The sequence below is a fragment of the Centroberyx gerrardi genome, chromosome 4 (genome assembly GCF_048128805.1).
Source record: "Centroberyx gerrardi isolate f3 chromosome 4, fCenGer3.hap1.cur.20231027, whole genome shotgun sequence".
Lineage (NCBI taxonomy): Eukaryota > Metazoa > Chordata > Actinopteri > Beryciformes > Berycidae > Centroberyx > Centroberyx gerrardi.
In genome coordinates this window covers 27,011,569-27,239,102 of record NC_136000.1, presented here as the reverse complement: position 1 = coordinate 27,239,102, position 227,534 = coordinate 27,011,569, and the positions used below count along the sequence as shown (strand labels likewise).

At 43.8% G+C, this 227,534-nt stretch overlaps 11 protein-coding genes and 1 pseudogene across 16 annotated transcripts; 8 read left to right on the top strand and 4 right to left on the bottom strand.

Annotated features, from left to right (window-relative positions):
• Positions 1 to 19,568: 19,568 nt before the first annotated feature.
• csnk2a2b (casein kinase 2, alpha prime polypeptide b) lies at positions 19,569 to 31,047 on the bottom strand. 2 transcript variants are annotated; one of them, XM_071913980.2, is made up of 12 exons: positions 30,012 to 31,047; positions 29,269 to 29,380; positions 28,216 to 28,317; positions 26,337 to 26,387; positions 26,037 to 26,096; positions 25,738 to 25,821; positions 24,894 to 25,004; positions 24,352 to 24,453; positions 23,685 to 23,785; positions 22,186 to 22,334; positions 21,197 to 21,280; positions 19,569 to 20,422 (listed from the first exon to the last, which is right to left on the bottom strand). In XM_071913980.2, exons 1-11 carry the CDS (start codon positions 30,113 to 30,115, stop codon positions 21,204 to 21,206), a joined length of 1,053 nt encoding a protein of 350 aa, XP_071770081.1. In that variant the 5' UTR covers positions 30,116 to 31,047; the 3' UTR covers positions 19,569 to 20,422; positions 21,197 to 21,203. The 2 variants fall into 2 exon arrangements, with proteins under 2 accessions (XP_071770081.1, XP_071770088.1); XM_071913987.2 differs by lacking the exon at positions 26,337 to 26,387.
• Positions 31,048 to 34,025: 2,978 nt separating this feature from the next.
• On the bottom strand, positions 34,026 to 41,547 carry znf319b (zinc finger protein 319b). Its single transcript, XM_071914074.2, has 3 exons — positions 41,214 to 41,547; positions 39,980 to 40,161; positions 34,026 to 39,891 (listed from the first exon to the last, which is right to left on the bottom strand). Exons 2-3 carry the CDS (start codon positions 39,982 to 39,984, stop codon positions 38,025 to 38,027), a joined length of 1,872 nt encoding a protein of 623 aa, XP_071770175.1. The 5' UTR covers positions 39,985 to 40,161; positions 41,214 to 41,547; the 3' UTR covers positions 34,026 to 38,024.
• Positions 41,548 to 42,091: 544 nt separating this feature from the next.
• usb1 (U6 snRNA biogenesis 1) lies at positions 42,092 to 47,860 on the top strand. The gene is made up of 7 exons (XM_071914095.2): positions 42,092 to 42,416; positions 43,540 to 43,679; positions 44,253 to 44,436; positions 45,019 to 45,072; positions 45,403 to 45,508; positions 45,967 to 46,047; positions 46,447 to 47,860. The coding sequence occupies exons 1-7, from the start codon at positions 42,241 to 42,243 to the stop codon at positions 46,552 to 46,554; spliced, it is 849 nt and encodes a 282-aa protein (XP_071770196.1). The 5' UTR covers positions 42,092 to 42,240; the 3' UTR covers positions 46,555 to 47,860.
• A 386-nt stretch (positions 47,861 to 48,246) lies between these two features.
• On the bottom strand, positions 48,247 to 56,822 carry pla2g15 (phospholipase A2, group XV). Its single transcript, XM_071914011.2, has 7 exons — positions 56,531 to 56,822; positions 53,801 to 53,957; positions 53,157 to 53,275; positions 52,800 to 52,898; positions 51,768 to 51,992; positions 51,019 to 51,131; positions 48,247 to 50,229 (listed from the first exon to the last, which is right to left on the bottom strand). Exons 1-7 carry the CDS (start codon positions 56,676 to 56,678, stop codon positions 49,828 to 49,830), a joined length of 1,263 nt encoding a protein of 420 aa, XP_071770112.1. The 5' UTR covers positions 56,679 to 56,822; the 3' UTR covers positions 48,247 to 49,827.
• Positions 56,823 to 58,102: 1,280 nt separating this feature from the next.
• lcat (lecithin-cholesterol acyltransferase) lies at positions 58,103 to 70,959 on the bottom strand. Its single transcript, XM_071914087.2, has 7 exons — positions 70,809 to 70,959; positions 63,605 to 63,761; positions 63,214 to 63,329; positions 60,245 to 60,340; positions 59,639 to 59,863; positions 58,866 to 59,061; positions 58,103 to 58,466 (listed from the first exon to the last, which is right to left on the bottom strand). The coding sequence occupies exons 1-7, from the start codon at positions 70,957 to 70,959 to the stop codon at positions 58,103 to 58,105; spliced, it is 1,305 nt and encodes a 434-aa protein (XP_071770188.1).
• A 1,993-nt stretch (positions 70,960 to 72,952) lies between these two features.
• On the top strand, positions 72,953 to 81,414 carry ccdc135 (coiled-coil domain containing 135). Its single transcript, XM_071914037.2, has 17 exons — positions 72,953 to 73,026; positions 73,633 to 73,801; positions 74,252 to 74,377; positions 74,520 to 74,714; positions 75,090 to 75,248; positions 76,093 to 76,311; positions 76,461 to 76,592; positions 77,143 to 77,215; positions 77,396 to 77,524; positions 77,650 to 77,778; positions 77,874 to 78,097; positions 78,243 to 78,458; positions 78,646 to 78,756; positions 79,007 to 79,117; positions 79,369 to 79,563; positions 80,620 to 80,759; positions 81,327 to 81,414. Exons 1-17 carry the CDS (start codon positions 72,953 to 72,955, stop codon positions 81,412 to 81,414), a joined length of 2,490 nt encoding a protein of 829 aa, XP_071770138.2.
• A 537-nt stretch (positions 81,415 to 81,951) lies between these two features.
• Positions 81,952 to 90,839, top strand: uba2 (ubiquitin-like modifier activating enzyme 2). Of its 2 annotated transcripts, none has more exons than XM_071914060.2 (17): positions 81,952 to 82,128; positions 83,183 to 83,266; positions 83,480 to 83,550; positions 83,683 to 83,747; positions 83,839 to 83,939; positions 84,150 to 84,271; positions 84,426 to 84,493; positions 84,705 to 84,826; positions 84,974 to 85,073; positions 85,846 to 85,997; positions 86,278 to 86,371; positions 86,623 to 86,735; positions 86,864 to 87,019; positions 87,275 to 87,371; positions 88,668 to 88,773; positions 88,935 to 89,077; positions 89,402 to 90,839. In XM_071914060.2, the coding sequence occupies exons 1-17, from the start codon at positions 81,988 to 81,990 to the stop codon at positions 89,620 to 89,622; spliced, it is 1,956 nt and encodes a 651-aa protein (XP_071770161.2). In that variant the 5' UTR covers positions 81,952 to 81,987; the 3' UTR covers positions 89,623 to 90,839. The 2 variants fall into 2 exon arrangements, with proteins under 2 accessions (XP_071770161.2, XP_071770165.2); XM_071914064.2 differs by having other exon boundaries at positions 82,025 to 82,128; positions 83,149 to 83,266.
• Positions 90,840 to 92,448: 1,609 nt separating this feature from the next.
• Positions 92,449 to 105,197, top strand: ca5a (carbonic anhydrase Va). 3 transcript variants are annotated; one of them, XR_013504347.1, is made up of 8 exons: positions 92,449 to 92,857; positions 97,133 to 97,330; positions 98,774 to 98,892; positions 102,448 to 102,543; positions 102,766 to 102,828; positions 104,037 to 104,195; positions 104,811 to 105,129; positions 105,176 to 105,197. XR_013504347.1 is itself a non-coding variant. In XM_078283028.1 (7 exons), exons 1-7 carry the CDS (start codon positions 92,716 to 92,718, stop codon positions 104,979 to 104,981), a joined length of 948 nt encoding a protein of 315 aa, XP_078139154.1. In that variant the 5' UTR covers positions 92,449 to 92,715; the 3' UTR covers positions 104,982 to 105,187. The 3 variants fall into 3 exon arrangements, 2 of the variants coding, with proteins under 2 accessions (XP_078139154.1, XP_078139155.1); XM_078283028.1 differs by having other exon boundaries at positions 104,811 to 105,187; XM_078283029.1 differs by lacking the exon at positions 92,449 to 92,857 and adding an exon at positions 96,829 to 96,991 and having other exon boundaries at positions 104,811 to 105,187.
• Positions 105,198 to 117,046: 11,849 nt separating this feature from the next.
• slc7a5 (solute carrier family 7 member 5) lies at positions 117,047 to 141,044 on the top strand. The gene is made up of 10 exons (XM_071913999.2): positions 117,047 to 117,849; positions 120,171 to 120,296; positions 131,314 to 131,419; positions 131,769 to 131,813; positions 131,972 to 132,095; positions 134,140 to 134,243; positions 134,389 to 134,485; positions 135,126 to 135,275; positions 137,426 to 137,603; positions 137,711 to 141,044. The coding sequence occupies exons 1-10, from the start codon at positions 117,258 to 117,260 to the stop codon at positions 137,764 to 137,766; spliced, it is 1,578 nt and encodes a 525-aa protein (XP_071770100.1). The 5' UTR covers positions 117,047 to 117,257; the 3' UTR covers positions 137,767 to 141,044.
• A 5,424-nt stretch (positions 141,045 to 146,468) lies between these two features.
• Positions 146,469 to 150,822, top strand: LOC139923308 (chymotrypsin-C-like; annotated as a pseudogene).
• Positions 150,823 to 176,217: 25,395 nt separating this feature from the next.
• Positions 176,218 to 185,220, top strand: klhdc4 (kelch domain containing 4). The gene is made up of 13 exons (XM_078283103.1): positions 176,218 to 176,425; positions 176,829 to 176,920; positions 177,034 to 177,112; positions 177,689 to 177,787; positions 179,642 to 179,778; positions 180,131 to 180,223; positions 180,940 to 181,102; positions 181,231 to 181,309; positions 181,416 to 181,624; positions 183,063 to 183,282; positions 183,948 to 184,136; positions 184,409 to 184,528; positions 184,621 to 185,220. Exons 1-13 carry the CDS (start codon positions 176,327 to 176,329, stop codon positions 184,791 to 184,793), a joined length of 1,752 nt encoding a protein of 583 aa, XP_078139229.1. The 5' UTR covers positions 176,218 to 176,326; the 3' UTR covers positions 184,794 to 185,220.
• Positions 185,221 to 190,835: 5,615 nt separating this feature from the next.
• jph3b (junctophilin 3b) lies at positions 190,836 to 225,950 on the top strand. Of its 2 annotated transcripts, XM_071921612.2 has the most exons (7): positions 190,836 to 191,217; positions 201,939 to 202,121; positions 202,176 to 202,425; positions 205,928 to 206,293; positions 219,052 to 219,176; positions 220,241 to 221,190; positions 225,870 to 225,950. In XM_071921612.2, the coding sequence occupies exons 1-7, from the start codon at positions 190,836 to 190,838 to the stop codon at positions 225,948 to 225,950; spliced, it is 2,337 nt and encodes a 778-aa protein (XP_071777713.1). The 2 variants fall into 2 exon arrangements, with proteins under 2 accessions (XP_071777713.1, XP_071777712.1); XM_071921611.2 differs by having other exon boundaries at positions 201,939 to 202,425.
• Positions 225,951 to 227,534: the final 1,584 nt, after the last annotated feature.

Here is a 227,534-nt window from a genome sequence, read left to right as displayed (position 1 = left end):
TTCCCGCAAGGTGTTTCTCTGTTATCTTTGGAAATAAAACCGTTTTTTGTTCGATTCTGCATCTGGGTCCTGTCTCCTCGTGAACACACCCCTAACAGAATCAACTGGCCAAGATGGACCCAGCAGAATCTGAGAGTTTTAAGCGGGCGCTCTCCAGCCAGGCAGCAGTGGTGAATCAGCACGAGTCTTCCCTGCTTCAGGTGATGGAACACCTGCAGCAGCTCACCGCCAGCGTGTCTCAACTGGGCGGCCAACTGGAGGCCATCAAAGACCAAGTGATTCCACCTTCCGGCTCTTCCCCTCAACTCCAAGCACCTGACCAGGCCGCCAGTCCAGCGCAGCAAACCAGAGAGCCCTACATCCCTATACCGGCCAGGTACTCCGGTGATTTAGGGACATGTGCTCAGTTTCTCCATCAGTGTTCACTAGTGTTTAGCCAACAGCCCAATACATATGCTTCTCAGTCAGCTAAAATCTCATTTGTCATGAGTCTTCTCACAGGACAGGCAGCCGCCTGGTCCTTAGCTATCTCCGGTCAGCAATCAGACCTCCTCACTGACTACAAACTATTCTCAGATGAGATGAAGCGGGTTTTCGACCACCCAGTCAAGGGTAGACAGGCAGTGGGTCAATTGCTGGATCTTCAGCAGGGAAACCAGCCAGTGTCACAGTTTGCTGTAAGTTTCCGCATTCTAGCCGCGGAGAGCAGGTGGGGGGACGCAGCTCTTCAGGCTGTTTTTTGTAAAGGGCTCTCCAGTGAAATTAAAGATGAGCTGGCAGTGCGTGAAGAATGCTCCTCACTTAACCAACTCATAGATTTAGCCATCAGACTAGATAACAGACTGAGGGAGAGGAATAGGGAAAGGCTGGAAACCAGGAGAAGACGACCTGCAGCCGGTTCCTCGCCTCCCGTCCAGGACCCCGCACCACCCACTCAAGGCTCCACCCTCCTCGCCCACGAGTCCCGCCAACCCCCAGCGGAGGAACCCATGCAGCTCGGACGGGCGCGCCTGACCCCAGCAGAACGACAGAGACGGATGACAGGGAGACTCTGCCTCTACTGCGGCCAAGAGGGACATTACGTCAGCCGCTGCCCGGAGGCGCCAAAAGGCCAGGCTCACCGGGGAACAGGAGGTTCCTGGTGAGCCGAATCTCGTCAGCCTCCGCTTCACGCCTCCGGGTAGCAGGTACGATTCACGCCACACAACACTCCCTCTCGGTCGAGGTCTTGGTCGACTCGGGGGCAGATGACAATTTCATTGACGTTGGTTTCGTTAAAGCCCATGGCCTACCTGTGTATAAGCTAACCTCACCCAAGGAGATCCACTCCATAGATGGTAAATTGTTGGAAATTGTTACTCACAAGACTGAGCCCCTTAGGCTACTTCTCTCCAGCAATCATCACGAGCATATAGAATTGTTTGTCATCACCTCTCCCCTTAACAACGTCATCTTGGGCATTCCCTGGCTCAAGCTGCATAACCCCCACATTGACTGGGTCACGGGCACCATCCGCAAGTGGAGCCTGCACTGCCATGCTCACTGCCTGCAATCTGCAGTCCCGGCCCGGATCTCCAGCTCCTGCCAGCAACCCGAGGTAATTGACCTGACTAATGTTCCCTCCGAGTATCATGACTTAAAGGAGGTGTTCAGTAAGACTTCTGCCAGCACCCTTCCCCCGCATAGACCTTACGACTGCGCAATCGAGTTGCTCCCCGGGTCACCCCTCCCTACCAAACGGTTGTATAACCTCTCCAAGCCTGAAAGGGAAGCTATGGAGAGTTATATCACTGACTCGGTAGCGGCGGGGCTGATCCGGCCCTCTTCCTCACCTGTAGGGGCGGGTTTTTTCTTCGTTGAGAAAAAGGACAAAACGCTCCGCCCCTGTATTGATTACACAGGACTTAACGACATCACAGTCAAGAACAAGTACCCTCTTCCACTCATAGACTCTGCGTTCAGCCCCCTACACGACGCCTGCGTTTTCTCAAAATTAGATTTGAGAAACGCCTACCATCTCGTCAGGATCCGTGAGGGGGATGAATGGAAGACTGCGTTTAACACGCACCTGGGACACTTTGAGTATCGGGTGATGCCTTTTGGACTGACTAATGCTCCTGCAGTTTTTCAATGTTTGGTAAATGATGTGTTACGAGACTTACTAAACAAGGTTGTCTTCGTTTACCTCGATGACATTTTGATTTTCTCCCGGTCCCAAGAGGAACATGTTAGTCACGTCCGGGATGTCTTACAAAGACTCCTAGAAAACAAGCTCTATGTCAAGGCTGAGAAATGTGAGTTTCATGTGTCTTCTGTCAGTTTCTTAGGATACGTGGTGGAGAAGGGGCAGCTGCGGGCCGACCCCTCAAAGGTGGAGGCAGTCCGGGAGTGGCCTGTTCCCACCACTCGCAAGCAACTACAACGCTTCCTAGGGTTTGCTAATTTTTACAGACGGTTCATAAGAAACTATAGCCGGATAGCGGCCCCTCTCTCTTTCCTCACCTCGAGTAAAGTAAACTTTGCCTGGTCACCTACTGCTGATGCTGCTTTTGGCACACTGAAAGACATGTTTATCAATGCGCCTGTCCTTACTCACCCAGATCCTGAGCAGCAGTTTGTGGTCGAGGTTGATGCCTCGGATTCAGGGGTCGGGGCCGTCCTCTCCCAGCGCCAGCCTGCTGACGGCAAGCTCCACCCCTGCGCTTTCTTCTCTCGTCGCCTCAGTCCTGCGGAGCGCAACTACGACGTGGGAAACCGAGAGCTATTGGCAGTGGTTCTGGCTCTTCAGGAGTGGCGGCACTGGTTGGAGGGGTCGGCGCAGCCATTCATCGTGTGGACAGACCACAAGAACCTGTCATACCTGCGCACGGCGCGGCGCCTCAACTCCCGTCAGGCCCGTTGGGCTCTCTTCCTGGGCCGGTTCTCCTACACCCTCACCTATCGCCCCGGTTCGAGGAACGTCAAGCCAGATGCACTCTCCCGACAGTTTTCCGAGGAAGAGAGAGAGCCCAGCAGTGAGACCATCCTTCCTCCCGCCTGTGTGGTGGGGGGGCTCCGGTGGCGGGTCGAGAAGGAGGTCCAGGAAGCCCTCCAGGGACAAACTGTGCCGGACGGGTGCCCTCCCGGACGGCTTTTCGTTCCCATGGTCACGAGATCTTCAGTGCTCTCTTGGGGACACGCCTCCCGGATAGCTTGCCACCCGGGAGTCCATCGCACCCTCACATTGGTTCAGCAGCGTTTTTGGTGGCCGTCCATGGCTGCTGATGTTCGAGCCTTCATTGCCGCCTGCACGGTGTGTGCTCGCAACAAGGCCTCACACCGTCCCCCGGCGGGTCTCCTCCAGCCCCTACCCATTCCTCCACGCCCTTGGTCTCACATAGCAGTGGATTTTGTTACGGGCCTACCTCCCTCAGAAGGAAACGACACCATTTTGACTATTGTGGATCGGTTCTCCAAGGCGGTTCATTTTGTTCCCCTTCCCAAGCTCCCCTCCGCCTTGGAGACCGCTAATCTGCTAGTTCAGCATGTGTTCAGGCTCCATGGTATCCCCCAGGACATCGTATCGGACCGAGGTCCACAATTCACCTCCCAGGTATGGAAGGCTTTCTGTCGGGCTCTGGGGGCCGCCACCAGTCTCACCTCCGGCTACCATCCCCAATCTAACGGGCAAACGGAACGGGCCAATCAGGACCTGGAGACTGCTCTCCGCTGCGTCGCCTCCCGGCTCCCCTCCTCCTGGGCGACACACCTTCCCTGGGTGGAGTATGCGCACAACTCCTTGATCAGCTCGGCCACGGGTATGTCCCCGTTCATGACCAACACGGGGTTCCAACCCCCTCTATTCCCCAGCCAGGAGTCCGATGCGGCGGTGCCCTCGGTTCGGGCCCAGTTCCGCCGGGTCAGACAGGTGTGGCGTGAGACCAGGGCAGCGTTGGGTAGGACCGCTGAACGGAATCGGCGGTTGGCGGACCGCCACCGGATCCCTGCTCCCAACTACAAGGTGGGTCAAGAGGTATGGCTGTCATCACGAGATCTTCCCCTCCAGACCGAGTCCAGGAAAATGGCCCCCAGGTACGTCGGTCCCTACACGGTGGAGAAAGTGATCAACCCTAGTGCCGTCCGGCTCCGCCTCCCTGCCTCACTGAACGTCCACCCGGTGTTCCACGTCTCCCTCCTGAAACCTGTCTCGGTCAGCCCTCTCCAACCACCAGTGCCACCGCCTCCTCCCCCCCGTCTCATCGAGGGTCACCCAGCATACACTGTCACCCGCATTCTGGACGTCCGCAGGCGGGGCCGAGGATATCAGTACCTGGTGGATTGGGAGGGGTACGGTCCCGAGGAGCGCTCCTGGATCTCGCGCTCCCTCATCCTCGACCCACAACTGCTGCGAGAGTTCTACACTAGGTACCCGGGTAAGCCAGGTAGGACGCCTGGAGGCGTCCATTAGGGGGGGGTACTGTCATGATCTGGCTCTTGTGTTCTGCCCGCCCACCTAATCCTCTTCCTTTTCTCCCTCTGCCTCAGCAGGTCCATGCAGAGGGGCGGGCCCGATCTCCACGGGAGCGAGGCTCACAGGCACACCTGTTTCTCATCCTGTCATCAGCCCGGCTACTTAAGCCTACTCCTAGTTTCCCCCAGTGCCAGTTGATTCCCGCTCATGCTCAAGTCTCCTGCCGCCTCGCTCTCGTGGAGACCTCCCGTCATAGTGTATTCACTGCGTATCTCTTGTTGAAACTGTAGTTCCAGTTTTCTAGAGTTTTTTCCCTCCGGGGCACTCTCAGTTATTTTTTGCCTGCTCGTGGTCTCATTTTTTCCCGCAAGGTGTTTCTCTGTTATCTTTGGAAATAAAACCGTTTTTTGTTCGATTCTGCATCTGGGTCCTGTCTCCTCGTGAACACACCCCTAACAGGAATGATAGATGCCAGTTACTGAAGATTAAACAGTGGTTCAACGCTTGACTGTATATTCCCACACAACAGTTTGTTATATACTGTAGATATGAAGCAAAACAATTTCCCTACACTTGAAACATGAGGTATAATTAATGACTAGAAAATTCAAAATGTAATTAAAAATAGTCACAATCTTCTACTTTGATGACAGTCTTGAGTGGTGCCTCAGCATCAGATCAACAGCCACAGAAAAGCTATAGTTGTTAATATAATGCAGGCCACAAATCACGCTACTCCCGACAGTCTCAGTTCATTTCTAGGAAAATGTTTTTTCACCTTTTCAAGCGTTAAAAACAAACTCGCACATAAAAAAACCCCAGAGAGCAGAATTTAAATGGACGGTTCAGTTTTTTAGGAAGCCTATTTGATTAATAAACCGAGAGTCCTTCCTTCCGTGCTGACACCCATTTCTCTAAAAACTCACATGCAGAGCGTTTCATATAGGTTTCAAGCAGTTTCACAACATAGTTTTAGAAGTTACTGTTGAGCCTGATCTAATGGGGGTTTGTCCACTTGATAAGACCAATGACATACCTACTGTCACTCACCATGTTCTTACTGTATAACAAGTTACATCTATATATAGGTGTTCATTTATACTGCCACACTATTGAAAGACTTCAACATGATTTTTCAAAGAAATGCTTTTTACCATATTTGACTTGCACTAAAACATTGGCAACAAAAACTAATATCTTGTTTCTGATATCTCAATAACCAAAGTGCTTTTTCAATGAACTGAAAGAACTCCCAATTGTGAATGTTCTGAAGAATAGAATAGAATAAAATAGAATATGATATGATACAATCTAATGTATTGCACTACAATATGATATAGTATGATACAGTAGAATACCCAAACCCAACACAATACAATACAATGCCATACAATACAATATTTTATCGACTTGCTTAGTTAATTTAAGGTAAAATTGTTAAATAAATAAAAACGTTCAATGAAACATTCTTGAAAGCAGCAGGTGGCAGAAAAGGACCAGAAAATGCAGACAGAAGACTCTATGTGCTGTGTGTGTGTGTGTGTGTGTGTGTGTGTGTGTGTGTGTGAGAGAGAGAGAGAGAGAGAGAGAGAGAGAGAGAGAGGGGAGTGTCAATGGTTCGAATCCGGCCCGCGGTCATTTGCTGCATGTCCTCCCCTCTCTCTCCCATACCTTCCTGTCTCTCTCTCACACTGTCTCAATAAAGCATAAAAAAAAATATATATAAATCAAATTATCTCCCCTCTTACTAGTTTTTTCCACTTATTTTTCAAAAAATACAACAGATAAAATGAGCTGTTCAGATGGATATTGTTTGCAGAGCCGAAGCCAACTTCTCTGAGGCAGTCATCATGGTGAAGTTCTGATGATGTGGAGGTGGTGGGATGAAAGGGAATGGCACCTCAGTTGTTAGAAAATATTCACACACACCTCCCAGTTTAGATATATATTTTTAGGGAACAGTGAGTCATCATTCCCCACCAATTCTGCACTCGCGATGACATTTGTGCTTGCTACAGTACTGATGGGGATGCATATTGTACCACCTAATCCATACCTTTGTCTGTTTTTCTCCTCTCTCTGTATGTTAAATATCTAAGATATGATTATATTGTGCTTCTAATATCCTAATATTCATAATAGGCTATTGGCATAAAAAGTGTCTTTTCATCACTTGTTAAAATCATTTGTTTATCTTTTTTTTTAGTAAAATCTCAATTGTGGGGGAAAGGTGAGTGAGAATTTCACACCATTCCCTTTGTTAAAAATTACTACATTTAATTTGGAGAGGGAGATTTTAGAGAGAGAGAGAGAGAGAGAGAGAGAGAGAGAGAGAGAGTGTGTGTGTGTGTTTTCACAGGTATACTTTTATTTGTACATTACAATATTTTCAATATCCTAGATAGGGTGCAGTAAGTGACATCGTGTTTATTGTAAAATTATTAAAACATATTGGATTTTCCCTTAGCTTGACATTAGATTTCAACATAAATGCATCTGTTTGTGTGTTGGTTCAGTTGCTTTGAATGCGGCTCTCCTGTGTCTTTTCTTTCTGAACGTTTCTATTGTTGATGAGCAACTACAACAGAGCATGCAGTCTATGGATCTTTTGTCAGATCCTCTTTTCCCATCAGTGATGTGTAACACTGTACTGATCGATGATGTGTAACGTGCTGAAGCGTCACGTCATCGCTCGGACACGTCACCTTACACTGTGGGACGTCCCGTTCCCTCCTCGGCCTCACACTCGCCCTCCCTCCATCATCTTTTTCTCCCCTCTTTCTCCCTTCTATCTTCTCTCTCTTTGTCAGTCACTTTGCTCCTCTCCTGTTTTTTGCCTCATTCCCAGAGTTACTCCTGTTCTAAATATACCCTGCATAACAAAAGAGTCCTCAATAATAGACCACTCCTCAGTGGCTGTAACCTGAAGCAACAGGTGTGTGTGTGTGTGGGTGTGGGAGAGGGTGTGGGTGACCTCACCGTAGTGATGTCACAGGTGGGCGGAGCCGTGCCTGTGCGTTCTGAAGCGTGACAGGCCGATTGTCGGGCCCAGTTTGGTCGGCACCTATAAGAAGGCGGCGATGCAATGACCTGACAAAAAGTAGCTCGTATCTTCACTGCAGAACATCTAAACTCCTCCATGGCTACTGTTGTTCCTGTGAGTATCTGTGTGTGTGTGTGTGTGTGTGTGTGTGTGTGAAAGTTTAGACATTTCTCAATACTTGCAGATATAGAACCAGAGATTGTTAGACGCAGAGTTGCACAATGTTAAAGGTGTTATGATGGGAGTGAGTGTTGTAATTATGCTGTGTATGATTCATACAGTATGATGCATTGTTATTATTGTGATTTGAGATGAGTATATTAGACTTTTAGATGGGTTAACATAGCAGGTAAAGGCAAAAAGTAATGGGAGCAGAGCAGAAGGTGATGACTTCAAAATTTGGGGAACTTATGAGATACATTTCCATTCTTCTACTCAAAAGTAACATTTTTTTAAAGTTTAAAATTTTTTCCTCATATATTTGTAACTGGTTGAAATAACTTATTTTTCAAATTAATTGAGAGTGATATGGATATTATGGATATTGGATACTGAGAGAGAAAGAGACAGAGTGTGTTATCACAGGTATTCTTTTATCCGTACATTCCAATAATTTTTACATACTAGGTCAGTCACTCTACTGAGACCAACCTTTTGTTCTTTTGGGTGTGTGTGTGTGTGTGTGTGTGTGTGTAAACAGCGGATGGCCAACTGTTGGTACATCTACATGATCAAGTGTCAGTCCTGTAAATGAATCTGCAGATCTGAATTCTCTTTGTGAGATCGATCCTCTCTCTGTGTGTGTGTGTGTGTGTGTGTGTGTGCACGCGAGCGTGCATGTGTGTGTGCATCTTGTCTTGGGTTTCTGATGGAGAGGGTGATTAAGTCTGCGAGAGGAAGACAGCAGCTCACATGCTAATTAAAAGGGCGTGATGTGTGTGTGTGTGTGTGTGTATGTGTGTATCAGAGTGTGACATTTGAAGTGTGAATGACAGAGGCACGCAGCTGAGGCTGTAGCTTTCCACTGCCGCTCACATGGCCTCATTCTGTGCCGCTGTGTCTTAACTATTGTGCTCCATTACATGGCCACCTTGTAAGGCGAATAACAACTGGTTCTAATCAAATAATTATTACTATTTACCATAACGCATCAAGTTTAACAAAGGGTGTGGCGTTCAGGTAGACTGGATTTTCTCACACATTTTCCCTAAACTGTATAGTTAACAATGTGGATATTTATTGTCAGAATTACTTTATTTTCCAAGTACAATAAATGTATAGGAATGTGTCTTAGTGACATTGGTAATATATCCTAAATATACCTTGCATGACAAAATAGCTGTATCTATCTATCTATCTATCTATCTATCTATCTGGCCAAAAGTATGTGGACACCCCTTCTAATTAGTAGATTTGTCTATTTCAGCCACACCCATTGCTGACAGGTATAGAATATCAAGCACACAGCCATGCAATCTCCATAGACAAACATTGGCAGTAGAATGGGCCGTACTGAAGAGCTCACATGGCACCGTCATTGGACGCGATAGGACCTTTCCAACAGGTCAGTTTGTCAAATTTCTGCCCTGGTAGATCTGCCCCGGTCAATTGTAAGTGATGTTATTGTGAAGTGGCAACGTCTAGGAGCAACAACAGCTCAGGTGCGAAGTGGTAGGACACACAAGCTCACAGAACGGGACCGCCGAGCGCTGAAGTGCGTACAGATCTTCTGTCCTCGGTTGCAACACCCACTACCAAGTTCCAAACTGCCTCTGGAAGCAACGTCAGCGCAAGAACTGTTTGTTGGGAGCTTCGTGAAATGGGTTTCCGTGGCCGAGCCGCCGCATGCAAGCCTAAGATCACCATGGGCAACGCCAAGCGTCGGCTGGAGTGATGTAAAGCTTGCCGCCAATGGGCTCTGGAGCAGTGGAAATACATTCTCTGGAGTGATGAATCATGCTTCACCATCTGGTGGTCCGACAGACAAATCTGGGCTTGGCAGATGCCGCTACCTGCCTGAATGCATAGTGCCAACTGTAAAGTTTGGTGGAGGAGGTGGTCTGGGTTGTTTTTCATGGTTTAGGGCCTTTAGTTCCAGTGAAGGGGAATCTTAATGCTGCAGCATACAATGACATTCTAGATGATTGTGTGCTTCTGATTTTGTAGCAACAGTTTGGGGAAGGCTCTTTCCTGTTTCAACATGGCAATGCCCCAATGCTCAAAGCGAGGTCCAGAAATGGTTTGTCAAGATCGGTGTGGAGAACTTGACTGGCCCACACAAAGCCCTGACCTCAACCCCATCCAACACCTTTGGAATGAATTGGAACGCAGACTGCGAGCCGGGCCTAATCGCCCAACATCAGTGCCCCACCTCATTAATAATCTTGAGGCTGAATGGAAGCAAATCCCCGCAGCAATGTTCCAACATCTGGTGGAAAGCCTTCCCAGAAGAGCGGAGGCTGTTATAGCAGCAAAGGGGGGACCAACTCCATATTAATGCCCGTGATTTTGGATTTTGTTCAATGAGCAGGTGTCCACATACTTTTGGCCATGTAGTGCATCTCTGTATTAATGGATGGATTCAAGAGGAACGTCATCTAAAAGACACGCGTGCATGTTGGCAACGGAACTAGAACTGAGTTGTTGATTCCAACAATAGTCAAGAGAGTTAGTTCATTTAACATCGAAATTTTAACTGATACAAATTTTAAAAATGTCTGGCTGTTAAGCGTATCGATCTCAGAATCAATACTCCACTGACAAGTGACTCAAATTCTACAGAATTCCTTCTGCATCATGACCTTTCCAGAGCAACCGGAGAAGGCAATGGTTGCAAGCCATTAAACACACACACACCGAGAGAGAGGGAGGGAGAGAGAGAGAGAGAGAGAGAGAGAGAGAGAGACAGAGAAACAGATGCAGCAGCAGAAGAGAACAAATGCAACACACACACAGCCAGTTCCATTCAGATGTCCACAATAGAAGGTAGGCAGGTGTACGGTAACTAGGTCTGCGTACCCTGCCATGAACATACAGGTCCCAGTTAGAATGCAGTGTTCACCTAAACCTCATGCATTGCAGTCTTGTGTCCTTGTCTTTGGCCAGGGAGAACGTCCGTTACATATTTCCCTGCCAGTTCTACAGTATTACTGTGTTCTCCAAGAAGGGTTTGAATTAGTCTGTCATTTGGAAAGTTGTGGAAAAGTCTGGAATTTTTTGAGTGAATTTGGAGAAGAATTCTTCTCTAATTTCATTGTATTTTGGGCAGTTAATGAGAAAGTGATTTCCTGTCTCAATGTCTATCAACGTCTCCTGGTCCACATTGGGCACGGACTCTTTTTGTTCGGTCATTGTAGCATTCTAGTTTATGTATTGACTGTATTTCTTTTTTCCATTGCTGTGTATGTGCATACTGTGTTTTGGGAAGGATTTGTATGATGTCACCAAGCTCAGCCTTGCATGCAAGATTTGGGCAGTTCCTATGGACTTTGAGTATGTTCTTACAGAACTCTCTCTCTCTCTCTCCTCCTCCTCCCACTGCCTCTCCTCCTTCCCTCCCATTCCTCCCAGTGTGCGTCCTGCTATGGGGTCGGGAAGGGACCCCCCAGGGGCGACTACATGTCGCTATTCATGTACCGGGGCCCCCGCAGCGCCCCGCGGCCCCGCCTGGCATGCCACGCCCCCAAGATGACCCTGCGGCAGATCTGTCACATGCTGAAGGTGATGAAGCAGGTCAGGAACAGAGACGCCCCTGCCACCGCCAGCAGGTGAGACAACCAAATACCCAAGTCTGGGTTCCTGCACCCAACCCTTAGAGATTTTATCATTCTGTCAAATGTTAATGGAAAATCAAGACCAGGGCTCATCGTAATAAGACATTCAAAGAGAAATTCATCTTTCCTCTTGCCCTGCTGATTTTACCTTGTATTATAGCGGTTAGGAATGATAACAGCCGTGCCTCCAACCCCGACCTGGTCGATTTCATCAGTGCAGGCAGAGATGCCACATGAGTCTGTGGTTAATAATTAAATGCTATCATGTCTCTGCCAGGACAAACACTCAATCACACTTCCTCCTCTCATTTCTCTCCTCTCTCTCTCTCTCTCTCTCTCTCTCTCTCTCTGTGTTTTTCCCTCCGCAGAAAGCAGGGGTCCGCGGCCCCGGCCCCGGCCTCGCCCGGCAGCAGGTCAGAGAAGATATGCATCACGACCTGTTTCAGACGCAGACGCAGCACGAATATAAAACGCGTTGGCTGACCTCTGACCCCATGGCTGACCGCACAAACGAAACCCCCCACCAAACCACCTTCTTCCTCGCCCCAATAGTTACGACTCTAACGGTAACATCGGAGATCAACCAGTCCCCCCTCCGAAGGAAAACGTTCATTCAAATCATTCCAATTTGGACAGCTAGCCCGTTCTTGAGGGTGTTGGAGGACGATGTTCGCTTGCCTTGCGGTCCGCCAAGAGACAGAATGACGGCACTCCCGAGCCACTCTTGAGGTTTTTTTGTAGACAAGGAGAACTGTTTACTCTTTATTTACCATTTTGAAGGGGCTTCCTTTTTTTTGTTCCACCGGGTGGAAATTGATCAATCCCCTTTTTTTCCTTAGCGATTCTGTCATTTCGTCCACCGTCCGGTCCGCTATCTCCAGGACTAACACATCACTTTTCCCTCTAACCCTCTTTGGAGATTGGGGTGTGAAATTCCATCGGGCAATACTCTTAATGCTGTGTCCTCCTCTTATCCTCTTCCTCCTCCTCCTCCTCTCCAACAATCCACTCCTCCTCTCCTTCCTTGCCCAGTCTTGTAATAATAACCTGTGGAAAGTTCGCACCGGCCAGGACAAAGGAAACCAGAGATGGGACATTAAGACTTTGTTCATTTGTGGGGGTTTTTTTTGTTTTGTTTGTTTTGTTTTGTTTGTTTTGTCTTAATGTTCTTGTAATGGGGGGTGTAAAATGTTTTAAATAAAAACTGATGACATCTTTAATTGATAAATTAATATTTATGTACACAAAGGGGGTTGGGGTTATGATGTTTACCACTGTTTCCTAAAAAGCATGTAACACTGACTGAGTGTTACATGTGTTACTGTGGCATTGATAACAGACCGACATGAAATAAAAAGAAAATCTAAGGAAATTTAATGAATAACATATAATCATGTCTAGTAGTTTTGGGCAATATCAACCATCTTACTAAAATATTGTTAACATCTATCATACAACACAAATCAGATTCTTGTACTATATTATAAATGTAGCAATGAAATGGCAGCTGTCTACTCTGTTGTTTGCCTGCAGTGTTTTGTTTTGTTTTTTGTGAGGATTTGTTTCTCTGATGTGTAATAAAATGCTATGAAGTCAGTGATAAAAAATTGTGATTGCACGTCTAGTGTGTGTGTGTGTGTGTGTGTATGTGTGTGTGTGTGTGTGTGTGTGTGTGTGTGCGAATGAGTGCAGCCAGAAAGCCTGCTGTTGACTGTCAAGTAAATCCCTATAATCCTCTAGGGGAGGAAGACTGTCACAAGTTGAATTACTTTTATCTTTTTAATGCCAGTTAGAATGAAATATAACACCAATTTTGAAACTGAAAAAAAACATGGGCAAAACAGGCACCGAGGAAAATCCAATATTTTGAATCCATCTAGAACTGATTAAAAACTTAAAATCACAATGAAATGAAAAATTACATTTTCATCTTAACTGCTTTTTCATGTCATAATATACGCCTATTTAACTATAAATGCCCCAAAAAAATTACAAAACATTTATTTTCTTGTATTTTCATATCAAAATACCATTACTTTTACTTCATGGAAAACAAGAATCAGGTATCTAACAACAATTCCGTCCCTCCGATCCAATAAAACTGCCTTTCTCTCCCTGACTGATATCAAATTGGTTTACACTTTTGATTGATATTCAAAATCTTTTACAGACTTCAGTTTTCAGATCCTGCAAACACCCTGTGAAAACCCATTTACTGAGGTCACCCACACCTGAGGACCCCAAGGAAACCATAAGGTAAAAAAAAGTGAATAACAGTCAGCATTAGTGCTCATTAGAGAGAAGCATCATCTTTCTGTATCCCTGCTGAACAGTTTGCCTGGGGTGATACAGCTGATCTGCATTGTCTGTAAACTCTTCAGTTACGTCCATAGCTGGAGAGGTTTATTCAACCAGGCCCATATGTATAATGTGGGGCTCAATAGGAGGTTAGCTGACTACCCAGTGCACGACAACAGAAAGAGAATAGAAAATGTGTCTTTTACAATTTTTTCACATTGACAAAGATATCACACAGTGCAGTTAGTCACAGTTCATCAACATTTTGTCTCTCCCACTCTCAAAGCTAGAAACAAGAAAACTCAGAATCTGACAGGATCTGGTGCTAACACTAAATGTTGTAGATGCTGAGGGATTTTATATGGAAACATTTTCTGGGTCAGAATTGTTAGCTCTACAATGAAGCTACATTGACAAGAAGCAAGAAACATGAAGCTAATTTGCTTTATACTTAAAGCTCATCTACTATCTTTGGCAATTTATCTAAACCAGACTCTAAATCATTGTCTGTCAAGAATGTCTAGGCTTTATATTTCTTTGGTTTCTTTTGGTAGACCTTTTCAAAATTGTAAATCTTGACTAAACTTTTGTATAGAGAGGGATTCAAGCCACCCAGGTAATAGCCTAAAGTTGGACTGCCTTGTTTTCTAGCTAGTTAGAAACAGCACTATCAACCAAGCTAACGCTAGCGGCCTGAAATCCTTCTCTTGCTAGCTAGCCACTAGTTATTAGTCAAAGATGAACAAACTTACTTCCTTTTTACTTTCTACTGTTGATTTTACGTATTATTATTATTATTATTATTATTATTATTAGGGGGAACCTAATAATTGTTTTTGTTAAGATTTTTCTTCCTTCTTCATCTTCTTTTTCTGCCTTAAAATGATCTGTACCTCCGAGACCGCAAGTAGAGCAATCAAATTTGGTAGATATGTTTCAAATCTCTCCCGCCACGCAAAAAAAACAAAACACAGATTGGCCAGATGGTGGCGCTATAACAAGAAACTATACGTTTTAACTCCTGAACAGTAAGGTCTAGAATATTTTTTTCCCCTCGGACTTCGGTTTTCATTTCCGCCATGTTTTGTTTTTTCAGCCCCGCGACAGCAGATGCTGTATGGATCGCAATGTCGCTCGCTCAGTTCGACACTTTCTGTCACGTGGGAGAAAGTGTGCTGCAGGGAGGTAGATTGCTGACTCTCAATTAATGGTGAGACTCGTGTTCGTTCCCCCGCAGGAACGCTTTTTTGTGAGGAGAAATAAAAAACGTCATCTGACATTAGCGGAGTAGCTGGCTAGCTCGCTAGTGACAGACCGCATTTGCTTGCACTCCATAGCGCCACCATCAGGCCAACCTTGCAATAGCACCTATTTTTTTTTTATTTCTCCTACAAAGTTGACTCAATCTCCACCAAATGTTAGACAGCATGATAGAGCTAAAGTCGATGACTAATTCCAAAAGGTGTTTTTTAATAGCCTACAGGCAGATGACCCACAAACGTGTGCACGAACCAAAGGAAAGGTAGTCAGACGGAAAAGAGAGGGTGAAAAAAGGAGTGCAGATGAAGTTACAAGGGTGTTTACTAAAAAAAACCCAGCTCCTAATTATTCATCTGCTGACTAAATACCGTGGAAACTACAGCTCAACTGTACTGGTGTAAACAGAAAACATACACCTGACCAGGTGTGTGGGCATGTGTGTGTGGGCATGTATGTGTGTGAGAGAGAGAGAGAGAGAGAGAGAGAGACCGGGGCCCTTGCTGACCAATGCTGACCGGACAGCAGTCATCGCTGATCAGACAAGCGTGCTGCTGAATGTTTTATGGCAAAGATGTACAAAGGTATTGCAGTGTACCTGCATGTATGTGTGTGTGTGTGTGTGTGTGTGTGTGTGTACGTGCAAGTCTGCCTGAATGTGAGTAAAGAGTCAGGTTGTAGGACAGGAAGCCAAAGCTCTGGTTTCTTCGCTGAGAAGGAAGTTGATACTTCAGCCACACTCTGCTTGAATTACAGTACACACACACACACACACACACACACACACAGACCAACTAATGTTTGGTGACCTGTAAAAGACACACGTGGACAATTTATCATGGCTGCTTCATTCAATAAGTACAATCATAATTAATCAAACTTACAAAGTACAGGGAAACTTTACAACAATACAAAAACAGAAGTACAGGGTGCAATATAATATTATGATAAAAAGTCACAATGGTGGAATTATAGCATTTTAAATACATTATAATATTTGCATTGATGTAATTTAATCAAATGGTACTTTCAGTTCAGCAATATTTTCTTGTCTAAATTTACTATAAAAGTAAAAGGGGCAATTTGTCAGAAGAAAATCCAATGAAAGTAAACTTTCATTCAATAGTAAAGGGAGATTCTTATTTTTTTCTTTGATTCTTCAGAAACAGGACTTGTGTTCATGTTTTCTGAGTTGTATTTCATCCTACACCCTAAAATCCCTCTAAGAATTAACATTTTAGAGACTCTGAAATAAAGATTAGAATAAAAACTGGTTGTTCAAGAGCCATAAGGCAGGAAGATAAGGGACAAGCAAGTCCTTCCCCTCTTCCTTCGGTCACAATTATATTCAATTATTGGTTTAATCATTAAATCTCACTTTGTTTTACACATTCACCCCTCAGTACAGACAGTCAGTTGGCCTATATGAGCTACTCCATCTTTCTCCAATGTCAGTAAATAGGTAGGTATCAATTACAATCTAAAAATGTACCTATACACTGTTCTTTTGTCCATTCAATAACTGGACATTTTCAGACACTGTGGCAGGAGTTTCAGGCTGGGTTTGAGTTTTCCTCTTCACCTGCTCTTCACCTGAGCAGGTGAAGAGGCGGAGCCAGATTCCTCCTTTCCCCTCCTGTTTTTTCACTCGGTCCACCACACTTCCCCATCCAGGACACAGAGCATTTGTGGCATCGCTCTTCAAGACGCTGGCTGACATATATTGTTATGAGGTGAATTCATAGTATACAGTAGAGGGACCAAACTGTTGTAATTTCTTTATCTGAGGTTTACCCACCTTTTTATTTCCCACTACAACACCTGACCAGAACAGAGTGACTGACTGGTTGTATCCACTGGTGGCATGAGAATGAATATTTACATAAAATGAATAATTGTCTGCTCCACTTAACAGTGTTTTACTTACCACTTCCATGCCAGTGGAGAGCATCTGATCTCCCTCAAAGCATCTTAAAGAAAGGCCTGCCACTGATAAATATCTTTATTCACATATAAGAAAAGCACCTCTTTGCTTTAGTATGCAGAAGTGTCTTTTACAAGCACTGACCCAACGCTGCTGGTCCCGCCGGTGGGACCATCAATACAAACACGTTGTGTGGTCAAGCTTTGTTCAAACCCACTAAACTTCATTTTAAATTCTAGCTAAGATCCCAAGGCTTCCAAAGACACCAAATATATCTGAAAATGGCTGAATTACATGGCAATGTGTATAAAATGATGCACAAGATGTCTAGATTTCTTTGATGTAATGGTGCAGCCAGTCTTGGGTTTGAATATTTCACTCAATTTAAGTGTGCTATAGCTTCAATGAAGCGTTGGAATGAGCAGATACATATGTATGAATATGTATGCGAGATCATACAGTATGGAAAAAAGAGTTTTTTCTAACTATGAAAGTACTTAAAGTTAAGGGGAAAATTAAAAGTTCAAGGGGTTAACAGGTGGTGTGGGTCAGCCTTCAGCTTTCTGTACTATGAAATGTTCTTAATACTAGCTTGGTCTTAGAGTGTTATATAATACCATATAATTTGGATGGAAAAAGAGTGTGTGGACGGCACCACAGCACAGCACATACAGGTAGGGATCCTTTTTATCTAAATGCTGTTTTAGAATAGCCTGGTAAGACCATCCTGATCACGTGACCTCACATTCTGTTTCGCTCCACGGATCAGTCTGGACTTCTAGCCGCCCACATCGATTTCCTGAAATTACAATGTAACCGGGCCAATCAGGGACTGCATCGTAGTTGATGACGTGGAATACAGGCCGCCGCTGGCAAAACAGTAATGGCGTCTCCCGAAGCAACGAGCGGTAACGTTAACGTTAGTAGAGTAAACACAGCCATAAGTGCAGTTATTGCAGAAATAGACTTAATAACAACAATTAAACAAGAACAAGAGCATGCACTAGCGGAGTTTCTGGGCGGAAAAGACGTTTTCACCGTTCTTCCGACTGGATTTGAATTTGGATTTGCTGATTGGCTGAAGGAGTTTGTCTGTCAAGGCTAATTGAAAAAAAAAAAAGGAGGAATCTGGCTCCGCCTCTTCACCTGCTCAGGTGAAGAGCAGGTGAAAAGGAAAACTCCTGCCACAGTGTCTGAAAATGTCCAGTTCTTGAATGGACAAAAGAACAGTGTATATGTACATTTTTAGATTGTAATTGATACCTACCTATTTACTGACATTGGAGAAAGATGGAGTAGCTCATATAGGCCAACTGACTGTCTGTACTGAGGGGTGAATGTGTAAAACAAAGTACTCCCGCCCACATCGGAAGTCCAGACTGATCCGTGGAGCGAAATAGAATGTGAGGTCATGTGATCAGGATGGTTTTACCAGGCTAGTTTTAGAAGCCCTGCAATATAATTTTTCTGTGGGAAACTGTTATCAGAAGAAACATGACACTGTGCTATGTGACAAAGACAGGCATGGAAGTAGGAGGGTGTGTATGGCCACTATGTGTGTATGGTGTGTGTGTGTGTGTGTGTTTGTGCGAGAGACATCCATCATTCGACTTGGCTGCGAACTCTGAACAATATCAGGTTGTAAAGGCGTTACACAACTCAAACTCAGCTTTCATACACACACACACTCGCTTACACACTCAGTTCATCGGCTGATTGGTCTCAGCCGCTCTCCTTACATGGGCTCAGTGTCTGCTCTGTTATAACATATAGGGGCGGGGGGGGGGGGGGGGGGGGGAGGCTGTGTACTACTGTTACTGTACTTGTGACGACAAGGGTCAGCTTTTACAGTCCAGACGTCACTTGGAAAATTTTAGTCTTGGGGGTTAGTTTTCAGTTGGGTTTATGTATTGGGGAAAAGGTTACAGGTTAGGGGTTAGTGTAGGCAATGGAAAGTTCTCCCTAGGTACACAGGACATGTACATTGTATGTGTATGTGTGTGTGTGTGTGGCATGCTGACGCACTCAGGGGCGGTCTTATCATTAGGCAAAGGTAGGCGAAAGACCGGAATAGACAAGAAGAATGAACACATTTTTCATCAATTTAAAAGAAACTGACTTACTGAAAAATAGCCATTTTTGTTACAGTAAAAATGATTTCAATCCCGAGTCATGCCCCCCCCCCCATGTTTGCATTTGCCTAGGGCCCCCAAATCACTAAGTCCACCCCTGGACGCACTTAAACCTAAATGGGATTGTTGCTGAAAGGAGAAGCCAAGTTATTCAGCTGAAATTCTAATACTGTTTGGAAATTAATCAAATGTTAGTAACCTGTATAAAACAAGACATTCCCATCAACCAATATTCATGCTATGGGGGGATTCAGGAGGGACTACATCCTCTCTATAGGGTTAGACCCAGATATTGGTTTGTTGATATTATATAGGCCTTTTATTAAATATATGGGCCAGTCAATGTTGTCTACCTCAGATATGATGTAGGTTCGTCCCTGTACGAACCTACAACCTACAAACCTACAATGATGTTTTATTAAGTGATTTTTCAATATTTGCTGCAAATTTGTCCTTCATTTGAAGACAATAATGAATCCCAGAGATTCCCTGAAATTTTATAGGTGTGGTGGGTCACCCTGCCTTAAATAGCCCTAATGGAATTTAATTAGTATGCTTTCAGTGGAGAGTTTTAGTGTCCCATGATGGTCTAAATGCCTGTTTCAGAGGTTTTCCCGAATTTGAATGCAACACACACGCACGCGGCCGACGTTAGCCAGCAACACATTTCACTCACGACAACAGGCAGGAGTTCATCTAAATAAAAATCATTTATTTTTCATTAATATTATTATTATTATCATCATCATTATCATCGTCATTCTATCTAGAGAGAGAGTCCACCATGCCACTTTCAGAACTGGAGTAGTGTTAAGACGTCTGTCTGTCTGTTGGGGGAGGGAGGGAAGGGGGGTGGGGGGCTCAGGTCGGGACGGGGACAGACAGACGAACGGAGGGATGGATGGATGGATTTTGGGGGGGAGGGGGGGGATTTACAGGCTCACACTCCTGTTCATTCTCCATGCTGATTCAAACGAAGAGGGATGGATATAAAGGAAGTATGGAGGGATGAGAGAGAGAGATAGATAGAAGGGGAATGAATTGTCTTTAAAAGTAGTTTTTCCTTGTTGACCTACATGAGACTGAGTTGGGACAGAGAAGAGGGGGAGGGGGAGAGGGAGAGGGGGGAAGAGGAGAGGGGGAGGGAGAGAGAGAGAGAGAGAGAGAGAGAGAGAGAGAGAGAGAGAGACAGCTTCAAGCTCATTGGTCAGGCTGCTTGACAGGGAACCAGGACAAGCCAATCACAGACTGATACAGAGGAGGAGGGTGTATGTATAGGTGTCTGCATGTGTGTGTGTGTGTGTGTATAAGGGGTGTGTTTGCATTGGTGTGTGTATAGCTGTGTGTGTGTATATGTGTGTGTGTGTGCGTGTGTGTATATATATATATATATATATAGGTGTGTCTCGGTGTGTCCATAAGCACATATCTGTGAGTGTGTAACTGGTCAGCGTTACTTTGATCCATTGTCACTGTACACTTGTCAAAGTTACTGTCACAACCGGGTACAAAGTTGAGGTAACAAACATCCTTCTTCTTCCTCTTCTGTAGGGGAGGGAGGGAGGGAGAGAGAGAGAGAGAGAGAGAGAGAGAGAGAGAGAGAGAGAGAGACATAATTAGAAAAACCATGGCATTTCTTTCCAGTTCAGAATCCATTTTCAGAGGCCAGATGTCAGATTTTCTCATTGATCTACTGCTTTGTGAAACAAGGCAACAGTCAACAGTCGTCCCCAGGAATGATGCAGTTGCCCTCTGAGCCAATCAGTAACAACTACATTGTTTAGACTTGCAATAGATCAATAAAAGCATTAGCTATAACTATGTCTGAAGCTAACACTCATTATTTTCCTTTAGAGTTTTCCTCCAATACAGATGTTATATTTTAAGGTGGATTTTGATCAGTTTTGAAGCCTCAATGGAAAAAAAGAAAGGTAGCCATAACATAGCTAAGCATTTCAGCATTATTTTTCTTGTTTGTTTTTAAATACGATAAGGCAACATCCGCACCATAGTTACAAAAGTTAACAAAATATTAAGTCCATAAAACATGCCATTTTTATTGGTGTGATGAGAACACTACTCTGGTCTATTGTAGTGTTCCCCATGGGCCAGTCAATGTAATTCTGAAGAGGCTAGGGCGCAGTGGTGAAATAAATAATTCACCCAAGATTTGTTAAAATTGAGTCTGGGTATTGTGCGTGATAGACAAACAAATGAACAAACACACAGACTGATCGTAGCACATTCTTCCCTGACAGTAAGAGAGAATTTCCTACATGGGCCGCCTTTAAAATCGGTGTTGCTTATCCAGAAAGTTACCTGTGTTTCATCGGGCTGTAGTGTTGCCACTGGAAACCATGTTGTTGTCAGAGTTGGACAGAGACTGCTCCTTCACTACTGGGTCTGCAGGAGGAGAGGAGAGGAGAGGAGAAGAAGAGGAGAGGAGAGGAGAGGAGGGCAGAGGAGAGGAGAGGAGAGGAGGAGAAGAGGAGAGCAGAGGAGAGGAGGGCAGAGGAGAGGAGAGGAGGGCAGAGGAGAGGAGAGGAGAGGAGGGCAGAGGAGCGGCGAGGAGAAGAAGAGGAGAGTAAAGGAGAGGAGGGCAGAGGAGAGGAGAGGAGAGGAGGGCAGAGGAGCAGAGAGGAGAAGAAGAGGAGAGTAGAGGAGAGGAGGGCAGAGGAGAGGAGAGGAGAGGAGGGCAGAGGAGCGGAGAGGAGAAGAAGAGGAGAGTAGAGGAGAGGAGGGCAGAGGAGAGGAGGAGAAGAGGAGAGGAGAGGAGGGCAGAGGAGAGGAGGGCAGAGGAGAGGAGAGGAGAGGAGAGGAGAATAAGAATGAAAGTGAATGACTGAAAAAGAGACAAAGCTGGCAAAACTAGCCTATTTCCGATTGAATAATGAATGTTCTGAAACTAGAAAAAGCACGCCAGGAAATTCATTTTTGAGGGACATTAAGTCCAAAGCATCACCAGTGTGTTTAGTAGCAGCTATGATGCATATTGTACTTGTAACCCTGTTCTGTATTAAGGTAAGAGTAGACAAAGAAGCCTGTCATTGCATGTTGAAACAAATAAGCCTGCTGATAACCATATTTAGGATATTTATTGTTATATATATTTTTTTTTATTTAAGATTTTTTAAATGTATATAACCGATTTGAAGAACTTGTCAGAATTTGGACCTGTGGATACCCTGAAGAGAAGTCTGGCACTGAAAAATATTACAAAACCTTCACCTACACACACTCACGGCATCTGTGTGTGTGTGTGTGTGTGTGTGTGTGTGTGCATGATATTATCTGTGTGTAACTCTTACAGAAGTAGGGGTGCTCCATGGCCTCTGTGGCCGTCAGTCTCTGTTGGTGGTCGTAGCGCAGCAGCTTGTCCAGCAGGTCCAGCGCTTCAGGACTCACCAGGTGCTGGTTCTCCGTCTGCACAAACTGCTCCCAGCGCTTCCTGCTCTGCCTGCAGGGACACAGCACAGTCTGACAGGCAGCCTGCACCACTTCTGACAACACTACTGCTACTACTACTAATAATAATAATGATGTGATACTTTATTGATCCCTGTAAGGAAATTCACTTTTCCCTTGTCCCCACTCCACAGTGTGAAACACTGTACAGTCCAGATTTTTGTTTTATTCTTATTACTATATATCAACAGAGAAATTCCAACAATCAGAACTGCAGATTTTGTTCATGATGCCCATTCAGTTTGGTTACTTACTTACATTTACTGTATACATGTGAACCAAGAAATATGTATATATATATAGTATATTCATTACAATGGCTGCATTGCGCACAGGTGAAACTCCATCAGTGTTGCATTTATTTTAATAACATGCACTGGCGATAGCAATCCAGAGGGGCGCTGTAGTGTTATCTTACTAGCTCCACTGCAGGGATGAAGAAGAACATCGAGCTTTTAACTGCTGCTCAAAGCAGCGTCACTTTAAATGAACTATCATTATCATCCAATAATTCTTTTCAGTTTTATATTAAAGCAATAATTATTCTGTTTTGTATGGAAGTCTTAATTTACTGGATTAAAGATAATTTTGCATACCATATTATTTGCATCCCATATTATTAGTCCTTATGTTATCAATCACAATCAAGATTTACTGAGTACTACAACAGAAACCAGGGTTCAATTTGCTCCTGGACCTGTTCCTCTGAGTTTGTTTATTGTCCAGATGATGAATGTCCATGATTAATAGTCTGGCAGCAGGGTCCACCACTGATTAATGATTGTGGGGCAAAACCATGTCTGGGTTCCCACATTTTTAGCAAATCACTTTCTAGGCCACTTCCGAGATTATTATTGATGAAACTGCGACTCGGGAACGTGGCGGCACCTAATATAGTCAACCTGCGTAAAGGGATCCGTTGACATTTAGAAAATGAGTCGGTTATTTTTCTTCACCAGACACATCGCACCGGGGGGAAACGTTTCTTCATTTGTCCTCCGCTTTCCTTAACTGGCTTGTTAGCATCCACAACATTCCTCATTTAAATCAATGGGCTACTGTGGCTGCAAGCTACTGATCTCCTGCAGAGAAACTAATACTTTCTCTTTCCTCCACCACAGGCAGGTCAGAGGTCAGCTACAGGAGCTGGTAGGGATTCAGTGTCTTGCTCAAGGACACTTCAGCAGGGAAGACGGTTGTCGTCGTAACGATCTTGCCACCCGCTACGCCACCCTGCTGCCCTCAAGATATTTATAGCCTGTATACTGATTTGAGACTAGAATGTGGTGGAAATCGCAGAAGAAACCCACTCTGAGTGCTTTCCATGTCAGCGTCTACTTACTGTCCCAGCAGGTCTTTGAAGCGTGGGTCCAGTTCGATGTGGTATTTACGCAGGTAGCCGAACAGCTCGTCTGTTCCCAGGACCTTGGCGATCCGCACCAGCTAGGAAGCACAACAGACCAGGGTCAAACTCTGTGGCAGATGTGTTGATGTGTAAAAATAAATGTTAAAAGTGCTCTGTGTAGCATTTTTAAAAATCAATATACCATTGTCAAACTAATTGTGATTAATGACCTTGGTCAAATGACCGTAAGCAAATGAGACCATGGTGGAGACAATTGGTAGCCTCTATTTGACTGCAGTTGTATTGTTAGTGTTTCTCAAAATTAAGACCGCATTTCCCATAAACACCATTCCTTCTTGCTGCAAAGAGGATGTTGCTACTTGCAATCCAGTAGATTTCCTGCCAAATAGAGGCTGGTAGAAGCTGCCAATCCTCTCGGTGGTGGTCTCATTTGTGTATGGTAATGCACTTTAAATAATTGTCAAATAAGACTCAAATGTCAAATGAGTCAATTTCCTTTGTGGTCTTCAGTACGTGTCTGTGTGCATGTCTGCACTAAGAGAAATCAGTAATCAATAACCACTTGGAATCAATCAATTGGCTCCTTCAATATAAATATCTATAGACTATCTCTAGTGTGTAGGAGTAGCAGCTGTGTTGGTACCTGGTCATAGTTGTCCTGTCCATGGAAGAAGGGCTCTTTCTGAAAGATCATACTGGCCAACATACAGCCCAAGCTCCACATGTCTAGACTGTAATCATACATCTGCAAAACACACACACACACACACACACACACACACACATCATGAAACAGCACTGCAAATCTGTTAAGTGATGAGAACACAGACACCAAAATCATCCATGTGTCCCCAGTGTGACAACATTTACAACAAGTTCATGTTCGGCATTAATGTGTGTGACGGCCAATTTTTGAAAAAGCAGAAATGTATACATATATTCTTTGTGTCTGTATGTATGAGAGAGAGAGAGAGAGAGAGAGAGAGAGAGAGAGAGAGAGAGAGAGAGAGAGAGAGAGAGAGAGAGAGAGAGAAAGAGAGAGTAAGTGCATTTCTTCTTTTTTCAAGTGTGTATATAAAGCCTGGTTCTGGGACAACAGAAAAAGGTGTTAATTGGTGAACTGGTTAGAGGTGTGTGTGTGTGTGTGTGTGTGTGTGTGTGTGTGTGTGTGTGTGTGTGTGTTACCTGGTAGTCCACCAGGAGTTCAGGGCCTTTGAAGTATCGTGAGGCCACTCTGACGTTGTACTCCTGGGCAGGGTGGTAGAACTCTGCCAAACCCCAGTCTATAAGACGTAGCTGTGGAAACACATCATTTACCCTTAATTCAGATAAGTTTGACAGTTTTCAAACTGGATGTAAAAAATAAAAACAATTTGAAAAAGTCATCAATTGTTTCCCAATGTGGCCTTTGGTGTAGCAACACATGCTGTTATAGCTCATTGTGTGTGTGTGTGTGTGTGTGTGTGTGTGTGTGTCTGTGATAGACCGTAAAGGTGTGGTGCACATACTATAGGTATAATTCCCTCCCATGTTAGCCTGCTGCCCCCTGCTGGCCAAGGTTGGAAGTCTGTTTTTCAGTTTAATACAGTGTAACGCAGTGGATAATATGGCATTAATACTGCTAAAGTTAAAAGCTTTCATTAACTGGATATAGGTTGAATCACTGTTGTGTTATAGTAATCAGTGATAGAAAGTAGCAGAACGGACATTTATTTATATGAAAATGTCATGGACTATTACAGTATTTTAAGGATCTTACTCCCACTATATCCACAGACATTACAGGACCTCCAAAGCCTCTGCCAGTGCATTACCAACTAACTATGATCTCCTAACTAGCGCCTTTTCAAAAGGGAACAGCATAAATAAAGACATGGAGAGTGGGATGGAGAGCTTAAAAGCCAGAGAGGGAAAAAAAGAGGTTGAAATAGTGGGGAGCGATATGGGAGAAAGACGGTATTCACAGTGTGTGTGTGTGGGTGTGTGTGGAAACAAAACAAACAAAAAAAAGATAAAGAGCGCCACCTACCTTTCTCATCTGGTGGTCGATCATCACATTGTGGGGTTTGACGTCACGGTGCATGATTCCCATACTGTGACAGTAGTCCAGAGCCTGGGATGCACACACACACACACACACACACACACACACACAATGTCAGAGACAGCGAAACAAATATGTGCATACACAATTTTTAGAAGCTCTTAATCAAACATTCTTACAGTCATACACACAAGTAGGGGACATTTGATGTGTGTGTTTCAGTCAAATTTTTAAAACTGACAAAATGTTAACGTTCCACTCCATGTAATGTAAACCAGTCTCACCTTCAGTAGTTCATACATGTAGAAACGGATATCAAAATCTGTCAACTTCTGGTACAACTCCTGCAGGGGAAAAATAAATCTGCATAAGGATTTGAGCACGAAACACACATTCACACACACACACACACACACACACTGTTGCTGAACCCGCACAATATGCCCAAAATCATCTGAAAGAAGAAAGCAAGAAAGAAAGCCGCTGCCCCTTGCAACATGTAGCAAAAGGATATTCAAGATGGCCGCCGAGCCCCAAGCCCAGAAGCCCCCAAAAGCATGCAGGAGGAGAGGTGATGATTGTACCTTGAAGTCTGTGTTATTGATGCATTCAAAGACCAGCGCTGGAGTTCTGGACTGCACAGCCACCGCAGAGAGGCAGAAAGGAGGGAGGACAGGGGGGGGGTCAGAGAATTGAGATTTCATTGAAATCAATGCAAAATCATACACCATTGAAATCAGAGCTGGGGTCGGTTCATCTCCGATTCAATCAAATCAGATCACCTCGTTCATCGCAGATTGGACAGCCTCTGCATGCTAAAGGTAGTTTACAGAAAATGCATCAGAAATCCTGCAGGGTTTCTACCGAGGCTCTGATGTAAAAACACCACGACTTTTCCCTGACTTTCCCCTGACTTTCCTTAACTAACTTGGAGAGCCTCCATGACCTAGAAAACGTATTCCTTTCTGGTTTGTTGATGTTGTTTTTTCAGCTCAGAAAAGTTCTAAAGGCGTAAACAGTCTGATTTTGGGCTGCTGCGGAGAGAAACAGCTGAAAAACACCATCTAACGCAATAGCTGTGCAAAACTATTCATAAAAAAAAAAAACCATTCTGGTATATTCCTGTAGAGTGACCAATTTATAAAACTCCCCGACTTCCCCCGGACAACTCATCAAATTCCCTGACTTTCCCTGCCTGGAATACACCTCTCTTAATTTCCATGATATTCCAGAAATTCCTGGACGCTGGAATCTTTCAATCCAAATCACAAAATGAGGAACAGCAAAATTGGAATTACAATGTTTTTTTTCTCCCCACATGCCAGCAGAGATAGGCTACACCCCCCCAACGACGGCAACGTGAAAGCAATCACCGCACAAAGAAAGCTTGTCAGGCCGATAATAATGATCCAGTCAGTCAATATAATCACAGTCAGTCCCTGTCTTTGGGTCATTTGCAAGACCCATCGCCGGTCTCAACACCCGTGATTTTGTTTTTTTAAATCATCATAGCACTATGGGCAGGAGCTTACTTGTGCTGCATCACCCATACGTGGCATGGATGTAACGTAGCCATTCGATGACATGCTGCAAGGAGAGCCAGTGTTTCAGATTGAGTGTGTAGCGAATGGGAACGCCTCTAAATAATTCATTATTCAATCACAGGTTGTCTAGTTGACTTGTAGTTTGGATGATGATTTGTCTTTTTGCTGGAAAGAAATATAAACTACTCCTGTGTTTCACAATCTGACTGGTTGATAAACAAGCTTATAAACAAAAATGTGCAGCGAAATCGGTATTTCATGCAAAACTGGGCTTATTCTAATGCCCATAAAACAGTAATTCATGCAAACACTGAGCGATAAAGTGACACGAACACAGACACCAAAATCATCCATGTGTTCCTGGTAGATGATTGGCTCTGGTGCTCCATGCTAACACTTTAGCTACACTATGTTGAGTGATAGTAGGCGACTAGCATTATCTCAAAAGTGAGAAAATGAGAACTTGTAGCAGCTCTAAAGCTAAATGATATGTAATTGATATGCAATTTTTAAAAATACGCAGCCAAGTCTGGCAGTTTTGTGTAGGAGACTGGTAAAATTGACACAAAATATGATATAAAAATAAGGCGCAATTTTGAACTAGCAGGGACTACTTTCCCTATTTCCATAGGAAGCGAAGGTGTTGTCATCACTTAACAGGTAAGTTGACCAATAGACCAAACTCACAAAAGCATTGCACTGCATTCAGAATTTAAAGAAATCTCTATGAGGGGGTTCCTGGTTTCATAAATTGCGTGTATTTTCAACATCAGGAGTCCAAATCCCGCTTTTACCGTTTGGTGCATTTCAATCCCTTACCCTCCTGTATCTCTCATCCATATTTTCTCTAAATAGACCAGAAATGCCATAAAAAAATATCCAGGGCCACCAGAGAGAGTAAGGAGACAGGAGAGCCTACCACAGGGTCTTTGACTGTGTCCACCAGCCGGATGATGTTGGTCCCTCCTCGCAGGTTCTCCAGGATCTTGATCTCTCGCTTGATCTTCTTCTTCTTGACCGGCTGATCGAACAGGGGAAAGCAAGGCATCCATAAAGATTACATTAAGAGGTGCCAGGGGAGAAACCGCCCGATAATAATCGCACCAAGAAGTGAAAGCAGACAAAGTTTGCCTGCGTACTATTTCTGACTCCGTCCCCATCGTGAACCTGCTGACTCGGCTGAATCTGCGAGCGCTGCTGCTCCTGCATTCTTCAGCATCGGCCTGTCAATCTTAGTTATCTCCGAGACAGCTAGGGGGGGGAGGGGGGGAGATGTTTAAAATTAAATGACTGACAGATATGTAGAAAGAGAGTGGCTTTGACTCTGTGCCTTGCTAACTAGTACGAGAGGTTTCCAACTCCCTCAGCCGCATCACGAAGATGTGATTGGCAATGCACCTATTTATTTATTTTTTTTTGAGTGGTTGTAATCCCCGTTTTAACACTTGGGACAGATGCTCATTCAGTAGGATGACAGTCATGTGGAGCTGCATCTGCGATTAGAGAGCCATTTCCACCACAGGCGCTGGCCGCAGGCAACAGAGACCGCGCTAATGGTGTTTAATTTATCGATCGATCCGCATTGATCCTACGGGGATCGATGCAGTATCATATCGTTGTGAATAAACACCCTCATTCAAAAGGTTTTGGACTAGATAGTGTGGGAGTCACTGGAAGAAAAAGAGCTCCAACTTTTTTATTCCCTCTCTAGAATTCCAATATAGTCCCATACAGGCCCAGCGCCCATGAAAACCATTCAAAATACACTGGAGGAGTCATTTGTCATATTACAAACAGTGCAATTAGGAATTTGTTCAATCCCTCTGACACACATTCATGTACACAAATTTCACCAGAGGGGTCAGAGCAGAGGGCCGGTCAGGGGCTAGTAGGACATTCAGCGTTTTACTCAAGGACAATTCTACAGTGGGCGCTGTGGGGATCCAACCTGCCCGAGGTTTGAGCTGCTCACCTTGAGGATCTTGACCACCACCTTCTCATTGTTGGTGATGTTGATGGCCTCGAACACTTCGCTGTACTTCCCTCTGCCCAGCTTACGGACCAGCTGGTAGTCCTCCTGGTTGCTGTGGGGACAGAAGAGGAGACAGGCAGTGTGTGTGAGAGAGGCAGAAAAAAACTCTATAGGGAATTCAAATCAATGCAATATCATGTACATCTCATGCGATGCAGTAGCATAGGAATGTAAGGCCCTGCACCATGTCCACTGAGAAATGATAATTGTTATATAGGTCTATAAAGAAACAGAGGATGGACATGGGGGAGGAGATGGGGTTAGGCGGTAGGAAGGAAGCAAAAGTGTCAGAATGAGTGTAGATCAGCCGGATAGAGGGGTGGAGAGAGAGAGAGAGAGAGAGAGAGAGAGAGAGAGAGATGGGAGACTAGACCACCATATGGTGATCATCCCCTCACACCTAGATGCACAATAATAGTTTCTCATCTGCTACCCTCTCTCTCTCTCTCTCTCTCTCTCTCTCTCTCTCTCTCTCTCTCTCTCTCTCCTACACAAACACACGCTCACATGCACATAGAGATGAGAAGAGAATAGGACCCATTATCTGCTGTGGCTGGGCATCACATGCATGCAGTTAAAGCAGACTACAATAGAAAGTCCACTACTGCTTAAGCCCAATCACAGTAGGTCAGCGGAGGTCTTTCATGCATTAGATTCCCCCTTCTGTTTCGGTGTGTCCTCACCTCCAGCTGGGTACGTGAGCCTCGTAGTCCCAGTACTCCCGGCTCTTCAGCGTGTTGACGTCTGCGTACACACGGGACTTGCTACCGGCCGCTGGACCCGGCATGGCGAGACCCGTGGCTCGGGCGCTGCGTGCGGGCGAGTGGCGGTCACCGAGATCTGGGTGGAGATCACGGGCAAACTGGGGGGCCGGGGGGGGGGGGGGGGGGGAGGGGGTAGAAGGGCAGACCGATAACGAGATCGTCTGTGTGTATGTCAGGTCGAACAGGCCAGCCAGCTAGCTTCCCTCAGGCGATGGAGTCAGACAGAGAGAGAGGGAGGGAGGGAGGGAGGGAGGGAGAGACCCAGAGATGCCTGCCGGCCTGCCGGGGAGCGCCGCTGTCAGTGCCCGCCGAGCAGCGCTCGCTGGTCGGATTGTCAGAAGCAGCAGAGCCGGTGAGGCTCGAAGGGGCTGTCGGTGGTTCAGAGAGGGAGGATAGTGCAGCTGTTACAGACGGGGAGGGGGAGGCATTGGGGTGCTGAGGTAGACGAGAAGAAACGTCCGTTGGTTAGCTTAAATTAACGGATTTCATCAAAACGGAGCCATAAAAGGCCACGGAGGGGGGTTAGTAATAGAAATGTCACGGGTTAAAACTCCGAAGCCACTCTCCTAACGGGCCCTAAATCCGAAACGTGAAGGAGCAACGGGGTGGGCTTCCTGCGCTAGCCGGGACCTCGTCGAGCCGATGGACGAGGGAAAATCCCACTCGGTGGTCCGGTGGTATCAATCAGTTGCTGATGTGACAGGTCGGTAGCGGTGGTCGGCCGGAGAGAGAGGGGGTGGAGTAGGAGAGATCGATGTTGTTAGCTAACGTTAGCCCGCGATGCTACCTCAGCGCGGAGATGTCGCACCGACGGTGAGCGCTCGGCGCCGTGCACCACCGGCGGAGCCCGCGGCATGTGCGGCTGTACGGGCAAGCAGCGCCTCAGATCCCCGGTAAGAAGCCGACGGAGGTCCGGGATTCGGGGCTTTCTTCTGCAGAGACCTCCCCGGTCGAGACCGCAGGGAAGCGGATTGCGATTGAAGAGCAGCGAGCCACCCGGATGTGAAAGCCGTCGCCGGGGTCAAGTTGTGGAATGCGATATGCGATTTAGCGGCGGGGAAACAGCGCCGTCTAGTGTTGAGGAGATGCGGCAGGGGGTCCGGACCTTTTCGTACCAGGGACCAGGGACCCGAATAGATCCTGCTTTAGACCACATGACCCTTCTTTGATAAGTATTTTGTCCCAAGGAACTCCATTTCTTTAGATTTATGTTGTTAGATATGACTGGCACAGAATTATATAACGGTCTGTACTCTGGATGGGATGATAACCACAGAGAGGAGAGTGGAACCTATAACCAAAACAGTCGTCCTTATACATTCTGTCATTGTGCCAACATCCAGCGAATTATATGATACAATTACATGAAATTCAACTGTTATTAGTGTGCTGCTTGCTTCAGCTATTTCTTCATTCTTCACTTCTTCTTACGGACACTTTTTTGGTGTCTATCAATGCCAACTTTTCTAATGTTCAGCTAGTGATGCTGATGTATGCTTGTATTATTGATTGTGTCAATACTGTTTATACTTTTTAAGATACTTTTATTTCAAATTATTTTGCAATACACACTAATGGGTGGAATGTTCAGAGCAAGTGATGTCAACTTCCATGGAACACTGGCCCAGGTGTGATGCTCACACACACACACACACACACACACACACACACACACACACACACACACACACAAACATAGGTCTCTCTGATGTTGTTTACACAGACACTGGACACACTAATAATAATACTTCTGCTGCTAGCCCTTTACTAACATTACTAATACTACTACATCCACTAATACTTGCACCACTACTACTTATACTACTACTAATATTGCTACTACTACTAGTACTTACCTAGCAACCTCCTAGTGCCACCCTAGCAATCACTAATAATCACCTAGCAACCACTGTTCATCACCTAGTAGCACCTTAGCAACCACCTAGTAACACCCAGCAACCACTGTCAATAGCCTAGCAACCACTAGCAATTACCTATCAAACACCTAGTAACGTCCTAGCAACCCCTATGAATCACCTAGCAACCACCTTATAACACCCTAGCAACCACAGAGTCACCTAGCAACCACCTAGTAACACCCTAGCAACCACTGTTATTTACGTAGCAACCACCTGTTCAGAATGTTCACAATGCGTCACATTGGCATGTAAGACGTGATTTACATCTTGCTGATGGCATTTACAGAATTTTAACAGTTCTCAACATTCTATCCAGGTTAACTTTTCAACCTAGACATCAGTGCTGTTTCACAATTTTCCAAATTATTTTGATAACACTTAAGAGTTCTGAACATTCTACTCAGGATCAACTATCAGCTGTTGAACTTAGGGGTTACCTTTAAAACATTAAGTCTTTCTAATAATTCAACTTTTTACTTTTCAAGTTGAAGCAAGCACACACATTTTCTTCAGAAAATGTAACATTTCTAGTCAGTTTGGTGGGGATCCCTGGGCGCCCCTTAGGGGACAGTGTTTTTCAGCTCTCATCAGACCTGTCCAGCAGGCTGACATCACAGTTTGGAAGGTGGGACGAACACTTGTCTTGCCTCTGGCAGTGGGAAACAGCAGCACATGTTGCGAGAATACGAGAATAAGAAGAGCTTATTTCAAAGCTACAACACCTCCTGGGTAAGTAAGGGTGTCTTGAGCTGTTCCTAACATCTGCAGTGCTATGATGCACTGACAGCATTTGGCTCAGTTAGATCCATTTCTGCTGCCTACTTTGGAGCACTGGCTGCAATTTGTTTCATTGGACAATATTCATAAAATGTTATGATTTGCTAGGGGTGTGTATGTATTTTGGTGGTGAGACAGTAGCCTAAAGGTTAGAGAAGCAGTGACTGTGACTGGATAGTTGCAGTTTACATCCCCAGAAAGGCTGGGAATGTGGATGTGAATGATGCAATTACTCTCCTCTCCCTTTAAGACTATCATCAAAATGCCCTTAAAGGATAAGGCTGGTGTTTTTTAATGCATTGCTTACCGTCAACCGGATTTGTTGACGGTAAGCAATGCATTAAAAAACACCAGCCTTATCCTTTAAACAACGCACTTAACCCTCAACTGCTCCATTAGGGCTACTTAGTGGCCAACAGATTGTGGTTGTATGAGGTAGTTACCATTATAAATAAATGAATATGAATTAGCGCTGTGGTGAAAAAGAGCTTGTGTGCTCAGTACTTGTTGTTTGATTTATATTAGTATAAATCAACACATAAATTCCAACAATTACGCATTGGCAATAGAGTATATTTTAGCAGAACTGCAAAATTTTGTTCACGATGCCCATTCCACTCTAATTTGGGAAGTCAGTGAGCATGTCAGTGTGTTCATGGGGAAGGGTCATCACGCTTTCTCTCACTGACATTTAATGAGACAGGAAGTTTGTGACTCAAGGCGTATTTGGGTGACCTTTTTTTCCTAAATTAACTTTATTTCATAGTAGTGCTACCACTGTTGCATAACACAACAAAACAGAAAATGTGTCCATAAACAGATAAGTGTCCTTTCAGTTTTGCAACAGTCGGTTAGTTGGTCAGTCAGCAAAGTCAACTTTATTTATTTAGCACCTAAAATCGGTTTGCTACAAAGCGCTTCACAAGGGTAAAAGAAAAAATGTAACATAACAGTTAACAATCTAAACAGTCCTAAAAATTGCAAGACATTTCAAAAAGCATATAAATAAAATACATTAGTCACACTGAAATGCCATAGAATGAAAGTGGGCTTTAAAACAAATTATAAAAATGGCAATGGATTCTGCTGACTTCTGAGTGAAAAGAAAAATATATCAGTAAACAATTTCAAATTTATAAAAAAAGACCTTGGCTCTAGCTTTTGGAGAAACTCTATATTTGGTCATGGGTTTGCCTCTAGTGTGAATTTCTGCTTGAATAATCAAACACAACACATGTAACTTTATAAATGAAAAAAAGTTTTATTTGTTAGTGCTGTGTGTAATTGAATGCTACATACATACAGATAATCTTAGCATGAATGTACACATACTGTACGTCGCCACAATGTTTTTTTCTTTTCTTTCTTTTTTTTTTGTTTGAACTACATCATTCACATAACTACAGTACAATTTGAAAAAGCTATAGGAGGGAACAGTGCTGTGAGGGAGGGGAGGAGGAGGGCGGGGGGGGGGGAGAGCACCAGTTCCCACGGGAGAGAATACAGGAGCTAACACAGCAAGCATGCAGAGAGCAAGAGACACCAGGGTCTGACGGGCAAGCGAGGGGGGAAAAAACTGTTAAAAAAAATAAAAAAAGGAACCGGGCGATTCGTCGGAACTTAAAAAGAGAGGGGGACAGGATGGTGGGAGAGGTCAACTGTTGCCTAAAACTGACTTTTCCATTTAAAAGCTGAGGGGTGGATTTAATCATTTGTGCTTATAAAAAGGGGATATTCTCCCGCTTCACACCCTCCATAAATGCCTGTTGGTTATGGGATATGATTTTTTTTTTTTCAGCATTTATCAGGATGTGACATTTTCTTAAGTGCAGCACTCCCTTCCACTCGCTACCAATTCCTCAAAATTGGTCCTTTACTTGTTCCGCCTACTTAAAACGTGACCCGATAAACACACAACCGGACTCGCTATCCCCCTCACTACTGTTGCCAGTGCTGCTGGGCTTGAACAGTTCTTTGGTTTTTGAAGGTATATGTCTATTGTATATATGTCAAGTCTACTGTCTTACAGTGCGTCCTGTCTGCACTGCATGTGAGGTCCCGTTAAGTTCTGTCCTGCACCCAGGGTGTCTGCTTTCATTATGCAGCTCTCATAATACGCCAGCACCAATGAACCAAGTCAAAGTCCTTGTGAACTAGTACTCAGCAAATAAAAATGATTCTGTCTGACACGTTGCTAATGGAGATTTGTGACCCGCCCTCATTAATTAACTGATTTTCTTTAAGGGGGGTGGGGGGTGGGGGGGGTTGTCCTGTCCTGATCACATCCTTGACATCACAGTAAAATAATCACCACCACCACCCTTCAGTATTTTTTGTTTGGCCTTAAATAAAAAGTAATTCCACATCGTGGAAAGCTGAGCACACCTCTTGACAGATGAGTGAATTAGAGCTCATTCGATTTCCAGTTCATTAATCGATCTGCCAAGTCTTTAACCCCGACCTACCCCAAGGCCCTGGTCTCTCCCTCCAAGAATATAGATATTCATATCAATTGAAAGAATATTAATTAAAAAAAAAATTAATATAAACACAAATGTGAAAACATAAAAAAAAACATATACAGTACTTTTTTCTCACTTAAAGTCCCAACTGTTGTCTGGTGTTATTTAATGCCACATTTTTTGGGGGAAAAAATCAACTAAGAAGACAACTGACGAGAACAGCCGTCTGACCTCGCATTGTGATGACGACGATGGACAGAGACAGAGAGCAGAGGAGGAAGAGGAGAGCAATCGAAAAATGGAGGCAGACCCTAGCCTCACTTTAAGGCCAAAATAAAAAAAAAAGTTATAAAAAAGCCAGAATCACAAATGTTACTTCGATCTCCTTGCCTCCTCCAGTCTTATTAAATACTTTTCAATACTGCACTCAAACCATGAGTCAAATACACCACTCAAAGGTAGGGGAGGGGGTGGGGGGGGGTAGTGGGAGGGAACGGCTCCCCTTGAAAAGCTCTACTTGCCAAAAAAAACAGAACAGAAGAACGGAACAAGGAACAATGGACATCATGACCGACATGTGAACCGACTGGTGTTCCAGGCTTCTTGAGAGTAACTAGAATCTCATAGCATTCAGAGAGGAGGGGCCTCTGGTATGAACCCGCCCCGACAGACAGAACGTCAAACCCAATGTGACATGTTAGCGAGAAAACACAGTCTTAATATTTTCTTAAAAAAAAAACAGAACATAATTGAACATAAGATGCAGGCTCATCCCGCAAAAACAGTTGTCCGACAGACCGAAAAGGTTAGTAAATAAAAAAGGCGCAGCTTACATTTTCTAATACAATTCTCTTCAGTCTGGATTTTCCCTGTTTGACAGAATACCATGTTCATTCTTCTCTCTCCGCCTCAGAAAGGGAGAGCATCACACACACACGCACGCACGCTCACACACACACACACACACACACACACAGGGTGCTCTTTGAGATTCCCTGCAACATACCGATACAATCACTACATGGACTACAAAAAACAACAAGAAAGCATTTGTCAAAACATCTCACATGGTAAAAAGTAGCAAGAATACAAAAACAGTCAAATCGATACAGTTTTTTGTTTTTTTTAAGAAAGACAAATTTTGACATTTCCAACTGAACTGGTATGTATAGAGTCACACATCCGTACTATGTACAGGCTGAGAGAGGATGTGTAATGGTCGAACTCAGACATGTTCGGGACACACAGTCTAACAGCACTGACCTCTGCGGGAATAGACGGGTACATTAGTGTGAAATATATATTTCTATATATGTCTATATTGACGGGTGAGATTGCTGTCGACCGTAAGGGTTTGTTAAACGATGATGAGTTCGGCTGGTTGGTTAGTCTCCACACCTTTGGGATAGGGTGCTGTTTTTATACTGGTGTTTTGGTACAAACTAGAGCGGCCACGGTCACCGTGGCCCACATCAACATCCACATACACTCACAGACATTTTTATCATCGGAATCATTTCACAATAGCACAATTACAACCCCCCCCACCCACCCTTTCCCCTCACATGAGATAATAAAAAACATGAACATTTCTAAGCTGAGGAGCATACTGGGTACTTCATACATAAAAAGCATAAAAATACTAAAACCCAGATGAGGGGGTGAGGGGAGGGGGGATGCGGGGGGGCAGAAGGAAGGAAGGACACGAGGTGTCAGGCCAAAAGAGTCTGTATGTATACACTGTTTCGGTATTACTGAAGGGATATGAAACTGGTCACCCTCTGCCTGACCAAAGAAACACGTGCGTGTGTGTGTGAGTGTGTTAGGGTTAGTCAAACTTTAGCCTTCGATCCTAAACAACGAGAGGCTGTTAGCACTGGAGACGCTGATGAAAACAGTCCTGATATCCTGAGGGAGGGAGTAGGGAGGGAGAAGGAAAGGGAGGTAGCAAAAGAAAGGAAGGATGGAGAGAGAGAGAGAAAGAGAGAGAGAGAGGATGGGATGTGGGATGGAGAGAGAAATTGAGGAGAGGGGGAGGGATGTCATGAGAGAGAAAGAGGGCTAGAAAGGGGAAAGAAAGAGGGAATAATCCCCCCTCCATCGGATAGTCAAGACGGTCTCTGGTTGGTCAGTTTAATTCTCTTTTGCATACTTACTGCCAAACTTTATTTACAAAACACAAAAGTGACGGCTGTTTGGTTTTGTCGAGACAATGAATGGAGGCTGATGTGACATTTTTGATTCTTTTGCTCTTCTGAAGGAGGGGGTTGGTCCATAAGGAGGGGAAGTTAGGGAGGATATAGGTATTTGCTAGATCAACCTGCTTCTGTGCACAACAGTCAGATTTGGTTGGCAGTAAGTATGATTGATGACAGGGAGTCGCGTGTTGCCCCTTTAAATTAAACCTCACTGCCATCAACTGACAGAGTGGGTGCTGGGGAAAGGGGGAGGTAACAGGCTTAAAAAGGGGAAGAAGTGGGAGAGAAAAGATAACGCAGGTAGCGAGGAGGGAAGGCTGCCTCGGGATCAGGAAAGGACAGGGAAGGGAAGGGGGGAATACTAGGCTTCAGGCGGGTTAGTAGAGCAATGAGACTGCTGGGAGTGAATGGATTAACAACAGCCAGGACTGTCCTGCAAATGTGGAGAAAGTTAGGTTGAGTGAGTAGCCTGCAAGGGATAGACAGGAGGACAGGGGATTCAGGGGACAGTGCGTCTGAGGGGAAGGGTCAGTTTAGGCCCGTCTCCAGACAAAATGGAGGAATTCACTAGCGGACCTATATGCAGGGGGGCACGGGGTAGCCACCTCCCTCGGCCGTGTGCTGCACGGTGTGATCCTGCAGGGAGCCCAAGTCGCTGAAGCGCTCGCCGCACCACACACACTTGAACTGGCCCTCTCTGGAGTGAGTGCTCTGGTGTTTGGTCAGGTGCTCCCGCTGCTTGAAGCCCTTGTTGCAGTTGGCACACTTGTACGGCTTCTCCCCCGTGTGCACGCGCCGGTGGCGGTTCAGATCCGACGAGTACTTGAAACGTTTCTCACAGTCGGGGCACTTCAGCGGCTTCTCGCGCGACGGGTCGCAGCGATGCTGGACGAATTCAGAGGAGGAGAGGAAGCGGCGGTCGCAGAGCGAGCACTTCAGGGGCTTCTCCTGGCAGTGGGAGTTCTGGTGACGCTGTAGCGTCGAGCTCTTCTTGTAGCCCTTGCCGCACACGTCACACTTATACGGCTTGTCGGGCGAGCTGTTGGACGACTCGCCGCACTTGTGTCTGAGCAGCTCTCCTGACTGGCTGAACTCCTTCTGGCATGAGGCGCACTTGAACAGATTGTCCATGCCGTGGACGTGCTGGTGGTAGAGCAGGTGAGAGGGCTGCATGAAGCCCTTGTCGCACAGGTTGCATTTGAACGGCCGGTCGGTAGGGTCCTTGTGTGTGCGTCGGTGGCGCACTAACGCGTACTGCTGCTTGAAACTCATCTGGCACTCATCACAATGGAAGGGACGCTCTTCCGAGTGCGTGCGCTCGTGCTGCCGCAGGTCAGAGGGACGCTTGAAACCCTTGCCACAAGTTGCGCAGCGGAAGGGGCGGGCACCCTGCGGGTGGCAGGGATGGTGGAGGAGCTCAGACGACTCCTTGAAGTGCAGCTCGCATAAGTTGCATTTGAACAAGTGCTCCCCAGAGTGGGCATACATGTGGCGAACTAGGTGCGAGCGGTGCTTGAAACTCTTCTCGCACACAGCGCACTTGAAGGGCCGTTCGTTGCTGTGCGTCCGCTGGTGGTGCGCTAGATGAGACGACTGGCTGAAGGCCTTGTCGCACGTGTCGCACTTGAAGGGCTTCTCTCCTGTGTGCACCCTCTCGTGACGGGTGAGCTCCGACAGGTGCTTGAAGCCCTTCTGGCAGACGGAGCATTTGTACGGCCGGTCTCTGGCCGAGGGGAAGGGCAGGGTGGAAGAGCTGCTGCTGGTCGATGCCCCATCACCGTTAGGCTGCTGGGGATTGGTTGCTGAGGAAGTGGGCGTGGCGTTGCCAGAGGAACCGGGTCGGTAGGTCTTCTCACAGATCGAGCACTTCATTGGGTTGGTGCTGTTATGGGATGTGTGGTGCTGGGCAAGAGAGGTGAGCAGGGAGAAGCCCATCTTACACACCCCGCACACAAAGGGCTTCTGCTCCACTTGAACACACTGGTGCTCCAGCAGGTCTGTCGCCTGGTGGAAGATCTTCATGCACTGGGTGCACTGGAACGACCTGTCCTGACTGACCATGCACTGGTGCTCGTGTGGGTTGGCCAGGTGGGAGATATCGTGCCCACAGGCCCCACACTTGTGCCCTCCTTCGGTTCCTACCTGTAGGGAAGGCTGCTGGGCCTGGGCGGGGTGCTGCTGCTGACTGTGCTGCCCTCCTCCGTGCTGCTGGCCACCATGTTGTTGGCCGTGCTGGCCGTGCTGGGTCTGCTGCTGCTGCTGCTGCTGTAGAGACGGAGGGTCCGGCTGCAGGACGATGCCATACACGGCACAGCCCAACGCATTCTCAGCTCCCGGAGGGATGGTGTGGACGACCGGAGGTGGAGCGACAGCATGTTGCTGCCAGGCCTCTGTCATGCGGGCTCGGGTGTAGGGATTCAGTTTGGCAGCTGGTGTGGCCCAACTAGGGTGAGAAAGGGAGATTGGGAGATATTTTGACTAATGGGGTAAAGGCTTCAGGGTGTGTGAAGAGGAAAGGACAAAAAACTCACTCCATTTCAATCAGTTGCACTGAAGAACTGGCAAAGATGCTTGTTGAGGGGGCCGTGATGGACGATTTTATGACTGAAACAGCGATGCGCAGAGGAGAACAGCTGTGTAGAGATCGCAGGTGCGTGAGGTGGTGGAGGAAAGTCCACTACATTCACCTCAATTCTCAGTCTTCAAATGGTATCTGTATGGGAAAAAAAGAAAAAACAAAGACAGCCACAGTCAGTCAAAATGTCAACGTGCAATAAGACATTCAGTAACAAACCATCAAAGTTGCTTTGGTTTTGAACTGATGGCTCCAGCGTTTTGCCGGAGCTCCAACATTTACTGAGAGACAACCTCCTGGCCACAGGAGATATTTGGTTAGCAAAATATATTTCAATTTTCTGAGATCCATCTTGCTACATCCGCGATTTTGTTTTTCACTTCTACATCCCATTAAGACTTCTTTTTGTGGGAATTCAGCAGAAAAATAGCCATGAACATTGTGGGTCAGTCATATCGTTTAGAACACGCATCAATACAAGATTTCAAGCAGCTGAATGCCAGTGTGCGGATTGTCTCCCTCATAAAAACGTCCCAAAAGCACGATTTCAAAAATGCTATTAAAGCAGATCCGAGCGAAACTAAAATGTGAGTGACACACCAGCGACACCGATCATCAAAACATCTGTTTACATCAAACACATACATCATTCAGATGCCTTGAAGTCATGTACAAGAGGATCGGAGGAATCTGAACAACTTCCCATTGATTAGGACTATTGACACTTCTGTAAGCATCCAACTCGATGACACTTGTTTTTGTACAACGATCTGTTGTGTACAGTGCCTTATTTGAATCTCTGCAACATCCGTCAGCGCACCAATACATAGCGAGTCAACATTGGTTAGCATCCACACTGGCGATTAAGTCGTACATTTTTAATCAGCATCATATTAGTTAAGTAGTTCCACCCCTTCCAATGCAGAAACCCAAATGCTCAACGATTCGCGGTGAAAAGTGGAAGTCAGCGTCTGCGCATCATATTCATCTACAGGCAAGGGATCATTGAAACCAGGATGAGTTAGCCAGCTAGCCCAGCTACTTGCTAACGTAGCCAGCTAGGCGCAGAAAATAGCTAACGTTAGCAAGCTAGCTACGGGAAAAAATAATATTAGCAACCCAGCAGCGAAATGTGTGCTAGAGCGACTGGTGCGTATACACAGTGATAAGAAATGCGATTTTATACATACCTAGAGCGTCCAGTAACAGGTTATTTAAAGGCTCTGAAAATTTCCCCCTAAAATGCCACTTCGTCGTAGGTAGCTAGGCCCCAAAATACGTCCCTTCTTCACATCCGCAGACGGTTCTCGGATGCTCTCTTGTTCGAGCGCTATGGCTCCAGGGGCCGAAAAATACAGGATTTCTGGGTCATTAAAATGGGCGAAATTCTCCTGCAATATTCCAAACCGCCCCCCTAAACGCTATCGGTTTACACGTACAACCATTTGACAGCTATGCCATTCTCTCGGCTGGTTAAAAGACAATAATTTTGTTATAAATTGCTAGCTGGCTATCGGCTAGCTTCTGAGCCCCTGCCCGCGCACGGGAACATGAATAAACCAAGAGTTAATTGGCATGCTCACAACACACCCGGAACCCGCTATGGACGGCTTTTATCAAACACTCCGGCAAAAATGTACTCATTTATCACACTTTTTACCACGCATTCCTTGTCTTCTCGATGAAACTCAAGAGTAAAATGCCGCACTGACTGTTTATCAGTCATACTTGTGACTAAAAATAATGACATCTCCCACAAGACAGCTAAAACCTATCATCGTTTGTAAAGGATGCCACATTATAATTGCATTTTGAATAAATCGAATGAATCAAGTATGTGACCATTTCAGCCGGGTAGTAAGGAATACCTCCGATTTCACTGTTCACCCTCAAAACTATGCACATGTACTTTACATATTATGGTGGGACAGCTCTGAAGTGGAACTCATTAGCGTCGGGGACGTTGTTTCAGTGGGACATAAATTATGATTACAACAGGTTGTTTATATCGGAAGCGTAGAATTCGAAGCAACGCACGCCGCTGATTGGTCGACCCTGCCGGGGAATTAATTTTGCAAACGAGCAGTCACCTCTCTTTTTTCTGTTGTGAATAAGTCATTTACATAGAGTTTTATTGATTTTTCTTAATTTATATATATTTTTTATGTATAATTGATGTCTATCCTTGACATATTGTGACACCCCGCGTGCTGCAGGATGCTGGTTGGCTACAGCAGCAGTTCAGAGGAGGAAAAGGAGACCGAGAGTGAAGCGGCAGCGTCGACTGATAAAAGCAAAAGACGCCCAAGAAGCTGCCAAGAGGAAGACGGTGGTAACGATGACAGCTCGGCGAGGAAGAAGCTCAAAGCAGAGGAGCAGGTCCCCAAAACAAGGTGTGTGTGTCTGTGTGTCTGTGTATCTGTGTATCTGTGTGTCTGTGTATCTGTGTGTCTGTGTATCTGTGTGTCTGTGTATCTGCGTGTCTGACTTGCTTTGGCTGTGGGGAATAGTATGGCTCCCTAGAGACGGCATGGAGAAATGAAGAGCACTCACTCAAAAAGTAAAACGCTGTAAGCCCAGCTAGCTAGCTGTATATAGTTCAGAGCAGTGGTTCCCAAACTGGGGTCCGGGGGGACACCCAGGGGTTCTTTAGGGGGTCCACAGCAAAATGAGGAGTAGTTTTATCTCTCTGTTATTTAATTGAGTAGAAATTATCCTATCCAGAGAATATATAAAACTGACTATTCTAATGCTAGGTTCCACTCTCACCACTGTTCTCTTCTTACCTACAGTGTAGACACTAGACAGTTGTACAGTTCAATACTAAATCAACAACAACAAAGATGTGGAGGTTTGTGACTTGAAAACGTCTGAGAGCTCCTGGCCTATATAGCTGTAGTAAGCTTAATTTGATTCTAACCCAAATCCAGTGATACACCAGTATATGTCTTGTCTGGCCATCTCAAGCTAGGAGTGATTTGAGGGGGAAGTTGCTGCTGTGGAATTCTTGGGTACATCCACAGTATTCAAGCTGTATTTTATTATTTCTCAGACTTTATGCCCGCTCATCACTTCACAGTTGATCTCTTTCACTGCAGTTTATAGCCTGACCAACATGTTCTATCAGTTTTTTCTTGATACAGGAGCTGTACTGTCATGATGGTGCCTGTGTACACAAATTATAACATGCATCCTCTTTTATTTCCAGGAAATCCCCTTTTTCAAATTTAAACTGACCAACCGCTGTCAGTAGTGCAGAAAACTGTTGCACTGTCCATTCACCCTCAAAGGTTCATTTAAACCCAGGGCATCATCCACTAAAAATATCCTGTTAGTGGCCTATTTTATAAAGTGAATCTTGTGATATCTTCCATAGGACCCTAACACACTCAAACCAAACCAAGTGCTGCATATTATAAAAATACCACATGCTTCCTATTATCATAATTTACCCCACTATATAAATACATACTATAAATGAAATGTACCGCTCTGATTGGGCCGTGTTTCCGTCAGGCTGCCTGTCCCGGGCTGCCTGTTGGCCATGTTCCCAGAGGAGGCGGACCCACAGACGGAGGACAGCTCTCTTCACGGCGGACGCATCCGCTCCTTCCAACATGAGAGAGGGAACTGGGCCACCTATGTCTATTTCCCATGTAAGACCTACACAGAGTACTATGGGAAAAAACACCTGCCACAATAAGTTGTACTTGTGTTATAAGATGTGAGCAAAGTGCATGTGTGTGCGATACAATTTGGAAACTTGTGATGTATTTTGCAGTTGTAGCTATTTGCACATGCTGATTTCCTGTGGGAGGTCAGTGCCAAAATGGCTGCAGATGTTTTTAATGATTCACAAAAGGAAATATTGATCATAGCTCATCATATGCATGCGTATGCAAAATGTATTTTGTGCATTTGCAACTGCAAAATACATCAAATAATATCGCACACGCATGCATTTTCAAGTTGACAGATTGGAGTACGCATTTGTGTTATATATATATATATATATATATATATAGTTTGCAGTATAAGTACAACTTATTTTGGCAGTTTTTCCTTCCCATAGCAGACACAAACACACACACACACACACACACACACAGTCTCTCTCTTTCTCTATTTATCTCTCTCTCACACTCTCTCTCTCTCTCTCTCTCCACAAAAATCTCTTTTCTCTCTATCGTTCTCACTCCCTCTCCCTCTCTCTCTCCTCTCCACATCAGACCATCCTGAGGAGGAGTTTGGGGAGCTGTTGGAGGAGCTGCTGTCGGCAGCAGGGGCGCATGGTGTGGCTTTGAACCAGCAGGAGGAGTTCCACCTCAGCCTGTCTCAGACGGTGGTGCTGAGGCACCACTGGATCCAGCCCTTCACACAGAGCCTCCGGGCCGGCCTGGCCCGCTGCAAGAAGTTAGTTCATCTACCCATCGCCTGTATACAGGGGACGATTTGTTCATATTTAAAGTGGGATGGTGAGAAAGTCTTGGAAAGTATGGAAAATGAAGTTGATCATTTTCAGGTTTTAGAAAGTTTGGGAATTTGTACAAAAAGTATGGGAAAGTTTGGAAAAAATATTGTCACATACCGTGATTAATAATCTTCACTTGTATATGGCCTAGTTGACAGTGATATTACCCAACCATTGTCTGTATACACCACATGTGTCAAACTCTAAACATTTTCAAATAGGGCCAAGAAATGAAGGTCTGGAAAATCTATGGAATTTTGAGACTGAAAATGTGTAGGAACCCTGCAGTCTTTGCCAAGCTATGACTGTATAACTGTAATTATAACTATATAATATTTGTCGAACCAGGCAAGTTGATTTAAGACCACATTTATAGCAGCAGCCTGGGGCATTAGTTGCATTGAAGTGGGTGGGATAGTAAAAGAAGTATGCAGTAATGAGATATGAAAATGACATCTGATGCTGATTATGGTGGAATTGTTTTTTCCAGCTGGAAACTGACTGATTGTGTTTGTGGTTGCCAGGTTTGCGTGCTCAGCAGGAAGACTGAGGGTCTATTGTAATGCTGAGAGGACCAGGTACAGTCAAGATGCTTATAGACTCCTTGGGTCCAGATATCATATCATTGATATATTCTCTCTCTCTCTCTCTCTCTCTCTCTCTCTCTCTCTCTCTCTCTCTCTCTCTCTCTCTCTCTCTCTCTCTCTCTCTCTCTCTCTCTCTCTCATATCATCTACCTGCTAAAGGCTAGTAAACAATTGCTTTGGATCATTTTGGACCCTGACATGCCTGTGTGTGTTTGTCCTGTTTCTATGATTTATGTTTCTATTTTAATTCCCTGTCACTTCTTTATGGTCTGGCTGCCTTTTTATGTGTCTGTAACCTTTTTGTCTGTCTGTCTCCTACAGGACGTTCCTGGGGATGGAAGTGTCTTCTGGGCATGCTCAGTTGCTCGATCTGGTCAGAGTGGTGGACAGAACTATGACAGAGTTTCGCCTGGACACTTTCTATAAGGTTACTGGTCAACTCATCATAACCACAGTGTCTGACAGCCTCAACATCATATGGGATGTATCCAAAAAAAATCATCACTCACATGCTTTGTAGTATAAAGAATGAAACAAGAGCTATGACCAAGTTTCTCAGTTGTAAAGGAAAATCAATTAGCCTGTAAACAATATTAAGTGTATTGAAATCAGATTAAACAAAGATAAAGAACACTCTGCTTATGCCTAATACACAATGCATCCCTAATAATACCTATAATACACACACCAAGCACATAAAAATGAATTAACTTTGAATCATTTTTCAGTCATTGCAACTACAGAATAATCGACCACAAGAATCTGAAGCTGTGCACATTCATATCTGTTATTTTATCATCATAACCACATTATTACAATAACTTGCCTCTCTTTCCTGTTGCATCTCCTCTCCTACCTCTCTGTCATTCTCCTCTCCCCTCTTAGGATCCATCTTTCCATGTGAGTCTGGCCTGGTGTGTTGGAGACGTGAGAGAGCAGATGAAGGAGTGTCTTCAGGAGCTGCAGGTATTGGGACATCCCTCTGCTTTCCAACCTGGGATTCACCTCTGACCTCTGACCCCTAACCCTGACCTGTCACAGTGTGTTCAGTTCTACTGCAACGTCATGTCACTGTCGTTAACTTCAAATATCTCAAAAAATGATGTCTAAATCCTAAGATCTTTTTCTTGCATATTGTGTATTATGCTGAAAAACACTCCTGACGATCATTATGAGGTCAATTGGGATCATTTTCCTACTGTTTTCGTATGGGTCACAAATCAGATTTGACTTGGACAAACTAGGTCCACTCTTGGTTTGTCTTGGCCTTAATCAAAGTAGTTTGGACTGAAACCCTGGACAACTTTGTACACAGTTTATTGGCTTATCACGGTTAAGAAATGTTTGTTTCTTTGAACTGTTTAGAGTCTAGTGGATGACCATGAGGAGGGGCCCTTTCTGCTGAGGCTGGACTGCGAGGAGCTGCGCTGCAGAGCGGGAAACAAGACCTTCAGCTTCCCTCTGGAGCCCTAAAACCTGACATGATGAAGAGAATGATGGGGCCAGAATTTGATTTAAATAGGAGTTTTGTGTCTAAAAAAACATGAAACCCTGAAAAGCCACATCGAGATCTGTCATGTCAAGTCATGAGCTGCAGTGCAAAGCAAGGAACAAGGCCTTCTGCTTCTCCATAGAACTAGAGAAGAGCCTCTGCTTCCTATATGAAATCAGAAACCTCCTTCCATCCTACTCCTCTTCTTCTCCCCCCTCCTATACTCCTGACCCCTTATAGCCCAGAAGGGCCGAGTCAGACCTTAAAGTGGGATCTGACCATAGAACAAGAATGGAGAGAAAGTACATTTCCTACTGTATCACTGTCATCACAGTAGGTCGTCAGTACGCCTAAACTGGATGCTGTAGAATTTGGATGTTTTTGAAGTGGGCATCGTGTACTTATACACAAACAATGCCTGAGACACACTGTCAATCAAGTGTTGACTGAAAGGATTATAGTGACTTATCACCTATCTGAGTCTCATGAACTATACTATAGCAATACTGACTTCAATGACGACATCATCAAGCAGCCTTTGGTAACCTTAAAGGGATATTCCAAGTTTTTGGGGGATTGGCCTGATGCTTAACTTACCTGTTAAGTGACGAGAACATAAACCTTTAACATAAATCATCCATGTGACCCTGGTAGATTACTCACTCCAGTGCTCCATGCTAACACTTTAGCTACACTATGTTGAGTGATAGTAGGTGACTAGCATTATGTCAAAAGTGAGAAAATGAGAACTTGTAGCAGCTTTAAAGCTAAATGGTAAGTAATTTTAAATTAGATGTGACCATGTCTGGCAGTTTTGTGTTGGAGATTGATAAAGTTGACAAAAAACATGAAATAAAAATAACTCTTTTAAACTACCACTGTGCAGCGGATGAATACATGGTCGCTCATCTGAAATGGTTCCAAAAATAACTGACTCCAATAATAGCTGACTACATCAGCTATATTGTATGCTAAAGTGTTAGCATGGAGCACCAGAGCCAATGATGTACCAGGGACACATGGATGATTTTGGTGTCTGTGTTCTCATCACTTAACAGTAAGTTGACTAACGGGCCAATATCTCTCTCTCTTTTAGTGTACTTGCAGCATAACTATTGAAGGACATTGATTTACATATGAATGCTTGTCCCCCTCATTCCAATTCTGTGGCATGACAATCAAGCCTCAATCACCAAAATGAGGAAAGCAATATGATGATGATATATATTTTTACTAAAACACTGTTTCCAAATTTTCTACATGTAAATAAAGTTGTTTTTAGAGTTTTATACTACTTATTTTTGATTTTATGAAAGCATGTATAGGACAGTTACAATAATAATCCTCAATGCTGCATTTAGGCTTCAGAATGGTTCGGTTCAAAAACCCTCACAACTGAAACGAGAATGACGATGCATGTGTGAGCAGCTGCACATCTCAAAGTGTGACGTGTGGAAACCTCACTGATGGGAAGTTGTACACATAATCGGTACTGAAACCTCAGTGTTTCCTGCCCCAAGTTGCATCTTGCCTTCTTAGTCACCATGTACATGCACTAGCTGATTTGTTGTCATTCAATACAGCCAAGGGGGTTGTGTTTTCCTTCACATTTCCACTAAAGTTCAGTTATCCAGAGGGATGCAGCGAACAAAGAAAAGTCAAAGGCTAAATGCAATATTTTAAATAACATTTTACTCAATAGAAGGCAGCACATGTTCATGACACACCGCTCATGATAGTTCGCAGCAATTATGATATTTATAGTATATCATCTTGGTCTGGCCCGGCAAGGGGCGAATGGCACAGTACAGTCAGTCAGGTTGGAGGGCTTCTGGCTGCATTTCCACAGGGACAGAAAGTTAGATTTTTAACGTTACATGACACCGATCTGAACTTTTCATGTTTAAACAGGAGGGACAAGAACGAAAAGATCAGACTAAAAAGTGTTAAATGTCCCATCATCCATGCGTAATCCATGTGTAAATCCAGCCTGTCCAGCCCCCTGGTTCAAACCACACCTGGGCAAAGAACAGTAGTTAAACCCATGTCACTAGTTTCAGGCTAGGAGAGGGAATGGGACACTCCTCCTCTGTACTGGATGGAGCTACGGTAGGAGTGCAGGGTGAAATAAGTTGAACAAGAAAGAGAGGTAAGCAGCAGTTGCGTGTTGAGTGTAGGTAATGTGATCAGAGGATGTGGGACAGGGAAAGATCAGGTGAGTCTTCCCTGGAAAATGTACGGAGATGCATAAAAGTGAGGGTCAATAGAGCCCCTCACTTTTATTTAGCATTTGATATGGCCATTTAAGAAGGGGAAAAATCTCTGGAGCAGAATGTGAATTTTGTTTCTTGAGACTGTTGAAATACCTGATAAGTCTGAATGGACCTGAAACAGCTAACATCAACTACTTGATCCCAGGTATGATGAAAGTCCTTCAGCATCCCGACTCGACACTTAACATGGACCGCACAATAAAAACAAGAAAGCCACAGGATTATCAGGAATTCAGCCATCAGCTTGGCTGCATGCAAAATTAAACATGATCAACAAAAGGGTCACTACCAATAATAATAAAAAAAGATTAGCAATCAAATGACACATGGAAACGAAGCAAGTCGTTGTGGTAACATCCTGATTAGTTTTGTTAAAAGCTATAAAGATATACTAAGCACTGCAACGTGTGACCTACTGCACTGGACAAGAAAGACACGTGTGCTTTAGCCTTTAGCCTAAAGCCAAGAAGTCTCCTTCGTAACATCAATAAAAACATCTCAGTTTGACTGGTAACAGTGGCACATATATCCCTGGATTTTGCCATTACATATACCTTGGATGCAGTATGTATCCAGTATCCATCCTAGCATATGTGGATTAGGCAGGTAAAATCTAGGATTCTTTTAAAAATCACCAATAGACCATATAAAAATCATTTTGTTTTGGTTCTGCTCAACAGTAAACAATTTGACATTAACATATATTGTGGCGTTACAGCTGTAAAATTGAATTTAAAAGACAAAATTTCAATACTAAACTTTTTCCTGATCAGTGAACAAGGGGACAGTAAAGCAGTCAAGGTTCAGAGAGAGGGATGAGAGAGGAGACAGTCCTGTCTGTCCTGCACATGGCTGTGTGTGTGTGTGTGTGTAACAGAGCCGTCCGTTGTAATGTTGTAGTGTGTGTGTGTGTGTGTGTGTGTGTAGCAGAGCCGTCCGTTGTAATGTTGTAGTGTGTGTGTGTGTGTGTGTGAGAGCGCGTCACGGCGGGAACAGCACGGTCTTGATGTAAGCCACGGTCGTGAAGTTCAGCAGCATGTTCACGTGTTCGTTGCCCGGCAGCTCCAGCAGCGTGACGGGCTGTTTCTGCCGCCCGACCCACCGGCGGCACTGGGTGGCACTCTGCAGGTTCACCGTCCCGTCCCCGTCCCCGAACACCACCGTGGGCTCCACGTCGGGGAACTTGTCGGAGTACTGGAAGGCCTCGGAGGTGGCCACGCCGCTGCCGTACAGGCAGTGGACGGCCACACCGGGGGGGCTGAGGTCGGCCACCAGCGGCTCCGTGTCCTCGCGCATCTGCCAGCCGTCCTCGAAGCCGATGTCCGAGAAGAAGCGCTTGTAGTCCAGCACCGTGTAGTTGGTGGTGGGCGTCTGGATCAGAACCTGGGGTGTGGTTGGGAAAGAAATGACCGTTTAATTATTTGATTCTATGGGTTGCTTCGACTCATTGCGTTTTGTGTCCCCAACAGGGGTAAACCAAATGCTAAAGAAGAAAAAGATACAACGCACTAAATCATTTTAACCAGAAATAATCTTCATCCACATCAATGATATTAGTCTTTTAATATAAATTGGATACTGGCCCGGAGAAATCAGTGTAGCGTGGGAGGATTTTACTCAACAGTCTGTAAAACCTGAAATGAAACGTGTCTCACCCTGCCTGAAGGAGCTGCTAACCCACCCAAAAGACTTTCATCAGTATGGCTTTCAATGGAGAGTTTTAGTGTCCCATGATGGTCTAAATAATGTCAGGCTTTCCCACCCTGACAAGGATCAAATTCTGCAAAAATCACTGAATCCTTGTAATTTTTTCTGGCATGAAAATGGTCAAATTTCAAAAGATTGAATATTGGCAGCTTCAATCCAGACATATTGCTTTCGGCCTTGAAAAACCCCTATCAGTCAAACCCTAGTGTGTACTAATATCTGTCAGTATTTGTTCTTGTTGATTTTGCGTTGGCTGAAGGATTGCTGCTAAATTTCATTTTTGGAACTATCAACTGATGACTGCTATTGAAGATTGGGGAAGGAGAGAGAGAGGTGGATAAGGGGAATGGGAGAGAGAAAGAAGTTAAACTGAGTGTGACAAAAAGAGAGAGAGAGAAAGACAGGCAGGCAGGGAGGGATACATCTTCTTGGTAGGAGAGAAATAATTTGTGGACACACACAGACCTGATCTTTGGGCCAGGAGTGGGCGTAGGGGAAGAGCCAGATGGTGGAGACGGCAGAGCGCTGCTGGGAGCGAATCTTTAGAGGGCTGATCACTGGGATACGGTTGTTATCACCTGCAGGCAGAGAGAGACAGAAACTGGTGAAAGAGAACTGAAACTGAACTGAAACTTTTCAGCCCAGGACCCAAACCCAGTTTGGTCTCGCCTTGTTACTCTTTAAAACATACTTCTCCTGTTATGTGGGGACTTAGGAACAGGCCTGCTAACCACAGAGAGTGTCTAACACATGTTGACATATAGTGCCTTGTAATGTCGGGGTTAGGGGTTTGATTCTGCAGAGAAGCATTTACCAATACACAGGATCTGATGTAACTGTCTCCTGTGCAATTTTGGGTGAGCACTTATGTAGAAATCTAGGTTGGATGTGAGAGCAAGTAAGCAATCACATCATTTAAAGCTTCACTAGGCAACTTAACGAGAGTTAACTGTTTGAATTTTTGAACGTTTGAAGGACTTCATTACCCAGAAATCATGTAACGTGACATCAGTAAACTACACACTCCTCAGACTTGTATTTCTTCTTCTTAGAGTCCCACACAGCTCCAGGCAGTGAGTTCTGCATCCCAGCACCATCCCCATTCAAACAGCCTTGATACAAGCAAAAGATCTGAATCCTCCAAATGGCATATATTAGGCCTACACACACACACATGCACCCCCCCACCCACCCACCCCGTCTCCATCTCTTACCAGAGGTGACCACGCGGAGGGTCTTGGCCACCCCGGCCCAGGGGGGGCCCAGGGAGACGAAGGCTTTGATGTATCGGTCCTTCCAGGCCTGGGGCTGCTGGTTGAGGAAGTAGAGGGTGTACATGTTGCCCATGCTGTGGGCGATCAGCACCACGGGCCCCCCGGCCTTCTCCGCCATCTCCTCAATCATCTGCTGCAGCGCCAGGAAATACTCCTTATTCTCATCTGGAAGAGAGAGACAAGACATTAAAGATGTGGGAACAGGTCTCCCATTGCTGATGTGAAATTCCATGACTTTACATTCCTAAGTTGGAGCACTTCCCAGACTTATAGATTTGATTCCTTCCTGGTTTGTTTATATTTTTATTTTATTTGTTTATTTGGTTTGGTTTCACAGTTGGGCTGAAAACCACCATCTAATGCAATGAATGTATGAAACAAGTTGGAAAACACATTCTGGTATATTCCTGTTAAGTGACCCATTTGTAAAATTCCCTGATATTCCCGGACTTCTCCAGATAATTTGAAATTCCCTGACTTTCCCTGTCTGGAATACACCTATAAAATTCCCATGGTTCCCTGGCAACCCTGTGTAAATGGACAATATTGATAACATTTATGATCACCATCATCCTATATTTTTGTTCTTCATACCTCACTATGTCATCCACATTGACTGACAGGCTAAATGCTTAGCAGTCCTTACAATAAACAATACTAAGCAATTCTTTGAATTCTTTACATGTTGACTAAAAAATCTGTCTATAGCAGCAGAAACACACTCTGTCACTCTGTTTCTGCCAAGCGTCGCTGTAAATGTGCCAGTGGCTTTAAAAAGGAATGAAGGCAGCTTATCCAAACATCAGCTAGTAAGCTCTGTGTGTGTCCTTGTATTTCTATCCTTATGAGGACCAAAAAGAATCACAAAGATAGAAAGATGAGGAAAATCATTCATAGAGTTCATTTCTGGGTGACTGTTAGGGTAAAGGCAAGGTAAAGGCTGTGTGTGTGTGTGTGTGTGTGTGTTCTTACTGGGAGCTTTCCTCCAATCGTAGGGAGCTCCTCTGACATCATCGTCTCTGGTGTAACCCCACTCCACCAGCGCCTGCACTATAGTAAAGAAATACATGCCTAGGAGAAACACACACACACACACACACACACACACACACACACACACACACAGTCAAAACAGAGCATCATCAATTTCAGTCCCTCAGCCAAGACATCAACAAATCAACACTGACAAATGTGAAAATGTGATCCATGTGTGGTATTATTCTTTTCATAATGTGACCAGAGTTTTTCTTCATTCGAGTCACTCATGTTCTCTGTGTTTGTGTATGTGTGTGTGTGTGTGTGACTAGGTTTTGGGGCCCTCCAACTCACCCACACTGCGTTTACTGGGGTCCAGGTATTCCACTGAATACGTCTGTCCGAACCCTGGGACGCGAATGTCCACGCCTGGCGGGGACGAGGTGGTATGGGTGGTCTTGTTGTAGATCAGCCTATACACACACACATGCACACACATACACACACAGTGTCAATGTGGTAAGCACACTCTAAACCATACACTTTCATTTCGTGCTACAAGGCAACAGACACATTAGTGGTACCAAAGTGGTGGTAAATATTCCCACTACCCACTACCTCATTCTTCTAACAACTTCCCAAACTGTGCTCTTGTAAATCCAACTAACTTCAGCTTTTGATGCACCTAAAAACTCAATATCTGACTTGCAAGTCTTATTTAGCTGATAGAGACATCAAAGGAATGCTCTCTCTCTCTCCCTCGGTATGTTGTTGACAAGTGGGGGATTCAAAGGTTAGTTTATTCAGTGTAGGCTGATAACTGTGTACTCCACTCTATGTCAACCAGGTCATCTACCCTTCCACCTACACCCATGTCCCATAGACAGCCCCTCCAGGGATTTGCAATGGTGCCACCGCTGCCTGAACTGACATATAACTGGATGGATGGATGAATGAATGGAGAAAGACCAATACAAACAGGCACACACACATCGTACCTAATGTTGTCTATCCAACAGTCTATGGCTACAGGGACCAGCAGCTCCAGGTTGAGCCACAGAGTGAAGAAGGTGTCAGTCTTCTTATAGCAGATGTAATGCACAACACTGGGCTTGTCCAGCTTCGCCTCCAGCTGGTTTCCCAGGTCCCCCGGAACTGCAAGAACAATATGGACAAAGTGTTACAACAGCAAGGTACCTACCAGCAGCAACACTTTGGGGTCCCAGCCCATAGTTTGAGATACTGCCAATAATGTAAACATGAATCACATGAATAAGGCTACATTAACCTACATAAGTAAGGCCAAAGGCAGTAATACATTGCTGTTAAGTGATTATCTCACGCTTACCATCCCTAGACACCACAATACATTAGCAGTATTTCCAGGCAAGGCCAATGGATGGAGTTTTATCAATAATTAATGACTACACTCATTTTCCTGATGCAGTTATCTACATTGTGTAACAGGCCTGGTGCCCATTTAGATTCTGTCCATGTAAAATGGCCTTACAAAAGCCCAACACAGGCTTTTGTCTTTGATTTGTTCAATAGCAGAGATTAGGATTAAAGTTTGCCCCTACTGGCCCGTCAATACATTAAACCACAGGACCAGCCAGTTGTATTTGATTAAAGACACACATGTGGGGGGGACCCACATTTATCTCTGGACCTAAATTGATTTTTGTGGGGCATTTTCTAGGGTAATCTAACAAAATCTTTCCCTTTTAAAACTCTAATCCACTACCTTTTTAAATGTTATTCAACCTAAATTGCAGGGACATGTTATGGCAGCATAGCTGTTTCACACAGAAAATAGATTTTCCAGTGAAAACCCTCAGCAAGAACAATACTGTAACCCACTTGTGGGTGGTCGTAACCCAACCTTTGGACAGCAGCAGGAAGAGATAGGCCAATAACAAAATAGATCAACAACATCAAATAGCTTAAGATAGGGAGGACAATGAGAATTTGTAAACTAAGGTCTGACTCACTGATTAACAGCAGAACAGGGGAACAATGCTTTTCATTTCAACATTTGTTTCTTTTCAAGCGTGGCACTATCATTTAATTTGATTATTGTTACCATAGGTTTCACTCTCACCACTATAATCTCCATGTGTACAGTGTAAACAATTACACAATTCAATACTAAATAAATCAACAAGAAAAAAAATCTTCCCCTTAGGAGGGGGTGGAGGGGGTCTCTTACTGCGACAAAATGTTATCAAATGGGGGTCTGTGGCCTAATATGTGTCTATTTGGGTATCAGTGACATGAAAACATGTAAGAACCTCTGAGCTAAAGCATACTATGGATGGGAATTTCTTCAGGCTTTGAATTTTTTAAAACTAAAAAACACAAATCAGGGAGGGACTGTATTGGTGAGGCTCTGGAATCACGTATTCACATTATGTGCTGAGAAGTGTCAACACATGCACAAGTATACTAATAAAGTATGTCTGGCGCTATATTCACACACACACACACACACACACACACAAGCTGTTAACCACAAGTTAGAAGCCGCAGAGCCATGGGTCAAACTACACAGACTCCTATCACACAGTCATGTATACAGACATGGGCTGTGGTTGTAACTTGGCCAAACACAAGATAAGGATTCTGCAAATAAGAGGGCTTTTTATTGAAAAAGTGGAAGAAGGATCATACAAGGAGATACTGACATTATCTTTGAAGTTGTGAAACCTGAGTTGGGTTGTAAACTGAGAATTGGCTAGAATTTGCAGATTAAAAAAAAAAAAGCAAATGATAGAGATGTATTGTATGGTCAAAACAACGTATAGACAAGTGGAGAGCATGGCTTCTTATTCACTATATTAGGAACTTCCATTGGGCAACTGGCTGCAGTGTTGGAGGGTCACATTCTGTTCCAGTCATATGACGAGCTGCTCTGACTGTAAACAATCAAGCCAAACAGCTCACATCCGGGAAATAAAGTAATAACTCGTCGGAAAAAGTTGCAGGATACACAGCTATAAGTGAAATGTGAATTCCTCGCAAATACCTCTTAACGTACTACATACACGATACTAGTACGTACTCATTACTTGTGTCTGGCTGATGAAAAGCCTCAACACGTGACGCGTTCTTGTATGGAAAGAACGCTACGCCAAATTCCATTCAGAAATATGGAAATTTAATGTGGCCTCACTTACCGGCAAATGTACATCCCCCATTAAAATGTGACCCAAGACCTGTTCGTCAGGAACCCGTTCTCAACTCGGCACACACATAATCCACCGAGCTGCATTTATTTCCATAAAATTTAACTTTTTCACACTGCTCGCTACCGCCCACCGCGGGGTATTTTGGTGGACGAAGATAATGGGAATGCCAGGCCAAACAATTGTAAAAGTTGAAATATTATTTATTATTTATTTATTAAGTGCTGCTTGGGGGCTTATCTATAAACCGAACTGAAGAGTGGCTACCGACTCAAAACCCCTTGGAGTCCTATTTTATAGGGTACGTACCTTTGCCGATAAGCAAGGCCATATTAAACTGCCTCAATTTTGAATAGAGTTTGGCCTGGCGCCTTTCCATACAAGACAGAGCGGCTCCTATGGCTAGCTGATGAGCTGGCTGAGGTGGGCAATCAGTTGCTGAATCGGAATTACTTGGAAATAGATGCGAGAGCAACCAAGTACAAACACTGTGAGTTGCGTAGATAGACTAAAAATAACGATGTGAACGAGGAATACACTTACTGAGGACCACGGGGGGTCTTTGGGGCTGACAGGAGTTGCCGTTGAGACATTTCTCCAGCGGTCTCCCGATGCTCCGAGCCGACAACAGCAGCAACAAACCGACTTGGAGCAGCGAAGAGAAGGCGGTTATCCGGTGCCAACTCGCCATAGCTCCCGATGTCTCATAACCAAACGGTCACGGCTGCCTTCCCGGTGTCTGCAGACATGTAACAGAGTTTGCTGGTTTGCTGTCAAGTCGCTAAAGGCAGCCCTCGCTTGTTTCCCGACCATATAAAAACACCCGTCTCCGTCGTTGGCCAAGACCAGTGGAGAAGAGGAAGATCACGAGGCTCAAAACAGAGCACAGAGCAATCCACCCAGCATCACAACGTAAACAGTCGAGTCAGAAGTAATCAAGTAATCGACCTCAGATGTAGTCGAACGCAAAAGGAGGAGATTGGGATTTGTCATGAATCTAAAATCTAAAACAGATCCAAGCACGAATCATTTAGCAACCAGCCAGTTTGTAATAAAAGCTGCTTTATTTCACTGGAAACATTAAAATAAATTCGGCATGTATACATGGCAGTATAAAACATTCAAATCACTTCACAGTTCACACCACAAGTCCTACTGTATATGTGACTATGCATGTGTATGTGCCCTGAAGAAAAGCAGTCCTATAATATATTTTTTTACAATGATATACAAATACCACAGCAAAACTATAAGTCTTCATAATAATATTCTACTGACATAATTGGAAATAAAATATACTGATATGGTCACTATAACCTAACTATTGATTACCACAGACACAGACCTAGGGAACACCAAAGTAATATAGAGATTTTTCATAGGGTGTGTGTGTGTGTGTGCAGGTATTGGTGGGTGGGTGGGAGGTAAAGGGGGAGAGGCTGCAGAAGTAGTTGTAAGCAGTGGTAGGGCATGGTTCAGCTCGCCCATGTCATGTTTTACAAGTAATGAGACAATTAATCATTCATCAAGAGAAAACAAACCAGGATAGCAGAGGTTTTGTCTGAGTGGCACTGTAAAGACACAATGAAACAATGAAATTGGCTTTAGCCAAAGAGATAAAACCACACACTGATTGACATTTCTGTTTGTCACTTTGTGATCGCTACAGTACATGACTTGTGAAATGTACCATCATAACAGAGAAAATATGCCTATTATTATGATTATTATAAATAACAATCATTATCATAATCACCATCAAATATAAGGTAGATAAATCAAAGTAGACTTCATTACAGTTGATCACATCTCTCCACACTATCAGAAGGGGAAGAAAGCAGGTCAGGGTCAAACCCATACCCATAGATTAGGGATCAAGGTTATGGGCCAAGGGGTCGGGGTTGGATCACATGCTAGTCCAGAGTGGCTTGGGATTCAAGCCACTGCACTTGATTGGGTTGTGAGGAGGTGCTAATAAAACCTGGACAAGACTTTAGGTTTTAAATATTAGAGCTACTTGCTTGACACTTGAGCAGCCTCAAAAGTGCCAGCTACGTACAAATCAAGCACTCCTTTGTGTTTTCTGTTTCCAAATACTGAAATGCATTTTGTCTGCTATTTTGTTCCGGGTCTGCAGTCGACTTCTTCGGGGGTGTCTGAATTGCCCTCCAGGATGTGCTGGATTTGGTTGAGCACCTTGTCGTGGAACACTATATCCAGGTGGGGCATCCCTCTGAACTCTGTGACGTGGACCGGCTTCTCCTGCTGCCCCACCCAGCGCTTGCACAGGCTCATGCTGAAGCTGTCCACAGTGTCGTCCCCGTCAGCGTAAATAAAGTCCACCGGGTCGGCGTTGGGAAACCCCTCGTCATATATGTACGTCACCGGAGTGGCGAGCCCCACGCCGTACATGCACCACACCTCCACCCCAGGGTGCTGCAGCTCTGCAGTCAGGTTCTTGGTGTCCTCCCACATGTACCTGGAGAAAACAGCAGGACAAGGGATTTATCAAAAGGAATGATAATAAAAGGAGATGTCAATCAAATGTAGAACAGTGGTTATGAAGAAATGATTTCTGCACACTTAAGCCAATGCAGTTTTTGCACTACAATAGCAGGAACACATGAACCAAACCTATTTATGCAGCAAGATGCTCAAATCAGTTCATCTACTCTATAGGGAGAACCTGTAGTGTAAGTATGAAGTTTCTACTGTTAATTGTTCTTGAGTTATTGTGTTCACAAGAATGTATTTGGGTTGGTTTCAGGATTATAGTAAATTCTCTGCAATTAAAGTGAAAAGTGGCACAGATGAAGATTCTTTTGGAGAATGGAGGTCCAATTTCTGATTGTTTAATAACGTTAAAGCTGTTAGTTACCAGCCGTCGTCAAAGCTGATGTCCGTGAAGAAGCGCCGGTAGTCCCGGTTGGTGTAGTTGAAGGTCGGCGTGGAGATGAAGACGTGGTCCTTTGGCCAGATCTGCTCGGACGGCAGCATCCAGGGATTAGTCGTTGTCATCCTCTGCTCTTCGCGGATCTTGATGTTGGAAATCATCGGGATGCCGTCGTTTTCACCTGCAGTGAGCAGCGAGACGGAGGACGTAATACGGGAGAGTTAAACAAAACATTATTTTCAGTTACAAGGAAAACGCAAGGAAAAATGTACAGTTTTGCAGAATGCGCTTAATTAAATGGATCAAAGAGAACATATTCAGTCAAATCATTTGAATGTGTGACAAAGTTAAAGCTGCCCTGTAAAGTTTCAGGTCCTAACTGGCAATCTAAGAACTTTACTGATGTAATAATCATTTTCTTTCAATTTTTTTGTTTGTTTGTTTTGTTCTATTGACCCCTGAAGGATAAATATTGATATTTTTGCTTTGCCACCTCAGAGAAAAAGGTCAGCATAAATCTTTATGAGGAAAATTCACAGTATGCATCATACTAAATGGTATCAAACTGATGAAAATGAGCATTTTAAGAGAGAAAAAACAAATTGTGTTTAGTCTGAAAATGTAATTGATTGTTTATATTGGTGGTTGTTTGCCTCATGATCACCACCAACTAGAAGTCATAGTTCACCCACCTTTCTATTTACCACTGCATCACTGATTCTACAACAGCCCTGTCCTTGTCTATACGGTGCCGTTACCTGATGCCATGACCCTGAGCGGCTTAACAGCGCCCCCCCAAGGAGCTCCCAGGGAGATGAAGCCCCTGATGTACTTGTCCTTCCAGGCCTGAGGCTGGTGGTTGAGGAAGTAGAGGACGTAGTGGCAGCCCATGCTGTGGCCCAGCAGGAAGATGGGCTGCTGGTACTCTTCGTACATCTCCTCCACCAAGTCCTGCAGCTTGGAGAGATACTCTGCGTTCTCGTCTGCGGGAGGAGGGATGGAGGCAGAGGTGAGGAGACAGGGTTTGCATGTGAGTGTATCATGTGTAATAATAATAAATGATAAGGAGTTTAAATATTAAATCAGTATTGTCCTTTATATCACTTCTTAACACTGTACTTAATTAGTAGTACTAGTAGTAGTGGTAGTAGTAGTAGTTTTGTTGTTGTTTTGTTGTTGCAGGCTAGGGATTATGAGGATTTGAGGGAGCTAGAAAGAGTGATGTTTGGAAAAATACAGTTTCTAGCACTATATATATGCTCATGATAGGGCAGTCGTGAGATAATGTTAGGGGGTTGCAAAATGATTTATGGGATACCAAAAAACGAAGTGTTCATGCATGCATGTGTATTTGTGCTACTCACTAGGAGCGACTCTCCAGTCGTACGGCGCTCCTCGGACTGTCTCGTTGCGGACGTAGCCCATGTTGACCATATGTTGCACCATGGTGTGAAAATAACCTGCAAAACACAGCAAGAGACTCAGTCACTAGCAGACTTCACGATCTGAATCATCTTTACTTGGTTGGTGCCAAAGTAGTAAAGCTACAAAGAGCATTGAAGATCTTACATATGGTGTAAAACAGGCAAACATTAGACAGTGAACTATGAATATTGTGCGTTCATATGCTGGTGGGAAGGTCCGACATCCGGGACTTCCAAGTCGGCTGCTAAACAGCGTTGTGTTCATGTGCTATTTTGTCAGAAAATCAAACCCGGAACACAATAAACAAACACAGACATCCTGCAGCTAATCACGCTAATTAGATTAACTTAATTCAAACAAATGTTAGGTTCATCTAGCTAACTTCAAACTTGCAATAAAGGTGCATGTGTATGTGTTTTGTTACTGTTGACTCACAAAACTTTATTTTTTCACCTTGTTGAGACCGGACCTCTTTTGTTTAATCTTTACATGCTGCCTTTGGGTGAAATTCTACAGAACAACAACATTGATTACCATAATCACGCTGATGATACTCAGATATATCTGGCTCTCTCACCAGATGACTTCAGCCCAATAGACTCTCTGTGTCATTGTTTAGACCAGATAAATAATTGGATGAGCCAAAATTTTCTTCAATTAAATAAGGACAAAACAGAGATTATTGTGTTTGGCAACAAAGAGAAGAGAATTAGTATTAGTAAACAGCTCAACTCTCGGGCTCTAAAAACCAAAGACCAAGTCCGAAATCTTGGCGTTCTAATAGACTCAGATCTCACTTTCACCAGCCATATCAAAGCAATCACTAAAACAGCCTTCTATCATCTTAAAAATATAGCCAGAATCAAGGGTTTGGTGTCCCAAAATGACCAAGAGAAGCTCATCCATGCTTTTATTTCCAGTAGGGTGGACTATTGTAATGGTCTCTTAACTGGTCTTCCTAAAAAGACCATTAAACAGCTGCAGCTCATTCAGAATGCTGCTGCTAGAGTTTTATCCAGGACCAGGAGAACAGAGCACATTACTCCAGTTCTAAAATCTTTACACTGGCTTCCAGTTAGTTACAGAATAGATTTTAAAGTGTGGTCTGGGCCCAGAATACATCTCTGATATGCTTAAAGAATATAAACCGAGTAGGGCTCTTAGATCCATGGACTCAGGTCAGCTAGTACAGCCCAGAGCCCAAACTAAACATGGTGAAGCAGCATTTAGCTGTTATGCTGCATGCAACTGGAACAAACTGCCAGAAGATCTTAGACGTGCCCCAAATGTAGCAATTTTTAAATCCAGGTTAAAAACATTTCTCTTTTCATGTGCCTACGATTGAGCTCTAAAACTTGCACTCTATTCCTACTGCACGTTAATTCTGGAAGTAGACCTCTAGTCACTCCTAGCGGGGAACTGACGTCTCGGGCTTATGGCTAGGCTCTATTGGCGGGCTTTTGCTCTATGGTTCTCTATTTGGTGTTCCAATAGATATAAACACACAGTCGAGGCTACTTCCACTATGTTTTTATTCTATTTTATGTACTTTGTATTTTCTTTTTATTACTTATCTTTTAATTATATTACTTTCTTTTTAATTACTATTTTATGTACTTTGTACTTTCTTTTAACTATATTTTATATATGGATGTTCCCTTTTGCTTTTATGTATGTAAAGCACACTGAATTACCCCTGTGTACGAAATGTGCTATATAAATAAACTTGCTATTGCTATTGTTATTGTTATTACTATTGAGAAGGTTAAAGGTCACCAAGGTCACCATCATAACTTGGAAATGTGTTGTTCCGATTTATCTGATAGCACGTGAATGCACAAACAGTGTGGCACCCCAATGCTCCGTTGCGTCACCACTGTAGGCCACGGGGGCGGGTCACTGATGGCAGATACTACCCCTTTACAATGCTATGCACTTGGGAAGGCAGCCACACAGCCACAGGTGTGCTGCATTCCCCTAATTACTGTGACCTACTTTGAAGCTTTCTGGAATCCAGACAGCTGGATACAGTACAGGCCAGCTCGTAACCCGGTACCGGTAAACAGCTACATGTCCCGTGTGCGCCCGTTATATAGAGGTGGAACTATGCTGCTGTTGATCAAACTCTGATGTGTGATGTTGGAATGAACCGTGGACTGTTCTGTTTGGAATTAACTGTTTCCAGATGCTGGTACCTGGTCTGAGACAGACCTAGAGGAACCTTTTTGGTGCTTTAACCCGGACTCTCCCTCTTCTCTCCTTCCCTAGGCGGAGCTGGCAACCAGCTGAGACCCTGACCAAGAAGAATTTAAGTTACAGTTTCTCCCATCATCCCTCACCCTGCACGCTTAGTAAAAAAGAGACTTTTTGTTGAACGCAACCACAGTCTTCGGCCCACTTCTTCCCTCTGGTTGACTGAATGAACCTCAAGCAAGGGCAGGCAGCACCCAACAATAGATACAGTACTATACACTTAACATATATCTGTATTTTCTCATTATTTTGTTTTTCGTTTATAGGTGAATATTTGTTTATGATGATCTATGTTGATGATGATCTATGTCTGAATTTGATGATTTTCGTGTCAAATAATTCCAAACAATCGTATCCACCATCACCACCATCATATCGGCAGTGGGCAACGATATCTGTTTTTTAATGAAAGGCCAATATTGGCTTGTTATATTAGCAAAACAATATATTGGTCTAACCCTAATATTAAGTACAGAGCCAAATGTTTGACAGCTCAGTTGCCACTGCATTTTGGGTTTCAGGGAACCTAATTTTGACATTTCTGCCTTATTTGATAGTGTGCAGTACAGAGATATGCAAGGAAGGATCAAGAATCAGACTCAAATTCAGAAGTCCCAGACCACTAAGCAACCAATAACAGATGTGTTTCTCTCACCAGCCAGTCTGTTATAGTCCAGAAACTCGATGGGATATGTCTGCCCGAATCCTGGCACCCGCACCTCCACCCCTGGTGAGTTGGATGACCGCCGAGTCGTCCTGTTGTAAACAATTCTGGGGCACGGACATGGGCACCAATATTATTATCTACAAATCATTATCTGCAAAAAGCATTGTCTAATGTAATGAACAAACCTATTCTAGTTACTTGAAAACAGAAAGGGGAAATTAAAACATATTTTCCAAGGCAAGGACAGCTGTAAACTACGGTAAAAAAAAAAGGTGAACTTGTAGATCAAATGTAGATAGAAAACACTGCCACTATGCTTTCTTAGGGTGAAAGGTCATAAGGCTTCAGTACAGGACAGACGTTAAGGGGTTGGTGTTACCTAATGTTGTCAATCCAGCAGTCTATGCCTATGGGCATGAACATGTTGAGGTCTATCCACAGGGGAAACCAGTGTTCAGTTTTCTTGTAGCACATCCAGTGGACCAGGGTCGGCTTGTCTATCTTAGCTTCCAGACGGTTCCCCAGGTTCCCTGGCACTGGACACACACACACGCACACATACAAAAATGTTATAGACTTGATGTTTCGTTCTACTGTATAAAACATGAATGTCCATGTGCATTCATCAAATTGCCAGGTAAGTACCAAAAGGTTAAGTACACTGTAGGTCACTAATCATAAAGAGTGTCAGGTTAGAAAAGTAAATACAGCGTTCCATAGGAAGCAGGCCTGTGAACCATTTTTTGTCCCCGGCCTATAGTTTAAGAAAGACAATAGTAATACAACTATAGACCATAAACCAATAGCTTTTACTGACCGTCCCTCGCTTGGAACTCCTCTACCACATGGTCAGTAGTTTGTATGTATCTAGACCGGGCCAATGACCTCTGAAGGCAAGCAATGAGTCATAACCTGACTCTACTCTACTCTACTGTACTGTAGAGTCAGACTTCAAAGTCTGATTAGTAATGAACGCAAACTAACTGACTTAACTGATACATCGACTGATTGATTGTTTGACTGATTTATTTTGCATATAAAAGCCATGTCAAACATCTTGAGTTCCCAATGTCAAAGATCTTAAGTTCTGAGATGAACCCAGAGGATGGCATGTGAAAGCAGAACACAACATGTAGGCCTATTTCCGATATTGCTTCCGCCCCTCCAGCACTGCAGACGCTCTCTGCTTTGCTCCTGCCTGCTTATCTATTTTCAATTTTGCAATATTTTCCTGTTTTTCCAGCTGCATTGCACAAAAATACGAGTGGGAGTTCCTGTTAACTACTAATTCTACAGGATTAAAGTGATCAGAGGTCGTGATCACCTATTTTTAAAACTCTTTCACCATTCGGGAATGCACGATGCCTCCTCACACTCTGGAATCTCTAAAATGCTCAGACTGCCATAAACTGCTACAGAAGATTGCTCTGCTAGAAACCAGAATTTTTGCATTGGAAAATGACAGAGAACTTCATGACACACTTCCAATGTCTTTAGTCGGTGAGTTAAAACAGCCTAGAACTCAGGCTCAGAGTGCTAATGAAGTGCCAGCATTGAATGATTCCATAACCTTCCCAAAACTTGGTAAACCTGAACCAGTACCAAAGAAACTAACTGAACAGACTGAGTCTACTACCCACTGGTATATGCTGGGCGCAAAGCCCAAAAATAATCACACAAATAGACAGCAGACTAATGCAAATAAGAGACTGCAGTCATCCCCGACATTACGGCTGGAAATAGATTTGAACCACTATTGAATCTGTGTGAATCAGAAATGGCGACCACTATTGATCATTTGCACAAGGAAGAACGGCGACGGACTAAGGTGCGCACAGATAAAGGGTTAAAGTCAAAGGCGGACGGACTTGGACGGACAAGAAGCCTGGCCCCCCAGTGGACACCTGTGCCGGACATTCTCATTGTTGGAGACGCCGCTATCAGAAACATAAGCGGTAAGATGATCAAAACTTGTTGTTTTCCAAGTGCAATGGTCTGTGACATCAGTGAAAAAATCTCTCAAGTACTGTCTGACCACCCAGAAATGAATCAAATCATTGTACATGTGGGGACAAATGATATTCGCAGAGAGCAGTCGGAACTGCTGAAGCTGGATTTCATTGAACTTTTTACTTGGATTGAATACATGGCTGTCCAAAACCTGCAATTTAAAAGGACTGAACTTCATTGATAACTTTAACCTGTTCTGGGGGCGTAGAGACCTTTTCAGAGCAGATGGCCACCATCTAAACGGGTCTGGAGTGAAACTACTAACGGACAATCTCCTCTACTCCCTTCATCACCCATCTGCCCCCCTCCCGGATACACTCACTCAACTCTGACACACTTCAGTCCCAACTTCAACAGCAACCCACAGATGACCAGTCACTCTCACCACAGCCCCAGTCCCTGACCCAGCCTCAGCTTGGAGCTCTCTGTTGCTCCAGATCACCCTCCCCTCCCCCTCCCCCTCCCCCTCCCTCTCCCCCGCCTCCCCTCTGTTAGGATTCACAGATAAGATGGAAGAATTGGTGAATGCCGGACTTAAACTCACCCCCGACCCCGACCCCTTCCCCGCACCGTTCTAGCCAGCCCTCAGGCTCCACCACCCCCACAGCACCCGCTCTTCAATTCTCCCCCCTCGTCCCCCTTGCCCATGCCCCCCCTCTTCAACTCCCAGATGTCCTCCCCCTCCCTGCCCCCCTCCACCTTCATCCATCCTGGAGGCGCCAAGCGCACTGTGTCACACCAGCGTTGCTGATATCAACACCGGAGAAGCAAACAACTGATGGCCTTGGGGTCCCTGCTACAGTGTAGCTGGTACTCATGAAATTTCCCATATCAAGCTGGGACCCAATACACATATTGCTGGATCACAACCACCACCAAGACTTTTTACGTCAGTGCCTGTAACTTTCCCCATTCCTGTTTTGACTAGCAGTAGAATAAGCAAGACGTACCCTCTCCATGCTGCAGTGTGAAACAACTTGACAATTGGATATGTGTCCTTCATCACTCAAAATCGGGTTCAGGCTCTGTCAAAACTTCAAAATTAGCTTTACTAAATGCTAGTGGAATAGCCGCAATCTACTCAGATCAGTTTAACTGTACAAAGGTTGACCTAGGAGAGTTTTCGTCTTTTGAATATCTGGCCTTTGTCCTCAAGGCTGAAGCTCCAGTACTTATTTTAACACTCTATCGGCCACCTAGGCAACTACCATTTTTTCTCCCAGAATTCTCTGAATTGGCATCACTTATTATCACCAGACATGATAGAATCATTTTGAATGGTGATCTAAACATTCACATAAATAATATGTCTGATTCGAAGGCTATGGAATTCATCAACCTACTGGACAGTTTAGAACTAACTCAACATGTCACTGAGGCTACACACCAACATGGTAACACACTCGACCTGGTTGTGATGAAAGGGTTAATGATTGACAATGTTTCAGTGTCTAATGTCTCTGTTTCCAACCACTACTGTGTCTTCTTTGATGCTCATTTGATTGTAACCAGGAACATGAAAGAAATTGTTGCTCAAAAGCGGTTCCTAGATGCAACAGCAGAACTTGAGTTCTCAGAGCTTGTAAGAGAACTGGACTCATGTCATCTGAACTGCTCAGTACATGAAATGGTTGATGCTTTCAATAACAATCTGAGTAATACACTGAACAAAGTGGCCCCACTCAAGGTCAAAAAGTGGCAAAATATCACCATGGATAAATAACTCTGTCCATGAGCTCAAGAGAACATGTAGAGCAGCAGAAAGGAAGTGTAGAAAATCTGGACTTGAGGTCCATCGTAGCATTTATAAAGAATCCTTAACTGCATATAACAATGCTGTACGTGCTGCAAGAAAAGCCCATTTCTCAAAGATCATTACAGAGAGCGGGAGTGATCCTAGAATACTGTCACAACTCACAACTATCAGTGCTAGTATCGCTTCAGGTGCTGGTAATTTCAATAACCAACCTTGTAAAAGTCAAACATCCATGAGGGCATTTTCTAGTATTTCTGTTGCAGAACTTAATAAGATTGTAATAGAGAGTAAATCTTCCACCTGCTCTCTTGACCTTGTCCCCACTACATTTTTTACAAGGGTTTTCAATAGTGTTTCAAACTCTGCTCTGAAAATCATTAATACATCTCTTGAGACTGGGGTTCTTCCTGATGCCTTTAAAACCGCTGTTGTGAAACCGCTGTTGAAGAAATCACATTTGGACTGTGGGGTCCTAAGTAACTACAGGCCCATATCAAACCTTCCTTTTTTAAGTAAGGTACTTGAAAAAGTGGTTTCTAACCAAATTAACAACTTTTTAAATGAAAACAACATTCTGAAGAAGTTTCAGTCAGGTTTCAGAGTCAACCACAGCACAGAAACTGCTCTCACCAAAATAGTCAATGATTTGCGACTTAGCACTAATGCCAACAGGGTCTCAGTTCTGGTTCTTTTGGACTTGAGTGCAACATTTGACACCATCGACCACAATATTCTCATAGATCGTCTCGAGAACTGGGTTGGTCTCTCTGAATGTGTCCTAAACTGGTTCAGAACGTACATTACAGGGAGGACATTTTTCATCTGTCTTGGAGATCATGTATCAGAGAAACATGATCTAACTTCTGGTGTTGCACAAGGAAGCTGTCTTGGTCCCCTGCTTTTCTCACTATACATGCTTCCATTAGGTGATATTATCAGAGAACATAATGTCAATTTCCATAGCTATGCTGATGATACACAACTATACATTTCTGTAGAGCCAAATCATGCAGATGCCTTAAGCTCCCTCACTACTTGTCTATTGGCTATCAATGATTGGATGAACACAAATTTCTTAAAACTGAATGAAGATAAGACAGAAATACTTTTGGTCAGCCCCAAAGCCAAAAGGGAAGAACTCTCCACAAGACTTGGGAACCTGAATCCCTCGATCAAATCAGAAGTAACAAGCCTGGGTGTTATCTTAGATTCTGATCTAAGTTTTAATTCCCATATAAACAAGGTGACCAGAACAGCATTCTTTCATCTTAGAAATTTTGCCAAGGTGCAGCTCTTCCTAACCCAGAAAGACGCTGAAAAGCTAACTCATGCATTTGTTACAAGTAGACTGGACTACTGCAACGCCCTTTTTACCGGCCTCCCAAAAAAGTCTATTGAGAGGCTTCAACTTATCCAAAACTCTGCAGCTAGACTTTTAACAAAAACAAGGAAGCGAGAGCATATCACTCCGGTTTTAGCTACATTGCACTGGCTCCCAGTGCCCTTTAGAATTGATTTTAAAGTTCTTTTACTTGTATACAAAGCTCTTAATGGCTTAGGACCGGCCTACATTACAGAATCCCTGCTGTTCTACATTCCATCAAGAGCCCTCAGGTCTTCTACTGCTGGTTTGTTAGAAGTACAAAACCCCACTCAAAAGAAGATTGGGGATGCAGCCTTTTTTAACTATGCTCCTAAACTGTGGAACACCCTCCCAAAGAATATTAGAGAGGCGGGCTCTGTAAGTATTTTCAAACGACTGCTAAAAACTTATCTTTTCAGCTTAGCTTTTAAATAGCCTTCATTTTAACTGTTTCTGTTCAGGATCCCAACAGAGCTGACACGGACAAGTACGAATTTTCATTGGTCTTGTCCGGGTAATGCTTACTTGCACGAGTGAACACTATATGTGGGGGGGACAGAGCTTTACCCTGTATGATTCTCATCCATCTGTGGATGGTGAGGTTTTTGACCAAGAGGAGAATCTATGATTCTCGTCTGCCTTAGGCAGTGAGATCTGACGTAAATATCAGATCAAGAGTAGAATCAGGAAGGACAGGGGAAAAGAAAATTAAAGAAAAACATATGGGTTCACTCACAATGTGCATCTAAAAGTGGGAGTATTTGTTGTGTTCTTTTATCTTTCTATTTTACTTGATTTGATTCTTTTAATGCAATGCATTTTGCTTGTTCTTTTATATGAATTTTATCTTTTTATCTGTCTTTTATCTGCCTTTTATTGATGTAAAGCACTTTGAGCTGCATGTTGTGTATGAAAGGTGCTATACAAATAAAGGTTATTATTATTATTATTATTATTATCATCATTATTATTTCCAATGTGGTCCTCAGCGTCAGATGAGGACCACATGGCTTGGCTGAGTTGGACCTTGCAAGGCCAGATTCCTGGTTGACTGGGATTCACCAGGAGAATGCAGACCACATGGAGAGAAGGAGCATAGAGCAAAGGCAGTTGGCCAAAGCTACTGAAGTATATCAACATGTCCTTGGCAGTGTCTCCTCTAGGTGGGGTGGGTCACCTTACCTTAGAGGAACCCTGCCTAAAAGAATGTATATCAATGAAGAGTTTTAGCGTCACGTTGTCTAAAAGCTGTTTGACACCTGCCAAATGGTGTAATGGCATGTTAATAAAGTAGCAGATGAAGAGGAGAATTAGGAAGAGAAGAGGAAGAGGGAGTGCTGAGATGAGATGAAGATGAGGAACCCCTGCAGTCACGGTGTGGGAGCTGTACTCACTGAGAGGCCACCGATCTGAAGCATGGTTCGGTCCCGCTTAACTAGGCCATACTATGTCTTTTTTAGACACACAGTGAAATGCAGGGTCAAATGTACAGAGTACAGTGTACTCATGTATGCAACTCCATTGCACCATAATGTTATGAGCACGAGTTGAACTCTGGTCGGTCTCCTGGGAGGGGTAAAAACCCCAAACTGCAACCTTCAGACCGACTGTAGGACAGCAACTGCATCGATGATCTCCTCCCCTCCTCTCTTTATATCTCCTCTTTATTTTATAGCTCTCCCTGTTGTCACAACATTCTCCAAAACACAAATACATACTGATGAAGATGGGATGGAGGCAGTAACCCCAAATCCTTCACTTTTGGCCCACTAACTGTTGTTAAACTTCAAATAAATAAACCAACCAACCAACCAACCAACCACTAATGAGATAGATAGATAGATAGATACAATATAATACATAAATATTTCCAAAATAAATACACATACATACATACATACATACAGACAGAGAGCTTTGTGCATAGTATTCAGCTAGGTGAGTGTTTGTGACTTTGTGCTTACTAGGCAACATGTTGACTGTCAAACTCTCTCAAAAGATTTACAAACATTTAGGCCCATTTCAGTCCTCTGTGTATAAATAATATATAAAAAAGGTTTTCAGAGACAGTCTTGTGTAACATCAAACCACACTACAGTAGAGTATCTGTCTTATATAGAGCAGAGTGGACTATAAACCCAGACAGACCCTGCTTGTCTCAGCCTGTGGGATTTTATTGATTCTTTGGAGTTTCAAGGGGCAAAATCGACCTGTGTGTGTCCAAACTGCCTGATTTTGGACTTTCAGCATGGGGTTAGGGTTAGGGGGGGGGGGTTGCATGCAAAAAATATCAGCAAAGAGATTAATCTGACATTTAACATGATAAAAAAAAAACAGTGCGTACTGTTGGGGCATAACGGATTAGCTTTGTCAACATCAGGCAGGCAGACAGAAGGTTAAGATGTCCGGCCAGGTGAGGTGAACACAAACACACAAACAGACTCAGCTGCTTACCGATGATGAGCGGCGGAGTGTTGTTGCTCGGTACTCTGGTCTGGGCGTTGGGAGGGAAGACGACGTTGACGAGCCAGAAACCCGAAGAGTGATGAAGCGCCAGCAGAAATATCACCAGCAGCGCCGAGCAGAAGTTTGCCGCGGGTCCCATGTTTCCTACTCCAGCTGTGGCAGACAGAGCAGGGACCTTGTCTTTGTCTTTGTCTTGGTCTCAGTAGGTCAGGATGCAGAGAGGGCCTTTAATGCTGTCGGGGGGAGGGAGAGGCGGGCCGGCCAGCGGGGAAAACATGAGGTCAGTCCAGTCAGGCTTTTAAGTTACCTGGCCCATATAAATTCACGTCTACAGCCTCCAGTCCGGGGGATAAAACATGCAACGGCTCAGAACACGTTGGTCCTTCTCTTATAATGTCTGAATCACTCATTGCATTGGCAAGGATGATTAATTAACTCACTCAACCCGCGCGCGCGCACACACAAACAAGTATGCAAGCACGCACGCACGCGGACAAATAAAACGTGTACCAGTAAGCTACCCACTGCCCTATTGATTTCTCCAAATCACACGTATTTACGCAATAGAGGGTGAATGATTAACAATATTCATGTCATTCCCGTGACTAGAAATTAAATTAAATGAATGTCCCGGAATTCAGCACTTTATTCGTGTTTTATTTGTGTAAGCACTTTGGCACTTTATTTTTGTATGCAATTCTTTGATTGGGAAGGTCAATTTGGGACCACTGTTGTTCTCCCCGAGTCCGCAACATTCAGTGCCCCCCCCCCCCCCCCCCCCAGTACTTTATAGTTTTGTATCTATGTCTGTCTTGTATGTCTTGCTGCAAAACCAATTGCCCTCCGGGAACAAATAAAGTTGAAAGTTGAAGTTGAAGTTGAAATTCAAGTAAACTTTTATACTCATGAACATATTGGCTTAATTCAACAGGATTGCAAGTACTGATAAATAATGCAGGATTCAGATAGTTTCTCTTACACCTAGACGCGTTTACAATACAGACAAACAGTATGCTTATCAAATATGCTAAAGTTAGCAGCAACCTACTTCAAAGGCACAACTTCCACTGGCACTTCTCATCCAGAAAAATCTGTGGAAACTAGAGAATTTTCCGTTAAACTGATGCTGCCTTCATGTACTCCTCGTAATTTCCTCTTTCATCTTCGGAAATGGTAAATATAGTCATTGTCAAGTGCTTTTTGGTTGCTGTTTATTCATTTCAGAAACCAAGGTGCACATAGCTAAGAGGGTAAACTGCTCACCAGGCATGCAGTTGATGTTTTAATCTATTTATGGAAAAGATACAGTAAATGAGTCGCAACTAAAAGTTTAACAGAGAGTGAAAATAGACACACACGACAGTACCATTAATTGTTGACACGACTTCCATGCTCTCCACCCCCTAAACATCCTATCAGAGCAACTCGGGTAAAAAAAAAAAAAATCCCAGTCATATCCCACTTTGTTGGGTCGTTCATGTTCTTTTTAACCCCAATAAAATATGTTTCCGACAGTACAGGAAAGCAGCATGATACAACGTCATTGCTGTTACCATGGACACAGAGTAGCAACAGCGCTCCACGTTTCATTCGCGCACAACAGGTAAACTGAGGCAAAAAAAACCCCAAAAAAACATCTGTTACTCCGTCCGTAACCTATTAATTTGAAATTCCATTCTTCTCCTTAAGACTGTTTACCAAAGGAGTAATTTCATAGTTCTTCTGTAACGGTTGCACTCTGTACTTACGAGTAAACCTGATGTCACTTTATACACTCCAGCTACAGGTTGGTAACTGTAAGTAATTTATAGGTAGCTAGCTTAGGTTAACTAACCTAGCTTAACTTTAACGGTTAGCTAGCTACATGAGTGATGTAACATTAGTGGTAAATAAAAAGGGGGTGAACTATGACCTCCAGTGGGCTATCATCATAACAAACAACTACCTATATAGGTTAAGTAAAAATCAATATTTCTTTCAGAAAAGCATAATTTTTTTTCTCTCGCCTAAATAGACCCTATCCCCTAACGTCCATCAGTTTGGTAATACTTAGGTGTGCTTTAAGTCTAATCTGAAGCAAATCTGCATATAAATACATGACATGCTGTTTTTGTTTCTGTAAGTTACAGTAGATGGAGAGCCTAGAGCTGGCTGAGCTGGAGGATGTTTTCAGTAACATCCATGTTGGGACTCCTGAACTCCCACTGTGAGGTTACTCACTCCACACACACACTTGAAAAATGAATCTCTACAATTCACACAAAGCAAGGAACAAATATTGAAAATGCAATTTTTACATACCAGTTATAAATGGGTATCCTCATGACATCTTGCTTGTTTCGAGGCTGGTATATAGGGTTGCTAAAACTTTATTGACAATAGAAGACCCATGGGTCAAGATGAGGTTACCACAGTGCATTAACTTATGGTACACTTTTGTCCAGTGTAAGTAGGGCATATGGTCATTGCCTCATAAGTTTTTCTACCTGGACCATCATAAACACGGTGAGGGAATTTCTCCCTAATAATGTTTGCAAAATGGTGGGCCTATAGGAACACTCACACAGAAACACCTATTACATGATATGAGTTTGAGCAAGTTTGAATCAATGAATAGATAGTAGGAATATTATTTCTCTCTGTAGCCTGTAAGCTACTATAGTGTGAGAACGCATAAATGACCGACAGAACAACAAACAAACAGGTAGACAAATAGACAAAAAAATAGAACGACAAATTAATTAATAATTGATACATTAATTGATTGATTGAAATAATCTTTGTACTCCATCCTTCACTGAACTGACCCCAGCTGGACAAAGGAAGGGGATCTGTCTCAATGTCCCGCCTCCTACAAGGTGAACTCCCACCAGGAGCGACGGCTATTGGCCATCGCTGACCACTTCCGCTGTCAGTACACACACTTCTACCCCGACCGCAAACCTCTGCTGCTCTGCCCTGTCAACGAGTGTGGTGTTAAGGTAAATGACATAGGCACACACACACACACACACACAGATTTTTGTTAACTTACATTAGCATTAGTAATGTCACTCTAATACCCTGCCTCTCAACTTACTGTATCTGCTTTTTTTTTTTATCTCCTCTCTTCTCTTTCTTTTCTTCTCTCTTTCTTCTTGCACTTGTTTCTGTTCCTCTACTCTTTCCCTTTTCCATCTGCTTTGCTCTAACTCTACTTTTCTCTTTCCCTCTCACACATTTGTTCATATATTATGACATTCATATCCAGATAAGAGCCATTCTCAAACTGCAGCACCTACTTGAAGTGTTCCTAGAATGGGCTCAGGAGTAAACCTGGGCCTCAGCAAAATTACCCCCAATCCCCACATCTACCACATTGTACAGGAAACAATGAAACAACCCATATGTCTGTCTCTCTAATACCTGTTTATGTTTTTTCTAATAACCAGAAGTTTGTGTCTACGACCCTGCGGTCCACACTGCTGCCCTACTCTGAGCTCTACAGCTGGGACAGTTGTGCCTCCTTTGTAGCCGACTGTCTGTCGCTGGAGCTTCTGGAGCCGCCCGTCGACCCGGTCAGAAACACAACACGCACTAGTGCAGAAAACAAACTTTTCAACAACCGCAGTGGCTGTTTTTTTGACATGCATTTGAATACACATGTATATATGCACATACAGACACACTGAAAGGGAGCGTGTGTTGTCGCTCTCCCAGCCCAGGTACCTGTTCTCCCCCACCTTGGTGCTGCGGAGCCAGAGGGGCACGTGCTTCGACTTCTCCACCCTGCTGTGCAGCCTGCTGCTCGGCGCCGGCTACAACGCTTACTGTGTCAGCGGCTACGCGGTCAAGGAGATGTGTCTGATCAACCAGAGCCGGCAGGAGTGCCCCCTCCTGGTCACTGAGGTCAAGGTCAGTGCTGTTGTTGCTGTAACCACTGAGCTACACTGCTGCACTTTCTGTGTGGAGTTTGTATGTTCTCTCCATATTTACCTGGGTTTCCTCCCACAGTCCAAACACATGCAAGTCAGGTGGATCGGAGACTTTAAATTGCCAATAGGTGTGATTGTGAGTGTATGTTTACCTGTGTTAGCCCTGTGATGGACTATCAACCTGTCCAGCGTGACCCTGAATAGGAATAATCAGGTTTAGAAAATGAATGAATGCATAAATGAATATGTATGCCTGTTGTCCTGATGTTCCCCGCTGCTCTCTTACTGTTTTCCCACTTACTCCGCCTGTGTGTGTGTGTGTGTTTGTACATGTATTGTGTGCGTGCATATGCAGGATGCGATAACAGAGCCGAAGCCACAGGTGAACAAATACACTGTGAAGCCTCCCAGGGAGCTGAAGAGTCACTTTGAGAAGCGACAGGAGAAGAAGAAACAGGAAGAGGCCCAGGCCGCGCTGCTGAAAAAACAACAGGAAGCTCAACGACTACAGGAGGTAACATTATGGTTCTAATGTTGAAAACTACTGCTATATTTTAACTGGGAGTGGAGTTGATATCATCCCCCAAAAAATCTCCATCTATGTTTCTTCCTAAAGAAAAAAGGTATAAATGGATTTCCATTTTTTAATCTATTTCTTTGTTAACTCTAAGATCACCTCTCACTTGTCTTGGGGTCAAAGGATTGGAAAAACTTTTGTAATTAATTATTTAAAACCCCAAACCCCTCTATTATTTGAATAATAAAGAGGTTTTGATAATTAGGCTAGATGTTGTTCTTAGATAAAAAGTTGGATATTGTATTATATTGTCACATTTTTCAGCTAATTGTCTTGCTGCTATTACAAATAAAATGTTGTAGGCTGTTAGACACACTCAAATGAAATAGTATATTATTGACAGGCATGTGGATTTGAATTTTTGAAAATAAAAATAATTGCAGGCCTACAGGAGGTGACATTCTAAGCTGATCATGGTGTCTAGTAAAAAAATAAGTGTGCATAAGAAAATTACATCCAAAGAAAATGAAGAATTGCACTTTGGAAGCTTTCAGACATGGAGGGGTTAAAAAGTTGAGTACTGCTGTCAGAGCCATGAATTGAGCATTGATGTACATTAGGTGATTTACTAGGTGAAACCCAACAACCTAAAATAATAAGTAGAAATTGTGTAATATGACAAATGTGTCAGAACGCACACAACTTTTGTGGCACCCATCTTCAATCATCCATCCAGTTGACGCTTCTTGTTGCTTCCCGTCTTTACGCTCCCACCTTTCTCTCGTTCCTTGCTCCTCATTTGACCTGTTTTTCCGCCCCCGCCACCCCCCACCCTCCCCAGGAGAGTGAGCAGCCCCCTCCGGACCCGTTGCTGGGCCTGCGGGTGCACTGCTGGGTGCTGGTGCTGTCGGGGAGCCGGGAGGTCCCCGAGAACTTCTTCATCGACCCGCTGACCGGCAAGAGCTACTCCACCGCCGATGACAGCTTTGTGGGCATCGAGAGCATCTGGAACAACCACAACTACTGGGTCAACATGCAGGACTGCAGTTACGGCTGCGCTGTGAGTTAAAGGCAGCCACGGATCAATCCAATCAAATGTGTATGTGTGTGTTGTATTACAGCTCCTAAAAGATTTTGCACTAGATATATCGTGTGTATGCCTGTGTCTCCTGCGCATCTGCGTGTGGTTGTTTATGTGTGTGTGTGTAGGATATGGTGTACGACCTGGAAAACGCAATGATGTGGGAGTCTGTGCTGTACGGTTCGACTAGCCAGGCGCTGTTGATCAGCTCCGCCGTGAAGAAAGAGCCTGAGTTGGCCATTCTCGACGACGATGAGGAGGTGTGTGTGTGTGTGTAAGCAATTGACACTGACCTTAAAATTTACCAATTTCTCACTTTTGCTTTTCCCGTTTCTTCTTTAAGTGTCACAACTTGGCTTTGCCCTGACTTAAACTTTTACTTCCATTCTCTCTCTCTCTCTCTCTCTCTCTCTCTCTCTCTCTCTCTCTCTCTCTCTCTCACACACACACACACACACTCTCTTTTCTCTCTTTTCTCTCTCTGTGTCCCTCTGTTTCTGACATGCAGGAGGGTTTTATATGAAACATCAGACTTTTCTTTAGAAAAGGGGGTTGATTTGGGTTTTGAGACCCAAGTTGACTGAAATTTACACCACGATATATGGACAACTTTGCTATAATAACAATAGTAACTGTTTTGAGCAATAAGGCCAGAAGATACATTTGCATTGTCATTTTTCTAGCTGTGGGGTCAAATTTTCAGCTGACCTCACCCCACAGAATCACAGCTGAAGGAAACACTGAAAGATAATTGTACCATGAGTGCAGTTCAGTTAGTGTTATGCTGAACATTTTGTTGTTGTTGTGAAGGATGAGGCCGAGGAGCCCAAGGTGTTTGAGATGCCGCGATCCTGGGTCAGCAAGATCACCGTCTCAAAACAAGGTAGCTACACACAAGCTCGATTTATCTGACCGCCTCCATGTTTCTACTTCTCTCAGTTCTCTCTCTGTTTTTATCTATCACATAACTAACCACCCTGTTTTAAAGCCTTCTCAAACCCATTTAGACATGGCACCTTGGTACTGTAAAGCGTCCACAAACCGCTGTCTCTCTCTTCTTTAGACATGGAGACTCGCTGGCCAGGCGGAGCGAAGGTGACCCACTATCGTAAAGCTAAGCTGGAGAGGTTTTCTCCCTACCTGCTGCCGGACGGCCTGGTCACACGCCTCACCACATACAAAGACCTGGACTGTGAGTCTGCCAGCCAAATGCATGAATGAATGAATGAATTCAAAACATCAAGGAATCCCATTAATCTAATGTTTAATGCTATTGTTGGGGTTGTGTGTGTGTGTGTGTGTGTGTATGTGTTGTAGGCACTGAGGCCAGCGTGGTGAAGGAGTGGTACCAGCACAGACACGACCATCTAGAGGAGAGGGAGCTGAGCAAGGCCACCGACGTCACCACAGAACGCTTCAGACCCGGACGGAGTTTCTGCCTCAAATGTAAGCCCTGTATTTTGCTGCTGTACCATGAAAACCCCCCAAAACTTGAGTTGATCTCCTCAGTGATGGTGCGTTTGTTTCGCTGGCCGGCTCAGCCCACAGGTACTTGACCCTGACCGCGGAGACTGAGCGTGAGATGGAGTTCTACGGCCACGTCCGCGCCAACGGCCTGGCGCGGAGGGCGGAGCTGCCGGGGGAAATGACGGAGACCTTCCAGGAGCGGGACGACTTCCTCTACTACCGGCACATCGTCTTCGGTCGCCACGTCCAAGTGTTGGGACCAGGAGAGACCCCCAAGCTGGGAAACCGACCGCTACAGGTAAAAATAGTTTTTAAAAAAATGAAAAGCTACTGAATGGAGTGGGAGGAGCTTTAGAAACGCTTTGACCTACTCGCTTGATTTTATTAATCAGACAAATTGTGTGTGGGTGCTTGTGTGTGTGTGTGTGCGTGCACGTAAACAGAAAGTGGTGGAGCGTTTCCACAGGAACAGGTCCAAGCCGGCCAGTGAAGACGTGGCGGAGCGAGTGTTCCTATTGGCCGAAGAGCGCATCGAGGTGACCTATCACTTGGAAGACGATCGTTTCATCCCCGCAAGTAGGAGCTTCATCAAACCTCGCAAGTCTACAGAAACACAGAAGGCCCAGGACTTCACGCCGGACATGGTCTCCGGCTTCCAGGTACGCAGACCACACACACACACACACACACACAAAGCTGTACAGTTGATTTCACAGATTTTTCAAACAAGAAGCCTTTTGAGCTGCGTTTTGGATGAGATAGTCCCAAAAATCCTGTAAAAAACACCATTTCAGTATATTTGTTTATGTGTGTGTGTGTGTGTGTGTGTGTTTGGGGGATGTCCAGGTGGATCCATTTGAGAATCCTCCTAAGAACCTGCACCTGTATGAGATGCTGGTGGTCCTGATGAACGAGGAGGAGAAGGTGACTCTCCAGATCAAAGACTCTGAGAAAGAGGTAGCCTTGTCCTCAATATCTCCTACGAAACCTGGATGTCTATGTGCACATGTGTGTGAGCATGTGTGTGTACGTGAGTGTGTGTGTACACGTGTGTAATTATTACAGCACCTAAAAGACATATGTGTGTGAAACGTACAGTATGTGTCACAACTCCAAAAAGACATAATTGTGCTGCATTTTACAAATCTGTGCACACTGTATATATATATGTGTGTGTGTGTGTGTGTGTGTGTGTGTGTGCGTGCAGGTGAGAGCCATCCTATCCTCCAGAGAGCAGGAGGAGAGTGGCATTGAGCTCCACTTCTCCATCTACAGCACAGCCTGCGCTGAGAAGGCCCGCCGCCTGAGAGAGGATATGGTGACACACACACTCACACTCACACACACACACACAGAATTAGGAATGGGAAGGCATGCCTCCAAAGTTACTGAGACAGACACAATCAAACAGAATGAGGAACGAGGAGGCACCCTACCGCAGCCAGGCTCTGGTAAACACACACACACAATGAGAAGGGTTTTATGGGAAATATGGTGTTATTATAGAGAAACACTAGCACTCGCACCTTCAGTATGGCGTTTTCACTAAGTCCCTCGCTGCCACGGCAGGAGCGCCTGGCGGAGGAGGAGCGGCGGTGGCGGCAGGAGAAGGAGAACGACATCTTGGCTCCCTTCCTGGTCCAGCTGGGCAACCCGGAGACCGTGAGCCAAGCGGCCGCCGTGCAGCTCCGCCAAGACTGTCTGGCCTACTTAAAACAGAGGCTGATAGACAAGGCCAACCTCATACAAGCACGCTTTGAAAAGGTGCAGCTCATTTACTGTGGTTTGTATACTACAGACACATGGCTCTACGTGCAAGGCTCTGAATGTTTTATTTACTGCAGTAGGTATATTAGGGGTTTAGATACCCGAGGTTCCAGTGACTAAGTTCTGCATGTTTTATTCACTACATTAGGAGTTTATATACCCAGAAATACAGAACTAGGTTCCAGAGACTAAGTTCTGCATGTTTTATTCACTACATTAGGAGTTTATATACCCAGAAATACAGAACTAGGTTCCAGAGACTAAGTTCTGCATGTTTTATTCACTACATTAGGAGTTTATATACCCAGAAATACAGAACTAGGTTCCAGAGACTAAGTTCTGCATGTTTTATTCACTACATTAGGAGTGTATATACCCAGAAATACAGAACTAGGTTCCAGAGACTAAGTTCTGCATGTTTTATTCACTACATTAGGAGTGTATATACCCAGAAATACAGAACTAGGTTCCAGAGACTAAGTTCTGCATGTTTTATTCACTACATTAGGAGTGTATATACCCAGAAATACAGAACTAGGTTCCAGAGACTAAGTTCTGCATGTTTTATTCACTACATTAGGAGTTTATATACCCAGAGATACAAAACGAGGTTCCAGAGACTAAGTTCTGCATGTTTTATTCACTACATTAGGAGTTTATATACCCAGAGATACAAAACTAGGTTTCAAGGACAAAGTTCTGCATGACCTACCTCACCCAGAGGAGTAAGCCAACCTTGTGCAATACATACACACCTCGAAAAGGTAGTTTTTTGTTTTATCTACTGTCTTTATTAGAGCCATGTGTTTCAGACACTAGGTCAGGACACAAGGGAGTTAAAATGGGTCTCCAGGTTATTTGGATGAATGGTACCTGAAGTTACTGGCTATGCTAGGTGGCCAAAGCCTTCTTGAGAGCCCTGCAACATAACATAGGCTGAATGAAATTTGGTCCAGAAGAAGAAATAAGAGACTGAGTTTGTATGTACTATGGCAGTGATTTACAAGCTTTTTGTGGGTGCACCAACATTGTCCAAAAACAAACTGTGTTTAGGAGACGCAGGAGCTGCAGCAGAAGCAACAGTGGTACCAGCAGAACCAGCCCAACATGACCAAAGAGGACGAGGACGAGTACCTCACCTACTGCTCCGACACCATGTTCAGAATACATGTTCTCAAGCTACACCTCAGCAGGTACACACACACACACACACACACACACACACACACACACACACACACATGCTATTTGAATCCACAGAATAAAATTAGAATTTAGATGAGATCCAAATATTTCAAAGGTTCAGTTTGGCTTGAGGGCATTTAAAGACACAATGAAATGGTAATTTGTGAGCATCTCGCTTCCTAAATGTGATGTATTTCCTTTTGAAACAGGATGTTGGGGCGGGACATAACGCAAGGAGGGATCATTCAAAAGTGTAAATCAATGGGATGTCAGCTAGGAAGAGAAAGACAGAAAAAAAAAATCTGTGATGGTTTTATTGGTTGGAATTTTTATGTCGCCTCCTGGTACACAATGAAGTCACCGTTAAAGATTTTCCATTTTCTAGGACGTTAAATAATGAGATTTTGATTAAAAAAAAAATACAAGAAAATAATTGGCATTAATTATCAAGTTGTATGGTATGATAGTTAGAATGAGCTAAAAAGGCGAAAAGTCATTTTTTATTTCCGTGTTGTTTTGACTCTAACAGCAAATTCCTTGTCTCAAATATGTGTGTGTGTGTGTGTGTGTTCCAGGCACAAGGACACAGCTCCTCAGAAGTACCGGGCTCTCGACGAGAAGCTGCGGCGAGACCCCCGATTGGCCCCTCATCTGCTCTACTGAGCCGATCACAGCTTCCGCCATGACACTCCATCACCTGTCTTTCAGCGCTTCCCTCTATAGCAACAAAAGTATCACAATAAACTTCTCTTCTTTTTAAAGACTGTCTTTGGCATTTGTGTTTTTCATACATGTAGATACTTTGCTACAGAGAATGAGGAATGGTTTGGAGAAAGAGAGGGAATGACATGACTGAGGTCTTGAGTCAGATTCTTCTTCTTCTGTATTAATTATCACATATGACCTTCCTCTAGTAATCCCTGCTGTTTAGATCAGACATCAGAAATGTCAAAGACCAAAGACATGTTGGATGAAGAAAACTAACTAAATCTTAACCTAAATCCAAGTGTCCAATATCTCGGATGGGAGATATCTCCCAGTATACCTATATCTCGGCAAATCCAAGTGTCGTAGAAAGCACTACCGCCCCCGTGCAGCAGGCGGCGCTGCAGGGCTAGCCGCCGCCAGCCCCAGACCTTGTGGCTTTGGCGCTGCTTCTTTGGCTTGTTAGCATCTCAGCTAGCCGCTAGCTGCCCGGTGTTGTGCAGGCTCTGCTTCTGTCTCTGGCCGATCAACATGGTCCAACTGGTGGGTTCCCTCCGAAAAGAGCTGGCCGACTCCCTGTCCACCTGCAGGGTGCTGGTGGTGGGAGCGGGAGGGATCGGCTGCGAGCTGCTGAAGAACCTCGTCCTCACCGGCTTCAAAAACATCGAAGTGGTCCGTAACAGTCTGTGTGTTTGTATGTTAGCTAGCTGGCTAACATGCTAGGTCTTTGTGCTGCGAGCTAACAGACTGTGCCTGGAGGTTTGATAGCTAGCGCACCAGTGGCCAATTAGCTATCTAACGCTAGTGAGCGGGCTCGGACTAATCCCTGGGACGGGTTACTTCCAAGATGTAAAACATACGGGACGGCTTTATGTAGTTTCTTGTCGTCTCCCTCCTGTCCTTCAGTGTGTACTCGCTGCTCACCTGTTTTGTAACACTGGACAAGCCAGAGCGTTGAACAGAAATAACATGAACAATCCCAGGAATGAAACTGGGGCAATTAGGCGCCATGAACACCGCTAACTTAGACAACTTCTTTGTGAGATGATGGCTAGCTAGCCGGTCAGTTGGCTAGGTGCCAACACAGAGACACTTAGAAAACGCTTTGTATAATTTTCTGTTTTATGCTGCAATAAAGATTATCAGTGGGTCTTATTGAAATTTGCGCCTTTTTTTGGGCAGCAGTCAGTGCAACCAGTACTTGCTTACAGCAGTTTGCGTCTAGCAGCGTTAACCTGCAGAGGCTGAGTGCTAAACATGTACGTCTACCAGTGCAGGTCAGAGGTCAGGGAGCCCTAGGGTGCTTGAGGGTGTCGCCAGTAAAATGAGTAATAGTTTCACTCGCATTCTCTCACTAGGACATGAGAGAATTTGTAATGATTGTTTTCATCAGAGGTCTCTTTGCTTTTATACACAGTTCTGCAATTCTGTCCTAAGTCGTAACTAATAACTGCAGAAATCTTGAGGTTGCTTGGACAGTCTTGCAGAATCTAGAGCATAAAGACAGGAGCAGCTGTAAACCACACTATGTCCCGTTGTTATTTTATGTCAACAGTTTTCATCCCAATCTGTACTAGTCATTCCAAACAATCCTTTTATTTTAAACACAGCAGCTGTGTCAGAAACTGTGTGTGTGGGGCTGAGGTTGACTGGAGGTGGTGGTCAAATATTCCATTACATCTATATCTACAGCTGACTGATATGAGGCACCTGTTGATTTTGGCAGATCGACTTGGACACCATCGATGTGAGCAACCTCAACCGGCAGTTCCTCTTTCAGAAGAAGCATGTGGGCAAGTCTAAAGCACAGGTATGGAAATATCAGAAAACCAGTAGTTACCGGTTGTCCACGTCATATTTTGAATGTTTCTAAAATTAGACGTTTGCTGACAGCATGCTATGTTGAACACACCCTGATGCCTATGCTTTCTTTATCAGTATGCAGCAGACTAAAAAATGTTCTGTCTGTCATTTGTACATTCCTGCCTCAGTCAGTTTCTCTGTCTCTCCTGTTGTATTGCAGGTGGCCAAGGAGAGTGTGTTGCAGTTCTGTCCCAGTGCAAACATCACAGCTTACCATGACAGCATCATGAAGTAAGGTTAAGGGCCAAATGTATTAAGGGCTTAATCTGTTGCACCTGTCTATTTCTTTTTTTCTGAAATGGAAGGATAAACCTGACTTGTCCCTGCTGATGTGTGATTACAGTCTATTTATTTTCCCAACAGCCCCGATTACAACGTGGAGTTCTTCAGAAACTTCATGCTGGTGATGAACGCTCTGGATAACAGAGGTATCCGCACCTCGCCGGTCATTTATTTACCGATCTTTACCTCCGGCATGTTCAAACGATGAGGTAAAATGGAAGCGTTTTGTCTCCCCAGCGGCCCGTAACCACGTGAACAGGATGTGTCTGGCGGCGGATATCCCTCTGATCGAGAGCGGCACCGCTGGATACCTGGGACAAGTCACCGTCATCAAGAAGGTAACGCACACACACACACATTTTTGTTACGCTAATTGTTATGACATCATGTTCCCTTGCATCCCTATCCTGTAATCCCAATTTCTGTGTGTATGTATGTATGCAAGCTTTATCTCAACAAATATCATAACCCTTCCACCTCTCACTGTGTCGCTGTCTTTCTTCCGCCTTCCTTCTTTCCTTCCCGCTCTCCCTCTTTCCCTCCCTCAGGGCCTGACAGAGTGCTACGAGTGCCAGCCGAAGCCCACCCAGAAGACCTTCCCAGGATGCACCATCAGAAACACGCCGTCTGAGCCCATTCACTGCATCGTCTGGGCCAAGTACCTCTTCAAGTAAGGCTTTTTGAATATTGTGTTCAGGCGAAGTCAGCCTTGTAGATAAAGGGCTCTGGTATCAGTTCAGGTAGATACCATTTATACCCTATTGATAACAATGGAGTGTGTGTTCCCATGGTTACCGTGCATTGTATTTCTGTGGCTACCCCAGTCAGCTGTTTGGAGAAGAGGACGCGGATCAGGAGGTGTCGCCCGACACAGCCGACCCAGAAGCTGCATGTGAGTTACGGCCTTACAGTAGTTTCACAATATCTGATGAGGACTGATGATTTTCCAGCACATACTGTATATTCAGGTGTGTTCACTGCATTTGTGATGGTCTCTATGCTTCTATATACTAATGTTTTAAGTGTTCACGCAGCAGGTTAGTTAGTCAGAAAGGCACACACCCCCCGCACTGTGTCTCTGAATGCGTGTTCTGTCAATACAGGGAACCCCGAAGAGACGGCCGCTCGCGCCATAGCCTCGGAAAAGGACGGGGACATCAAGCGCGTCTCCACCAAGGAGTGGGCGCGCTCCACAGGATACGACCCGGTCAAACTCTTCAACAAGGTACCAGACAGACACATCACACCCAGTCGGTGTAGTATTTTTAGAAACCGAACACACGCAGCGGTTTGAGCGATTTAAGCAGCACCGCCGCAGTGCATCATCATCACCGACATCACAAGCTTGCTTTTGATTGACTCTCCTCTCCAGCTCTTCAAAGATGACATCATGTACCTGCTGACCATGGACAAGCTGTGGAAGAAGAGGAAAGCTCCTCTGCCCCTGGACTGGCAGCAGCTAGAGAACCACGGTATGTCTATGAAATATTTATGTCAGTCTATTTTTTATTTTAGCTCTGTTAATAGTTCTTATAGACTGGCTGCAGAGCCGTGGTCCCTTATTGGCAGTCCTCATTCCTCTAAGGTGCTATTTTAGAATTTGGGGCACAGGTTTAGATTTATTATGGACAGGGTAAGGCCAGGTTAAGGGCATCTATTAGTGAAGGTTAGGTTTAGCTGTTGGAGGATGAATGTAGTCAGTTGTGTTAAGTGTAAACACAGAATATCGCAGTTGTTACAAAAACTGTAACTCCAATCTCAGTGATTTTCATGTTTTCACTTCAGTTGAAGGTTTCCATGTTCCTCTATGGGTTGAGAAAAGTCTACAACCTTTGGTCTTATGAAACCCTTTCAAAACCCCATTGGATAAACTCAAAAATGTATGGTGGTCAAGCTGAAAACAAGGCTGTGTTTCTTAGTTCCTAAAAAGTTGATATTTTGGAGATATTCTGATTTTACTGGCATTAATAGAAACCAGTTGTAGTATACACTTTAATCACATTTCTGTAAGTGTGATCAAGCTGCACATGTGTAGTTGGTGACGAAAAGTTAATTAGGTTATTAGGGGAGATGTCACTTTATAGAATCCTGTAAAACGCCTTAATCACACTATTGTCTTAATCAGACTGTTGGCAATATTCATATTATTGTGCACATGTAAAGTAGCCACTGTATGCCTGCATGTCTCTTGACTGGCTGATGCATGTATCTCCATCTGTTTGACTCTGTGTGTGTGTGTCCCAGCCTGTCCTCAGGAGGAGTCTCCAGGTTCAGGATTAAAGGACCAGCAGGTCCTGGGTGTCTGGGGCTGCTGCCAGCTGTTCAGGCACAGCGTGGAGACTCTCCGCTCGCAGCTGGAGCAGAAGGGCGACGGGGCCGAGCTGGTCTGGGACAAGGTAAGACACACACACAAACTTAAAGCCCCTACGTGTAGAATATTTATCTCAATACAGCATTTTCAAATTGATGCTGATAGCCATATCGTGCCATAAAAATGCAGGATGGATAGAGAAAAGAGTTCAGGCCTAATAAGAAACCTCCTGTTGTTAATTTTTGATACAGTGCAGGATTGTAACCACTCACCATACTTGGATACATGGCTGACCACATACACAGACACCGTGAAATAAATGCATAATCTAATCTGTCTAATCTGAGTGTGTATCCTCTTGTCAGGACGACCCTCCAGCCATGGACTTCGTTACCGCGGCAGCCAATCTGCGAATGCACATCTTTAGCATGAACATGAAGAGTCGCTTCGACGTCAAGTGTAAGTTGGCTGTAGTGTCTCGCCGTCTTTTTCACTAGGGAATTGGTTACATTGGCGTGAATGAGTTTTACAAGATGTTTTTGAAGTAACTAAAAAGTTACTTGACAAACATCAGAGGCTCTAAGACAGCCTCAGGGGAGAAACTAGGATGTGGTATTTGCTCTGTTTCATTAAGTGTACATATTCTTGTGAATTTGCTTTGGCACATGAGTTATGTTTGGTTTATTTGTTGATTCGTTTGTCCGGTTCAGCCATGGCGGGTAACATCATCCCAGCTATTGCTACGACCAACGCCGTCATCGCTGGTCTCATCGTGCTGGAAGGGCTCAAGATCCTGTCTGGGGAGCTGGAATCCTGTCGCACGGTTAGTTCAACTGCCACCAACTATCCAGAACTCAGGTTTTTCATACTCCGAAAATGACATGTAAACACAGTCGTGAGCTCTGTCGTCTTCTCCCTTTCAATGTCTGTCTCTTTTTGCCACGTCTCCAGATCTTCCTGAACAAGCGGCCCAACCTCCGGAAGAAGCTGCTGGTCCCGTGCGTCCTGGACCCGCCCAGTGCCAACTGCTACGTCTGCGTCAGCAAGCCCGAGGTCACCGTCAAGCTCAACGTCCACAAAACCATGGTCCTCTCCCTGCAGGACAGGGTAATGCGACAGAACGCCATCTTGACCCCACAAAAGAGGGAACATCACTCTCCCATTTTTGATTCCAAGATTTTGACAGATCTTGGAATGAGGCGTCGCTCCACTGCATTCTGGAATTTATATAATAATTACACTTATTGGCCTAAGGGGGGCATGAAATTTGGCCCAAATAGTGACTGCATCACGTGGGGGACGACATGTTTACTGCTGCCTTGTTCAGATGGTGCTGATTTGATGTTTCGTCTGTTGGTTCAGATCCTGAAGGAGAAGTTCGGCATGGTGGCTCCAGATGTTCAGATAGAAGACGGGAAAGGAACCATCCTCATCTCCTCAGAGGAGGGAGAGACAGAAGGTAAGGAGGAGGGAGAGAGAAACGGCAAGATGGCAGCAGCATCATCTCCTCTAAGGGCGTGCTCACACTATCTGGCTTTTCCCCATTCACTTTCTTATGAAAAAAAAAGCCGTTAGCAGATTGAAAGAAGCAGAAAAGTGTGGACACATCCTAAGGAGGGAGCTATAGGAGAGGGAGCTATAGGAGAGGGAGGGAGAGAGAGAGGGAGGGAGAGAGGGATGGAGACCCGAAGGAAGGAGAGGAGGAGAAACGGGGACAGATGGAGAGAGAGACAGAAGGTGAGGAGAAAAGAGAGTCGGGGAGTGCATCATCACTTCTCTAAGGAGATAGAGACACAGATGGGAGGCAGATGGGAGGAAGAAGCAGGGAGAGTATCTCTACTCTCCCTGCTTCTTCCTCCCATCAGATTTGAGACTGAAGACGGGAAATAAAAGAGGGAAGGGGGACAGACAGAAGAGAAGGACTGAGGGGAAGAATGAATAACAAAGTAAATGTAAGGGATGAGAGGAAGTAACGCAATAAAAGGGAGAAATGTATTATTTAGGGGAGTGGTGGTAGGATGAGAGATGGAACAGTGAAGTAGAGCGATTCTCCAGCAGGACAGAAGAGGGCGCTCAGGTAGCATCTGTCAGTTCTGAGCTCCAACACATGCTGCCTGGATAGTAGGAAATTTAAAGCAGATAGCACCCCAGTTAACATGAATAATGACATGCATCACAATTACTAAAGGGAAAACTGGGAGAGAGAAAACAGTGTTTTACCTCATCACCATTCCCCTTGTTCAATTTTAAATTGGCCAATTGTGCCTCCATGGTCTGTTTTGGTTGTAGTTATAATAGTAGAACTGGAAATCAGCAATAGTCCTTTGATTTATTCTTATTATAATTTTCAGTTTAAGTTATGTATGTGTTTGGCCCTTTCTGTGATGGAAAGATGAGGAAAACCCTTCTAAGTTGGGACATTTTGTCAGTTTCTGCAAAGGGAAAATTTTAGAGTTAGGGTTAAAGTTAGAATTGGGGTCGATAAGTTCATTGAAATTGGCTTAGGGTTAGTTTAAATGTTGTTTAATGATGTCCTAAAACCTAAATGCATTTCAAAACTATCAAGGATGATTAAATAATTGGACTAATTTCCATAGTGGACCACAATCTTAAAAGCATTTGGCGAGTATGTTTTGGGTTTAGGGAATGGGAGTAGATGAATGGAATGTCCTCACATGTATAGTAATTAGAAACACGTGTTTGTTATTGTGTGTGTGTGTGTGATTTCCCATCCTGTCCGTCTCTCCGCTCACAGCCAACAACAGTAAATTCCTGTCTGACTTTGGGATCCGCAACGGCAGCCGCCTCCAAGCCGACGACTTCCTCCAAGACTACACACTCCTCATCAATGTCCTGCACACGTACGTCCCCCTGTGTGTGTGTGTGTGTGTGTGTGTGTGTGTGTCCCTGCATATTTAGAATGCACAGGTTCATGTGGTGATGTCTCAGTTCGATACATTATATTTCATGATGGCTCTGTAGTAGTAAATGAAAATTGTGTGTGTGTCTGTTCTCATTCCAGTGAGGAGCTAGAGAAGGATGTGGAGTTTGAGGTGGTGGGCGATGCCCCAGATAAAGCCCCGCCCCCTCCCACTAACCAGGAAGAGGCGAACAGCATCACCAACGGCAATAAGGACTCCGCCCAGCCTTCCACCTCCTCTAAAGGTCAGCGGGGGCAGAGAATATCACTATCATGGCTACTGTTGCTAGGGTTGCTAGGGTTCCACTGTAGCAACAAGGCCATGACTCATATTACCCAGAGCCACGGACACACAGGATTAGCATGAGCAAGAACAGGCATTCCTCCATAAAGTTGCCATGGTACACCAGGAAATGTCAGCACTCCTTTTTCCAAGCTTGATTCATAAAGTTTAAAGAGTACAGTCGCTCCTGTCTTTTCTCTGAGTATTAGGGACGGGGCGATATATCGAAATTCGAAAAATGTGACAATTTATCCGAGTGTGACCGCTCTTGTCCGCCGCCTTTCAGCTCCAGCGGAGGCCGACGACGTCATGATCGTCGACTCCGACGAGGAGGAGGAGGAGGGGGCGCCGTCCTCCAGCTCTGCCGCCGCGGCGACCAGCGGCACCAAGAGGAAGCACCAGGACGCAGAGACCGGCGAGGCCTCCGCCAAGCGCCCACGGACCAACCAATCGAGCGCAGCCGCCGCCGATGATGACGACGACGACGACATCATCGCTCTGGACTAGCCCCCTCCCCCCGGTCTCCCGAGAGACAGAGAACTCTTTGATATTTTTTGTCGTTTTGACTCACAGACAGATGGTTGGCTGAAAAAAGAAAAAAAAAACCTCTGACGAAGAACAATTTAACTGTTCTGGTCCATCTTTCGTCATTACCTTTTTTCCCTCCTCTGTGTTTGTGCTTTCATACTCCCTCAGCTCTCCTCCTCACATGATGCTGTAAATAGATTATACATGTAAAAAAAAAAACACGTTTTGAAAAATTGCTAGTCCTTTTTTTTTTTTGTTGTTATTTTTCTTCATTTCCGGTCCCTATAAAATGCTTCTCTTGAGATGGTAAAAAAAAAAAAAGTGCTTTTTTTTTTTTGTATTTTTTATAAGCGTACTGTATTTCTCATGCTACACAAGTCAGGGTGTTTTCTGTGCTTTGTCGTCAGGTTACAGAAGAAAAAAAAAAGATTTCAAAACCAAAACCTTTTCCTGAGTTTTAATATGGATCTCAGTGTTTTCTGAAGGGACGGTTAACCAGACCCCAAGAGTCTGCAAGAGAGTTTGGCCAGATTGTGCCATGGGCGTTAGTTTGCTACCTCTTTTCTAGAACTAACATGTTTTGGCTGCAAATAATGTAACCATGCCCTCCATAACACCGTCATGGTGAAATGTCCAGCTGTTAAAGAGAATAAAAAAAAAAGTTTCTCTGCAACAGCCATGGAGCAGCATAGTGGATTTGCAATGACTGAAGTGTGTCCTTCAAAGGCTCCGGTTAAGCACAAGCGGGTTAGATCTAGGCTAGTAGTACTGACATGTAAACTTGTTACAGTAGATGTTTAAGTGGCATGTTGATTCGGTTTGTCTACTGGCTGGTTCGGCAAAGTTAAGTGTTTGTTCAATGCTGTTCAAGACGGAGCTCAAGCAGAGACGCAGTAGTGTGTTCTGACCCGAACCGATCGTTTCTAGTTCTCACCACAGGGGTTAAACTGGGTCACGTGAAGGTGGGGGAGCCCTGCATTTATATTGATGCCTTTGGGGTTTTTCCAGGTTGTTCCGGGTGTTGGGCACAGGAACACAGGCTTTAGGTGCTGCAGTTCCGCTCCTGCCGCCTTCTCCAGTTTAACCCCCCGTGTCCGTGTTCATAATTTCATATTTCATTGTAATCTGACCTGTTGTTGAGAGGCCTTCAGAGCCCTTTGGACCAAGATGGTGAAGACAGAATAAACTCATCAAGTACAGCCGCTTCTTGTTTTCTTGCCTTGTTTGTTTGTCATTTTGGTGCACAGGCATAAGGCACGATAAAGGAATGAGGAAGGAATCTTACCCATCCAGATTCTAAAGATTGCATAAGAGAAAATGACATAGCAACCTCCAGTCAACTGTCTCAAAATATGAATATGGCCAATGTTAATGTTTTTTGATTTTCTACCTGTGCCTGCTTAGTAAAGTAAGTCTCATGTTTTTCTCTGAACTGAGGAATAGCCTCATTACAACCAGAAAATATCTAGTCATTTTTCAGGTTGAATTCCCTAAACCCCCCCCTGCTGAATCATTACACATCTGAAACCCAGTTCTTTTATCTGCCAGAACATTCATTCACCAGCAGATCACCTTGAGATTGTGTGTGAGCAGCTGTATGTGGGTTTTCATGGGGACTCGCGCAAATATTTTGTGTGTGTTCAGGTCAGGGATTAAAGTCTGAAAGTCATCATGTGGTCAGCTCTGTACAGAGTGTGACATTCTTCAAGAGAGTAAACATGAGGCAAAGCTGCCACACACACAGCACTATAAACAGGTGTAAGGAAAGGTGTTTAGATTAGATTAAACTTTAATGATCCCTATGGGCGGTTGGGTCGCAGTAGAACAGGATATGGGTAAGACAAATAGTGAGGGAAGATGGTAAAAACAAATAATTACAGCAGTTATTAGAAAAACCAAAAACACTGAATATCATAAAACAGACAGATTAAGTTTCAGCATCTTCATTGACAGATTTGGATGTGAGTATACACAGGATTTGTCTTTGCCCTCACCACATGCTGTTTGATGTTTGGCATGATTCCCAGTACAAAACGTTCCTTTGCAACTGGAGATTTTTTTGTTATTTGCACCCTAATTCTCTTTGACTATCTTTTAGATCCCAGAACATAAGGTAATAAGGATAAGAATGAACTGTATGTATATAGCACTTACCTAAAGGCAGAGTTTAGAAAGTGCTTTACAGGAAAGCATGACACAAGTAAAGTAATTGTATTTGAGGAGATAAAAAAAGAAATTAATAGTTAAATAGTAAAATGGTTAAATAAATAAAAATCGTAAAATGAAACGAGGTAAAACAATAAAAAAAATAAAATAGACATAAACAACACAAGTGGGCATGATCAAAAACCAATCACATAAAAGCAAGTCTAAAAGTGCATTTTAATCATTTTAATAAGTGATGCAAATGACTTGAATGAATCAGCTAGCCAAGGTCAATCTGGCAGGACGTCCTACGGCTCTGTGGTATTGGAAGATAATGAATATGGAGGTAAAGCGTATTAAAGTATTATTTCATGCCTACTTTTCGGAAACTGACTTGTCTTTTAGTGCCCATGCAGTGGGACCCTATAGGTTTTCAAAGCATCATCATTAACGCCCCTCAGAGGAGGCCGCTGATTGGTCAGTCCGGTGGAGACCCCCCCCCTCCCTCCCTCTTGTCCCCGTGCCCGCATCCTGCCGAGTAAACAGTTTTCCAACGGTCTGTATTTGACAGGCCTTACCTTATCATTCATGGAGGGTTTAGACAAGCGACGACGCGTCTCAACCGGGTTGAATTGACGTTACAGATGCCGGGGAAGCGGTCGTTGACTTCTGCGGTCATATTTTGAACGTCTGTAAACGGAAAGCCTGCCCTCTTTCCCCCGCCTCCAGTCAAACGGTAGGAGGGCAGAGACAGAGAAGAAGAGCAGTCAAGCGATAGTTTTGTTTTGAGGCTCTACACTGGCAGCAAGTTTTGCGGAGTTGAAGGGAGACTTACAAGTAAAACAACACGACGAAAGACGATAAAGGAGCTTCTTGAACGTCTCCCCTTGCCGCCGTCGCGAAGCTGGTAACGCTAGCTTGATCAATATGGTGACTTTGTCATCGATAGTTAGACCTCTGGCTTCCCAGCTTCATCGACAGCTCGCCAGACAAGCCAAGAGTCACCGGCTAATCCCCGTCAGAAGATGCAACCTCACGGCATGTTCAAGCAAATATGTGCTGTCGCAGAGTAAGTACTGTTGAAGCCATAAATGGTCGATTTAGCAAGTAACGCAGGGATTATTTTCGCCAGCATTTTAAAAACTGCTGCGCCCCTTTCATTATCACTGCTTCAAAGGACTCATTTGGTCTCGCGCATAAACGATACTGGGCAGTGTATGTCAGTGGTTTGGTTTTGGGTCAGTACAGCAGGCTTTCATGTGCCTCTAAAACCCTTTCATTGTCGGTCACACACTATCAATAAATGGTCACTTTGTTTTCATCTCAAAACGTGCTGGAAGAGCCTCGGAAAGCCTGGACTGGACTCTGCTCGTCACTGGATCTGGGTCAAACGTGACTTAATGGACCCAGATGATGTTGACACAGACTCCCGGGTCCAGGGTTTCATTACAGCTGTATAGTCTATAGTGTTTATATTCCGGACCACTGGCTCACAAGGGCTAGCAGGCCCTTTGGCCTACATAGTGGCCTGTATGTGAAGGTGTCTAGGTAGATGTTATTTTCATTTTCATTAAGGATGTCATTGTTTTCAGATGCACAGCTCACATAGGGACATTAGGGACATTTCTGTTTTCCTGTTTTACCCTCACTTTCACTATTTATGCCTTCATCGTCTATTTTACACCCCTAAGGTATAGCCTGTCAGTTGAGAATATCCTGAATAATGTGTGCTCTGCATGGGCCTATTGCTAGCACAAGGATAGCACATTTGGTAGGTGTAAATTAAATGTAATTTGGTCTATAGCATCTAGGGCTGCAGCTATCGATTATTTTAGTAATCGAGTATTCTACCGATTATCCCATCGAGTAATCGGATAAGAAATACTTTTGCTTTATTAAAGAGCAATAGTAAATATACAAAAGAGAAAAGCTGTCCGCACGAAGCTGTCCATACGACACTGTGATTTACTGAAAACGAGGTGAAATAATAATTATTATTGATATTTATTACTAGGCCTAAATATCATACAAGTTCATAAGACTGGCTAATGTACATTTATTTACTATGTTGAAGGGTTGCCCTACACCTGCTGACCCTACTCACTGCAATCAAACTAAACTGAATATACCTGCTGTATTGGACTGGTGCATTTTAGGCTCCAATTGCTACTTACACCACCTGATATTTTGCTTTCTGGGGTATTTTATGCATCACTGTGAGGGGAGTAGGTGTGTGTGTGTGTGTGTGTGTGTGTATGTGTGTGACTCATAATAATAACATGAATGAAGCTCAGGCTTTCACAAATTGACTGCAGCATTTTATTTTCTGTGGTTATTTTCTTGAGCAAAACTTAGCTAACTTAGGGACATCATAACTAGCCACCATATTGATTTACGTTCTTAACTAGCCATTACATATAGCCATAATTAACGTGCATTCTTTACTAGCCTTCATCTCATCCCGTTTTAATATCAAGTGCTGACTCCGCCCACCCGGCCAGTTTCGGCGTACGCCGGTAGCAATTACAAGTGGACCCTATCCTACAGTCCCTGCTCTCAGCGGAGGGAAGGAGCTACACTGTGTGTGGGAAGCGCTGTGACCGTCAGACCTCTCTGGATTAGACAAGCAAGTAGAGAAAACCGGCATCAGCCGAACCAATTTATTGCCAAATGCTTTGGGATTCAACACATTAACATTGCTTCCCATGGTCAGAAAAAGTCGGCAGATTTGTCGCTAGTCGCTTTTGAGAAATAAAGTCGCCAGGGGGGTCTGAAAAGTCGCTAAGTCTAGCGACAAAGTCGCCAAGTTGGCAACACTGGATCCGAAACTTTGGACACTTTCTGTCGTTTTCTCTGGCCTGTCTCTTCTCTTCGCCCCTCGCTATTTTCTCTCTCTTTCTCCAGCGCGTTGTGCAACAGTAATAATCATCCGTGCGAAACACTGAGTGTGTATATAGTTATATGGATTAAACGAAGCTTCGATGCAAAGAATTTGCATCGATGATTTTTAGTAATCGAGTTACTCGAGTTTCTCGAGGAATCGTTTCAGCCCTAATAGCATCTTACCTTTTTTCCCCATTTACATTATTGAAATTGCATAGAACATAGAAGAACAGTAGAAGTACACAGATCTATAAACACAACAACAAAACACTTACAAACCAAAAAAGGGGGATGCGGTTATAGGATGCATATGCAGTCGTGATGAGCATGTTGCGTGCTGCTGAAAGAGCATTAATTCCTTATGAATGGTAGACTTTAAAACCACCGGTATGATTCATTTCCTTATTCTGTTGTGCCCACTGAATGTTAGAGACACCCAAGCTTGTCTGACGAGTCACAATAACTTCCCCTCCACACCCCATAACACACACGCATGCACACACACACGCACACACATACACACACACACACACACACACACACACACACACACGCGCGGGCCTTGTCTTGTTCATCCTCTGCCAGCCTGAACCACACAGTCAACGTGAGAGTAACCGTTGGAGGTGGAGGAACGGTTCAGTGCTCCAGAGCTTTTATGTTCACCCAAGACAATAAATAGAGTTCATATTTAACTTTAACAAGCTTGTTGTACAGGAGCCCGTCTAACTAAGGCTCCATGAAAGGGTTTTTGGTTTTGCTGTAAAGTTGAATGCTTGCTTTAAATTAAGTTTCTTGTCGGTCTGACTGCCTGTTTGCCTGTCAGTCCGTCTGCCTGCCTGTTGATGTGTCCCTGTGGCAGCACTGCACACTGTATGTACTTGTTATTTTTCCTGCCCCCGAGACATTGTTGCTTTCCCCACACTTCAGGTAAAAACACCTGACTCACAGGGAAGTGATGCATTTCTGTATTTCCATGAAGCAGGCAGGCCTACCTCCATCGTTTTAACAGGAAAACTGGCTTGGTAAAGTGGGATACTGATTTTTGGAGAAAACTACATTAATATTTTAGGCATTTAGCTGACTAAGTTATCCTGAGTGACATAAGGACACTTAGGCAGGACAGGGAATCAAACCTGTGACCTTTCAGTTAGAGGACAGTCATTCAGCCAGTAGGCCATCCAACTAGTATTCATGCATGTTTCTCATGCAGACAGTAGACTGCTTGTGACTGTTAATATAGAAGACTTAACTGTTTTTTTATGGCTCTTGTCTTCAGATACAGCCTGTCATTTTCTGATTCAAGACGTCTCGCAATCATGTGACTCCTTAAGGAACGAGGAGTCGCATTGTGGGAGTGACACGGCACTTGACTGCTAAATCAGAACAGCCTGCTGCCTCGCCGTTGACAATCGGCCAGTTAATGTGTGTGAATGCTTATTGTGCGTCTGTCCAATAACACAGAGCCAGGTGACCAACTCCCTGTGGAGGAGTCTAGTGAAATCCGATGAAGATGAAGGTCGTTTCCCAGTCAGACCTGTTCAGCTGAGCTCTCAGCAGAAATCACAAGCCCTGTGCTGGATGAATAGAGAGCAAAACGGTAGAGTAGACTGAGCTGCTTTTGTGCAGCTGACACCGATTCACGACGGGTTAAGTTAAAGATTTTCCTGAAGATTGCGGACTAGAATACACGCAACACAAGAGAAGGCTTGTGTTGTGTGAACAGAGGGGAAAACAATGCTGTAAACTGACCCGGTTTTTTAAGACCTTTCTCAGCACTGACCGGAGAGTTAACGGGAGGATTTTATTTTAAGTGTCGTGGCCTGAATGTTTTTGTTCATTGGGTGGATTTCAAGAGTGAAGGGCAAATGAGAAGAAAGAGATGAGGTAGGGAAAGAGAGCAGAGGTTTGAGTAATTAGAGGGCCGCTCCATTGACAGCCGTTGGCCTGGGTTTGTTGTTTGACCGGGCACAGGTCCTGCTCTGATTCTCCCCCGCTGTGGAGTTGAGCTGGGGGCGTGCCAGGACATTCCGCGTGTCACTTTCTGTACAGCCAGCCCACGTCTCTCTAGTATTTTGTAATTTCCTTTTTGGAAAAAAAGAAGAGGACTAGAAGGAAGTATATTGCTCACTTGCTCCGCTTCTTTCATTTCCTTCAAACGGGCTCAAGGAAGGAGAAGGAGGCTGCATGCATTTCTGAGAGATCACTAGCACTGTCACTGTGTAGTGTTTGAATTTTATAGTTTTTTTTTAAGAGGCAACATTCATTTTTTTCAATATGGATTGTCTAAATATGCATGGAGCAGGAGAGTGCGGCATAAACTGTAGGTGTCAGCATTTTTTTTCTCTCTAACTTTCTTGTCAGCTGTTCGTAGGCTATTGAAATTTTAAAATCACCTCTACTTTTCTCTTTAATTTACCACTCTTCTCTTCTCTTCTCTTCTCTCCCCTCCTCTCTCTTCCAGTGCATCCCATGTGGCAGGGACCCCTCGCGGTGCCGGGAGGTGACCGTCAGTCTCCCATTGATATCGTGGTGCGAAAGAGCGTCTTTGACCCGCAGCTGAAGCCTCTGACCACCGACTACGACCCGCAGACCTGCCAACAAATCTGGAACAACGGTTACTCCTTCCTGGTCGAGTACGACGACACTACAGACAAATCCAGTAAGTAATGCATTGTGCCTTCATGCAAGCAGTATATATGACCAGTGTGGGGTTGATTGAAATTAATAAAAGCAGTGCTAGTAAATTGCTGTTTTGTTTCCCTATACATTTTCCTAAAATCTGTAAGGGTTGCAAGGGAAGGTGAGTGTAACTTTAACAAGGGGTTGCCATCCCCCTCAATCCCACCATTAATTTCCCCTTTGGAAACTCTTTCTTTCATTCACTTTTTATTTTATTGCCCATTTCACATTACTTAATGCTACACTGTAGACAGAGGGCAGCTTGCTGACAGTTAACAAGGGGAATTGAGAGCAAGCCAGTTGTTGTTTCCCCTTAAATCTTGAGGGATTTCTTAACCAAGAGAAATCTTAACTAAGGGAATTAGTTTCATGTTTTGTTCTGCCCAAAGGAATTACCCCTTCCTTCAACCTCCTCTAAATAGCCCTTGGTCTATAGGCAAATCCAGTAATCAATGCTACACTGCAACCCGTTGATAAAAACCACAGTGGCCACGTGGAACGCGTGACTATCATGTGACTCGCGTGCCTCATCTGACCTCAAAAACTATAGACTGTTTTTAGAGTGTTAGTCATTTTATTCAATACAGGTATAATTATCGAACTGCACTAAAAGACTAAAGAGCTGTGTAACTTTCCTAACCCATTATAACTCCAATTATAGGTCTGTTTTACTAAAGTGGGAAACATTGCAAAAGAAATGTTTAAGAGCTTCAAAAGACATTAAATACTTTTTTTAGCTATCACATAATTTTAGTTTGGTTGATGGTTTATGCTAGTGAAATATTTAGAATAGTACTTTTTTATAATAGTGGCATAAACAAAGCTAGTAGTGGGGTGATGTTGACACTGGGTTATAACTGATGTTCCTGACCAAACAAAACAGCACATTTCATCTCTCGTTGATAACATGTTCCAATAACCCCTCTTTATCTGTTGGTGGTATACTGGGCATTGATAATCCTCTGAGTAAATGGTTTATAGGGTCTGTAAAAGCCAGCGGTTTATGTTTGTAGTCTCTCAATGTTTTGCAGAAGTTTCTAGGTCAGTGTTACTGTCTGAACAGCCTGTTTCTTAGCAGACGTCCTGTGCGTCAACATTTCCTCCCTTGGGTAGATTATTGTACCGGACCAAAGATTAAACAGTTACAGATGCGATCCGATGTAACTGTCCATTTGTGTGATCATCTATAAAGGAGGGCTTGCATGGAAACTTTGTTTTAATGTCACAGGCAGGTGTTGAGGGTGAATGTGTCACTGTGGTTACATGTGCGCACCTTCCATCACAGATACAAATTGCACCCTATGTGAAATATTATTTTAACCTGCTTAACCTCTACTCTTGTGTTAGGATTGTGAAATTTGTGACAGTCCCATTGTATGATTTACTGATACACACGTTTCTGTCCTCTCACTTCCTGGTGCAGCGCTAAAAGGAGGCCCCCTGGAAGACAAATTCAGGCTGTGCCAGTTCCACTTCCACTGGGGTGAGAGCAACGCCTGGGGGTCGGAGCACACCGTGGACAGGAGGCTGTTCCCTGCAGAGGTGGGATATAAGGCATAAGGAAAAATATTAGCAATATGAGAATATACCAAAAAATAGGAAATATGTTTATAATACTGTAAAGCAAAACATGAAAGGGGTAGAAAAGGAAGCCACTGTACCTGAACAATTTGTGCAGTGAGGCTGAGCTTTTCCAGAAATCAATTATCATGAGGATGAAAAAAGTCTGTCTCAGTGAAATTTTGTCAAGAACAGTGTGGAAGTGAAATGAGCTGCTGAAGCATTTCAGCCTTCTAGATCTTCAAGGCATGTTCCTATATAAAATATATACTGTAAATAAGAAGATGGTTTTAACTCTGGGAAATACTGGACCATTCATTCATGGGTCAAATAATTTTAGTATGGCTGAAGTTTGGCTTGGTGACGTTCCTCTCTTTTACCTTCCCCCTTTCATGTGATACAACTAATAGTAACAGAATGCATTTGGACTAGTAAACAAGGTGGACAGAGGGTAGAGTAGCCCTTTCTCTTTATAATAATGTAATAATAACATCATATACCATTTGGTGGATGCTTTTATCCAAAGTACCATGAGCTTATACATCTTTAGTACAGGGGGACCCCTAACCCCAGCAACGCCATGCTCTACGTATAGAGCTACATAGGAGCACCAGTGTGGTAAACAACATAATTAATAACGTTCAAAACAGCATTAGGTTCAATACAGGCATTTACAGGACTGTAGAAACACCCCATACCTGTAACACCAGCATCCTGGCATCATACACTTTCTTGTACACACCCTCTGTTGTTCCTTTAAGAAGAGACACTGACACACCTGTCACTGGATCACTGTAGCATGTTGAGCACAGAGGCGGTGCAGAGTCACATGTTCAGCAGGCATGTGTGTTATTGTGTGTGCCAAGCATGTGAATGAAAAAGTCAGAACAGATATGATGTTATTTATTATATCAGAGGGCAGGTAATACAGAGACGGACAAAACCAGAATGACTTTGCAGTTGTTTGCAACTACTCCCACCAGACCATTGCTGTAAAGTCAAATGTTTCCTTAGTCAACTTTACTGGTCACATAAGGGTTAAAAGAAGAAATATGGAGGAAGTAATGAATGAATGAAAATGAATCACATCCCCTATTGCACCATTTAAACAGTGTAAATGCTGGCTTTGTGTAACAGACCTTTTTCTTCTGTTCATGTGTCACCCTTGAAATGCCTGGAAAAATACTGATAGTTGATGCTATTGATATAATACTATGGTGCCAGACTGGCTTTATCATACTGTGTCTACATTAGGATTTACCCCTCCTCTAATGTATATATAGGCTCTTTGTATCAGGCATGTATCTACGGCTTATATAACTATAACCATAACATTTAATTCTCTTGTATTTTTATCATCTTTCATAGAAGCCCTTTAGGTTTTTCTTAACCCCAACTGCATAATCCGCATTTTCTCTGGTTGTCACTTTTATGTCAACACCTCAGGGGTCTGTTGTACCATAAAGCTCTCCTGTTTGTCAGTCAGCTGGTGGGATTATGAGACTGTTACTGTCTGTCCTCCCTGGTCCCACCTGCCTCACACTTGACCACAGCAGGTCTATTTTCATGTTGTTCCATTCACTTCAGCACTCTTACGTAACAAGTTCCACTGGTGGTGTGTGTGTGTGTGTGTGTGTGTGTGTGTGTGTGTGTGTGTGTGTGTGTGTGTGTGTGTGCGCGTATGTGTGCACACACCCTATATCAAGCCCTTGTTGGTGATACTGGGAATGTGCCCAAGTCATGGTTCTCATCACTCAACGCTTTGTGTGTGTGCGTGTGTGTGTGTGTGTGTGTGTGTGTGTGTGTGTGTGTGTGTGTGTAGAGGATCAAGTTACAGTCCTGACTGACAACTTTGTTCCATCTCTGCATGTAAACGAGTGTGCTTGTGTGTGTTTGCAAGCATATAGCTTTCTGTAGGTGGCTATGTACAAATGATCAGACCTGATATAATATTAGGCCTAAATGATGGCAATGTATAAACCTCAGTGTACTAATCACAACTACGCTATACCCAATCTATTTTTGTTGTGATCTCCAGTTTTTCATCTGGCTTTGAGAAATGCGACTGATGCAATATATATAAGTGTGGGTAGGGCCATTGAATTGTTTAAACTGTGGCTGAAAGCCTGTGTGACTTGTTACCTCTGCTGAGGTGGAAGTTTGGTGGACAGATAGGCCTTGGGCCAAGGAACAATTGATTAGATTTTGGTGATTTCTTAAATAGATGATTAGATCAAGACCATTTAATTAGATTAGATGATTAGATTAATTATATGATTATTGTTTTTTTAACCATAACTATGAAACTAACAGAGATAGAGCCCTGATTACAAATCCTAAGGGTATGTTTGCAGGAAATCTATCTTAAAATTTAAAACTTACAATTGAAGTGATAGGAATGATGTCTTTTGGTGTAACAGCAAGTTGGAGAATTGTTCAGTGTTTTGGTTATTGAGGTGCTGTAGAGGCACAATTTGTCTCAATCTTTCAGCAATGGTGCAAGTCAATGGAGCTTAAAGCCACCATATCTAAGTTTGCGGAAGACCTTTTTCATTGATCACGTAAAGAAAAATCTCAAATGTCCAACCCCCAGAATGTCATGTAAAATGTCTGGTGTCTGTTCCTTGCATTAGGCTGTTGAATGAGTTCCTGTCATGCCTGTTCCATGTACAAGGCTCCTGAGAAGGTTGTTTAAAATAATAGTCAAATATATAGTCAACATTAAAACCTGGAATAGTAAGTAACGTTGAAACTGTTGTAAGCTTCATCTGTACCTTCCTTGACCCATTGACTCAGTTGAATGAATTTGATACAGCTTGGTGGAAGGTCTCATATGTGAAAACTTTGTGGGGTTGGTCAGCCAGTGTGACTGTAAATGATAGCAGTGAAGCTGTGATCAGTTTGTATTTCCAGGGTTATGAGGGTTCACATCACCTGACCTGTGATCCCAGCAGAGTGAAAGAGGATCTGTGTGTGTGTGTGTGTGTGTGTGTGTGTGTGTGTGTGTGTGTGTGTGTGTGTGTGTGTGTGTGTGTGTGTGTGTTTAAAAGCATGAAGCCGAAATTGCCGAACCCTTTCAGCATCCCACTTTCATCAGGGACAAAGGGATTATTTTTCCGTTTATGTAAAGTCTCGGGACAACACATCTGCTGTAACCTGATGCATGAATGAAAGCGAAATAATTAATCTACTCTTAGAGAATAGACAAAGCTTTAATGTTAAAAATGAATGCGTTTCAGCTGTAACAGCCTTCATCAGGATTACAGAATTGCATTCATAGTCTGTAACCTTGATGAAGGCTATTACAGCTGAAACACATTTGGTTTTTAACATTAAAGCTTTGTTCTCTAAGAGAAGAACAAGAAGGCAAGGAGTAGAAGGAGCAAGGATCAAGGTTAGAAAGATCAAGGTTATGGGTTAGAGAGACTGAAGAAGAGAGATTCCTGTATGCAAGCACACACATACACACACACACACACACACGTGCACATATACACATAAACTCATGGATTGTCTGTATACTCTGTGTGTTCTCAGCTCCACCTGGTCCACTGGAACTCAGAGAAGTACAGTCTGTTTGAGGAGGCAGTGATGGAGGACAACGGACTGGCTGTTATTGGAGTCTTCCTTAAGGTACACACACACACACACACACACACACACACACCAGGGTTTCTGCGGCTGGAAGAGCTGCCACCTAGTGAAATACAAGTTCTTTTCATTCTCTAACTGAGAATTTTGGCCTGAATGAGGCCTTTCCACTTCACCAAGAGCATGTACAGGGGAAACTTTGAGTCACACACATATACTTTTATTTTAGTAAGTAATCCAGTTTCATGTCTAATCCTTGTTTAGGTGGGAAAGAGACATGAGGGGCTGCAGAAACTGGTGGACGCCCTGCCTGCAGTCAGACACAAGGTTAGTAGACACACACCGTCACACACAGTCCCCCCCACACATTGTTGCCTTTTTTGGGTGGTGTGTCAGGCCTGCACTGTGGCCTGTGCTGAGTTAGCAAATGCTCTTTGCAACTATAGCAAGCCCCTTGTGATGGTGTGAGGCCAAAAGAGAGACACCAAGAACTCAGAATGGGATGGTGGATAGGAGTTGGAGAAAGCCAGAGTTAAAATGTGAGATAGATTTGGAAATTGGAAATGTGCAGCCATCCAGAGTCGAGAAACTCCAAATGAATTCATCAGACCAGTGACCAAGTATGTTAATCCTTCAGAAATGGGAAAACAGACTGGTGATTCTTCATCTGAAGGCTTTAAAAAAAAAATCAGTAATGGTTACTGCACTTTATTGTAGGGTAGCTGACTCCCTCTAGGGGTCCAATCCAGAAAGTACAGACTGGATCAGACAGACCCCACTCACAGGCATGAGTTTTACAGACAGCTTAGTGGTGGGTAAACCCACTTAAACTCACTTTACCCATCTTTTTAGGCTGATATAAATCTTTTATGGTGTAAATTCATAGCACATATCATAGTAACTGCTATCAAACTGATGGAAGTTACATAAAGGTATAAAACAGAATTGAATTATTTTCTGAAAATAATATTGATTTTTGTGTATCTTGCTGGTTGTTTGCCTTTTGATAATGTCTAACTAGAAGTCATAGTTTACCATCCTTTTTATTTACTACTACATCACTGCTTATCACTAATAATACCTGGCAATAGTAGTGTGCATTACTCAACTGTGACATTTTATTGCCAAGATAAGGATTGACCTAGTGTCTGTAGTGTTTTGATAGTAGATTATAGTGTGTTGGTGTTTTGATTTTTTTTTCTCCCTCTTATTATGTTTTTGTCTATGGCGCAATGCTACTGTAGTTGTTCTGCACAGATCTCTATTTGAGCACATATATAATGAAAACATACTAGAACATTTGTCATGTGGGGACTGACTCATATTTTACTCATATTGACTCATATTTTAAGAATCTTTGGTGTCTTCTTGTCTGCCTGTGTGTGGTTACATGCCTGACTGCTTGGATGAATTTGTGTGTTTCTGCAGTGATCCCACTTGTCTCTTGCTCAGAACATTGATGACAATTGAACATACAAGCTAACCTGACCATGTTTTGCGTCTGTGTGTGTCTGTCTTCCTCTGTCTGTCTGTAGGACAGTGTAGTAGAGTTTACCAGGTTTGACCCTGCCTGTCTGTTGCCCGCCAACATTGATGACTACTGGACGTACCACGGCTCTCTGACCACGCCTCCTCTGACAGAGGCCGTCACCTGGATCGTCATGAAGCAGCACATAGAAGTCAGCCACGACCAGGTGTGTGTGTGTGTGTGTGTGTGTGTGTTAGGGATGGGACATAAAAAGCAAATATTTGAATATTTCTTCACAGGGATCAATGTTGACATTTTTAATTTGGCTGTTAACATTTTTTTTACATACTGAGATACGTCATTAAAGTAATTTTAACAGGATGTAAATAAATATAGTTCAGAGCTCAAACAGCTGAATAAGAGCTGTAGCTAGACGAGCCACTAGAGGGCTTCTGGTGTCATTTAAAAAACCTCCACCTTCTCCTGGGCATTGTTTTGTTCTCATCCTCTGCTAGTTGCTTTAGAGTATTTAAGTAGAAATTATATCATTATCAAACCACACAAAGCAGAGCGAGGGCAACGTCAGGAAAGTAAAGGTCAATCCTGTTCAGTGTGAGGAAGCATGGCTCCACCGCAACAATGTGGAATCATGTCAAAAAGAATAGCCAAACTAGCATGACAACATTTCTGCGTGTTCGGTAGCGTGACAGAAGCGAGAATCTCTGCTCTCACCGCCAACTGGATTGCACAAGATATGAAGTACTGTACATGTCAGTACTGTAGAGAGCAGAAAGTGATTCTGTCTCTCTCTCCCTCTCTCCCTCCCTCTCTCTCCCCTCAGCTGGCGGTCTTCCGGAGCCTCCTGTTCACCTCGGCGGAGGAGGAAGTGCAGAAGAGCATGGTGAACAACTTCCGCGTGCAGCAGCCTCTCCGGGGTCGCACCGTCCGCTCCTCCTTCACGCCCTTCCTGCAGGGGGCGCCGTCGGCCGAGGGCGACCACCACACCCACTGACCCCTGCCGGACCCCCCACACACACTCACACACACACTCTCACACACACACACACACAATGACCACCATTACACACACTGACTGTACCAAAACACTCAACCCTGGGGGATCCCGGTGCTGGGGAGGGAGGGGGATTTAGTCTTACTCTGTCCGTCTGCTGGACTGATTTTAATTTTTTTCCCCTCACTGCTGAGGAAAAATCATGACGCCGCAGCCTTGGTTTTAGATTCACCTCATTAGCAGGACTTTTAAAGTATAAACTCCTTTAGCGTGACGAAGCAGCCTCCGAAGAACTTCCGTTTACTCTGTTCTGCTCTTTTATAGGGTGAATAAGTTTCTTTTTTTACAGAACAAAAAACGTTTTACATGGTGTATGTAGGAGAGTCACAAAGACAGACAGAAAGTTCTTGAAACTCCTGGGGTAGTTCAGGTTTTTTTTCTCTTTCTCTTCTGAATGGTTTTACTCTTCACCAAAAGGCAGATCAGTTGTTTCTCTTTCAACCAATAAGGGATAATGGTGGTGATTGTTGTGGGGAAATTATGTTGTTTTTACTCATTTTATTAACGTTGATCGTATTTATTAGGGCGGGTTCACATGCGGCGTCTTTTGCGCGCTCAAATCCATTCATTTCAATGGGGGTGCGCGGCAGACGTGCGCAAACGCGAGGCCGATGCGGTCGCGACACGCATGCGTTGCGACACGCCTTTTTTTGACCGCGACCATGGCGAACTGAGATAAAACATCTCAACTTTTTGGAACTCCGCAAGCGCACCGCATGTCACATAGCCTGAAAGCGAAAGAGAGAGGGATGTATTCATGGCGAGATCTTCCTGCTCCACATGTAGATCAAGAAGTAAAGCTACTACGACAGTTTTACTGCGATGGTTATCCATTATTCCAGATAACTACTAACAAGTTGTTGTCTTTGGTTGCTTGGCAACGCCAGGCGCACCCGTAGCGCAACCGTCCAAGCGCACTTGATAAACGTTCGGTGTTCACTGTCCACTCAGCGCGCCTCGTGTTTTCCAAGCGTTTTAGAGCGCTGCATGTGAATCGGCCCTTATGCCTCCTACAGCAGTCACAGTTTATTCAGTTACTGTACATGAGTTTTGACCTGCAACTCTATACAGAGAATAGAAGCAGCACCGTGTGCTGGCCATAGTCGGTACTACAGCAGAGTCTGACTTTTATATCCATATATGGAGGTTGGAGTTGCCAGTTTACTGCACAACGCCCAGGAGATTTAAAACTGACTGATTTACCGACTGGGGAGTGTGCCTCTCCAGTAGAGTAAATATATATCAAATATCATAGGTTGTTTTACTACCATGGTGTCATTTAGCTTTTAAAATCATTTATTGTTGGTTGTTGGGTGTGTTAATTATTGTTATTGTCATCTATAGTTTATTAAGATGAATAGAATGTACTTCTTAATCTGTTACTAAGAATTTAAGAGAGTATATACATCTGGCAGTCAGACAAGGGTAGAGAATATTTTTTTCTTTAACTCCCTTGTAACGGCTTTTCTCCGATCGGTTGAGTGGATGCAGCTTGTGTGCTGCAGTCTGGAACTTCAAACTTCAAAGTTGCTCAACATTCAAACCTCCAAATGCTCGCTGTAGAGTTTCAAAGGGAACTCTACAGAGCCCCGGTTACATTAAATATGTTACTAATATGCACAAGTATGCCAGGTTATTGTAGCACATGCATTTATTTGAACAATATTCTGATTGACGTGACCGGTTCTCTTCCATGACGCAGTCTTACAGTAGTCTAGGTACCATGACCACAGTGCCTTGAATCTTCTGTGTGTGACTCACTGCCACTGGCAAAGTTTCTGTAACGCATCTTAGTATGAGACGCAGCTCCGTTCCACTGTAATTCCATCAAGCTATGACTTGAGCACAGTGGTTCTGAACACTACCGGTACAGCGGCATGCTTTGGCTTAACATAAGATTCAGACAAGACAAGTGACATTTACTCTTTTATCTTCAGCTCATTAAACTGAATTTGAATGAAGTAAATGTAGTCAGTGCAGTAAAGCCTTTGGCCACAGCAGAGCTCCTTCCACAGCAAACCACTGTGCCTCAGCCAATCAGCTCAGGACCACTGGAATGGAACTAACTCGACCATCCTCGCCGCTGTAACTTTCCAATAGGCTGCCAGGTCGACTGATAGAATCGAGATGCTGTTGATAGGGAGTCGCTATCATCATTAGTCTGGCTCACGTCTGTCTGGTTTTGTCAGTTTTCTGTGCTGTCATCTGTTGCAGATATTTTGGAGATTGATCAGAGCAACAGGATAGGACAAATCAAGTGGTTCTTCGCTCTCTTGGTGTGGGAATTGAGTTTGAAAAGTGAGAAATATTGGTGTACTGTAATGTATAATCTCTGAACTGACCTAAACTGGTTTTACCTTTTTTTTAAATTTTTTAATTTTTTTTGGAATAATGTCAAAATGCACAAATGTCACGACCACAAATAGCAGTGGTGGACACATAATAATATGGGGAGGAGAGTTTGGGAAGGGAGCTAGATAGACAGGCGACACTGTGGGACCAACTAACTGTAATAGCTTCATGTATCAACTTGCTTGTCAGCACAATCTCGCCAATGTCTAAAAGATATATTTATAATGGCTTCCACCATCTGAGCTACTTAAGGTGTACTTGATTTACCATATCCAGAGCTTTGACAGCCTTAAAGGTGAAAGCCTCACCTGGTAAACTAAGGTAAATCAAGCATTCCTCCATGTTTGTTTGTTTTTTTACTTTCTCCAGAATTGATGCAAAAGGACTATTTTGAATTTATTATAACAGAACTAAAGAAGTTCCCTCAATGCATTGCATGATGATGTCAAAAGCAAGTCCATGCAACCTTGCATCATGCAAAACAAGTCTGGCAATCTGCCTGCTCGGGCCTGCTTGTGGTGCACTGGGTGCGCCTCACTGAGAGAGAGAGAGAGAGAGAGAGAGAGAGAGAGAGAAAGAGAGATGTGAGACAAAGACAGAGAGAGGCAGAGAGAGCATGAGTGAGAGAATGAGCTGGTGATCTAGACATGAAGAGAAGCAAAGGGCAAAACAGAGACTGACAGGTAGAAAAGAGGGACGTTTGCTGTTTGCTTTTGCCTGTTCTGTTCAGCTGGGGTGGGATGAACTAGATAAAGAGAGAAGGGGAAAGGAAGAGAAGGAGGGGAGAGAAAGCTGTAAATGTAACAGTAGCCATATCCGGACACACACACTTTGATATGGAATTACATATTTCGTTTCTGAAATGTGTTTCTTGTCACAAAAAAATATTGCACTAAAAGACAGGAAACCACATCAAAGAGTGTGTCTGGATTCGGCCGATGATACATTATCTACTTGCCTCTATTGGTGCACTGTTGAGTTGAGGTTACGGTTGTCCTCATAATCCTTCAGTAACAATGCAACTGTCCAAACTGCCCCCCCCCCCCCCCCTTTTTGAAAGAGCCGTCCCTCCCCTCCCCTGCACACACACACACCCTTTACACCCCTCTCCATCTCCCCAGTGGCCCACCAGTAGGTCTTCCATTAGCTGAGGCCCAGCATGAAGCCGCGCATTGAATAGACAACGCTAACTGGCTACGTATTGAAAAGACTGGTGCTGCTGCTAAGTGATATGCATTGAAGCCGTTGGTGTGATGTTAATTCGTTGTGAAGCCTGTAGACGCACTAGATAAACACTGAAGGGGCCACATGGGACGGGCGGCAAGTTATGAAAAGCTGCATTTTTTTTTTCATGTGCTTTTTAAGATTGTGGTTTGGGGAATGTTCACCCTCATGTTCATCAATAACCCTTTTGGGAATGTTGCTTGTGTGGTGTTTTTTGTTTTTTCGGGATGATGCAGAAGAGCGTTGGTGTTAAACGTATCATAACTTGGAGACAAGGGACCCAGTACTGCCTTCACATTGTACAATAGTGTTTTATTGATGTATTCGAGTTACGCACCATGACCTGCCTTCATCATGTTTCATGGTATTTTACTAATGTTAAGTTATGTTAACTAATGTTATGTTATTTCTTTCTTTTTTTTTACACCTTATTTTTGCCAGAATGCATTACCAATGCATACCAGTGTAGTCCAATGTCACTGTGCTGTTCAATCTGTGGAGAACTGTCTGCTTTTGCCATCTCTTTCAAAACTGGAGTCAGTGGCAACTTCCTTCAGAGATGTTTAAAATAGTGAGATGACGACAACTGAAAAAATCTCTTTACACCATCTCTATGCATCACAGTATGCCTTCGGGAGTTGCAAATCTCACCATTTTTTGCATCTTTGATAGGAGTTTTCCTACCTTTCTAAAGACAGTGTATTGTACAATGGTGTTGTCATGATGTTTTACACCCTTGGTGCGTCTCCCCTCGCCCTCTCTAGTTCAGTGTGGTGTTTTAGCAGGTGCGTGCCCCAGGCTCGTTGAATGTGTAGTCATGTATGCTGTACACTAAGCTGTATGTAGTGCATATTTTAGCTGTTTATTTGATCAGTGGGCAGCCAACATTCCTGCCCTGCAGGGCTCTACAAGGCCCCTCTCCCCTCCCAGCATGCCTTGCTCCACCTGGATGGCTCCTTATTGGCCCCGTCCAGCTGTGCAACCAGGAAGTGTTTTGCTCCCGGAGACCCCTGCTCCTCAGGGGAAGGCTAAAAACAACCAAACGATGTGCGTGTTGATCAGATACTATGGATGTAAAGATGTAAAGATGATTTAAAAGAAGCTGATATATGAATACATAATGTATAACATTAAAGTAATGAGTGGTTTGAAAAGTATATATATCTGTGTTTGTTTTTTGTATTTGTGTTTGTAGTATTTCCCCATTTGGAGATATTTTAACCTAGAAAAGTTATACTGGGTGCAAAAGACTCCAAGAAAGTAGAGAAGGAAAGTGAGTGTGAGATAATGATGGCTGTGTAAAGGTGAGTACAGCTTTGTTATACAACATTTCATTGTCATGAGCTCTACTGTAGCTCTGAACACAAGTGGAAGGACAAGCTGTGTGACAACAAAGAATGGAGTAAGACCACAGTGAGGACAGGCAGGCATGGGGAACACATGGTGCTGTAGAAGCGGATGGGTTTGAATTTATGACCAGAGCTGAACCAGAAGGGAACATTTCACAAACTTAACTCTATTCGGTGCATAGTACCGCCTCATGAGAGGGCATGGTGGGAAATAAACAAAAGCCAGGCATTATTGGAATGCTCAGCACACAAGCCAATGAAGTGGTGAGGAGAGGATAGGGAGCACATACCAAGACACCAAGTTTTGAGCTGAAAGTATGCGACACACAAAGCAAGAGAAGGGTGTGTGTGTGTGTTTGATTAATGGCAAATTGAGTTGTGAGTTCTTAGAAACGTGTTGCTGTACAAACTGTCCCGGTCTTTCTAGGGAATTTATAGATCCCCATTGTTCTTCCAGAAGGCCCACCTGACCCAAGCCAGATCCAAACCTAGGTAGGAACAGGTTTGAAAATAAAGGCTGCTGCTCACTGCTTCTCTCTCTCTGTCTCTCTCTCTTCCCCCACCCCATCCCCCTGACACCTTTGAAGCCCCCTGACACAGAGAGGGGATGTTTGGGGGGCCACACCCAGCGGCCTGGGGTCCTGAGGGTGGGGTGTTTACTCTCTTTCATACACTGTAACCCCGGGGCGGGTTTGAGTTGGCTCTCCACCTGATTCAAACCAAAGAGCCGCAGATCCAAACGGACCTGTGGCGGTGTTTATTGTACTTGGCTGCGGGGGAGAGAGGCCGAACCAGTCAGTCTCTACTGGGCTTCCCCTGATTGTATGGGTCTGGACAGACTGACTGGAGACCCCTACGCTTTGAACTCTCCAGTGTGTGTGTGTGACTTTATGCATGCACATGTAGCTTTGTAGTAGGTGAATGTGTGAACATTTCCAACCCCTGAATGAAATGAGGTGAATAAGTTGGGAAGCACATGGGATAGAGTGATGAAATCAATGAAATGGGGCAATCAGATGCACTTTTTCTGGTGCAAACTGCTTTGTCCTTACTGTAGGTTTAAAATCACACTGCAGAAAAAAAACAACAATAGTAATGTTTGATGTAAAGGATGCTTGAAAAGGTACTGAATACATTCCTTAGTTTTTAGTTGTTTTTTTTGCATTTGCTGCCCTGTTTGACAGTGAGAACAACAGGTAACACAACTCTTTCAACCAGTAAGAAGACAGTTTTCAATCTGTCCAAACTCCTTTTTCTGCTGAAAGGCATTGCTGTCCTGAAATTCTGTCTTCTTTATTACACATTAGAAAATGGAAAACGTGTGGCATCAGCAGGAAACCAGTTTCTCTCTATTTCTGAAAGGTTTACTTCTTGGAGAATGAAGGTTTTTGCGGCACACTGAGGTTCGCAGTGGAAGTCAAAGAGAATTTGCAAAGGAATAATAAGGTTGAAGCAAGAGTTATGAAAGGATTAATATGTAACTTTTTCCAAAGCCAAAGTTGAACTGCACCCTGAGGAAATGGGTGGAAAGCATTATCGGATTGTCTGAGTCTAGTCTGGATCAATCTCCGCTGTGTAAACCTGTGTCTTTGGTTTGTACTCTTGCTTCATCTTCTTGTTTACCCACACTTGGCCTACTGCATGTGATTTCTACTAATTCTATTTCCATAGATCTGCAGAAGAACCTCTGAAGTTCGCATCGCACTCACCTGGTTTCTCTGGCCATCAACGAAGCAGAGAGATGAAACAAAGACAGATGAAGAAAGCAGGTTCCAATTAGGGAGCGCGTCTTCCTGCCTTCCTCATGTTCTCTGTTGGAGGAGAATCATTTTAGATCAACAGCCGCAGAGCCCCTCCAGTCGTCCATACAGGCAGAGATGTAAACAGGAACATACAGCGAGAGGCCCTTCTCCCTCTGAACTCCAGGCCAGCTGCTCTTCCTCCATCCCTCTGCTCTTCCTCCTCATCTTCCTCGTGTCTCGATCTCCTCAGCCTCTGTGATGTGTTTGATGTTTCAGATATTTTGTCCCAGACAAAGGGCTTGAGGAATCCGTGCGATCCACGTTTTTGCTGTGATGTTGAGTCCAAAGCGGTGAAGATTAGAAATGTCGGTGCAGTGTGTTTAATAGGCAAAAAGTGTATGTCATTCAAATACTGCAAGTTTTACAACTGACATTAATTTTAAGGGACTACCAAGTAATAGCACAAAACGATCATAATATACCTGCAGGGGTTGATAGGGTTGTTGATTATTACCAAAGACTCATTTATTACTTCACCAGGTGCTGAGATATATGGCTTTCAAAACCCACTTTCTAGTTTTGGAAAAATAAACTCTCCGCCCACTGGAATTTCAAGACACTCCCAATCGACAAAGGTAAAGATCAAGTCGATAAAGTTTCATAGATTACGCAATGGCCACAAAAAGGACACAAAAAGTGTAAATATGTATGGGGGACTCGTAATGGACAGGTGAATTCATTTGAATTGCCTGCATTATAGCCTAAAATGTATAGTCTAATATTTAATAGCTATAACAGGCTCATGCACTGCTGTCTTAGTAGAATCTTGGAATGGCAACGCAGACAATGATTCATCCTCAATACTCTTCACTATCTTTATAACACTATTGTTCTGAAGGCACATCATACAGCGCAGTTAAAAAATACACATGAATGCGGAGGATAGGACTTTGCATCAAGTAACTTGCACTTCCTCCAAAGACAAAGTATTTATTTTTTCATCTGGCAAATGAATAACACTATAAAGCAGGGTTATGGTTCCAAAAATAAGATATTTCATCATCAGCAGCACCTTAATCATCTAATTTCCTTTGCCTACTCTGTCTGATGGATTAAAAAAACATTTAAATGATACATCCAAAAATGAACCCAGCAAAGTGACTCTGTTTTATGCAGACAATGCAGAGATACAAGTACTACTATCACTACTATTACTCCCCATGCATTGCTCAGACTTGTCAGAAACATCAGCAAGAACGACTCTACTAAGCAGGCACTCCTCTCTCGCCTTGATTTCTTGCCAAGTGTTTTGTGGACAATGTGAGGTGGACCTGCATTGTTTATGTGTTTGTGTGTGTGTGTGTGTGTGTGTGTGTGTGTGTGTGTGTGTGTGTGTGTGTGTGTATGTGTGTGTGTTTGATGTCTTCAGTGATCAGCCTACATGCAGATTCCTTGGGGGAGAAGCAGAGTGGATGCTACCGCAGCGGTGAAAGGATAGGGCCGCTCCCACACCCGCACTACAGTGTCGCTTCTTTGTTTACGGAAATGTTCCCATGACCGAAGCGTTCCCTGGGAAATCTGCAAGTCTGCACTCCTCTGTGCAAATCCTGGTGGGTGATCACGTAATCAGCTGGAGTAGTTTCAGGAATCTATTTCATCCTTGCGATTGTGTGAGCATAAATTGAATCAAATCAATATGATAAAAATGGGCTTTATGGGAAATGTAGTGTTAATTTTCCCAGTGTGTTATGTCTCCTGTCCTATCTGAAAACATGCTGAGAAAGACAGAAGAGATGAGTATGAGCTACGAAAAGCATCTGAAATCTTCACTGATTTATACTTGGCTCAGGTGGCTGTCTGAAAAGGAGCTGGGCAATTGTCCAACCTCTGTATTTCATTCATTTGTATGACCTAGATCCACTGAAAAGAGACGAGAATGCAGCCAGAGACAAGTGCAACATCACACCGTGAACCAGTTCTCTTTTTCTTAGAAACGACGGGAGAGCTGTGCACGCATCGCATTTCATTTGTTGATAGACCTAGATCCATTGAAAAGAAAAACGAACGCAGCCAGAGGGAAGTGCAACATCTCAACGCGAACCAGGACTTGAACTCACGCATTTGCACAAAAGTGACACATGTACTTTAGCAAATTGACCTAACAAAGACTTTTTACCTCCCATATTGTCTCCCACTTAGAGCTGAGCCTGGTTTTTACTGTCCAAATGTATGATAGGTGCAATGAATGACACCATGGAGTTGAACAAGCATTTTGATACCAGCTCCCACTCCCCAAGTCACTAAAAAAATGTGAAGATGTAGGCCTATATTTGTTCCCATGGCTCCTGGGGGCCTCAGACAGACAGAGTTAGATAAACCGAGGAGGATGGACTAAAGGATTAAGGTGTATTCGTGTCGCTTTATCTGCAGCTCCACCTGAGACCGAGGTCCTGCATTCCTGAGGCTTAGGGCAGACGGACAGAGACAATATCGGAGTGCACCTTTAGGCTGGATCTGCCCGTTACACGTTGACCATGTCCACCTCGTCTCAGCACAGGAAATTGACTGTCTGTGGACGCGTGTGTGTGATGTGTGTGTGTGTGTACCATATGTATTGAAGGGTCGTGACCCGATGAATACCGGACAGACGCATCTCAAGTTTGTGTGTGTGTCTAGCGGAGGGACGTTCAAAGCCCACCGCTACTGAGCACGAAGACCATTCTTGCTCATATGAGGTCCCCCACTGTCTGTGTGTGTGTGTGAGACATGAGACAGGCAGACATTGGAGGACAGAAAGGACATGCAGCAAGAGTCATATTGCAGTGAGTGTGTGAGTGCTTCCCTCCTGGGTGGACTCCCAGTGTACTCTCTTCAACCCCTATAACTCGTCTGGTCCGGAACATTGCAGCCCACCTTGTCCCTCTGTCCCAAATGCTCCCATGTCACCACCCTCCGACACTCGTACCAAATTCAAAAACCCTGGCAGCCCCGGCATTCAAGGCTACTAAGGGAGTTGCGTCCCCGTGTCTCCAGGCCATGGTCCAGCCCTAATTAAACACCAGACTGTCCCCATGTGGGGACAGTCTGGTGGGACATGTCTACGGGACATTTCGCACTCCCGTTCTCTCCACTGACCTGGCTGTTGCTCCACCTGGCCTCGATTCTTGGCCCTTCTTGCTTCCCAGTGGTGGAATTAGTCCCTTGATGGATAGAACGGTCATTCCCATTCAAACCAACGTTCCAGGATGGTCAGAGCGGCGGCCATTTTTATGTGAACCGTTGGGCTAGCTTCCGTTTAAACCGACTTACAGCAAGTCGCTGAGCTGAGAGGTTTTGCAGCAAGGACCAAAGCTTCTCCGTCGCCTTGTTGCCATGTATTGCTAATATGCTAATGTTGACTAGAAGAGCTAGCGAGAGAAGTACAGTCTTTGATAAAGCTACGTCAACCTTGTTGCTAACGTTAGCTTTCAGTTGAGTTTTGACAGTTTGCTAAGAACTCATACAGCAGATCTACACAGTTCTCAAGAAAGTGTGACACACTTTACGGCCTCAATGCCCATACTTGTGTTGTCAATTAACCCATTACATTCCATATAATTGCCATTTTATTCTGTACTAGCCAAATTACCATGGCAAACAATGGAAGGACCGTTCTATCAAGTTCTGTGGTTGTCGCATGTCATACTCACCTCTCTCCTGTTAACTATCCAATAAAAAAGAAAAAGTGCCAAAACTTTACCTTTCTCTGCCTGGCTCTTATTCCTTTAAGTAGCATTTCTCTATCCAACATGATCATTCGAGATTCTAGAGAGACAGAAACTCCTTTGTGTTGGTCAGTTGTAATGTTGTGGAAGAAGCTCACTCTACTGTTGCATCAGCTAGTAATATAAATGTAACGTGTCCGCATGGGTGCTGAGCCAGATGATGCAAGAGAGGTGTTTCCCTTTTTAGCATACTGAGTCACGCAAGCAATGAAACCACAATCTAACCCAGTTCCATTCTGAAGCCGTCTTAGTCAGATTTCACCAGTGGGGATTGTGTTCAGGCAGGTAAACTTTTGTGTCTCCATGCGCTGCCCCTAAAATGTACGGTGAAGAATCACCGCCTGTATCTTTACCAATCAGACACTCACCGATAGCCATCCTCAAACCCTTGTTTCTATCATTTCCAGACAGGAGTTTCTGGCTACCCTCCATGGAATAGCTCGCCCCCAGGAGTCCCAGGCTCAGCTCCTTGTCCAAGCTCTAGTCGCCTCCTGTCTGGACGGCTGCGACTCCCTCTTGGCCGGGCGCCCAGAATGCTTTCTTCAGCCCCAACAGCTCATCCAAAGTCCTGCAGCTCACTTTGTCTTCAACCTACCCGGATTCTCCCTCCTGCATTCCCTCCAGTCGTTGTCTGTGTCTGCCCACTCCTGTCCAATGCAAAAGCCTGGTGCTTGCGTACGAGGCTTTTAAGGGAATCTGGAATCTGCACCACCCGTGTTCTGCCTTCTGCCGCTAACTCCTCATCTTCTGTTGTAGGCTGAAAACTAATCTCTTCAAGCAGTACTTCATGTACTGCTTGAAGAACATCAGCTAAATGCCTAAACTATAAATTTTGATGTCTGTATGAGCATAGCAATACACAAGTCATTCACATTTAAGAGGGTTGCTTTCACTGTCAGTATTTTGCATATCCAGCCAAATTAAACCAAATGCTTACTAGGAGACATGCCACAAAATGGCTGCAGATGGGAGCTGTGTCATCAAATAGCATTCCTTAAATCATTGCATGACTCCCTATAATTATCCCATGAATCACAGGGGTTTCTGACCTCCGGGTCGAGAGAGAAACTACGCCAAGGTATGAAGAAGAGGATAGGCCAGGATTGTAAACACCACAGGATGTTCTGAATCCCCATTCCTGAGCGTGTTACACTAGGGCTATTTTCAGTCACATGCTCTGCAATCACCACACCAATCACACAAGCTCATGCTGGTTTGGCAACCTGCCTCAGAGGAACTGACTTAATTACATATGGTAAGCTGCCGGATTAAAATTTATTTATTTTAGTTATTCACATGTAGGGACAAATCTGGTATTTCATTGCTGTTTTATCAGTGATCATGTCATGCCTATTCAGATCTGGTGCCTCAATCCCAGATCAGGCACAGGCGGGGCGGAGTAGTACCGCGCTCAGCCGCTAGAGGGCGGGGAAGGACCGGTGGCTGAGAATAGTGCACCGGAGCAGCATCATGTGGGCCGGATAATGTTGTGACGCCGAGGAAAGGGGAAGGCTGGCCTTGACAGAGGAGGACCCGTCATGCTTTTACCCTCACTCAGTTCCTTTCTACACAGACGGAGTAGAGATACGAGAAAGCACGCTGCTCTGACTCACACCGACAGCCACACCGAGGACTCCTCGTGCTTGAGCCCAGCCGGCATCACACACCGGACGGAGAGAGAGGAAGAGAGAGACAGACGAAGAGAGAAGCAGCAAAGCGGAGAGCTTTGTGTCCCCTGTGGGAGAAGAGACGACCAGACGGAGAGAGGACACAAGGGCAGCAGCGATGTCAGGTTTAAAGAAGAGAAACTCTAACTCGTCGGCGGACAAGGAGGAGGACAAGCAGGTCACGGAGAGGATGCTGTTGCCGGGAAGCGGCGGGGAGAACGGGGACTCCAGCCTGGGGGGAGCGCCGGGGAGCGGCGACAAGAGCCCGAGCAGCGCCGGGGGAGACGGAGCGGAGGACGGGGTGGCCCTGAAGAGGACCATCACCCTGGTGAACGGCGTGGCCATCATCGTGGGCACCATCATCGGCTCGGGCATCTTCATCACCCCGACCGGCGTGGTGAAGGAGGCCGGCTCGGTGGGTCTGTCCCTGGTGGTGTGGACGGTGTGCGGCGTCTTCTCCACGGTGGGAGCGCTCTGCTACGCCGAGCTGGGAACCACCATCTCCAAGTCCGGGGGGGACTATGCCTACATCCTGGAGGTGTACGGCTCCCTGCCGGCTTTCCTCAAACTCTGGATCGAGCTGCTCATCATCCGGCCGTCCTCGCAGTACATCGTCGCCTACGTGTTCGCCACCTACCTCCTCAAGCCCATTTTCCCCGACTGCCCGGTGCCGGAGAACGGAGCCAAGCTGGTGGCCTGCCTCTGCATCCGTAAGTAGCCGAGCCATGCGGGGTGGGATGATGCAATTTGAGACCGTGTTGTGTGAAGCTAACTAGGTAGGCTGAAGTTGACAGTAGTGAAGCAGAGGGGATGCTGTTACACTGCCTGTCTGCCTGTCTCCCAGGATGGATAGGTGTCAAAATAAACACACCGGCTGTCAGGGAAGACAGGTGAGAAGACCCATTACTCACATAGTACAGTGGGCACGAGCTTATAGTCAGTGCGGCATCTTAAGGAGCACGTGTGTAATAGGGTGTGTGACTAACGCACGCGCCTACACATACACAGTCTCTTTCTCTCAACACACCATGTGGTGAAAAATGCCGCGTTATTTCATCAGCTCTTGTAGTGATGAGGGATGCTCGCGCGCATCACTCGCATGCCATAGTCTTATCAACTAACACCCATTAGATATTAAATGTAATAATAATAACTAATTTACTTATGTCTATTTATTAGTAATTATTGTTATCACACATGAATAGTGCAGAGGGCTAAAGTAGTTACACACAATTGCCTTGTCATTTAATCACAACTTTTTTTTTAGATGGGGTGGGAAAGTGACAAAAAAACAAAAAAACAAACAGAAATTAAATTGATTGAAATTGACCCCTATTGTGTGTCGTAAAATCTTCAAGTTCAGCAGCTGCATTAAGATGAGGATAAACCCGGGTGATGGTTCATTCGTATTTTGTGTTTTATCATCGCTAGAGGGCAGTTTGAGTTTGTATTAACACAGGTGACATTATGTGGCGACAAATTACCACAGTGCTCCTTCCTTTTAACTGTTCATTTCAATGACATTTTGCGGGGAAATCTGACAACTTCCACTGTCCCCCCCTTTTTCTTTTTAAATCGGAACGGCCCACATATTACGACAACCAACGCTCAAGTTCAACTTTGTTCAAGCAGGCCCACAGTTTAAATGGTAGAAAAACAGAAAAATGTAATTGAAAGAAAATCTATAAAAGAATTACCTAGCCTGTATATATGCTAGTTAATGCGAGTAAATAGAGTATTTAGTTTGAAGACCGACCTGCTCTGTAAGCTAGCTGACAGACATTTAGCATTCACAAGTGTTGTGAGTATTAAGGGGTTAGCTAAAAATACGTGTGTTTTTAAATTTTATGTGTGTTTCTTGAAAACATTGTCGGTTGTATGTGTTGTGTTTTGCAAAAAGACAACTTAACCAAAAGCTGTGTGTATGTGTGTGTATGTGTGTGTGTGTGTGTGTGTGTGTGGTGCCAGCTCAGTGCTAGTCCCTAATCCTCAGAGTGACTGAGACCTAAATCCTGACTGAGACCACATGACAAGGCCTTGGACTGTGTGTGTGTGTGTGTGTGTGTGTGTGTGTTGTGAGGGTTACCCGAATATCCGCCATGTATGTGTGCCTCTTTATGTGTGCCTCTTTATGTGTGTATGCGTGTGTACTAACGTGTGTGTGTGGTGTGGTCTAGGCTGTGGGGTGGTCAGGGTCATTGTGGGGCTGAGAGCCAAGTCTTCACAACCCCCCCCCCCTCTTCTCTCTCTCACTCACTCACACACACACACACACACACACACACACACACAGCCCAAGTGCATTCAGCTTTTATCAGGCCAGCAGTGTGAATGTACAGCTAATGGGGAAATCCATCTGCCTGTAAAGTATGTGTGTCTGCCCTGTCCATCCCTCTACTGTACACTCTCTCTCTCTCTCTCTCTCTCTCTCTCTCTGTCTCTTTAACACAGAGTCTCATTGTACTGTGTTTCGTCTCTCTATTGTGGCCCCGGCCTGATTTAGAAGCTTTGAAGGGACCTGCTGCTTTAGTTAATCACTTTTAATGGGGTCCTGGGGTAGGGGCCGGTTCCACAATTCAGTGTTTGTGTGTGTGTGTGTGTGTGTGGGGTTGAGGGGGCGGGTACTAGCACTGTACGTGTGTGTGTAAGAGAAAGAGGGGATGGTGGGAAGGATTTTATTCCCTCAAGAATCTGTTTACCATTTCTGTGAACTCTCCTCCACTGTGTGTGCTGTGAGAGCCACCCTCTCTGCTGCAGAACACACACACACACACACACACACACACAAAAATCACTCTCTTAAATCAAAGGATGTTTTTTTTTCACGTCATTTTCCTCAAGAGAATGTAGGTGTGACTGACTGTGTGTAGGTTGAAAGAGCGTAAGGAGACATATGTGATTGGTAGTAAAAATCAGGGGAACCCCCCCGCCAAGTCTTGTGTAAAAAGTTTCCTTTCAAACATCACCACTGAACAGTCTCTCTCTCTCTCTCCCTCTCTCCCCCTCTCCCTCCCTCTCCCTCTCTCTGCAGTCTTGCTGACCTTTGTGAACTGCTACAGTGTGAAGGCAGCTACCAGGGTGCAGGACTTCTTCGCTGCGGCCAAGCTCCTGGCGCTCGGACTCATCATCATCATCGGCTTCGTCGAGATTGGCAAAGGTACACACACTCACCTGCAAATGTAGAGGCATGCACTGAGCGTGGATTCAGAAACACACACATACACAGGGTTCCTTTTAGTGCCAGCGCTTTAGTTGGCCACGCACCTAAAGTCGTAGACGGGCATGAAGGCCTCCAGGGCGCGTCCCGTCACCGAATAAAGACAGTCACACATTCACACTGTCCTACAGGATTTACACATCAACACACGCTGCAATAAACCATATTAATCATCTTGAATCACTGAGTTACACATTAACAGACAAGATAAAAAAATACCTGTAGCCCATCATACAGGATTTACAAAGCATCCACCATTTACAGTATATGCATTAAATAAAAACCAGAGTTTGCTTCCTATGCCAATATTAAAATCACATAATAATCTGTATTGATTATTACTTGTAAAAACCTAAAGTAGCCCAATCTGCATGTGACCTAAATATATTTTATCCTATTTCTGCACACTGGCAACATCATGCAAAACTTTGACTATCTGCATATGATCATAAAATCAACATTTTATTTACTTGAACATACAATACTTGAGTATCTACACAAGTGTAAAGGCAGGTTAAAAGATGCAATGACACTGGAAAAGGGTCTGTATGCCTAACATTCATTAACCTGCATGATGTAGGTAAGTATTTTAATCCTCAAGACCCCCTGGTGGATTCCTCCCCATGGAAGACATTACAATCAGGATCAAAATCACCGTATTGGTAAAGTCGATAAATTTACGCAACCTGGAAAACTTTTAAATCACAGCTTAAGAGTTGATGTAGATTTAGGAATTTTGAATAAATTTTCCAAGCTTCTAAATGTCTTTCCGATGCCGCTTAAATGATCACTTTAGGAGCTTGTATGCTTCTGACAAACATGCACACACAAGAGCACACACTTTAGGGATAATGCTATAGGCAAATCTTTGGTTTGTAAGTACCAGTACCAGTGTAAGACCCGTTTACTGTACATGCACACAAAAACTCACTTGCGACACACATGCACAGACGGGGTGCACAAACACGCCATGCACACACACATTAACACACACTCACCCCACAGGTTTTGTAATTCGTGCAGGAAACCAGCCATCTTTAACAACGTGCCCTGAGTCACGTGACTTGAAACGGGAAGTGGTTAGTCCGACCACATTGCTGTCCACCAATCAGGGGGCTTCTGTGTGAAAGAGCGGGTAGGAGAGAGCAGGAAGGGTTTCTTCAAAGACAAATCTCGTTCAACCGTTTGTTCCTTTCTACAAAGTAGCTTCCCTCTGTGCCGATGTGTCCTTGTCCACTCCTCTGACAAAAACAGGCGGCCACTGTCATAGCTCCTTCTTGGAAATTATGAAATGAATTATTTTATTAAAACAATCTATTCTGACATTACAGAAAGACAGTCTTTGTTAGCCTGTCTTATTTGTTTGTGTGTGTTTCTATGATGCTGCGTCAATGGAATTAAGCCTCACTGAGCTCATTTCGGAGCGCCTTGCATGCTCCATTTTGAACCATGACAACGATGACCTTTTATGCAAACACCACCCAATCACTGCATTGTCCAGCATGAAAGACTTACATTTTTCTGATTAAAAAGACAACTCCTGCCATCCAAGGCATAATAGTTTTACTCAGGGTGCTTGGTGAAATCCTGGAGGCTATGGCAGCCTGAACCCTGAGCCCTCGGTTTCATAAAAAGTTTTTTCTTTGGACCTCAGTCACCCCAAATCTCTGTTGGACCGCGTAGCTGTCACCAAATCTGATCAAAATCCTGCAGTGTAAGCCCATCCCGGATCAAGCTCATCTCGACCGAGACCATTTTCTTTTATTCCATCAGAGAATTGAATCTGTGGAAGTGGATTAGTGGGTGTTTAGCTCCCTGGAGTCCAGCCTAACGCTCATTAAGGCCACAGGATGTTGTGAAGTGCAGCCAGAGACAGGACAGAGACAGAGAAACCAAACAGTGATTTGTAATGGGAACGCAGCTCTTTTGATTGGGAATCTGCTCATTAGCTGCAAGAGATCTGAGTCGCACAAAGAGACACTCAGTCCACCTGAATCAACACACGCACACAAGAGTTTGTACCCGTGTACCATTCACCCTAAATTTTCAGTCTATTGAGGGTTTACTGGGCAAAGGCACAGTGTATTGTAATGGCAAACAGAGACAGGAGGTGAGTTGAATTGAGTGAATTGAATTGTGCCCCCTAGAGGCAGACTGTGGTAACTGCCAGGCTTTTGACTGCCGCTCACTTGTTGAGGTCTGCCAGACTTGGCTCAGCCCAGACTTTTGGGTCCGCTGGGTTCATGTCATAGAAATCAAACTAATGCTCATAACCTCTATGGTTCACATTCTTAATATTGAAGGTGACATAATGCCTTACCGCAGGGGAAAAAACGACTTTAACCAGGTAACACTGTGTCCACAGAGGCTTATATCCCCCCTGCTGCCTGTGTGTGTGCGTGTGTGTCTCTGTGTGTGTGTGTGTGTGTGTGTGTGTGTTGCCAAGGCCTGCTGTGTTCCTATGGCTGGTTCTCTTCCTGTCTGCGGTGAGGCTGTCGGTTGCTGTACTCTTCAGAGCGAGAGAAGGAGAGACAGAGAGAGAGAAAGAGAGATAGGTAGAGAGAGGGAGGAATTGATAGAGAACAGAGGGAAATGTAGAGAAAGGGGGAATAGACAACATTGGATAAGAGTAAATCTGCAGAGAAAAATAAGGAGGCAAACCCGCTGAATGAGAAGTCAACTTACTCAGCGCCAAGTATGTGTGTTGAATATAAATGGACCTGTGTGAGACACAGACTCAAGTTTAACCCATAAATCCTCTAGGCTCATTTGCATATAGCGTCTTAGATTTAGGAGGACTGAGCCAATCCAGGAGCATGGAGACACTGTTGTTGGGACACAAAGTTTGGCTGAGGCACGACGTAAGGGTGGATTGGACACATGTTTGTAGCTTTAATACGGGTGAGATTAACCTGCCCACAAAATTATTTTGGGTTGCAAGAAAAATGCCTTTGAAAAGAAAAAAAAAAGCGATTCAGCTAAAACGGAGCGGAGCACACAGGTTACAGACAGACGGCTCCACTAGACTGAAGGGCCACTGTGGAGAGCAGCTGACCGGACCAGTAACCCGTCTGCTTCCCCCAGCTGTGTGATTCCTCTGTCTGGAGCACCGACCTCACCTACGACCCCTCACCCTTTGACCTCTCACCTCACCTTGACCCTGGCGTTTACTCTGAAGTTTGGCTTCGAAATTCAACAGTCCGGTTCTCAGTTACCGTCTAACTGGAACTGCAACACCAGAGCCCAAGGTCTTGATTTTCACATTGGACAGGGTGTCTGTGGAAAAAGTCTGACAAAGTCTGCAAATAAATCATCTACATTTAAGGCTTTAAAAAGTATTAAATACAGTTATTAGAGGTCTTAGTTTTTCCCCATGCAATGGGAAAAAAACAGCATGTCTGCGGTTAGATTAATATAGAACAAGGTTAATACAATATGCAAAACATTTTTTTTTCTTTTATCTGCTTTACTAAACACAATTGGACTTGATGTCTCTTAGCAGTTAATTTCTTTGTCCTTTTTCTCATTCTGCCCATTTATAGTTTCAGAACTTTAACTAGCTATATTCAGTCAGAAATAGGCTAATTTTGCCAGCTTTTTCCATATTATAGTTTTTAAATTAATGTTAAATTCAATTTCAGGCAGCATTAATGAGTCTTAAAAAGTCTTAAATTTGCCTTCATGAAACCTGCAGATACCCTGTTAAAACACATGCTGGTAAACCCAACTTTTACCTGGTGGTGTATATATGATGTGATGGTATCCCCTTTATATCACCTTACATGTGACACCAAATGTGGACCAAACTGAGTTATTTTTAAGGACTTGGTTTTTGATTTGGTAGCTATACTCTCAGACATGAAAGGTCCAGTGTTGTACCTGTAGTCATGGGAGCTGCAGATTACTGAGCAAAGGCCACGCCCCAGTCACACACACCCCCTTCATAGTGGGCGGTAAGGACAGACTGCCTGTTTGTGTGGAGGTCGGAGGTCAGGGTCTCAGATCGGCTGACCGGTGGGCCAACAGGACCGCAACACTGACTGGGATTGTTCAGAACTGGAGCAGAAAGAGAGGGAGCGGAGGGAGGAGGGGAGGGGAGGCAGGGAGGTTAGAGAGAGGGAAGGTGGGGAAGAGAGAGAGAGGGAGAAAGGGGGGGGGTGAGAGAGAGAGAGAGAAGTTTGCTTTATACAGGGAGAGAGAGAGAAAGGGAGAATGGACCATGAGAGAGAGAGAAAGAAAGGGATGTGTGGCACCGCTTGGCAAGCTGGTCTGCACTGGCACAGTTCAGCATAGCGACTGGCATACTTTAAGGCATAGTCTAGACACACACACACACACGCACATGGTTGTTCATTTGGAAGAGCCAGAGACTGATTCATACTGACAGGCTGATGCTTCACACGCACGCACACTTGCATCTTACAATGGATAAGAACATAGCTAAATACATAAATTAGAAATTGGGAGTATTTTCCGTACATCTAACCTTAACAGCGTGTCAGGCCCACTCTCCTGCGTTTCACTCTTTGCGTTTCCGAGGAGTGAGTTAGTTTTAGTGTGTTGTGTGTGTCGGGAGTCGAGGTCCGCTTTATGAAAGAGCTTGTTTCCTTCCCAGCGCTGATCTCAGACCGACAGACAGACGAAGGGGCGGGGAGCTGCGAGGGGAAAAAAGCATCTAAAGTCAGTTAAACCTGAGGCGAGAAGGATGGAAGACGTTAGACAGCGGCTTGTTAAGAGCCAGTGTGTGGTCGGATGGGTGTGTGGATATAATGGCTGTGTGGGTAGTTATAGGTCGCAGACTCTCTCTCAGTGAGAGCCACTTTGAGGAACTGGAATCCTTTTGCCTGAGTGAAATCAATGCAACATAATGATCTTTGACCATTAAATGTCTCAGTGGATGTGTGTGGAATTTAGTAAAAATGTAATTTGGTAAAGTAAAATCTTTCTATGGCCTGCCTCACAGGCAGCAGCTCTGGCTAGTTCTCCTCTAACTCTTCCTTCAGTAGGATCTTTGATTTAGTCTTTTTAGTAATAACAGTTCATCTGTGATACTTCAGATTATCGAGATTTAGTCAAACACCGGGGCCATGTGGCTCTGATTATATCATCTAACTCTACATGGGATCTGATTGGCCATACCCTGTCATCCCTGCAATCCCATTGGTCGCAGCCATCTCCGGCCGGTGATTTGCGTTTGGCGTTGTTTATGTGCTCTCGAATAACCAGTAGGCCCGAGTTACAACACATGCCACTCTGTAAAGACCAGCCATCTGACAGAGAGAGAGAGAGAGAGAGAGAGAGAGAGAGAGAGAGAGAGAGAGAGAGAGAGAGAGAGAGAGAGAGAGAGAGAGAGAGAGAGAGAGAGAGAGAGGAGAGAGAGAGAGAGAGAGAGAGAGAGAGAGAGAGAGAGAGAGAGAGAGAGAGAGAGAGAGAGAGAGAGAGAGAGAGAGAGAGAGAGAGAGAGAGAGAGAGAGAGAGAGAGAGAGAGAGAAAATTTAGTGAGAGACAGATGTATCACAGGGTACAGCGGTGTATTCCAGTCAGGGAATTTGATCAGTTCTCTGGGGAATTCAGGGAATAGTTTACACACAGGTCACTTTACAGGAATATACCAGAATGTACTTTCCAACTTGTTCCCCACGTTTAGATGGCTTTCACCAGTTTTTCTCCACAGCTGGCCCAACGTTAATGGAAACCAGACCTGTTTACCCCTTTAGAACTTTTCTGAGCTGAAAAACAACATCAACAAACCAGGAAGGAGTTACATTTTTTAGTTCAGTGGGAACCCTGGTATTCCGTGTGTAGAAGTGAGCATGTGTTTTGACAACCGAATGTGTGGCGCTGGCAAGGGAGAGTCGTGTCATATGGAGAGATAGATGAATAAATGAAGCAGTCTAAGCACTCAGTGTCTCACCCAGTGTGAACCCGTAGCAATAGTTTCCATCGTGTAGCATCATGTGGCTGGTAGAGATAAGCCAAACTGACACCATACACTCTGCCGCTCGGCTCTACTACCTCTGCCCTCAGCCTGTGTGTGTGTGTGTGTGTGTGTGTGTGTGTGTGTGTGGAGCTCTGTAGTACACCGGGTCAGCGTCAGTGCCATTAGGTGCGTGGGCTCTGTTGGTGTCTCAGATTAGAGACCAGCGTAATCTGATTAGCTCCAGTAATCCCCCCTGCTTTCTCAATCTGAAACCTGCCCGCGCCGTCTGGAGACAAAGCACTCACAGATTGATCGCTTGTAGACCAGCCGCCCATATTTACCTCTGTGTCCACCTGCGTGTGTGTGTGTGTGTGTGTGTGTGTGTGTGTTTGTCTCTTTGTCTCTGTCCTCCTCTCTTTATTTCTTTCTCTATTCATTCATCTCGTCCTACTCCATCTGTAACGCTGCCCCTCCCTCTTTCACTGGTCGTAACACAATCTCACACTGGTTTATTTACTACGAGCTGCAGTGCAAACACAAACATGCAGACTTGTGGATACTCTGCGGATCTCTATCTTAACGCTTTCTCTATGCAAATGTCCCTACAGAGTCTTTTTGGTTTACACTTGCAAATGGTTTTCTACTGTAATGACTCAGCGGCTCATTGGAGCTAAATACACTCAGTGCTTTCCACACCCGTACCTGCAGCTTCTCCCAAAGGTGTGCGTGTTTGTGGAGTGGGAGGGTTCCAACCATGAGTCAGGCATTGTAAATACAGTACTTTGCATATGCTTTTTTTTTTTTGCAAAAGAATAGAGAACTCCATTTATGTTGTCATTTATCCTTAAGAATGGAGCCTAAATCCATGTAATCCCTTTTCTGAAGCCTGTCCCGCCGTCGCTTTAAATTAAACGTAAACTCAATCACTACAAGTAAGGACTTCAATAGCCTTTCATTTGCTCTTAGACTAGGCTTAATCCGCATAAAGCCAGTCTCTTAGCTGAATCCAGACCCAGTGCGTCTAATACCTGTTTAGGTGTGTTGCAGGAGCATGAAGAGTAATTCTACGAATTAGTAATTCTAGTCCCTTGCCAATTCTTCTATCAGCAGGGAAATAGGGCTACACTTAATCCTTTTTAGCTCAGTGGAAGCTCAGTGCGTCTAATCACTGTTTACGTGTGATGCTCCAGATTACCTAGATTTAGACAAACACTGGGGACACGTGGCCCTGTCATCTACCTCACTTACATGGGGTCTGATTGGCCGTACTGTTGCTTTGCCTCTCATCCCATTGGGTGGCGCAACCATCTCTGCTCATAGACTGGTGTTAGGAGTGGAGGGGTGAGATTGTTTATGTTGTCCTGTTCATCCAGCTCTGTGCTGTACACAAGATTGTCCGTGTGTGTGAGTGTGTGTGTCGCTTTTATAGAACTGTGTTTTATAAAGTATAGAGTTTCTGAAGATCCATGTCACTAACACACACATACACACACAGATACTTGTAATTGGAATGACTGAATTGGATCAAGCCAATAACCATTTATTATCAAATGTAAAAAAAAACATGGGAGGGAGTTGATGGAGAAAATTTTGGGGGAATGTTGAATTGTTTGTGTATGTAGATATAAAGTGTGTGTGTGTGTGTGTGTGTGTGTGTGTGTGTGTGTGTGTGTGTGTGTGTGTGTGTGTGTGTGTGTGTGTGTGTGTGTGTGTGTGTGTGTGTTCATGGAGTGGGAGGGTACCAAGCATGAACCAGGCACTGTAAATACAGTCCTGTGCTGATTTTATGGTGCTATTAAGTCTTAAGGGTTTGGCCTAAATCCATATAATCCTTAGTCTTAAACCCAGCCTGCAGTCTCTTGAATGTAAATGTAAACTCGGTCTCTAGAGGTAGGAACTCAAGTAGCCTTTCATTCAGTCTAGGCTTAATGCACAGAAAGCAACAAATCTTTTCACTGCAACTGACAGTGTCTTCCACTTGTAAATATCTGACGACCTAGGGACCAAGCCAATGGCCATTCATCGTAAAATGTCAAAAATGAATGGGAGGGAGCCAACGGGGAAAATGTAAGTTTACGTGTTAGAGATATGAGGTTTCTGCAGGACGCTGGCAATATGTAAATATTTCTCTAGTTGCTGACACACTGCCCTTTCAAACCAGCTCAGCCATACCAGACATTCAAAGTATTTCACCATCAGTGGTTGTGGACAAAATGTGGGTCAAGATGTGCACGTATATGAATGCACTTTAATGTGTTTATATGTGTGCACCTCTTGTGTGTACTTCCGCACCGTGCATGCATATTTCATTCTGTGTGTGTGGGTGTGTGTCTCATTTTCACTGCCTGGCACTGATATCATGTGACCGGTTGATCGCTGCACTGAGCATTGCCCGACCAGGCTCCTGAAGCGGGATGGGTGGAAGGTGGAGGAAAAGGAATTAAGCCTCAAATTGCACAGTGAGAGAATAGAGGTGTCAAAAAGGGGAAAAAACAGGATTGAAGAAGGACAAATTTGTCTGCGATGTGAGGCATTTTTCCACAGCCTCAGCCTCTTTTTTGAACACAGAATCCTCACCTAACTTCTTCACCGGCAGTCCTCCATGCCCCACTAAACTTTACTTTCTGCACCCGGTGTTCCTTTTTCCCTTTATTTTATGAGCCAGTGAAGGTAGAAGGTGCAGGTGAGGAGAAATACAGGCAGAGAAGGGTTGAAGGGAGGGATGGGAGAGGAGAGAGCTGGGACGGCTCAGACTTGACCAGCCATGTGATTCTCCAGCAACCCCCCCCAACATAAAAGAGGTTTATGGGTTAGGCACAAATCAAGCATTCATATGGTTACCCTTAAACCTCACAGGGGGTATGGTGGTGGTGGGAGGGGGGGTGGTAAATTCAGGCCCGTTTGTAGGGAGGGGAATGGTCAGGAGGAGTGGCTGAGTGAGTGTGTGTGTGTGTATATGGGACATGGGCCTGGGGTGTATGATGATCACATGAGCGTTAGTGTGTGTATGGGTTCTCTCTAAAAAATAAAAAAAAAATGCAGCGCCTGTACACACTATTTTTGTACACAAGTGTTTTTTGGAGAATTATAATGTATTGCATTAGAAAAGCTGAATGGAAACTTCTCAGTATGGCAAAAAAGATTTGACACTTGCTTGAAGTGAAAAGGTTTTGTTGATGAAGAAATAGTAATGCAATGAATTACAACAGAAAAGCATTTCTTGAATAAATAATGGCAGAGGCTTGACACGACTGGTTGAATTTCATCATTCAACAGTTCAAAAGTATCTGATATCTGAAATACCTGTCCACCACAATCTCCCAGAAGTGTCATACTGCTGTCACTGCCATGGATAAGATTCCCATTGTGGTTGTATGGCCATGAGTCCACACATTAGAATATTGCCAAGTACATTTCTTTGTTTTGGTCTTTTGACATCATGAAATATGGCCAACATTAGCCGACACTGAAGAACCCATACTAACCAGTTCTTGAAAGATTCTTGACACTCAGGAAACCTATTCATTAGCTTCAATCCAGCTGATGGAAACACACCTGATTCACATTTTATTTTTTTGCAACATTTCAAAAATTTGCATAAAAAATTGCTTGACAATTGGATGGAAACATAGCTAGTGGCGTCCCAAGGCCAGAAACTGAATTTGTCATTCGGGTGCTGTTGTGAAAAGCGTTTTAAGAACGCCGGCTATGGACATGAGCTTAGAGACGGTATGGGACAGGGCCCAGAGACCCCCAGCAGCTCCCCTGCCAGGCGGGTATGAATGCCAGAGCTCACCAGAGCGCTGGGGCAGGGGTCTGGGGGGTGGGGGGTTCCCACGCTGCCGAGTGGCTTATGGCTAAGCAGGAACCCTTCCTGTACCAACATCGCCCAGGGCTGTTGGTTTAGCAACCGTCTCTGTGTCTGAGAATGTGTGTGTGTGTGTGTGTGTGTGTGTGTGTGTGTGTGTGTTGTGTGGTGGGGAGTAGCTACGTCAGGAATGTGGCACAGATCCCCACTGACCCCCTCTTTGGGGGCAGAGGTAGCCCAGAGGTTAGAGAAGCAGGCTATTGACCAAATTGACCGAAATTGCAGGGGGAGTGAAAGAGGAACACCCCCCCCCCCCCCCCCCCCCCTCCATCAACAACTGTAATGGAGTGGCCCTTGAGCAAGGCGCTGAACCCCCACCTGCTGCAGTACTGGGCAGCTCCCACTGAATGTGTGGAACTGCATGAATGAAAGCAGGGTGTCGCTGGAAAAAGAGTAAACATGCTCAGTTCACTTTCCCTGGATAAATAAAGGTTAAAAAAAAAAAGCCTGGTCGCCCTAATCTAGAACCTTTTTCCCCACTTACCCCACAAAATGTCTGGTTATATAGGTGGACACAACAGTTTTATTCAATTTCTCAGATGTTAAAGTGAAGATAGATAGAAGAGGGAGGGAAGAGAAGTGTGATAGAGAGATTCGGGGCCATGTAGTCCCACGCTGGACACGCGTGCCAGTCCAGTCCATCAGCATGGCAAGTCGAGTGTTCGAGTCACACACACACACAAACACACACACTCACACACGTCTTCCTGTCAGTCTTCCTCTCTGTCTCTCCCTTTTCATCTCTGTCTGTTTGTTCACCTCTCTCTCTCTCTCTGTTCCTCTCCCCCTCCTGTCTCGTATGATCCGTGTCTGAGGTAGATCTCCACAGCACTGCCACAGTCTGGGTCACTTATTGACCACATCGACCTGCCTAACTCCTTTTTAATGCTGCAGCCTCTTACTGATCCGCATTCTGAGACGGATTTAACCTGAATGTTTGTCTTCCCCCCCGCCCCAAAGGCATTTTTATGTGTGTGTGTGTTGGACAAACACAGCTCATTGTTTCAATGTTCCACAACTCAGGTAACCCAGACCGGCTGGTTAAAGTGCCTGCAGGCTGCAACCAATAATGCAGACAGACAGGATCAGGGCTTTTTCTTTGGCCTAACCCATCTCTCTCTCCCTCTCTCTCTCTTTTTTCCCCTGCCTCCTTTCCTCATCTCTACCAGGTGATACAGTTTATCTTCTTCCAGAGAATTCGTTCAAGGGGTCCAATTATGACTTTGGCAACATTGGCCTGGCGCTCTACAGCGGCCTGTTTGCCTACGGTGGCTGGTGAGTTCGCCCATCCACCTAGCTGTCTGATCAGGTTTCAAGCCACGCTGCTGCACACTCACTGTACATTTTTTACACTGCTTTTGCCAGCTTTGTTTCTTTATTTTGGTTGTTAAATTGGTCTCAAATTCAATTCCAGGCAGTATTAAAAAGGTTTTAAAAAGTCTTAAATGTGGCTTTCTGAAACCTGCAGATACCCTGATAGAGTAAAGGCGATGACACATATTTACATAGGTTACGTAATGGCTTTTCACATTACGCTTAGCCCGGGGCTAAGAGCAGGTTTAGAATCTTCTTAAGCTGTAAAGTGTGAAGTGAAACTCTGATCCTTGTCTCGTTCTGCTTGCAGGAACTACCTGAACTTTGTTACTGAGGAGATGATTGAGCCGTACAAGTGAGTATTGTTGACCGACCTGCATGCTGTCGAGGCTTTAAAACAAAGGCATTTCAGCAGAGCAGGGAATCATAGTGTATAGCTGTAATTTGAAATAGTTTGAAAATGTTCCAGGGGCAGAGAATTTATTTTTATATCTGTTTCTCTCTCCTCCGCAGGAACCTTCCCCGTGCCATCATCATCTCTCTTCCCATAGTGACAGTAGTGTACGTTTTGACCAACCTGGCCTACTTCACCACCCTCTCCCCTGATGAGCTGCTCGGTTCAGAGGCCGTGGCTGTGGTGAGTACATACTACAGCACAGGAACCTTCCCCCTTACATGCTGGCCTAATGAACCGTACTCACTAGGTGTAAATTAAAGGAATAAACCAGATTTTTAGGAGATTGGCTCGTTGGTCAACTTTAAGTGATGAGGACACAGACACCAAAATCATCCTTGTGTCCCTGGTAGATCATTGGCTCTGGTGCTCCATGCCAAAACTTTAGCTACACTATGCTGAGTGAGTAGGTTACTAGCATTATCCAAAGTAAGAAGACTGACCTTTTAATGCTAAAAAATTTTTAGTGTTTTTTTTTCTTATATGGCCTATAGATTCATACATTTAAAAAAAAATATTAATTCTATATGATTGATCATATGATTTATTGTTAATATTTGAATACGATATGATGTAGCCAAGTTTATTTTTGGAACTTTCAACTCTCATCACATACCACATTCACTTCCTAATGAAAGCAGGGAAAATAGTCCCTGATATCTTTAAAATTGTAAGTTATTTTGTATACATTTTACCAGTCCCCTAGACAAAAGCCTAAGCCTAATTTAAAATGACTTACCATTTAGCTTTAGAGCTGGTACAAGTTGCCTATTAGAGATGCTAGTAGCCTTCTATTACTCAACATAGTGTATGCTAAAGAGTTAGCATGGAGCACTGGAGTAAACGATCTACCAGTGGATCCATCCATCCGTGGATGATTTTGGTGTGTGTGTTCACATCATTTAATGTGTAAACTGACTAACGAGACAATCTCCAAAAAACGGTGTATTCCTTTAAATTTAGAGCCTCTCTAAGAGTTGCAACATTGTATAGGCCCTGACACACCATACCGACTTCAAAGAACCAGCGGCGACGAAGGCCAACTGTTGCGTCGCCTCACGTCGCCTGCGTCTGGTCCAAAAAGTTGCACTTGAACACACCGCAAAAACTACACCCGACGGCCAACTAGCACGTACGTTCTGCGCCTGCGTGAGGGGAAATAACTCTCCATACCTTATGTCTGATAAGAAGTTGCAAATGGCACTGGCGTTGTCAGCCCTTGGTCTTTTGGTTGTGGAAGAAGAAAGGAAGAGGCGGAGGCGAAAAATAAGGAGAAACCGCACTAAATGGGTGAAATCATGAATAACGTTACTCCAGCGACAGGCTCAAGGGGCTTTCCCGAACCTGTGTCGAGAGCTGGAGATAAATGAAACCTCCGATTTTAAAAATTTCGCTCGGCTCTTTCCTGTTCAGTTCCACATGTTGAAGGAATTTATGAGTCCAATCATCCAGAGGCAAAACACGAACTACCAATCAGAGTGATCTCTCTCACCGACGGGTCCGACGCCGATTCAACACGCTCAATCGGCCGAAAAGACGCCGACAGGGTCCGACTAGTGCCGACGGTGCGGGACACACCGCAAAAACTAGGGACACCGACGCTTACCGACGGCCCGACATTGCCCGACGGCCGACCGCCGGCCTGGTGTGTCAGGGCCTTAAGGGCCTAGGGCTATTTTAAACCTCCAGTGATTCAGCTTTTACTTACTGGAACTAAACTGTGTTGCTAAGCAATATTAACCAGAGCTGCTTAGTGGCTGCAACTGCATTAGTTGCCTGGAAAAATGACCCAGTTGATCTCATCAAGATGCATTGGGAGTTATTGGAGCCTTGCTGCTGTCAGTGGCACTGCTCTTTCAAGGCGGATGGCTCTGGTTTACACTACATATACGCTACAGCTCAACCACCAGCCAGTGAAATACTGTTTCTAGACCCTGAACTAAACATGTTACACTTATATGTTCACTGCCTCAAACCCTGTATCCTAGAGACTTGGCATAGTGGTGTAAGTACGTGTAAAGATGGAAATTCACTGGAGCTGATGGCACTTTGGTCAGTTCCCTAGTTCTCACCTCTCCCCTCCCCATGTCTCTGGATACAATAATGGTCCTAAAATTCAGAAAATGCCTAAAATTATTCAAATACCCCAAATGGCAAATCCTGTTTACCTTGCTACATTACTTGACTGATTACTGTGTGTGTGTGTGTGTGTGTGTGTGTCCTGTAGGACTTTGGGAACTACCACCTGGGTCCTATGGCATGGATCATCCCAGTATTTGTAGGTCTGTCTTGCTTTGGATCAGTCAACGGCTCCCTGTTCACCTCCTCCAGGTAACACACAAACATACACAAACATACACGATATGTAGCAGACTATGAACACATGGACACACCTACACAGACACACACACAGGCTCAGGAAACATACAAATGCATTAATTTAAATAATTCATCTCTCTCTCTCTCTCTCTCTCAGGTTGTTCTTTGTGGGCTCCAGGGAGGGTCACCTGCCCAGTCTGCTGTCGATGATCCACCCCAGCCTCCTGACCCCCCTCCCCTCACTTATATTCACTGTACGTGCTCTTATTTTCTAACACACAGGTTCTTGGACACAATCTGTGACATTTTATGAATAAATGTCCATTTTGCTACTAGCTATTGCTGATTGATGAAGCAAAACAGTGATTCAACCTATATCCAGTTCATGAAGGTTTTTACATTTGCTGTTCTAAACACACACTGAACAGACAAAGAAAAGAGCACCACAGCAATGAGCGCTGGACATAAAATGAAAAAAACAAAGGAACAAGGAACTCGCAGATTAGCACTATAAGACCCTGATTTACTGAAGCCTTTCATGGGTGCAAAAACATTTAGCATGTGCAGAACCAATGACATAAATCCTGATTGGTCAAGCAACTTGTCTTGTCTTAGTGCTGACTTCGACCATTGCAAAGGTTTTTGTGCCCACTAAAGGTTTTTTTGTTGTAATGAAAGCTAACATTGACCCATAATTAAAAGCTGTGCTGTAGATGGGTCATGAACAAACACTGAAACGTTTTTAACCTACCTGGCTGAAGTCCCCACTATCAACTCAGCTGTGAAATTGGGATGTCTCTGTACGCCCACAGCTTGGTCAGATGGCTGATATCTTTTTTTTACTCTCTCGCTCACCTCATTGCTCTCTCTCTCTCTTTCTCTCTCTCTCTCCAGTGTTTGATGACCCTGCTCTACGCCTTCTCCAACAACATCTACTCCGTCATCAACTTCTTCAGCTTCTTCAACTGGCTCTGCATCGCCATGGCGATCGTCGGGATGATGTGGCTGCGCTACAAAAAGCCCGAGCTGGAGCGACCGATCAAGGTGAGCCGAACTCTCTACGGTCAGCCAATCAGAGTGATGGTGTAACTGGAAAGAAACTATTTCGATGCTGCAGCTCACTGAGTTCTTGGGTGGAAACAAACTCTTATCTAGTCAGTTTAGATTAGGAGAATATCAGAGAAAGCAAGTAGATAAAGATTTACACAGAGGGAGAGAAAGACAGAGGGAGAGGAGTTCATATTAAAGTCTCACTCGGTCTCTGTCGCCACCGACTCCCACTCAAGTTAGCTTTGGCAGCGCAAGATATTTCTTCTTTGTCTCATGCCAACCAACAAAGCTCCATTCAGTAGAGCTGAATGGAGACAGATAGGAGGTAAAAGGACAGAAGAGAAGCTGGATGGTTATCAGCCGGTGATGAGGCCTGGTGGGCACTGGAGTGGAGGGGTGTGTGTGTGTGTGTGTGTGTGTGTGTGTGTGTGTGTGTGTGTCTGTCTGTCTATATGTGTGTGTGTGTGTGTGTGTGTGTACACTAGCGGAAGGACACTGTGCCTCCTGACTGGACCAGTTTCCGCAGGGCTGCCTAACACACAAAGGACCATTGTACATCTGTTGCGCTGTGTTTGCGTGTGTGTGTGCTATATGTGATTGTATGTATGCTTGTTTGTTCAAAGTGTCGCCCCCTCCTGCCCCTTAACGGAGCTGGCCGCCCGGCTCGACTCATCTGCCTGCTGGCATCGCCATGTGTGTTGATCAGAGGCGGAGTCTGGCAAGGCAGTGAAGTGAAAGAGGCCAGATAGATCTACTGGTCCAACACCGTGTGTGTGTGTGTGTGTGTGTGTGTGTGTGTGTGTGTGTGACCAAGCGGTGGGACAGTGGTGGCACTGTGTCTCTTTGTTAACCTCTCTACCTCTCTTCTGTCATTCTCTCTTTCCCCTTTCTTTGTCTGTCACATTCCTGCTGTTCAACAGCTTTTGGCAGAGAAGGCGGCCAGAGAATCACAGGTTTCTGAGTTTACAGATGGAGGCCTTCAGTTTAGAGATGCTGACGATCTGGTAGATGACAATGGGAGCAGAAGTTATCATCACATCCAGTCTAATTCGCATACACTCCCATCCTAAATCACATTGCTAACCATTTTAGAAAGGCTTGGGTAGTTGCATTGCCATTGGGGTGTGTTTTTATAGTGGGACAGGGGGTTTGAAGTATCGCTAAGAGCTCACAACAATGTTCTGAGGCAAAGATAAGCCTGTTGGAACCATTTCAGGAGGTAAAGGCAGGGGCACCTGGCACATTAGGACTCCTTTCTTTAATGAGGCTCATTTATTTAATGAGATAAATACAAGCTACACTGGATATTTGCCACATTTACTGTGGTGTTGAAAACAAAACGGCTATACGGACCACCTAAGAAAAATATGACGGGGTTTAGAGGGAAAATCCTTTAATGTTTTCCAAATGGTTTCAGGAATAACACAACAGGCTGGACTGTAAATCACAATTGGAGTACAGTTTTGAGTCTGCATCGTTTGCTCACACCATGACCTTGGATGTAATATCTGTGTTAGCAAGGCTGAGGTCCAGGCAAGTTGACTAAAAACCACAGCTGTAGTACTCAAGTCCATTCGCTAGACCACTTTTCTGGCATCTTGGACTTGTCTTGGTCTCGGACACTACTGGATGCACCTTTGTTTATTTTCTCCCCAGCACTACAAACTATTTAAGGGATTACATCTGTGAATAGTAGTCCTAAAACTTGTATGCATTCATTAGTCAAAATTATGACTAGTTGATCCTTAAGAAACTCCTTAAGCATTATTTTTTACATTTGGAAAGACATGAAAGACACTGTTTGTTGCCTATTTTGGTCTTAAATAGGACTGAATTTGCTCTGGTCTCAGTCTTGACTTGGTGTCAACCTCTTTGGACCTGCTGTTGACTCGAATTTCACTGGACCATGTCATGGATTTGACCTGCATTCGACTAAGGTGGTCTTGACTACAGCCCTGGTAGTTGTATATGAACAAATGAAAACTAGCTTAGTGCTACTTTCAAGCTCGTCGCCTGTTTTGTCATTCATTGTGATTTATCTTTAGGTGAACATCCTGCTCTGTGGGAGACCTCACTTGAGTCTGATGATGATGAATCTCTAAACCATCTCTAAACCATCTCTAAACCATCCCCCCCCCCTGCAGGTGAACATCCTGCTGCCGGTGAGCTTTGTGCTGGCGTGCCTCTTCCTCATCATCGTCTCCGTTTGGAAGACTCCGAAGGAGTGCGCCATTGGCTTCGGCATCATCGCCACCGGAGTGCCCGTCTACTTCTTGGGCGTCTGGTGGCAGAACAAGCCCAAGTGGCTGCTCCAGACTATCTGTGAGTGTGTGTGTGTGCGTGTGTGTGTGTGTGTGTGTGATACTTTCTGAATCATATAATAGTTTCTGTACATTGTGGATAATTGTGACTTTTGTGTGCGTTTCCAGTCTCGACCACGGCGATGTGTCAGAAGATGATGGAGGTGGTGCCTCAGGAGTCCTAAAGAGGCCACGCCCCTATTTACAGCCAGCGGCTAATCAGATAGCACCAACAGTGACCTCTGAGCTCTGACATCACTGCTGATCCAGCCTAACCTCCGTGGACCCCCTTTCCACCCCGCTCCCTCACACACACACACACACACACACACACACACACACACACACACACACACACAGAGAGAGAGAGAGGGACAGACCCGGACCCACCCTGTCTGTAGGGGGTTGATAAGGACTGAGAGAAATGTTCAGGCGTTTTGGAGCTACCATGTCTTTACAGTCTGTCAAAGATTTGGTTCTTTTGTTGTCGCCATTTTTGGGTTGTCATGTTGAGTGTTTACTATTTTTACAGTCACTAACCCAAACATCCAGTTGATAAGGAATCCTTTTTTTGTTGTTGTTTTGCATTGTTGTTGTTCTTCACGTTGAATAGTTTTTTGTTTTTCTTTTGTGAATGATTTCAGGTAGAATGTCCTCCCTCGTCATCCGCCTGTTGTGTTTAGCAAGTTGTGCCTTATGTGGCAAATGAAAAGTGTAACTGACCTAGTTGAGTTTCCTCCCCGGTAGCCTTGCCAGTTGTTGTTGTTGTGGGTTCTGGAGGCCGCTGGCAACCTTGGCTTTGACCGGCTAACAGAGTCCTCTATCCTAAAACAGCTGCAACATGGAACTTTCTTTTTAATCCTCTAAGCATCCACTTTTTACCTCCTGCGACCAAATTTTGTTGTTAAGCAATATTGGACGAAATTCTGTTTTACTACCTGAGAGTTGTAGCTAGGCAAGACTCTTAGTATTCTTAAATATTCAGCAAGAAACATTGGAAACATTTGGGCCCTGCAGTAATTACAATGACACTTTTCCCTAGAAGACGTGGGTTGTGTGTGTTGGTGCTCACCTTCCCAGAGTCCAAAACCAATTTCCAGATCCTTGTCTCTCACAGTTGGATGGTGGGATGTGTTGGACTGCGGGTCGAGACTGGAGTGCCTGTGCGATGTGTTTTAGCCCTACTGTCTGTCGTTTCTGTGACAGACTGCAGTTATTTTTTAAGTTGTCTGTGCTGCTGTAGTGAGAGAATGGGTCGGGAGTTTAATTAAGATCTCGGTGAGTTTTTCAGTCTATTTTGTCAGTGATCGGACAGCCGACAGACGTATCCCATCACATGTAGCCTAGCTGTCTTACCTCAGTAAACCAGTGGAGTCATACACTATGTGCAGTTCGTCTCCCATGTGGTTAGTCGGTAAATATTTTGGCTCTCTTGTCAGGATGGTGTAGTGAAAAATGTTTCCCCCAACCCCCCAAATCTATAACCGAGTCCTTCAGAGAGGAAGATGAACCACAGAAGTTCATTTTAAGTTTTTGTTTATTGTTTAAAGCTCCACTAGCTAAGATCTTTATGTAAAAATACACCCGTCTCATCAGCCTAAACGTTTGGGCTGGTGACGTTTGATGTCATGAAATTCCCTCAACTGTGAAACAGTTCAGGGTCGTAGAGCTGATCAGCGGTCAGACTCGCCATTTCAATCATAATGGGATCAGACTGTGGTGCTTTGTGCAGAGGCCGATGTGGCATATTTGTGTTATCAGTTTTTCTGAAAACTGGGTCGATGCCCAAAATGGGTCACCCGCCTCTTTCTCGTCGGTCTCCTCATGACGAAAACACTACTATGTTTTCATGCTTTTGATTATTTTTGGGGTTTAGTTTTAGTGATTCTTCTTACCCAGTTTCCCCTTGGGGATCAGTATCGTTCATAATGAGCCTGGCTCCCAGCGTGAGATGAAATTTTGTTAAATTCTGGGTGAAAGTGTTTCAGAGCCAATGTGGTCGACTACATACTGTAATAATAGCTATGGAGGACTTTTTTATTCCTGTGAATCCTGTGCAGTTTGTAGCTGATAAACAGAGAAATGGATCGCAGTTGTACACACTGTCAGGTTAGAGCAGAATGACAGAGTCCCTTAGAGTAACCTGATGCTACTGTAGAGGTGTGTGTGTGTGTGTGTGTGTGTGTGTGTGTTATGAGTGAACCACAGTCACAGTTGTACACATATTTTGATAGTTCTCTTTTTGGTCTAGTGGATATGCGTGTGTGTGTGTGTGTGCATATGCGTGCGTGGGGAGGGTCTATTATGAGGTTGTCATTGCATCAGCTTCTCATGTAAGCATCCTGGACAGATAGATAAAGTCTAGTCCCGGACTAAAGAGTCACACACTACGTTTACATGCACAGAAAGAAATGTGACTGAAATGCGAGCAAGACAATAACGCGAGGAAGGCAGCACCTATATAAAGTACTTTCATTTTATTGCCATTAATAGAACACGGAGGTAGCCGGAACGTGTGTACACCTCCATTGTGTTTCTTTAAGTGTGATGTAGCTTATGTTCTGTCACTTTTTGTCATTTCCATTCGAATTCGAGCTGCATTCTTAGGGGAGGCGTTCAACAGCTTAATCGCACTTGTCTTAATCAGAGTGAAGCCAATAGTCGCATCATTGTGTGCATGTACACTTTGTTCCACTGTCAGTGGACAATCGCTGTTCAACACTTTTATGTTTCTCTGTTTAATTCCATGTTATATTTTGATATTTTTAGTGTGTGTGTGTGTGTATGGACAGCCCCTCTGTGGTTGACAGTGAAGCGGTCTCTTGGGCGGGTGGTAGCAGGTGGGGGTGAAAGGTCAAGCAGGACATGATGAGGGGGAGGGGGGAGGGGGGTGGTATGTGACCTGAAGGACAGGACAAGAAGCGTTTTTCAGATTACAGTATCAACTATTAGTTATTGTTTTTTTCGTCTTCTGATGTTTCGTTTTTACTTTGTTTCCATGCTGAGAAAGTTAAAAAAAAAAAGAAAGAAAAAAAAAACAGTTAGTGCTGTATTATTAACGTAGACCCTCCTCCTGGCAACGGACCAAAACGACACGTTACCACGGCGGCAGCCGTTCACGCGGTGCTTCCGCAGAGACAGCGTGACGGATGGTAGCGACGCGCCGCGGTTACCGTAGAAACGGCGCTTGCTGCTCGATGAGGAGAGGAGGAGAGGAGGGGGGGGGGTCGTGTATGTTTTAGACGTAGAACCATTCTAACACTCCAGCCATCGCACAAGCCGATGGGAAACTAACCTGAATGTAGGACTGTAGAAAGTTTATTTATTTATTTCTAGGAAACTTTGTGGTTTATTATTATTATTATTATTATTATTATTATTATTATTATTAGTCCCTCTAATTTTTTTTACAGGGCATTTTGTGAAAAGTGCTTTACAAATAAATCTCAAGTTTTTTTTTCCACTCTTGTGTTCTGTTGTGTTTTGTTTCTGTCGGTCTGTTTATTTTGCTGTGTCTTTTTCCTTTGCTATTGTTTTAATTTTTGCACATAGGGTTAAATACACATAATTGCACCAAGCCAATTCAGTTAAATGAGCCAAAGCCAAAAAAATAGACTTTATGATGACGATTATTATGACTTAGCCATATCTTTCCATAACTATGTACTGTATGTATTAGGGTTAGTTTTTTCAGCTACCAGAAGGTCTAAAACGATAAATACTCATTTCCTCTACATGCCAACTTGGGCTTGATGTCAAAGCAGCTGCTGAATGTACAAAAACAGCTGATAAGCACCATCAAGTGCAATGAATATGCATGAAAAAAAACTACAAAATACTTTCTAGTAGCCTAGATTCCTGTTACATAACCCATTTGTAAAATGTCCTTTTTTTCCATGACTTTTCTTATCTACTCCATGAATTCAAGAGAATCCCTGGACTGGGAATACGCTTCTCAAAAACCACCGAATCAGCACACTCATGCTGAATTTCAGTTCAAACTATTGACGATTGCATCATCCTGCACAGACTTTGGCATGATTTACTATTGTTTCCATGTCAAATTCATGGATTCATTTTTATCACATGGACACATAGGCAAAATGTGCTAAATTGATGCAAAAACGTAAACCTACCCCAAATGAATAGATTTTACACTACAGACTACAAGTCTCACTGAGATCCTCACTGAGTCAGCAGCTGAAACATGTTGCCACACTCACTTTGCTGTCAGAGGAAGAGGGAGTTTCAACATAAGCGCTGTGTTTCCTCTCCTCCTCCTTCCGCATTGCCAAACCTGATTTACCAAATCTTTCATCGAGGCAGCAGTCGCACTAGTTTTCCACCCTGCCGCACCCTGGCTGTCCCGGCACCAGACGCAACCGCCTCTGCCAAAGAGCTGTTGGTCGTTTTTTTAAACTCTGCTTCTGTGGAAACATTTAAATTGGCATTCCATCAGGTCTTGTTGCCACTGACAGGTGTAGAATCACCACACCCTCATATTAACTCTGCTAGTCTTAGCGTGACAGCTTTACTGCTTAGAGTGTGTGAGTGTGAGTTTACAGCTTGAACCTGGACTTGTGTAGACCTGTGTATCACCTGGATAGTCATAGTTTGGGATCTCAGTCAGTGTAAAATATATGAATGGTTTGCCACCCATCCTATGCTCACTTCCCTATAGTGTATACAGTGAAAGCAGAAGTGTGTTTCTACGCTACATGTGTGTTTCCAAAGAGACTTCACTAACAGACTTGAAGTTGGATTACTAGTGTCAGTGTTGTTTAGTTTAGTCTTTTGTCTGTATAGTTCCTGGTCCACACCCACTTGCCTGTTGTGTGAATGAATCTCTCCCAAACTGAAATGAAACATAGCTTTGTGTAGCTCAGGTTTTCAGCCATTGTTTGTTAATATCTTGGTGTACATTTTATCCCTATTTTCATATCTTGATTCTGAATTAACTGATTAGAGCTGAACTTGTGTGTGTCTAATGATTAGCTTATTAAACATTTAGCCTAGAAAATAGTAGCATTTTAGTGGATGTATTGAGACTTATTTTGAAAATATTTTACTTGGAACATTTTATTTCCTAAATGGAATGATGTCTTTTCGGAGTAAAAGCCTGCGTCTATGAAGCTTTCCTCTCTTTGCAGCGTTTGGACCAAACCCAGTCAATTGTGATATGAGGTATATAGCTGTGATGTAGACAACATTAACCGTGTTTGTATTTGTACCTCTGCCAAACTGCCTCCCATCAAGTCACTATAGATCTGTGAACAGCAGAGGTGAGGAGAGAGGAAGGCTGCTGTGTCTGTAAAGTGCTTCTTATCTGTTCTCTCCTCCGAGCCTTACTCTGCGTTCTCATGCTCTTCTCACACTCCTCCTCACTGCTCTGGGACGGGAAAGTGCTGCTCGCCGTTCAAAGTCTCGCGGGCAGTGGGAAATTCCTGCGTTTCCCACTCCTGTTCCCACTTGTAGGTTGCAGCTGAATGCATGTGGAATGCCCGAGCCTCTGAAAGGTCTTCCTGTGCAGACGTAGCCACTCTTCACTGCAAGCCTGCTGCACAATAGAAGCTGCTTGCTGCATTGTTGCTTCTTCGCTGAAGAGAAATTAATTGGAATTCAAATTATTCGTTATCTCAGATGGTGAAACGTTTCAATTTAGTCCATTCAGATGCCGGATTTACATATCATAAAAACTGTTTTGTGTGCAGGCCTTCGCAAATGATTGAACATGCAGAAAATGATGCTGTAAAGTGAGTGTAAAGTGTTCTGAATGGACCGGACTGAGCGGGGCTAAAGGTGTGTGGAGCATGAGAACGCAGCAAAACTCAACCACTGTGCTGCTGTCGCTTTCAACTGATGATTTTTTATCTCTCTCCTGTTTTGGATATTTTTATGGTTTTTACTTCTTGTTCTTATTCTGGAGAATGAAATAAAGAGAGACCAAACTAAAACCATACCGTGTTTATGTAATAATATCTAGCAAGCATTCATACATAAGTTCAGGACTACATAAACGCACTCTATAATGAGAATGTGCATGGACACTATAATACAATGAGTTCTTGATGCATGTTCTTTCTTTCTTTTTTCTGCAATTGGAGTCTATGGCAGCCCATACAACGGATTGGTCAATTTTTAAGAAAATTTGCACATCGATACATGTCAGTCCAAAAAATGCAGGTACACATTCAAGCTATTCAAGAGTTTCGACTGAAGCCAATGAAGTTGGCAGCAAAAACAAATAAACGGTGAAGTTGGCCATATCTCTGCAACGCTTTGGCCAATCATGATCAAAATTGCTCAGTTCATAGACAAGTCCCAAATGCATCTGTGTGCACATTTACATCAATCCCTCTAGCACCACCATCAGGTTAAAGTCAAGGTCACTTTTTGCAGCTCATTTTAGTGAGAAGCAATTTTGTTTTGGAGGATTTATTGCGCTCCACAAAGAATCTCTCACTTATATTCGACTGGAATCTTGATGTTGTCTCAGCTCAAAGCCATGAGTGCAAATAGCCTAATTGATACATATTGCTGTTGTAAATAAATTGCATATGACATAACAGATGCTGCATAAGGTGGTTGATTGGGTTCACTTACACTGACTCTGTTATATATTTCCCTTGTTTCTAGACTCTGCAGCTTGCATATTTCACCTATGATTCAATAGCTATATTCAAGGGAAATTGCACTGGATCGACCTTCATGTAATTATAGAATGACCTCTTACAGGATGCATGCTTGTATCTCTGACTTACAACTTAGCTGAGGTCAGCAACAGGCTGTTGCTTCACATGGATTACTCACATAACAGTAGATCAGGATGCATGCTTGCATCCTCTCATGTCGGCTCAATCTGATGCCACCGCTCGAGGTCTGCATCAAGCTTGTTGCTACTTATTGATTTTTCTATTACTTATCAGCTGGTAACTTAAGAATCGGCTGCACCAGTTATGTTTGGCGTATGGTTCTGTGGTTTGAGGGATTTGCATGGTGCCCCTGCTATACCTTCAACATGCTTGCTGGATAAGCAGGGATCCATAACTGCCATCATATTACCATTTGTTGCAATAAGTGGTTTTATCTTGTGATTAAAGAGCCCAACTGAAATGTAGTGTGGTTAATTTCAACCTATTAATATTTATTCTTTTATTTCTTCTTTTTTCTGCAGTGGGAGGCTAAAGCAGCTTGTAGAACTGATTGGTCAATTGTTACGAAAATTGGAACATTGATAGATACAACAAATCCCTCTAGCACCACCATCAGTCCAAAGTTCAAAAGTTTAAAAATGCATTAAAATCAGGTGTATGTCATCCGACTTTGCAACTAAAATATAGGCCCAAGTGAGAAGAAACTTGTACAAACAGCTAGCCTACAATCTAGTGGAAATGATGAAATCCACCACACAAAACTGCAAAACTAATTAAACATGACTAGTCCTACAAATTTCGTTCAAATGTCACAAAAATTGCTGCACAGTAGCCTATTGTCAGATCTCTACGATTACATGCTTTCAGGGGATTTTCATTTGTCCACAGTGAATAAAAATATCTGACTGTAAATGGCACTGTACACATTTACTACTCTTAATTCTAACCAACTCTTAATTCTATCTCAAAAACTGAGTTTTTGACAGAATTTTTAATTCTCAGGTCATGTAATACACTGTAGTCAATGGAGAATAGAGCATACCGTATTTACACATCCAGTTTTCGCCTATGAAGGCATCAATCTTCATCTTCATGAAAACACAAAAAATGTTTAACATAATGTCTAGATTAGGCTTGTCAGATTTCAGAATTTTATCTAAAAAACTTAATTTTTTACAGCTTTCTGACCCCCCCCCCCCTTATGTGATCTGTTCACACATTAACTCAAAGTACAAACAAAGCACATATCATGCCACTGCTGGGTTAGCTCAACACGCTCCTGACCTGCAGTTGAATACACATAGATTGTGAGTTCAAGTCCTGGATGGTGTTTCACAAATGTGACATTAATGCAATACCTTGTGATAAATATCCCATGTTCCCTTAAGTAAGCACAAATGAAGCTGGTGGGATAGACACAGAAACGGGAAGTGAGCCATCCCCCCTCATAATTCTGATCATGTTCAAAATTGCTCAACCAATTAATCTTTTGTCTTTTATTTCCTCTTTTTCTATTACCAGATTTCTTGATTTGAGTTTAAAAATGGGGGAATGATTTATTGGGAAAATTAATCACAGAAAGTCAATCTGATTTGACCTCAATGTACCTGCATGCAATCGTTTTTTTTTTTCTCTAAATAGAGCTTGTGGAACTTGTCGACGGTCTTATTAATCAGCCAGTGATGTGTGAATCTGTATTGGCAGTAAACTGTTGTGGAGGATTAAAGCAGAAGCCTTGGGTTTGGTCACCAAGGTTAACATGACATAGGGCTGATGAATGTTCACAATACCAAACAAGCTAATCCTCTAAAGTATTCTGGACATCCGCTTTAGCCTGAAGGGCCTACGAGTAGGTTAACAGGAGATGACTGATCCGTGATCAGTTTTGCAATTTCTCCACTCATGGTTAAGGCTGGGTATGAGGATGAGGAGGCTGAACCCTAGACCGCAACTTCATCATGGAGCAACAAGGGTTTTTTCTTATAAATCTATGACTTTGTAGTCTTGCATTTACAGTGCGAGTAGCTACAACATTAAGCAGAGCCTTTGACACGCCTTTGTGCTCTGTGTCCAAAAGTCAAGATACCCTCACTGTGTCCTGGTATTTGGCCCAGACATTTTACAATATTTACAATGTGAACTGTTCTTGAATAGTTGAGCAAGCAACCAGAGTCAAGACAATGAGGCCCAGGCAGCCTTTTAAGGTAATGGTGATAATAGCACCTTCAGCAGGGATGGGAACTGGCAAATGGGAACAGATCAGTGTGGAGGACAGTGGGCTGTAAGGGACAAAAGAATACTGGAAAAACACTCTTGGTCAGAGTTATTCACAGTTGGCAAAATTCCCCTTGTGTTAAAATAGTTGACTGTTGCAGTGTAAACTACCTCAGTAACCTTGCATTTATGGAGGACCATATTAGTCATAATTAAATAAATGTCAGTAAAATAAATAATTACATAAATAAATACAGAAATATATAATATCATCAGTAAATAAATTAATAATTGATTGATTTTATTCCTTAATTTCAAAAAATTCAATAATTATTGTTTTCATAATAACATGACTATATTTAGTTGTATTTTTATTTCACAAAAACTTTTTTTTTTTTTCAAATGGCTTTTATTTTCAATTACATGATGGCATTATTCAGAATTACATTTTTCAAAGTGGTTCTTTTATTTCCCTTTTTCTTTTTTCATTGCTCCTCTCTATTTCATAATGACTCTTTTCATTTCATAATGTCACTTTTCATAATGTGTCAGCCGTCTGTCAATCAAAGTGAATGGGGCGGGATCTATTTGCTGATTGGGTAATCCTTTGCAATCGATTATTTTTCCTGGCTCTGAGGCTGGTCTTGCCTCATGGGCCAAATTACGTTAAAAAATACATTAATTAGTTGGTTGAAGGGTACAGTCCAGAGCTATCATCTCTGTTGATCCTTAAGAAACACCTTAAGCTTTATTTTTACATTTGGGAACACATGTACACTGTTTATTGCCTATTTTGGTCTTGGCCTTGACTTGCTCTCAACGCTTTTTGGACCTGGTCTTGACTTGAACTCAACTGGAGCTGGTCTTGGAGTTGACTTGGACTCGATTAAGGTGGTCTTGACTACAGCGCTAAATTTGAATGCCCTGTTCTTTTCCACAGCTGGAGGTCCCATCGCTGACCTCCTGCAGCAGGCCCTCCTGCCTGTGGTCGGCCACTCCAACTGCACCAAGCCTGACTGGTGAGGCAGCCTGGTCACCAAGAACATGATCTGTGCTGGAGGAGATGGACAGCTGGCTAGCTGCAACGTGAGTCACATTCATTTCCCACAACCCCTACATTTTATTCTACAGTCTCATGTAATATAGAAATGGAGTTCCTGTGAAAATATACCAGCCTTACAGTTTAGAATAGTTTTACACAGTGCCATAATGATTATTATATATGTACAATTTCTAAATGTTTTCGCCATCTTTTGCCTGAACATCACGTCTGGCTCTGTTACCCCTCAGGGAGACTCTGGTGGCCCCCTGAACCGCCAGAACCCTGACGGCTCCCGGGACGTCCGCGGTGTGGTGAACTTCGGCTCCAGCATGGGCTGCAACTACCCCAAGAAGCCCTCCGCCTTCACCCGCGTCAGCGCCTATATCTCCTGGATCAACAGTGAGTGGAAATGGGCTTGGCTTGTACCTTTTAGTGGACACTTCTGTCCAAAGCACCTTACAGTACAGTGCATAGATCTACTTGACAATGTTAGTGCAGTGCTCTCTCTGTTGCTTACAGCTCTGCAGATAGATTCAGTGTACTTACGGTTTACTGTCTTTGTGACAAGGCAATTAACGTTAAAACCTACAGCTATTGATTGGCAGCCATTTCTTGGTGGTGATTATGTGGCTCTTAAAGTTGGGCTGAAACAAAAGCAGGAAAATGGTTTTACTTAAAAGGAAATCATTGAAGTGTCATTCAAGTGACATTAGACATCATACTTTGAAAACCAATTGTCAGTGGTAGGAGTGCACAGAAATCCATTCTTTACATGAATATAGCTTGTGATACAACACGCAACATTTTGGAGAAGATGACAAGGCAATGTGTCGGTCAACAGGAATTGAAGTCAGACTTGCAGCATAATACCATAGCATTAGAAGTTGCCATGTAGACGATGTGAGAGTGTTTATCCATCTACTTGGGCTGTGTAATCCTGCAACATTGACCAAAATGTTACACAGTGTGCGTATCAAGGATATAAAAGTGCTGATACACCTGGCAGTTTTGTAGGCAATGTAGGCAACACTTCCAATACCAACCAACTAACCAAGTGAAAACACAGGAGTAACATCTATTCAAGTGTTGCCTTGCAAAAAGACATTCCTGTGTGATTAAATAAAAAATGTAAAGGCAACTTCTTGATCGATCTTGATCATCATATTTACCCAGATATTTATTTTCCCTGGTCATCTCTGCCTGAACAGTTGAACCCTAACCCTAACCAAATGAGCAAAATTTATTGTATAAAATAAATAAAATTCTATTTTTTTTTATTGATCTCAGAATCCAGCTGTATTGCTTTCATCATTTCCTGTTTCATTGGGGTCAAAATATGAGGTTGCACACATGTAAAAGTGATGTCATCCATCACTTTGTGGAAAATCAAAGAGCTTTCAACCCAGAGGAGACAGATAGTAAAATACCACTAAGCACAGCCAGGGCAATAGTCAAAAAGTTTTAGAAATTTTTGATGCTTTGGGGCTGTTTTACTGCTAGTGGTCCAGATCTTGTTAAGATCGATGGCATAATGAATTCCACTAAGTATCAGGATATTTTAGCCCAAAACCTGGTTGCCTCTGCCAGGAAGTTGAGACTTGGCCGCGGAAGGACCTTTCAACCAGACAACGACCCCAAACATACATCAAAATCATCACAGAAATAGTTGCGGGAACACAAAATCGATGTTTTGCAATGGTCATCTTGTCTCCAGAACCCTAGTGAAAATCTGCGGTCTGAATTGAAGAGGGCAGTCCACAAGCACAAACCTAAGAATATCAAGGATCTTGAAATGTTCTGCATGGAGGCACGGTCCCTCCCAAAGTGTTCTCCAACCTTGTCAGACATTACAGTAAGAGGCTATTGTACTAAACCATAAAACATTTTGTGTTTGAAGAACGTATTGTGTTAAAAAAAAGATCTGCTTCCGCCTCTCCAACACTACAGACGCTCTCTGCTTTGCTCCTGCCTGCTTATCTATTTTTCGGCAATATTTTCCTGTTTTTCCGGCTGCAATGCACAAAAATACGAGTGGGAGTTCCTGTTAACTACTAATTCTACAGGATTAAAGTGATCAGAGGTCGTGATCACCTATTTTCAAACATTTTCACCATTCGGGAATACACGATGCCTCCTCACACTCTGGACTGCCATAAACTGCTACAGAAGATTGCTTTACTAGAAACCAGAATTTTTGCATTGGAAAATGACAGAGAACTTCATGACACACTTCCAATGTCTTCAGTCGGTGAGTTAAAACAGCCTAGAACTCAGGCTCAGAGTGCTAATGAAGTGCCAGCATTGAATGATTCTATAACCTTCCCAAAACTTGGTAAACCTGAACCAGTACCAAAGAAACTAACTGAACAGACTGAGTCTACTACCCACTGGTATACGCTGGGCGCAAAGCCCAAAAATAATCACACAAATAGACAGCAGACTAATGCAAATAAGAGACTGCAGTCATCCCCGACATTACGGCTGGAAAATAGATTTGTACCACTATTGCATCTGTGTGAATCAGAAATGGCGACCACTATTGATCATTTGCACAAGGAAGAACGGCGACGGACTAAGGTGCGCACAGATAAAGGGTTAAAGTCAAAGGCGGACGGACTTGGACGGACAAGAAGCCTGGCCCCCCAGTGGACACCTGTGCCGGACATTCTCATTGTTGGAGACGCCGCTATCAGAAACATAAGCGGTAAGATGATCAAAACTTGTTGTTTTCCAAGTGCAATGGTCTGTGACATCAGTGAAAAAATCTCTCAAGTACTGTCTGACCACCCAGAAATGAATCAAATCATTGTACATGTGGGGACAAATGATATTCGCAGAGAGCAGTCGGAACTGCTGAAGCTGGATTTCATTGAACTTTTTACTTGGATTGAATACATGGCTGTCCAAAACCTGCAATTTAAAAGGACTGAACTTCATTGATAACTTTAACCTGTTCTGGGGGCGTAGAGACCTTTTCAGAGCAGATGGCCACCATCTAAACGGGTCTGGAGTGAAACTACTAACGGACAATCTCCTCTACTCCCTTCATCACCCATCTGCCCCCCTCCCGGATACACTCACTCAACTCTGACACACTTCAGTCCCAACTTCAACAGCAACCCACAGATGACCAGTCACTCTCACCACAGCCCCAGTCCCTGACCCAGCCTCAGCTTGGAGCTCTCTGTTCCTCCAGATCACCCTCCCCCTCCCCCTCCCCCTCCCTCTCCCCCGCCTCCCCTCTGTTAGGATTCACAGATAAGATGGAAGAACTGGTGAATGCCGGACTTAAACTCACCCCCGACCCCGACCCCTTCCCCGCATCGTTCTAGCCAGCCCTCAGGTTCCACCACCCCCAAAGCCCCGCTCATCAATTCTCCCCCCTCGTCCCCCTCGCCCATGCCCCCCCCTTCAACTCCCTGCCCCCCTCCCCCTCCCTGCCCCCCTCCACCTTCATCCATCCTGGAGGCGCCAAGCGCACTGTGTCACACCAGCGTTGCTGATATCAACACCGGAGAAGCAAACAACTGATGGCCTTGGGGTCCCTGCTACAGTGTAGCTGGTACTCATGAAATTTCCCATATCAAGCTGGGACCCAATACACGTATTGCTGGATCACAACCACCACCAAGACTTTTTACGTCAGTGCCTGTAACTTTCCCCATTCCTGTTTTGACTAGTAGTAGAATAAGCAAGACGTACCCTCTCCATGCTGCAAACTTATCAAATTTGATAAGTGTGAAACAACTTGACAATTGCAGACATCCTGCCTCAGGGCCTGTGAAAATTTTAATTGTCAAATTAGGAATGCCATTGATGACATTGCACCAGTTAAGGTGAAAATCTCTGGTAAGCAAAAAGCACCCTGGAGAAATGCTATGTCTGTAAAACAACGGAAAAGAGAATGCCAAAAGGCTGAACGTAAATGGCGAAAAACAAAACTCCAGGTTCACTATGATATCTACAGAGGAGCTTCAAAACTACAACATAGAATTGAGAAATGCCAGACAATCCTGTTTTGCCAAGATCATTAGTGAAAATACAAACAATGCACGTACACTTTTTACTACTGTTGATAGACTGATAAATCCCCCAGCATCCATTGCCCCAGAGCTTCTTTCTACTGCTAAATGTAATGAATTTGCCGCCTTTTTCAGTGATAGGATTGTGAGTATCAGACAAACCATCAGTGCTTCCATGTCTAACAGGAAGGTTATGCCTCCATTTCCTTCATGCATAAATAATGTAAGTAATATGGCAAATTTTACTGCTATTGGCTACTCAACACTTGAGAACACTATACAACAGCTTAAGTCGTCCACCTGCTGCCTCGACCCCTCTGCCCACAAGCTTTTTTTAAAATGTCTTTAGCTGTTTGCCGAATGAGCTATTGTAAATTGTTAACAGCTCTCTTTTGTCTGGTGTTTTCCCAAATGCTATTAAGCCTCTGTTAAAAAAGAGTTGCCTGGATGCCTCTGTGATAAGTAATTACAGACCTATTTCCAATCTCCCTTTTATTAGTAAGATCCTGGAAAAAATTGTCTTCAACCAGCTTAACAACTATTTAATTTCAAATGCTCACTTTGATCATTTCCAATCCGGATTTAGACCCCATCATAGTACTGAGACAGCCCTTATTAGAGTTGTGAATGATCTTCGTATTGATTCAGGCAAGCTTTCTATCCTTGTACTTCTGGATCTTAGTGCTGCATTTGACACTGTTGATCACACAATATTATTAGATAGACTAGAAAATTGGGTTGGACTCTGGCCCGGTCTTAAATTGGTTCAAGACCTACCTGCAAGGGAGGAACTACTTTGTGTCTATCGGTAACCTTGTCTTGTGGAGTTCCACAGGGCTCAATCCTTGGCCCTCTTTTATTCAACCTCTACATGCTTCCACTAGGACATATCATACAGAAAAATAGCATTCATTACCACAATTATGCAGATGACACTCAGCTCTACACTGTAACAAATTGCTGTAAAAATACAGGAAATTTTGTACAGTAATGTACCGTTCTTCGTAAATACAGTTGAATACTGTAAATGTTGATGCCTTTGAGGAACAAAATATTAACAGCAAGCTACTGTACAATCTTACGGTATAATACAGTATTTTTTCTTTTTCAGTTAAGTCAGACTTGAGTCTGTTGTCCGCCCATGAGCAAAGTCATGTTGCATCAAGTCCCACCACCTCATTTAGCACACAGTCAACGTAAAGAAATAAAAAAAAAAAATAGGCGTAAAATATTATAGATCAGTGATTTTATTCAAGATAGAAGAAAGAATAATAAGAAGAGGAAGAATTGAAGAAGACGATTTTCACCCCGACTCTGACCCTGCCAGCACAGAAGTGGACGGAGCTGCTTTCCTCCTCGCCTACAAGGTAAGTTAATTGCGATCTTATCAAAGTCAGCGTTACCCTGTTATGTCATTTTGTGTTGAATTTACATTGTATTGACTGTTGTTGTTTTTTTTGCAGAAATGACATAAGCCTAACAAAGTCAAAATTACTGCTTGACGTTACTTGGTGTTAACCGCATGTTGCAAGCATGCATGCTAATGTTTTCATTTAACGTTAGCTAGCATACTCTGAGTGGACAAAATTGTATATCTTTCTGTTGAACCACGTTACCAGTAACGTGTCGATTTATTTGATTTTCATAGCCACGGGATTGAGTTTCTAAGCAATCAAATCAACAAACTAAGTTAGCTAGCTTGGTCATTCGCATTTAACTTATGTTAGCTAACGTAATTTGCAATCTAATCAAATGTCCGAGGTAAGATGTGATCTTCCATTGATTTGTTGTAAAATCTACGTAAGGGACTAGGCTGTATTTTACCATTTGTTGTGGGGCTATTTCAAGTGAAAAGGTTTGTAGGATGTGTCATGTTGCTTTTCTCCCCACCTAGGGAGGGGAAACTTGCTTGTTATGCAAATTGATGCAAATAAGAGCCAAAAAGTTGATTGAAATGTTCTTCGCGTCATCCAGCTGCTGATGGCCTACTTCGATGAGAGAACAGAGGGACTGATACTCCTTGCTGATGTAAGTTTTGTTTAGCATTATTTTTTTTATGTCTACTATGACTGTACACACAATTTCATTCTTAATTTGGATACCATTGTCCATGTTATTTCTGCCACTGCAGCCGATGTTGAGCGCACCCTGACCCTCCCAGCCAGTCCACGACTGATACTGCTGGGTAAGTGTCACCTAAGCAAGGCATGGAGTATAGAACATAAGTCATTCTGTCTGTCTGTCTGTCTATCTAATTTCTCTCTTTCTGTATCTGTCTCATAAACTTATGTTTTGTTGTGCTCTCCCATGGATGTAGTTCTCTCATCGATGTTGTTTTTGCCATCCCAAGTCATGGAAAGTAATGATTTGCAGCAGTATAACTTATGATACTCGATATAAATAGAGTAAAAAAGGGAAAATATATTGCTCAAAATTTCATCGGGTGTGTTGTAGCCAATCCCAATACCTTAAAAATGCCTGGATAGGGCCCTGATACCCATATTTGATACTGTTTCGGGACATTAACTATAATTGTTGTCTGCATCAGTTGCTGGTGACGAAGTCACAATTGGACGTTGGATGATCAGCATTGAAAGCCATGTCATCTGTGAAGGCATCCAACCAAGCTTCATCACAGGGCTTGCTGCAGTTTTCGCCACCTACTGTGTTCAACTTGCAATACCAAGAGGAAGCTGCAAGGATACTGGAGTTTGTTCAAAGGTAAATCCTCTGCTAGTCTTAAATATTGTTTGGATATTTTGCCCCTCTTCCCAGCTCTGTTCAGGAATGTTGAATTGTCATTTACTATAAGCTGTGCCTTAAATCAGTGGCTCTCTCTTTTGTTCCTATATCGACTTTCCGATTACAGTTGTTCCTTTTGATAGCGAGTTGAAGTTGAAGCTGGCATGTGCATTCAAGTGTAACTCTGGGTTCAGACCGAATGTATTATCACACTACATGTTTTTGAATAGAGAGAGAGTAATTCTCTCTCTTTACCTCCCACCTCACCCCACCTCTCTCTCTCTTTATTTCTCTCAAACACGGAAGCGCCTCAAAGCACAGCCCGCCTCCTTTTGGCGCCCATGTTAATGGGACTAATGTTTATGGGACTGTTGAGACTGGCCATGTCACTGTGTTGAGCTCTGCGTGAGCCATGCGCCCCTTTCCCACTGCTCTCCTGAAGTTTAATTTCTCTTGATTTTCTTTCATATTTTGATCAAATTTCACAATGTCCCATCAGCTGTATTTGTTAGAAATAGCATCACCGCTGTTTCTGAAAGGTCAACAGAACACATTAGAAAATACAGTCTGCATGGTTACCTTATTGGCAGTTCTCTTCTTCCTGTGAAATTTGCTTGCAGCATGCAGAGAAAACCGACTAGACACTGAAACTATCGTTGCACCAGCCATGTGCAGAGCTCCACGCCGCAGCACGACCAGTCTGAACAATCCAATCGACTAACATGGTTGCCAAAAGGAGGCAGGCTGTGCTTTGAGGCGCTTCCGTGTTTGAGAGAAATAAAGAGAGAGAGGGGTGGGAGGTAAAGAGAGAGAATTACTCTCTCTTTATCCCCCTCCTCTCTCTTTTAATATCAAATTAAAATTTAAAAGAACTTTATTGGCATGACAGTAGTTTTTGTGTTGCCAAAGCACTGCAGAACAAAATATATAAGCAAAGTGTCAGAAAAGTATACACATTACATGCTAATATATAGAGTAATAGACCAGATAGATATACAGAGCGTTATTAGGTTGCTCTCACATCTGCCGTGTTTGCCAATAAAGTTCATTTAAATTTGAATTTGATATCAAAAGAGAGAGAGGAGGATAGAGAGAGAAAGAAATGTAGAAATAGAGTGAGGGGGATAGAGGAGGGCTTCACTGCGCTTGGGTGTGCAGTCTGGACCCAGAATAATGCATGCATATCTGAAGCTGTCTTTTCCCCTTCTTTGGGGTCTTTCCATTGGCTTTAGGCATTTCCTTCACCTCTAAATTTTTCTTTGCCTTGTGTTTGAATGCATTCCCACATCTACACCTATAGTAATGGTGTAGGCTCACAAAACTTCTTGAGCTCTCTGAAGTTACTACAAGTTAGGCTTTATTTGTGACTTCTCTACCATGGTGTATATTGGTAAATACAACATTTTCTCTATTTGCGTTAGTATTGAGAAACTTGCCACCAAAAATTGGACTCCATTTAAGCCATCTGCGATGTAGCACTGAAAAACACCCATAAATGTCCTACGTTCAGTCTTTAGTCCATCAGCCTTGCTGCTACAGGTTGTGTCCTCTGCTTCTCTCTCCTTGCTCTGTCTGCCTCCATCTGCTGCAGGTTCAAATACTCCAGTTCATGAAGTAAATAAGGTTGGTCAACAAAATAAAAAAAAAACCTCATAAATTTCAAAATGATTGAATGCAGGTAGCCATTGTCAGTCATTTAACCAAGGTAGATGGGAAAGTTTCAACTTTTTTTTTCTTTTTTATCTTGGTATAAAGACTGACAATGACTACCCACTTTCCAGATTTTGAAATCTATGAGGACAGTTTTGTTGGCCAACCTTATTTAGGCTACATTAACCACAGCAGCGATTTGGAACTGCAATAGACTGCACTTAGGCTGCACTTCTACTATTTTAAGTCAGAAATACAGTCTTAACTTCAAAAATACCAAAATTGGCCTTTAATCATGTTATTAACAGGATATTTTGCCAGAAGATAAGGCCATTATGACACTAGTTTGATTTGCTTTTATTTCCTCCTTGGTGTGAGTAATTGGGATGTATTGGTATCCTTGAGTAATGTATATGGCATTATCATTAGGTGTCATCAGATTCATTTTAGTGATATTTATTTTACATTCAAAATACTGTTCTGAAATCATTTAAGGATAGCATTGTAATGGGTATTTTTATCTTGAAGTTTGCAGACCGAAGTCCTAAAAATCAGTCTGCTTAACACTGCTGACAAAGTAATCTAATGCTGTCTACATTACTCAAAGATACCAATGTCTCCTAATGCCTCAAACCGAAGTTGAAATAAAGACGACTCAGATACTGTCATAATGGCAACAACTGGTCTGTTATTTATGAGAAAAGTTTCGTTTCGTTGAGAAATGTTTCGTTTCTCATAATGATAAAATAGTTTCTCAAAATGAGATCATTCTCTCATAATTACACAGAGGTCATTATCATGAGAAAACATCTTAGAATCTTTATTTGGTGAATGCGATGGGGTTCCGTATTAAGTGCAAATAATCTTTACTTACCACACCTAATATCTTATATGCTTTCTCTGTTATTACATTTTTAGGCGCTTCATTGGTATCAACCCGAGAGGGGAACAAAGGCCAGCCAGGGGAAGGTGGTGTCCAAGAAGACGGGGAAGCTGGTCCAGAAAAAGGCAGCAACTGTGAATCCCCATGTGGCCACCCTTATAAAAAACCTCATGGACTTTGAGTGGGGCTTTATGTAGCCCACAACACATCTCCACACAGGACCTCACTTTCACAAAGGAATAGCCCACACTGCAACCAGATGTTCATGTTGTCATTTTAAGGTAACAAGTCTCAGCATTGTGTTCTGTTCAGTTCAGTAGAGTTCAGTCCAGTTGTCTCAATTGTGCAGTTCCAGGTTTGTTCTTTCACTCGCTTTCTATTGCACATGATCATAACTCATGAAAGATGGATACTGAAGGCAGGGTACATTAAGTATGGTATGCAAGTTGTATACAGATTGTTGAGATCCTGTTTGACATGATTAATTCTTCTTACGGATTGTATTTTACAAGAATTTCATTACTTGAAATTTGTTAGCTACTGAATGTGTTTGATGCAGTGGCTTTAATAAATGTAATGTTACATGGCCATCTCTTGTCATAGTTCAAGAAAAAAGGAAACTGAATTCAGGGTACATGGACTAGGACATGCAGATTGAGAACCTGTTCAACATGAGGAATGGTGTTTTTATGGACTGTATTTCACAAAAATGTAATTACTTTAAATTTGTCAGTTACTGAATGTGTTTGATACTGCACTGGCTTTAATAAAAGCCTAATGTTGTAAAGCCATCTCTTGTCCAAGTCATTTCTATGCTAGCAATTTTCAGGGGTTTTCATTTTGAAATGTAACATTTTTAAATCATTAGCTTCTATACTGTAAAGATCACATTCTATAGTACTTTAATAGATTTTACAGTAATAAACTGTTTATGGAGATTACAGTAGGAACACTAAAATAACAGTATAATGGCAACCAAACAGCTGACAGTATTATACTGTAAAGCTTATATTCTATACAGCACAGTACTGTAATATGTTTTACAGTAATAAACTGTTGTTGTAAATTACAGTAGGTACACTGTAGAATAACAGTTTCATGCTGGCAACTGTAGCTGCCAGTAGTTTACTGTAATTTAACAGGGAAATTTGTTACAGTGTATATATATCTCTTTCTTCAAGTGACTTTGGTCCTGTAGATTCTCTGATTCAGTGTATTGAGGAAATTAATGACTGGATGTGCCAAAACTTTCTTCAGCTAAATAAAGACAAAACTGAGGTGATTATCTTTGGCACTAAGGAAAAGAGGCAGACAATTAGGGCTCACCTTGACTCCCTGTCTCTCAAGAGTAAAGACCAAGCTAGGAATCTTGGTGTTATTATGGATGCCGATCTCAATTTTAACAAACATATCAATACCATTACAAGATCAGCTTTTTATCATCTTAAAAATATAGCCAAAGTAAGGGGTCTTATGTCAAAACCTGATTTAGAAAAGCTGATACACGCTTTCATTACCAGCAGGTTAGACTACTGCAATGGTCTTCTCTCCGGTCTCCCCAAAAAAACTCTGGGGCGGTTACAGCTCATTCAGAATGCTGCTGCCAGAGTTCTGACTAAGACTAAGAAAACAGAACACATTACACCAGTTCTTAGGTCCCTGCATTGGCTTCCAGTGTGCCATAGAATTGATTTTACAATTCTGCTGCTTGTCTATAAAGCGCTAAATGGCTTAGCTCCAAAATACATTTCTGACCTGCTCTTAGGATATGAGCCACCCAGACCTCTGAGGTCATCTGGGACCGGTCTGTTAGTTGTTCCCAGGGTGAAAACTAAATCAGGTGAAGCTGCTTTTAGTAATTATGCTCCCAATTACTGGAATAAACTTCCAGAAGAACTGAGATGTGCTCCCACTGTCAGCTCTTTTAAAAGTTGGCTCAAAACATTCCTTTTCTCTGTGGCTTTTCTCTTTATTTATTTCTTTTATTTCTTTTATGTGTGTTTTACCTATTTTATCTCTATCTCTATCTTTCTTTTTTAATGTCATTTTAAATAGTTGTGGTCTGTGTATGTATTTTTTCTGTTTTATGTGAAGCACATTGTTTTTGCCTTGTGTATGAAATGTGCTATATAAATAAAGTTTGCCTTGCCTTTGCCTAGAGTCATACTATATGACAGTAGAGCTACAGTAAAAATACTAGAGTTGTAGTAGAATAGAATGGAATCGTAGTAGAAGACAGTAATGTCTGTCATGGTAGAAGACAGTAATCAATACAAGAATCCGTGCACTCAACAGAGCCAGGAAGTAGCCTAGCCTAAAAATCTCCCTAGTTAACTGTTAATAATGTGGGTCGATGACAGATGTTGGGCCAAGAAAAATTACCCAAAATTGACATCCATAGTAGGAATCATAGGTAGGAATGCATGCTAAACATAGCTAGAGTTAGCAAACACTTTCCCTACAATTACCTGTTAGCTGTTAGCTGAGTGTAGCTGAAGTGCTGGGAGCTGTGGGGAAGTGAACTGCTCCTCTTCTCTCCCGCGGTGTCAGGTCCTTAGTGCTGATAATATATTAAAGTAATATTTTGACTTTTTTCTCAAAATTACCACTTTATTCTCGTAATATTATGACTTTTTTAAGGGCATTTCGCCCATGGGGCAAGACCAGCCTCAGAGCCAGGAAAAATAATCGATTGCAAAGGATTACCCAATCAGCAAATAGATCCCGCCCCATTCACTTTGATTGACAGACGGCTAAGACATTATGAAAAGTGTTATGAAATAAAAAGCAATGAAAAAAGAAAAAGGTAAATAAAAGAACCACTTTGAAAACTTTAATTTGGAATAATATTATTTAATACATTTTAAATGAAAGGAAAACAATCAATCAATTATTAATTTATTTATGTATTTATTTATGTAATTATTTATTTCACTGACATATTTATTTATTTAATTGTGACTATTTTGGTCTGCCATATGCATTGACTGTTTTGTGCAGAATATTGATAATATTTTTGCTTCGTTGTTCAAAGCTTTGTGACATTGCATCTTCTTGTTGCCCAGAGAAATTACATCAGTTGCCCAACTAAACCTGCATCTCACCTCCAAACACTATACCCTTAACACTGTCTGACAAGTTGCATGTGTCAAAATTGCCCATCTCCATTGTCTCAAAAAAAAAACATAGACCAATCTATTGCCTCAGTACCCTTGTATCCAAGGGCGGATATTTCATTTCACTGTTGGGGGGGACAATAAACAGAAAAATTTCTCAAGAGCAATTCCTGAAGGGGACACCAAAGGTGCCGCCAAAAGTACTGTTGTATTAAATGTATATAGAGGTCCATTATGAAACATTTCCATAAGCACTTCATTCCTTTCTTATGAAGATTTTATCAAATTGCCTTTGATATTACTGGGGTCTTTCTACTTGGCGTTTCGGTGCACACTGTAAACCCAAATAAGTTAGCAGAACTCAAAAAAATTAAGGCAACTGATTGCCTTAGATTTTTTAAGTTTATGAACTCAAAAGTCACACGTTTTCAGAGCTTAAATATTTGGAGTTAGTGTTACATGTACCATTTGATTAGCGTTAAATCAAATTACTGATTAAGTCAACTCAAATATTTTCAGTTAATGCAACTTAGAATATTCATTCATCTCTCTCAATACAATAAGTTAACATAACTGAATAATTTTAAGTACACAAACTGAGCGTTTCATGTTCAATAAACTCAATATTTATTAGTCTCTTTTTAAATCTTTTGCATACTCACAACTCAAAAACATTGACTTCTTGAAACTTAAAATCATTTACCTCGAAACTTAAAAAAATTGTGGCAACTGATTGCCTTAATTACAATGAGTACCACTAACTTAAAAAATATACATATACACCATATTCAAAGTGCAGAGAACTCAAAAATTGTTCCAAGAGTAAACTTTTCGTGCCACCCTCTCCCTTTTAACACACACAGTGAAATAAATATTTGAAAGACAAATAAATAACTATAAAAAAGAAAAAACAGAGAAATATATAAACTATATTTATCTAAAAAATATACACAAAAAAAAAAAAAATATATATATATATATATATATATATATGAAAAGCTATTTAACAATTGCAAAGGCACAGTGTGTACGTTGGGCCATCTGGCTGAAAACCTGTTTAGGGCAGTAGGGCAGCAACTTTTAAGAACAAAATTACATAAATGTCACCAATAGCTTATAAACTTTGCATGTAATTCTCTCACTCTTCACTAAAACTGTTAAAATGTCTAATTATTACATTAACAAGTATAAAGGCACAGTGTGTACATCTGGGCCATCGGGTTGATAACCTAGTGCAGCAACTTTGTAAACAAACCTTCATAAATGTCATGAATAGCTTACAAACTCCTCGTACAACTCTACATATAACAAGAAATGTTAAAAGGTAAAACTGTTACATTAACAAGTCCAAAGGTACAGTGTGTACTTTGGGACACCTGGTTGAAAATCGTAGTAGTAAGTAAATAACTTTGAACTAGAGGGTACATGTCCAACCATAAAATAGCCTTTTTTCCGCTTTTCAGACCAATTTCTACACATGGAATGGATGGGACAATACATCAAAATTCAATATATCACAATACAAAAATGTGATATTAGCTACATTTTATTCTGCTGTAGTAATGAAAATTGCCCCGGCTTGCCCATTAAAATTTCACAAACTCTCCATCCAAATAACATTGTTTGCACTTTGTAATGACATTTTTTTTGGTTTACATTCTAGCGAGCTGGTGCCATCGTGGAAAGATTTGTGTCTCAGAATGTCTTGTATCGCATCGTGAACCCCACATCACGTATCGAATCGTAACATGAGATACGCAGATCTTGCCATCCCTACTACACATGTATCATCAAGTCATTCTTGAGAGTCTGCAGCCTGGGTGACAGTTTACCACCTTCCATACCAAGTAAAATTTTCTGAGTGAATTCAAAAGTGTTGGTCAGTCCTTTGGGATAGCTGAGATGTAGTGCATAGATCAGGCCAAACATTACCAGGAAGGCATCGGCAAGTCTGGGGAGGTTGACCACGACATCACTTTCTAGGACGACGGAGATTCTCACAGGATGGTAGTGAACTGGACTCATGGCACTGTCGCTGACGACTGTAAGGAGGGCCACTGGTGCATCCCCAATCTCTGGCTCATCAGTATCATCCTGAAAGAATGAAAGAGAGATCACATTAATCACATCCACTTCATCTAAAACACCATGGGCACAAAAGAGAAGGTAATGGGCCTGATAATTCTTCAAAGGGACTTACCATGCATGCTCTGAAAAATCCAGAGATTTCCTCACGAAGATACACAGGAAGGGCATGTAGAACAGTGGTACGCCTTGTGTGGATATCATGTAACTCCTATGAAGATTACAACAGACGTGTAAATAACTAATCAATTAACTAATCAAACCTGATGCCAAAGAGTCCCAAGCAATTGGCCACCACATTGATATCTGGACATAAATCCACAAATAACCTGCCGACTTATCTGGGGCAATCAGAGAAATGGCAAAGACATAGAGAGGACTAATTGTGTAATTCAAAAGCTCACTTGAATCATTAAAAATAACACCAATATTACACAGATTTAACATGTGAAATGTGTAATCTCTTCACCTGTTCATCATGGATTTTAAAAATTTCAGCCAAAGCATCTGCTGTCTTCCCAGTTTTGGATGCCTTCTGTCTGAATAAGGTCATCAAACGAGGAGTGTGGCGATCAAGCTCAGCATAGAATGTGTTGGGCAGGTTCTGGTTTGTGATCCGCTGGAACTCTGCATACACCTACATTTAAATAAAGAGGAAAAGGACAGTACAGTGACATCAATTAGTCAGTTCAACATTAGTCAAATTTGGTGAAACTATACAGAATGTAGGCTTGGGCCGGTGTGAGAATTTCAAAATTGGTCCAATATCCATGAAAGTATTTGCTAAAACCTGTAATGCCAACTTTATTTTGAATTAATATAACTTCTCTTTAGTTTAACCAACTCATTTAACCTAATGACACATGGTGAAGGTGTGACGTTGGCTGTTCACTCAGCACTGCAACTCAAACACTGATTGGTTTCCCTGGATTATGAACACAGTGTCATAAATTACATTCTGCTATGCACCATTGCAGGTTTGACATAAACAGTTTCCACAACCACATCTTTAACTGTACGTGCAAGTAATGCAAACAATGCAGGCATTTCTGTTAAACTCCTGACACTGTGTGGGCGCCAGTCTCGCCTTCCATTAAAAATCACCCGGACAAAATCTTTGCGCCATTAACCCTTAATGTAGGCAACGTTTCCAGACCAAAATTTGCCAATATGATAAGATTTCTGAAAGCCTTGAACCCTTTTCTTTTAGACGAGTAAAACATATTTTGAATATACTTGCAATTAAGTATAAAATCTCACTTTTGTCTGGCTTCTCCCAACTGTTTTCATATTAAGGTCTGAAAAATGGCCGCTACTCTTCTACGCATTTCCCCTGTGAGCTGTAAAGCGTTAGCCCCGATTTTATACTATATTGCAAATATTTTCACACAATATGTTTCACACGTGTAACAGATTGGCGCCCACGCAGTGTAGCGCCAGTCCCAATGGAGCTAGCCTCTGACTAGCCTGCTTGGCTAACTAGCATCACTGTATCCAATTCAGGTAGGCTACAGTTCCGCTAGCTTAACGTTACGTGGCTAACCTGAATACTAGCTCAGCACGTTCAACTTCCAAATATCAACAAATCATTAAAACAAAATCTAATTTCGTGTTTAATACTTACAATTAATCCAACAGCGCTGATACCGGGCGAAACGAAGAACACAGAAGCACACGAGGCTGCAGATCCACCATTTCTGGCACGTTCCCGCACCCGCACTGACGTTGCTGACGTCAGACGCACTAATGTTGAAACTGTAGAATTCTAAGTACAATTGAATCTATAATTGTAAATTCTGGTTACTTAATCCGCAAAAATAGTTCAAATGAATCGAAAATTATTAGTTTAATGAACTCAAAAGTAAGAAAATGCTACAGGCACTCAAAATGTTTAAGTTAATAGAATTTTTTAACATATTTTAAGTTTTCACTACTTAATCCAATTAATTAATTTGAGCATTCAGGTTTACAGTGCACTGAAAAATGATCGGATGTCTGTTTTTCTTTTCTCTGCCATTTTAACTGACCTGGCTGGCTGACAAATAGACACACACACACACACACACACACACACACACACACACACACAGCATGCAGGTTATTTACAGTAGTAGGTGAGATGCAACACCCATTAACTGAACTAAAGCTAATATATGCCTAATTAGATTTTGTTTTCCCGAAAAAGCAGATCTCTAATGTTTTGCTGTCAATGTGTAAAAGTCCAGAACGCTATGAAGCCTGCCAGAAACGTACTTATATTTAACATAATGTTTGTTGTAATTATGTCTTTTTTATTAATTAAGTCTTCATTTATTTCCAAAATTATGAACAAAATAACATAGTGGCAGCCATTTTACATGCAGTAAGAAAAAAATAATATACTTAGAACCTAATTACATAGGGTAAGTTAATCTTAAATATTATATTATAGAAATATTACTGTTACCATCTACAAAAGATAAAGTATTTTGGTATGAAATCCCGCATTTTAATTTAACCAACTATTCTGTATCATAAATACATGTCTGGCATTTGTAACAAACCAAACCGCTTGAAAATCGGTCGAAAATTCAGCGAGTTATGATGATTTTAATTGTGGATAGACCTCCTGCCTCCATACACACACATGCATTAGGAGACGCGGCTCCGTACCAACACGCTGACGCACGAGATTCAACCGCGAGGTAACGGAACAAAATGTAGTCTGATTACAATTGTGAATGTGTTTTATTCTATTGAGTGGTAGAAGTAAAGAAAAATGTCTGACACATCCTTTGTTTTAAGTTAACCTCAGCTACTTACTGGAGGTCTGCCACCACTGACACACTTCCAGAGATCCTCCACACACACTCGTACCGAGGGCTAATGTGTGTGTGGGGGGGTTCGGGGAGGCAGGTAGGCAGTGGACCAAACCACTGTGAGGCGTATGAGAGAGGGACTCAATCTTTCGAAACTTAAAAACGCATTGTTTTGCGTCTATAATTAGCACAAGTGCTTTCAATGCATATTATTATATTATTTAAAATTATATAGTTATGTTTACAATGATATATTGAGGGGGACAACTCTCTGTTAGTCCCAGGAAGGGGGGGTCCGGACCCCCCTGTCCCCCCCGTGATTTCCGCCCCTGCTTGTATCTATTATGTTGTGCATTCCCACACACCTTACACTTAACCTTGTCCAGGATTGGAAGTTATAAAGTGTGAAGAAGGAGAAGTTTCATTTCTGACACCTGTGTCTTGACCATGGGATTAAAGTGGATAGAAATGGTCACTTCTGGTGTAATCATGCTGCACACTTTCTGTCAATTCCAATTTTGCATTCTGGACCACCAACTGGTGTCTCCAGCAACATCATTTCACAACACATTGAATGTTTTATACATCATGCATCAGTGTTCCACTTACAATCAAATCACCAGGGTGGGCCACTCCACCTGGTGGACCAAAAAGACAAAAAAAAAAGGGTTAGGGTAAAATGCTGTTTCAGAGGCCTTTCTGTCCCATCAAGAGAAAAAAAGGGAAACAAATGTGGGACGGACTCCATGTGAACCCTAACACCCTGGTTGGAATGACTCTTGACCTTGACCATCCCTGTTTTAGACATTTAAAGGGGCATTAAGTAATCTGTGACCTTTATCAACATCTACTGGAGGACAGTAGGAATTGCATGAACATGGACAGAACTTCTCTCCTCCTACCCAAGTCTCTGGCACAGTCTCTTGTAGGGATTTTCTTCAGCAGGACACATATCTGTTGAAGGACACCCCACCACCCTCCTAATGCTACTTATTTCCATATATACATTGACTGTAGAACGCGCTCTACTGCTCATAAAACCGAAACACAGATGGTATAAACGAAGAACCATTACATCCCTACGCAACACACCAGTCGCGCCGAATGAGGACTTGAACCAGTTAGCCGAGTTACGCGCTACGATACTATGAAAGAGTGTTTAGGGAATTTGCAGTATGGCGTTGGAGGTTGCTGCGGCATTTCACAGAGAGGCCTCGGCTGACCCTAGGTTTCCTGTCACTGCTGACGGGTTTTTCTGCAAACCTTCTGGGAGATGCTTGTGTAAAACCTTTATTTTGATACCTGTCATGTGACTGTGGTGTAGAGGACCCAAAACGGAGGGGGTGAGGGGTTGGTAGGGAACTTTTGAAGACGTCTAAGTCTTCCACAATTTGGGCACAATCCAACAACTGGATCCCAAAACATTGTTTGAGATGAATTTTGAGGATTTTTTGCAGATTCGGTCTTTGTTGGAAGATTTTTTAGGTACTTCAGCCATGAATAAAGCTTGGAGGCTGCACAGCATCCTCATTGTTATCATCAGCATGTTATACTTGCATGTCAAAATACATGGGACCTAGGGAAAATAAATGGGAGAAAGTTGGACCCAGGTGGTGTGTTGAACTTTGAGTTTCTTCGTACTTCTTTTTGAATCCCTGATTTGGTTGTATCTTTAGGCATAGCCCTGCTGTTTTATTGCCGCTTTGTCCCCACTAAAAACAAGTCTATAAATCTGTCTAACGATGATCTGATGAAAGAGAAATGCTTCTCCTTAACAAGACTCAGTAATTGGAAATACTAAATCACAGTCAACACAATGCGGAACTGGAATACACTTGAGCTTTAGGCCTTTCCAGGAGACCGTTCCGGCTCTGGGCACGGGTTTACAAAACCTACATTGTGATCACCTTTGGCCATTCATGTACAATGAAATATGATCTCAGTGACTAGAGGTAATTGTAGTTAGCTTGCAAATGGCAGTGCCCCTTGGTTGGTAACCCTAACCCTAACAATACCATTCAAATACTTTAATTATACAACGTGACAAGTGTATAGAGAAAAAACATAACCAGATAAAATGCAATTTTAGAAATATTTGTGCTTTGTGATATTGCAGCTCCATCTTGGTGCCCTGAGGAATTTAATTAGTGAATGCTGACTCACTTAATTAGGCGGCTGAGAACAATAATCAGGGGCTGAATCAAATGTTCACACAGACAGTTTGTGGCCTACATGCCTTGTTAAAGACTACAATACTGGCTGTCTTCCAGGAACTGGTCCTAATCCCTCAGTAATTCAAATTCTCCAACTTGTTTTAATTGTCAGATATGCAATGTACGCCAAACCTGCTGGGCGACTTCAAGTTCAAGTTCAAGTTCAAGTTCTAGTTTATTATAAAGCACCCTGGCATAAAAATATAATGAGATGGTTTTAACAATAAAAATTTGAGGACCACTCGAATAATTATCAAAAATGTACAATAAGATACAAAACAGGTGCATTGCTGCCTTGATTGAAATTGGCCAGTGAGTTAATGAGTTAGTCAGTTCCTGAACAGGCTTTGCAGTTGCATCACAAATCTCCTAGCAACCAAGGCCAGCGCCAATATGGAGGTCCAGTGGAGAACTGTGTGCAAATAATGGCTAATAATATGTAATAATCTGGCTAGAAAAAGAGAGATGTCTAAAAAAGGTTGTTGTAGTGTGACGGTCTGTCGGTCAATTCAGTAATGTTATAAGTAAAAATGAGGAGGTCGTTTTGTTTGCAAATTTAGGTTTGACTCCGACTGAATCCCTTGCACTGAACAAATCAAACGTATCTAATGTCTGAACAAGGCTTGCATGAACGGCCTCAACAATTCACATGGCAATGAAATGAGCTGATCCCACAGACCATTGTGACTGCAACTCATTTTGTGATTTTTGGGTAACAATCTCTGTATCAGAATTGCTTTAATTTGCCAAGCGCACATGGAATTTGACTTGATTAATTGGTGCTGACACATTATAAAAGACAGTTACACAATACAGGATTGACACACTCTGTGTAGGACAAAACTCTACAGCATGCATTTTGAACAAATCAAACTGGCTAAGGGTCTTTTAACAGAGCAGGGGGTTTTATTCATTAAGCTTTTCTGAATGAATGTGATGATCAGTTTTCTTCCGAGGCCATGTGACCCAACCTGTGATTCTAAGTCAGCACCCCCTGTCCAAGACAAGTTATATACACAATGCCCGATTTCCCTATTCATAGCCACACCACCCGAGGGGCCCTTCAAGCTGTCCAAAGTAGGCTGAGTTTCCCATGAGAAACCTATCAGCACAACTCTGTCCATACTTGCTGCTCTGCTGCTGCATGTTCTACTTCATCTACTGAATGCTGATGTGCCGAAATGCTAATAAGTAAAAGCAGAGCTTGTGATAGTGGAGGAGATATGTTTCACATAATTATGACATACCATAAAATATTGAGGGCACAGGGATCAGAGAGGAGAAGAGAGAAAATGTCATTCATACAGAGCGCAACATATTTCTAAGCTTTCAAAATGAGTGTCAAGTAATTAAGACATACCATTGGGTACTGCAGCCAGGAAAAGACGAGAGAAGGAGAAAGGAAATTGAGATGCCAAGACCTCTCCTTGCTTCAGGGCTATTGGTGGGCAATGACCTTTTGAGGATTGAACTGCATTTCTATTTCATGTGCACATCACATGCTCATGTACACCCTTAGTAAAAACTAAACTAAATGTGGCAAACTGGCAGTGGCTCTAAAGCCCAAGAGTGTTTCAACTGAGTGAGTTAAATCAACCTTTTCAGCTCCATTGACTCACTCAAATATTACAAACTCACTCTATTATTACAATAGTAAGACCACCTGAGAACTGAGCTCGAGTAGGGTTTGCGTGATATGAGATTTTGATTTCAATATTCTTACATCTGAAGATTTTCATGCTATTTTATTTTTTATTTTTTATTTAAGGATAAAAATGAAAATAAAAACAAAAATAACGTTTATGCATACTTTTGCGGGATCCCATCAAAATGTTGCATTAGTATATAATAATATATAAGTGCCAATGACTTCTCGTTCATTCATGGCCATGGCATTGATGATCTTGGAAGGCCAGCAGGCTAGCTAACTAGCTTCCCTGGATAGCTATAGGGTGCGTTCAGACGACGCCTTTGCCCGCTCTTTTTCACTGTTTTCTATGGAACCACGCACTCAGGTCTTAGGTGCTCTCTCCTCTGCCAAAGCAACACACCTTGCATTTTTATGAGCCGCCATAGTTGAAACTGCTTCTATTTTGTGTGGAGCGAGTGTTGGGAGGGCAGTACATCATCCACAGCAGACCAATCAACATTGATAATAAACATGACTGACTGCAGAACAAACATGGAGGAAAAGCTCATCCTTGCCATTCACCACAAGACTGAATGTAAGACGACAAACTGGCAAATTGTAAGCCTGGGTCAGTGTTTATGATTTCAGTAATTCCAAGCAGTGTAAACACTGAACGGTGTCTGCAAGCTAGCTTAACGTTAGCTAAATTAAGCTTGTTAATCCCTGCCCTAAAAAACGTGCTCTCAAGTGCACACACAGCAGGCTTGCGGTGTAGGTTGCTTTTTTAAACGTGTGAAAAAGGTGTTGTTTTAATGCTCCCATAGGCTAGTATGGCTAGTTTGAATTTGGAAGGTCAGCTAGGCTAACTAGCTAACTTAGATAACTTAGTATGGCTAAATTGCATTTATTCAGTTAGTATCAAGAACGCTAGGCTTCATGATATTAGCTTTTTCACTAGGCTTCAGTCTAATGTTACTTAGCCAGAAAAACGGTGGTTCTTTGGCTCCGCCCACTGAGGTTTAACTCAACCAATGAGATTATTTCTGCCTCCAGAGCAGCTCTGCCTCACTAAAACTCCAAGTTTGTATAACTAAAACACAGATCTGTTTCTACAGTTGTGATCTGTGATGGCTAAACAAACTATACAAATGCAACAATACCAATTCCTTTTTTATTTCATTCTTTCTTTCTTTTTTATTTCTTTCCCTCTCTTTCTCTTGCTTTCCCACACTCTGCTGCTGCTGATAAAGGCCACGTAAGAGGAAACCAGATAGCAGAGCGGTGGCTACAGTCCAACAAACACACTGCAGGGAACACTGACAGGTGTGAGCAGTACACTGGCTCTGATTTTCACTTCCCTGTGTAAATAGACACACACACAAACACACATTGACACACACACTCAAACACACACTCACACATGTATGCCCACTGGGACATACACACACGTGCATGTAGGCTCATACAAACACACACACACACACACACACACACACCGGGTGGTGCATTGGGATCAAAAAGTCTCTGTTTGCTGGTGTTTGTCTTTCTCTATTGTTTGTGAGGATTAAAGGGGAGCAGAGGAAGAAGAAGAGGAGGAGGAGGAGGACAAGTTATAGGGAGACGAGGGAAGAGGACGTGAAACACACACACACACACACACGCCCTGTACATTTTGTTATTTCCCACATCTGCAAGTTGTTGCTGTGTGATGCATCTCACCACTATTTTTCCACTGATCAGATTTTGACTTTTTTTTTTTTGACAGATTTTGATTTTTGTTTACGTCTGTGGCGACACTTTGGTGTGAAATGCGCTTGAAAGGAGAAAGGAGTAGAGAAGGATAAATAGAGCCTGGAAAGGATAGAGGATGAGGAATAGGATGAGGAAGGGGAGCAAAAAAGAGGGGGAGGTCAGGAGGCCACAGGAGGAGAAAGAGGTGTGATTATAAGAGGAGGAATGGGGAGAGATGAAGGAATGAAGAGCAAGTAATGGGAGAAGAAAGAAGAGAAAGTAAGGGCAGAGGGAGAGGAGGCTGGAAGGAGAACGAGGGAAAGGGAAGAGTGAGAAGAAAGAGAAGGGAGGTCCTGCATATCTTAATTAATTCAATAATTCCAGTTATCGAATTTGGTTATGTCTCTGCTTTTTTAAATTTGTTGATTATTTTTCTTTTGTTTATTTTGAAGTGAGATATTTTTACAAGCCCCTTGTGTATTAGTCTTGAATCTCTCTTGCACAAAGTCGTAATTTGTCTCTTCTTTTTCTGTTTTTATCATTGTATTTTACTATTGTGTTTTTATCACTTTGCCTTTTACTGTAACCCTGCCAGCATCTGGGTTGATATTGACCTCAATACTGAAATGGGTACTTTCCCAGAACTATAAGGTGTTTTGGCTAAAGGTGGCCACAGAAAGAGAGAGAGAGAAGAGAAAGAGAGAACATTTGTTTTGGGTCGCGGTATGTGTGTTTTTCTCAGAACTGATGTCGAGCACACACTTCCTCTGAATCCGCAACAACCTTTCACACCTCCGCCTGTCACCACCCTTTCCAGTACATAACACATCTTTCTCTATCATCTCTTCTCTCTCCCCATCTCTCTCTCTCCACCTTCACTCATTCATCTTTCTGGCTCTCACTAGTTTGCCTGTCCTCACCTAACCTGTCCGACACGCTCCAATCCATCATGCAATAGCAGACATAATGTGTGTGTGTGTGTGTGTGTGTGTGTGTGTGTGTGTGTGTGTGTGTGTGTTGTTCAGATGGGTAATTTGAGTGTGAGAGGCGGTTGCTCTGTTTCTGGGCAACGGGAGAATGGTATTAAATGTTCCATATTAGTGTGCATGTGTGTGTGTGTATGTGTGTGTGTGTGTGTTCTATTTCTAAACCCCTATAACCAGAGCCTGGGTAATTTCCTATCTGTTCAGGTGACAGCATCTCTCTCCTCATCTCCTCACCTGTCTCCTTTATTTGCCTCCTTTATTCTCTCCCTCCATCCTCAGTCACGACCAGACACTATCTGTCCATCCAGGCTAACAGGCAGATGGCACAGAGGCGAGGGCAGCATTGATGTAAACGATGCTGAGTCACACAAGCAAGGCTTGTGGTTGTGTGTGTGTGTGTGTGTGCCTATTTACGCACATGAGCACAGGTGCAAGCCAGCCATCTGTTTTTATGTCTTCATCAGAGTAAACAACATTTGTTCAGAGAAGATGAGCATGTTCACTTTTTGGCTCACTGAGCTAACGCTGGAGAAGTACCTGTGTTGCCAAGTCAAGTCAAAAGCATGTCAAGTGAAGTTTAATTAAGACAAGTCAATTCATTAGAATTAAGTCAATCAAGTCATGTCAGATTAACTTGTGAAGTCAAACCAAATTAAGTCAATTTAAGTATAGTCAAGGCAAGCTGAGTCAATCAAGTTAACCAAGTCTAAGGCATATCAAGCCAAGTCAAGTTAATCAAAGCCAAGCCAAGCCAAGGTAAGTCAAGTCAAATCAAGTCAAATCAAGTCATGTCATGTCAAGTCAAGTCAAATCAAAAGTCAAGTCAAGTCAAATCAAAAGTCAAGTCAAGTCAAATCAAATCAAATCAAAAGTCAAGTCAAGTCAAGTCAAATCAAAAGTCAAGTCAAGTCGAATCGAGTCAAATCAAGTCGAGTCGAGTCGAGTCGAGTCGAGTCGAGTCGAGTCAAAAGTCAAAGTCAAATCAAATCAAGTCGAGTCGAGTCAAAAGTCAAAGTCAAATCAAATCAAATCAAATCAAATCAAGTCAAGTCGAGTCGAGTCAAGTCGAGTCAAAAGTCAAGTCAAATCAAAAGTCAAAGTCAAGTCAAAAGTCAAAGTCAAATCGAGTCGAGTCGAGTCAAAAGTCAAAGTCAAATCAAATCGAGTTGAGTCGAGTCGAGTCGAGTCAAATCAAAAGTCAAAGTCAAGTCATGTCATGTCAAGTCAAGTCAAAAATTGAATCAAGTCAAATCGAGTCGAGTCGAGTCAAGTCGAGTCGAGTCAAAAGTCAAAGTCAAAGTCAAATCAAATCGAGTTGAGTCGAGTCGAGTCAAATCAAAAGTCAAAGTCAAGTCATGTCATGTCAAGTCAAGTCAAAAGTTGAATCAAGTCAAATCGAGTCGAGTCGAGTCAAGTCGAGTCGAGTCAAAAGTCAAAGTCAAATCAAATCAAATCAAAGTCGAGCCAAAACAAGTCATGTCAAGTCAAGTCAAAAGTCAAAGTCAAATCAAGTCAAAAGTCAAAGTCAAATCGAGTCGAGTCGAGTCGAGTCGAGTCAAGTCAAGTCAAAGTCAAGTTTGTTTATTTATTTAAGTTTGTTTATTTATATAGCCCTTTATCACAAGCATGTCTCAGAGGACTTTACAGAGAATTAACCTAACTAGATCTAACTAACCAAAAATCAGTGGTGAACAAAATGATATAGGACAAGCATAGTGAAAAGCACAAGACAGACAAGAGCAGATTTTAGCAAGACAATCTACCTATACATAACCTAACCTACCCAGCACCCCCAGCCTTAGAGCCTAATTGCACACAAGGAAAAACTCCCAAGAAAACCTTAGTAGGAAAAACTTGGTAACCTTGGGCGGGCTGAGGCAAATAGGGATCCCCCACCCGGGACGGCTTAGCGTGCAATAGGTGCCGGGCAAAACAGTGACAGAATCATGGGCAACAACAATGACAGGAGAAAACAGAAAGAAAAAAGAAAGAGAGGCAGCATGCAGTGATGAGAAGGGGTTGAGGTCAGCGCTAAGATTCACAGAGGCGAGGGCAGCAGTCAAGTCAAGTCAAGTCAAGTCAAGTCACGTCAAATCAAGTAAAGTAGATTGAGTTAAGATTATGAGTCAACAGCCCAAAACCTGATGTTTACTGTGTGGCTTGAGAGTTCAAAACCTTCAGATTAGGAGTTCAGATGTGGAGTTTGCAGGATTTGAGACCCAAGACCAGAGACTTCAGGTTACTGCCATCTCCATTTACCTCCATTCAAATTATGCCTAGTACAGAACAATGTGGCACCAGCCTCGCCCTGACTAACAGACTGGTGAAATGAAGTAAAATTTCCATCCTTGCAGGCCCTTATAATACACTGATCCTGAAGTCCTGTGTCAATACTTTATGCTATGCTCTACTTATTATATCTTACTGTGACTTGATTTAGATTTTTATAAGAAAAAAAAAATGTATATACAGAAGTTAAAACTGTGTATGTGTGTGAGCTGGGACCCAACATGGCTTGTGGGCCCGTGTCTCGTGGGTCCCCACATGACATCAACAATATGTTTTATTGAGCCCGGCTCCAAAGAGGCGATAGTATATTTCATATTTGGAGCCCAGGATGAAAGAACACCCACAATTATGAATATAATGTGAATATGAGGTTTTGTGTCATGTGAATTCGTTGGTTGACTGGACTCCATACCAGCACGAGTGGAGAGCTTGTGATGAAATGTGTGACTGCCCCCCTGCAAGGCCCCGAGGTGAAGAAAATATACCCACATATGCTCTCTCTCTCTCTCTCTCTCTCTCTCTCCCTCTCTCTCTCTCTCTCTCTCTGCATGCACACGCGCAACCAGGAATGCACAAAGATCAGATAAACTCGTATGCTGATGTAAACGGTCACTCGCTTTCTGTCATACCACACCCCCCACTCACACATGCACATACACACACACACACACACACATACACACACACACACACACACACAGACGTGCAAACCCTCAGGCGTCTCACAAAGCAGCCTGTTTAGAGGGAAAGGTTAGCAGTCAGGAGTGAGTGGTAGGCAGGGCAGTGGACAGTGACAGTCATGTGATGTGTGTGTGTGAGTGTGTGTGTGTGTCTGTGTGTGTGAGAGTGCGTGCATGGGGTTTTGTGTGTGTATCTAGGCGCTGGGAAGGAAAATGAATATCACAATATGCTGACAGATGGCTGGAAAAAAAGGTGTTGCCATTAACGTAAATTGCCCTTGATAAATGTATGTGTCAATTCTAAAGGTTGCGGATTTCATTTTTAATCAGTGTGAACACACAGGAAATTATTACAAGGGATTACGAGGTAAATGGCGAAGGATAAGAGTTCCATTTAATTTGATAGGCCCGTCCCAGTCACAGAAATGGAAAGGATAGATTAGACTTTCTCACCGTTCTTGCAAATGCAATGCAAATCAGGGGAGTCATATACTGAAGTTCAAATCAAGTTAAAATTTTTCATACAGTCGCCTCTTCCTGCCATTTGGGGCCAATAATGAGCAAAGTTGCATCATGCAGCTTTAAGTTGGCAGCCACAGATCTTTCGATATTGTCATTGGTTTGATATGTGACACATGAAAAAGTAATGTGTTACTACAAAAGCATCATCACTGAATGTTCCAGTGTGTTTTATTGGATATTTCATCTCTCCACTGTCCACTATCCACATGTAAAATAATGCTCATGTCCTATCACAGCTCTCTAATGGCACTCAGTATGTAGCAAAGGGAATTACCACAATACACCAGGATGAGGCTGTCCATTATAATGCTGTGGCTCAAGTGCTCCAGTCTTCTGTGAAGGTTTACAGTGACTGGTCCAATGAAACCTACAGCTGCCCTCCGCTGGCTACATTGTGTATTACTTATCAATTTTTAAAATACACAAAGACAGTATGTGTCACTACCATGTATTAAGAAAAGCAGTTCACTAACTTTGACTGTCTTTTTCCTCTGTGATTTTCTATCTCTCCTCCTCTATTTATCTTCTCTTTGTCTCTCTGAATGATAAAGTTGATTAAAATTACCTACACTTCAGTATCTTCTCATTAAACTCATATATTAGAGAGAAAGCATCATTTTTGATGTTACAGATGAAATACACACACACACACACACACACACACACACACACACACACACACACACAGCCCATTCCCCAAAGAGGTAGCAGGCCCAGAACAACACAGATACATCTCTCTGGTACAAGCTTAAACCAGAGAAGAGCTTAATGACAGGTGTGATTATGTGTGTGTATGTGTGCGTGCATTTGTGTATATGTCCATGCATGTGCACATGCATCTTAATAGGTTCAGTTAGACTGCTACACACAGCTCAATTAGTGTTAGAGCTGTGTGCAGCAGCTGCAGTGTGTTTAAATATGAGGGAATACGTGTGTTTATATCTGTGTTGGTGCATAATAACTCTACACTTGTGCAATTATACAAGTCCACATGAATGTGCACAGTATGTGTGTGTATGCCTGTGTGCAGACATGCATGTGAGTGAATGTGTCAGAGGGGTCTCGGCGGTAAACAGATGCCACCTCAGGGTGTCAAGACGGTTTGCTGCTCATTAGTACCTGTCTCTCTCTCTGTGACATTCCACACACCCTGGAGGAATATGGAGCCTGAATGACTGATGTGAAATAGCACAAGGGACAGACAAAAAAAAAAATCTTACTAGGTTACCAAGTTGAAGTTCAGTTACAAAACTTTACCTGATAGACGCCTGAGCTGCAGTTCTCCTCCGAAACACTAGAGGGCGCAGTCGCATTTCCACACTGCGCTTTACGTCACTTTTGTTGCGGGAAGTAAACCTTCGTTTGTCAGGGAAGAGGCTCGGCTCGACATGCGAGTTTGTTTAGGTTTCCATGTGGCACAGACTTCATTCACATAACAGATACAATTCTCGGTGTTGCCAAGTATATTCGTTAGTGCACCGCAGCAGCCATGGGTAAAAAAGGCAAGAAAGACAAGAAGGTGAAGGGAGCGGAGAAGACAGCTGCCAAAATGGAGAAAAAGGTTTCTAAGAGGTCCAAACGAGAAGAGGTAACTGGTCCAAAGTGGTTTAATGATTCGTATTTATCATATGACACTATAACATTTGTTAGGACTACTGCTATCCTGACCGTGTGCTTAGCTTGTTAGCTTTTTCTTACTTTATTTCAAATGTGCTTGACTGTTTATCTGTTGTTGTGAAAAATACTTTTAGCTAGCTGTTGGTCTGTTCACTAGATAGTTTACTAAAAAATACTAGCTAACATGCCGCTTTAAAAATTCAACAGTGTAGTGTCACACAAATGGAACATTAACTAGTGCCAACATTAACAGTAACATTAGCTAAAGCCATTCATATCCTCCACCTGCCTTTTCTGTCTTTCCCTCTTTCCTCCTTTTTGCCCCCCCTCTTCCTTGCTTGCTTCCTTCCTTCCTTCCTTCCTTCCTTCTCCAGGAGGATTTGGAGGCCCTGATCGCTGAGTTTCAGACTCTGGATGCCAAGAAGACCCAGGTTGTAGAGACGACTTGTCCCCCTCCGTCACCAAGGTGAAAGACTACATCTTCTTGAGAGAAGATTGTATTCATGCATCACTGCTGTCACCCATGCTAGCAAGATAAATCTTATCTCGGTCTGTCTCTTGTCTCTTGGTGCTTCTCAGGTTGAATGCCTCTTTCTCTCCCCATCCGGAGAAAGATGAACTCATCCTGTTTGGAGGGGAATTCTTCAATGGAAGGAAGGTAGTCAAAACTTCACTAATATATTTTGTTAGTGCATATTAGTGTTTTTCACTTGGGATGCAGACTTTCAAAATACTTTCTTCTGAAGATGCAAACTGATTTTGTTGGTAAATAGCTGGTACAATATGGTAAAGTAGCCTACCATGTCTATCAGCTCACAGACACAGTATTATTCAGCATACCTTAGATTTGGGGAGAATTTGGCAATATAAGCCAGTAACTAGGGATGCCAGTGATGTGATGTGGAAAACCATCTTTATTCTTCCTGTCAGCTGCTTCTATGTTTTTAAGCCCAGTCTATGTTTATATCACATACCAGCATAGCTTCACCGTTGTATAGTGTGTCTGTAATAGCGTTGTCCTGTATGTTGTGTATAAGATATGTGAGATTGTTCTATAAGAGTGGTCACATAGGTGAATCCTAGGTATTCACACAATTTTGGACTAAAATCTAGCTCATGACCTTTGTTGCTTATCATTTTGTCTTTCTTTCTTTGTCTTTTCAATCTGATGAAGTAGAAATTCCACAGAAATAACCCTTAATTTGAAAAAAAATGTTGTTGCCTTTCTCTGCAGACGTATCTGTACAACGAGCTGTTTTTCTACAACATCAAGAAAAACAGCTGGGTGAAGTCGGAGATCCCTAACCCTCCTCCCCCACGCTGCGCTCACCAGGTGACCATACTTGACCCCAGAGGCCCTCACACCTCTTTTCATGCACACTTTGGTATGGTTCCAGTATGGTACATCGTACCGGTGTAGGGAATCCATGAAACCTATTGGGCCTCATTCACAAAACTTTTCTTAAATTGTTCTTACTTTTGTTCTTAAGAAACATGCCTACGCAAAACCAACGTGGGATTCATGAAGCATGCGCAGAGTCTCGATTTTTGCGTATTCCAGGTATATCTGATGATGAATGCCACTTCTTCCTTAATTAGATGCGCGTGCCTGTTGATGCTGATTAGCATAGGTAGACGCCCTGGCAACTCCATAAAAGGTCTGCTGTCTGAAGGGTCGTGCGCAAATGGAAAGCATTACTGGAGTAGTGGAGAATGGCAAACAGACCCAAGAAGAAAAATTCAAACTCTGAAATAGAAGTGTTGTTGTCGGGAGTGAGAGAAAAAAATATATATACTTTTTAAAAGTGTAAGCGGTGGAGTGACAGCAACTGAGAAAGAAAACATGGCAATAAATTACTGATGCTGTCAATGCTGCAACATCAGAAACACACACCTTGAATTAAATTAAAAAGAAACCGTTTGACTTACAGTTAGAATCTAAAAAGCGAGGGCGATAGTCTAACTCCAAATAGATGCAGTTTATTAGCTCCAGGCGGAGGGCAGGGCGCTGCCAAAATGTTTGGGGAAATAATATGGAGACTGTGCGGTCAGGTGTCCAGTCATCAGCGGAGTTGGGCACTGGTTTAATTCAAGCAGCATCTCCATCTGATGGTAAGCTCAGACTTTAGGCTTTATAATAATATTGCTGGTTTTGACTGTAGCTCTTGACAGGAGCTTTCTTCCTGCGGTGTCCAAACTCATCACAGCCTTCCAGCTCAGTATGCTGCGCTCGCTCTGTGGCGGAGCGAGTGCACGTATGATAATTATATGATCTCTGCTGAGGGGTCTGAAGGTTTATCAGGTGTGTTATTAGCAATGTGGTCAGTGCAGAACCTCTATCACCTAGAGACAAACTAGTTAGTCTTGAGACTCTGGTTAATTTAACTTCCATTCAGTCCAATATGCGCCGTGCGTCTCCAGCAGCACCTGCTCAAGACGCACGACACCCTGCTGTTCTGCAGCACCGAGTCGCGGCTGGAAACCACATGTAGGAGGTTTAGGTTGGCGTCACAAATTAATTGAATGTTTATGGTGTCTTATTGTTTGTGATTTAAATAGGGAAAGCGTTTGGAGACGGTGCTTTGATGTGCACAGTCTATTGCTCCTGTGGTAAGATAAGATAGAACTTTATTGATCAATAAATAATATAATAATATAATATATATACGATACTAATTAATCACTTTAATCACTCATGTTTCCAATTGAATAGAATTGCCTATGAATTTGTTCATATCGGCCTAGCTTTGTTAATATGGTTATTATCACCAGGCTTACAAATGGCCTGAAACACATTTTGTTGTTGATATGAGGTCTGGGACTGCTTTAATAGATTTCCCTTAAAGAATAAGGCATTTTAAGCAGAAACCACTTTATGCGTAATGCCCCACGCATGTTTCCAAACACACGTAGATTTTGATCGTACCAAAGAACAAATTCAGGTAAGAAAAAAAAGGATGAATGCCGAAATGTTCGTGGAAACGTTCGTAAGTACACTTTAAGATCAAATCTGATCGTACGCACGTTTCGTGAATGAGGCCCATTGAGTATGATCAGCTGCAGTCGCTATTTGATTCTTAATTATAACCACAAGGGTGCAGAGTACAGTAGCAGGAGTAGTAGGACATCAAACCTCCTTTTCTGACTCAGTTTAACTTTTCCTCCTTCCCTCCCTCCCTCCCCCAAGGCAGTGGTGGTTCCCCAGGGTGGGGGCCAGCTGTGGGTGTTTGGAGGAGAGTTTGCCTCTCCAGACGGGGAACAGTTCTACCACTACAAGGACCTTTGGGTGCTGCACCTGGCTACACACACCTGGGAGAACATCAAGTACGTATCGACCAGATGTAATGACGAGTGGATAGATAAATGGAAAGATGGATTGGTAGATGGATTGAAGTTGTGAATACAAGAACCTGAGCGGGGGGTTATAAATACTTGGTTGATTGATGGATTGGTTGATATACTGTGGGTGTTGCTAGTAGATATGCAAGAGAACATCAGGTATGTGTTAACAGTCAGCAGTTTGTTTGATTGTGTATTTTTACCTCCAGATCTGTGGCTGTGAGGGTGTTGATTTTCCCCTAAATTCTGTATGTTGTGTATTTTTGCTTTCCATTAAACCAATATTTAAACACATTAGAGATCAGAAATGACTGGAAGTGTGTATTTTTTTTTCCAGGGCGCCTGGTGGTCCGTCTGGTAGGAGCGGACACAGGATGGTCCTCAGCAAGAAACAGCTGCTGGTGTTTGGAGGCTTCCATGAAAGCACCAGGTAGGGAGACGGTCTCTGAATTATAAACTACGATAATTTCTCCATGTTTAACACGGAGGATGATGGGCAGGTTTTGTCTGATATCTGTAACTGAGGGGATGCTCTCCTCGTCTATCCCTCCTCAAATCATTTCTGTAGATTTTTTTCTAACTATGATATGTGGACGTCTTTTCGAGAAAGTGTTGGTAAGTAATGTCACCTGTTGTGGGAATGAGGCATTGAAGATCTAGCAGGCTCATTCACTTTTTTCATAATGCACTTATCTCACATTGACTTTCTTTCTCACTAAGTTCTGCTGCTACTGATTCTACTGCTAATACTTTTTTGCACATTTTCATTCATGCAGCTCTATTTAATATTTCTGAGTGTTGAAATTGTTGGTTGCCTCTATAACCCCTATTTGCCCCATTCTGATTTATATCCTATTCCTAACTCTAAGCCTATCCTATTACTCTTGGTGCTGCAACAGCTAAACCAGAATTAGTATCGACTGGAAGGCAGCAAGGGGCATAAAATCTAAACGCTGCCTCCCCAGTCGTTTTGCTTCTTGCTCTCTGGATGGTTAAAGGACCAGCGCCAGATGAGACATCCATTTGGCTCAAATGGAACGGGCATATCGAATAAAGAACTTGCTGCCAGGCCATTAGGGGATTTAAAAACCATTAACTTGCCCTGTTTCCTCTCCTGCCTCTCCCCTGTCTCTCTCTCTCTCGTAGGGATTTTATCTACTACAACGACATCTACTCCTTCTCCCTGGACTCCTTCTCTTGGTCCCGCCTCTCTCCGTCAGGCTCCGCCCCCTCGCCGCGCTCCGCCTGCCAGATGACCTCCACCCCTGATGCCTCGGGCGTCATCATCTACGGAGGATACTCTAAAGCGGTGTGTGTGTGTGTGTGTGTGCGTGTGTGGTCCAATATTTTATTTGCTTGTGTGCATCTCCCATAGAAGTAATGTCTCTAATGTGGTCTGCCTAATAATCGTGTGTGTGTGTGTGTGTGTGTGTCCAGAAAGCCAAGAAGGATGTAGAGAAGGGGACCATTCACTCTGACATGTTCCTTCTGAAGAGAGAGGGGAAGGAAGACCAAGGTACTAAAAACTTAATTGTTTATTTTAGTGAATTATTAGTGATGTAATAAAGATTAAAGGTTGCTGGTCTGAAAGTGTTTTTTTTTCCTGTTTCTCCGTCCTCCAGAGAAGTGGTCGTGGTCTAGGGTGAATCCCTCCGGCACCAAGCCCCCTCCTCGCTCCGGGTTCTCCCTGGCGGTGGGCCCGGCGGGGCGGGCCGTGCTGTTCGGCGGCGTGTGCGACGAGGAAGAGGAGGAGACGCTGGAGGGCGACTTCTTCAACGACCTTTACCTGTACGACACGGCGAAGAACCGCTGGTTCCCCGCCCAGCTCAGGGTAAGCTGGAAGGCCGCGGTACACTTGCTGCGTAAATGAATTTCAGCAGGTTCGTACGGACACAAGGTGTGTTAGTAGGAGAGATAGTGATATTTCAGACCAATCACAGACAGATCTGAGCGTGTTAGAGGAGATTTCCCACTTATGAGCGATCAAGTGGCTTTTAATCCTCAAATTCAGCCGCCTTTGTCGCTCTTTCACCACATCCATTGTCGTTGTTCTGAGTTTTTGTCACTGGTATTTCCAGTTTTCCTAGGTTACAATTGCCTCTTTAATCTCAATGCACGCCCACTGGCTTGGAGTGTAAATAAACAAACAATACAAAGCCGCAAATTTGTACTGCTACAGCTGTGTGGTTTCTAACCTTTGTTCTGCAGAAACTCCTTGACTCACCTTTTAATAAAATGTGCTGCCCCAGGTGGGGCCCATTATGTTTATGGCATTGTAAAGCATCTTTCTCATCATCAAAGCCAGTAAAAGTTAGAGAAAGCAGGATTTAACACTGCTTGGCTTAGTAATATATATTTAAAACTTTAAGTTTATGTCCAATAGGACCCCTTTGCCTTTTGGCAGAGAACAGGTTGGTTTTACGACGACATGTTTGTAGCAAAAACTCTTTCTCAACTTAGGGCAGTGCTTCTCAACAGGTAGGGAGCGCCCCCTAGTGGAGGTGCCAGGAAACTGCAGGAGGGACAAATCAAGCAGAACCAATTTTATGGGGGGGATGACTGGAAAATGGATATAGGAAAGTATACTTAATGCAATTATATATGCTGAAGTTTATGACCCAGCTGTGTACTGTATTCAGCACTTGTAACAGTAAGACAGCATTTAGTCCACTAAAACTCTCCACTGAAACCAGTACAAATGAAATTGGTTCAGGTTGGAGTGGCGGCTTCCCCAGGCAGTGGAGTCTGTCGTCTCTGTTCAGCGGCAGAGGAAAACACTGCAGGCTTATGGATTAATTTGAACACTTTATTGAAAGAACTTTGGGAAAATACAAACTGGCTTTTGGATTATATGGAACGGACAGCTTTTTGCTGGATTGCCTGAAAAGATTTGAGAATTGCTTCATACACTCATGCATTACTGAATTACTGGATGTATTAATGGACAGCATATCAACTTTTTAGCTTTTTTAAAAGTTGTGTGTTTTGTAGAATGTTTAAACGGTGAGTGTGATTAATTTGGGCTGAATGAGATGAATCTTTACATGGTTTTTACGGGGCATGTCAGGTTTGACTGCCAGACAATTGACCTTAAGTCCTTAAGTCCTTAAGTCCTTAAGCCAAGTCCTGACTGGCACCCCAGGCACCCGGCCAAACCGCTACAATATGAAGTGGTAAACGGGTTCAGCCAGCCTCCTAATCTGCCCCGACCGCTCGCTACGGCCGTTTGTCATATTGACGGTTTTCCCTCCGTCTTTCCGTCCGCCCAGGGCAACAAGACGGAGAAGAAGCGGCGTCGCAGGGGGAAGAAGGGCGGGGCGGAGGGGGAGGAGGTGGAGGGGGAGGAGGAGGAGGCCGACGCTCCCCAAGGACCCGTCGAGGTCGTCAAGGAGATCGTCGCGGAGGACGGCACGGTGATGACCATTAAGGAAGTGATTCCTGGAGCGCGGGCGGAGGAGGAGGAGGAAGAGGAGGAGGAGGAAGACGATGGCAAGATTAACACACACACACACGCACACGCACACACACGCACACGCACACACACACACACACGCGCGAAGTGGTTGAGATACCCCACCTTCCCACTCATTCTAAGTCACTCTAGATAACAAGTGTCCACTTAGATTTTGAATCACACTATAATGATGTTGACAAGTATAAGGATTGGAAATAGATTTTATACTAGATTTAATGAAACTTTATTGGTCCCTGGGTGAAAATTGGCTTGTTTCTGCAGCAAATAGTAATAGGCAGCAGTAAAAATAGAGTGAATGGGGGGTTTTAAACATGACACAACCAAAAATTTCAACATATATCCAATATGTATAACAATGAGAAAATATGAAAAAATATGTGAATTTACAGAATAGATACAGGATGTGCAAAATATGTATTGTATGTCAGATGATACATACACATACAATGCCGTATATGCAGATACATACAGGCCATATGTATGTGCAGAATAAGTATATTCACTTAAGTATAATTCAAATTCTCATTTACAGAGGTAAATAACATGTACAGAACATGCAGATTTGCTTAAGTGCATTATCAGCTGTTTATTAAATCATTTTTAGGGGTAATTCAGTGAAATTCAGATTCACATTGATGCCAGTGATTTGAGGTTGAGATGTAGTTTCCCCTCTCCTCAGGTTCGGCCTCAGCCCCCCTGGTGGAGCCCTGCCCGCGGTCCAGCGCCATGGCGACGGTGCGCCAGGGGAAGCTGTTCCTGTACGGGGGGATGTTCGAGGTGGGCGACCGCCAGTTCACCCTCAACGACTTCTACTGCCTCGACCTCCACAAGATGGACCAGTGGGAAGTTCTGATTGAAATGGATCCCAGTGAGTCTGCCAGCGATCTGAGTCAACTTGTCCAACTCTAATAGACACAGATACACACACACACACACACACACATGGAATACACACACAATTTCAGACCAGTCCGGCACTTGCTTTGCTTTTCTAAAATCTCGACTCAGCATGATCTGTGTTGCCTCTAGGGATAAGGAGAGGAGAGGAGGATAACCAAGAGGAGAGAAAAGAGAGGAGAGGCCAAGATGCGAAGGGTGCGGCGTGAGGATTTATGAGGATTTATGTTTCCCTCTCCGCAGAGACACAGGAGTGGCTGGAGGAGTCGGAGTCAGAGGACGACGAGGAAGAGGAGGAGGAGGAGGCGAGAGGAGGGGAGGAAGAGGAGGAGGAGTCTGAAGAGGAAAGCGAGGATGAGGAAGGCAAGGAATGAATCTGCCTGTTGTCTCTTCATTGTCTGTTTCTTTTCTGTGTCCTTTTCCTTTAACCTCTCTACCTGCCTGTGTGTGTCCAGATGAAGGCGACCACCCCCCGGTGCAGGAGGGGGAGACGGTGACGGACTACCAGGCCCGGACAGAGCAGTACTGGGCGGGAGTGGCCCGCGCCAACATGGGCCCCGACGCCAAGGACAAGAAGGTGGCCAAGGTCGGCCTCGCCATGGCTAAAGTCTTCTATGAAGACCAGTAGTGGGACACGGCCAAAGTGTTTGAATGTCTGTCTGCGAGTGTGTTGTGAGAGAGAGAATATGAGTATCAGTAATCATAGTGTGTGTGTGTGTGTGTGTGTGTGTGTAAAATATTTCTTGTTTGTAACTACGTTGCCTTTTATACAACCTCTTTGAAACTGTAAATGTCACCTTTTGGACTGTTAAACTACACGTAATGCATAAAAACATAGAAAAATACAGAGGTTGTGTACATCAAATCATCTGGTGCTGGAAGTGGATTCATTGAAGTTTTAAAATAGAATCTTGATAGAAAAAAATGCTGTACTATATTCCAATCTTTTAAAAAGAAATTAGAATATATGGACTATTTTTCATTTGGCAGCAATACAATGAACTTTGCATCATGGTTTGTTAACCATAACTGTTTTCATTCACTTTTAATAAAATGACTCATCTAAAGCCCTCTGCCAAGTAACAGTTATTGTTTAAGTATTAAACTTATGTTGATATTAACACTTCGCTTTGCATGTGTCTGGCGAAGTAAAGTTGTCTAAATACTTGAAACCATATACACATACTTTTCAGTCCAGGTCAGTGTAGAGAACAAATGTCATGTGGTTTTGGTTCACTAAGGACTTTGACCAGTTGTTTGTTACAGATTTCTCTATAACGTGGCTGGCTGTATGTTTCCACACATTCAAATGGTCCTGGAATCTGCCAGGCAATGTGAATGTCAAACTGCAATGCATTTCATCTAATTATTCAAATAATGCTAAACTTTATGCACCTTGCACCTTGTAAAGTTTTAAAGATTGACAAAGCAGAAGAACTACATAAATGTACCAGTGTATTTCTGGAAGGGATTTGTCCCCTTCTAGTGGCTGCCTTTCTCAATACAGTCAATTCAACTCAGTAGGTACAGACTGAAAGGTGTCAACATCTCAACAGCTGGTTAATGTAAAGGGAAAGGTGATTTCCCCCTTGTTAGTAATGTAGAGTTTAAGGGTATATTCAACGAAAACCAACAAAACTGAACAAATTACCCTCTGGCTGTAGGGGTTAATTTTCATTGGGGGCAACTTTCCTTTTATACTTGAAGTCTTTTTGGATAAAGCTACCTGAGAATGGCAGACTGCACCTCAATAACTACCATAGGTACTTGTAAGAAGGTAGACCAGAAAGTAGAAACAAACTTGGGAAGTACTTAAGGAAATAGTTAAAATCAAAACATCCTCAGTTCCCTGTTCTGCTTCTCTGATTGGTCCAGTTTCCCTGCTTTACATTGGCCACCTGATTCATCGTCCCAGCTGAATTGCTGCTTTTTTTTCCCACCCTGAGTTTTGCTTACTAGGCCGTTCTCCCCCGTGAGTGTGAGCCAGGTAATCCATTCACAGATACGCTAGTTTCGTGTGCCCCCTGCAGATAGATAGCAGTACCACATTTTCTTTGTCTGAGTTTTTACTCCTCCAAAACAAGCAAGAGGGAGAAGAGGGAGAGAGAGGAAGGTGGGCTGAGCCGGGGGATCGGCAGCAATCATGAAAAGATGGGAAGGGCGTGAGGGGAGGGAGAGCGTGCAACAGGGGAAAGAGGGGAAGGGAGAGAGAGAAGGAGAGCAGGTGAGAGAGATGGGATGACTAGACAGCCGATGCTGCAGGGAGGAAGGAGAGGAGAGGAGGAGAGGGGAGAAGGAAGAGAGGAGGACAAGTGATGTGTCAGGGAAGACATCAGTCACTATGCGAGCACCAGCCTATCCCTCGGTGACCTATTTTATCCTCCATCAGCGTACGGAGCGAGGGATGAGGAGAGGGTGATGAATAATAGAGTAGAGGAGAGATGGATGAGGGTGAGGCTGCCTTCCCCTCCTTCACTTCTCCCTCCTTCATGGCCCCTTCTCTCTCTCCCTCTCCCTCTCTCTCTTTCCCGCGACCCCCTTTTTATTTTAACTCCGGGACAAAAAAAGATTTTATAAATAACTAAAGAGAGAGATTTTTTTTGGGTGCATTGCTGACGTGGGGGGGCACGCAGCGCGTAATCGTCACAGCGACGTCAGTCGTCGTGTGTGTGTGTGTGTGTGAGAGAGAGAGAGGTAGTCAAGACTTGTAGAGTACGGCTACGTCAATACTAGCCGGTTGGATATTTCTAGCTCTTTCGCCACTCTGTGTGTGTTCTATTACAAAAATAGACTTCCAGGCGTGGTATTAATAAAGCATCTATATGTAGGAGAACTGAACCAGAATCAGCTTTGGCTGCCAGGTTATTATGAATGAAGATGTCCAAGGAGTCCCAAGATTACTGGCCCTTGTTGACCATTGAATGAACACCAGACTATTTGTTATCTAGCCTGGAACGCAGATCTGGAATCATTTTCCCCAATGATAAAATCAGTGGTTCACAGTCTTTCTTTTTTGGTCCTGAGGCATACAATTCCAAAGCACACTTAATTATTGACCACCCGAAGGAAGGCCAATTATTGATTACTTGGAAATGTCATAGAGCTGACTTGGAGCATACCAGATGGCGAGCAAACACAATGAGCTGCTGGATGGGGGCTGCCTTAAAGGAAAGTGTGCCGAATACATTTTAAACTGAGATGTAATGGTTGTCCAAGTCTTTGTCTGAACCCACTAAGAGGTGCACTGGTTTTTGAAATGCACTATGGTCAAAAAACGTTAACATTTTGAGGTCTACCTTTGAGCATGTCGGTGCTAGTTCTTCCTTGCCTGATCAATGATCCTGTCGCCGCCTTGTTAGTTCTAATCACTTCTGAGGTTACAAAGGATTCGTAAGCGTAGGCAAGAGTAAAGCTAGTTAGGATGTGCGCACATGTACAGACACACACACACACACACCATCCTCGTACTTGTCTTACTGACCTGTCTAACCCATAATCCCTGCGTAGTGGTGGTCAGGAAGTCGCGCTCACCCGTCCCTCCCCTGCCTAAATCCACATTCACCCACTCTCACCCTCCTCTCTCTCTTCCTCTTCCCTCTCTCTCTGTCTCTCTACCGCTTCCCTCCCCCTCTCCACTCCTCTCTCTTTCTCCACTACCAGTGTGTTTAGTGGCCTAAGCCTTAATCCCCAGGCCCACAGTGATTTTATTACTGTAATCTGGGCTGGAATTGGCTTAGCTCTCCCAGACACTGGTAGACAGAGGGACAAGGACAACAACAACAACAACAGGACAACAGAGGAGAGGCGAGGAGGTGCGGAGTGGAGGAGCTGAACAGGGGGAAAAGGAGGGGAGAAGCAGTGAGGAGAGGTTAGAGGGGAGCTAAGCCACATCAGAGGATCATTTCAGTAGCATCTGCATCGCCCGGTATTTCCCTTCTGATCACACTGAGCCCTAATCATCGGCTAAGTGACCCACATGGGCACTGACATCACAGACTGGGGGTCTGTAGTGCTGAGATTCTTGGTAGCCACATCAGCTAATCAATAAGGAGGATCTTAACGCTAGATTCTGACCATTGTGTACAAACCATCATGGCGGCCTAGTTTCATCAAAGCCTCTTAGTAGCAAGATCATCTTTGTCCTTTGGCTGATAATGATGAAAAGATGACTTTAGCATTAAAATTCTTCTGGGGGAACTAGCTCCGGAATAATCTTAGATTATCTAGAATAATCTTGGACTCCATTCTGACATCTGAAAAACGTCTCGATGTGGATCTCGCCATTGACAGGAAATCTTGCGCGGTGGACGAGGATTAATCTGTCAAACTGTATGGGATTAACAAGTGGAAAAAATGGGATTAACAACTGGAATAGTGCTGCTGAATTTTACTCATCTGTACTTGCAGGCAGCAGCATTAGCGAATGTGATACACATATTGAAGACCAAATGCCCCAGACTGGGATGTGGAAATCTGACACTACATACAGTATGTCCTTTCAGTTCGTAGGGTCCCCAGTATGGCAGGAGGTCCCTTCTGCACCTGCAATACCAGTACAGTTAGACTTTTCTATCAGACTTCTATCAGGTATTACTTAGCTCTTCCCAAGGTAAACTGAATAAAATCACACACTGACATGTATAGATATTCATAACTTGTGTGTGCATAGATGAGTCCTCTCTACTGTAAAAGATCCATCAGTGACTTTAAATGTAAGCTTCGCCTGTCTGCCCCGCACGCTATGGCTCCTTATTGATTGGCAATGCCCATAAAACATCAGCATGTATTTGCTGCAGATAAAAGCGTCCTTGAATCGTCAGATCAGGGGAGAAAGAGGGAGAGACAGACAGAGAAAGGCAGAGTTAAAGCATAAAAGGCTAAAGCTAAAGCTACAGGTGAGGAGGAATAAGCTTGGGAGAGAAGAAGGGAGCGTGTGTCTCTTTAAGAGCTGGAGTGTGCTATTGAAGGGGAGGGGGGGGGGGTTGGTTGGCTGCATTGGAACAGTCCTCTCTAATGAGCAGATTTCTGAGAGAGAGACATCCACACATACGGAGAGAGAGAGGGAGAGAGAGAGAGAGACAGAGAGATCCAGCCATAGGAGGAGAAGAGATTGTAAGAGCGAGACAGCAGGCAGTGCAGGCAGGCTGTACGTCAGCCAGCGCTCCATAGGGAAACATGGAGACGAGCAGGAGATGCTGAAGAGGACAGGACAGACTGTAACAGGATCATATAGATGGATGGTATTTCATCAACCGGGCAACCTCAACGCAACCCACGCAGAGGATAAACCACTTATGGACGCAGTGGATTAAAGACCTACAGACAGACTGAGAGAGAGAGAGAGAGAGGGAGAGGGGAAATAGAGAGGAGGAGAAATTAATCAATTCAGTTGTTTATTTTCATTCTCTGCGTGTGCGCACTTGCTGTCAGAGAGTGTGTGTGTGTGTGTGTGTGTGTGCCTGCATATAGTGTGTGTGTGTGCGTAAGGCAGGAGACTGCATTGCTGTTCTCCAGCACCACAGGACCAGACCACAACAACAACAAAAAAACACAACAAGCCGATTACCTTATGTGTTTTCCCCATTTTTCTTTCTCTCCCTCTCTCTCTGCATGTGTGTGCTCCTCGCCGTGCGATCAGGCTCATGATAGCGAAGGCTGGGCATCAGCAAGGCGTAGAAGAGGATGGTTGGACCTGCAAAAGCTTATAGAGAGCGATAGATTCTGATTCTCTCTTTACATGGTCTTTTTACTGATCATCAGGGGCGGACTCGAAGAAGAAGCGATCTACCAGGAGAGGAGAGTATCCACACCACCAGGGCTTGGAGGACATTTTTTCATCATACAGCATGCTACAGCTCGGCTCTGCATGCTGAGCTCCAGCTGGGGCCTCGGGGCTGATCAGGGAGCCTAAGGCTGGTTTCTATGCTGGAGGCTTGGGGGTTTAGAGGGCTGCCACCGGGGAGACGCTCGGCTCCGCGCCCCAGAGAGGCGGAGGCATCATCAGGTAGGAGGCGGCCGAACGTGGGGGCCTGAGCGGAAAAGGAGAAGGAGTAGGAGGAAGAAGAAGAGTTCTCTGCGTGCGTCGTAGACTGTGTAGGCACTGGCAGACCGATGGCAGGCCGATCCAGCTACCTGATGGTATAAACTCTGCGTCCCGCTGAGAGGGGATAATGGCAGCTCCGGGCCCTCTCTCCTCCTCTCTCACCTGCCACGGAGAAGTGCGGAGGTGCTAGCCGAAGCTACACAGCCACGGACGGCCCGCCAAGAGGATGGTGTGAGCGGCGTCGCGCTACCCCCCCGGCCCTTTCCCACCACACCGGGAGACCCCTGACGCTCCTGTTGGGGGGCCTAGTTTTGTTCTTCACCTCGTTTCTCCTTCCTCTTCTCCGAGTCAACAGAGGGCAGAAGGGGAAGCGTTGCTTGATTTGTTTGGGGAGTTCTCTCCCTCTCCCTCTCCCTTCCGCCTCCTCCTCTACCTCCTCCTCCTCCTCACCCCGGCCCTCGCCACCAACCTCACCAAACCGTCTCAACCTCGATCAGAACTCCACCTCAAGCTCCATGGATTGGTTGTAGCAACCAACCTGTCCCTCTTTATTCTTCCTCCCTTTTCTTTTTCATTTCTTTTCTTTTTGTCGAGGCTTCGGGGGAATTGCCAAGACCTGTTTCATGCATGTCCACTGGCGGCAGGTTCAACTTTGACGATGGGGGGTCATACTGCGGAGGGTGGGAGGAGGGCAAGGCGCACGGCCACGGGATCTGCACGGGACCCAAGGGCCAGGGCGAGTACTGCGGGTCCTGGGCCCACGGCTTCGAGCTGCTGGGCGTCTACACCTGGCCCAGCGGGAACACCTACCAAGGCACCTGGGCCCAGGGCAAGAGACACGGCGTGGGCGTGGAGAACAAAGGCCGCTGGGTGTACAAGGGCGAGTGGACCCACGGCTTTAAGGGACGCTACGGTGTGCGGGAGAGCACGGGCACGAGCGGGAAGTACGAGGGGACGTGGAACAACGGGCTGCAGGACGGATACGGCACGGAGACGTACTCGGATGGAGGTAAGAGGGGAGGATGGATAACACATACACAGAGTGTGTGACAGAGTGACGAGAGTTCACGAATGTGTCCGTATGTCTGAGAGAACCCAACAGTACCTGTCCAGTAGTGATATTAGTGAGTGACTGACATTCGTCCCCTGTGAAAAGGACCTGTTACTTGAGAATGATTGACAGGTGAATAGGCCAGTGACAGTCTCCGAGTTGACAGATGTGGGAGGAGTCAGTCCAGAGGTCTCCTCAGGTCATCCTTAGCGTCGCCGCGCCCTGTCTACACACACACACACACACATACAGAGATTGAGGGGGTGTTTCAGGACAAGGCTTGCAGCTGCTCTCTCTCTCTCAGTCTCTCTCTCTCTGTCTTTCTCTCTCTATCTCTCTTTCTCTCTGTCTTTCTCCTCCAAAAACCTTTCTCTCTCTCCTCACCCCTCACCTCAGCCGCAAAAGGACACGCCGTGTATTCGGAGGCCTTAAATTCAGGCCATGCAGCCTTAAGGGATGAGTGAAGGGATAGAGGGACGGAGGAGGACAGCAGGTCCCATGTAAAGAGTCCTGGGCAGAAGAAGTGGTTCACAATGCAGGCTGCAGTGTTGTGATGAGCTGACAGAGAGCCCAGGTATCTGGAATCCATACCTCCACCCTCGATTTCCCCACTTTTCCCATCACTCTCCACTGCATCGTGTCTAATATACCGTGAAAAGAATTTATCAGATAGACTGCAGACCAAACGATTTAGAATTTTGCGTCTGTTTAAGAGCCTGTGAAGCTAAATATACATTTACAAATATATTTTCATATTAATATATTAAGGTATTAATAAAGGGGATTGAGATGTGTTCAATCGTCCTACCGTCCTAGTCTGGAAAAGACAATGGCCAAAGCAAGCATCTCATGGTGGAAATTGCCAGAAACATCCCAATGCAGTGTTAACATGACACTTATAATTGGCCAGGATAAGATAATGTTGCCAGTTTAAGTGTTTTCCAGTACAATAAGCATTGCAATTTGATGCAATGTGATATATCTGTCATTCACAATACCTTTTTATCTTTCATTTGACTGCAGTAAAAAGCTGAAATAATATCCATTCAGGTAAAATAATATCAAAATCAAAATCATTTCTCCTTCACTACATAAAATTCAAGCCAATTTACACTTTCAAACATATTTTAAAGGACCTTCCATTTATTTTTTTAGAATATCTTTTGAGCATCAGTGCAGAGCCTTTCAAGTGAAATCCAAATAAATGCTATCAATGCACATTTTGCGTCTCTAAGATTAGCAATTCAGTCATTGTTAATGAGACACATACCATATGCATTCCAGTATAAAACATACAGACACACGCAGATGCCTGCGCAGACTTACCCACACACACCCATACACACTCACACACACACATACAAAAACAGACAAAATGCACACACATCAAACCTAGTGGTATGTGTGTGAGTTGAGCAACAGTGGCTGACAGTAGCATACATGCAGTTAAAGCCTTGTTACATAACTCTACAACTAGCAGGCCCTTATACAATGCCAGTCTGGACACACACACACACACGCACACACACACACACACACACACGCGCGCACACAAACTGTCCTGAGCGGCCCTACAATATCCTCAGACCAGACTGGCTAGAAGGGTTGAATCAGGACAAAGGAGAAGAAGTCAGCTTGATAAATAGACAGATGGGATGGATGGATGGAGGGAGGGATAGAAGGATCAACAGATGTACATGTTGATGGATCAATGAAATGATGGACAGATAATGGAAGGATGGAATGGACGGATGGTAATCATCATATGATAATGATGATTTGATTATTATGAGAGATACTGTGAATCTGAGGATGTGAGTGTGTTACGGCAACATACGAGAAAGAGGAGGATGTGGGAAAGACAAAAACGAACAGCAAAAATAAAGTGATGAGAAGGATGAGAGGGATGTGTGTGAGAGGCACTGTAGCTCTGTGAAGTATTTGAACCCACATACTGTAAATGCAGCAGAGATTGGCCTAGTTATGAGTGTTTATCAAGCTCCCCAAGTGAGATGACTCCAGTACACAGTGTCCTTATTGTAACAGCATACGTATGTCCTTTATATAAATCTATGAGGTGATCAAATTTATGTAAAATGATGCCTTTCATAGAGAGAGGAGCTGATCGAGCCGGAGGAGGAAACAAAGCAGAATTGAAAATAAAGAAAACAGGGACAGGACAGAATAGACTTTAATAGGATTAAATTGAGAAATACTTAAGTGTCCCAAGAGGGAATGTGTCTTCTATAATCATGATCTGTGTGATGTACTGCTACAGTATTGTCTGTAGTATAAGCTTCACCTTGCTGTGGCTAACTGACTTAACCACCATTAACATCTCTCTCTTTCTCTCTTTCTAGTGATTTTCACACTGCACCTTTTTATCCCTGGGTTATCTTTAGCTCTGGGCTAATTTAGTCTCTTTTCACCCTGTAGCCTATCATTTAGCCCGGGGCTGTGTTCTTCAAAAGTCATGGCTAAACTTGCTCCAGAGCAGGGCTAGTTAAGCTAGGCTAAAGTCGGTGTTAGCCCGGTTTAGACGGTGCCAGTGTGAAACCTTAGACAGGCCAGAGGCAGGAAGTTTTTAGAACTGCAGTTAGTCCTGGTAAGGCTGGGGTCACACTACATGACTACAGTACAGGACTTGTCTTGTGTTGTCGAGGCTCACGCATGATGAGGTAAAGACGAAGCTTACACACTACTGGAGTGCTAACAACACACAGCACACAAATTTGTCAAAAACGCAAGCTCTAATGCTATTGAAACACGCAAACAAATATGGAAGTGCAGCATTTTTCTTTCCACACTCTCTGTATTGATTCCTCGACTCGACTAGTTTGAGAGTTGGATCGGGTGTCAGCCAATGACTGAGTCTAAACTGAACAGAGTCGACGCTCGTTTCCTCTTTTCGACCAATCATTTTTTCTCTGTGTACATAAAATAGCTATTTGGTCAAGACACATACTATTTGACCAATCGTTCAGCTGCTTTAACATGAAGGCGGGACTTCTCCCTTTACTTTAAATGAACGGGCATTGTGTGCCATAGTTTTCCCTTCAGATTTCAAGAGTACCTCAAGGATTGTCCAGGTTCAAGTCATAAAAATCAAACAATTGTGATATCCTGATTGGATCAGGAGGTAAGACATTCATGTCCTTAACCCTCACACACCACAAGATCATCTGTGCCGACTGAAAGTCAGTCCTGATGGCTATAAGCCGCCTAAAGGTCATTTAGTGTGTTTATGTATGTCTGCTGAGAACAGATGTTTTTAATAATGAAAACAACTGTGGGAGACAGCCATGTTGTTATTACAGTTTTATAGCTACACTGAACTCTAAAAATGAATTGAAAAGGGAATGCACTTTTCTTCTATAATCATATCACTTTGGTTTTGAAATAATGCAATGACTTTGAGTTTATAGTGCAAACTATCAGCTTTACACTGAAGGAATATTTAATGTGCAAAATGTCTGGAACCTATAAATGTCACCAGCCTCTCATCTTCAGATGCACTTCTCTGCCTCCTGCATCTGTGGACAAGGCTTGACTTCAAATTACAGTGGTGCAACATATGACTGGTTAAACAACTACCAGTAAATAAAGGTCCAAGTTATTAAACCAGCTCCCGACCATAATGCTCCTGCTATAGGGCGTCAAGATGAATTGTGTTCTCACCACTAATTTCCCAAGAGTTCAATAGAAGGATACACTGAAATGCAAAAAGGCTCCGAAGAACCCCTGAAATTAAGATGATGGTTGAGGACTATAGAAGTCATCACATATTAAGACTATTTGATTGCTTAATAAACATGACTACATGGTTGAATATGATGTTAATCTGTGTAAGTACCTTTGGCACTCTGAAATGAACTTGATCGCGAAAAGGCCACAGTTCTTTAACTGTTCATCTGATGCGGCTGAATAGGGGCGGCTCTCAGATTAAAGCTGACAGTCTACCTTTCTAACCTCGGGGCTCTGTCACATCCAAAGCAATAAGAGCAGGGAGCCAAAACATTCAAAGATGTTCTGCTGCCCACGTAGTTTGGGAGCGCACTGTGTCAGCCACGTTTCCCACAGTCAGGTCTAAATTGACGGCCTGTCCTAATCTCCCCTCCAACTACACCTGATGCCACATTTCTAGGAAACACTCCTCCTCTATCTTATCACCGCTGTTTGTTTTTTTTCATTCCTCTCCTCCATTTGCCAACCTCCCTCTCTCCCTCCCTCGCTTTTCTCCTCTCCTCCTACCTCTCTCTCTCTCTCCTCCCTCGCTCCACTGCGTTTCCGTGGAGCCGCTCTGTACAGTAGGGTTTCCATAGCAACGCTCGCCGACATGCAGCAGGTCAGCGTGTCACGAGGGACTCAGTGTTCCTCGCTGCTATTGGCCGCCCAGCCGGCTCTCCTGGGCTCTGATTGGCTGGTTTGGCCGGCCAGGCTAATGGTGTTTACTGAGATGAAGAGCTAAGCTGACTGATTACCAACCGCAGAGAGAGAGAGAGAGAGAGAGAAACAGAGAGAGAGAGAGACAGAAGTAGAAAGATGAAAAGAGAGCGATAGAGGGATTCAGTAATCATTACGGTGAGAGATGAAGTGAGTCACACAGGCAGAGGGAGAGATTACTACTGCCGCCGTGTACAAGGACAGAGCAGCAACAGATTATAGCAGCTGTAGTAGTTGTTGTGTCTGCCTGGCTAATATGCCACCATACAGTGTCAAACACACAGGATCTGACTTGAATATCCCTTGTGCCGCCCTAGACGAACTCGACTTTACTCAGATGCTAAGAGCAAAAGCGTGAGAGCGGTTATGTCAGCAGTTATGTCGAGACACTTGCTATCACAGACGCCTGGTTGAATGTGGCCCACGACAGCTCCGGAGAGCTCAACAGTAAATTGCAGCATCCTGGAACCACCCTCTTGGCATTTTTTTAGATGTTTTTACAGTGGTGTCAGGCAGACGTAGACTTATAAGACAGAATTTTCAAGCCCCCTTCACAGCAAGCATCCGCCCTGCTGAAGTGTCCTTGAGCAAGAGATTGGATCCGTACATTCTCTAGCTGACCTACCTCATAGAAAAGAGTTTTACTTCAAAAGTATCACAAATAGTTTCCAAAGACTTGTGACAAATTGTGGTCTTGACACTGGTCACCTGTGGCTGGTATGCCATGCTGCAAAGACTTTGCTTGTTTGTCTTGTAGGCGTACGTCCGTCCTTGACAAAGCTTTGCAGTCTCTAAGTAGGTTGTGTTGCTACAGATCGGTGCCCAGTTGGCGTGTTGCTCTTTGCTCAGATAAACTATTAAGTGATAAGTCTATTACATGTACCAAGAATCTGATTTGGTGTTTTAGAGTGAGCAGGTAGGGGAACGGTGTCTTGTTCAAGGACACTTAGCAGAACTCATGGATGTTGATGTACACATGGGCTGTTAAAGGGATCAAACCTGCGACCTTCCAGTTACAGGACCTTCTTTCTAACCACAACGCCTCCTTGCCAACCTAGCTTAGATGCATAGTTACACAACATTAATGCATGGAACAAGGGGCATAACATAGAGTACAAAGAAGGGACAGTGAAAAACACAATAAGATTGCAGTCTCACTTCATAAACAACTCAAACATAAAGTCCATAAAGTCAGTCTCCCCTTCATTATCAAGGGTCCAGGCTTTACATCTTTATTACAAAACAGATGTAATATCCTTGCTTGTCACTTGACATCCTAGCTGCCATTCACAGCCATTTCGAGCTGTACATTTTGCCTCCCTTCCCTTAAATGCAATTTATTTAGGGAATCAAATGGGTATAAGTCAAGATAGCCCATTGGCATTTCGATAGAGTTGGTCATGTTTACATGGGATATATGAATTCCTACATTGAGCGGTATTCTCCTTGAAGTAAGATATGAAAGACAGATAGGACTGAGAGTCAGTCAATACCATAAACACATCGAACCAGCAAAACTGCAAAACGTCTAGCTAAGGTGGAGTCATTTTACGAATGTTCAGGGCAATGAAACATCACCATGTTATGATGAACCTTTTCTATGAAATTTTTACCAGATAAATAATCCTCAAATGGAAAATCTGAAAGACTCAGGCAGAAAAAAGGCCCAGGCAAAATCTCTTAAACGGATAACGTTCCCACACAGTGATTTAAGCAGGCGGAGGTTTAGCTTTTAACTGACTTACCTTGCTTTCAGTGTTGATTTTGCCACAGTTTAGCTAGTCTGTCTGTGTGCCTGTCCAGCCTACCTATCTGTCCGTGTGTCTGCTATGTGTCTGTCTGGCTGTTTATCTGGCCTGCCTGTCTGTATGGCTTCCCGCCTGTCTGTTTGCTTGTCTTTTGTTACCACCTGTCTTTCTGTCTGCCTGTGTACGGCTCTTTTATCTTCTGGGTTGTCCTGGCAAAGTTCTGCTTGCCTCTCTTATTTCTCTCTGTCTATTTCTTACAGGATGAGTTTAGACAGCATCTGTACCTTACACTATCATACTATCATTCTGAATAGCATGTGAAACTGGAATATAAATCCAGTGGTAGTCAAGGGCACACACATGTACAGTATGTGTAGTACATTGTATCTGCTTCTCTCTAAGAAGATAACGCCCATTATACCCATGTGTTAGTCTAGTGATACTGGATGGTGGGTCAAGGGAACTTCCACCTACTCAGCAGTTGTGCATCCACATCTTTCCCTCAGATGCAATTCAATTCCACAATAAAGAAAGCATTCAGAAGTATCACTAACTTCCATTCCGCTTCAGTGTTTTTTTTTTGGCTAATACCCACATCCTCCACCACAACCCCGCTGTATACAGCAGGCATTAGCTTATGTAATGGGAGTGGTTTAATGTCTGTAGTGAGGATTAGCGGCGCTGTCTGAAACATGAAAACCCCAAACATCTAACTTGGAAGTCTGCCCCGCATCAGTGCTGATACAGCGCTAACTCAACATGCTAATGACAGAGGGAGTTTGTCCAGGGTGCACTTGGGTCGCCATGTTGCCACAATCTCCCCATAATATTGGTATGGTGAGACGCCCAACTTTCTAAACTGAGGAACTAACATGGCTGCCACTGAAAGCTCCAACGGCGAATATGACCAGAGGCACAAAAAGACAAAATGGTGTTGAGTTTAAGGGTCAGTTTCACAGGTTCAGATGGAGGCCGCTCCTTCTGCCCGAGCCTTGTCCTTGTGTAATATTACTCTCCCTCCCCATTTCTCTCTCTCTCTCACACACACGCACACACACACACACACACAAACACAGACACTCCGCCGACGTGCAAGTGCTGACTAGGTGAAACAAGATATTAATAATTCATATAAAATCACCAATTTCAACTCCTTCACCGCCTCTCTCACACCGTGCTCTCTCATTCTCACTGCTGGGATTTAAAAGTCGATATGTTGAGGTGTCAGCTAGTAGCCTTTAGGCCACAATGACGATAATATAGAAGCACACAAATTATAGACCATGACTCCTCCTGAACATGAAGTGCAAGAATTGAGACATTTTCACGAGGATGCTAGGCGTGAATAGTGGTCTCATTTCTTGAAAATAGACCCCGCAAGAAGAAAAAGCAGTAGAGTTCCCAATAACAAGCAGAATATGCAGATTTTGACATGTGTCTCCTAGTGCTGTTTCCTTACAATGAAATACAGACCCTAAGAGACAGATGGTTTTTTAACCTAGAAACGGAGAGGAGAGGCGCGCATTTGTTAAAGAGACGATTATGAATTCAGCCCGGGGCTTGGCGCGTGATCAAATCACTGTGCCGCTGTGATGTTTCCGCGGCTTTGATCTTTCCACGTTAACTCTTTCCGCGCCGCTGCCTCGTTGCCCCCCCGCGCTAGGCTATATATGCCCATATGATGTCAGAGCGCTTCCTGTTGGCCTCCAGGCGGAATCAGTGAAATCGTTTTTGGCGTGCGAGTTGTGCAGCGGATTCTCCTCGCAACTGTAGGCCGGGGGGGTCGTGGCCTTTATATAGCCAGTAGTCTATTTCTTCAACAGGGCTGTGACAGGTTTATAGTAATAATATGATGAGAAGTAAGTGAGCAATGTCAGGAAAAAAAAGGTACACCCTTGTGCCTTTTTGTCCAAAAGGTACAGCCATCATTTGTACCTCACTCTAGCAGACGCTCATGTTTCCTAGAGTTTCCATGTCTTGCTCCAATATCTCGTAAAACTCTGTTGGGTGAATGGGTTTGATTTTGATGGGTACTCATCCCCCTAACTGCTCACTTCTCAGATTGTATGTTTCAGCACCATGGAGAGCGCCAGGCAGACATTGAAAAGGCAGACCTTGGTACTCCACTAAATATTTTATTCAAGCGTTGCAGAGTTAAGGGTGGGATATAGGCTTCCAAGGAATCATGAAAAAGGAGAAAGTCACACACACTGCTTCCAACGCTCCAACATATTTGAAGAGAAAACTGTGTGGGGAGCGCTTCAGGTTTTCCATACCAGACACTCACACATGCTCTTGGATGGGAATCACGATAAGAAAAAAGGAAGAATTATGACCACTAGTTCTCCTTTTTCATGATTCCTTCTAAGTTACTACACAAAATTGTCATTGGGATGTGCATATATCCCTCCTCTTGTTCATAGGGCATAAGCTTCTTCACACCATCCCGACAATTAAATATTGAATATTGTATGTCTCAAGAGACTCACAAATGTCTACTGTTTTTTTGACATTTTTATGTATACGGAGAAAATCAATTTTGAGCAGCCACTAAGCCATATGAGGCAAGTTGTGAACACTGGTTGGGTTTTACTGTATGTCTTCTTAAACTGTGCATTAGGGTTGGGGGTAACTCATTACAAATAGCAACATTACAGTAATCTGATTACCGAAAATGTCATTGTAATCTGTTACATTCACTGACAGGTAGCCAGACAGACAGACAGACAGGCAGGTCTTTGATTCTCTGTTTCTCCATCTGAGTAACTCTTTCTGCACTGTCAGCAGAAACTGTAACTTACACAGAGACACAGGTGATGTTTTCTCTTCTTCTATCTGTCTTTCTCTCCTCCTCTCTTCCTCTCTCTCTCTCTCTGGATTCTCAAAACTGTCTCTCTCTTTTTCCACTGCCCTCTGTCTGGCTCTCCTACTCAAGCTTTCTGACGGTCATTTAATGGAATGGTAATCCTGTCACGTTGTTGCATGGGTGTTTGTTTGTGTGTGTGTGTGTGTGTGTGTATGTGTATGTGTGTGTTCTTTGATCTGTCTATCATATGGTCTTACAGCTGTGTACTGACGTGATTACAAAGGCCTGACCAGATGTGCTGGCCATCTGTCTATGACACAGCTTGTGTGTGTCTGTGTCTGCGTTTGTGAGTGTGTGTGTGTGTGTGTGTGTGTGTGTGGGATAAAAGACAGCATATCATCGCAATGACAAAGGGCAGACCCAGATGCAATACCACTTCTCACTCACCTGAAGGTTTTAGCAACAGTGTATGTTTGTGTGAGTGTGTGTGTGTTTGGATGTAAGCAAGTATGGTGGGGATTGGCTTCATTCAGCACTGCCCACTTCACTGACACTTGAGCCCACTCAAGGGAAGTGTGTGTGTGTGTGCCTGCTTGTGTGTGTGTGTGTGTGTGTGTGTGTGTGTGTGTAGGGGTACTGACAATGAGAGAGAAGAGCAGTAATTGTAATAGAAACAGAGAACGTGGTTGCAGTCCTTATATGGGCATGTAGTTTAGTTAGTGCGAGTGCGTTCGTACAGAATGAATCAGAGTGCCGTTACATCAGAGATATGGGCAGGCGGGATGGATCACTTGCACTCGTATTGGATTGGAACACACACTTCCGTTTGTGTGTGTGTGTGTCAGGGAGAGAAAGAGGGAATGATGGAAACACACACACACAGATGCCCTACTTTTCAGCAGCATGGAGATGCAGGGACTATTATGCAGCACTGAGTGCGGGTAGTGCATGGAGAGATGATGTGGATGAATGGAAATAGATGGACTGACAGAAGGAAGCCACACACATGCTCTACTTCTCAGCTGTTTTAGCACAATTCATCAAAAGTAGAACTGTACACACACAGTACATAAAGACGCACAAGGAATTGATTGTGGTAATACACTGCTGTGTTATGCTAAGTGACACAGTACAAGGACATACAGGTATCTCATGCATAGTGAAAAGGAGACAGTGGAGGTCATGTATTACAGAAGACTTACAGCTCAACAAAAATATACAATAAACATCAATATAAATAAAAAAATCTGCTCTCAACATTGGCATTCTGTATGATTACAGCTGTATAAAGGTAACTATGTTGAGTATCCACTCAGTGTAGTGCAAATTTGGCTGAGATTACAAATGTGATGCTTTATGCTTTTCAACAGAGCTGATTCTCCAATGATTCGTAAGTGATACTGAATTCAACTGATACTGAGTTCACAGCGAGAAACTGCTTCAAAACATCAATAATCTCCATCCCTCCTCACTTACTGCAGAGATATATCTGTATGAAATATAGGTAGAGCTTTACACAAACTTTGAAGTGACCTGTAGCAGCACTTTGGTTCCTCGAAGACTTTTCTACATCCAGGAGCCGTACTTTTCCCATGTATAACAGAAGCACCTTGTGTACTGGCTTAATACTGTATAAAATGTATATAAAACCTGGTGTAAGATCTGTTCTGGTCTCTCTCCAGGTACGTTCCAGGGCCAGTGGGTGGGCGGCATGCGGCACGGCTACGGCGTGCGTCAGAGCGTCCCCTACGGCATGGCGGCCGTCATCCGCTCGCCGCTCCGCACCTCCATAAACTCCCTCCGCTCCGGTTCGGAGCACAGCAACGGCACAGCTCTGCTGGACCGGACCGGGGCGGTGGTTCCGGGTCCTCCTCCCGTTACCGGCACCCTGACCACCAGCGTCTCCATGTGCAGCACAGGCAGCGGCGGCAGCAGCCCCGCGGTGTCGCGAGGGGGCTTCGTGCTGACGGCTCACAGCGAGGCCGAGCTGCTGAAGGGGAAGAGGAAGGGCGGGCTGTTCCGCAGGTCCATCCTGTCCGGCCTCAAGTTGAGGAAGTCGGAGTCCAGGAGCTCGCTGGCCTCCCAGAGGTCCAAGCAGAGCTCGTTCAGGAGCGAGGCCGGGATGAGTACTGTGTCTTCCGCCGCCTCTGATATCAATTCTACTATCAGGTAATAATGCATGCAGATGATAGGGAGGGTTCATATTTTTGGTAGTACTTTAGTATTCAAGCTCTACCACCAGTGGAGTGGCAGGATGGCCTAGGGGTTAGTGAGGTTGTACCCCAACTGAAGGGTTGGGGGACTAACCCTGCTGGGATGAGCACAGTGTTATTAATTCCTCCATCCAGTTTTCCAGCTGTTCACAGGCACAAGTGAAGATAACGCAGGTCTCGCAATAGCTGAACTTCTGCATTGTCTTCAAGAAATCTTAACTGCTTTGCTGTTGTTGCATTGTTGTCTTATTCAATGAATCAACCTCAGGCTGTCATGTTATCCGCCACTTCAGACCTCAACTCCGCTATCAGTTAATGGAAGGGATAGAAGAAGAGGATGAGGTGAGGGAAAAGCGGACAGATAACAGGTAGAGGAAAAGAAGTGCTAGAGGGAAAAGGCTAAAATGAATCTAATCTCTCATGTACTGCCTCAAATATCAACCCTCGCAGGCAACATACATTGGCTGGGGAGATGTTAGGAGTACCTTGATATTTGGAATTTTACCCAGCATTAAGATTTAAAGAACAGCATTGTGCAGGAGGTGGTGAAGTTCAACATAAACCCAAAAGAGCACAACATTTTCACAATATGTCCTGGCACAGTAAAAATCCATATCAAAACAGCTGTGGAAACGATTTTGAACTGATAACAGAAAGATATGTAGGTTCAGGTAGCAGCTATGGACGACTACGGATGTCGTCTAAACTGTTATTTTGGTGCTGTTTTTACACAAGTTTCCAATTCATCTATTCAGTGTCAATCATTTGCTGGGTAGTAGCTTATTTTTCTTCATCCAACACATTGTTTGGGCGATTTGCCTATCACTTGTTAACTTGCAGCTAGCTGTGGCCACTTGATAAGATGGGAAATGCTAACAATCATAAACACTGGATGACAAATGGAGAGAGTTTTTCCCCACAATGTGAAAGATGTGTGGTGAAGAACCAATTCAAATTCTAAATGCCTAGGTATCCCTTTAAGAATGAGGTTGGGGTGAGGTTGGGTTGAGTGCACTGACATCCAGTGTTTCAGATGTCAACTCTACCATCAGGTTATACAGGAATCAGAATAAAAGTGGGGAGAAAGGTGGGAGGAGAGGAAGAGGGGCGGTAGTGGAGGAAGGTAGCAGGGTGGAGTTGTGAGAGAGGAAACCGTCCTTCAACTGGAGGACCTGGGTTGAAGCCCACGTAGCAACAAGCATCTGCTCTGTTTAAGTGTCTTTGGCATGGTTTGACTATTAGGATTGCCTGAGATGGCCCAGGGCCTCTAGGAAGTTGATCTAGGCCAGTTAATTGGTCAATAATTGGTAATAAGCTTTGCCTCTCTGCTCTGCCGTTGGCCCACTCTTCAGTCTTTTTTGCCTTTTCTAACCAATCATATTGGATGCCAGCTCAGAGTTAGTCAGTGAGCGGACATACTGGTGGGTACTTTACAAAGCGAAAAGTAAAAGGCTGTTTCTTTCGTTGTGGAAACAACAGTTTCCTTAGGTTGAGAATGGTGAAGCCGTCTTACATTAATTGAAACACTTGTCGTCAAATTCCGAGTACGGCGGATTGAGCTGGCTTATTTTTAAAGGCACCAATTACCGCAAGCACACACTCGATGACCACAACAAGAGTCACCAGCACTTAGCCTGTTTGTTGGCAACGTGGCTGACAGCGGCTTATCAGGTCTGATTAATGTATTGGCAAGACTGATGAATGGAGAGACTTATCAGCCTCATGAATTTCCACTCCCACAAACACTTGTGTTTTTTTCCATGTTACTGCTGGTAACATTTACAGAGAAGCTTCTACAGTTGTTAAAAGTCCTACATTTCAAAGGTCATTACAGTGTCCCTACATATACATTACCTACATTTCACAGTCAATCATTTACTTTTGTGTTGGTGATTTTTGTCATTTTGGTGTTAATATTAGGAACATTTTATAGTAATAAATTACTTACATTTATGAAAAATACTTATTGTCATTTTTGCCTGCCGGGCCAGTGAAAACATATGAAGGGCAAGTAGAAATCTGACCTACTGGCTCAACCAGGCAAGTAGAAGCAATCGTCAGCGTTGAATCCTGCTTTAGCAAGACACTGAATCTCAACCAACTGACCTCCCTGTGGAGGGGAAGAGAAAAGAAAATCTCCTTTGGGGATCAATAGTGACACAAAAAGGGAGCAGTGGAAGAGGGGGTAGAGGGTGTGAAGGTGTGAAGGTGTGATGTATCTAGGATTATGGTGCTTCGTGCTGTTCATGAAATATGTATGTATGACTGCAAACCAAAAAACAACAGAGCACAAATAAAGATTGTGGAAGTTTACTTGCCAACCTCAAAATATCGAGGATGTATCAGATTGTGACTTGACCAATGTGAATGAAAGGGAAGCCCCAAGATTCACTGACAGAACGACGCATCGTGTCCAAACTAGTTGGCACAAATAAACTGCGCTATAATACAGAGCGGGTTGAAACATGAAAAATGAACACCTGTGTGTCTTAATTGATCATGCAGCCTCAAGCACACAGTCCATGTCTAACTGTAAAGATGTTCTCTGTTCTTGCTTTCTTGAGAAGTTCGTTCTTTCAAGTATTGACGAATTCTTGATTTGAAATCTGGCATTTATTTAAAAAATAACAATTGCTTAGCCACATTTTTCCTTTCAGTCGAGTAGGCTATCATAAGTGTGATTGAAATGCAATCAAATAATATTTAATTTACCACAACAGGTATACTGTAGTCATAAAACAAAGACTTGATTTGCTGGTCTTCATCTTGACTTCATCTTGAGTCCTGCTCGGACTCTACCATACTCGGTCTTGATTTTGACTCAGACCAGATTCGGTTTTGGTCTTGACTTGGAATGGACCAAATCATTGTGCTGGTCTTGAGTTGGACTTGACTACAACCCTGGTTGTACTTTTGAAACAGACTAACTAAAAGAACTGCCCCAGATTAATTGCATTATTTTCAGCTTGAGTCCATTGGCTTGTTTTAAAACAGCAGACTCTTCACTCCAGAAGAGCCTGTGTTTTAGTTAGCACCGGGTCATAGAAGGGAGGGAAATGGTCGAGATACAGAGGAAGGTGATGAAAGGGTTTTAGGAGGCTAAGATGGTACAATCGAGAAATACTTCAGGTAAGAGCGTTGTGTAGTGCAAGCTCATCAGTAGCCTTTAAGCTCAAACATTAACTGGAAAATGGGAGAGAAAGTAGTAACAGAGAGTGAGGTTAGTGAGAAGTGATTTTATGACCCTTCACTGTGGCTTTTGTTTCTTCGCTTTCATCCCTAAAAACCAAACATTCTTCCACCATTCCAACCTTGATGCCATTGATGTGGAAATATCCTCAAATGCCGCAACCCTTTAGTCTGCTATCTTAAAAGCCTACCTTTTTGCTCATTTTATTGGTGTACTGACACTGTCATACTGACACCATGCAAACCAACGTAACCTTTCACCTTCCCAGCCTCGGAGACGCGGACGCGGAGCTGGCTGTGGCCGACGACGACGTGGACGCCACGGCGACGGAGACGTACTGCGGGGAGTGGAAGAACGACAAGCGGACGGGCTTCGGCGTGAGCCGGCGCTCCGACGGGCTGCAGTACGAGGGCGAGTGGCTCAGCAACAAGCGCCACGGCTACGGCTGCACCACGTTCCCCGACGGCACCAAAGAGGAGGGGAAGTACAAGCAGAACATCCTGGTGAGCGGCAAGAGGAAGAACCTGATCCCGCTCCGGGCCAGCAAGATCCGGGAGAAGGTGGACCGAGCCGTGGAGGGGGCGCAGAAGGCCGCCGACATCGCCCGGCAGAAGGCTGAGATCGCACTGTCCAGGTAGCTACAACTCCACAGGTGGTGGTGGTGGTGGTGGTGGTGTGTGAGTGTGTGTGTGTGTGTGTGTGTGTGTGTGTGTGTGTGTGTGTGCGTGCGTGCGTGCGTGCGTGTGTGTGTGTTAGCTTGTCAGTTCTAGGTCATGGGGGATAGAGAAAGTATTATTGGTACTGTCACTAATGTTACTAATAGCTTCATAGGTTTATAGAGTCTAGGTCCTATAAACCCTCGCCTCCCTATAGTTTCTCTCATTCTGTCTCACTATTCTCCATCTCTCTCTCTCTCTCTCTCTCCCTCTCTCTATCTCTCTCTCTCCCTGTAGTGTAGCAGTAATAACTCTGTCTCCCCCCATGCCCCCATGTGTCTGAATCATTGGGGATGTTGGCTCTGTCTATGGATGGTTCCACCACATTATAAATGAGATCAATGACAGATTAAGAGCAGGATTAAGGTCGGAGCAGGGTTAAAGAGGTTATGGTCCAAGTGAAACAGCAAGCCAAGCGAGGCTGTCTGGGGGCCGCTAGGACTCGGATGAGGCTGTTCTGTTGAATGGAAATGAGAGCCGGCTCTCATTAGGCGATAACTCTGCTCACTGAACTCAGACAGGGGTTAGGATGTTAATGGGCGTGTCCTGACCCTCTTTGCAGAAGCTAGAAACTCTTGGACAGGGATATAAGGCAGGGACTCAAAGAAGAAAGTTTGTTTGCTGTCCTGGGACCCGTACTCATGGATACACATTGATGCTCTTGTCATCTGGGGACCTGTCAGAAGTAGGCCTATGACCCATTTTGGGCCCAGACCTTGTTGTTTTAAGGAACCAGGTTATAGGGTCATGTTATAGTAGTCATGTGGAGAGGGAAGAATATTTTGAGATGCAGCGCTTGCTGTCAGAGCTGCTGGTTTTAACCTTCATTTGTTGATTGATGTTGTAAGATTTGGTAAAGAAAATGAAATAAATATCAAGGTAAATATGTTGCATAACATTACACAGCAGAGATAAGCCCAGGGATACAACATAAGCAAGGCTATTTGGCTGCCATCTCCACACCATTCCCATTCCACAACTGAATTTCTGTCCAATGAAAGATGCTTTGCAAATGTCATCAGCACTGAATAATGGGCTAATATCAGGTTGATACTATCAAATTTTAGTATTTCGCTGATATGATCCCAATAGCCACAAGTAACATCTGAAATCAAAGCAAAGCAACTTGATTGCATGCCTTTTCACACCTAGAAGGATGTCTCTCTAAAAACATTAAGAAAGAATTTTTTTTTTTTATCATATTACCCCAAACCAATGGTTTACGTCTATAATGTTCAGTAAAAGTAATGAGTGCTTGGTATCAGACATTACATAAAGTTTAGTACACAGAGCTGGTATCAACAATGAAAAAGTGGTACTGTGCATCCCTATACATAACACACAAGTTGCATGGATTCAAGGTTTTTGTGCTGGTCAATGGTGTGCCATACATAATTTGTTGACTTGGGACTTGACATGATAAGAAGAAAATAATCTGGACCTTTCTTTGACTTGCATTCCTAAAAGACAAGATTTGATTCTGACTTGTGGCATGATGTGATGAGAAAAAGTAAGAATTTACACAATAAAGCTCAGAAGAAGTAAAGATATTCCCAGTGTGTGTTCACACAACTTAACAAATGGATTGCAAGCTTTCTTCTTGTGACTTGCTTGACTCCGTGCACTGGACTTAAGATCTTTAAATGGTACTTGGCGATGACTTGTCCCACCACTCTCTCACTCTCATACTCTTTCACTGCAGCTGAAAGTGTCCCAATCCTGATTTTTTTTCCCTCATGTGACACAGATCTGATGTTTTGTAATCGGCAAAAAGCTGCATGAAATTGCATTATTTCAATTCTGATCTGAACCACATGGATATGTTGTACAAAATCAGATCCTGAGGCATGCAACCTACACACAACTTTATTTGACTGCTTAAATCGGAATTTGTCAGCGTTGCCATGACAACAAATAAATCTTACATCATTTACCTGAGACAGTTTTCATAATGTTGGTGCCCATGGCAGCTTGGCTGAGCCAGCGTAAAGTTGTTTGCAGATTGTGACCGACTTCTGCGTTCACTTTACATCACACTGTGCGATTGGAGAGAAGTTATCTTATCAGCCTGTCAGGATGTACGAATTGAAGTCGTTCCAACGTGCTTCCATTGGTCACTCACCAGTATAGTGTCGTGGCAGTGGACATACTACACCACCTTTAGCATGGAGGGCAAGAGACAGGACTTGATTGCTATTTGGGGAGACGCCTCAATTCAATCAAAACTTCCAGGCACATACCATAACTGAAATGTGTTTGAGAGAGAAGAAACGTAGGTACAAAACCAGATGTGACGTCTTTTGTTATTGTTAGTCTGCACATGAATGTGTTTTCAACATGACCTTTCAGTTCATATTTGTATTGGGTTACATCCTAGAATAGATGTAAACAAAAAAAAGATATTAGTAGCAATTTGTAACTGAGCATGAAGGCCTGCAGTGTGAATGTAGCCTTAGTCAGTGATTTAGTGACTGAGTAGTTGCTGAACCAGTTGTCTGAAATAGGGTTAGGGTTAATATTGATGACCTATCTGCAGTTGACCTTGGAATGGATCAATAATGTAATGTGTTGCACACTGACATCATGGTCAACAACTACCTTATGTATGTGTGTATACAGTATATATGTGTGTGTGTGTGTTTGTTGGGGGAGGGGTCCTTGTGTGTGCATGTGGCGGAGAATAGATCATGCGTGAGAGAAGAGAAAAAAGAGAGATGAAAAGAGAGAAAGTGACAGTAAGAGGGAAAGAGAGACACTAAGAAAGTAAGACAGAAAAAAAGAGAAAGTAAGAGAAAGAGAGAGAGAGAGAGACAGAGACTTCCGCATTATGCCAACAGTGTTGGCAAGCAGCCTGAGAGAGAGTGGGGAGGCTGAACTAGAGGCTGCCACACACACACACACACACACACACACACACAAACCTGCTGTTCCCCCCATGCTTACAAGCTTACATGCATATGTGGATACAGCTGCTGAACATGCCTGCGTCTGCACATATGCAGTCTGTAGATGCAGCGGGATGCATCTGCTGTGTTCACTGGGGGTGTGAAGATCCAATCCTATTAGCCCTGATGACAGTTTGCTACTGAGCGCAGTGTGGCCGCAGCTTGCTACAGCTGCTCACCTAACTCATCTGCACTGAGACTGTTAAGCTGATGAGTCACGCAGTTGCAAAGAAAGAAAGAGATAGAGTGACACAGGAAGATTAAAGGTGAAGGAACACACTGGTCACTCAATTGCCTATACTATTCCCTTCAATACTCCTCTTAAAGGCACACATACACAAAGAGAGACGCAACTTTCACATGCAACATGCACTGAGTTTCAGACCAGCATAGGCTATTTTATAAAGCTGCACTTTAATTATATATACACACATCTCATCAGCCTAAATCACAAAGTGGGGCTGCAACAGAGAAGAACGTTTCATATCGAGACGCTGTAGATTCTCCCAATTTGCCCAAATGAACCTTATAGGATTTCTGGGTAATGAAGTTCAAATTTGTCAAACCGTTACCTCGCATTGCCATTTGGAGTCGCCAACGTGCAAAGTTTCCTAGTGCAGCTTTAACTATCCCATTTGCAACAAATTAGGATGGTAGGAGTGCGTCTTGGTTGAGGAAAGTCAAGTATGCTATTGTACTTTTGGTGTCAAAATGAGTTCAATAGTAACAGTAACAGTAACAGTAACTGTTTTGACATAAAATCAGTTTAGTCGAATAGAAATGAGATTTTGGTGATCAGCAAGAGCTGCATTTTAATAATAATAATAATAATAATAATAATAATAATAATACATTTACACCCCCAGGGCTCCCTTGAAAAAGAGATTTTGATCTCAGTGGGACTCACCTGGTTAAATAAAGGATAAATAAAAATAAAAACATTCTATTTATATAGCGCTTTCTCATGACTCAAAGCACTTTACAGCTTAAAAACAAAACAGCATTAAAACACCATTTAAAAAGATGTTTTACGTATACTTAAAACTAACAATGCAATCATAAGTGATATGCTTCTCTAAAAAGGTAAGTCTTGAGAAGAGATTTAAAAGGATCAACACTGTCCAATGCTCTGACTGTGGGAGGTAGGTTGTTCCAGATGCGAGGGGCAGTAGAGGAAAAGGCTCTGTCTCCCAAGGAGCGGAGCCTTGTCTTGGGGAGAGCCAGAAGTCCATGGCTAATATTTTTTACAAAAGAATATTTTTGTGAAAAAGCGATTTTTCTTTTTCTTTTTGCATTTCCTGCACCCCTGATAAGGAGCGGTCACTTCAGATATGAATATTTCAAGAGTTTATGTGAGTGATTTATACTCACCAATCTAATGGAATCCTTGCCAGTAGACAGCAATGTAATTAATATGAGGTGGGTAAACTATGCCAGTTGGTGATTATCTTAAAGCGAACAACCACCAATTTAAACAAAAATCAATAATATTTTCAGAAAAACATAATTTTCCCCTTTTTTTAAGTGCTTGCGAGACCCTATCCCCATGTAATTTACACCAGTTTGACACTACTTACAATGATGTAGCCTATACTGTGAATTTATGTCACAAAGATTCATGTCAGCCTTATAAACTCAGGTTTACCCAATTCAGGTTACTGCTGTTTGGGGAGAGGGCTCAAAATCAAAATGTGTTTACGATTGATGTGTGTGGCAAGCTGCTCTTTCAACTGTTTGTTTCTACAAAAAGATTTTCTAACTATTTTTTGGCAATACACCTTTGCTTTGGTGAAGTTTGTCCCAACCTAACTAATAATTTACTGATATTTTGGTAACAAAGTGTACCTGCACAGGCTCCAGTATTCCAAAACAATGGGGAGGCTCAAATGCGTTCATCCTGAATTTTTCATAATTTCATGTTGAAGGCCTTGGCTCTGAGTATGCTTTTAACTATTGTGCACATACATGTATGTGCTGATCAGATTGTTGATTTTTTGGCTTTCCTCTTGAGCAATGAACACAAAGGGAAAATCCACCATGAAGCAACATTTCCATGGTATTTTGATGACCATGAGAAGTGTTGTTTGCTAGCTTAACATGAAAAAGCCTGTCCCAAAGCTGGAGACAAGAGAGCCAAAGCGATCTGAGCAGTTCCACTGACAGTGAATGGGAGACTGGCCTTGTGAACACTATAACCCTCCCCAGGGTGATTTTCTCTGAGATATGGGTGCATTTTGGCTCATAGTAGATATTACTACAGTGACACAGAGCTTGTTTGGATGTAAAGCCTCAAACAAACCTTTTATAAGCCTGCAAAATCAACCTCCAATTCATAGTTAATAGAGCAGCTCCAGCTCTTGATGGCTTAATATATTAGAGCCTCGGTTCTCTGCTCTCTAGCTTTGGGAGAGAAAGTTGTTTATGTTCACTGACCTTTTTTAAACTGAGTAAGATCACAGGAATAGTAAATGTGTATTCTATCTCGGCTCGGAGTTTAACTCAAACATAAATGAACCATTTCCTAGAGAAAATCAACTTTTTTTGTTGATGCTTATTAATTTTCAATCGGAGCAAACGCATCCACCTCTCTCCCCGACTGTAATTCATGACCAAGCGCTCATGATTTAGAGGGTTGAGTCACATTTTGCAGAAGTAAACAAGTCAATGGACTGCCACGGGACAGGCACTCCTGAACGGGGGGTTTGATATAGGTCACCATGTCAATTCATGCCCGCATTCGCTTTCCTTGACGTTTGTAAAAACAAAAGAAGAATTTTGGTTCCATGGTAAATTCCACTGTAATGTCGTCATTGACCGTTTTTTGTATTGTTCCTAGCATGTAGCCTGCTCCACTCCTCTCTTATCTGTTTGCATATGACTGTACACATCATACACAGTAGTTTTTGGCTACTGATAGTACTGATAGTCTACCAAATAGTGACAAATAGTGACAGGAGAAGTGTGTTTTAATCAAATCTCATGATGCGCTAAAATGATACATTTCCCACCCTGGCTTGACTGTAGTTGATGTACAGGAGGCCTAATACTGCATTTGAGATGCCTGCTGGCTCCAAATTGGAAAGTAAATGGCAGAAAATGACTGAAATACAGGCGCTCCTCATAGGCCATACTGCATGAGAGACGGTTTTCTGCGCAGCTTGAGTCAGTCAGAGACAACTTGAGTGTAAAGCTTGAAATAGATCATGATTTAGCTTTGTTATATACAATACGTTGACTGTCTTTGTTATGATTATGTCACCAAATGTCGATTTGTATAGGAGGGGGACGCATGCACAAGTGTGTGTTGGTGCTGTGACAGTTGAACAGTCTCTGTCTGTCTGTCTGTCCAACTTTAAACATCAATTTATCATTGTGAAATTAATTGCGATACCTTTGTATAATTACTGTAAACAAATTAGAACATCTCTCACACCAGTGGTTTTGTTAGTGCTGGTGTTTCTCAAGACTAAGACATCATTCCCATAAACCCCCTCCCTGGCATCACTTCAGGTGCGTTTATTTTCTCTTCCGCTTCACTGAAGAGGATAAACATGTTGGAAGTGATTTTTCCATCGGCCTTTAACTTCCACCATCTGCCATTGCCGGAAACTCTGAAAGCTTAAACTCCGTTTGTGCTTGAAGAGCAGCGCCCCCTTCCTGATTTGTGCCATAAAGCAATATCCCGTTGTGCTGTAAAGCAATCCAGCAGATTTTCCACCAAATCTGGCCTGATGGCACACAATGTAAAATGCAGTGTAGAGGAGACGGTCTTATACTAGTGTCTCAAAATTAATGTGGCAATGATTTATTCAGACTGTATTCTTTACTTATATGGTTTCTATTATTATTATTTTATTATCTCTGTTTGCTAGACTGTCTACTTCTTTGTCTATCTGTTGGTTTACTTGTCTGTCTGCCTTCCCTCATCTCTCTGTGTTTACATGTCTGTCTCTCTCCGTCTCATTTTGTGACAGTCATTTCTCCTGTTCCTATCCCTGAGCAGCCTGCTTGTCTGTCTGTCTGTGTGTTATTCTGTCTTTCCGAACAACTGTGTAACTGTCCTAGAAATCACTAAGTGAAGTGAGGTGAGGTGTGCAGAATGGTGCGTGTTTGTGTGTGTGTGTGTGTAAGTGTGTCTGTGTGCATAATTCATACACAATGACAAGAGAGGGAGAGACAGAGTGTACAGAACAGGAGGTAATGCAACAGAAAGTCAAGAGACAGACTGTATGGAAAACAGACATCGACAGCATGCGTGCAAGAGAAAAAGAGACAAAGAGAGAAGTCTCAGTCACACCTTTTTTCCCCAGATGTGAACATGAAAATACCTTCAGACTTGGCCTGAAAAATGTCCGTTATGTATCTCCTCGAACTGTATTTATGAATGCATTTTTGAGGGAGAGGAAATTAATCTGTTCCCATATTACTTTTCCCAATCGTCATCCCCATCTCTTTGCTTTGGTTTAAAGTCATAATTTATGATATTTTCATCTAAAGAAATGTCAGTTTTGCTGCTCTCTATCGCAGTCTAACACAACAGTGATTCAACCTATATCCAGTTCATGAAAGCTTTTACATTTGCTGTTCTAAACACCCGGAGTCTGGTTGCTCTTTCCTAGGAAAAATCCTCTGGTGTTTCCAGCAGAAGCCACAGCAGTTTGTTTTGAATCAACAGAAGAAGAACTGGGTAGAAGAACTGGGTAGTTAGCATAAGCAGCGATATCCACCATGGCTTGGGATTGTGTGGTGTTAAAAGTTGGGTAGTGTGTGATCCTCGTCTTTACCTTGTTGTCAAGTGTGTGATCCTCGAATCCAACTCGTCGTCAAGTGTGTGCGCCTCTATAACGCAAGATGACAAAAATCTGTGAATATCAGTTATTAAGTGTGTGGTGTCCAAACTTTTTCTAATCTGTTCCATCATGTAGTGTTTCCACAGCTTAAAGTAGCTTAAAGTTTTTGGGAGCTAGTGGCCTACTATCATTCAACATAGTGTATGCTAAAGTGTTAGCATTGAGCACCAGAATCAATGATCTACAAGGGAAACTTGGGATGATTTTGGTGTTGATGTTTTCATCACTTAATATGTATGTTGACCAACGGGCCAATCTCCCAAGAACTTGGTGTACTCCTTTTAAAAAGAAAGAAAAAAGCAAAGAAAGGAAGAGAGACTGGCAGACAGATAAACAGTCTGATGTTGCGGTAGTAGGCAGGAGATGCAAACTTCAGCTATTGTCTGCTGAGCAGGATCGTGCTCGGATATTTTGGAGGGCAGGAGCTCACGCACAAGAGGGGCCTAAAATTATTTTTGGGGAGGGACAGAGTGTCCTTGTTTAAAGTAGGGTGCCAGTTTATTCATGCTTTAAGCAAAGAAAAACCCAGATCTCTATACGCAAGGTACTTGAACGAAAATATTTCATGAAGGCAGTTTGAGTAGCAGAGGGGTGGGATCTTCGCCATTATCCCGGAGCACCAGTAGCTTCAACACCTACCTAGCATCGCAACAAGATCTGTAAGTCTGGACCAAACCTCTAAATTATGCCAAGAATTTACATAGACTTACAATGGAGACACAGGCGTCAGACACATGTATCCCTGGCATAATGTCTTTCATGTATGTGTAGTGAACATGTACGCTAGCGTTCACGTAGCATTAGCTTAGAGTATCGATGATGCTACACCTACCTAGATTTATTATTTACATGTTCATGCAGTAGAGGATATCATTACTTTGATAGTCATGTCCTTTAAGAAACGTCGGACAAACAGCCAAACCCCAGACTCAATGACAGAATTTGAAAATATAATGTATGCCAAGTTTAGTGCGGACGCTCCAGGTAGGTGTCGCAGGTGCAGGTTACCTATAGGATAATGGCGAAAATCCAGCTTTACACCCCAAACCCTTAAGACCCCATCTGTGCAATACAGTTGCAGCACCGGCCTGTAAACCAGCTCTCTACAGCTCTATCTCTGTGGCTCACACACACACACACACACACACACACACGGTACTGTCTAACCCAGATTCAGACAGCAGCATAGCCCAGGACAGGACAGCCTCTCTCTCTCTCTCTGTGTCTTTCTCTCCATCACTCCCTCTCCCTCCCTCTCTCTCTCTCTGTCCCAGAACAGAACAGCAGGGTATTTCCTTGTGGAACACCCACAGAAACCTTGAGAGGTGAAACACAGTCGCAGGATAATTGCTGCAGATGCTCTTTCTGGAGCAGAATCTGGGCAGCAGCGAAGGAGGAACAAAGCGAAACCGTCTTCCAACTAACATGGCGCTGGTATCAGAGGAAAGTTTCGCATCCAATAGGTCAAAAACACTGCACTTCCCAGAGATCAGCTGTCAATCAAACAGTGTGTCCAGTACTGTGACTACAGTCTTTTTCCTCAGATTGTCTGTTGATGCAGTTTGAGTTTCTCTTTTCTTTGTCTGTTCAGCCATGGTGGCTATCACTGCTCATGACAACTACACAGTTCTTCTTCTGTTAATTCCAAACAAACCAGAAACGTCAAACTTTACATCACTTGTGTGCCAGAGGATTTTTCCCAGGAAAGATGATGATGTTAGATTATGGATTTGTGTGTGTGTGTGTGTGTGTGTGTGTGTGTGTGTGTGTGTGATGCTAGGCTGACGTGTCCTGTTTATTACTGTCACATGTGCTGATATTACTGGCGTGGCATCAGGCTTCCTGTGATTAGTTAGTACCAGATGAACGGACCAGTGACTCATGGTGTGTTGTGGACGGAACCATTCATTGCAACCCCATGACCTCCAACCATCAGCAACCCCAATGCCCAATAAACACACACACACACACACACACACTCACTCGCAGCACTGATGCAAACCGGAAAGTTCAGTTCGATACTCAGGTATGAATCATCCTCATCATGATCAGCTGGTTCAGTCTAATGACAGAGATGATGGAGGAGCTTAGTGTGTCAGTCCTGGATTAGACTCTCTCTCTCGCTCTCTCTCTCTCTCTCTGTCTCTCTTTCTCTCTCTCTCTCTTTTCATCTCTGTGCCCTTGTTTGTCTTCCTCTCTGTATCTCTCTTCCCATCGCTTTCTCTTTGTCTTGCTTCTCCTTGCGTTCGCTGTCCTTTCATATCTCTCTCTCGTCCGTTTGGCTTTGATATCCCTCCTCAGTCACCGTCCCTCCTCCTCTGCTGTAGCATTTTTAAACAAATTAATTGTGAGACCTTCATACAATTACCATAAACAAATGAGGCGACGGTCAAGATTATTGGTAGCCTCTATCTCACGCCAGCCGTGTTGTCAGTGCTAGTGTTTCTCAAAAGTAAGACCACATTTCCCATAAACCCTATTGCAAAAAGGATGTCGCTACTTGTCCTTCCTTTGTTTGCTCTGTCTCTCCACTGAAGAGGATCTACATTTTGGAAATGATGTTCCCATCGGCCTTTCACTCCTCCGACCCGGTCGCACACAGTGTGAAATACAGTGTAGAGGCTGGTAGAGGCTGCCAGTCTTCTCAGCAATGATCTTGTTTGGTTATGGTAATTATACTAATAAACCAAAATGAATGACTTCTTGTTAAATTGCTACACATCGCACCTTTAACTCCGTCTTCTTTCTTCCTTTTCAATCTCCATTCTCCATTACACCCTCACCCACTTTTTCCCCTCCTTCCTCCATCACCTCTACATCTGTTTCCTTTCTCTGTCCCCCCCCCCCCCCCCCCCCCCCCCCCCAGACCCCGACTCTTTCTTCCTCTTCTTTTGGACAGGATGTTATGTTGTATAATCAAGCCCTCTTTGAACAAGGCAGCTTTTCTCTCCAGGCAGTCGATTCATCCAGCTAGAAACAGGTTGTTCTGGGTGGAGGGCAGGAGGCAGGAGTGGGACAGGAAGTAACAGAGGCAAGGATGAGAGAGGGAGAGAGAGAGAGAGAGATTAAGGGAGTCTCTCGTGTCTTTGCGCACGCACCAAGGTGAGAGCAGGTTGTGCGAGATTAGCAGGAGTGTGTGTTTGCACGGGAGGCGGCGTGTTCATGACGTTAAAACCGCGTGAACGTGAGGCTGCATGTGTGTTTTGAGAGAATTTATCCATGTACATGCGATTATGGCATGTGAAACGGTAAGATATTCCTCTTCTCTCTCCTTCAGTGGCTCCCTCACCTCCTCCACCAACAACACTCTCTCACACACACACACACATAGCGGTGTTGAGTATGCTGTGGGCCTGGCATAGCGGCGCTGGCAGAGAGTGCAGAGAGGGGCAAAGAGAAACCGAGAGGCAGAGAGGAAAAAATCAATAGGCATCGACATGCTACACTGCATCAAGACTGTTACTGCCCAGAGAGAGGCAGAGGGTGGGTGGGAGGGAGGGAGGGAGGGAGGGATGGAGAGGCTATTGTACATGAGTAGAGAGCCCTTCTAAAGACAGAGAGAGATAGGCAGATGGAACGATAGAAAGAGACGAAGGTGAGAAGGGGGTTGTAATTGAGAGAAAAGATCCATTTGATATAGCGAGACAGAGAGAAAGAAAGAGAGAGGGGCGAGAGAGACGGAGACAGATGAAAAGGGGGATTGTGATGGAGAGGAAAGAGCAATTAGGGAGAGACAGAAAGGAAAACGGGGGGAAATAAAAGGGAGAGCAAGAGAGATATGAAGAAGGGGATTTGTAAAGGAGCAGTTAGGAAGAGGAAGGCGGTGTGAAAGGAGGGCGCACAGAGGCAGAGGGATGAATTATGTGTGTGTGTGATAATAAATTGATTTCCAGGCAGAAGCTTACAGTGTGTGTCAACAGATTATACACATACTATATCATTGTATGTACTGCAGCTCCATAGAAAGCATCCTCTCCATAGCCACTAAGTGAAGTATCATGTAATCTATTGATGTCCATATGTTGTTCGTGGTCTTGTGTGTGTGTGTGGGTGTCTCACCCTCTGTGGGTCAGGTGTCTTTTATAATGAGATTTGTCAGCCATAGCAGGACGCAGTAGCAGAGATAAATCAGATGTGATTGAAGCTGTGTCTTTTACACAGCAGTTACCAATGCATGTGTACTGTCTGAAAGGTTTTCTCCAAAGTGTTATACATACATAAGAATAAAAAAAAGGAGAAAATATAGAATCGCCATGGTTGGACTGTGTCTCTTTGACCAATCAGATTGCTTGGCTGAAACTACCCGTGCAATATATGGCAGCCAAGTGTTTTCTTTATATTCATTTAACCTGCAGTGGCCCCACAGAGCTAGAAAATTGCCTCCGTAGTGAGAAAATTGTAAAAACAATGAAAATTCATTGTCGAGCCTTATTGCTTATTGCAAAAAAGATAAACAATTACAGTTGCAATAACAACAACATATATCAAGATATACTGGTATATACAGTATATTCTAATAAAAGCCATTCTTAATCCTGGGTTCACTTGCCAGCTGCTAATGTGCAGTATCTATACCTAATGTCAAAACATTTAATATTGATCACCTTTTCTTAATCATTCCTTAGGTCAGTAACTGTTAATTCAGCTATGTTTGGACTATTCTATTCTATTCTATTCTATTCTATTCTATTCTATTCAACTCCTCAATGCTCTTCAACCTATTTTGTTCTAAAAGAAATTTGTTTTGGACACTACAGCAAATGATTGTACTTTCTCCCACTATTTTAATCTCTTACTTTGCGATATGTTTGAGGCAAAATTTGGATTCTTGATATCTATTTCCATCCTGTTGAATGTTCTGTTCTGTTCTCTGCCTGTCAGGACGGCCCATGCACAGGGTAAAGCAGAGGCGGCGGTAGGAGCAGCGCAGAAAGCCCAGGAGGAGAGTCGCATGGCCCGGGTCACCGCCAAGCAGTTCTCCCCTTCCTTCCAGCACCCGGGAAACGGTGGGCAACACACACACACACACACACACACACAGACACACACACACACACACACACACACACACTGCCAAGCGGCTGCGTTTCCCCTCCTTTCTATTACCCAGGAAATGATGGGTGCCAAACAAATGCAGAAAGCACCAGTGCAGAGAAGGAAACACACACACATATAATTACACAAATACACACACACACACACACTGCCAAGAAGCGCCCCGCTCCTTCCTACACCCAACAACAGTGGATATGAAACACACACCCCGAAATCACAACTCACACACACACTGCGAGTACGCTACACATGTAAAATACCCATGTGCATAGAAAACCGCAAACCTATCCAGTCAGGCATACATGCATCGACACGTGTGCGTACACATGAATGAACATACTACACACATAGACATGTGTTTGTGTGTGTGTGTGTGTGTGAGAGTGTGTGTGTGTGTGTGTGTGTGGGTAGGCTGGTGATAAAGGTCAGTGTCAACCACCCTCCAGCTTTTTGTTTCTGCCTCTGTCGCTCACACCTGTAAAGCGCTGTGGGTAGCCAACCCACGACAACATGCACTGTACACCACACACACACACACACACACTACACACAGACTACATGACACATACTGTACACTCCCACACACGATACCTGAGATGACAGCGATTGTTCTTTTACCATCTCTTCTGCTCTCAGCGACTGTCTGTTTCTCACGCAGTTAAACAACAGTGTGTGTTATTGCGGGGACATTTTATGACAACAAACATCGGCTCTGACATTTTGCAGCAGGGCTCAGCCATGATCTACCCCACTGTTTCCCCACAGAAAGTAACATGTACTTAAATTACACGCGTGTAAATATCACTTGTTGTTGGATGTGTTGTTGCGCTGTCACTGCTGTTAAGCAAGCGTAAAGTAAGTAAACAGTGATGACCGTGTAACCCTAACAGTCATAGGAACGACTTCATAGCTTGGTGTCGTCTCTAGTAAGTTCCCTGCTCTCTTTCTGCCTCTTAACCTCTCCGCCTCCCCCTCACCCCCTCCCCAACTGTCTTTCTGTCTTTCTCTCCATCAGGTGTGGAGGTGCAGCGTCCGAAGCGCCAGGTGTCCAGCGAGGTGGAGGGCGAGGGCCTGTCGAGCAGCGCCGGCACCGCCGACAGCCCCGACCTGTACGTGAAGAGCGGGGCCTCCGACGACCCGTCCAACGACCCAGCCACCCCCGACCTCAGCCCGCCCTCCTCCTCGCCGCCCCACACCCCGCCCGCCCCCGCCCGGCCCACCCAGCGCACCAAGAGCGCCCGCTTCCACCGGCAGAGCGCCGTGGACCACGGGGAGAGGGTGCGGGAGGGAGGAGAGAAGGGGGGAGGAGGGGGAGGAGGGCAGACGGAGATCCAGGTGCTGATGGAGGGAGGCAGTGGGGGAGGTGAAGGAGGAGGGAAGGGGGGGGAGTACCCGCGGGCCAACAGCTGGAGCGAGGACAAGCGGAGGGGCGCGTCGTCGAGAGGAGGGGGTCGCACCAACGGACACAAACACAGCTCCTCCAATCACAAGTCCCGGGAGCACGGCTCGTCCAATCACAGACAGGCCCGGAGTGACAGGTGGCCCGAGTCGTCCTCGTCCGCCTCCTGGACGGCGTCCGGGCACAGGGGCGTGCACGGCCGGGCAGGCCGGCTGCTGGAGCAGGACGAGGAGAAGCTGAGCAACTACGAGATGGAGATGAAGCCGCTTCAGCCCAGAGACTCCAATACCCACAAGCCCCATGGGCATGGGGAGGAGAGGCACGGGCACGCTCACGGAGAGGGGCGCTCGCACGCCGTGCAGAGACAGAGGCATAAGAACCGCGAGGGGAGGGAGGGGAAAGAAGGGAGTAAAGACTCGGTGCACAAGCTGGACAGCGGGCGGCCGGGGGAGAAGATGGATTCGCGGCCTCTACGACGGGACCTCACCCTCTCCCCCCCTCTGAAGTCCTCCCCCATCACACCAGAGCAACAGGACCACAGCCTCATGCAGAGCAAAGGCAACTCGGTAAGACTCCCACTAACACAGCACTGACCGGTACAGCTCTGTAGAACACACACATACAACACAAGGCTAGGCAAGATTTTTATGTCACAAGACTAGGCGTTTCTAGTTTCAATTCGTCCTGTACGCACAAATGATTTCAGATGTCTGCTATGGTCGCTGGTGGGAAATCTGCACAAGAAGTGCAAATTGAAACTTGAGATGGAAATACAAAACTGTCCTAAACAGCAGGAAGTACAAATTGAAACTTAAGAGCGAAATACAAAACTGTGTCCTAGACAGCAGCGAGCAAGCGCTCTGACTCATCAGCGACGGTTGAACCTCTTCACCACCTCCAGCCCCACCAGCCACCAAGAAGACTTAGTTCTCTGATCTTATGTTACGTGATTTCTGGACAATGAAGTCCTTCAAATTTTCAAAAATTCAAACACTTATCCCTTGCAGCCACACGACTGTTATGAACATGAGCCTATTGAAAGCTGAAAACACAGGTAACAGAATACTCTGTCAGAGGTAACTGTGAATATTTAATAGTTTATCAAAAAATAAACCATTTAGACACTTTCTGGAGGACTAAATGGTTTTCCTGATCTACTGCTGTGGGTGGCAGGGTGGTGTAGTGAGTGGGGAGGCGATATGATATGATCTCATGGTGAGATATAATTCAAAACCCAAGGACATCAGAATTGTCCCTGATCATTACCGGTTTAACAGTCTAGTTGGTATCAGTATCACAGTGTGTCTCAAATATATGACCTTTGCAAGATCAGATTTTCAATGACAGTGATGAACACCCTCATTTGCCCTATCAAACAATATGCTGACAAATTTGTATTGAAAGCATTTGTACATGCAGGGGAAAACGGCGAGTCAGCATATTTTGCATGCATGTTCTCTTTATGTTTTCATTTGTTCTGGTTCAGCTTCAGTCTAATGGCTTAGTAACTAAACAAATACAGATGGATTGGATGAGCCATTATTTTACAGACCAGTCACCACTAAACTTTATATTTTGGCTAATTTCAGCCCCATGCGTACCACCAGCATGTTAAAAGAAACATAAAACACAGATATATAAACTTCCTATTAAAGTCCAGCTGTTTAAACCTCTATACAGCTGTGCTTGGCCTCAGTATTGCGGCGGACAGCAGCTGTACGCTGCATCCGTCACAACTGTCATGTCACCGCCACACATTGATTTGACTAAAAGGATTTGTTGCCCACTGTCATGAGGATACATCCCATCCCCAATGACATAACACAATGTTATCCCGCATATTAAGATAATCCTGGGGGGGAGAGGCACGAGGTTTAACCTTGTGAAATAAAGGAAGATTTTTTTGTGCTATGGGCGAGCGTTGCGGGGGATTACGCCGTTATAATAATGTTTTTTTTGGCTGCGTCTTGACTTTAGTGCTGGTGGACGGCCCCGGCCTCACTAATCCAGGATGATAATACAGTGGCAGCATTAGCTAATGAAACCAACTGGAACATCAGCTGCAAGTTACAACCACACATCGTACGCTACAGACATGCACCGTGCACATTGTGAATACACTCTCTCTCTCTCTCTCTCTCTCTCTCTCTCTCTCTCTCGCTCGCTCTCACTCTACTTGTGTGTAAACTGTGAAGCACAGTTCTCCCCCCCCTCACACCACTTGCTCACTTCAATACAAATTTGTCAGTAGTAGTGTGATGACTCTGGCGCAGTGAATGAAGTGAAGTTGGTTATTTAGTAGTTCGGTGGCTGCTGCTACCTATTACATGATAACACACACACACACACACACACACACACACACACACACACACAGATACAGAGAGAGAGGGAGAGAGAACCCCAGCGGTCCTCTCCGCACCTTAGTAACAGCAGATTGGCAAAGTAGCCCCTTCCTCACAGGAGGCCCCCTATTGGTTAACCGGCGCTCTGTTGCTAGGGAACAGCTTATGCCTTGCTCCAACGGCAGCCAATCGGTGGGCGTATGTCAGCGGCTGGGGGAGGGAGGGCGGAGGGGGTGGTGTGTGTGTGTGTGTGTGTGTGTGTGTGTGGGGGGGGGGATGGATGTTTGCAGCCGCAGAGAAGCAAGTGAGATTTGTGTAAGACAGGTTCACAGCATACACAGATACTATCACACTCGGATAAATATACACAGGGAGCGCTGCTAACACCATGGGAGCACTGTGACTGCTCCAACACACACACACACACACACATGCACGGCTGTATGCATGCGTGGAAACATTCACACATGCGTGAATATACATGCATGCATACATACAGTACATGAACAAACATTTATGGATACAAATACACCCATGTAATCATATATATGTACATACAAGCTCACACACAAACATGCATATAAATACACACACACATGCAAATATTGTACACACTGATACATGCAGACACACACACACACACACACACACACACACACACACACACACAGCCTCTATGCCATACAAGGCCACAGCTCTTCCAATATAAACTACCACAGACTTACTATGTTTCTTTTTTTGAGGCGTTTTCAGCGCTCATTCTTCCACACTGGAGCGTTCTACACCAACAGCATTAAGGATAAACAGCCTCTGTTGAGTTTTCTGCATAGTAAATAAGCAGTGAGCCCTGCATTTTCATTGGCAAGTCTGCAGATTCATTGAGGCTTACTTAAGGATTCGGGTTGAGAAAGCGCTTCGTACGTAGAAACAGTTTCAGAGTTTGTTTTTCAGGTCACTCAGGTGAGTTAATGCGCTACTTAAAGGGTAAAATAGAGTAATAATTACTGCTGTAAAACAGACAGTTAACGAAATAAATGAGCGCAGTGGGAGATGCGCTGAAGATTTATCACTGGGAGTGGTGGGCAGGTAAACTGCTGTTCCTCCATATGTTTTCCCCTAAAAAATATTGAGCTCACAAGAGAGATTCATACGATCATTTCTGCTGAAGGGGGAATGGCATCACCTCTGGTTCCCCCTCACTTTGAACCCTGATGTTAACGCAGGTCCTCGGGGTGCTTTGTTTTCACAGAGCCCCCCCCCCCTTCCAAAGGCACTTAACCCATAGAACCATAGAAGACAAAGTTTTTCTCAGTCCGGTGATCTTGGCTGAACAAAGGCAGAAAAGGCGGGTGATCGGAGGCTTTCGTCCACCTCTGGTCCGCTAATCATCTCTGACACAGATCTGTGATAAGCCTTTCACCGGGTTGATCAGCAGCCGCCTTGTTAGCAGCCACTCTGGACAGATTCATTTACAACAATGTTGCTCTAATGCTGCTTAATAATGCTGCCTAGTGTTACTCCGAGTCCCATTTCCCCTCTCCCACTGCAGCTATTGTTAAAATGATTTTACAGTTAGAGCTCATTAAAACTATAGCTCCATTTGCACCGCTTCTGTTGATAAATCCTTGCAAATATCGTATGGCCGAGATGTATTTTAATAAAGTGAGAGTTAGGAAAGTGCTGTATCCATGATGGCGTAGTTAGATATGCTGTTTCTGATGCTAAGCTGGGCTGAGATAGTAAGAGAGGCTGATTTACTTGCACATGTTCACGCAGGGTGGCAAGCTGGTTGGAAAGACCACCCACGAACCACATGACCCGGGTTCAAGCCCCTCCTGTCAGCAAGCATCTCGCTTTTCCTGATCTACTATTGTAGGTGGCAGGGTGTCATAGTGAGTAGGGAGGCAGGCAAGAAACAAGCATCCGCCCTGCTGAAGTGTCCTTGAGCAACACACTGAATCCCTACCAGCTGCTCTATAACTGACCCTGACCTCTGACCTCCCTGATTAGGGGGCAAGAAGAGAATTTCCCTATGGGGATCAATAAAGCATGGTGTTATTTATTTAAAAATACAAATTGCTTCTCAATCACTGCAGTAAAATCAGTCGTGATTTCACAGCTTTTTATCCAGGACTTATTTGTGTTGTCATTGCTGAAGGATTCTGTCTCTCCAAAAAATGGCCCTTTTTCATCACTTTTCCCATTTCTATTGTGTGTACTGTAATCTCATGTTGCCATAAGTTGCTGACAGAATACAAAACAGATAAAGAAAGAGTGATGCAGGCAGTGCATTGCCACAGTGCAGGTTGAGGGGGTGGGTGAGTATACTGCTAAAGAAGAGGTGCATGTACTGTGACCCCGCCATTGTATACAAGTAAAGGCTCCATATGCCTTAGAGGAAGAGGTTGATCTACTTCATACACCTGAATAGAACCTCAACCACACTGTGGCAGAGGCTAACTCTAAGTAGCAAGGTCAGTAGCTTAGCAGACAGTATCAGTAAAACCAATATCCACATTATTCAATACAGGAGCATATCACTGTTGTCGGGTAAAAACCTCACATCTCCAAAATGTCATTTTCTCAATCTATAAAGGAGCTTCCTTCAACATGCTTCAATTGAAGTTAAGTTCATTTAGTTAGTTAAGTCAGATGAATCCTTTATTCATCAACTATTTCATATGGATATCATATCAAAAGATGAGAGTGAGTCCAAAGACTGTTGTGTCTTGGTTTGACTGGACAGGTGGATGGATGAATATTAATGATGGTACATATGTGTGTGTGTGCATGTAATGTGCAGCTGTGTCAAAACATGCGCATGTGTGTGATCTTGACACTTTCCCTTTCTCTCTCTCTCTCTCTCCCTCTCTCTCCCTCTCTCCCTCTCTCCTACGCAGGCCTACAGCTCCATCCTGGTCGTCATGGTGATTCTGCTCAACATCGGAGTGGCTATTTTGTTTATCCACTTTTTTATTTAAAGACAGCACTGCTTTCCGAGTCAGCCTATCTATGCTACAACAACTATAACATTCATATGAGTATTACGGTGAATCTGCTGCCCCTTCGTGCTCCTGGCAAGAGGACTGCGCCAAAACTAGGACCAAGGAGGGCTTACAGCACAGTCCGCCCAGCCACATGTGGGCCTCCAACTGGGCTAGCAAGTGGGCCAACCCAGGCTAAGCTTGGCCCAGCCGTCGTATGAAGGATGTTTCAAATGCCTAGTCCCAAAGAAGTGGACGAAAGAGGGGGTAAACCAGTCCAGATGACTGGACTGCAGGGGGCTAATTGGACTTTAAGTGAGCTTTAAATAGTTCAAACCTAGACTAAAGTGGGCTAAACCAGTCCAAACTGGGCTGAACTGGTCTGCTAACCAGGCCAGGAGCGATGCAGCTGGCGTTACAGCGAGATGTCTGCTTCCACTGTCTGCAGAGAGGACTGACCAGACAGACTTTTTCATCTTCAAATCATAGTTTTCGACAGATTTGTAACTTCTAATTTATTTATTAACTTTATTAACATTTTTCTCTCATGTACAATACGTTGGTGGATATATTCTTTCTTTTGTAACCCTCCCGCCCCTCCACTTCTCTTTATGATTCCTGCCTTTTGGTTCCTCCGCCTGCCCGGGTGTTGTTACTGATGGCGGAGTGTGTGTGTGTGTGCGTGTGTGTTCTGTTAGACGAGACAGACTCAGACCTTCCACCCTACACACACACAAACACACACATTGCTTCCATCCCATCGCTCTCTCATCCATGTCCATCCATCCCTCCTCTCCCCTCCTCCTCCCTGCTGTCTCCTCTCATCCTTCATCTCAAGCAGAGAGTGAGAGAGTGTGTGTGGGTGTGTGTGTGGGGGAGTGTAAGTGGGTGAGCAAATGAGTGCATGTGTGTGTGGGAGTGTTAGTGACTTTTTGTGCCGTGTGTGTGAGCGCGTTTGTATCTGTATCAACCCGCGATGTCCTTCCCGGCAACTCTGCGTGTGTGTGTGTGTGTGTGTGGTCTCCCAGTAGCACAGTGGCCTTTCACGCTGTTGATGAACTTTACAAGAGGATCTCATGAGGACACCCAGTCACTGCTCATCCACATCTAGCCCACTACCACCTGCTGACAGCTGTGCTCTCTCTCTCTCTCCCTCTCTCTCTCTATCTCTCTCTCCCTCCCTCTCTCTCCCTCTCTCCCTCTCTCTCTCAAGACAAAAGTATATTGATAAATCGATGTTCGTCCATCTGCACTTGCCTCAAACTGTCACTAATGTATCCTGGCCCTGACTTAGAGCAACTATTACCTGCTGTTTTACCATTGAGTCAAACGCGTCTCTCTCCAGCCGCCTCTCCCGAAACTTAACTTACGAAGACTGCGACAACATTTTTTTTTTTAGCTATACCGTATTTGCAAGACGTCTGAAAAAAACAACAACAACAAAACAAAATAACAATCGCCACCTGCCTTGTTTTTGTAGCGCAAAAATTGATAACAGTACAGAAATGCATGCGTATGTATATCTTAGTTGTGTGTCGACTCTGAAGGCTTCGGAAAAAAGGCTTCGGGAAAAACATGCGA

Excerpts from the sequence above, each read along its gene's own strand:
- pla2g15 (XM_071914011.2), bottom strand. The coding sequence starts at position 56,678 with ATGGCGAGTTGGCACCGGATAACCGCCTTCTCTTCGCTGCTCCAAGTC. Across the intron at positions 53,958-56,530 it reads AAGACCCCCCGTGGTCCTCA|TTCCGGGGGACCTGGGAAAC; the intron begins GTAAGTGTATTC and ends TTGTTCTTGCAG. Across the intron at positions 52,899-53,156 it reads CCCCAGTAAACGCAGTGTGG|GCATGTATTTCTTTACTATA; the intron begins GTGAGTTGGAGG and ends TGTTTCTCCTAG.
- ccdc135 (XM_071914037.2), top strand. The coding sequence starts at position 72,953 with ATGGAGAGCCTAGAGCTGGCTGAGCTGGAGGATGTTTTCAGTAACATC. Across the intron at positions 73,802-74,251 it reads TCAACGAGTGTGGTGTTAAG|AAGTTTGTGTCTACGACCCT; the intron begins GTAAATGACATA and ends TCTAATAACCAG. Across the intron at positions 78,098-78,242 it reads TGGGAAACCGACCGCTACAG|AAAGTGGTGGAGCGTTTCCA; the intron begins GTAAAAATAGTT and ends GCACGTAAACAG.
- csnk2a2b (XM_071913980.2), bottom strand. The coding sequence starts at position 30,115 with ATGCCGGGTCCAGCGGCCGGTAGCAAGTCCCGTGTGTACGCAGACGTC. Across the intron at positions 26,388-28,215 it reads ACACAGTCAAAGACCCTGTG|TCCAGAACTCCAGCGCTGGT; the intron begins GTAGGCTCTCCT and ends GTGGCTGTGCAG. Across the intron at positions 24,454-24,893 it reads AACTCCTGGTGGACTACCAG|ATGTATGATTACAGTCTAGA; the intron begins GTAACACACACA and ends TGTGTTTTGCAG.
- usb1 (XM_071914095.2), top strand. The coding sequence starts at position 42,241 with ATGCTGGTTGGCTACAGCAGCAGTTCAGAGGAGGAAAAGGAGACCGAG. Across the intron at positions 43,680-44,252 it reads CACCTATGTCTATTTCCCAT|ACCATCCTGAGGAGGAGTTT; the intron begins GTAAGACCTACA and ends TCTCCACATCAG. Across the intron at positions 44,437-45,018 it reads GGCCTGGCCCGCTGCAAGAA|GTTTGCGTGCTCAGCAGGAA; the intron begins GTTAGTTCATCT and ends TGTGGTTGCCAG.
- slc7a5 (XM_071913999.2), top strand. The coding sequence starts at position 117,258 with ATGTCAGGTTTAAAGAAGAGAAACTCTAACTCGTCGGCGGACAAGGAG. Across the intron at positions 117,850-120,170 it reads GGTGGCCTGCCTCTGCATCC|TCTTGCTGACCTTTGTGAAC; the intron begins GTAAGTAGCCGA and ends CTCTCTCTGCAG. Across the intron at positions 134,244-134,388 it reads TCCCTGTTCACCTCCTCCAG|GTTGTTCTTTGTGGGCTCCA; the intron begins GTAACACACAAA and ends TCTCTCTCTCAG.
- lcat (XM_071914087.2), bottom strand. The coding sequence starts at position 70,959 with ATGGGACCCGCGGCAAACTTCTGCTCGGCGCTGCTGGTGATATTTCTG. Across the intron at positions 63,762-70,808 it reads CACTCCGCCGCTCATCATCG|TGCCAGGGAACCTGGGGAAC; the intron begins GTAAGCAGCTGA and ends GTGTGTGTCCAG. Across the intron at positions 59,062-59,638 it reads GCTCAGGGTCATGGCATCAG|GTGAAAACGACGGCATCCCG; the intron begins GTAACGGCACCG and ends TGCTCACTGCAG.
- jph3b (XM_071921611.2), top strand. The coding sequence starts at position 190,836 with ATGTCCACTGGCGGCAGGTTCAACTTTGACGATGGGGGGTCATACTGC. Across the intron at positions 191,218-201,938 it reads GGAGACGTACTCGGATGGAG|GTACGTTCCAGGGCCAGTGG; the intron begins GTAAGAGGGGAG and ends GTCTCTCTCCAG. Across the intron at positions 219,177-220,240 it reads CTTCCAGCACCCGGGAAACG|GTGTGGAGGTGCAGCGTCCG; the intron begins GTGGGCAACACA and ends TCTCTCCATCAG.
- klhdc4 (XM_078283103.1), top strand. The coding sequence starts at position 176,327 with ATGGGTAAAAAAGGCAAGAAAGACAAGAAGGTGAAGGGAGCGGAGAAG. Across the intron at positions 177,788-179,641 it reads CCCCACGCTGCGCTCACCAG|GCAGTGGTGGTTCCCCAGGG; the intron begins GTGACCATACTT and ends CCCTCCCCCAAG. Across the intron at positions 181,103-181,230 it reads ACGGAGGATACTCTAAAGCG|AAAGCCAAGAAGGATGTAGA; the intron begins GTGTGTGTGTGT and ends GTGTGTGTCCAG.
- uba2 (XM_071914060.2), top strand. The coding sequence starts at position 81,988 with ATGGTCCAACTGGTGGGTTCCCTCCGAAAAGAGCTGGCCGACTCCCTG. Across the intron at positions 84,494-84,704 it reads AGCCGACCCAGAAGCTGCAT|GGAACCCCGAAGAGACGGCC; the intron begins GTGAGTTACGGC and ends CTGTCAATACAG. Across the intron at positions 87,020-87,274 it reads TCCTCTCCCTGCAGGACAGG|ATCCTGAAGGAGAAGTTCGG; the intron begins GTAATGCGACAG and ends CTGTTGGTTCAG.
- ca5a (XM_078283028.1), top strand. The coding sequence starts at position 92,716 with ATGGTGACTTTGTCATCGATAGTTAGACCTCTGGCTTCCCAGCTTCAT. Across the intron at positions 98,893-102,447 it reads GGAGGCTGTTCCCTGCAGAG|CTCCACCTGGTCCACTGGAA; the intron begins GTGGGATATAAG and ends GTGTGTTCTCAG. Across the intron at positions 102,544-102,765 it reads TTATTGGAGTCTTCCTTAAG|GTGGGAAAGAGACATGAGGG; the intron begins GTACACACACAC and ends ATCCTTGTTTAG.